Genomic DNA, 268,930 nt, shown 5'->3' with positions numbered 1-268,930 from the left:
AAAAACCCAGTGGTGCCACTGAAATAATTTTTTTAACGTATAGAAGAGAACAGAAAGAAGTTCAAAAGGGAGAAGAGACCGATAAGATTTGCAAGTGTAACCAGGGGCTCAAAGGTCATTTGCATGAGGCTCTCCTATTAGTGGTGATTGATTATTCCTTGTTCCTTCAGGCAGAATTGGGGAGAGCTTGATGGAGGAGAGACCTTGGTCTTCTGGTGTCCACCTTTAGGCAAGATGACACAAAGTTCCAGATACTCTTCTGGGAGAGATTCCTGAAAGGATGATTCACCAGACTACTTATCTAACCCCAATCCCTCTATTGACCACTAGATTTATATCTCCAACTGCATGTTATGCAGCTTGAACTTGAGTCCTTATAGACATCTTAATTTCAGTATTTCCAAAACTGAACTCTTCATCTTTCCCTCTGTGAGAGATGAACTCTCAGAAGTGAAGCCTCCTCAAACGGTTAATAATTTCTTATACTTCATGTTGAGAACACACTCCCCTGCAAAACAACACCTGCAGCTAGATGACCTGGCCAAGACATGCTTTGCAGTTGCACTGAAGCCCTTCCCCAGATCCTGTTTTTGGATACCTGGCAGAAAAACTTGTTCTTTGTCTCCAAGAAGAAGGCTACCTCGAAAACACTACTCGCTCTGAGGCCCAGCCAATGGGACTAGAAGACAGGAGGTTGGAGAGGGGAATGTTGCATTAGGGATATAAGGCAGAGACACGGCTCCCAAGTTGTACTCCCTGACATTGCTCTGAGCAGCTAGGGGCTGTACCCTTTCTCGAGAGAAAGTAATAAATCCCTTTCTGCTTTCAAGCTATCCAACTCTTTGTCTTGATTAATTTGAGAAGTGGTCTTTTGTCCCACACACCTCAAAATACTTCCCCCTTCCTAACTTCGTATTATTGTTGAGAGTACCACTATCTCAGAGTACACTCTCAGTCACCCAGGCCACAAACTGTATCAGCTCCTTACTTAAACACCAAGATCAAATGAAAAACAAAAGAAAATAAAAACCCTCTGTTTGCATTCAAAGCTCTTGATAACCTAGCCCCACCTTTCCAGTCTTTTTGCATTCCCTTCCCCTCCCCACCAAGAACTCTTAAATCCAATGGCACTGGACTCCTTACAATCCCATGAATAAGACATTCAATTTTTCTGCGTTGGGCATTTTTCCTGCCTATCTTCCATGCCTGGAATATGGTCCCTCTCCCCTCTTCATCTCCACCTCCTGGCTTCCCTGGCATCCTTCAAGTCTCAGCTAAAATTACACCTTCTATAGGAAGCCTTTCCCAATTCCAAAGCCTTCCTTCTGTTAATTATTTCCTATTTATCCTTTATATAGTTTGTACATATTTGTTTGTTTGTTGTCTCCATTATTATATTGTGAGGTCCTCAAGGGCAAGTTCTCTCTTTTGCGTTTCTCTGTATCCCTGCTTAGTGTAATGACTGGTACATAGTAGGTGCTTAATAAATGCTTATTGACTGATTTATTTCATGAAAACCTTAGGTGATTTATCACCACAAAAAAATGTAGATGTAATTTACAAAGACCCTGTGTGGGATGGATTTTGCGAATCCAAAAATTAACAACAGAGGCATCTCAAGGTGAAAGCAGAAAGGAAAATTTATTACGATCCTGCAGGAAAGGGCAACCCGGACATCGAAAGGACTGGGGGTCCTCTCAGTGTCAGAGCGCACTGGACACAGAAAATTGGGGTGTTTATATAGGTCCCTAACCGCAATTCCCCCTCCCAACCTCCTTCCTCTCAGCTTGCAGATGTAAGCTTTGAGGGTACAATCTGGACGCGATAAATCTACCCAGGGACAATGGCAAGGAACAAACAGTATGGTTATTTTTGACAAGCAGGTGACGGACATGAACTTCCCACCATTCTTATCCCATTCTCCAATCAATCTGAAGTGATAAATCTATCTTAATGACAATAACAATGAACAAATAGTTTGGTTATCTGCGACAGGCAGAAGCCAGTTGTTGGTTACCTCATCTTCACATCTGTGGCAAACTAGCCTTTCCCATCACCCTTACATCTGTGACGGATATCCCCAACACCCTTACACCTTGTCTCCCATCATTCATACCTGACTGGTCTTGCACGTCTACATTGCACCTGGCTTTCCGGCTTTTCATTCATTTTTCTGCTGAGCTGAGGGTCCCTTATCCTGGGGTCAGTACACAGGGGGTGAGCATCCTGTGTCCTATCCTTGCTTTCAGAGGATTTTATGGTTGCTGACTTATTCACCTCAACCCTTCTTTCTTTCAGGCCTCTTGCCATTAGGTAAATACACAGGATGCGAGCATCCTGTGTCCTGTTCTTAACCTCAGGGGCCTTACAGTCACTAGCTAAGCTTGTGGAGGGGAAAATATCTAAGCAGAGAAATGGGACTCACTATCCTACTTATTTCTTTTTATCTAATTTGTTCCCTTTTATGAGAGGTCTTCACTCGTCCCACACAACCCTTAGCCAGAAACACAAAAACCTACGAGAGGCCCCAGCTATCAGCCTTTACTGAGTCACTACTAGGATAGACTTGTGCATTTCCCTAACTAGGAAATTCCTTATTTGCTTCAGAGCAGTGCTGATAGAGAGTGCCAGAATGTCACCTCTGAGCGAAACACATAGCCTCTGGCTACGTAAATAGGGAAAATCTGTCCGAACACTGGTATGAGAAACTTACAGGGACCTTAAGGAATCAGGTTGAAGTTTTCTTCAGAGATGATTTGATGTTACATTATTGAACAGTCAATTAAATTTGATTGTATGCATTGATGAATATAAATTTTATTAGTATACCATCAGCCTTAATAAGCATATATAACTTGATAATTCTATTTTACATATTCACTGTACAACACAAAGACCCCTCCACCTCTCTATTTTTTAAAGAGTAATTAAGATAAATCTATTTTCTCTCTCCCATCCCCACTCAATTGAAAAAAAAGAGAGAGAGGAAAGGAAAACAAATGTATTGCAACAAATAGTCAAGAAAAGAATTCCCTCATTGTTTATATAGAAACATATTATGTATATGTAGTATATGTCTCGTTCTTTACCCTAAATCCATCACTTCTGCACTAGAAGGCAGATGATACATTTCATCATTGATCCTCTGGAATCAAAGATGATCATTGTGCTGATCATAATTCTTACAGCTTTCAAAGTTGTCTTTACAATGTTATTACCGTATTTTTTTTTCTGGTTCTGCTTCATCAATTTATAAAAGATTTTAAAAGTATATATATGGATGTTGTAGTATAAATTATTCTTCTGATTCTGCTTACTTCACTCTGCATTGGTTCATTCATATCTTCCCATGTCTCTTTGATACTATCTTTGTCCTCATTTCTTACAGCACAATTGTACTCAGCCATTCTTCAATGGATATCCCTTTAGTTTTGAGCTTTTGCCACCACAAAAAGAGCCACTAGAAATAAATATTTTTGTACACAAAAGACTTTTTCCTCTTTCTTTGATCTCTTTTACGTATACGTATAACAGTGGTATAGCTGGGTCAATGGGCATGCACCATTTAGTAACTTTTTGTGTATGATTCTAAATTGTTTTCAAGAATGGTTATACCTATTCACAGGCTAATGGTAAATTCAGAAACTTTTTGAGGAGTCCCAATCCCACTTTTGATACCAAATTGTTGGAGAATTTCTCATCTTGGGTTCCTGGAGAATTTAGGGAGAATCTCACCTACTGGTGGGTCCATTAGACAGATGATCTAGTAAAGAAAATTGTTAAACTGGAAACTAGAAGGGAAAGAATTTATTAACACACCAAGAGACATTGTTCATCCCTTTTTAATATACAGATTTGGTTAATATGCAGATTTGCTTAGAGTACACAGCCAATTAGCATCATACTGTGGTAGTGAAGTAAAGCTCAGCTAACAAATGAATTGTTAGGTCCCCCTATTTGTAAAGGAGATGAGAACTCACAGCACTTCCCAAATCTGGTGGTGACAGGGATATTACAAAAGAGAGGAAAAGCCTCAGTTTGCAAAGGTAGACTATTTGAGGTGTTTGAGGGATCTTGTCAGCACATCAAAACCAAAATGAAGATTCTTAGTCACATATAACATTTCTAAAATGGTGTTGTTCTTTCTTCACACTACACATATTTCCTTTCTACAAAATTCACATTTGTCCATATATAATGTTCAAATTGCCCCCTTGCTTGCAAGACATGATGAGTTGAGTCAAACAGGTTGCTCTTCAGTGCCCATCTGCAGCGATTACCCAAAGCTGGATAATTTAGGGCCTTTGAAGGCTCTGCTGACCTTTTTAAGATAACAAGGCCATAAATTAATCAGTTCTGTCTCTAATATTTCACCTAACATCAAAAAAGAAATATACAGGGACAAACAGTGGCTACATGGTGGCCTAGATGGGAAGATAAGACGAACAGCAGTAATGCTGACCACCTCTTTCTCCTCAGAGGCTTATTAACAACTCTTCCTCAATTACCACGAGGGAGGAGAGAGAGGCTAAGTTCCTCCACTAGAGCTTTCTGTATGCACCCTCCATCCTGGCTCAGCAGTCAATTAAAATGCTTTTCTTTACCATATAGTAAAGGACATGTTGACAGTCAACAGAATACCTGCAGACGCTCTGAATCATGGATAGGACCCCTCCAATGTACATCATCACAAGTTTCCAGAAGCAGCCTCCTTAAGCATCCATGTGGCAGAGAAGGCAGCATAAAATCAAAGGACCAGCCCCTCTCAGCCAGTCTCCCTTTACTCTTACCTTACGTGTCTATTTGGTTGTGAATGTAAACTCCTGGAGAGCAAGGATTATTTCATTTTCTGGTGTTAACATCCACAGCAATGAACACAGTGCCTGGGACATGATAGGTGCTTTAAAAATTCTTATTATTTGATTGTCAGGATCAAATAAGCTAATAAATGTATCATTCTAGTTATGTCCTCACTTCAAATTCAAACCTATCGATTCTTTTTCTGGTCTTAGCTTATTAAAGAGGCAGTGTGGATAGAAAGCCAGTCTAGAAAGTCAGTGGGTTTGTGTCCCACTTTTTGCTTTTGTGACCCTGGACAAGTTACTTAACCTTTTAGTGCCCTAGTTAACTCTAAGACTATAGATGGAAAAATAGTCACTGGTATGCATTGATAAAGGGAGTTACCTCACCTGGAACTCCCTATACCGCTGAGTGACATATTAATGTGAGCTATTACAATTATTCTGAATTTTCTCCTTTCCACTCTGCTTTGCAACCGCAGTGGTTATTCATCTAGCAAAGGGTGAACTTTTAAATACAGAGCTCACTGCCTTAGTGGTTCCTGACAAGCTCCAGGCCTGCACAAGATAGCTTGCCCTTTAAAAAAAGGCAGTATAGCTAGGTTTCTACCCTTGAAGGCTGAAATCTCATTTCACTGAGTCTGTGCTGACATCTGTTGGTAGTTTAGATTACTTCTATATCAAAAGCATCTATGAACAGAAATTGTTGGGATTTAAAACATTTATTTATAGAGAACTTAAAAGTTTACAAAGCATAGCACTTACAATAAACCTGTGTGGAAATTATACAATGTATTTGGATATGTATAACTTGCATCTAGCTGTTTTAATTCAACTGTTATTAGGTTTAAGTTTGTTGTAGTTTTAAAACCCTGTAGTGACATACTAATTGATGTCCAACAAGAACTTATCTACAAAAGTTAAAAAAAAAAAATATTGAGCTACACGAGTCACAAGAGAGATGGTCCCTAGATCCAAAAGGCAGTCTATCGGCATTTTGGGGACACTCATAGAGATGTAAAATCAAGGAAAGATGAATAATTAAGAAGTACATAGATGTGTTGATGAAAGGATCAAGGTCATGACCTCTTTGGCCAACAGAGACCCTGGAAATTATAGTAAAAAGTAATGAAGATGATAATAAACAGAAGGTTTGAGATCCTATTGTGACTAAAGACATTATTAAGAATGATTTATATTGAAATGGACCTTGGGCCATCCAAGATAGAGTTGTGACATATAAAAAGTTCAAGAGATAATTTCTGGGTAACTAGTCATTTTACTAATTATGCTAGCAAGTAATCAATAAAAAGATGCTTATTTGGCCATCTCTCCTAAACCAAAGACCCCTCATGGAACCCATTCAATGCTTATATACCCTTGGAGGAGTGGGTATTCCTGAGAGTGGAAATCAACTCTGATTTGTTAATGAGTAATGAGAGAATGAATATTATAATGAGACATGGGCTTATTCTAATGCAGGTCTAGAGGACTTGACTTTGATCACTCCGTCTTGGACAAAGAGACTGATTTCTTCCCAAAACACCCCAGTCTAAAGCAATCTAGACAGAAAGGGGAATCCACTGCCACTAAGACCTGTCTGACTAAAACGCAATGGCCTGGAATCCACCAAGTGTGTTGGTAAGCAGAATGGGCTCTTAGCACTTAGTTGGCTTTTGTTTCCCTTGAGTAATTCAGCATATTTCATTGAGCCTTACTGGGTGCTAAGCCCCAGGCCCAAACCCCTATTAGGTGTAAAACCTATGTGGGTGTAACTTGGTAACCAAGGTGGGGCCCCAGGTGGGGCTAACTAAGGGAGGGCCTAGTTTACACATGAGTTTGAGTGATAGGTTTGGGACATCAGAGGCTCTTAGACCACGTGGGTTTAAGTCACCTCTTCGTGATGATTTTAGGTCACATGGGTGAGTTGCATGTGTGACTCACCCCTGACCCTGAAAAAGATATAAAAACCAGGGACGGGTTTCCTCTTCTTTGGAGCTCTTACCCACAGCAGTGGTGGCGCATGTGACTCTGGGCCAGCCCTTGTTCTGAGCTCCCGGGCTGAACCTAAATGTTGGTAACTATGAATCTGTATTTGGTCTGTCTGTTGATGTTTGTAATTTGTTTCTGATTTGCTCTGAAGTTCAGTGTGCTGGTCTTTTCCCCCGAACTAAGTGAATGATATTTGTGTGCTGAATTAAAGTAAGCTTGTCAACCCCTTAACGTAGCTTTCCTTAGTTAAGCAGATCAAAAGAACCTGTGCTTTTGCAGCATGCTGGTAGCGTTTTTGTTGTTAGGCTTATGTTGGTCTTTCACCCCCACAACAGCTGCTAGCCGGATTGTTGAAACACCAAGTCACATAAACTTGAATTTCTTCACCTTTTGATCAGATCTAAATTTTCCCAGTTGGGAAGGCTGTCTAAATAGCCTATAGGAGTTGATTTCTGAATGAGGAATTAGAAGGGGGGAACATCTTAGTCCTAATTCAATAATTGGTTATTAGTATAGGAGAAAAATAATAATTTCTCTCAGATTCAGCATAGGGAAGAAGAATCATCCATGAGTATAATTATTGTCTGACGTACCCCAAACTTGAAAGAAATCAATGGAGTCATTGAAATCTAATAGTGAAGGAAGAATGAATGTCAAGAGTGAAGAATAAAAAAATGTAGAGCCTTGTGGCATCCTAAATTTACAGGATAGGTCCCCAGAAGGACAAACTCAGGTTCAAGGTAATCCTTTAAGTTCATAAATCCCTCCCTCTATCCCATGTTTTCTTTAATAGTCTATACAGAACATAACTAATTCAAAGGAAAGCCTTTTCATAAAATGGCTTAGTTAAAAAAAAAGAAAATACAAATCATTTTCCCCGTAAACCAGGTGTCTATTTACAAAAGGAAGAGAAGACACTCATGGGGAAGGACATATATGCAAAGAATAGTTGATTCTGTAGGGATGGTGTTGATCTTACAATCAATCGGTCAGTAAACATTCATTAAGCACCTACTATATGCCAGACATTGTGCTAGATCTGACAGGTAAATTTTTCCGAGCTTTCCTACTTTATTTATGATACCATTCTTTGTGTCTGAATTATGAACCTATTTTGACCTTATCTTGGTATAGGGTGTGAGATGTTGGTTTATACCTAGTTTCTGCCAAACTGCTTTTCAGTTTTCCCAGCAATTTTTGTCAAATAATGTCCAAAAATGGGTATTTCAAACACTAGATTACTATGTTCATTTATTATTATGTGTGTTTACTTTTCAAAATAAATTTTAATGGATATCTTCTGTCTTTTACATGATCATAGTTTTCCCCAATATCCCTCCTTTCAGAGAGAGACATCCAGTATAACAAATAGTATTTTTCAAAACAAAAACAAAAAGGCATAACTAATTGATAATTTTAAAAGTCTGAAAATATGTGCAATGTGCAACACCTATAGACCTCTCAACTCCATAAAGAGATGGTTTGGGAAGGTATCCTCTCATAAATCTTCATTTTAGTAATGCTTAATCTTTATAATTTTATATTTATATAATTTATATGTTATATATAATATATAATTATATAATATATATTTATATAATTTTATAATCTTTATAATTTTGCTGTCTTCACTTTTGATTTTATGTGTATGTGGTTGTTCTTTCCATTGCTGTATTCATTGTGTATGTGTTTTTTCTTGGTTTTGCTTACTTTACTCTGTATCAGTTTATATAGATTTTTCCACGCTTCTTTGTAATCACCACATTCATCATTTCTTACACTACAGTAATATTACATTATAATTGTGTATCACAATTATTTTAGTTCCCAGGTGATGGGCCCCTACTCTGTTTCCAATTCTTTGCTTTCACAAAAATTGCTGCTATAAATATTTTGGTATATATGGGGAATTTCTTCTGATCAGTAGCTTCCCAGGGGTATAAGTCCAGTAATGGAGTCTCTGCTTCAAAGAGCATGGACCTTTTAGTTACTTTTTTTGTATAATTCCAAATTGCTTTCCAAAATGGTTGTTATCATTTCACAACTCTAATAATGTATTAGTGTGCCTATCATTCCACAATCCCTCCAGCATTTATTATTGCCATTTTTTGTCAACTTTGTCAAATTTTCAGGATATGAGATTAAAACCTCAGGGTTATTTTGATTTAATTTCTTTTATTATTAGTGATTTGGAGCATTCTTTCATATGTTTGTACATACTTTGCAGTTCTTTTGAGAACTATTCATATCTTTTTGACCACTTCTCTACTGGGGAATGGTTATTAATCATATATATGTTACATATATGAGAAAATATCATGTATATATACTTATTGTTTAGATATTTTGGATATCAAACCCTTATCAGAGAAATTTGATACAAAGATTTTTTTTTCCCATTCTACCACTTCCTTTCTTTTCTGAGTCTTATCCTAGTCTGTGCAGAAGCTTTTAAGCTTCCTGTAATCAAAATTATCTATTTTATATTTTTAATTGCTCTATCTCTTGTTTAGTTAATACATCTCCCATCCATAGCTATGAGAAGTATATGATCTGCTTCTTTTCTAGTTTTTTTTAATAGTTTGATCTTCAATAATAAGGTCACATATCCATTTAGAATGTATTATGGATGTGGTGTAAGCTATTGGTCTAAGCCTAATTTCTATCATACTACTTTCCAGTTTTCCCAGTAATTTTAGTGAATCAAGAGTTTTTTTTTTCCTAGATAAATTCTCCACTTGGTCAAACACAGAGTTATTTAGTTTTCTTATTTCTGATTTTCTCTTGTCTAGTCTGTTGCCCTGATCTTTCTGTTTTTAAGCCAATACCAGATGATTTGATGACTGCTACTTTATAATCCAGTTGGAGGTCTGCAAGTCTATTCCCCCTTTGTCTCTATTTCTTTTCCTCATTTTCCTTGACATTCTATATATTTTGCTTTTTCAAATGAATTTTATTATTTTATCAAATTCTATAAAGTATCTCCTTGGGAATTCAATTAGTATAGCATTAAAAGTGTAAATTAACTTTAGTAGTATTGTCATTTTTCTTATATTGTATGGCCTAGCCATAAGCCCTGAATATTTAATCCTCTAGCTACTTAAGTTGTTTTTCCTTTAAGGAGCACCTTGTACTTGAATCATATCATTTGTGTGCTTTGGTGGATTGATCTCCAGATATCTTATGCATCTGTAGTTATTTGAAATGGAATCTCCCTTTCTATTATTGCTTCTTGCATTTTGTTATTATTATAATACAGAAATGTAGTTTATTTTTGAGGGTTTATTTTGTAGCCTGCATCTTGGCTGAAACTATTAATTATCTGAATTAGTATCTTTGTTAATTTCCTAGGATTTTCTAAATATATTATCATGTCATTAAAAAATTGGGATTGTTCATCTCCCTATTACCTATCTTTATGCCTTTAATTTTTCTCCTGTCGTATTGTTGTTGCTAATGTTTTCAGAACCATATCAAATAACAATGGGGGGAGTGAGCATCCTTGCTTTACCCCCCTTTTACTGGAAAAAGTTCTAGTCTATCCCCATAGCATATAGAGTAATGCTTGCTTTTGGTTTTGGACAGATGCATTATGACATTTTTTAAAAGTCCCTCTATGCCTATGCTTTGTAGGCTTTTTAGCATAAATGAGTATTATACTTTGAACATAATGAGCATAAGATGTATTAGGACACGCATTTTAAAATGTTTAATAGGCATTTGGAGATAAGAAACTGGAGGTGAGCAGAGAGGTTAGGATTGAATAAGTTGATTTGAAAATCATCAGCATAGATATAATTGAATCTATATGAACTGATGAAACCACCCACTGAAATAGTATAGAAGGAGAAGAAAAGAGGACCCAGGATAGAACCATGTGGGATACCCGTAGTTAGTGGGAATAACCTGAATGAAAATCTAGAAAAGGAGACAGAGAAAGAATGGTAAGATAGGTGGAAGGAAAACCAGGAGAAAGCGGTGCCTAGAAGATCTAGAGAAATCCAGGAGTGCTAATAGCTGCAGAGAGTTCAAGAACGTTGAGGACTGAGAAAAGGCTGTACTATTTGGTTGTTAAGAGATCATTGGAGAGAGGTTGCAGTTGAAGGAGGTTAGCAGCCAGACTGGAGAGAGTTAAAAAGAGAACACAAGAACAGGAAGTGGAGGTACCTATTATAGGCAGCCTTCTTAAGAAGTTTAGCCATGAAAGGCAGGAGACATATGAGATAGAGGGGATAGATGGATCAAGTAAAGTCTTTTGAGGATGAGAGAAGCATAGGTATATTCATAGGCAGGAGAGAAGGAGCCAGCAAATAGGGAGCTTTTGAAGATAAGGGGAGTAGTATAGAGGGAACAATCTGCCAATGAAATGGAATGGACAACTTGTACAGGTAAGAATAGGCCTTGGCAGGAAGTAGGGCAACATCATCATATGAGATTGAGGTGAAGAGAAGACATGAGGGTGACATGGGATAAGAAGGGACCTCTCAGTGAATAGCCTCATTTTTCCATTAAATTATAAGGTAAGGTTCTCATCTGAGAGGATGGGGGAGGGGAAGTCATGGAAGGTTTATGGAGGATTGAAAAGGTTTGGAAAAGCTGATGTGGTAAGTGGGATAATAAATTAATTAGGCAGGTATAAAAGGATTGCCTAGTATCACTGAGGGCCCAGTTGAGGTATGTATGTGTATGTGTGTGTATACATATATATATGTATGTTTTTTATATATATATATATATATTACATAGAGATAATATTATGCATTATATGTACGTACATATATACACATATGTACATATAAATGTATGTGTGTATGTAGTATGTCTGTTGTGTGTATATGTGTGTATTGTATATGTGTGTATTATGTATATGTGACACAGTCAGCATAGTTGTATGATTTCTCCACCTTTATTCAGCAAGGCTGAGACTTGGGAAGGCACAATTAGCAATATAGGGGGCAAGGAACTCAAGAGGACAGTGCAGAGTTGAATTGGTTCACCAAGGGATCAAGGTGAGGAAAGGAGAGTGTAACTAATCCAGGGGTGATGGCCTGGTAAAGAACTGAGGGCTTTGTGGATTAGAGATCATGATATGGATGAAGAGCAGGTATTGGAAGGCAGAGGGAGAGGTGAAATGCCAATACACTGTGATCAGATAAGGGAATTTCAGAGTTCATAAACATGGAGATTGAATGTTGGCAAGATCAAGGATATGACCAGCTTTGTGTATGCAGCTGAAGTAGGATGGAAGAATAAGTCATGGAAAATGATTAAGTTGAGGGCCTGGGAGGTTAGGGTATTTGATGGGGTATCAAAACCTATGTTGAAGTCCCCTAGTATAAGGGCAGGAGCTGGGGAGGAGGGAAAAATTGTAAGCCTGGTACTGAATTTGTTGAAGAAGGAAGGGGAATTTCCTAGAGGTCTGTAGACAACTACCAGGATTTTGACTAGATAGAAGATGTAGATTGTATGGACTTCAAGACAGTCCTTGTTCTCTTCAGTCTTTCAGCTACTATAAATAAGCCTCTCAAATCCCCAGAAGAAGATATACAACCCTAGATGCCAAGTTCTTTAGAATAAGAGTAGAGTCTGGTCCTCTTGGCTAGGTAATACCCTCAGATTTTCTTTTCTTTGTACTAAACTTCCTGGTCACTGAACTTGAGGTCTCTGTGGGAACCCAACTCTAGCTCATGGTGAACTTTCAACTTATTGCCTATTTTTCATCTCCGGAAGCCATACAGAATTCCTGTTTTTTTCATATGCAGATGTGGCCAGCAAAGGCCTGAAAGGGACTTTGTGCACCCTCTTATATCTATATCTAAGTATATGTGCTCGTTAATGTATTTTCACATATATGTATTGAGAAGGCAGAGGGGTTTAAAACTGAGAGTGTGAAAACATCTCCAACAGGAGTCATGGGGAAAATGGGCATCGCCTGTACATCCCCCTCCTTTTGCCATCCCTCCTGTGAGCCCTTCTTGGAGCCTAGTCATGCTGAGTGATTGGGATTGCAGGGAGGGTCCCTCAGTGCTTTCTGGGGTGCTTTCTGGCACCAACTCCTAGTCTCCCCTTTCCTGACGGAGACAACGAGTCGTTACAGATCCAGACACCTGGGTCTGTTATGAACACAGGGTGAGTTGGAAGTGTTCAGCAAAGCCAATGGGCTTCCCCCTGGGGCTGGGATACTCCTTGGCAATAGCCTGGAGTTCTCTGTGCTGCAAAAATCATCTTAGGAAAAATCATTCCATTATGGGAGGTTCCTAAGGAAATCCATTGTGCCTATCACCCCCCAGTCATCAGGAATGGTTGAAAGAGTTAATGGGGATACTTAAAAGCTCCCTTGCTAAATTTTCTGAGAAAGTATGTATTTCCTGGCCCAAAGCCCTTCCTTTAGCCCTGAAAAGCCTTAAATCTAGACCGTTTAGTTCCCATAAGCTTAGTCCCTATGAGATAGTAACAGGACACTCAAAATGCCACTGTACTCATGGGTGACAAGCATAGCAGCCAAAGGATCCCTCCTATTGCATTGTGTTGGCTCAGAAAGTATCAGAGACTTACCAATTTGTCTCACAGTCCCATTCTTTAGAAATTCCAACTGAAACTCATCTCCTGATCCAACCCGGTGACCAGGTTTACTGGAAACATGATTTCTGAAAACACTGCTTTGCTTTGAAGTCCTGCTCACCACCTACACTGTAGTTGAAGAGGTTATTGGTAAAAATGATGATTGTAGGGGAACCACAGGTTTCGAGGGGTACCCACCGCGGCCCCAAAATACCTACACGCTGGGTCCTGCCGAAAGAATTCGACTCAAGCCTTCTCAGCCAAGGGAAAAGAGAAAGTTTATTAGGGATTCACCATAATGGGCTGTCTTAAGAAATCCCACCCTTTGTGACGCCTGTTTCCACAAGCAGGCCAGATTCAACCTACTGAATTAGATTGAATCTGAGCACCTTCATGGAGGCAAGATGGAGATTATATACACAAAGATTGTAGGAGGGATTGAGGGGTGGTCTGGGGTGACTAGAGGAGGGGTTTAGGGAGGGTCTTGAGGGGAAGTCTAAGGAGGACCAGGTGAGGTCAGAGTCCAGGAACCAAGAGAATGGAATTAAGGGCAGGAAGTTCCTGAAGGCATGGATACTGATAATATCAAGGTTGGGAAGTAACTGAAGGCATGCATATCTATAGTTAACAATAGAGGGCAAGGTTTAGGCCTAATGATAATGTGAGCCTATAGTCTCTGGGGAAGGCCAGACCTAGTTGGAAGATTCAAGGACAGTTCAAGGGGGCTCCCAGAGACTGTATTCCAGATTCAAGGCGGTTCCCAGAGACTGTGCCCTCATCATAGCCAAACTCCTGGGAGTAGAGTCCTAGATCCACCTGTCCCATCTCAAAAGGGCAGTACTGCCCACTTGAATTTCAGAATCCCACAAGTAACCTGACCACAAAGATTAAATGGAATTTGAAACAGCCAACATCTGGGGTCCCAAGACCCCCAGGATGACAACAAGGCAACAGTTGATGTATATATGAATTAAGCCTTTTTTTTTCCTTGCTCAATGGAAGTAGCAATTTTTTTCTTTCACCTTTATGCTGTACTTATCTCCTTAAGTTGTAATTTTAAGTTGTGATTACTGTGTGGGATGGATTTTACGAATCCAAAAATTAACAACAGAGGCATCTCAAGGTGAAAGTAGAAAGGAAAATTTATTATGATCCTGCAGAAAAGGGCAACCCAGACATTGAGAGGACCGGGGGTCCTCTCAGTGTCAGAGCGCACTGGACACAGAAAATTGGGGTGTTTATATAGGTCCCTAACCGCAATTCCCCCTCCCAACCTCCTTCCTCTCAGCTTGCAGACGTAAGCTTTGAGGGTACAATCTAGACGCGATAAATCTACCCAGGGCCAATGGCAAGAAACAAACAGTATGGTTATTTTTACAAGCAGGAGACAGTCATAAACTTCCCACCATCCTTGTTTCATTCTACTATCAATCTCAAGGTGGTAAATCTGTCTTAAATGACAATGACGATTAAACAAACAGTTCGGTTATCGGTGACAGGCAGGAATTAGTTGTTAGTTACCTAATCCTGCACATCTATATTGCACCTGGCTTTTCGGCTTTCCATCTATTCTTCCCCAAACAGAGGTTCTCTTATCTTGGGGTCAATGTACAGGGGGTGAGTATCCTGTGTCTTGTCCTTATCCTCAGAGAATTTTATGGTTGCTGACTTATTCACCTCAACCCTTCTTTCTTTCAGGCCTCTCCATTAGGTAAATACGCAGGACCTGTTCTTAACCTCGGGGGCCTACAGTCACTAGCTAAGCTTGTGGAGGGGAAAATATCTAAGTAGAGAAATGGGACTCACTATCCTACTTATTTCTATTTATTTAATTTGTTCCCTTTTATGAGAGGTCTTCACTCGTCCCACACATTACTGAAAATTTTTCTATTTAAGGTAAAAATTCCTAGGACTGTAATTTGTTTTTAGCTTTGACTGCAGGAATAGTTGTCTAAACTATTACAAAGCCAATAATAGAAAATGGCATGTGCAGCAGTCTGAGGACTGCTAAGGTGGATGTCTGTGCCTGGGAAAGGTTGTGGGGATGACCTAGGATATAGCCTAGGTAGGATCCTCCTGATTTTATTTCCCCATTGTGTTATTTCCTTTCTAGAAAAGAAAAATTCCCACCTGGTTAATCCTATGCCTTGCTTTAACACTCTATAACTACATGATTGACTGTCAGATATGACTCATGCCTGGAACCAAACAGAGTTAAGGGAGTTTTTCCCTTGTTATGTGATAACTATGTCCCTCTTTTTTTCCTTTTATAGCAAATTTCTTTACTCAAGAAAAATTTTTCAAAATCATGTTTCAAATGAATCAGCCTTCAAGGATCATTCCAACCTTTTTGGATGAAAGGAGGGAATGGGAAAGGAATTATAATTTTCATATTAATTGATACATGTGTAATGACTATACTAATAATTTAGTTTTCTCAAGAGCTGCCTCTCTGGCTCAGGAGACAGAGCTCACAATGCACCTTAAACTGATTAATTAAAACTGACAATGCTCACAATCACTGGACCTTAAGTAAAGTGAACCAAAGATTGTAGGACCTGTTCCCATTACAGAATTCTTGTTCTGCACCCTAGCGGAGGTGGTCAGGACCCCCAAAGATTTGACTCCAGAATTGTCATATTGTGAGATTTCTGAGTTTCTGGTGGGAAACCACTAAATGATTGTTTGTAATCCACCTTCCCCGCTCCTTCCCCACTTGTTATTTAAGTATATAACTTGCGCTTTTACTTCAACTAAGGGAACATTCCTCACTTTGAAACTGATTAATTAAACTACTTGATTACTGGCACTGCTGTCTCTAGGACTGCTTTGTGCGGCTCTGAGCATTCTCAGGTTAGAGACTGGATCAGTAAAAATCCTGTTAACAATATGTATTTATTTACGTGTGCATCCAGGGGTGTATTGGAGTCAGTTTGTATGGGCTGAAAAGGGTTAATTATTAAATTTTTCAGTAAGAGCATTTACACCTTGGAAATGGGCAAACATTACAAAAACACAGCTTGATTTATTGTTTTATTGACTGTCTAGATTTCAGAAAGTGATTGTAGCAACGTTTCAGCTAGCAGCTGCTGTTCAGGTGTAAAACCAACAACAACCAGCAACAAGAGCTGCCAGCACAGCTTCTTGGATATGCTTTACTAAGGAAAGCAATGTTAAGGGGTTAACAATCTTACTTTAATCCAACGTACAAATATCATTCACTTAGTTCAGGAGGGAAAGCCAGCCACCCGAACTTCAGAGCAAATAGAAACAAATTACAAACATACACAATTAAACAGACCAACTCACAATTCATAGTTACCAGGAAAGCATCAACATCTGTGTTCACAAGCTGAGAGGCTCTTAGAGCACCTGCCCAGAGTCCCATGCCACTCTTCAAGGGGCTGAGAATCCCAGATGGAATGCTAACCTTTGAGATTTTATATATTCTGTTCAGGGTCAAAGGGCGCCACACATGCGACTCACCCACGTAACCTAAAAGCATCACAAACCTGGGACTCAAACCCATGAAAACCAGGATTTCCCTTGAGGCAAGGAGGTCATCAAAGACTCCTAATTTAATCAGAAAAGGCCAGATTCTTTAAGGGCACTTCATTAAATAAGTGCTAAAACAGAAAACAGTAAAAGGAAGTCCTACCTTAATTACCAATATGGTGATGGAGAAAATATTAATGCAAGTTAAACTTAAAAGTGTTTAGTGTGTATATTTCCTCCTCCCCCATAGATCTCGTTAAACATTTACTAGCACACCCCTGTGTCTATGTATATGCATACATATATATGTACATGTATATGTATTTCTACAGACACATGCATGCATGCCTATACATATTTATAATGTGTATCTGTATAGGTTTATATTTGTGTATACAGCATGAATACACAAAAGATACCCCCTTTTAGAAATGTTAAGAAAAAAATAATATTTCTCCAGTCTGAAGAAATTTTCCAGACATAGCTGAATAAAGAAAGTCTTATCAGTACTTTGTCAAACTTCTAGGGAAACTTTCCTGCACTAAATGTCCTTTTTCCCTTATCAAAGACCAAACCTTTTTGCTGAGGAAATTAAGTAGAAGTTCAGGGGGAATTCTGTTCTGATATAGAATAGAATTGACTGTTCAGTGACTGAGCAAGGGCAAGGAGCCTTTGAGGGATCCACTTAAAAGAAGTACCCTTTTCCCCCAGGCTTAACTGGGTTAGGGTAATCATCAAACTAAGTGAAAGAAGAAGTCTTTTATTTCATATATCAAGTTCACTTTTGACCAGGTGGAAAGGATTAGGGTCAAGGTGCCTTGCTGCTTTAGTTAGACTGACTTTCCTGCCCCAGTGGTAGAAGCTGATAGAGAGTTGGTGCTGTTGGTGGCAGGGATGTCCTTTCTTCATAAGAGTTGTTCCCCTCTTTGATGGCTGTAAGGGTCCTTAAATATAAGTAAGGCTAAGGAAGCTAGACCATTTGCCTGAAACTCCATGACATCCTAATTCCCCTCTAGCATCTCAAATCCATCCAAATTAGGCATATTTGCTAGAAGAAACTGATGATGAAAGCAACCTCATAAGAAGAAAAAAAAAAACCAACCCAGTGGGACTGACCAGAAAAAGCCTGGTCTGCTCTAACTTAAACATCAGCTGAAGTTCTCAAGTAGATCCTGTTTAGTTGAGCTATAGAGTTCTTCTGTGTTAACCCTTCCAAATCATTCCTCAAGCCTGCCTTAAGATTTAGATACAGAGAACCTCAGAAATAATCTGGCCTCTGAATTTTGTGGAGATGGAAAGAAGCTTGGGGAGATTAAAGGATATATCCAGCTCTATATCCAGAGACAGAGAGAGAGAGAGAGAGAGAGAGAGAGAGAGAGAGAGAGAGAGAGATGGATGGAGAGCTTTTTCCACAATTCCATGCTGTCTTAGAGACTTCTTAAGTACCACCTTGGACTCTGAAACTAAGAATTATGTCTGTCTTTCCTTCTTCCATGCTATGTGGACTCAGGGTGATCAATCCAGCCTGCTGAAATTTTCCAGGTTATTTGGCAAGAGGAGGTTATTACCAGGAGTTTAAGGATGCCTCCATTGTCCATCTCTATAAAGGCAAAGGAAATAGATTGTCCTGTGACAATAACAGGGGAGTCTCTCTCTTAGTCATTGCTGGCAAGATCCTTGCCAGAGTCCTCCTTAATAGGCTGATCCTTCACCTGGAAGATGTCATCTACCTAAGAACCAGTGTGGCAGAGGAATGGTTGATATGGCGTTTGCTGCCTAACAACTCCAGGAGAAATGCCAGGAGCAGAACAGAGGTCTGTACACATTTGTAGATCTGATTAAAGCCTTTGATACTATCAGTCGTGAGGGCTTATGGAAAATTATGTCAAAATTTGGTTGCCCAGAGAAGTTTATCAGCATTGTACATCAATTTCATGATGGCATGTTTGCCCAGGTTCTAGATAATGGACAATGCTCTCGTGCTTTCCCAGTCACCAATGGAGTAAAACAAGGCTGTGTGCTTGCTTCCATGCTTTTTAGCATGATGTTTTCAGCCATGTTGTCAAATGCCTTCAATGAGGACAAACATGGCATCAAGGTCAGCTACCACACTGATGGTAAATTCTTCTACTTGAAAAGGCTACAAGCCAAGACCAAAGTGGAGGAAGTGTTGGTACAGATGATTGTGCACTCAATGCAGCCCCTGAAGCTGAGATGCAACAAAGTATGCAGTATGTTCCCTAAGAACTCTTGCCCACTGTAAAGAGTAACAAATCTTTGCCACCTTGACTTAAAGAATGCTTGAGATTGTGAATTCATTCCGGACAGCCCCCACCTTCTCCAGTACTCAGGTCCTTGAGGGGTACTCCCCCTCAATGACCCAGTCTGGGAACTCTAGTCCTGGGAACTTTAGTTTTGGGATTCCTGAATCCCTGGGTTTTTCTCCCTCAACATTTAGGGAACCTGCAACCTTACAAGGCTATAGGGAAAGTTTTTATAAGAGATTTGGGGGTGAAACATGTCAATTAGGTGTTTTGGGGTGGGATTAGGGAATAGTTAAGGGGTGGTCAGTTCTTAAAGGAACATGCACTTTTTGTATCTACTGCATAGGTGTATCACCCAGAGTTCACTGGGGAATAGCCCAAGGGGGGTGTGGTTTTGACTGTGAAATGTCACTAAGTTAACTAATGGTCAGTTAACAATGGGAATATTTAGGAGGCTCTCATCAAATGTCTTGTTAGACAAAATAAGTGTAAGACAGTATATATTTGACTATATCTAGGATACATATCGGTAAGGTCACTAAGTAGTAAATACGGTCATGACCCAGTGCACAGCCAATTATCAGTACACAAGGAGTAGATAGGCACAGCTGCCTACTGTGAAAGGAGTAGAGATAAGTGTGTTGCTGGGGCATGCTACCCTTGAGCGACAGAGACAGTATTTTGAGGCTAGGGAGTGATGTGATTTTAGAAATGGATGTGGTTTTGGAATTGGGGTCCAGGCAAAGGCACCCAAGCAGAGGCGTTAGAATTAGAGTCCAAGCACAAGCATCCAAGCACCCCATCAGTAAAATAGACATCAAAAGAATCTACCAATCACCTCCTAAAAGAGATCCCAAATTGAAAATGCCAAGGAATATTGTAGACAAATTCCAAAACTACCAGGTCAAAGATAAAATACTGCAAGTAGCCAGAAAGAAACAACTTAAATATCATGGAACCACAGTCAGGATTATTCAGGACTGTAGCCAGAATGGACTTTGTTTTCTTTGAATGACTCAGCTCGCCTCGTTGAGCTTCCCTGGACACTGGGGCTTGCTCTTCCGGGGCAGGACCAGAGCTTCCTGTGTGATGAGTCGTGGTGCTGGCTGAGGGGAGGTGTGTTAACGTGGTCTACGCTGGGGGAGGGGCCAAGTCAAGAACCAATCGGCCCTGGTCGTTCAGGCGGCGCTTGATGATGTCAAAAACTCTATAAGAGGGGAGAGGACAGCTTGAAGATCCTCCTTTCCTTTTCCGGTTGGAGCCAGAGATGCCTACAGCCGAAGCTGAGCTGCCGGTAGCAGAGCTAACTAGAGGCTAGTGGGTAATCTTCTTACCGTAGAGGGGAAGCATGTATACGATTTTGCCTTATACCATCTTGCTTCTCTGTGGCCTTCTGGTTACCCTTATAAGGCGGACTTATTGGGCCTGGAAGCTTTTGATGAAAATATCAAAATGGGGACGCTGGTTTGTGGGCTTGTTATTGTGGAGTGTAAATAAATGCTTTAGTTCTCCTGCCTTCTGCCTAGAGAATTCCTTATATCTTGCGGTTCCGGACCTTTTAGGCACATATGAGATTCTCTTTGAAATCATAAATTCTGCCTTCCTAATATAAGGACCTTATAGCTTCTACATTAATAGATCAGAGGGCATAGAATACAGTATTCTGGAAGGCAAAGGCGCTTGGATTCCAACAAGGATCAACTACTCAGAGAAATTGAGCATGATCTTTCAGGGGAAGAATAGGGGACAAAATAGGGGACTTCCAAATCTTCCTGATGAAGAGACCAGAAGTCAACAGAAAATTTGATCTTCAAATACAAGAATCAAGAGAGGCATAAAAAGGTAAACAGGTAAGAAAACAACAACAACATGTTATTAATAAGGGCAAACAATTTTCATCCCTACAAGGGAAGATGATATTTGTAACTTTTGAGAACTTTATTGTTATTAGGCCATTTAAAAGGGGTACATATAGATAAAGGGCATGGGTACAAGTTGACTTTTATGTGATGATAAAAAAATCTAAGAGGTAAAAAAGGGTTGTACTTGGAGAAGTGGAAAGGAAGAGGCAGAAAAGGGTAAATTACACCACATGAAGAGGCAAAAATACCTATCATAGTAGAGGAAAAGAAGGGAGGGAGACAAGCATTGTCTGAATCTTACTCTCATCAGATTTGGTTCAAAGAAGGAATTACAATCAGGTATGGAAATCTAACTTACCCTACAGGAAGTAGGAGGGGAAAAATGAAAGAAAAGGGAGGGGTGAATAGAAGGAAAGGAAGGAGTAGTAAGGGTGAAAGGGAAGGAAAGAGAGAGGGCTGATAGAAGGGAGGGCAGTGTTTCAATAATCTGGCTAGCAGCTGCTGTGGGGGGTGTAAAACCAACAACAACCAGCTCACAGAACGCTGCAAGCCCAGGTTCTTTTGATCTGCTTTACTAAGGAAAGCAACATTAAGGGGTTAACAATCTTAATTTAATCCAGCATACCCATACCATTCACTTAGTTCAGGGGGAAAAGCCAGCACGCTGAACTTCAGAGCAAATACAAACAAATTACAAACACCAACAGACCAAATACAATTCATAGTTACCAAGAGAACCATCAACATCTGAGTTCAGCTGGGAGGCCCTTACAGCAGCTGCCCAGAGTCCCATGCCTCCCCTCCAGAAGTGAGAGCCTTAACCATATAGCTCTGTTCTCCCTTTCTATACAGTTTCAGATGTCATCAAACATCATCTGAGAAACCAGAATTTAGGCTCCTATGATTGGCTCTGGTGTTAGCACCTCCCTTCATTGGCCCCACCTGGAGCCCCACCTTAGTTACCAATTCACACCCGCATAGGCTTAGAACCTAATAGATAGAGGTTTGGGCCTGGGGTTTAGCATCTAGTAAGCCTCAATCAAAGACACTGAATTAATCAAAGGAAACAAAGGCCAAACTCTTCAAGCATCCCCAGTACAGGCAGACTTAGGGAGGTGGTGATCTAAAGAAAAACTATAGTGAGAAGAGAAAGGGAGAAAGGAGAGAGAAAAGCATAAATGGGGCGGGGGGGAGGAAATAGGATGGAGAAAAGACACAGATATTAATCATAACGGTGAATGTTAATGGGATGAACTCTCCCATAAAATGGGAGCAGACTGCAGAATGGATTAAAAAGCATAATCCTACAATATGTTGTTTTTTTTTTATCAGAAAAACATTTGAAAAAGAGGGATACACACAGAGTAAATGTAAAAGGCTGGAGTAGAATATATTATGCTTCAGCTGAACCAAAAAAAAAAAAGCAGGGGTAGCAATCCTGATCTCAGACAAAGCAAAAGCAAAAATAGATCTAATTAAAAGAGATAAGGAAGGAAACTGCATCCTGCCTAAAGGTATCATAGACAATGAAGTAATAGCAATACTAAACACATATGCAACAACTGCTATAGCATCCACACTCTTAGAGGAGAACTTAAGGGAAGAAATAGAAGAAATAGACAGAAAAACTATAGTAGTGGGGGACCTCAACCTCCCCCTTTCAGAACTAGATAAATCTAACCACAAAATAAACAAGAAAGAAGATAAGGAGATGAATAGATTTTAGAAAAGTTAGATATGGTTGACCTCTGGAGAAAATTGAATGGGGATATAATGGAATATACCTTTTTCTCAGTGGTACATGGCACCTACACAAAAACTGACCATGTGTTAGGGTATAAAAACCTCACAATCCAATGTAGAAAGGCAGAAATATTAAATGCATCATTTACAGATCATGATAAAATAAAAATTACATGCAACAAAGGGCCATGGAAAGATAGACTAAAAGTTAATTGGAAACTAAATAATCTAATCCTAAAGAATGACAGGGTCAAACAACAAATCATAGAAACAATCAATAACTTCATCCAACAGAACGACAATAATGAGAGGACATTCCAAAACTTATGGGATACAGCCAAAGCAGTTCTTGGGGGAAATTTTATATCTGTACATGCTTACATGAATAAAATAGAGAAAGAAGAGATCAATGAATTGGGCATGAAACTAAAAAGCTGGGAAAAGAACAAATTGAAAATCCTCAATTAAATACCAAATTAGAAATTCTGAAAACCAAAGGGAAGCTTAATAAAATTGAAATTAAAAAAACTATTGAACTAATAAACAAAACTAAGCTGCTTTTATGAAAAAAAAAACAATAAAATAGATAAATCTTTGGTTGATTGATTGAAAAAAAAAAGAAGAAAACCAAATTACCAGAATAAAAAATGAAAAAGGTGAATTCACCACCAATGAAGAGGAAGTCAAAACAATAATTAGGAGCTATTTTACCCAACTGTATGCTAATAAATTTGACAATATTAGTGAAATGGATGAATAATTACAAAACTATAAATCACCCAGATGAACCCAAGAGGAAATAAAATACTTTAATAACCCCATTTCAGAAAAAGAAATTGAACAAGTCATCAATGAACTCCCTAAGAAGAATCTCCAAGAATAACCTACCAAGCAAAACTGCGTATAATCCTTTGTGGGGGGCGGCAGGGGGGAAGGGCGAGAATGGAATTCATGAAATAGAAGACTTTCAAGCATTCTTGATGAAAAGGCCAGAATTGAATAGAAATTTGACATTCAAACATAAGACTCAAGGGAAGCACTATCTCACATAAGAGAAGATCACAAGGAAGAGCTGCTACAGCAGAGCGGATAATGGAAGGGTTGGGTGGCAGGCAATGCTTGAACCTTACTTTTATTGAAATTAGTTCAAAGATAAAAGACTATACATACATACATATATATGTATATGTATAAGTATATATATTATATATATATATATGTATATATATATATATATATGTACATATATACTCAGTTGGGATTAGAAATCTATCTTACCCAATGGGGAAGTAGGAAGGGAAGGGGCCAAGAGAAAGGGGGAGTAGTGATAAAAGCAAGGCTACATTAAGAAAAGCATTGAGGTTCAAGGTTCATGATTGAGGTTTAAGCATTACCTGCCAACTTTAATATACTTATGAATATTTTATATGGGATTGTGAAAGGAATTATGATTTTCATATTAATCAATATGATATGTGTAATGAATGCATTAATAATTTAGATTTCTTAGGAGACTCTGGCTTGGGAGTCAAAGTCTTACAGTGCACCTTGAAACGATCAATTAAACCTTTGACAATGCTCTCACGATCACTGCATTCTTGTGCCTGTGTACCTTAACCGAAGTGAATCAAAGATTATGGAACCTATTCTTGTCACCAAACTCCAGTTCTGTGCCCTGGAGGTTGGTTACAACCCCCAAAATTTGAAATAATCAAAGAATTGCTGTATTGTCCTCCACTCGTGGGCTTGTGGAAAACCACTCAAGCCCTGGAAATGATCGTTTGTAATCCACCTTCCCCCCACCCCTTCCCCATGTGTGATTTATTTATATAAGCTGTGGTTTTATTCCAGCTTAGAGAACATTCCTCACTCTAAAACCAATTAATTAACTATATTAAAATAAATTATTTTAATTAATTATATGGCAAGAGAAGGTTATCCCCTGGGAATTCAATGATGCTTCCATTCTCCAAAGGTAAAGGAAATACAGTGTGGGGAGTGATGGTGTCTATCTCTTAGTCATTGCTGGCACTATTCTTGCCAGAGTCCTACTTAATAGGCTGATCCTTCACCTGGAAGATGGTCATTTATCTGGAGCCAGTGTGGCTTCAGAAAAGGCCAGAGAATAGTCAATATGGTGTTTGCTGCCTGACAATTACAAGAGAAATGCCAGGAGTAGAACAGAGGTCTGTACACAATGTTTGTAGATCTGACAAAGGCTTTTGATACTATCAGTTGAAAGGGTTTATGGGAAATAATGTCAAAATTTGGTTGCCTGGAGAAGTTCATCATTATTGTGCTTCAATCTCATGACAGCATGCTTGTGCAGGTTCTGGATAATGGATGAAGCTCTCGAGCTTTCCCAGTCACCAATGGAGTGAAACAAGGCTGTGTATTTGCTCCCATTCTTTTTAGCATGATGTTTTCAGCCATGTTGTCAAATGACCTCAATGAGGATGTAAATTCTTCAAATTGAATAGGCTACAATCCAAGACCAAAGTGATGGGAGTGTTGGTGCATGATTCAGTACAGTGTCTAAAGCTGAGAGGTAACAAAGCATGGATTAATTCTCCGCTGCTTGTGCTACTTTCGGCCTACCAATAAAGACTAAGAAAACATAGATGGAACCATTGGCTATAGCAAGTAGAAAAGTTTTGAATGCTGTGGATAAGTTCACCTATCTTGGCAGTATTCTTTCTAGGGATACACACATTGATAATGAGGTTGACATACCCATTGCCAGAGCTAGCTGGTTTGGGAGACTCTGAAGGAAAGTGTGGGAGAGAAGAGGACTACCGCACTGAAGGTCTACAGAGCTGTTGTGCTGACCTCACTGTTGTATGCCTGTGAAACCTGAACAGTTTGCCAGTGCCATGCCAGGAAACTGAATCACTTCCATTTGAATTATCATAGGAAGATTCTGAAGATCACCTGGAAGGATAAGATACCAAACACTGAGGTCCTTTCTAGAACTAAACTGCCAAGCATTCAAACTCTACTGCAGAGGGCCAATTCCGATGGACTGGCCACATTGTTCAAACGCCAAATGACTATTTTATGGAGAACTCAGGGAAAGCATTCACATGGTGGTCAGAAGAAGCACTATAAGGAAACTCTCAAAGTCTCTCTTAAGAAATTTGGAATTGATTGTGTGACATGGAAGACACTGGCACAGTACTGCCCAGCATGGTCCCTCATCAGAGAAGGTGCTGTGCTCTATGAACAAAGCAGAATTGAAGTAGCTTGAAAGAAACGCAAGATGAGCAAATTTAGAAAATCCACCCCAAATGTTCACACGGACTATTTGTACCCAACCTGTGGTAAAGTATTTAGAGCTCATTTTGGTCTGATCAGCCACAGTCCGATACACTGTAACTTGACTCTAACTTAATGATGTCATTTTAGTCCTCTTTGAAAACAAAGAACAACAACCGATGAAACTGCTACTTGATTACTGCACTCCTATCTCTAGGCATGCTTTGTGCTGCTCCCAGAATTCTCAGGTTAGAAACTGGCTCAGTAAAATTCCTGTTAACAGGATACTCTTAAGAATTAAGAGAAGTAATCGAACAAGACCTGTTTGCCATTATCTGCAAGATTTAACATATAAACTAACCTTTGTAAGGAAAGAATCTTTTCAGACATGACTTTCTTCTGTTCTATCTAGGACCCTGGCTACACTCTCACAGAAACTCTAGTAAATGGACCTTAGGGGGCAGAGTCAAGATGGCTGTGTGAAAACAGGGACTTGCTTGAGTTCTCCCCCCAAATCCCTCCAAACACCTATAAAGAATAACTCTAAACAAATTCTAGAGCTACAGAACCCACAAAATGACAGAGTGAAACAAGTCTCCAGCCAAAGACAGCCTGGATGGTCACTGGGAAGGCTCTATTGCACCATGCTGGGACTGGAGCACAGCCCAGAATGGGCCACGCCAGGACAGACCAGGCCAGAGTCAGACCAGAAGAGCACTGAATCACAGCCAGCTGTGGCAGTTTCCAGACTTCTCAACCCACAAATGCCAAAGACAACATAGCAGGTCAGTGGGAAAACTGTTGGACCTGGATGAGAGAAGGGTGCAGTCTGGCCCCAGCCCTAGGGCAGAGGCAGCAGTAGCAGCAGCTGCAGTTTCCGGAGCTCCACACCCACAGACAAGGGGGGGAATCAAATGGCTGATCAGAGCAGGAGTGGAGGGATCTCTTTGCTGGCACTGAGGCAGCATTCTCTTGCTTTGCCCTCCTTGGATCAGAGTCCCAGTCCTGGTTGGTGGTCCTTGGGGGGGGAGGAGTGCTAGTGTGGCAGAGCTTGTGGTGGCGGTGGAGAGGGAGTCCTCCTGGTAGTTACATGGCAGAAAGGAGTACTTGCACTCATAGACCACAGCATAGTCCAGGAATGGAGTATCATACCACCTCAGAATAGAAGTAGCTCTGAAAACAGCAGTGCAAAACCCCGGAAGCTTGGGACATAGCAGTCTCCACACTAGAAGCAGTCATACCCTGACAAAGAGCTCAAAAGTCAAGTAATTGGCTGGGAAAATGAGCAGGCAGCATAAAAGGACTCAGACCATTGTGTTGGTAAACAAAATGGGCTCTTAGCACTCAGTTCAACCAAGTGCCCTTGAAGAGTCTGGCTTTTGTTTCCTTTGATTAATTCAGCGTATTTCATTGAGTCTTACTAGGTGCTAAGCCCCAGGCCCAAACACCTATTACATGCTAAGCCTATGTGACTGTGAAGCTCCCAGGGTATTAAGGGGAGGTGCTAACTCAAGAGCCAATCATAGGAGCCTAAGTTCTGGTCATTCAGATGACATTTGATGATGTCTGTAATGGTATGAGAAGAGAAGACAGAGCCATTTGCACAGGGCTCTCACTCTTGGTGGTGTGGAGACTCGGGCAGCTGTAGCTAAGAGCCCTCCAGCTCATAAACCCAGATGTTGGGACTTTGTTAAATTCTGGTAACTATGAATTGGGATTTGAATCAGAAAAGGTCTGTTTGTTGATGTTTGTAATTTGTTTGTATTTTGCTCTGAAATTCAGAGTGCTGGCTTTTCCCCCTGAACTAAATGAATGATGTCTGTATGCTGGATTAAAGTAAACTTGTCAACCCCTTAACATTGCTTTCTTTAGTTAAGCAGATCAAAAGAACCTGTGCTTTTGCAGCACGCTAGTAGCATTCTTGTTGTTGGGCTTGTGTTGGTCTTTCAACCCCACAACAACTGCTAGCCAGATTGTTGAAACAACTATAGAATCTTACTTTGGTGACAAAGAAGATTAAAACATAGAGCCAGAAGAAGACAACAAAGTCAAAGAGACTACATTAAAAGCCTCCAAGAAAAATATAAATTGGTCTCAGGCCATGGAAGAGCTCAAAAAGGAGTCGGAAAAGCAAGTAAGTGAAGTAGAGGAAAAATTGGGAAGAGAATGAGAGTGATGCAAGAAAATCATGAAAAACAAGTCAACAGCTTGCTAAAGGAGACCCAAAAAAATACTGAAGAAAATAACACCTTAAAAAATAGACTAACCCAAATGCCAAAAGAGCTCCAAGAAGCCAATAAGGAGAAGAACGCCTTAAAAAGCAGAATTAGCCAAATGGAAAAGGAGGTCCAAAAGATCACTGAAGAAAATAATGCCTTAAAAATTAGAATGGAGCAAGTGGAAGCTAGTGACTTTATGAGGAATAAAGGAATTATAAAACAGAACCAAAAGAAGAAAAAATAGAAGACAATGTGAAATATCTTATTGGAAAAACCACTGACCTGGAAAATAGATCCAGGAGAGATAAGTTAAAAATTATTGGACTACCTGAAAGCTATGATCAAAAAAAGAGCCTAGACATCATCTTTCAAGAAATTATCAAAGAAAGCTGCCCTGATATTCTAGAACCAGAAAGTAAAATAGAAATTAAAAGAATCCACCAATATCCTCTTGAAAAAGATCCCAAAAAGAAAACTCCTAGGAATATTGTCTCCAATTCCAGAGCTCCCAGATCAAGGAGAAAATATTGCAAGAAGCTAGAAAGAAACAACTCAAGTATGGTATAGCCACAATCAGAATAACACAAAATCTAGCAGCTTCTACATTAAGGGATCGAAGGGCTTGGAATATGATATGCTGGAGGTCAAAGGATCTAGGATTAAAACCAAGAATCACCTACCCAGCAAAACTGAAGATAATACTTCATGGCAAAATTGGATTTTCAATGAAATAGAGCACTTTCAAGCATTCTTGATGAAAAAAAAACAGAGCTGAATAGAAAATTTGACTTTCAACAATACAAGAATCAAGAGAAGCATGAAAAGGTAAACAGGAAAGAGAAATCAAAAGGACTTACTAATGTTGAACTGTTTACATTCCTACATGGAAAGATGATATTTGTAACTCATGAGACCTTATTCAGTGTTAGGATAGTTGAAGGGAATATACATACATACATACATACACACACACACACACACACACACACACACACAGAACAAGAGAGAGAGAGAGAGAGGGCACAGGGTGAGTTGAATAGGAAGGGATGACATCAAAAAAATAAAATTAAGGGGTGAGAGAGGAATGTATTAGGAAAAGGAGAAAGGGAGAGATAGAATGGGGTAAATTATTTCACATAAAAGTGTCAAGCAAAAGCTGTTGTAATGGAAGGGAAGAGTGGGTATGTGAAAGGGAATGAATGAACCTTGCTCTCATTGGATTGGGCTTAAGAAGGTAATAACATACACACTCAATTGGGTATCTTACCCTACAGGAAAGGAGGGGGGAAGAGGATAAGAGAGGGGAATTGATAGAAGGGAGGGTAGATTGGGGGAGGAGGTAGTGAAAAGCAAAAACTTTTGAAAAGGGACAGAGTTAAAGGAGAAAATTGAATAAAGGGGGACAGGATAGGATGGAGGGAAATATAGTTAGTCTTTCATAACATGACTATTATGGAAGTGTTTTGCATAATGATACATGTATAACGTATATTTAATTGCTTGCCTTCTCCAGGAAGGTGAGTGGGGAGAGAAGAAAGTAGAGAATTTGGAACTGAAATTTCTAAAAGCAAATGTTAAAAAAATTGTTTTTACATGCAACTGGGAAATAAGATACACAGGCAATGGGGTATAGAAATCTATCTTGCCCTACAAGAAAGTAAGGGGAGAGAAGATATGGGTGGGGGAGTGGGGTGATAGAAGAGAGGGCAGCCTGGAGAAAGGGGCAATCAGAATACATGCCATCTTGGGGTGGGGGAGGGGAGAGATGGACAGACAATTTGTGATTCAAAATCTTGTGGAAATGAATGTTGAAAACTAAAAATAAATTTCAAAAAATCAGAAACTCTACTGAATGACCAACTATCAATCAGTTCATTTAAAAATCTGCCAGAGAGAAAAATAGCAACATAAGTAAAGAATAAATTTTAATTGGAAAACAGCCTTAACACTTCGATGAGAGAAAATATAAGATTTGTTTCTACAGAACATTTGTGATGGACTGTGATAGCTTCATGATCCCTTGTAAAACAAATGGCCAGCAATCTAATTTTTCAAAAAACCTGGTATTTGTGCTGCAAGAATAAAAGTATTAATAATATCTTGATCATGTGATTACTCAGCTGATTAGGTACAATTGAACAGAGTGAAGAGGAAGCAACTCGGGTGCAGTGTACAGAATGCAAATGAGGATTTGCACATGTATCTGACGATCCCTTGGGAATCAGCTCTCACTTAAATATTACTGGCAGATTGAGAAACTGCATAAAGTTTTGTTTAGTAAGATCTAGATGTAATTGTTGCTTGAATACCAAAATCTTGTGTACATGATCGTGATGATTTCAAATCACTACAGAAACAATCTATAATGCTTTAAATGTGTGTATGCTTGTTGTCACAGAGAAAAAAAATATATTTGGAATAGAATTGGGCAACTATTTACTGCTTAAAAAGTGCCATTAAAGAACTTGTAGTATGAACCCATTGGATCATCATCATGAACTTTCAAAGGGTTCATAATGACTTCACTAAATTATCCTGAATCTAGTTTGTAGCATTTGACTTATTTACATAAAAAATACATCAATCTGCCTTTTAGAAAAATAGAAAACAAATTGGAACAATATATTTATTCTTTTTTGTGGGCAATTGGAATTGAGTGACTTGCCCAGGTTCACATAGCTAGTAAGTGCCAAGTGTCTAAGGTCAGATTTGAACTCAGGTGTTCTAGGGCCAGTGCTCTGTCAACTGTACCAACTAGCTGTCCCCAATACATTTATTCTTTTGATATTCTAATCTCCCTAAGTTATGTACCTGATTTATTCTTAGTTATGCAGCTTCCTAAGAGTAAAATTATGTTTTTCCAGCTAGGTTTAACTTATTCTAGCTATACATATGTTTCAACAATCTGGCTAGCAGCTTCTGTGGGGGTGTAGGAAAGCACAGGTTCTTTTGATCTGCTTAACTAAGGAGAGCAAGGTGAAGGGGTTGACAAGCTCACTTTAATTCAGCATACAAGTATCAGTCACTTAGTTCAGGGGAGAAGGCCAGCACCCTGAACTTCAGAGCAACATACAAACAAATTATAAACATCAACAGACAGACCCAATACAGATTCATAGTTACCAACATCTAGGTTCAGCCCGGGAGCTCAGAACAAGGGCTGGCCCAGAGTCACGCGCCACCACTGCTGTAAGGAGGAGCTCCAAAGAACAAACAGCCAACCCCTGATTTTTATATCTTTTTCAGCATCAGGGGTGAGTCACACATGCAACTCACCCACATGACCTAGAATCCTCACAGAGAGGCAGACTTAAACCCACGTGGTCTAAAGGCCTCTGCTCTCCCAGACGTGTAAACTAGGCCCTCCCTGGAGTTAGCCCCACCTTGGGCCCCACCTTAGTTGCCAACCCACACCCACTAAGGTTTTACACCTAATAGGGGTTTGGGTCTGGGGCTTAGCACCTAGTAAGACTCAATCAAAGACACTGAATTAATCAAACGAAACAAAGGCCAAACTCTTCAAGGGCACTTGTTGAACTAAGTGCTAAGGAGCCCATTTTGATTACCAACACAACATATTACTCTAACATCAATAGAAACTCACTAGTGTCAAGTAGGGCAATGTCAGTTTACATGTATGTGTGTATGTGTGTGTAGATAGATAGATAGATTCTTTAATATTATACTTCATTGCCCGGAAGATAGATCCATCTATTCAGTCAAACAATCAGTCAACAAACATTAATGAAATAGTTACTCTGTTCTAGACACTGGGTAACTGGGGTTACACATAACAAGCAAGAAAACAAACCAGTCCTTGTCTTAAAGGATCTTACATTCTAATAGAGGAGAGAATATATTTGTCATTGGTACATACAAAATACATAAAGAGTTTTGGCCTTAGAGGGAAAAGCACTAACCCCTTAAATGACAGGGAAAGTCCTTTTATTAGAAGTGGTACTTGAAATGAGACTGAAAGGCAGCTTGGGATTCTGCCAACTAGAGGTTAGGAGGGAGAGCATTCCAAGTATGAGAACAGGTACAGCAAGGGCCAAAATATCTAATTCAGAGTTCCATGTATGAGGAATCTCAAGTTGGCCAGTATGACTAGATCACAGAGTTCAAGGAGCAGAGTAAAATAGGAAGATTGGTAATGTTGTGAACAGTTAGCTTCAGATGCCAAGCAGAGGATTTTTTTGATATGAGGTAATGAGGGGTCACTGGAGTTAACTGAGGAGTGGGATAACCCTTTGGTGGCTCTATAAAAGGGAATGGGGAGAATACTATTACAATAGCCAGGGGAAAGGTTATGAGGGCCTGAACTAAGGTGATGAGACTTGTGTGCGTGGAGGGAAGGAGGAATATTCAAAAGATATCATGGATAAAGAAATAACAAGATTTTGCACCTGAGTATGGGGATTGAGGAAGAGTGAGTAATTAAAGACGACAATGAGATGATCAATCTGGATGACAGTAAGGATAATTTTGCCCTTGACAGTAATAAGCTAACTTTGGAAGAGGGGTGAGTTTGGGATGAAGAAGGGGTGGGTTAGTGAATTCTGTTTTGAATCTGTTAAGTTTAACCCCTGAAGACCTGACCTTGATCCCTTATGTGAGAGGGTTGCTTCTGGCCCGTGTTGCTACTGTCCTTCACTGGGTGGGAGCACTGTGCTCCTTCTGAAAACTGACTCTATACCAAGGTTGGGTGCTGCAGGCCAAAAAGTCACTGTCCCTGGCTGGCCTACCACAGATGAGGTCAGTAACTCCACAGATGAGATCAATAACTGCCACATGGGATGGATCAAGCAACTCCAAAGGATCCTAGATGATCATGCCAGAGCCTCCCCTTCCTGTTAGTGGTGATCTCCAAATACAGGAAATTCCTCCTGCTGCCAGCTGGTCCCCATTGAGGAGCTCTTGGCAACTCAAACTCACAATGGTGCCACCAAGATGAGGAATGTCTAGCTCAGGATCACTGTTTCAACAATCTGGCTAGCAGCTGCTGTGGGGGTGAAAAACCAACAACAACCAGCTCACAGAACTCTGCAAGCCCAGGTTCTTTTGATCTGCTTTACCAAGGAAAGCAACCTTAAGGGGTTGACAATCTTACTTTAATCCAGCATACAGACATCACTCACTTAGTTCAGGGGAAAAAGCCAGCACCCTGAACTTCAGAGCAAATACAAACAAATTACAAACATTGACAGACAGACCAAATACAATTCATAGTTAACAACATCTGAGTTCAGCCCAGGAGCTCATAATAACAGCTGGCCCAGAGTCACACGTGCCACTACTGCTGTGGGTCAGAGCTCCAAAAAAGGAAAGCCAACCCCTGGTTTTATATCTTTTTCAGGGTCAAGGGTGCGTCACACATACGACTCACCCACGTGACCTAAAATCATCACAAAAAATGCGACTTAAGCCCACGTGGTCTAAAAGCCTCTGATGTCACAAACACGTCACTCAAACCCATGTAAACTAGGCTTTCCCTTCAGGCAAGGAGGTCATCAAGGATTCCTAATTTAATCAAGGAAATAAAGGCCAAACTCTTCAAGGGCACTTGGTTGAATACTATAGTAAGAGCCCATTTTGATTGCCAAAACAATCACTCACCTATTCCATATTCCATATGTTCCATTTGCCATGTACAAGCAATAGTCATTTCTGCTGAAGTTGGAGAAGTGCTCATGCGGCCTGAGCTTTGTGCTTTGCAGGAGCCCATTACTGAAAGTTCCAGAGAGCCAGTTATAGTTTACAGTTTGGGGTAAGAGTAGAAATTTTTTAAACAGATAATATACTCCCACCTGTCCTTGGCCAATTAAATGGGGAACAATTGGCACATTTGTCCACATCCCCAATTCCAGAGATGCCTTAGGGGTTCTGAGGAAGATCAGCACTGTCCTTTCAAATTTTTTCCCCAATGGCTTACACTGAAGAACCACAACGAAATCCATGTGACAAAACTGTGGTTGGTCTCCCAAATTCCAAATTAAAAAACAACAAATCTCAAGAAATTTCTTCAGCACAATTGTTAAATGGTCTTAAAAATTCCAAGAATCTGCTTTGGTTTTCCTTGTTTCACTTTTGCATTCCCTCATGAAATCAGTCCCGTTCATATATAATCACAGAATTGAGGCCTATTGGTTGGGCTGTATTATCATTTCCAAAAAGTTATTCGACACCAGAGAGTTTACACAAATATGACTCCCTTAAAACTGGGAGGAGTCTCTTTCTAAGACACCTCTCCACCACCCCAGACATTTGGGTGATGATGACTACTAGCCTCCAGTTCCATTAAGGTCAGAGTACAACTATTATTTCTGAATTTGTCCTTTTCTACTGAGGGGAAATCTTTTTCTCCATCTCAAAAAATTCACTCTCTGTAGCATGCTTTGAAGGCAAACTGAATTATAAAGAGATGCCTTAGAGGCTTAAATGACTGGGCTGAGACAGCCCAACATAGCCAGAGGGCCTAAAACAGTTTGCCACTTATCTTCAAGGTATACTTCTTCAGAACACAGAGCCTTCTCATACTGTTCTTTCCTTGCTGAATGGCCATAGGCAGTTTATTTTATAATCTACCAGGCGTAGAGGTGAACCTCACAATAAGCAATCATCTTTTCTAGAGGCACCACCAAAAGTACTACAAGAAACATCCAAGGCTGAGCCCATCTGGGCTCACTCACTATCCTCTGCCCTGCTCATCCCCTACTTAAATGAACTCACTATGTTCTAACTCTGCATCACCATGCAAACTGATCAGGGCTGGGTTTGGTACAAAGGGGTGAGTTGGAGCCAGCTCAAACAGCATCAAGAGAGCTGATTGTTAAATTTTCAGTGTGAGCCTTATACCTCAAAAATCAGCAAATACTGCAAATTAAGGCTTGATTTATTATTTCACTGATTGTCCAGACTTAAAAAAGTGATAAAGAACATGTTAGATAAATTAAACTTAAATGTGTACTGACATCATCATCATCATCATCATCATTATTATTATTATCATTATCATTATTATTGCCAGTTGTTAAACATTTACCAGCATACTCTTGCTTGTAGGTCACTCACCATTTAACAAAAGGAGATTTACTTAGCCCTAGCAGGAGGAGGATATTGAGTAAGCATAAGTGTTGAGAACTCCTGGAATTGATTCAGTTAAGCAAAGTTCCACTCGAAATCCACTTGCCAAGCATCGTAGAGCCTGTCTAGCTCCCTGTGGCTATTTTGTATTCAGAGGATGAGAAAGTGATATCAACAGACTGAGCTTTTACTCCCCTAAGCCAAGCAAGTCTCAGCAAATGTCTCCATATGTTTTAAAGAAAAACTAGCCTAATCTCCATTGGAGGGGATGGGTTAGGAAACTGTTCCTACGACAACTGCCTAATTAAAAAATAAAACCATTTAGCCATTTAGAGCAATTGTAAATAAATTGGAGAAATATACACTTTACTTATATATAGATATATGGAAGAGGGAAAGTTGGTGAAAAAAAATAATGCTAGCATCACTTGATTAAACTACAATTAAATTAATTTTCCTCACAGGATCTTTCTTAATCATTGTCTGAACCTGAAGTTCTTTTCCTTACTCAGTCCTAAGGGGAAAATTTCTTTAATTTTTTTTAAAAGAAAATCTATGTATCTCTTTTTAAAAATAGATAAACATCTAATAAATTGATAAGAGCAATTGCTTTTCAGAAATCATGCCTGCAGAGGTAGGTATAAACTTGCAGAATAACATTTTCTAGGAATCAAATTTCTGAAAGTTTTCTCCTATGTTTTAAAGCTTTACTTAAAAGATTTAGACAAACATCTCATAAATATTCAATCATAAGACAAAGCCTTTATTTATTATGACTAGAAAGCACAACGGATTTGACACTTAACTTTTTATTTGCGGCTTTCACTCAGTGAGCCTGGGGGTGAAATTATTGATCAAGTCAATCAATAAGTTTTCATTGTACACTTTCTATGTGCCCAGTGTTGTCCTGGGTATATAAAGAATGTAAGGTATAGTCTACCCTCAAGAACCTTACAGACTAATTGGAGATATAGATATGGAAAATATAAATACAATTAAGTACTAAAGTATGGAGTATTGGTTTCACATAGAGAAGGAATTCAATTTGTTTTTTGGTTCTAGAGAGCAGAATAAGGAGCAATAGGTGGAAACTGCAGAAAGAAAGATTTCTACTTAATATAAAGATTATAATTCTTTTAATTATTAGGAACCTAATTCCTAACAATTAACACTATCTGAGAGTGGAATAAGCTACCCCATAAGGTAAAGAGTCCCCTGTCATTATAGATCTTCAAGCAGAAGGTATGATCAGTTATTAAGAATATTTTAAAAGGCATTTATGTTGTAGGTGGGGGTTGGGGCAGATGAACTCTAAGATTCTGTGATTATGACTAAAAGTAAAATAGGAGTTGCGAAAAAGGAAAGATTAGTGTGGATTGGAATAGTAATAGGTTATTAGAAACTTGTGAGCCTCGCACTAAGAACTATGAATCAAAATCTGTGAAGTTTAAATCTCCTGGATATGCTTCTTAAAGTAAACTCCTGACAAAGTAGTTTGATAATCGAAGACTAGCCTTCCCTTTTTCAGATGAAATTAAATAGAAAAGTAAATTAAGAAACAGTAGAATTCATTTCTGAATAAATGAAAAATTCTTAGTCATTGATAACCATCATATTTAACAATAACAACCTGCTCCTGGGTTGGGGTACTGGGCCCTTTCCTTCTCCACTAAGGGACCCTCTGCTCTGGACCAACACATGCAATAACCTCCTTCAGTCCTAAGGAAGACTTACTACCTAAAAGAGAAGTCAAGCTGCTTATCTTACACCCTTTTTCTTTTTATGTCCCTATCCCTGGGAAAAATTACTTAAAACTTAGCTTTTGCCTTATGTGTAGGGCATTCCTAAAAATGGTGACTAGAAAGGTAGTGGGGGTTACAATGTAGCTCAGGTATAGGAAAGCTATTTACTTATAAATGTTTAAGATACATAAGGTCTACATGCTCATATGAAAATGAACAGAGAAGCAATGAATAGAATGAACAAAAGCAACAATGTAACTTGCTGCTCTGCTGTCCTGGGAAGTTGATACCTTAAAACTTAATAGTCATGATAGCTAACATAATGCAATTTGCAAGACTGCTGAAGTGACATTTTATATTTCATTTTGAAATAGAAATAATCCTCCAAACGATTATCTCTAGGTCCAGGTCTTCTGGAAAGCCTGATCAGGAGTTGAGCCTCAATTCCAGCAGCTCCAATGTAGAACTTTGCGGCCACTCAGCAATGGGATCTTTGACCTCTTTTTTTTTTTATCTTTGACCTTTTAAAACCATAAGGTTGCCTCTCTAAGATTAGAAAAGGCCACCTTTGGATCACCATTTGGTTACCTATACTCAGGAAAGAGGCAGGCAGGGGCCCAAAACCCAAGTTCAGGCCCACAGTATATTTTTGGTGCCATTTCTCCAAGGTGGAGGGACGATTATTAGTCCTCTCCACCCAATCCCAACAGGGATAGACTCAAATGGTCCTGACACTATTTCCAGCGGGAGAGAGAAGAAAGATCAAGGGAAGGTTGTTTCTTTTTTTTATTATTCTAAATTTCAATTTTCTTTAATTTTATGAGTTTAACAGATATCAACAAGCACAAACATTTCCTTATACAAAAGAACAAAAAAAGAGAGGATTTTATATGACCTGACAAAACATATTATATACAGCTTGGGTTTTTTAAAGTATATATTAAATTCAGCATGGCCTCTCCAACACCACAACCCTGCTTCCTTATGCTCTCATGTGTGTATTTTTTTAAAAAATGTTTTATTTATGGTCTTTTATTATATCATGATCACTTCTGCACTCAATCCTCCTGACAAATCTATCCCGCCCAATAAAAATAATCCTATATAACAAAAAAGTAGCCAAACAAAACAAATCCACATATTGGACATGCTTGAGAATGTTCGTATTATTCCGCACCTCTATCATCGATGCTAAGATTCATCATAAGTCTTCTGGAATTATGGCTGGTCTTTGAATTGGTTATAGTTCTTAAACAGTGGAGTAGTTATTGCATAAATTCTCCCCCTCCTATTTCACTCTATGTCATTTCATAAAAGTCCTTCCAGGTTTCTCTGAATCTTCCCCTTCAGTAATTTCTTGTTGTGGAATAACACTGATTATTCATTATAATTTGTTCAACCATTTGCCAATTGATGGACAATCATTTTTCTCCATTTGTTATTTCTGCTATAATAAATTTTGCTATAATATTTTATGCATGTGGATCATTTCTTGTGGATCTTCTTGGAGCATATGTCTAGTAATGGTATTGCTTATTTAAAGGTACAAATTCAAAGTTCACTGATTTTTTGGGTATAGTCTCAAACTCATTTATAGAACGATTCAGAGAACTCATAGTTCTACGTTAGTAGCCTCTACAACAATTGTCATTTTCATCATGGGTGTGAGTTGTTTTAATTTGTGATTTTCTAATTATTAGTAATTTTCAACATTTTTTCATGAAGTAGTTGGCAGTTTTTCTTTCTTCTTTTCATAACTTCCTATTCATGTTCTTTGACCACTTACTCATTGGAGAATGGATCTTGTTTTTTTATGCTTACATCAATTCCTTATATAATGTGGATATCACATTATCAGAGAAATTTGTTACAAAGATTCTTCTCCCTAATTAATTATTTCTGTTTTAATTCCATTAATTTTGTTTGGACAAAACCTTTCCAACTCTATATAATCAAAACTAGCCATTTTTATCTCCCATAGTCCTCTTTAACCCTTCTTTGGAAAAGAATTCTTTCCCTATCCATAGCTATGAAAGGTATCTCCTTCTATTTTCCTATAAATTTGTTTATGATATAACTTTTTAAATCTAGGTCACATATCTATTTGGACCTTGTAGCATGCAGTGTAAAATCCTGGCTGTTCTAAATTTCTGCCTGACTACTTTCCAAATTTCCCAGTTGTTCTGTTGAAGAGTGAGTCCTTATCCCAATAATTGGAGTCTCTGGAATTATTGAATACTGAGATACTATGTTTCATTGCTTCTGGGTCTCACATACCTAATTTGTTTCACTGATTAACTTCGTAATTTTTAATCTGTACCAGGTATTTTTTAGGATTATTACTTTGTTTCATGTATGAGATAGTATTGTTAAGACTTCTTTCCCAATTTTTTTCATGATTTCACTTGACATTCTTAACCTTTTTTTTGTTCCTCTAGATGAATTATATTATTTTTTTTAATTCTGTAAAGTAACTCCTTGTTAGTTTTATTGCTATAGCACTGAATCTGTAAAATAGTTAAGGTAGAATTATTTTTATCATTTTGACATGAATCAATGTCAACGTCAAATGAATCAATATATTCTCTCTGATAATTTGGTTGTCTTTATTTCAGTAAAGAACATTTTGTATTTGAATGAACTAATTAATGAAAAAGCATTTATTAAGTTCTTACTATAGGTAAAACAACATGCTGAAGGCTACAGATAGGAATAGAAAATGATGATTGTTTCTATATTCGAGTTCACATTCTAATAATGGAGACCATACGTGTGTGCATATATATACATATATATATGGCAGATGGTAATATATCATCCTTAATATCATTTCCACTGAAAAAGTTATATCAGTTTCTCAAGTTGAACCATTTGACAACGCCAAGGAATTTGGTGGCAAACTCTTTTTTTCTAGGTCTTCAGTAGTTGTGAAAGCAGCGTCTTTAGAAGCAGGTGCCAGGCCACATCTTCATAGTGGTTATTTCTCAGGATGATGACTTTGAGGGCTTGGCTAGAAGCAGGGATGTTGGTTTGAGGGGTCCTTTCACTTCAGGACTTTGGAGCTTATCTACCTGTTAATACCACTTAGTCAGCAGTTGATGTTGGTGGTAGCAAAGAAAGTGGGCTCCTTTTCCACAATGATTTTTTATGTCAATGATGGCTGTGGGGCCTGGGCTGGAATCTGGAACAGTAGTCCTGGGCCATTGTTTTTCACAAGGCTCATTCTGGGCTATCTCCTTTAGGGTCCTGAAAAGGCAGGGTTGGTTTGACTTGCCTGGTACATGCTGCCTCAGGATACTTCGTTCTTTCAGCTAATCTGGCTTGCCTTCCCTGTAGTGGTATGATAGTCGTAACATGTAATTCTAGTGTTCGTTGGTAGAGTCACAGATACTTTAAACATTCTATAGCTGTTCTGAAGCTGGTGATTTTTGTGGGTTTATTTTATATCCTGCTATTTTACTAAAGCAATTTCAATTAATCATAGGTTGAATCTTTAGGATTTTCTAAACAAACCATCATATCATTTGCAAAATGGTAATTTTCCTTTCTCATTGCATATGCTTATTCTCTCAATTCTTTTTGATACAATGAGTGACACCTTGGTGTCTTCCATGTCTGATCAAGCTCTAAGTCCTTCTGTGCATGCTTCAGCCCCATTCATGGCCATTGGAACAAATTGTTCTCATCTGCCCATTCTACAAGGGAAAGTCTTCACATGCTTAGGGTAGATGCCCCTAACCCACCAAGGGTTCGATCCCCTGTGGTTACCTTCAACCTGATTTAGCCCATCTGCCCAGGCGTTCTACATGCTACAGGTGAGAGCTGGGTGACAGGTGGGCACCAAAGGTGGATGAGCAGCCCTGACAAGAACTTGGCAAGCCCTCACATCAGAGGTGCTAGTCCTCCCCATACACATCATTTTGTATGTTTACACCCCAAACACACCAGTTTGTAGTGTATAGTCCTTTCCAAATCTAACATTTTCCGTCCCATATAATGGGAATGTGACCCTTGGGCAGGTTACTGTCTTGTCTCTCTGAGCCTCAATTTTCTCATCTAAAAAACATGGGAGTTGTACTAAAGGTCTCCAAGGCCCCTTTCAGCTCTAATTAGCCGCATTTTTCCCTTTTTCTACTAGGATGGGATCAGCGCACCTCCCTCTAGAGGGTGCTGCAGGATATGCAGCAAATACCTCTCCCACGTAACCCAGAGGTAGCTTGGTAAATAAGAGTTGGAACAGTACAGCCCTAGAGAACTCTCACTACCGCAACCCCACCGGTGGGGATTCACCATACTAACCACAGCGTCACACACGCACTCCGACCCAGAGACACAAGTGCGCGCGCGTACACACTCCCCGCCCCCCGCGAGCTGAACTGACTGAAGGCCTGCACTCAGCTGACAGTGGCGCCAGACTCGCAGGCGCAGCCGATGCACGCTTTCTCACCTACCGGGCTTGCGCCTACCCTGACCAGCCTCCCCACCATCCTGAGAAGGGCCTCTAGTGCCGCTGCGCCCTCTGCATCCGGGACAGGATTGGGGGCTGCAGCCGCCCCCAGCAAGAGTCATCTATGGAGACATCGCGGTTGCCGTAGGACCAGGAGAGGCGCCAGGACCTGGAAAGCGGCTCCTGCAGCCGCGGGTCAGGCGAAACAGCGGTAGTAATCCCTGAGGACCACCATGAGCGGGACCAGTGCGGCCCCTGGCCCGGGCTCCGGCCCGACTTCAGCCCCCAGCCGCTTCGCCCATTACTTCGTGCTGTGCGGGATTGACGCGGACAGCGGGCTGGAACCTGATGAACTAGCGGGTGAGTGCGAGGATTTCGGCCCAGGCTTGTTGGGAAGAGGGAGGCGGGGAAGGAAGCCAGTTATTTCCTTTATTCTCCTCCCCGGGTGCGGGCAGAGCCTGAGGGACGCTGGGCAATCACCTCTGCCCAGGTGGATCGCAGCCTCTTCGGGGCGCCGGAGCAGGACGGCCCGCTGCCTTGGCTCCTTTTGGATGACGTCGTTATTTCTACTGCTGGGGGGGTGAAATGTGCAGCCCCCCCACACCCTCCAGCGCCGGACTGCTTAAGCAGCCCCTGGACTATTGATAAAGAGGGGAAGGAGGGCCGTTGATCAGGGAGGAGAGGAGAGATGCTGCGGATCGCTGCGCGTCTTTGTACTGGAGACTGGAGGGCACCTTGCATAGCCTGCCTTGTTTCCACAGGCCTCTGCGGCGGTTTGTTGTAGATAGAGGCAAAAAACGACTCTGGGGAGCTCCTTTAACTCCGGGGCTTTGCTTTAATTCGTGTCCTGGCCGTCACATTTTACTAGTGACACCCCGCCTCCTTTCCCCCGTGATTGACACGTTATTCTCCCCAGCGAAGTTTCGCTCCCCAAAAGTAGTGCAGCGTGAAGGGGACAGAAAAGGTGCCCCCTTAAGAGACAAGAAAGATGACATCTTGGCCATTTACTTGTGGCCAGCTTGCTCATGTTTTCTTCCAGGAAGGTAGCTAACGTGTCGGCAGGGATTGATTATATCACAAAGGGATGTGCGGCTCTATTCAAGCTTGAATATTCTGGGGTTTTTGTGTGTTATTGGCTCTGTGATAACGAAAGGATTAACTTTCGGAATTTTGTGGATTTGGCAAAGATTTGGGGTCAGAGAGCTACCAAAGTAACCTTTGGACCCTTTAGACCTGACATTACGTGATATATTAGATCGCGGTTGCATTTCTTGAACCCTATGCTAATTCAAGTGCTTGAATGTTTTCCTTGTGGTACAAGCGTCTTTTACTTGTTTATGGCGCAGTGCAGGACTGAACTAGGCAGCCCAATGCTGTGGGATGGAGAACAGTGCACAGGAGTCGGGGCTGGGGTGTTAACAATGTGGAGAAGAGTCGGAAGTCTGTATTATAGAAATAGCACAGGTTTTAATTTGAAAATTAACTCACCAAATTCTTTCAGCAAAGTTACATGCTATTTAAACCCAGCTTTTTCCCCAATAAAGCAAGTGTCACCCCCACCCCACCCCCACCCCAGTGAAGCAAGTGTCACAAGTGTCATTTACCCCTTGAACTTTATTTGTGTAGCTGTTAAACACTGTTACATCATAACCTTCCAGATCAGCTTCCAACTGTACCTTTGGACATAATAATGGCTCAGTTTTATATAGGCCTTTCAGTTTACAGAGCGCTTTCCCCCGGCTTGATCTCAGTAACACATGATTTGTTTTTTCTCTTTTAGAGGGGACTTTGGATCAGTGTTAGAAATTTTGACAACAGCTATTTACATTTATATTTTATTCAGGATACATTTCAAGTAAAACTTTTTTTTTAAGCCCACTATGTGCCCAGGTACTGTGCTAAATAAACTCTAGGGATATAAAGAAAGACAAATCACAATTCCTGTTCTCAAGGAGCTTACAATCAAATGAAGGGGATGATACGCAAACAGTTATGTGAAAACAAGATCTAAACAAGCTAAATTGGAGATAATCCACAGAGCAAAGGCACTAACATTAAGGGGGACTGGGAAAGGATTCTTGTAGCATGCAGAATTTTGGCTAGTTCTTGTTGGAAGCCAAGGAAGCCAGAAGGTAGGGATGAGGAAGAGAATTCCAGTAGAAGTCAGCCTGTCAAAAAGTACTGATTAGATGATGAAGTGTTTTGTGTAAGGAACATCAAGGATGCCAAGTGTCACTGGATCATAGAATATGTGGAAAGGAGTAAGGTAAGTAAAGAAACCTGGAAAGGTAAAAAGAGATTAGGTTATGAAGGACTTTAATATCCAAACAAGATTTTATGTCAGATCCTAGAGATAAAAGGGAACATCTGGAGTTTATGGGATAGGGGGATAACATGGTCAGACTTATGATTCAGAAAGATCAATTTGACATCAGGGTGGAGGATGGCTTGGAATGGATAGCTTTAAAGCAGAAAGACCAACCAAGACTATTGAAATAGTCCAGGTGCAAAGTTATGAGGGCCTACCCCACACCGAAGGCAGTTTCAGAGGAGAGAAGGGAGCATATAGGAAAGATGTCAAAAAGATGGAATTGGCAGTACAAAACTTGGCAACAGATTGGATTTGTGGGGTTAGAGAGAAGAGTGAGTAATCAAAGGTGACATCTAGGTTAGGAGTCTTCATGACTGGGACTGGTGCCCTTGACAGTAACAGGAAAATTTAGATAAGGGGAGGGCTTAGAGGGTAATGAGTTCCCTTTTGGACATGTTAAATTAAAATGTCTACAAGACCACCAACTGTGTCCAATAGGCAGTTGGAAATGTGAGACTGGAGGTCAGGAAAGAAGTTAGGGCTAGATAGATTTGCGAATCATTGATATAGAGATGATAATTGAATCCATGTCAATTGATGGTATCATCATAGAGGGAGAAGATAAGAGGGCCCAGGAAGCAAGTATTCTGGAAGTTGATAGAAATTGGCTAATAAATATGAATTTGTCTTTCTGAAAATGATCAAGTTTTTGCTACAATTTTTCTTACCAAATTGTCTCCCTGCCCCCAGAAAGACTTAGTTGACTTTTTTAAGTATAAAATCCTCTTTTTTGCTTCATTTTATTTGTAATATAATGAATTTAACCAAGATCTATTTCCCAGTCTTCAAACCTCTAGATTTTATTCCTTTTTAAAAATGTAAAAATTTTATATTTTATTGATGTTTCGGTTTTTTCATTACATTTACAAACTAATTCATGAGATGTCTCTTGTAACAAAAGTAAAATAGTTAAGTATAATCAATAACACCATGACTTCATCTGAAAGTGTATGCAACATTTCATATTTGTAGCACCCCCATCTCTCTTTTTTAATTAAAATAAGTCTTTTCTTTCCCTCCTAATCCCACTCCATTGAAAAAAAAGGAAAGAAAGCAACAAATATTCATAGTCAAGCAAAACAAATTCCCTCAGTGGCTGTATACAAATCTCTATCTCTATCTATATATAGATATACATATATATCATAATTATGTCAAGGTAGTTGTTCTGGGTTGAGAAATGAGGCAGAATAAGACATATTTGTCTATATCTATGTCTATATATCAGTCTCATTCTATTACTCATAACAGTATGAATCATCAATCTTCTGGTCATTGTATTGATCATGGTTCTTACAGCTTTAAATGTTTTCTACAATGTTTGTATAAATTGTTCTTGATTCGACTCATTTCATTCTTCATCAGTTTATAAAAGTACTTAAGATTATTCAGATTAATAATATTGATGTTATAGTATAAATTATTCTTATGGTTTTATTTTACTTTTTATCAGTTTATGTAAGTTTCCATTTTTTTTAAATCATCTATTTCCTCATTTCTTACTTAATATTCCATTCCATTCCTCATTTGATAGACTTCTATTAGTTTCCAATTTTTGCCACCCGAAAAAGAGCTGCTATATATTTTTGTACACAAAAGAGCTTTTCTTCTTTCTTTGATTTCTTTTGGGTATAGGAATAGCAATAATTGTATGGTATAGTAATGGTATATGTAATGGTATAGTAACTTTGTGTATAATTCCAAATTGCTTTCCAGAATGGTTGTATCTCTTCACAGATCCACCAGTACTGCATGTTTATGCCCATTTTCACACAGTTCCTCCAACATTTATTACTTTCCTTTTTTGATGTCTTTGTCACTCTGAGAGGTGTGAGATGGAATCTCAGAACTGACTTAATTTGCATTTCTCTAATTAATACTGATTTACAGCATTTTTTTTCAAAATATGGCTATGAATAACCTGGATTTCTTCCCTCGAGAACTGACCTCATATCTTTAGACCATTTATTCATCGGGGAATGAATTTTGTTCTTTTAAATTTGAATTATATACTATATATATATATATATATATAATTGGAAATTAGACCTTTATCAGAGAAACTTTTTTTGTTTATAGACACTGTAAAGATGTTTTCCCTGCAATTGTTTCTCTTTTAATCTTAGCTTTTATTGAGTTTGTGCAAAAACTTTTAAATTTTATGTAATCAAAATTATCCATTTTATCTTCTATTCTCTTTATTCTTTTTTTTAAAGGGACAAAAAGTCTTTATTACAATATAATATTTTAATAGATTTACATATTCACAAAGTTCTCTAGCACTTATCACCCTATAAGTGGTAAAAAAAAAATCTGCTGTACTTAAAAATTTATCAGTGACTTTTACTACTCACTTCAACTAAACCTTCTAACCTGCTGGGCTTATCAAGGGGGAGGGGCCCAAGATTTTTCTAAGGATCTCCGGACTCTAGATTTCTCTAAGTCCTGATTACACTCGATCACTATTGATCTGGGCAGAGGAGGTTACAAATTGTTAACTAAGACAACATACAATAGATTTTCTACACAAGGACACTGAAATATTTGCAACAGCCCTGAAGAACATAGTGGTACTTTTTGCAAAAAGATTCATTCCTTACAGAAAAGCATCTCTGGAATTTTAGCAAGTACTATTTTTTTTTTTTTGGTTAGCTAAGAAGAAGCCTTAAATGGATCTATTTATAGTTATTTTATTACTTGAAACAGTTAACTAAACTTTTAATTCCTAGTGTCACTATTCTTGAGACAGAAGAAAAAAATGACAGTTTTAACATGTCATTCATTTTCTTGCTAAGTGATATTTTTCTAATCTTTTGGGGGGCATTTTATTTTATGGATTTTAATAGTCTAGACTACCATATTATTGATTCCTGTGAATTTCACAATTGTATAAAAACATAATCATGGTGGCTTTTATTGTGTCTATCTATACCTACGCTGATATTCCTATCTTAATAAAATTCTCAAGGTTCAAGGTGATTTTATATCTTTCTGATTTTTGGCTATTCAAGCCGCTTCAAGAATCACACTCTTTAGATTCCTGACAGCTGTCAGCATCTGGCTCCTGGAAAGCCTCTTGTCTCTGGAGTCACTAGACTTCTCAAGAATGGGTTCTGGGAAAATGTTACTTTGGTTCTTCTTCCACTTCAGAAGGTGACTGAGGCTGTCGAAGTCAGCAGATTCTATGCAACTGTTAACTGCTATCATCATCTGGTGAGCCTTGGCAATTCCATAGGGGACTTTGGTCTCATCCACCAACAGGATATCCATAAACTCAGTGGTTGTATCAAAAGCTTGCTTAAAGAACTCTCAGACTTATGTATAAAATCCTTCTGCATTGTAAATGACCCCAAGGATTGTACAGGCTTCTACCATTCTTCTTCTTTGGTGAGCATTTTTTGCAGTTTCCACAACTTTTTCCAAGAAAGCAAGGGCTTCCATCATGTTTCCTTGGCTTACCAGGACCTCCGCTATGGCTTCATAGGCCCTACTTAGGCCAATAGCATCATCTAGGCCTATGGAGATATCTGAGAAGGTGTTGAGAGCTGATTTTGCCTATTCAAACTCTCCAGCCACATGATACACTAAGCCTAAAGCAAAGGCAGCTTCTCCTTCCATCTTTTTGTCACCCCCTTCTTTGGCTTTTTCACAAGCTTTCAGTAGAGTCCTGATGGCGTGTTTGTATTGTTTGTCATTCAACATTCTTTCTGCTAGCATCGTGTAAATCCTCCAGAGATTTTCACAGGCCATGGAGTTGAGAGTGAGGCCTTTTGCATCTTGCCATAACCTTCCCCCCATCATTTCATGGAAGGTTTCATAATGCTCGGCAGCTTCTACAAGCTGACTTTGTCTGATCCAAATCACAATTCATAGTTACCAGAGAAGCACCAATATCTGTCTGGGTTATCAAAGCGGGGGGTAGGGGGTGGGCGGTAGGTCAATGGCTTGCCCAGAGTCTCAACACTCCTTCCATAAGTGAGCCCCCTCTTTATTCTTTGATTATAAATTTTCTCCTATTCATAGATCTGATAATTTTTTCATGTTTCTCTAATTTGTTATAGATGGCTTCCATGTGTTTCATCCCCTAGACCTATGAGAAGATTAAGATTGATCCTGTACCTTTTTTTTATTGATCCTACTTGCAAGTAATTGATTTTGCCCTGTACCTGTTTTTGTCCTGTAATTGCTTAAGTTGTGGTTCTTTGTCTCTGAACTTAGTTCAGAGTTCAGCTGGCCTGCGACAGATTAACTTAAAAAATCCAGCTCTCCGGCCTCAAAGAATTTAACTGACCTTGGAGTAAGAATGCCAGGGAGTTTGGGCCTGATATCTTTATTCCAACAAGCTATCCTTCAAGGATTACTGATTTGTTGTGCAAAGTTTGGGTCACTATCTCTACTCAATAAGCACTTCTTTGTCTCATGAGAGAAGAAGCAGGGCTGTTGCTAGCCTCCATTACCAAACTTCCAACCAATCATGTTGTTCCTTGCACTTCAGCTCTCTAACCAGTCAGATTATCCTTAATTCCATGATGTCTTCTACCCTGCTCTGTTCTTTATTCTATACTTCTCAAAACCTATATAAGGGGAACTGTCCTTTGACTCCAGGTCTTTGGCAAGACACAGACCCATTTATTGACAGGTAGCATGCCAATAAATGTTATCTTGTAGAGAAGTATCTCAGTTTACCCTTTTGTTAAAATTCTATTAATGACCTGTCAAAATTGAATATATATTAGGAAGCACCACAGGTAAATAAGGACAGAGAATTTATAGAACTAGACTTTTTTTTCACCAAGATATCTGCTAAAACTTACCAATATTACCTATTTTCTCAATTGTACCTAACTTAGGGCAGCTAGGTGGCTTAATGGATAGAACACTGGGCTTGGAGTCAGGAAGACTCATCTTCATGAGTTCAAATCTGGCCTCAGACACTTACTAGCTGTGTGACCCTGGGCAGACCACTTAACTTATGTCTGCCTCAGTTTCCTCAACTGTAAAATAAGGATCATAAAGCGCCTACTTTACATGGTTGTTGTGAGAATAAAATGAGATAATATTTGTAAAGCCTTTAGCACAGCCTGGCACATAGTAGGCACTTAACAAATGCTTGTTCTCTTTTACCCTCTGCCCCCACTGGATGATTCCCTTACTACTTTTGAGTCTTGTATATCTTGTTGTGGAATATACTTGTATCTAAATAATATACATAATAATTTGTGGCATAATAAAGGCACCTTGACATGGCATAAAGTAGAGAAAACTTGGCTTCAAATCCTCTCTCACATGATGCTTGCAAATTGTATGATCTGAGGCTAGTAATTTATTTATTTTATTGTTAAAAGATATAAACTTGAATAAACATCCAATTTACTTGTAAGCTACATTTTGATCTTTCTTCTATGTGATTTTTCAGACTTTGTTGTTGCTTTATTGTTATTTAAACATTTTACACTCACTGAGACTGATAATAGATTGTTGTTGATATAATAAACTTCCTTTTTATGCTTATTCTTTATGATCTAGTGGACCAATCAGAGATTCTTTAAGCAAAAATACTTAATTATCTCCTTCAGCTGAAGAAAGATGTTCAGTATAAATGTAGTTCTTTTGCCATGGCCCATATTGATCTTTACTTAGTTATTCCCGACCATGTTACTTTCCTCTGGTTTCTAGATTTCCTTATGAGTAGAATTAAATTACAATTCTAATACCCATTTTCCCTGCATAAAACAAAACAAAACAAAACCCTATTTTTTTTTTGGTATGCTTTTCCTAAACCTTATTTTTGTCATGATTCTAACTGAATTCAACCTTCCTTACTGTTTGAGTTCGTATGCTTTATTGCTGGCTTCTCTAATTTTGTTAATTGTGAATATCTGAGCGTCTCTACTGTTCTTTCTACATTGTAGCCACTGTCTGTGGTATCTAACTTGGAAGATATAGCTAGACTGTTTTCTCCCTCTTCCTTCATTTTCATTTTAAGGCCTTTTCTATTTGCAAGATACTAAGCAAATACATTTTTTACTACTCCTTGGTAGGTGCACTCCATCACTGGATGCAAACTGCAATGACTATAATTTAAACTGTGGCCTAAAAATCCAAATCCCTTTATCAGACACCATCTTCTTAACCACTTGTTAAGTTTGCTTTTATCTTCTGGAGCCCTAGTTTGTGTGTGTGTATGTGTGTGTGCGTGCGCATGTGTAATCAGGAAGACTGGATAGGTAGCATATATGTGTGTATATACTTACATATGTGTGTGCATACATGTATATACATATAATAAACACATACAATACACCTGTATGTATGTATGTATGTTTGCCTTCTTTGACCCTAGTTTTTCTGTGTTGCTTTTCCAAATTCACTGCAAACATTTCTGGAGTTTGAGGATGGAGTCTAATCTAATTCTGAGCATCTCTTACATTCACTCAACAAACTTTTGCTGAGCATCTCCATGCAGGGCCACCATGCTGAGTGCTGTCACAAGTCTCTCCTCAGTCTAGTCCATCTTTCATTTAAGAGCCAAAATGATGTTCCATCGGTCTATGTATCCATCCACCTATCCATCTCTTTATTCATTCCACATCCGTGTCACCGTTGGAGGGATAAAATCTTCAAAAGATCATTATCTGTTTGTTTTGTTTTGTTTTTTGGTAGGGTGGAGGGAAGCGAGTTTCTTAGAAGCCCTGGCAAATTCCCTCATTGAATAATGCCTGCCAAATTGGCTAATGAATCCTCTGAACTTTCCTTTCTCTCTTCTCCCTTCTGGACCTTTCGAGTTGATTCTCTTAGTCAAATAGGGCTATCAATATTCTTCTGTCCCCAGTGGATGTGGCTCTTAGATGCATTCTCTGGGGCTAGTAATTTAACTAGGCTGACTCAAGGATCTGCTTAGCACAGCTACTAAATCATAAAATAATAAACATTTGCCTCAGCTATTGGTGGAGGGAGTTCCCACACCAGAAGTTCCCTGTGATAATGAAATCACAGGTCCTACATGTATTCCTGTATACATATATGTGTGTGTGTATATGTGTGTGTTTGTATATGTGTGTATATGTATATAGTCATACATACACACAGACACACACAAAGACTTATAGGTGAAGAAGACAACTTGGGCAAATATCTAATGAGCAGCTATAAATTAGGTTCTTCTGACAAGATTCTAGGATCATATATTTAGAGATACGAAGTAACTTAAAAAGCATCTGTTAGGTGTATCATGGCTACGTGACTTTCCCATGCTCACACAGGCAATAAGTTAGAGCTAGGATTGAAACCTAAGCCCCGGATCTTCAAATCTAATACTCTTTCTGCTAGAACATCATCATAGCGAACACTACATGGGCAGCTAGGTGGCGCAGTGGATGGAGTGTGGGCCTGGAGTCAGGAAGATCTAAGTTCAAATCAGGCCTCAGACACTTACTGTGTGACTCTGGGCAAGTCCATTAACCCTATTTGCCTCACTTTCCTCATCTCTAAAGTGAGCTGGAGAAGCAAACCACTCTCAATATCTTTGTCAAGAAGATGCTAAATAGGGTCATAAAGAGTCGAACATGAATAAAAATAACAGAACAACAAAAGAACACTACACTGGGAGTCTGAAGCATTCTAATCCTGGTTCTGTTACTAACTGTATGACCTTGGACACTTTTATCTCTCTGGCCCTCAGTTTCTTCTTCTTTGAATTTGGAGGAGTGTACTAGACTTTTAAGGCCTTCATTAGATTGGGAGACCTAGGTTCAAGTGATTCATTTAATACCTTCATTGTGTGAGTGGGCAAATCAATTAACCCTCAAGGAACCCAGGCAGTTCTCTCAGACTGTAAGTTATAGAAGACTTGCCAGAACTGCCATACATGTATCAATGAAATCACAGGTTTTAGTGGAGGGGGAAAATGCCAGATGGACTTCATTGGATCTAAAGGTAGTTCAGTTATCAGTATGATCTTTAACTCTTCAATTTAGTTCCTCAAAGCAGAGTGGAATAGCTTTTAAATGCAGCTAAAGGAAGCCTGATAGGGTGGAGTCACTACCACAAATCATGCTCTGAGCTGTCTTTTGAGGTTCATGTTTTTAGCTTTGGTATCTTGGTGTAGTAGGTTTAGTAAGAACTTTGAGGAAGTATGAGGCCAAAAAGTCCAAATTCAAACAATATATTGTAGCTTCCTGACAGAATTAAACAGTGTTAAGAACAGGAATGACTTCAGAGAGAATCTAGAATATTTCCCCTCTCGACCTCCCACCCCCTACCATTTTACACATGACCAAACTAATAATAACATTTTACAGGTATGTAGTCTGTATATGTAGTATATGTAGTCTGGCATAGAAGCCAGGAAGACCTAGCTTCAAGTCTCTACTGGCTATGTGACTCTGAGCAAATCACTTAACCTCTCAATGCTCTTGATGATAAGTCTCTAAATCCATAAATTGGTGAGAAGGTCTATCTTTTGAGAGTTCCCTATACCAGTAAAATCGTCAGTTCAGTCCTTATCCCTATTTAAGGTTTATAAAATGCTTTCTTCATAGACTTAGTACACTATAAATTATGTCAGTTTAAGAATTGAGTACTATTCATCTTTATGTCTAGTTGTTGTAGTAGTCGTTATTTAGGTAATTAGTCGTGTTCGACTCTTCATGACCCTATTTGAGGTTTTCTTGGCAAAAATCAATAAATGGTTTGCCATTTCCTTTTCCAGCTCATTTTACAGATGAGGAAACTGAGACAAATATTAAGTGACTTGCCTGGGGTCACAAGCTAGTAAGTATGAGGCTGGATTTGAACTTAGGTCCTGCTGACTCCAGGGCTAGCACTGTTTCCACTACACCACCTAGATGTGCCTTTTATATCTAATATGTACCCTAATTTTCTTTCCTGAGTTCTAGTCCAGAGTTGTCAATTCCTCTGAGACATTTCCACTTAGAAATCCCACAAGAAGTCACACTCAACGTGTCTTATATACGACTTATTTGATTCAAAAAACTTATCCATTTTCCAGTATTGATTGCTTGTACCACCCTCTTTCTACTTATATAGTATGGAACCTTGGGTTCATTCTTGACTCTACTCCTGCCTTCACTCCCAATAAGTTGCCAAGTTTTACCAATATTAAAACTCTATAATATCTCTTACATTCATCTCTTTTCCATTCACATAGCTTCTACCTTAGTTTAAGCCCCATCAGCTCTTACCCAGATTATCAGTAGATAGATAGCTTCCATATTGGCTTTCCATTTTTCATTCTCTCCTCTCCTAAATACTTCTTCCACAACTGCCAAAACAATCCTTTTAAAGTGCATATATGAACATATTATGTTCCTTTCTCAAGAACTTTCATTTCATATTTTCTCTACGGTATCAGCTTGACATTTAGAATTCTTCCCTAAGGAGTCCTAGTATATTCCTTTTATGGTACAAATATGATGCTGACACCTAAACCAGGAAAAGCCAAAACAGAGAAAGGAAACTATATACCAATTTCTCTAATGAATATTGATGCAAAAATTTTAAATAAAATTTTAGCAAAGAGATTACAGTAATATATCACCACAATCATACACTATGACCAGATAGGATTTATACCAGGAATATGGAGCTGGTTCAATATTAGTAAAACTATCAATATAATTGTATATCAAAAGCAAAACTTACGGAATTCATATGATTATATCAATACATGCAAAAAAAACCCGCAAAAACATTTTGACAAAATAAACACCTGTTCCTATTAAAAATCCTAAAGAGCATAGGAGTAATTGGAGCTTTCCTTAAAATGATAAATAATATCTGTAATGGGGATAAACTAGAAGCCTTCCCAGTAATATCAGGGATAAAGCAGGGATGCCCATTATCAGCACTATTATTCAATATTGTACTAGAAATGTTAGCTATAGCAAGAGAAAAAAAGAAATTGAAGGAATTAGAATAGGCAACGAGGAAACAAAATTATCAGTCTTTGAGAAATTATGATGGAATATTTAAAGAACCATAGAGAATCACCTAAAAAAAGTTGAAATAATTAACAACTTAGCACAAAATTACAGGATATAAAATGAACTCATATAAATCATCAACATTTCTATATATTACCAATAAGGTCCAGGAGCAAGAGATAGAGAAATTCCATTTTTTAAAACTGTAGACAACATAAAAAACTTGGGAATCTACCTGCTAAGACAAACTTTAGAACCATATGAACAAAATTACAAAATGCTTTTCATGCAAATAAAGCCAGATCTCAGCAACTGGAAAAATATTAATTACTCATGGGCAAACTGAAACAATATAGTAAAGATGACAATTCTACCTAAATTAATTTACTTACTCAGTGCCGTACAAGTCATACTACCAAAAAATTATTTTACAGAGCTAGGAAAAAAATTCATCTGGAAGAACAAAAGTTCAAGAATATCAATGGAATTAATGAAAAAAAATGCAAAAGAAGGTGGCCTAGCCATGTGAGATCTCATGTGAGAGTTGGAGAACGGAAGAATTTATGACCAAGCAAGAAATAGAGAACATTATGAGATGTAAAATGGACAAATTTGATTATATTAAATTAAAAGGGTTTTGCACAAACAAAACCAATGCAAACAAGATAAGGAGGAAAGCAGAAAGCAGGGAAATAATTTTCATAGCAAGTGTGTTTGATAAGGGCCTCATTTCTCAAATATATAAAGAACTGAGTCAAATTTACATGAGTACAAGTCATTCCACAATTGATAAATGGTCAAAAGGATAAAAACAGGCAGTTTTCAGAGAAAGAAATCATAGCTATCTATAGTCATGTGAAAATTGCTCTAAATCACTTTTGATTAGAGAAATGCTAATTAAAACAACTCTGAGGCACCACTTCACACTGATCAGATTGGCTAATATGCCAGGAAAGGAAAATGATTAATGTTGGAGAGGATGTGGGAAAATTGGGACACTAATCTACTGTTGGTAGAGTTGTGAAGTGATCAAACCATTCTGGAGAGCAATTTGGAACTATGTCCAAAGGGCAATCAAACCATGCATACCCTTTGATCCAGACATACTATTACTAGATCTGTATCAAAAAGAGATCATAAAAAAGGGAAAAGGACTTACATGTACAAAAATATTTATGATAGCTCTTTTTGTGGTGGCAAAGAATTGAAAATTGAGGGGCTACCCATTATTTGGGGAATGGGTGAACAAGTTCTATGATTTTAATGGAATATTACTGTGCTATAAAAAATGATGAGCAGACATATTTCATGTGAGAATTTTTCATATGACTATACATAGCTTTGATTTCTTTCTCTGAAAACTGCCTGTTCTTATCCTTTGACCACTTACCAATTGTGAAATGACTTATATTCATGTAAATTTGAGCATATTCATGTAAATTTGACTCAGTTCTTAATATATTTGAGAAATGAGGCCTTTATTTTTTTATTTTGTTTTTTTTTATAACTTCTTTTTTTTTATAAATTTTTTAAAATTTATTTAACATATTTAGTTTTCAGCATTGATTTTCACAAGAGTTTGGATTACAAATTTTCTCCCCATTTCTACCCTCCCCCCCACTCCAAGATGGCATATATTCTGGGTGCCCTGTTCCCCAGTCAGCGCTCCCCTCTGTCACGCCACTCCCCTCCCATCCCCTTTTCCCTTCCTTTCTTGTAGGGCAAGATAAATTTTTACGCCCCATTGCTTGTGTATCTTATTTTCTTGTTGCATGCAAAAACATTTTTGTTTGTTTTTGAACATCTGTTTTTAAAACTTTGAGTTCCAAATTCTCTCCCCTCTTCCCTTCCCACCCACCCTCCCCAAGAAGTCAAGCAATTCAACATAGGCCACATGTGTATCATTATGTATAACCCTTCCACAATACTCATGTTGTGAAAGACTAACTATATTTTGCTCCTTCCCAACCCATCCCCCTTTATCTCTCCCTTGACCCTGTCCCCTTTCGAAAGTGTTTGTTTTTGACTACCTCCACCCCCATCTGCCCTCCCCTTCATCATCCCCCCATTTTTTTTATCTTCTTCCCTCTTCTTTCCTGTGGGGTAAGATTCCCAATTGGGTATGTATGGTATTCCCTCCTCAGGCCAAATCTGATGAGAGCAATGTTCACTCATTCCCCCCTCACCTGCCCTCTCCCCTCCTCCCACAGAACTGCTTCCTCTTGCCACCTTTATGGGAGATAATCCATCCCATTCTATCTCTCCTTATCTCCCTCTCTCAGTATGTTCCTCTCTCATCCCTTAATTTGATTTTATTTCTTTTAGATATCTTCCCTTCATCTTCAACTCACCCTGTGTCTGCTCTCTCCCTCTCTCTCTCCCTCTCTCTCTCTCTCTCTCTCTCTCTATATATATATATATATATATATATGTGTATATATATATATGTATATATATACACACACACATACACACATAGATATATACATACATACACATTCACCCATATATATACATAAACATATATGTATGCATATTCCCTTCAGCTGCCCTAATACTGAGGTCTCATGAATCATACACATCATCTTTCCATGTAGGAATGTCAACAAAACAGTTCACCTTTAGTAAGTCCCTTGAAATTTCTTTTTCTTGTTCTTTTTCTTGATTACCTTTTCATGCTTCTCTTGATTCTTGTGTTTGAAAGTCAAATTTTCTATTCAGTTCTGGTCTTTTCACTGAGAAAGCTTGAAAGTCCTCTATTTTATTGAAAGTCCATATTTTGCCTTGGAGCATGATACTCAGTTTTGCTGGATAGGTGATTCTAGGTTTTAATCCTAGCTCCATTGACCTCCGGAATATCGTATTCCAAGCCCTTCGATCTCTTAATGTAGAGGCTGCCAGATCTTGGGTTATTCTGATTGGGTTTCCACAATACTCAAATTATTTCTTTCTGGCTGCTTGCAGTATTTTCTCCTTGATCTGGGAGCTCTGGAATTTGGCGACAATATTCCTGGGAGATTTCTTTTTGGGATCTACTTGAGGAGGTGATCGATGGATTCTTTCAATTTCTATTTTGCCCTGTGGCTCTAGAATATCAGGGCAGTTCTCCTTGATAATTTCTTGAAAGATGATATCTAGGCTCTTTTTTTGATCATGGCTTTCAGGTAGTCCAATAATTTTTAAATTCTCTCTCCTGGATCTATTTTCCAGGTCAGTGGTTTTTCCAATGAGATATTTCACATTATCTTCCATTTTTTCATTCCTTTGGTTCTGTTTTATAATATCTTGATTTCTCATAAAATCACTAGCTTCCACTTGCTCCAATCTAATTTTTAAAGTAGTATTTTCTTCAGTGGTCTTTTGGACCTCCTTTTCCATTTGGCTAATTCTGCCTTTCAAGGCATTCTTCTCCTCATTGGCTTTTTGGAGCTCTTTTGCCATTTGAGTTAGTCTGTTTTTTAAGGTGTTGTTTTCTTCAGTGTATTTTTCAGTATTTTTTTGGGTCTCCTTTAGCAAGTCATTGACTTGTTTTTCATGGTTTTCTCTCATCCTTCTCATTTCTCTTCCCAATTTTTCCTCTACTTCTCTAACTTGCTTTTCCAAATCCTTTTTGAGCTCTTCCATGGCCTGGGACCAGTTCATGTTTTTCTTGGAGGCTGTTGGTGTAGGCTCTTGCACTTTATTGACTTCTTTAGGCTGTATGTTTTGGTCTTCTTTGTCAGCAAAGAAAGAATGCGAAGTCTGAGACTGAATTTCAGTGCGTTTTCGCTGCCTGGCCATATTCCCAGCCAACTAACTTGACCTTTGAGTTTTTCAGCGGGGTATGACTGCTTGTAGACTACAGAGTTCTATGTTCCACGTTTGGGGGGGATGTGCCAGCTCTGCCACACCAGCACTGCTCCTTACCCAACCCCCAACCCGGACTGGGCTTAGATCTTCAGCAGGCTGTGCACTCCTGCTCTGATCCGCCACTTAATTCCTCCCACCAGGTGGGCCTGGAGCGGGAAGTGACAACAGCTGTAGCTGCCCCACCTCCGCTGCCCCCGGGGCTGGAAGCCAAACCGGGAACTCTTTCTACTCCTGCAGCTTTTCCCACTAACCTTCTCCGCAGTCTTTGGTGTTTGTGGGTTAAGGAGTCTGGTAACTGCCGCAGCTCACATATTCAGTGCGCTAGAGCCCCCTCCTCCCGGCTTCTGGTCTGGATGGTCCACGCCGCCCACGCTGGACTCTGCTCCACTCCGTTCCCAGCTCCCAGCTCCGTGTGGGATAGACCTCACCCAGAGACCATCCAGGCTGTCCTGGGCTGGAGCCCTGCTTCCCTCTGCTGTTTTGTGGGTTCTGCCGTTGTAGAATTGGTTCAGAGCCATTTTTTATAGGTTTTTGGAGGGACTCGGTACGGAGCTCATACTAGTTCCTGCTTACCAGCCGCCATCTTGGCTCCCAAATGAGGCCTTTATTAAAGATACTTGCTGTGAAAATTGTTTCCCAACTTACTGCTTTCCTTTTAATCTGGATTGCATTGGGTTTTTTTGTGCAAAACATTTTTAGTTTAACATAATCAAATTGGTCTGTTTTACATCTCCTAATGTTCTCTATCTCTTGTTTGGTCAAAAATTCTTTCCTAGTATTTTATATTATTTAGTTATTTTAAATGGAATTTTTCTTTCTATCTCTTGCTGCTAGGCTTTGTTGATAATATATAGAAATACTGATGATTTATATGGGTTTATTTTTATACCCTACAACTTCGCTAGAGTTGTTAATTATTTCAACTACTTTTTTAGTTGATTCTTTAGGATTTTCTAAGTATACTATCCTATTATCTGCAGAGAGTGATAGTTTTGTTTCATTGCATATTCTAATTCCTTCCATTTTTTTCTTCTCTTATTGCTTTAGCTAACATTTCTAGTACAATATTGAATAATAGTGGTGAAAATGGACAGCTTTGCTTCACCTCTGATCTCATTGGGAAGGCTTTTAGCTTATCTATTACAAATAATACTTCCTGATGGTTTTAGATAGATGCTACTTTTCATTTTAAGGAAAACTACATTTGTTCCTATGCTCTCTGATGTGTTTTTGGTGTGAGTTGTTTTATATTGGGGGTGGGGGTGGAGGTTGAGACAATTGGTGTTAATTGACTTGCCCAGGGTCACACAGCTAGAAAGTGTCTGAGGCCAAATTTGAATTCAGATCTTCCTGACTCCAGGGCCAGTGCTATATCTACTGATGCCACCTGTCTCTCTCTAGTACTTTTAATAGGAATGAATGTTGTACTTTGTCAAAAGTTTTTTTCCTATACCTATTAAGATAATCATATAATTTCTGTTGGGTTTGTTATTGATGTAGTCAATTATGCTGATAGTTTTCCTAATATTGAGCTAGTCCTGCATTCCAGGCATAAATCCCACCTGGTCATAGTGTATGATCCTAATGATATATTGCTGTAATCTCCTTGATAGTATTATATTTAAATTTTTTGTATCAATATTCATTAGGGAATTTGGCCTATAGTTTCCTTTCTCCATTGTGGTTATTCCTGGTATTGGTGTAGCACCATGCTTGTGTCATAAAAAGAATTTGGTAGGATTCCTTCTTCATCTATTTTTCCAAATAGTTGACATGGTATTGGAGTTAATTGTTCTTTAAATGTTTGGTAGAATTCATGTGTGAATCTATCTGGCATCTGACCCTGGAGATTTTTTCTTAGGAAGTTCATTGATGGGTTGTTCAGTTTCTTTTTCTAAAATGGGGCTATTTAAGTGTTTTGTTTTATTTTCTGTTAATCTGGGGAATTTATATTTTTGTATATGTTCTTCCATTTCATTTAGATTTTTGGATCTATTGACATACAATTAGGCGGAATAGTTCCTAATTATTTCTTTAATTTCTTCATTGCTGGTCAGTTTACTCTTTTCCTTTGTAAAGCTGGTAATTTGGTTTTCTTCTTCTTTTTAATCAAGTTAACCCAAGGCTTATCTCTTTTTGTTGTTTTTTTTATAAGATTTATCTTAGTTTTATTATTCAATAGTTTTCTCACTTTCAATTTTATTAATATCTCCTATGATTTTCAGGATTTCCAATGTGGTGTTTAATTGGAGATTTAAAATTTTTTTTCTTTTTCTCACTTTTCTAGTTGCATACACAGTTCATTGATCTGATCTTTCCCTATTTTATTGATGTAAACATGTAAAGATATAGAATTTCCTCTAAGTACTGCTTTGGCTGAATCTCATAAATTTTGGTATGTTATCTCAATGTTATCATTCTCCTTTGATGAAAATATCTATGATTTGTTGTTTGATGCACTCATTCTTTAGGATTAGATTATTTAGTTTCCAATTAATTTTTAATCTATCTGTCCATCATCTGAAAAGGATGCAATGAATATTTCTGCCTTTCTGCATTTGATTGTTATGTTTTTATTTCCTAATACATGGTCAGTTTTTGTGTAGGTGTTGTGTACTACTGAGAAAAGGGTATATTCCTTTCTATCCCCATTAAGTTTTCTCCAGAGGTCTGTCAGATCTAACTTTTCTAAAATTCTATTCCCCTTCTTAACATCTTTCTTGTTTATTTTATCATGTTCAGAGAGGAGAAAGTTGAGGTCCACCACTAGTATAATTTTGCTATTTCCTCCTGTAATGTATTTAACTTCTCCTTTAGAAATTTGGATGCTATACCAATTGGTGCATATATATTTAGTATTGATTTTACTTCATTGTCTATGATATCTTTTAGTAAGATGTAGTTTCTTTCCTTGTCTCTTTTAATTAGATCAAAATAGATGCTTTTGCTTTGTCTGTGATCATGATTGCTACTCCTGCTTTTTTAAATTTCAGCTGAAGCACAATAGATTCTTCTTCAGCCTCTTATCTTTACTCTGTGTCTCCGTATTTCAAATGTCTTTCATGTAAATAACATCTTGTAGGAGTCTGTTTTTTAATCCACTCTGATGTCCACTTCCTTTTTATGGGTAAGTTCATCTCATTCACATTCATAATTATGATTACCGTGTATTTCCCTCTGTCCTGTTTTCATATATATATATATATATATATAATTTTCTCCCTCTCCTTTTAGCCTGTGCCTCCTCAACAGTGTTTTGCTTCTGAATACCACCTCCCTCAGTCTGCCCTCCTTTCTATCAGCCCCTTCCCCCTTTTCTTGTCTCCCTCTCCTCTTATTTCCATATAGGCTAAGCTAGATGTATATACTCAGCTAATGTATGCTATTCCCTTTTTGAGCCAAAGCTGATGTGAGTATGGTTCAAGCAATGCTCACCTTCCTCCCTTCTTTCCTGTACTGTATTAGGTCTTATGCAACCCTTCATGTGATATAATTTATACCACTCTGCATCCCCCTTCTCTCTTCTCCCAGCACAATCTTCTTTCTCATTTTTTAATATCATCCCATCACAGTCAACTTATACCTGCTCCCTGTCTGTAACCCCTTCTAACTGCCTTAAGAGTTATAAGACTCATCATCCCCTGTAGGGATGTAAACAGTTTAATCTTATTGAATAACTTATGCTTTTTCTTTCCCATTTACCTTTTTATACTTCTCTTGAGTCTTGTATTTGAAAATCAAATTTTCTGTTTCTTTCTGGTCCTTCCATCAGGAATGTTTGAAAGTCCCCTATTTCACTGAATGTCTGCTTTTTCCCCTGAAAGATTATGCTCAGTTTTGTTAAGTAGTTGATTCTTGATTGTAACCAAGCTCCTTTGCTTTCTGGAATATCATATTCCAAGCCATCTCATCCCTTAATGTTAGAAGCTGCTAAATCTTGTATAATCCTGACTGTGACTCCTTGATATTTGAATTGTTTCTCCTTGATGTGAGACTTTTCGTATTTGGCTATAATGTTCCTGAAAGCTTTAATTTTGAGATCTCTTTCAGGAGGTGATTGGTGGGTCCTTTAAATTATATTTTAACCCTCTGGTTCTAGGCTATCAGGGCAGTTTTTCTTGATAGTTTCTTGAAAGGATGCTGTCCAGGCTCTTATTTTATTTTTTTGATTGTGGCTTTCTGGTAGTCTAATAATTCTTAAATGATCTCCCTAGGATCTATTTTTCAAGGTAGCTGTTTTTCCAGTGAGGTATTTTGTATTGTCTTCTATTTTTTATTGTTTTGATTTTGTTTGATTGTTTCTTGATATCTCATAAAGTCATAAGCTTCTACTTGCCCAGTTCTAATTTTTAAGGAATTATTTTCTTCCGTGAGCTTCTGTACATTCTTTTCCATTTGGTTAATTCTGCTTTTTAGGAAGTTGTTTTCTTTTTCCAAGATGTTAACTCTTACTCTTATTTCTTTTCCTAATTTTTTTCTATCTCTTTTATTTGATTTTTAAAATACTTTTACTTCCTTTCTGTTAACCTGGGCAGTTTGTGTTTTTGTAGATATTCATCCACATCTCTAAGGTTGTCAAATTTATGGGCATACAATTGGGCAAAATAATTCCTAATTATTGTTTTGATTTCCTCTTCATTAAAGGTGAACTCACCCTTTTCATTTTTGATACTGGTAATTTGATTTTCTTCTTTCTTTTTTTAATCAAATTGGCCAAAGGTTTATCAATTTTATTGGTTTTTTCATAAAACCAGCTCTTTGTTTTATTTATTAATTCAATAGTTTTCTTGGTTTCAATTTTATTAATCTCTCCTTTGATTTTCAGTATTTCTAATTTGGTATTTAATTGGGGGTTTTCAGTTTGCTCTTTTTCTAGCTTTTTCAGCTGTATGCCCAGATCATTGATCTCCTTTTTCCCTATTTTATTCACGTAAGCATTTAGAGATATAAAACTTCCCCTAAGAACTGCTTTTGCTGTATCCCATAAGTTTTGGTATGTTGTCTCATTATTGTCATTCTCTTGCATGAAGTTATTAATTGTTTCTCTGATTTGTTCTTTGGCCCACTCGTTCTTTAGAATTAGATTATTTAGTTTCCAATTAATTTTTAGCTTATTTTTCCATGGTTCTTTGTTACAAATAATTCTTATTGCATCATGATCTGAAAAGTGTGCTGTGACTACTTCTTTCTGCACTGGATTGTGAGGTTTTTATGCCCTAGCACATGGTCAATTTTTGAGTATGTGCCATGTACCGCTGAGAAGAAAGTATATTCCTTTTTATCCCCATTCAGTTTTCTCCAGAGGTCAATCATATGTGCCTTTTCTAAAATTCTGTTTACCTCCTTAACTTTTTTCTTATTTATTTTGAGGTTAGATTTATCAAGTTCAGAAAGGGGGAGGTTGAGGTCTCCCAATTTTACAGTTTTGCTGTCTATTTCTTCCTGTAACTCCCTTAACCTATCCTCTAAGAATTTGTATGCCTTACCACTTGGTGCATATATGTTAAGCAATGATATTGCTTCATTGTTTATGGTGCCTTTTAGCAGAATATAATGTCCTTCCTTATCTCTTTTAATTAAATCTATCTTTACTTTTGCTTTGTCTGAGATTAGGATTGCTACGCCTGCTTTTTTTACTTTAGCTGAGGCACAACATATTTTACTCCAGCCTTTTACCTTTACCCTGTGTGTATCCCCCTGTTTCAAATGTGTTTCTTGTAAACAGCATATTGTAGGATTAAGGTTTTTAATCCATTCTGCTATCTGCTTCTGTTTTATGAGAATGTTCATCCCCTTCACGTTCAGAGTTATGATTTCTACCTGTGTCTTTTTCTCCATCCTATTTTCCCCTGTTTATGCTTTTATTTCTCCCTTTCCCCTTCTCCTCGTCAACAAAGTTTTGCTTTTGACCACCGCCTTCCTCAGTTTACCCTCCCTCTTTATTCCCCTCCCTTATCTTACCATTTCCCACTTGCTACTTCTCCCCTCCCTTCTGACCACCCCCCTCCCTTTTTCCCCCCTTCCCCTCCTACTTCCCGTAGGACAAGTTAGATTTCTAAACTTATCGGGGTATGTTATTCCCTTCTTGAACCAGATCAGATGACAGTAAGGCTCAAATACTTCTCTTCTCCCTCCTTTCTTTCCCTCTACTATAATATGTTTTTGTGCCACTTCATTTGGTGTAATTTGCCCTTTTCTACTACCTCCTTACCTCTTCTCTCATAGCCCTCCCTTTATATCTCTTACTTATATTTTTTATCTTTACATCAGTTAATTTATACAGGCATTCACAATCTATGTATATCCCTTTCAATTGTCATAATAGCTGTACCATTCTCAAGACTGACATATATATGTGTGTGTGTATGTCTATATATATAAAAATACATAAGATGATATAATCCCACATAAAGATGCAAACAACCTGCCCTTACTGGTTAATAAGGTTTGTGGGGTTTTTCCCCCGGTTACCTTTTTATGTCTCTCTTGAGTTTTGTATTTGGAGATCAGATTTTCCATTGAGTTCTGGCCTTTTCATCAGGAAGGTCTGGAATTCCCTTATTTCATTGAATTTCCATCTCCTTGCCTGAAAAATTATGCTTAGTTTTGCTGGGTAGTTGATCCTTGGTTGTAGTCCCAGCTCCTTTGCCCTTCGGAATATCATATTCCAATTTCTCCTGTCTTTTAATGTGAAAGCTGAGAGATCCTGCGTGATCCTGACTGTAGTTCCACGATATGTGAATTTCTTCTTTTTGGCTGCTTGCAGTATTTTCTCCTTGAGTTTATAGTTCTGAAATTTGGCTATAATATTTCTTGATGTTTTCAGTTTGGGATCTCTTTCAGGGGGTGATCGGTGAATTCTTTCAATGACTATTTTGCCCTCTGGTTCTAGGACCTCTGGGCAGTTGTCTTGGATAATTTCTTCGAAGATACTGTCAAGACTTCTTTTTTCATCATGGATTTCCGGTAGACCGGTAACTCTTAAATTGTCTCTCCTGGATCTATTTTCCAGGTCAGTTGTTTTCCCAATCAGATATTTCACATTTTTTTCTATTTTTTCATTCTTAACGTTTTGCTTTACTACTTCTTGGTGCCTCATAGATTCATTAGCTTCCACTTGCTCAACTCTAATTTTTAATGAGTTAAGTGTTTTCATTTTGCTTTTGAGTCTCCTTTTCCAATTGGTTGACTTTACCTCTCAGGGTGTCATTTTTTCTATTTAGATTCTGAATCTCCGTGGCCATTTCGCCAATCTTATTCTTTAGGGACTTTTCCATTTTTTCCATGTTTTCTTTTACCTCCATATTTTGGTTTTTAAAATCCTCCTTTAGCTCTTCCAGCAATGCTTTTTGGGCTGGAGACCAGTTCATATTATCTTTTGAGGTATCCGATGTATCTACAGTGTCATTGCTGTCCTCTTCCATATTGGTATTTTGATCTTGCCTGTCTCCATAAAAAAAAATCTATTGTCCTTGGTTTTTTTGTGTTCTTCTTCATGTTTGTTGGTTTGCCTTTTCCTAGCTTTACAACTGTCTTTGGGGCTCAGGGCTCTCTGTCCCAGCTTTCTTATTCTGGGGGTTGTGAGTCTAGAATTATAGCCTTCAGTTTCCTGAGGTGTTGGGGAGGGGCCTGGCTCCCTGACTTCTCACTCCCTATGGGTGTTCTCCAGCACTGTTGCTTTTCAGCAGTGGTCTCAGCTGTTTGTTGTTTGAGCTGATGTCTGGCACTTCCCCTGGGGGAGCAAGATTACATCTGGGGTCCTGGTGTTGACGCCTGCCAACTCTACCCCTCTGGGACTAATGAACTTCTACTATTTGACCACTGAAGCCCCGCTTCTTTCTCCTCTGTTCTAGCTTTCTTTTTTTTTTCCCCAAGGAATTCTCTGGGTGGTGGGGGGGGAGGGATTAGAGCCATTTACCCGGCCATTATGTATTCCCAGAAGCCTCGTTTCATTCCTTCAGGCTGCAAGCCTCAGGTGTAGGTGTTTTCCCAGCTGGTGGCATTGCGCTGCCTCTTGTCGCTTCCACAGACTGCTGTCCTGTGTTGGGAGGCCTGGGGATCTGCACTGGTTTCGGGCGCCCAGCTTTCTCCCAGCCTGTCTCCCATGTGGATTTGTGTTGCTATTTTTTTAATCATTATTTATTTAATATTTTTAGTTTTCAGCATTAATTTTCACAAGAGTTTGAATTACAAATTTTCTCCTCATTTGTACCCTCCCCCCCCCACTGCAAGATGGCATATATTCTGACTGCCCCATTCCCCAGTCAACCCTCCCTTTTGTCACCCACTCCTCCGCATCCCCTTTTTCCTTATTTTCTTGTGGGGCAAGATAGAATTTTATGCCCCATTGCCTGTATATCTTATTACCTAGTTGCATGCAAAAACTTTTTTTTGAACATCCGCTTTTAAAACTTTGAGTTCCAAATTCTCTCCTTTCTCCCCTCCTCACCCACCCTCCCTAAGAAGGCAAGCAATTCAACATATGCCACACGTGTATCATTATGCAAAACATACTCATACTCATGTTGTGAAAGACTAACTTTATTTTGCTCCTTCCTATCCTATCCCCCTTTATTCAGTTTTCTCCCTTGACCCTGTCCCTTTTCAAAAGTGTTTGCTTTTGATTACCTCCTCCCCCATTTGCCCTCTCTTCTATCATCCCCCATTTGTAACTCCTTCCTCCTTCTTTCCTGTGGGGTAAGATACTCATTTGAGTATGTATGTTATTCCCTCCTCAGGTCAAATGTGATGAGAGCAAGATTCACTCATTCCCCCTCACCTGCCCCCTCTTCCCTCCCAACAGAACTGCTTTTTATTGCCACTTTTATGTGAGATAATTTACTCTATTCTGTCTCTCCCTTTCTTCTTCTCTCAACATATTCCTCTCTCATCCCTTAATTTGATTTTTTTTTAGATATCATCCCTTCATATTCAACTCACCCTGTGACTGTCTATATATATGTATATCTGTGTGTGTGTATGTATATGTATATATATATATGTATGTGTGTGTGTGTGTGTATATATGTATATATATATATATATATATATTCCCTTCAGCTACCCTAATACTGAGGTCTCATGAATTATATACATCATCTTTCCATGTAGGAATGTAAACAAAATGTTTCAACTTTAGTAAGTCCCTTATGATTTCTCCTTCTTGATTACCTTTTCATGCTTCTCTTGATTCTTGTATTTGAAAGTCACATTTTCTATTCAGCTCCGGTCTTTTCACTGAGAAAGCTTGAAAGTCCCCTGTTTTATTGAAAATCCATAGTTTGTCTAGGAGCATGATACTCAGTTTTGCTGGGTAGGTGATTCTTGGTTTTAATCCTAGCTCCATTGACTTCCAGAATATCATATTCCAAGCCCTTTGATCCCTTAATGTAGAACTGCTTGATCTTGTGTTATTCTGATTGTGTTTCCACAATACTCAAATTGTTTCTTTCTGGCTGCTTGCAGTATTTTCTCCTTGACCTGGGAGCTCTGGAATTTGTCGACAATATTCCTAGGAGTTTTCTTTTGGGGATCTTTTTCAGGAGACAGTCTTTGGATTCTTTCAATTTCTATTTTATCCTCTGGCTCTAGAATATCAGGGCAGTTCTCCTTGATAATTTCTTGAAAGATGATATTTAGGCTCTTTTTTTAATCATGGCTGTCAGGTAAAATTATCTCGCCTGGATGTATTCACCAGGCCAGTCATTTTTCCAATGACGTATTTCATGTTGTCTTCCATTTTTTCATTCCTTTGGTTCTGTTTTATAATATCTTGATTTCTCATCAAGTCACTAGCTTCCACTTGCTCCAGTCTAATTTTTAAGGTAGCATTTTCTTCAGTGGTCTTTTGGACCTCCTTTTCCATTTGGCTAATTCTGCCTTTCAAGGCATTCTTCTCCTCATTGGCTTTTTGGAGCTCTTTCGCCATTTGAGTTAGTCTATTTTTTAAGGTGTTATTTTCTTCCGTATTTTTTGGGGTCTCCTTTAGCAAGTCATTGACTTGTTTTTCATGGTTTTCTCACATCACTCTCATTTCTCTTCCCAAATTTTCCTCTACTTCTCTAACTTGCTTTTCTAAATCCTTTTTGAGCTCTTCCATGGCCTGAGACCAGTTCATGTTTTTCTTGGAGGCTTTTGATGTAGGCTGTTTGACTTTGTTGACTTCTTCTGGCTGTATGTTTTGGTCTTCTTTGCCACCAAAGAAAGATTCCAAAGTCTGAGTCTGAATCTGAGTCCGTTTTCACTGCCTGGCCATGTTCCCAGCCAACTACTTGACCCCTGCATTTTTCGTCAGGGCATGACTGCTTGTAGAGTATAGAGTACTTTGTCTCAAGCTTGAGGGGTTGCACTGTTGTTTTCAGAGCTATTTCTACACAGCAAGCTCTGCCACACCAGCACTCCTCCTCCCCCAAGAACCACCAACCCAGACTGAGACTCAGATCTAAGCAGGCTTTGCACTCCTGCTTGGATCCGCCACTTAATTCCTCCCACCAGGTGGGCATGAGGCGAGAAGCAAATGCAGCTGTAGTTCTGTCTTCAGAGCTGCACCACCTCCTTGCCCTGGGGCAGTGACTGCCTGAACTGTGAACTCCTCTCACTCTGTCCCCACAGCTTTTCCCACTAACCTTCTCTGTTGTCTTTGGTGTTTGTACGTTGAGAAGTCTGGTAACTCCCACAGCTCACTGATTCAGGGTGCTAGGGCCTGTTCAGCCTGGCTCCTGGTCTGAATGGTCCTGGCACAGCCCACACTGGGCTCTACTCTGCTCTGCTCCCAGCTATATGCGCAGACCTTACCCAGCGACCATCCAGGCTGTCCTGGGCTGGAGCCCTGCTTCCCTCTGCTATTCCATGGGTTCTGCAGCTCTAGAATTTGTTCAGAGCCATTTTTATAGGTTTTTGGAGGGACCTGAGCTCACCAAGTCCCTGCTTTCCTGCCGCCATTTTGGCTCCACCCTGCTGTATACCTAATCTATTCCACTGATCCACCACTTTATTTTTTAGCCAGTACCAGATCATTTTGCACATTACCACTTTATAATGCAATTTGAGATCTGGTATGGCTAGACCACCTTCTTTCACATTTGTTTTCATTGATTCCTTTGGTATTTGTGACCTTTTGTCCTTCCAGATGAATTTTGGTATAATTTTTCTAGCTCTATAAAATAGTTTTTGGTATTTTGTATGGTATGGCACTGAATAAGGAAATTAATTTAGGTAGAATTGTCATTTTAATTATATTGGTCATCCTCCCCATGAGCAATTGATATTTTTCCAGTTGCTGAGATCTGACTTTATTTGTATGAAAAGTGTTTTGCAACTGTGATTTCAAATAGTTCCTTACTTTGTCTTGGCAGTTAAACTTCCAAGTATTTTCTATTCTGTGGAGTTATTTTAAATGGAATTTCTCTTTCTGTCTCTTGCTGCTGGAGTTTGTAATATATAGAAATGCTGATGATTTATGTGGGTTTATTTTATATCCAGTAACTTTTCTAAAATTGTTAATTATTAAACTAGTTTGCCTGCTCCTTTTCTGCTCTACTGTTGCCAGCCATATGTTGGCTTAGCTTTCCGCCTAAGTTAGCAACAAACTGTTCTCATGTGGAGAAGCACTCTTAATCTGTTGACATTAAGTGTTTCTGTAGCTGTCTTGCCTTGAGGCCTCTGTTTTTGTTGAATGCTAATGTTTAACTTGGAAAGCATAAGTCCCGATTGGTCCACCACTCTGCATCACACATCACCTTTGTTACTCACATGGCAAGATTCTTGACATTGTCCTCTTTAATCGGCTGGTTCTTCACCTGTGAGATGGTCATCTACCTGAAAACCAGTGTGGCTTAAGAGAAGGCAGAAGAACAGTCAATATGGTGTTTATTGTTTACTGCCTGACAACTCTAGGAGAAATGCCAGAAACAGAACAGAGGTTTGTCCACAACATTTGTTAATCTGACCAAAGCTTTGGATATTGTCAGTTGTGTGGGCTTGTTGAAGATCATGGCAAAACTTGGTTGCCCAGAGAAATTCATCAGTATTGTATGCCAGTTCATGATGGCATGCTTGCACAGGTCTTGGATAATGGAGGATGTTCTCACTCTTTCCCAGTCACCAGTGGAGTGAAACTGAACTGTTTGCTTCCTCCCATGCTTTTTAGCATGATATTTTTGAGGGATGTTGTCAGATGCCTTCAATGAAGATGAAAACAGCATCAAGGTTAGCTACCGCACGGATGCTAAATTCTTCAACTTGAAAAGGCTATAAACTAAGACTGAAGTGGAGGAAGAGTTAGTGCTTGACGTTTTGTTTGCAAACGATTATGTGCTCAGTGCAGCCTCTGAGACTGAGATGCATTAGTGTATGGATTGATTCTCTGCTACTTTCACCAATTTTGGCCTGACAGTTAACACCAAGAAAACAGAGGTTCTCCACCAACCAGCATCACACTATCCATACATGAAACTACCATTTACAGCAAATGGAGAAATTCTGAATACTATGGATAAGTCCATTTACCTTGGCAATATGCCTTCCAGGGATGTACACATAAATGATGAGGTTGACACACACATTGCCAGAGTTACCTCAGTGTTTGAGATGCTCTGAAGGAAAGTGTGGGAGAGAGGAGTATTAGGCTGCCTATCAAACTGATGGTTTGTAGAGCCATTGTGCCAACCTCATTGTTGTGTGCCTGTGAAACCTGGCCAGTATACCAGCGTCATGCCAGAAAATTGAATTGCTTCCATTTGAATTGTCTTAGGAAAATTCTGAAGATCACCTGGCAAGACTGAGATCCTTCTTAAGCTGAACTGCCAGGCATTCAAACTCTACTTCAGAGAGCACAATTCCAATGGACTGGCCATGTTTTTTGAATGACACACGTATGATTGCCTAAAAGACAATTTTATGGAAAACTTGAACAAGGCAAGTACTCACAAGGAGGTCAGAAGAAACCATACAAGAACACTCTCAAGGTCTCTCTAAAGAACTTTGGAATTGATTGCAAGACATGAGAGACACTGGCACAGGACTGGCCAGCATGTTGTACCTGCATCAAAGAAAGTGCTGTGCTCTATGAGCAAGGCAGAATTGCACTAGCTCAAAAGAAATGTGAAGTGCACAAATTTAGAAACTTCTCCACTCCAGATGTTTATATGGATTATTTGCACCTGACCTGTGGGTAGAGCCTTCTGAGCTCATATTGGTCTGATAAGTCACAGTGAGACACACTATACCTTGACTTCAATATAGTGATGTCATTTTGGTCTTCTTTGAACATGAAGGGCAACAACCAATATTCTTTCTCCTTTTTATATTATTATGCATATACTTCTCTGTGTACATATTGTATTCTCCTCCACTAAACTATAAGCTATTTGAAGGTCCAGGTTGGTTTTTTGTTTTAGGGTTGTTATTTTGTATCCTCAATTCCTAGCAGCTAGGCTTGCCTTTAGTGGGTGCTTAATAAATGCTTCTTGGATTGGAATAGGAGAAGGACATCCCAGATTAAGGGAGTAGTAGTGTGGGAAATGCTGAGTGGCCTCAATGCCTATAGCATAGAGAGAGTGCATAAAGGTGCGTAGTGGGAGGTTAGGTTGCAGGATTTAGAGTTAGAATAAACCTTAGAGATCATATCATTGAACCTATTGATTTTGTAGGCCTAAAGAAATTAAATATCTTAAGCAGTAGCACCGGAATTTGAATACAGGTCCTTAGACTTCAGATCCAGTGCCTTTTCCCCCTATGCTACGCTGCATTAATTTACTGTATTCAAGGTGAGGTTGTGTTATAATTAGAATTTTGGGACTGATGAACAAAAAAAGAACTCATTAAATCTCTGGTAAGTGGGGGCTCAATCATAGATGGCCCTGAAATCCAGACAAAGGAATTTGAACTTAATTTTTTGGCATGGGGGATTTTTTTCAGGAGACCTTGAATTAAAGTGACATCAGGGGATGGAAAGAAGGGAATAGATTAAAAAGTGACACAGGTACAATCTATTGGAGGATGAGTATAAGGACAATGAAGAGCCAGAGAAGATAAAGTTCAGCTCTAACAGATTGCCCCCTCTGTCATTCCCACTCTTTCCTTTATTTTCATCTCTGTCTCTCTGAATACTCACTCATTTCCTACTGCCTACAAACATACTCACATCTCCCCCATCCTGAAAAAAAAACCCTCACTTAATTTTTCCAACCCTGCTATCATTCTGTAGCTTTACTGCCCTTTGTAGCTAGAGTCTTCAAAAAGGACATCTAAAATAAGTGTCTCTACTTTTTCTTTTCTCACTCTTTTTAATTCCTTACAATTTTCTAGCTCTCATACCTGGACTGTTGCAATAGCCTGCTGCTGGTGGGTTTGTGTATCGGTAATTAAGGTGGGACTTTCATAGTGTTTTAGAATGCTAAATTAAGTGCCTTTGATTAAGTCTTACTAAGTACAAAGCTCCAGGCACACACCCTTTTGCTAACTGGGTGTAAAGCCCCCGATTCACACCCTTTTGCTGATTAGGTGTGAATCCTTCAAGCCCTGAACTCAGAAGTTAGCATTTTGTCTGGGGCTCTCACACCCTGGAAGAGTGGTGTGTGACTTGTAGAGACTCTGGGCAGCTGTTAAGAGCTCCCCAGCTTGTAAACCCAGATGTTGGGACTTTGTTAAACCCTGGTAACTATGAATTGTGATTTGAGCCAGAAAAGGTCTGTCTGTTGAGGTTTGTAATTTGTTTGTATTTGTTTTGGAGTTCAGGGTGCTGGCTTTTCCTCCTGAGTTATATACGTATGGTGGATTAAAGTGAGATTGTTAACCTCTTAAAGTTACTTTCCTTATTAAAACAGATCAAAAGAACCTGTGCTGGCAGCTCTTGTTGCTGGTCTTGTTGGGTTTTACACAGCCACAACAGCTGCTAGTCAAATTGTTGTTCCAGTTTGCCTGTCTCAAGTCTCTTTCCACTCCAGTCCATCCTTCAGTCAGTACAATGATTTTCCTAAAGCATGGGTCCAATCATATCACCTTGCCCTCCTACCCAACAAATTCCAGTGGCTCCCTATTGCCTCCAGGATCAAATACAAAATGCTGTTTGACATGCAAAGTCCTTCATAACGTAGCCGCCTCCTACCTTTCCAGTCGTCTTACACCTTGTATTCTTTGATATGGTGACACTGATCTCCTGGATGTTCCACAATAAGATACTCAATCTCTTGGCTCTGGACATTTTCTCTGGCTTTCCTCCATAGGTAGAATGCTCTCCCTCCTCTGCCATACCTACTTACTACCCTAACTTCCTTTAAATCCTAATGAAAATCCCAACTTCTACCCCTCTTAATTCTAGTGCCTTCTCTATGTTAATTATTTCCTACTTATCCTGTATATTGCTTGCTTTGTATATACTTCTATGTTGTGTCCCCTATTATATTATAAGCTCCTTGAAGTCAGGAACCATCTTTCGTCTCTTTTTGTATCCCCAGCACTTAGCGCAGTGCCTGGCATGTAATCCTTGTTTATTGATTGATTGAGATAACTTAAGGGATGAAATATCTGCTTTGGGAAAGCTAGTGCTAATGCATGGAAAGTGCCTTTTGGTCATCTGGTTTCTGTTGCTGATATAGCCAATGACTTATTTAATAATAATGATTATTTCTGCTGTGCAGGCATTAAATTCTGCTTTTATAATTCTTATTTCTCTCTTGAACCATTCAGGAACATCCTGCTGTGGTTCCATGCTCTTTTGAGAACCCACGGGGTGGGCTTCATCAGATGTTGATTCATATCACCCCTTCTCCCACCAGCCTCTTCTAAGTTATCTCACCATACTCTCATACTGGAAAACTCACTTTTCACTGGCCTCAGTCTCTGTTCCAAGTGACTTTTTGTGGGGGGATGGGGAAGGGACCAAAACTGGCCCAAATTCTATGCTAGTTCTCTTTGTTTCAGGTCTGGTGGATCTACACATGTGCAATATTTCCAGTATTAACCATGTTGCAGAAAAAAAAATCAAGAAATATAAAAAAGTAAGAAGTTATGCTTCAGTCTGTACTCAGAGTTCATCAGTTCCCTCTCTATAGATGGATAGCATTTTTCATCATAAGTCCTTTGGAATTCTCTTGATCAGAGCAGCTAAGTCTTTCACAGTTGATCATTATTAAAATATTGTTGTTACCATGTATAATGTTCTTCTGGTTCTGCTCACTTAACTTTGCACCAGTTCATATAAGTCTTCCCAGGTTTTTCTGAAACTATCTCCTTTATCACTTCTTATGGCACAACAGTATTCTGTTACAATCATATACCACAACTCATTCCCCAATGGATGAATATCTTCTCAATTTCCAGTTCTTTGCCACCCAAAAAGAGCTGCTATAAATATTTTTGTACATTGTATATAGGTCCTTTCCCCTTTTCTTTGATCTTTTTGGGATACAAACCTAGTAGTAGTATTGCTGGATCTGAGTGTGCATAGTTTTACATAGCCCTTTGGGCAGATGAACAATCAGTCTTCAGAAGAAGAAGTCAAAGCTACCAGTAGTCATTAAAAATGCTCTAAATCGTTATTGGTTAGAGAAATGAAAATTTAAATTCTGAGGTACTACCTCGTACCTATCAGATTGGCTAATCTAACAAAAGGAAAATCATAAATGTTGGAGGGGATGTGGAAAAATAGGTACACTAATTCATTGTTGGTGGAGTTGGTAACAGGTTCAATCATTCTAGAGAACAATTTGGAACTGTGGTCAAAGGGTTATAAAACTGTCCCTTCACATCTCTGTTCACCGATAGGAACGTTCATCAGTGAAACCTCTCCTACCACCAAAACAAGACTTCCCTCTTTTCCCTTCCTTTTTCAAACCTTAATGCCCTCCTCATTAGTTTCTTCTTTTCCTAGGAGACTACAGTGATCATCTCTTCATTGCTAGTCCTCAGTTTGATTTGGACATATTACCCATTTCCCTCTATCCTCCTCTTCCAATCCCCACTTACATGCACTTTTTGTAATGTGGTCCCACAAAAGACATTGATATAGATGAGGTGTCACCAGGTTCTGTCTACAGTGCCCCAGACTTGCCTCTTCACCGTTATCTCCACCTGACTTCCATTTTTACCCCTGTTCTCTGCATTTCAAAAAAAAAAATGTTTCAGTGACCCCCTTTTTAAAAAATCACTATTGCCGGCCGGAAGTGCCGAGCAGCCGCACACCCCCTTATGGTGGCGGTGGCGACAGCAGCAGTGGAGGCGACAGCGACGACGGCTTTGGGACCGTGACGGAGAGCGCGAGCCCGGCGACCCATCTCTCCCCTACTCCCCATGCTATGAGCCCCCTGACACTGCCCCGACCCCGACCGCCGCCGGGACGATGGTGAAGTATTTTCTGGGGCACAGCGTGCTCCGCAGCTCTTGGGACCAAGTGTTTGCTGCCTTCTGGCAGCGTTACCCCAACCCCTACAGCAAGCATGTGCTGACGGAGGACATCGTGCACCGGGAGGTGACCTCTGATCGCAAGCTGCTGTCCAGGCGGCTTCTAACGAAGACCAACCGCATGCCCCGCTGGGCGGAGCGCTTCTTTCCTGCTAACGTAGCTCACTCGGTGTACATCCTCGAGGACTCTATTGTGGACCCACAGAACCAGACCAATTTCACCTGGAACATCGACCATGTCCGGCTGATGGTGGTGGAGGAAAGATGTGTTTACTGTGTGAACCCTGAAAACAGTGGCTGGACTGAAATCCGACGGGAGGCCTGGGTCTCCTCCAGTTTGTTCGGGGTCTCCAGAGCTGTGCAGGAGTTCGGCCTAGCTAGATTCAAAAGTAACGTGACCAAGACCATCAAAGGCTTTGAGTACATCCTGGCCAAGCTGCAAGGTGAAGCTCCTTCTAAGACACTTGTTGAAACAGCTAAGGAAGCAACTGAGAAGGCGAAGGAAACTGCTTTGGCAGCTACCGAGAAGGCCAAGGACCTGGCCAGCAAGGCCGCCACCAAGAAGCAGCAGCAGCAACAGCAACACTATGTTTAAAGAAGTCATCCTACTGCTTCCCCTGCAACAAGAGGCCCTGCTGCCCTCCCAGATCGCCAGTATCCAAGGCTGAGAGCCTCTTGGCAAGATTGACATTGGGCCTGGAGCCCCAGCCCCTGAGACCATCAGTGTAATGCAACCCCACAGACAATCCAGCTCTCGTCCCATTACCCACCCTGTGTCCGAGTTGTAATTTATCATTAAAAATCAATTTTCAGTGCAAAAAAAAATCACTATTACCCTTTCCTCCTCCTCCCCAAATTAAAAACCAAGATTAAAAAAATGTAACATAAGCATATTCAAGCAAAACAAATCCACACAGTGACCATGTTCAAAAATATGTTTCTTTCTGCACCTTGAGTCCAGCTCCTCTTTTCCAGGAGGTAGGTAACATGTTTCATTTCAGACCAGAGTTCTTATGTCCCTCAAAGTTGTTGTTTTTTTACTATGTTGTTATTGTATACATTGTTTGCTTAGTTACATTCTCTTTGTTCTGTCTTGGTTCCTACAGCCTAGGATTCTCTGAAACCGACTCTTTTGTCTTTTATGGCATAATAACATTTTGTTGTTTTACTTTTATTTTTTCAATCCCCCATCAAAACAAAGAAAAACAAAACCCTTGCAATAAATATGCACAGTCAAGCAAAACAAATTTCTTCATTGACTTTGTCCAGTACAATTCCTGTTTTACATCATCACCTCACTATCAGGAAGTGGGTAGCATGCTTTTTCTTCGAATCTCTGGAATTGTTGTTGGTGACTGAATTATTAGTTTGGTTAAATTTTTCAAAGGTGTTTGTCTTTACAATGTCGTTTTTATTGGCTACATAGTTTTCTTCTGGTTCTGCTCACTAAAGTCTGTGTTGATTTATATGGCTGTTCCTAGATTTCTCCCGAAACTGTCCCTTTAACAATTCCTTCTTGGGCAAAAATATTCTATAGTATATAAAATATACTATATATACTATATATTCACCTATTACATTATGTTTAGCCATTCTTCAATTGATAGGCACCCCATTTAGAATCCTATATTTCATGTCTTCATTTTTTTTCTCCCTTTTAATTTCGTTTTTAGAATCAAGAAGTTTGCTTTGCTTGAGGCTGCTCTTTGCCTGATACTAATCTCCCTCTTGTCTCTCCCCCTCCTACTCTCCCCATCAATCCTTACCTATTTCTCTGTTGTGTTTGCTGTATTTCTACACCAAACTGTGTGTTCAGTCCTCCTTCATCTTGCAGATAAGAGTGGAGTTCATGTGCTACCCACCCCTACTTCTTTTCTTAACATTTGTATGTTGTTCTCTTCAAGCATCTAAATTATGAGACATGGCAAGTTTCACCTCCTTTTCCTCCTTTTTACACTAGTATATTCCTTTTACCTTCCGTTCTTTTTCCTGTTTTAAAAACAGGACTGAACCAATCCACCTCCGGCTTCTCTATTGTTCCAGGAGATCCAAGAAAACCCTCTTCACGAATTCAAATCTGGCATCAAACACTTACTAGCTTTGTGACCCTAGGCAAGTCACTGAACCTTAGTATTTGCCTGAACAAGTCACTGTTTGCCTTAGGTTCCTTATCTGTAAAATGAGCTGGAGAAGGAAATGTCACACCGCTCCAGTGTCTGCCAAAATAAAAACAAATCCCAAATATGGTCACAAAGTGTTGGACATGACTGAAACAACTGAATGACAACAAAAGTTTTCATTTATGTTTTCTTGAAAAAGTGTCAAAACCTTTTTAAAAAATCATTGTTTTCAAAAAGTCCAATGATTCTTAGATGAGCTTTCTTGACTTATTTTCTGGACATTTTCAAAAATAGAAAATACTTTACATTTTCTTCTATTTTTTCAGTCTTTTGGTTTTCTTCTAATATTTCTTGCTATCTCATGGAATCATTGATTTCTGTTTGATTCTGGTTTTCAGAGAATCCATTAATTGAATGAGGTTTTACCACTTTTCTCTTCTAAGCTATTTATTCTCTTACCAGTTCCTTCTTCAAGAATTTTTCTTTCTTGCTTGCTTCATTTCTATTAAGTATGTTTGTCCTTTTGGAAAATCCATTTTTTGTCCTTGAGACTCTACTTGAAATTGTTATGGTGTTACTTTCCACTGGATTTTTGAGTATTTCTAGATGTACAATAATTTTTTTATACTAGTCAGTATCTTCGATGTGCTTATCTCCTGCTTTAGTTCCTACATTGGGGCTTCATGCCAGGGCCAGGCACCACAATTTGCTGTACTTTTCGGTGGAGTGGTTGGCCCTACACCCTGGGTCCTCTTGGTCCATAGTTTGACTCCTTCTTCCTGGGCTTAGATTCTCCCTACATCTTGGATATTTAGTGTACTAGATCTTCAAGGCTTCCTATTGCATGTCAGGACAGTGTGCTAGGGATCTTAGAGACCTTGACTAGTTGAAACTGCTAACAATCCCTTCCAAGGTCCTCTGCTATGGATTTCTGGCTATTCTGGGCTTTTCTGCAGAAACCCTTGCAGGCTACACTGATGTCTGACTGGGAAGATACAGCCATTGTATACAAATCAGGCAAGGTATATGCATAGTTTCACATTGCCCGTTTCAGTTCGGCGCAGATTTGCACACAGATTGAGCTTATGCTTTTGAAGTTTTGTGGTTTCCTTTCCTGTTGGGGTCCATTGCCCCCCAACTCCATCTCGAGGACTATGAATGAGGCGGGAGATGAGATGGTTATTGTTTAGCAAGCAGGATTTTTATGCAGTACTAGCCTTCGTTACTGGGCACAAGCAAGCTCGTGCACGATCCTCTAAGCCTATCAGGAGCCCCAGGGCCATGCATCACAGCTCTTGGACAACTCGTTTCCAGTGCTTATTTGGAAAGGGGGCATGTGCTGTTCACAGCCTGCCTTATCAGAGGAGGAGGAGCCGAGCCGGACTGTATAGCCCCAGATAATTCCTTTTGTCCACGGGACTGTCCTTGGGCCTCAACTCCCAAGCTCATCAGGCTCTCAAGAGCCCCTTACACCTTCCTATCTCACCGTTTCAGTGAAATCACTAGGAAGTTGTTTTCTTTCTAGTTCCTTCCTTCCTTCCTTCCTTCCTTCCTTCCTTCCTTCCTTCCTTCCTTCCTTCCTTCCTTCCTTCCTTCCTTCTTTCCTTCTCTCTCTCTCTCTCATTCTTTAGTCTTTCTTATCTACACAAATCAGCAGGTATTTATTGAGCGCCTACTATATGCTTAGCACTATGCTAAGTGCTGGCAATACAAAAAAAAGGCAAAAAAAAAGCAGTCTGTACTTTCAAGGAGTACACATTTTAATGGGGGAAACAACATGTGAATATCTAGGTATAGGCAAGTTATATAGTGGCTAGATGGAAGGTTACATGGAAGGAGAGACATTAGGAGCTAGGGGCAGGTAGAACTAGAACTAGGAAAGGCCTCTTGTAGAAGATGGAATTTGAGCTGAGTCTTTTTAAAAAAATTTTTTATTTAGTATTTTATTTTCCCCGTTACATGTAAAAACAATTAAATTATTTCTCCTGGATCTATTTTCCCGGGTCAGTTGTTTTCCAATGAGATATTTCACATTGTCTTCTAGGTTTTCTTTTATTGTTTCTTGATTTCTTATGAAGTCATTAGCTTCCATTTGCTCCATTCTAATTTTCAAGGAATTATTTTCTTCAGTGAACTATAAACCTCCTTTTCCATTTGGCCAATTCTGCTTTTTAGGGCATTCTTCTTCTCATTGACTTTTTGGATCTGTTTTACCACTTACCACTAGGCTAAAAACCTAGTCCATTTTAAGGTGTTATTTTCTTCAGTATTTCTGGGGGGTCTCCTTTACCCCAAGCTATTGACTTGTTTTTCCATGATTTTCTTGCATCACTCTCATTTCTCTTCCCATTTTTTCTTCTGTTTCTCTTACTTGATTTTCAAAATTCTTTTTGAACTCTTTCATGGCCTGAGACCAATTCCTATTTTTCTTGGAGGCTTTGGATGTAGGAGTCTTGACTTTGTTGTGTTCTTCTGAGTGTGTGTTTTGATCTTCCTTGTCACCAAAGGAAGTTTCTACAGTCAGAGTTTTTTTTCCCATTGTTTGCTCATTTCCCCAGCCCATTAGTTGACTTTTTAACTTTTTGTTAAGGTAGGGCTCTGCTTCCAGTGTGGAGGGCATGCTGTACCAGGGGTTGTTTTCAGACAGCCTTCTAGGGACCCATAAATTTTTGGTACTTTCAAGGTCATATAAACTGAGGAGAGGTGTTTGCACCTCCTGGTCTGTGATGGACCACAAGCACTCTTTTCTGTCCTGGAACTGTGAGGAGGATCCCCTCCCCACTGCTGCTACAAGCTCTGCTATGCTAGAGCTCCTCCTCGCCCCAGGACTGAGACCCAGATCCAAGTACAGGCAAAGCAACAGAGTCATGCCTCAGTGATGGTAAAAGGACCCCTGTAATCTCCTTCTCACCATTTGTTCAATCCCCTTACCATCTATGGGCTGAGTGCTCCAGAAGTAGCCAGTGCTGCTGCAGTTGCTGCCACCACTGATTCAGTTACTTCTGGTTTGCTGGGGCTGGTGTTGTACTGGACTGAACTACAGTCTTATGCAGGTGCAACAGACCTTTCCTGCTGATCTTCTAAGCTGTCTTTAGTGTCTGTGGGCTGAGAAGTCTGGAAACCACCATTGCTGCCAGTGATTCAGTTCCCTAAAGACTTCTCTGGGTTTGCTGGTGCCTGGTCTGTGCAGATATGGCCTGTACTGGTCTTCACTCCTCTTCTATCCTGATGGATGACCCATCTTTCCAGAATGATTTCACATGATTTCCCTTCACTTACTCTAGGCTCTAGGAAAATTTGCCTGCTTTCTACTCCTCACACTCATACATCCCATCTCATTTCTCTGTGCCTCTGCTTCAGGATGGGTGTCCCACATGCTTAGAATGTACTCCTGTATCAGTAAGGTGAAATTCACAATATCACTGGTGACCACGAATATGCTTGTATAGTTCAGAATTGCAAGATATGAGACTCTCTATGTAGAAGGCAGAAGAAGTAAAACATTTATTCAAACACCAGAAGGTCAAGTCCCAAAACCAGTAATTCCAATTCGACATAACAACAATTGTATCCCGAAGCCAGTAAGTCCACTTCAGTGTAACGGCAAGGAAATTAAAACACAATATTGAAGCAAAGAGCCAAGCCATCCTGTAACCTTCCCCTCCGCTAGGGCCTTCTCATGAATACTCACTCACAAATCCTGTCTGTCTAACTCTATCCTCTCCTCCTGCAGTTCTGAAAGCCCTTGCAGTTCTCTCTCTCTCCATCTCTGTGTTTCTCCATCTCTCTGTCTCTCTTTCTCTCTTAGCCCTTCTAGTTCTCTCTCTGTCTCCTTCTCTCTGTTTCTTCCAGTTATCCATCTCTGTGTCTCTGCAGTACTTTCTCTCAGTCCTTCCAGTTCTCTCCCTCTCCCTGTTCCTCTCGACCTTCCAGGTTGTCTTGGGCTGGAAATTTGCTTCACTTGGTCTTTTTGTGGTTTCTGCTGCTCTAGAATTTGTTTAGAATCATTTTTTACAGGTATTTGTAGAGGTTTGGGGGAGAGCTCAGGTGAGTCCCTGCCTTTACTCTACCATCTTGGCTCCGCCCCCTGAGCTGAGTCTTAAAAGAAATCAGGAAAACTACAATGCAGGGGTGAGGGGGCAGAGCATTCTAGACATGGAAGATAGCTATTGGAAAGGCATGGATTTATGAAATGGGTTGTTGTAATTCTTTAAGGAACAATTTAGGCCTGTGAATCAGGATCATGGAGCGTTGATGGAGAGTGAAATGTAATAAGACTGTTCTGGATTTGTTTTGGTAGGTGTACTTCAGGTATTTTATAATGTCAGGAGTTGTTTTAAATGAGGTATCCCTTACTATCTCTTCTTGCAGGGTTTTGTTTGTGATATATAGGAATGCTGATCACTTATGCGGATTTCTTTATATCTTGCTACTTTGCTAAAATTATTGTTTCAACTAGCTTTTTAGTTGAGTCTTTGGGCTTTTCCAAGTATATTATTATGTCATCTGCAAAAAGAGATAGCTTTTTTGTACCTTATTATTACTTTATTCTGGTGCCTTCTGTTTCTTTTTCTTCTCTTACTGATAGTGCTAGGATTTCCAATACAATATTGAATAATATTGGTGACAGTGGGCATCCTTGTTCCACACTTGATCTTAGTGGCTAGCTTATCCCCATTGCACATAATGCTTGCTGGTGGTTTTAGATAAATGCTATTTTATCAATTTCAGGAAAAATTCATTTATACCTAGACTTTCAAGTGTTTTTAAGAGAAATAAGTGTCATACTTTATCAAAAGCTTTCTGCATCTATTAATATAACCATATGATTTTAGAAAACTTTTATTATTGATATAATCAATTATGTTAATAGTTTTCCTTACATCAGATTATCCCTGCATTCCTGATATAAATCCCATTTGGTAGAAAAATAGTTGGTTTTTAAAAAAATTATTTAAAAGAAAGTAACTTTAAAAATTTCATTTGTCTTATTAAATGTTTTGCAATTGCATGTAAAAAATTTTACTATCTTTTAAAAAGTTTTTGAGTTCCAAATTCTCTCTCCCTTTCTTCTCCCTCCCCCATTTTTGAGAAGGCAAGAAATTTTATTTTGATTGTACAAGTGAAATCATGGAAAATGTATTTCCGTATTAGCCATATTACAAAAGAAAAGACAAACAAAATCAAACAATAAAGGTAACGAAAAAATTTATAAGTGTACTTCAGTCTGCATTCAGAGTTCACCAATTTTTTCCAATTCTTTGCCACCACAAAAAGAGCTGCTATAAATATTTTAATACATATAAGTCATTTTCCCTTTTCTTTTATCTCTTTGGGATACGGACCTAGTAGTGGTATTGCTGGGTCACAGGGTATACAGTTTTATAACGCTTTGGGCATAGTTCCAGATTGTTTTCTAGAATTGGTTGGACTAGTTATAACTCCACTAGCACTGCTTTAGTGTCACAATTTTTCCATGTCCCTTCCAGCATTTGTCATTTTCTTTTTCTGTCATGTTAGCCAATCCAGTAAGTATGACTTCGTGCCTCAGAGTTGTTTTAATTTGCATTTCTCGATGCAGTAGAGATCTAGAGTATTTTTTTTCCTGTGACTATTTGTAGCTTTGGTTTCTTTCTCTGAAAACTGCCTGTTCATATCCTTTGACCATTTATCAACTGGGCAATGGCTCTTATTTTATAAAATTTATAAATTTTCATAAATTTATAAGTTTTTATACATTTATAAACTTTTATAAATGTATAAAGTTATACAATATTCAGTTCCCTATTTATTTGAGAAATGTGGCTTTTTATCAGAGTAACCTGCTGAAAAATTTTTCCTTAGTTTCCTGTTTTCCTTCTAATTTTGTCTACGCTAGTTTTATTTATGCAAAAATATATTTTCATTACTGCAAACTTTTAATTTGTTGTGAATTGTTATACAGTGAATGAGCTCATTCTTTTAATTTCCCAGTGACATTTTGCATTAATAGTTACACTATGGTTATCCATTTATTTTTTAAATTTAGTTTTTAAAGAACTGTCAGCTTTTATAATTTTTTTTAAAGTTACATGATAATTTTATTATATATTTAAAAGGAATAGCCAGCTGTCCATAATAGATTTGCAGTTTCATGTGCAATCATCTTTTTTATTCTACTTCCTTATGAAAATGCTTGTGTTATTTCATAAATTTAAAATAAAATAAAAAATTAGAACTTACTTCACAAAACTGAGTATAATCCTAGAGGTTAAAGATGAATTTTTAATGAAGTAGAGGACTTCCAAGCAATCTTGATGAAAAGGCCAGTTATGCAGATGTACTTTGGACTTCAAACACAGGAGTATGGAAAAAAAAACATTAATATTAAATACGAATATTGATAAAGGATCAAACAGCAACTTTTATAATCTTTTGAGATAATTGAGACTGATTTATTTTTTGAATTAATTTCTCAAAGTCACATTTTCAATCTATTTTATAAGAAAAATTGTTTCTACCTCATAAGCTCCTTGGTTAGGGCAATAATTTCCTGTTTGGATATTCAGACATCTGTTGTGGGAGAAAAAATTGTCTCTTTTTAGGAATGTCTAGCTAAAATTTCATCTACAAAGAGGTATTTTAAAGTATGAGGTTTTTTTTCCTAATCTTTGTTTCTTATTTGACAAGGAAAAGCAACTGATTGATGTGAACTCAGAATTCTAAGATTCTTTTAAAAGTGACTTGAAAATACAGAAAATTTGCCTTTAAAACAACAAAAAGTTATTCTTTCTGTTCCTTCCTATGCTAGCATCATGGCAACACCAATTTTTAATAAGTTGAAAATTCTGTGGTGAGATGTATATGGTAGCTTTGGAGCAAGCATATTTATGCAGTATTTAAGTTTTAGCTTCCTTTTGGCTTTACATCTCCTTTCTCTTCTAGTATTATTTGGAAAGAAATATAATGGATTCATCATTGTCAGTGCTTCACAAGAACATGAACATTTGATGAGCAGAAGGACCTACTTTGTCACTGTTTAAACAAATAACTGTATGCCTTGTAGACTTCCCATGTCTTGAAAAGCTTGTGCTATACAGAGAGATACAGCTAGCATGAAAACCATATTTTACTTGAGTGCAGAAGGAAAGCTTTTCTAAACACTAAAAAAGTGTTCAGAATTTGTATAATCATCTAATTTATCTTTAGTTCCATACTTGCAATGATGTAGTATTGCAACAATCTATTAGCAGCTGCTGTAAGGGTGTAAGAACCACCAACATCCAGGGCACAAAAAGCTTCCAACACGGGTTCTTTTGATCTGCATTACTAAGGAAAGCAACGTTAAGGGGTTATCAGTCTTATTTCAATCCAACATACAAGTGTCAATCACTTAGTTCAGGGGGAAAAGGCAGCACCCTGAACTTCAGAGCAAATACAAACAAATTACAAACATGAACAGACAGACCTTGTCTGATTCAAATCTCAGTGCATAGTTACCAGGATTTAACAAAGTCCCAGCATCCGGGTTTACAAGCTGGAGGGCTCTTAACTACAGCTGCCCGGAGTCTCCACATCAACACATCTCCAAGAGTGAGAGCCCCCAAGGGAGAATGCCAACCTCTGTTCAGGGTCAAAGGCGAGTCACACATGTGACTCACCCACATGACCTAAAAGCATCACAAAAATGCGACTTGAACCCATGTGGTCTGAAAGCCTCTGATGCCACAGACATGTCACTCAAACCCATGTAAACTAGGCTTTCCCTTGAGGCAAGGAGATCATCAAAGACTCCTAATTTAATCTAGGAAACAAAGGCCAAACTCTTCAAGGACACTTGATTGAATAAGTGTTAAAAGCCCATTTTAATTACCAATGCATGTAGCTGAATAAAATCCTCCTTTTCCTCCTCTTCAACTCTAATTATTTTTATTACTTTTTAATTTCATTTTTTGCACCTTTTTCTAAAAAGGATTTATTTCCCTCATTTTCTTTATTATTTATTTTCCCTTTCTGTCTATTCCTGAGTTTTATTCTTTAAATCATGGTCCTTATTTATTCCTTCTTTTTGATCTGTATTCTTCATGGAATTAAAGCTTCTAATGTACCAATTTGGGATTCTTTATTGTATATAATTTCTATGTTATTGCTTCATAGGTCTTGCTTACTAAGTCTCCTTTTTCTATTAGGGCCTTTCTCCAGGTGATAGAGACAATAAAAGTATTACCTCAATGGCAGGAATTTTGCTTTGTCCCTGATTGTGCAGTTTTTTACTACCCTTTGCCCTCCCCATTTGACGTGAAATCTCCTCTCTGGGTTCATGCCTTTTCACTCTTCTGAGTTTCTTTCATCCTCAGAAGCTCTGGTTTCCTTTTTACTGAGGCAGGATTAGTGGTCTCTCTAAGCATTAACTCCTTGTAGATTTTACCCATCTCCATTTATAGAATCTTCACCACCCCACCCCACCCTGCCCCTCACCATGTTCTTCGATAGGATCTATTCCTACTACTGGAATATTTTCCCTTTCTTTTCCCATCTCTTTACTTTTTCTTTCCTCCAGTTTCAATCCCTCCCTTTGTCTCTTTACTCTTTCCCTTGTAGGCTTTCCTTTTCCTGAGAGACTGTAGTATTTATTTTTAAATTTATTAAATTTATTTATTCTGAAGGTCTTTATCCTGGTTGCTTCCAGAATTTGATGTTTGTCAGTTGAGTTGTTAAATTTAGTTACTATGTGTCTTAGAGTTTACAACAAATTTTTTATGTTTTTTGTGTTTTTCCCCCCTGAGGTGATCTTTGGATTCTTTTGATTGTTACTTTGTCGTCTGTGTTTAGAAGTCCTGGAGAGTTTTATTTTATTATTTCTTGCATTACAACTTTCAAATTTTTTGACTCATTTTATTCTTAGAGACTTATATTCCTAAGTTGTCTCTATACATGTTATCTTAAAGATCAATGTTTTGCGTGTATGAAGATTATGGTTTCTTTTAATGTTATTGCTTGTTTTTCTTTCTCTTCCTCCAAATTGTCCTTCACTTCCTTGTATTTGTATTTCCCCAAACAGTTGTTCTTTCTTTATTTCTTTTGTGAGGTATGCTAGAGTGGATTGAAGTTTTTCTGTTCTACTGATTACTTTTGCTATACAGTCCATAAATTCATCTCTCACAGTTCTAATTTCTATTTTAAACCTTTTGCAAACATTCTTCTGTGGTTCCATGCTTTCTTGGGAATCCACAGGGTTCTCTACTTCATCAGGTGTTGATTTATTTTCTTTTTTATGCAATGTTTATTCAAAATTTCTGGATTCTTTTAGCTGGTCTGAGGTCCTTATTCCCTTCTGTTATTAATATTTTCCCTGTTGATTCATCCATTTATGGTCAAGACCTTTAACTGATTTATCCTTCCTCCTGAGATCGTTGGTAGTTTCATTCTTTTTCCCTCCGTTACCCTATTGCTCATTTTCTGAGTCCTTCCTCTTTTATGGCAGTTTTCCTGGGGGCTGGGCCCCAAAGCTGTACCAGCCTTCTCTCACTCCAGGCAATTCAGAGTTCAAGAGCGTCAGTCTCTATGCTAGGTGCCTTCTGAAGGATCGAAACTGGCTATAACTCTTTCCAGTACTCTTTACCTCAGGCCTAGTGGACATACCCCCACCTTGTGGTTTTGTCTTAGTTCCTTCTGTTCCTTATTTCCATTTTAAGTCTATTGTTGTTGTGTTTGTCCTTAGTTTTTGAAGAGGACCATGACATCAGGGAAATGATGACATGACTTGCAGTTGACTTTGATTTGAGTGAGGGAGGGCTGTGCAAGGTCTCCAGCCTCGCTTTTTCCTCCAGAGCCATCTGGATCCAGCGACCTGATGTTCATCAGGATGACTGGAGATGGCCCAGTATGCAATGGGAGATCTGGTCCTTTTAGGCTTGGGCCTTTTCATGTACTCACTTAGAGTAAGTAGGTTATAGATTGGCTTGTACAACCTTGCTAGAAGATGGTGGCTAGTGAGGTAGTAGTGCTAAGTTAGGAGTAAAGAATTAGCTTTATCTGTTGTTAGTTCAGGTGGCTAGATGGCTTAGTGGATAGAATACTAGACTTGGAATCAGGATGACCTGAGTTCAAACCCAGCCTCAGAAACTTCCTAGCTGTGTGACCCTGAGCATGCCTCTGTCATTGGAGAAGGAAATGGTAAACCACTCTAGTATCTTTGCCAAGAAAACACCATGAAGAGATGTCCACAGGATCATGACAAGTCAGGTACAACTCAAATGACTGAACAACAACAAACTGTTACCCTATGAACTAACAGGATGCTTAGTTAGGCCTCTTAGTATCTTAGCCTGTGGAGACAACTAAAACTTTATCTCTTGCTTTATCTCTTGCATGTAATTTATATTTTGGAAAAGTTTGAAGGGTCCTGAGGATTGGAGAAAATGTCTAGTCCTCTATCATGTTGGTTATGTGACCTGAAACTGATAATCAGCTTTTAATGTAGAATGGAATAAAATAAAAATGAGTCATATTACTAAAATAATCTATACTAAATCAAAACTTCATTATATGCATCATATACAACCACAGGCCACCAAGACATTTATTTTAAAATTGGATTTGTTGTTCAGAAAATAATGGTAGCATGAGTTTACTCTCACCTGTTAAGTTACCATAGTAAATTTATGGCATGTTAGTGCCAACCAATGGGACAGGTCTAAGAGACCTGATTAGGAGGGAGCCTAGTAGTTGTTAAGAGCTAAAGATCTGGGTACCAAAAGATAAAGTCAGAGACCAGAATGGCAAATTGCAGGTGAAATTCTCTACACCAGCAATCCTACTTTCAAGGTAGATCTCTCTGCCCAAATGTTGCCCTGACCACAGATCTTCCCAATAAGATCTCATAGTGGAGCCAACTACTTATCAACCATCTTCAAGGGTGGTGTTTACATCCATTGCTACCCTTGCAGTCTTATCCCCTATGGCTAATGAACTTCTTCCATCTCTTGCTCCCCACTCCCTGTGAAACTGAATCTCAAGTCACCCAAGAAGATTCTTTTTCCAACTTTTTTTCTCTCATCCCTATCCTCTTCAAACCTAACAAGCAAGCTCTCATCCTTTCTATTGTGCCCTTTGGAATTTTTGCTTCATAATAAAAAAAATTTTGTATTTCTTTTTCTCATACTATTTTTATCTTATGATAGTTTCAGACAAGCCTGGCTTTTCTCAGATTATACTGTATCCATGACCACTTTCTTCAGTATCAGCTGCACCTTTTTTTCATAGCTTGGACACATTGGTCTGAAAGAGAAGTCATAATGTTCCTTGCTCTCCACTGTCATTTACAGGCAATTCCCTTTGCTTCCATCATTTAGCAACTTCTGTTTCATTCTGTGTGGGTCAGAGACCACTACTCACATTAAAAATAGACAGAGACCATTCTTGAGAAAAGGCAAAAAGGAATTTATTGCTTTCTCATGAGACAGGACATACCTCAGCATGGCCCAAGATGATGCCAGTATGTGTGTGTGTGGCATACAGCTCAAAGCAAGTTATATAGACCCTAATGCAGAGCTCCCCTACCCCCTACTGGCTCCTCTTCCCATTGACTGGATTTGGAGCTCACATTCTAAACACGGAATCTTCTCCTAGCAACAGAGAACAAAGAACAAAAAGACAGGTGTGAGACCAGGGAAAATGGAGTGAAAGCTAGATAAACAGGACCTTGCAGGTATCTGTCTACTGATGTAATCTCTTATCTCTACTTTCTTAGCAGAGGAGTTTCTAAAAATATAGAAGGGGTGCAGGGTGGGGGGTGGATGGTAGGAGAGACAAAGTCTTTTCCCATGCTGAGGGGGGTGCTTCACTATTTCAGTATTCCACTCAATTCTATCAAATTTTATCACCTAGTTCAGATACTCTAATTATTATCTGCTGGTCTTCAGGTCATTCTCCCTCATTTCTCACAGTATTTAATACTAGATTCACAGTCTTTCCACTTCATATTGGGAGACTTCAAAATATATGCTTGTCTTCCCTGATATGCAGTAAACACACAGTTCATTTGTCTAAATTATCATGACCCACTCCACTCCACATCAGCCACACACTTAATGGTCACACCCATTATCTTGCCATCATCCATGAGCTTAATATTTATATATTCAGAAACTGAAATGCCCTGATCTGATCACAAGATCCTATTTTTCTATCTTTCTTTATTCCTTACCCCTCCTATACCTTTTCTTTGTCTTCACCAGGACCTGCAGTCCCTACATGCCTAACTACTTTCCCAGGCCTTTACCCTGGTCTTCCCAGTCTTGACCCAACATTTAACTGGTTTAACTCTACACTGTTTTCCACTCTTATAACCCTTTTCCCCCTTATCCTGTCTGTTTTCACACCTTGACAAATCTCTCTCACTCACTGAACTGAGCTGAAGTCACACAACAAAGCTAATTGAATCTACTACAGATCCGTATTATCTTATTTCAACCAGGCCTTCACTACAGCAAGACAATCTTTTTATTCTTCTCCAATTGATTGTCTCTCCTCCTCACAGAGGTTATTCCAAATCTCTCTCTCTCCTCAGGTCTCCCACAGCTCTTCTTCCTACCCTCTCATCTAAGGACACTGTCTCATACTTAACTGGGAAAAAAAATGATCTCCATAAGCCTCTTCTTCTCTCCTACTCAACATCTTAAGACTCCTTGGCATCATTCCACCATTCTATTCTCCTTTATTCCAGACTCTGGAGGCTGATGACTTTGCACAGCTCTGCCTCACTTAAATCCAGTTCACTTGCTACTGAAGACGTCACTCACCTGATGGCATTGGCCTGCTTCGAGAATGAAAGACAAGCAACAACAATCTCTGATAAAGAGGTGGCACTTCTCCTTTCTAAAGCTAACCTCTCTAATGTGTACCCTTGATCTCATCCCTTTTTATTTTCCATCAAATTGTCCCCAGGGTAATCCTTCTCTCTGCAGTCTTCAATCTCTATCTACTGATTTCTTTTTTGTCTTTACAAACATAACACAGTCTATTTCATCTTTCAGAAACTCTCACTAGACCCTACTACCCTTTCAAACTATTGCTTGATATCTCACCTACTTGTCTGTCAAACTTATACAAAAAGCTGACTATATTTTTGCATATACCTTTTCTTAGTCTCTTAATTACTTCTTTTTTTTAAATTTAATTTATTTAATATATTTAGTTTTCAGCATTTTCACAAGAGTTTGAATTACAAATTTTCTCCCCATTTCTACCCTCCTGCCCACTCCAAGATGGCGTATATTCTGGTTGCCCCGTTCCCCAGTCAGCCCTACCACCTGTCACCCCACTCCCCTCCCATCCCCCTTTCCCTTTTTCTCTTGTAGGGCAAGATAAATTTTTATGCCCCATTGCCTGTGTATCTTATTTCCTAGTTGCATGCAAAAACTTTTTTTGTTGTTTTTGAACATCTGTTTTTAAAACTTTGAGTTCCAAATTCTCTCCCCTCTTCCCTCCCCACTCACCCTCCCTAAGAAGGCAAGCAATTCAACATAGGCCGCATGTGTATCATTATGTAAAACCCTTCCACAATACTCATGTTGTGAAAGATTAACTATGTTTTGCTCCTTCCTAACCTATCCCCCTTTATTGAATTTTCTCCCTTGACCCTGTCCCTTTTTGAAAGTGTTCGTTTTTGATTACTTCCTCACCTTATCTGCCCTCCCTTCTATCATTCCCCCTTTTTTATCTTTTTCCTCCTTCTTTCCTGTGGGGTAAGTTACCCAATTGAATGTGTATGGTATTCCCTCCTCAGGTCAAATCTGATGAGAGCAAGATTTACTCATTCCTCCTCACCTGCCCCCTCTTCCCTTCCTAGAGAACTGCTTTTTCTTGCCACTTTTATGTGAGATAATTTACCCCATTCTCTCTCTCCCTTTCTCCCTCTCTCAATATATTCCTCTCTTATCCTTTAATTTGATTTTTTTTTAGATGTCATCCCTTCATATTCAACTCACCCTGTGCCCTCTGTATGTGTATATATATATGTATATGTGTGTATATATATATATATATGTATATGTGTGTGTGTGTGTATATATATATATACACACACACCTACATGTTACACACACACACACACACACACACACACATACATACATATATATGCATATTCCCTTCAGCCACTGTGATATTGAGGTCTCATGAATCATACACATCATCTTTCCATGTAGGGATGTAAACAAAACAGTTCAACTTTAGTAAGTCCCTTATGATTCTCTTTCTTGTTTACCTTTTCATGCTTCTCTTGATTCTTCTGTTTGAAAGTCAAATTTTCTATTCGGCTCTGGTCTTTTCACTGAGAAAGCCTATTTTATTTTATTGAAAATCCATATTTTGCCTTGGAGCATGATACTCAGTTTTGCAGGGTAGGTTATTCTTGGTTTTAATCCTAGCTCCATTGACCTCTGGAATATCGTATTCCAAGCCCTTCGGTCCCTTAATGTGGAAGCTGCCAGATCCTGTGTTATCCTGATTGTTTTTCCACAATACTCAAATTGTCTCTTTCTGGCTGCTTGCAGTATTTTCTCCTTGACCTGGGAGCTCTGGAATTTGGCGACAATGTTCCTAGGAGTTTTCTTTTTGGGATCTATTTGAGGAAGCAATCTGTGGATTCTTTAAATTTCTATTTTACCCTCTGGCTCTAGAATATCAGGGCAGTTCTTCTTGATAATTTCTTGAAATATGATATCTAGGCTCTTTTTTTGAGCATGCCTTTCAGGTAGTTCAATAATTTTTAAATTATCTCTCCTGGATCTATTTTCTAGGTCAGTGGTTTTTCCAATAAGATATTTGACATTGTCTTCCATTTTTTCATTCCTTTGGTTCTGTTTTATAATATCTTGATTTCTCATCAAGTCACTAGCTTCCACTTGCTCCAATCTAATTTTTAAGGTACTATTTTCTTCAGTGGTCTTTTGGACCTCCTTTTCCATTTGGCTAATTCTGCCTTTCAAGGCATTCTTCTCCTCATTGGCTTTTTAGAGCTCTTTTGCCATCTGATTTAGTCTATTTTTTAAAGTGTTGTTTTCTTCAATATTTTTTTCAGTATTTCTTTGGGTCTCCTTTAGCAAGTTATTGACTTGTTTTTCATGGTTTTCTCACATCATTCTCATTTCTCGACCCAATTTTTCCTCTACTTCTCTAACTTGCTTTTCCAAATCCTTTTTGAGCTCTTCCATGGCCTGAGACCAGTTCACGTTTTTCTTGGATGTTTTGGTGTAGGCTCTTTGACTTTGTTGACTTCTTCTGGCTGTATGTTTTGGTCTTCTTTGTCACCAAAGAAAGATTCCAAAGTCTGAGACTGAATCTGAGTGCATTTTTGCTGCCTGGCCATGTTCCCAGCCAACTCACTTGACCCTTGAGTTTTTCATTGGAGTACGACTGCTTGTAGAGCAAAGAGTACTTTGTTCCAGGCTTGAGGGGATGCGCTGTTGATTTCAGAGCTATTTCTATACAGCCAGCTCTGCCACACCAGCACTCCTCCTTCCTCAAGAACCATCAACCCAGACCTGACGCAAATCTTACCAGGCTCTGCACTCCTGCTCTGATCCTCCACTTAATTCCTCCAATCAGGTGGGCCTGGGGCCGGAAGTAACTGCAGCTGTAGTTCTGTAGCTGCACCTCCCCCGCTGCCCCTGGGGCAGGTGGCCCAACCGTGAACTCTGTCCCCTGCAGCTTTTCCCACTAACCTTCTCTGTTGTCTTTGGTGTTTGTGGGTTGAGAAAACTGGTACCTGCCTCAGCTTACTGATTCAGGGCACTAGGGCCTGTTCCACCTGGCTCCTGGTCTGGTTTGTCCTGCCGCCACCCACACTGAGCTCTCTCCCCTCTGCTCCGTGCGAGATGGACCTCATCCAGCAACCATCCAGGCTGTCCTGGGCTGGATCCCTGCTTCCCTCTGCTATTTTGTGGGTTCTGCAGTTCTAGAATTTGTTGTGAGCCATTTTTTATAGGTTTTTGGAGGGACATGGTGGGGAGCTCACACAAGTCCCTGTTTTCCAGCCACCATCTAGGGGTCTCTCTTAATTACTTCTAAATCCTCCACAGTATTGCTTTGGATCTTATTACTTAACTAAAACTTCTCTCTCCAAAGTTATCAATTATCTCTCATCAAATCTAATTTCAGTATTCAAACTTCTTGACCTCTCTGAAGCATTTGACAGTAGTTACCACCTTTTCCTCCTGGATGTAATGTCCTCTTGGTTTTTGTGATGATACTTTCTCTCTTGGTTCTCTCCCTGCTTGACTGACTGCTTCGCATTCTCCGTTGCTTAAATCATCGTCTGTGCCATGTCCTCTAATTGCAGATGTACCAAAGGGCCCTGTCTTGGGCTTCCTTTTCTTCTCTCCATCTCTGTGCAGCTCCATCTCTATTATCTCTATGCTAATTATTTCCAGAACTATATTTATCCAGCCCTTGCCTCTCTCCTGAGCTCTAGTCTCACATCACGAACTGCCTGTTAGACATCTCAAAATGGATGTCCCATAGGCATCTGAAATTCAACATGTCCAAAAAAGCCCTCATTATCTTTATCCCCAAACCTGTTTCTCTTCTGAATTTCCCTCATTCTGTCAAGAGTACCATCATCCTACCACTTCCCCAGGCTTTTGCAATCTCCTTCAACACAAGTATCATTTTATTTATTTTAATACTATTTTTTCCGATTACATGTAAATAGAATTTTTAACATTCATTTTTTAAAGATTTTGAGTCCCAAATTTTTCTCCCTCCCCCTTCCCAAAGAAGGCAAACAATGTGATATAGGTTATGCAGATTCAGGTAAATTATGTAAAAGTATTTCCACATTAGTCATATTGTAAAATAAGAAATAAGAACAAAAGGAAAAAAACCACATTAACAAAAAAGTGAAAATAGTATGCTTTTGTCATCATTCAGACTCCATCTGTTCTTTCTCTGGGTGTGGTTAGAATTTTCTGTCAGGAGTCTTTTCAAATTGTCTTGGATTGTGTATTGCTGAGAAGAGCTAAGTCAATCATAGTTGATTATCATAACAATGTTACTGTTAGTATGTACAATGTTTTTCTGGTTCTGCTCACTTTACTCAGTATCAGTTCATGTAAATTTTTCCAAATTTTTCTGAAATCTGCCAGCTCATCATTTCTTTTTCTTTTTTTCCCTTAATAGTATTTTTCACCAATTGCATGTAAAGATGGTTTTCAACATTCATTTTTGTAAAATCTTGAGTTCCAATTTTTCTCTTCCACCGCACCCTTCCTCCCTCAAGACAGCAACGGATCTGATATAGGTTACATATGTACAATCATATTAAACATATTTTTACATTAGTCATGTTGTAAAAGAAGAATCAAAACAAAAGGAAAAAGCCATGAGAAAGAAAAAACAAACAACAAAAAAAGCAAAAATAGTATGCTTCTATCTACATTTAGACTCCATAGTTCTTTTTCTGTATATGGTTAGCATTTTCCATCACAAGTCTTTTGGAATTATCTTGGATCATGTATTGTCAGATTTGAACTCAGGTCTTCTTGACTCCAGACTCAGTTCTGTATTTACTACACAACTTAACTGCTCCAGGGTATCCCTATATCATGAGAAGAGCCAAGTCCACCATAGTTAACCATCACACAATGGTGCTGTTGCTGTATGCAGGGCTCTCCTGGTTCTGCTCACTTCACTCAGCATCAGTTCATGTAAGTTTTTCCAGCTTTTTCTGAAATCTGCCTGCTCATCATTTCTTATAGAACTGTATTCCATTACATTCACATACCACAACTTGTTCAGCCATTCCCCAAATGATGGATATCCCCTCAGTTTCCGATATTTTGCCACTACAAAAACAGCTGCTATAAATATTTTTCTATATGTGGGACTTTTCCCTTTTTTCTGATCTCTTTGGGATACAGACATAGTAGTGGTATTGCTGGATCAATGGGTATGCACCTCAGCCCACATATCCAAAGCTTTTAATTTCAGATTACCTTCAAATTGCCAAATCTTGTCATCCATAGTCTTTCTCCCATCTCTCCCCTTGACCCTACTCACAGAAACACTACCCTAGTTTAAGGTCTTTTTTTTAATAGTATCTTTTTTTTTTATTTTTATTTTTAGTTTGCAACACACGGTTCTACATAATTTTGAGTTTCAGATTTTCTTCCCTCCCTCCCCTGCTCCCTCCCCAAGACGGCATGGAATCCCATATAACTTCCATGTATAACTTCGCATTGAATTAATTTACACACTAGTCAAGTTGTGGAGAAGAATTATGACCAATGGAATGAATCATGAGAAAGAAGAAACAGAAACGAAAAAAAAAAACAAACCCACAACCGAACAACAAATACAAAAGAGAGAAAAAAAAGGGGGGGGGGAGAAAAAGGTGAGCATGAAGTGTGCCTCGATCTGCATTCATACTTCATAGTTCTTTCTCTGGATGTAGATAGCACTCTCCATCGTGAGTCCTTTGGAGCTGTCTCTGCATATTGTGTTGCTGAGAAGAGCAAAGTCTGTCAGGGTTAATCATCACAGAATCCGTATATCTGTGGTTGTGTATAATGTTCTCCTGGCTCTGCTCCGCTCACTCAGGATTATGTTATGTAGGTTTTTTCCAGGTTGTTATGAAGTCCGTATCATCCCCATTTCTTATAGCACAATAGTATTCCATTACCTTCATACACCACAGCTTGTTCAGCCATTCCCCAATTGATAGGCATCCCTTTGATTTCCAATTCTTAGCTCCTACAAAAAGAGCTGCTATAAATATTTTTGTACATATGGGTCCTTTTCCCACTTGTCTGATCTCTTTGGGATACAACCCTAGAAATGATATTGCTGGGTCAAAGGGTATGAACATTTTTATAGCCCTTTGGGCATAGTTCCAAATTGCTCTCCAAAATGGCTGGATCAGTTCACAACTCCACCAGCAATGTAACAATGTTCCAATTTTCCCACATCCTCTCCAGCATTTATCATTTTCCTGTTTTGTCATGTTAGCCAATCTGACAGGAGAGATGTGGTACCTAAGAGCTGTTTTGATTTGCATTTCTCTAATCAGTAGTGATTTAGAGCATTTTATCATAGGCCTATAGATATCTTTAATTTCTGCTTCTGAAAACTGCCTGTTCATATCCTTTGACCATTTCTCAATTGGGGAATGACTTGTATTCCTATAAATTTGGCTCTGTTCCCTGTATATTTTAAAGATGAGGCCTTTATTAGACACTGGTTGTAAAGATTTTCTCCCAATTTTCTGCTTCCCTCCTAACCTTTGTTGCACCGGCTTTTTTTAATAAAAAAAGCATTTCAATTTAACATAATCAAAATTATCCATTTTGCATTTTTTAATGTTCTCTATCTCTTGCTGGGTCATGCACTCTTTTCTTTTCCATAAATCTGATAGGTAAACTATTCCTTGTTCTCCCAAACTGCTTATAGTATCAGCCTTTATTCCTAAATCATGAACCCATTTTGACTTTATCTTGGTATATGGTGTAAGATATTGGTCTATGCACAGTTTCTGCCCTACCATTTTCCAATTTTCCCAGCAGTTTTTGTGAAATAGTGAATTCTTAACCCAGAAGCTGGCCTCTTTGGGTTTATCAAAGAGTAAATTGCTATATTCGTTGACCTCTCCATGTTGTGTACCTATCCTATTCCACTGATCCACGACTCTGTTTCTTAGCCAGTACCAGGTAGTTTTGATGACTGCTGCTTTATAGTACAGTTTAATATCTGGTATGGCTAGGCCACCTTCTGTAGCATTTCTTTTCATTAATACCCTCGATATTCTGGACCTCTTGTTCTTCCGGATGAATTTTGTTATTATTTTATCCAGCTCTGTAAAATAATTTTTTGGTAGTTCAGTTGGTATGGCACTGACTAGATAGATTAATTTAGGTAAAATTGTCATTTTTAATATATTAGCTCGACCTAACCATGAGCAACTGATATTATTCCATTTATTTAGATCTGACTGTATTCATGTGGAAAGTGTTTCATAATTATGTTCATAGAGGCCCTGGGTTTGCCTTGGCAGATAGACTCCCTACACTAACTTTGAATGGAATTTCCCTTTCTATCTATTGCTGTTGGGCTTTGTTAGTAATGTATAGGAATGCTGAGGATTTATGTGGGTTTATTTTATATCCTGCAACTTTGCTAAAGTTGCTTATTTTTTCAAGTAGTTTTTTACTTGATTCTCTAGGATTCTCTAAGTAAATCATCATATCATCTGCAAAAAGTGATAATTTAGCTTCTTCTTTGCCTATTCTAATTCCTTCAATTTCTTTTTCTTCTCTTATTGCTACAGCTAACGTTTCTAGTACCAAATTGAATAGTAGGGGGGATAATGGACATCCTTGTTTCACCCCTGATCTTATTGGGAATGCATCTAGTTTATCCCCATTACAAATAATGCTTGTTGATGGTTTTAGGTAGATGCTATTTATAATTTTAAGGAAGGCTGCATTTATTCCTATGCTTTCTAGTGTTTTTATTAGGAATGGGTGTTGTATTTTGTGAAAGGCTTTTTTTGCATCTATTGAGATGATCATATGGTTTCTACTAGTTTTGTTGTTGATATGCTCAATTATGCTAATCATTTTCCTAATATTGAACCAGCTTTGCATTCCTGGAATAAATCCTACTTGGTCATAGTGTATTATTCTGGTGATAGGTTGCTGCAGTCTTTTTGGAATATTTTATTTAAAATTTTTGCATCAATATTCATTAGGGAAATTGGTCTGTAATTTTCTTTCTCTGTTTTGATCCTACCTGGTTTGGGTATTAGTACCATATTTGTGTCATAAAACGAATTTGGTAGTACTCCTTCTTCACCTATTTTCCCAAATACTATACAAAGTATAGGAATTAATTGTTCTTTAAATGTTTGATAGAATTCACATGTGAAACCATCTGGCCCTGGAGATTTTTTCCTAGGGAGTTCATTGATGGCTTGCTCAATTTCTTTTTCTGAGATGGGATTTTTTAGAAATTTTACTTCTGTTAACCTGGGCAATGTATGTTTCTGTAGATATTCATCCATATCTCTAAGGTTCTCAAATTTATGGCCATATAATTGGGCAAAATAATTCCTAATTATTGTTTTGATTTCCTCTTCATTAGAGGTGAACTCACCCTTTTCATTTTTGATACAGGTAATTTGATTTTCTTCTTTCTTTTTTTTAATCGAGTTGACCAAAGGTTTATCAATTTTATTGGTTTTTTCATAAAGCCAGCTCTTTGTTTTATTTATTAATTCAATAGTTTTCTTGGTTTCAATTTTATTAATCTCTCCTTTGATTTTCAGTATTTCTAATTTGGTATTTAATTGGGGATTTTCAATTTGTTCTTTTTCTAGCTTTTTCAGTTGTATGCCCAAATCACTGATCTCCTTTTCCCCTATTTTATTCATGTAAGCATTTAGAGATATAAAACTTCCCCTAAGAACTGCTTTTGCTGCATCCCATAAGTTTTGGTATGTTGTCTCATTATGGTCATTCTCTTGAATGAAGTTATTAATTGTTTCTCTGATTTGTTCTTTGGCCCACTCATTCTTTAGAATTAGATTATTTAGTTTCCAATTAATTTTTAGCTTATTTTTCCATGGTTCTTTGTTACAAATAATTCTTATTGCATCATGATCTGAAAAGTATGCTTTGACTACTTCTGCCTTTCTGCACTGGATTGTGAGGTTTTTATGGTCAGTTTTTAAGTATGTGCCATGTACCACTGAGAAGAAAGTATATTCCTTTTATCCCCATTTAGTTTTCTCCAGAGGTCTATCATACCTGCCTTTTCTAAAATTCTGTTCACTTCCTTAACTTCTTTCTTATTTATTTTGAGGTTAGATTTATCAAGTTCAGAAAGGGGAAAGTTGAGGTCTCCCAATATTATAGTTTTGCTGTCTATTTCTTCCTGTAACTTCCTTAACCTCTCCTCTAAGAATTTGCATGCCATACCACTTGGTGCATAAATGTTAAACAATGATATTGCTTCATTGTTTATGGTGCCTTTTTAGCAGGATGTAGTGTCCTTCCTTATCTCTTTTAATTAAATCTATCTTTACTTTTGCTTTGTCTGAGATTAGGATTGCTACACCTGCTTTTTTTACTTTAACTGAGGCACAATATATTTTACTCCAGCGTTTTACCTTTACCCTGTGTGTATCCCCCTGTTTCAAATGTGTTTCTTGTAAACAGCATATTGTAGGATTAAGGTTTTTAATCCATTCTGCTATCTGCTTCCATTTTATGGGAGAGTTCATCCCATTCACATTCACAGTTATGATTTCTATCTGTGTCTTTTTCTCCATCCTATTTCCCCCTGTTCATGCTTTTATTTCTCCCTTTCCCCTTTCACTCCTCAACAAAGTTTTGCTTTTGACTGCTGCCTTCCTCAGTTTACCCTCCCTCTTTATTCCCCTCCCTTGTCTTACTGTTTCCCACTTGCTACTTCTCCCCTCCCTTCTGACCACCCCCCTCCCTTTTTTTCCCTCATTCCTGAAGCCAGAATGGACTTTGTTTTCTTTGAATGACTCAGCTTGCCTCGTTGAGCTTCCCTGGATGCTGGGGCTTGCTTTTCCGGGGCAGGACCAGAGCTTCCTGTGTGATGAGTCGTGGGGCTGGCTGAGGGGAAGTGTGTTAACCTGGTCTACGCTAGGGGGAAGGGCCAAGTCAAGAACCAATCGGCCCTGGTCGTTCAGGCGGCGCTTGATGATGTCAAAAACTCTATAAGAGGGGAGAGGACAGCTTGAAGATCCTCCTTTCCTTTTCCGGTTGGAGCCAGAGACACCTACAGCCGAAGCTGAGCTGCCTGTAGCGGAGCTGACTAGAGGCTAGTGGGTAATCTTACCGTAGAGGGGAAGCATGTATACGATTTTGCCTTATACCATCTCGCTTCTCTGTGGCCTCCTGGTTACCCTTATAAGGCGGACTTATTGGGCCTGGAAGCTTTTGATGAAAATATCAAAATGGGGACGCTGGTTTGTGGGCTTGTTATTGTGGAGTGTAAATACATGCTTTAGTTCTCCTGCCTTCTGCCTAGAGAATTCCTTATATCCTGCGGTTCCGGACCTTTTAGGCACATATGAGATTCTCTTTGAAATCATAAATTCTGCCTTCCTAATATATTTGGCAACGAGGTGGATGGGATCGCTAGATATAAGATCTCTGTTCAGAAGCAGAAGAACTTCAGAGGAAGAGATGAATATCCCAGGGTGGGAGGATCCATTTTATTCCTCCTTAGCAAAGGAATTGGCTAAAAAAGCCGGACCCTGTGAAAACTGGGAACCAAGGCTACAGAGAGGAGATCCTAAGGATTTGGAAAGGTGTTTACAAGAGGTTGGGATTCAGTCAGGGGCATCACTATCTAGGCAAAGCTGGATAGTGTTATCAGCCTACCGGCTAGTATATGAAAGATTGAGATTAAGTGAAAGAGATGGGGGCACTCCTACCTCACAGCAAGAAGGGGAATCTCAGATAGCAGGAGAACAAATTGCTGCTCAAGAACCCACTGACTCAGATGAGAACTTTTCTATTAATGTGTCTAGGAGCAACAGGAGGCCAAATAAGCCAAGAGTGCATCCCAACTCAGCCCAGACCAAGCCTGACTGCCTGCTTTGTCCTTGCCATGGTGGCAGGGGAAGCGAGTGGGGGGAAAATGAGACAGTGTTAGGGGCTGAGACAGAAAACGCTACTAGGGTTCAGGACATCCCTCGCACAGAGAATGGGAGATGGTTAAATACTCAGACAAGCGTTCGTCCCGTAGAGAGGAGGAGGACAGAAACCAGAGGTCGCAATTTAGTTACGAGGGAATTTCAGGAAGATTTCTCACCACAATAGGTCACAGATATTTTGAGTAGATTCAGCCAAAGAGTAGGAGAACCATTAATATCTTGGATGGTAAGGCTCAGTGATCAAGGGGCTGGTGGAATATTAGTAGATAAGAGGGACTGTATGAGATTCATAGGTATCAGCCACGATCCTCTAGTTCAGCAAGCTTTTAGGGAACATCATCAGCGAGGAGATGATGCTAGCAGGACTACTCTGTTGGCATTAGCTGCTGCGGGATGCAATAAGAGATATACTAATGATTCTATGTGGCCCACTGAACACAGACCCTGGTATTCACTTAAAGATTGTATCATGAGACTAAAGGAGGAGGTAATGAAGACTGCTATTATGACAGGAACTGCAGACAAATATTACAATGATCCCATAGGAATCCCTCATAGGAATTTAATAATTAGGACAGCTCCCCCTGCTTATAAACAACTAATTTTGAATCTGTTACTTGGGGAAGTAGGGACCCATCTTACAGAGGTGATAAATAAGATTTTACCGTTACATGACTTAGGAGACTGGGGAAGGGATAGATCTCGAGAGAGAAGGGTGAATAGCCAGCAAACTTGGCACCAAAATGGAGTGACAAGAAAAGAAATGTTCACTGCTCTATTGAGAGCAGGGGTAGGTTTTGAAATGATAGATGGCATTCCAACCAATGAATTGTACAGGATGTACCGAGATAAAGGACTCGATAACAGGAGAGACAGGGAAATAAGAACTGCTCCTGCAAATGCTACAGATGGTGAACCTTCATACCCAAGTGAATCACATGCTAGGGAATACTAGGAAACAGGCCAGGCCCCAGCCCAAATTAAGGAAATACGTAAGCTGGATTGCAGACCTCACATTAACTTGACCATATATTGGAAAAATGGGTCAAGTACAGTAACTAGGGCATTAATAGACACTGGGGCCGAGGCCACCCTTATCTATGGGAATCCAGACAAATTCAGCCATGCAACTCCTATTACCATCACAGGACTAGGAGGGACTGAAATATCAGCCAGACAAGTTAAATTGATGATGAAAATTGGACAGTTGCCCAAGAAAGAATATAGTGTGGTTATTGTGCCTATTCCTGAATACATCATTGGAATAGACATTTTGAAGGGTATGACCTTAAATTTACCTGAAGGGAAATACCAATTTGCTGTGAGGAAAATAGGCATTAATGCAGTCTTAGTGGGGAAAATCAAGATGGATCCAATCACTTTGCCCGAACCTTCTGAAGTAATTACTTTGAGGCAATATTGTGTGCCAGGTGGGCAAGATGAAATTGCCAACACTATAAGAGAATGTGTTGAGGCAGTAGTGTTAGTCCCTACAACTACTCAATGGAACAACCCTGTCAGGCCAGTCCGAAAGTCAGATGGGACATGGAGGATGACAGTAGATTATAGACAGCTGAACAAAGTGACTCCTCCCTTGTATGCTGCTGTTCCAGACACGGTTACTTTAATAGAGAGAATACAAAAACATGAAGGGACTTGGTATGCAGTTATTGATTTGGCCAATGCCTTCTTTACGATCCCAATAGACCCCAAGCAATGGAACCAGTTTGCTTTTACTTGGCAAGGCCGACAGTATACATTTACACGCCTGCCACAAGGATATATTCATAGCCCAACTATTTGCCACAGGATTGTAGCTGAGCATTTGGATGAATTAAAGCTACCTGGTGTACAGCTTACACATTACATAGATGACATCATGATACAGGGAAAGAATATAAAAGAAGTGGAGGAGAGTTTAGAATTATTAACTGACCATATGAAAAGCAAAGGATGGGAAATCAACCCCGCAAAGGTTCAGGGGCCAGCTCAAACTGTAAAATTCTTGGGGATACAGTGGAATAGAGGACTGCGAGAAATTCTCCCACAAGCTCGACAAAAAATTCAGGATTTTCCCACCCCTACTAATAAGAAAGAGGACCAAAAGTTCATAGGGCTATTTGGTTATTGGAGACACCACATCCCACATTTGGGACAGATTTTAAAACCCTTGTATAAAGTCACCAGAAAGAAATATGAATTCGATTGGGGCCTTGAACAAAGTAGAGCTTTTGAGGAAGCAAAGGCTGCTATACAATTAGCTCTGGACTTATGGCCTATGCAAAATGGGCCAGTGGAGTTACAAGTGACTGTATAAGATGCCTATGCAAATTGGAGTCTGTGGCAAAAACAACAGAGCCGAAGTGTACCTTTAGGCTTTTGATCAAGGAAACTGCCCTCATCTGGAGTGCAGTATACACCTTTTGAGAAGCAGCTGTTAGCTGCATATTGGGCTTTAGTAGAAACTGAGCAACTAACCCTGGGTCATGAAGTGATATTAAGGCCTGGAATTCCAATTATGACTTGGGTAATGAGTACCCCAGCTTCTCACAGAATTGGACATGCACAAGAGGCGAGCATAATCAAATGGAAGTGGTATATTCAGAATAGGTCCAGAGCAGGCAAAAGTGGAGTTTCTGCTTTACATGAATCGGTGGCGAACATTGGCACTGAGAGAAATGAAAAACCCATTGAATCTAAGCAACAGATGGTGCCATCCTTAGTGAAATGGAATAATGGGTATGATGGACTAAGTGTAGAACAGAAGAAACACACTTGGTTTACTGACAGGACAGCAAAATATTTAGGACAGAAGAGACATTGGAAAGCAGTAGCCTATAACCCCTGTACTAGGCGAACTCTGGAAAGTTCTGGGATAGGGGGAAGTAGCCAATATGCTGAACTGATGGCAGTACATCAGGCCATCAGAATGGAGATGGGAGGACAGTGTCATATATTTACTGATTCATTGGCAGTAGCTAATGGATTAGCTACTTGGATGCCTATATGGAGGAATCAGAATTGGGAGATTCATGGCAAACAAGTTTGGGGTAAAGAGTTATGGGAAAATATATGGGACATGTCTTTGGTTACGGATTTGTCAGTTTTTCATGTTGATGCTCACGCGACCCTGACCACACCAGAGCGTGAGTACAATGCACACGCGGATCGACTAGCAAAGATTGCCACTGAATGTATTGTCCCTACTCCAACTCCAACTGATGACTCAGCCTTAGCAAGATGGGTCCACCAGGCCGCCGGCCATTTAGGGGTCCAGGCCACCCACCGATGGGCACAGGATCGGGGTATCAGTATCTCTCATGAATTGTTAAAACAAATAACAGAGGGGTGTTGTATATGTCAATTAGAAAAAGAACGAACTCTTCCTAGGATAGTAACTGGAGAAATAGCAAGGGGAAAAGTTCCAGCCCAAATTTGGCAGATAGATTATATTGGCCCACTACCCCAGGATAAAGGATGTAAATATGTATGTACATGTGTTGACACCTATTCAGGTGTACTAGTGGCTTGTCCTTATAAGGACGCAACTCAGAAAAACACCTGTAAAACCCTAGATATTGTAAGTTTATACTATGGAACCCCAATGCAGATTCAAAGTGACAATGGGTCACATTTCAAGGGCAAAGAAGTGAAAAGATATTGTGTGTTGAACAATATAGAATGGATATATCATATTCCATATTACCCACAAGCATCTGGGCTGATTGAAAGAATGAATGGATTGTTGAAAGAACAGCTGAGAAAATTAAGCTCTAATAATTCATATCGATATTGGAAGGATAATTTGTCTATTGCCTTACGTAATTTGAATAATAGGCCCTTAGGGGGGAGTACACCTCTAGCCAGAATGATGACCCCAAATTTGCAGATTAGAGAACAGCAAACACGTGAGATCCAAAATATTGAATTTTGGACTTTGAGGGAAGATGTCCCCCTACCATGTCCAGGAACACCTGGTTCGGCAGGATATGATTTACATTGTATAGAGAATTTTAGGTTGAATAGGAAAGAGATAAGAAAAACCCCTACTGGAGTATGTATGAGAATCCCCAAGAATCATTTTGGACAGATATTACCTAAACCAGGATTAGCAGCTCAAGGAGTACATGTATTGGCTGGAGTGATAGATTCGAATTATCAAAAAGAAATTGTTGTGACACTCCAGAATTTGGGTGAAAAACCTGTACAATTTGGTAGGAATGATAGGATAGTTCAAGTGATTATTATCCCCTGTGAAAAAATACCCTTTGTGAAAACTGACCCTCCTCCCAAAATAACTACTAGAGGGGCAAAAGGGGCTTGCTCCATTGATAGAATAAAGTTGGGAGCTAAGGTATGGGTAAAACGGAAGCCAGATGATATTCCAAAGGCTGCAGAAGTCATAGCCCATGGGAAGAACAACACTGTAACAGTTGTCTATTCAGGGGAAGATAATTACCAAATCGTGCCCCTGAACCATATATTTTACCGTGAATAGGGCTATAATATTAGATTCACGGACCCCACAAGTATGGCTGATGCTGGTAATTGACACAAGCCACTCAGAGGGAAGGTGACTTTGTGTGATTAACAGATGAAAGCTTGTACATCTGGGGAAAGTCTGGGAGGACAATCCTAGTCTATCTAGGATGGGATCCTCCTGGTTTCCCTTGTACTTCTGGGGAAAGGCTGGGAGGACAATCCTAGTCTATCTAGGATGGGATCCTCCTGGTTTCCCTTGTACATCTGGGGAAAGGCTGGGAGGACAATCCTGGTCTCCATCTAGGGTGGGATCTTCTTGGCTTAGTTTCCTCATTGTGTTCCGTTTAAAAAGAAACATTTCCCATCTGAGTTTGGCTCTGATATTGGATCTCTGCATAACTGAAATTTCAACTAAACTGGAGATGATTTTATTTAAAGGATAATAGCCCATACTTGCCTATTCTTTTTGTTCTCTGTTTTAGTTAACCTTGTCGCTAGTTCTGTCTCCTGCAGGTTTAAGCACCCTGCAGTTTCCAGTGACTGCCTAAGTACGTAGCATTCTTGGAATTCCTGCCAGCTTGCTAAAGAACTGAACTCTGGAATGGGACTCTTTGGGGCAGGGACACCTCTACATCCAATTTCAGCAAGAAGAAGCTATGGAAAATGAGACCTTCACCCATTACCCCAAGCTTTTGAGCCCCAATTGTTTGAGGGGGGGAATGATGATAGTGTTCTGTGTACTTATTTTGTGTTATCCTTGCTATATTGTTTTATTGTTATGATATTATTGATCCTATGTAATGGATACGAAGATCTAGGGGTGGACATTTGAATTATTAATAATTATTTTGGGATGATTGATTGAAGAGATTATCTGACGGGGATCTAGGGGTGGATCACATTTGAATCGTAAACCAATATTTGGGAATGTCACTGAATGATATGTTTTGCTTTATTGTGAATGATGTTTTAGTTTCCTGCATAATTGGATCACAATGTTCTAGGATATATAATTTAATTTGAATTATGATTGGATTGTGCATCCTAGAACATTGTGAGGGGTGGAGTGTAGCCAGAATGGACTTTGTTTTCTTTGAATGACTCAGCTTGCCTCATTGAGCTTCCCTGGATGCTGGGGCTTGCTCTTCCGGGGCAGGACCAGAGCTTCCTGTGTGATGAGTCATGGGGCTGGCTGAGGGGAAGTGTGTTAACGTGGTCTACGCTAGGGGGAAGGGCCAAGTCAAGAACCAATCGGCCCTGGTCGTTCAGGCAGCGCTTGATGATGTCAAAAACTCTATAAGAGGGGAGAGGACAGCTTGAAGATCCTCCTTTCCTTTTCTGGTTGGAGCCAGAGACACCTACAGCCGAAGCTGAGCTGCCGGTAGCAGAGCTGACTAGAGGCTAGTGGGTAATCTTACCGTAGAGGGGAAGCATGTATACGATTTTGCCTTATACCATCTCGCTTCTCTGTGGCCTCCTGGTTACCCTTATAAGGCGGACTTATTGGGCCTGGAAGCTTTTGATGAAAATATCAAAATGGGGACGCTGGTTTGTGGGCTTGTTATTGTGGAGTGTAAATACATGCTTTAGTTCTCCTGCCTTCTGCCTAGAGAATCACTTATATCCTGCGGTTCCGGACCTTTTAGGCACATATGAGATTCTCTTTGAAATCAAAAATTCTGCCTTCCTAATATAATTCCCCTCCTACTTCCTGTAGGACAAGGTAGATTTCTATACTTATCAGGGTATGTTTTTGCCTTCTTGAACCAGATCAGATGACAGTAAAGATCAAATACTGCTCTTCTGCCTCCCTTCTTTCCCTCTACTAAAATGTGTTTTTGTACCTTTTCATTTGGTGTAATTTACCCTTTTCTACTACCTCCTTACCTCTTCTCTCAAAGCCCTCCCTTTACATCTCTTAATTGTGTTTTTTATCCTTGTATCAGTTATTTTATACAGACGTTTACAGTCTATGTGTATCCCTTTCAATTGTCATAATAGCTGTACTATTCTCAAGATTGACATATACATGTATACATATAAAACATACCTAAGATGATGTATTTCTATATGAAGATGCAAATAATTTGCCCTTATTGATTAATAAGGTTTGTGGGTTTTTTTCCCTGTTTACCTTTTTATGTCTCTCTTGAGTTTTGTATTTTGAAATCAAATTTTCCATTGAGTTCTGGCCTTTTCATCAGGAAGGTATAGAATTCCCTTATTTTGTTGAATGTCCATCTCTTTCCCTGAAAAATTATGCTTAATTTTGCTGGGTAGTTGATCCTTGGTTGTAGTCCCAGCTCCTTTGCCCCTCGGAATATCATATTCCAGTTTCTCCTGTCTTTTAATGTGGAAGCTGAAAGATCCTGCGTGATCCTGTCTATAGTTCCACGATATTTGGATTGTTTCTTTTTGGCTGCTTGCAGTTTTTTCTCCTTGATTTTGTAATTCTGAAATTTGGCTATAATATTTCTTGGAGTTTTAAGTTTGGGATCTCTTTCAGGGGGTGATTGGTGAATTCTTTCAATGACTATTTTGCCCTCTGGTTCTAGAACCTCTGGGAAGTTGTCTTTGATAATTTCTTCAAAGATACTGTCAAGGCTCTTTTTTTTCATTGTGGATTTCTGGTAGACCAATAACTCTTAAATTGTCTCTCCTGGATCTATTTTCCAGGTCAGTTGTTTTCCCAATCAGATATTTCACATTTTTTTTTCTATTTTTTCATTCTTTACATTTTGTTTTACTACTTCTTGATGCCTCATAGAGTCATTAGCTTCCACTTGCTGAACTCTAATTTTTAATGAGTTACTGTCTTCATTTTGCTTTTGAGTCTCCTTTTCCAATTGGTCGATTTTACCTCTCAGGGTGTCATTTTCTCTATTTAGATTCTGAATCTCTGTAGCCATTTCGCCAATCTTATTCTTTAGGGACTTGATTTTGTCAGTGGATTTTTTTTCCCTATTTTTTCCATTTTTTCTTTTACCTCCCTAATTTGGTTTTTAAAATCCTCCTTTAGCTCTTCCAGTAGTGCTTTTTAGGCTTGAGACCAGTTCATACTACCTTTTGAGGTATCAGATGTGGGTATAGTGTCATTGTTATCCTCTTCCAAATTGATATTTTGATCATGCCTGTCTCCATAAAAAGAGTCAATGGTCCTCGGTTTTTTTGTGTTCTTCATGTTGGTTAGCCTTTCCTGGCTTTACAATAAATTTCTGCTTTTGGGGCTCAGGCCTCTCTGTCCCAGCTTTCTTATTCTGGGGATTGTGAGTCTCGTTGTTGGCTTTGTGAATTATAGCGTTCAGTTTCCTGAGGTGTGGGGGAGGGGGTCTGGCTGCCCGAAATCTCCTCTTCCCCTGGGGTTGTTCTCCAGCACTGTTGCTCTTCAGCAATGGTCTCAGCTCTTTGTTGTTTGAGGTGGTGTCTGGCACTTCCCCTGAGGGAGCAAGAGCTCCTGGCGTTGACCCCTGCTGGCTCTGCCTCTCTGGGACTCAGATACTCCCACTATTCGGCCACTGAAGCCCCACTTCTGTCTCCTCTATTTCAGCGGGATTTTTTGCCCCCCAAGGAATTCTCTGGGTGGGGAGAGGAGGGATTAGAGCCATTTCCCTGGCCATTACATCTCCCGGAAGTTCAAGAAGTGTTTCATAGCTTTGGGCTGCAAGCCTCAGGAGTTGGTATCTCACGGTTGGTGGCGTTGTGCTGCCTCTCATGGCTTCCACAGAGTGCCGTCCTGTGTTGGGAGGCCTGGGGATCTCTGCTGGTTTCGGGCGCCCAGCTTTCTCCCAGCCTGTCTCCCACATGAGTTTCCTGGCCAGCCGCTTCTGCTTTGGTCCCATCTGGAGCAGCTCCGCAAGCAGAGCGCTCTCCTAGCCCACAGATTCATTCCTTCGGCCTTTCAGACTCTCCTGGCTGGGAAATTTGCCCCACTCAGACTTCTTGAGGTTTCTAACTCTCTCAAATCTGCTCAAATTCATTTTTTTATAGGAATCTGACAGAACTTGTGAGAGAGCTCCGGTAAGATGCTGTTTTCATGCGGCTATCTTGGCTCCGCCCTAGTTTAAGGTCTTAATACTGCTTCCCTGAACAATAGCAATATTTGGTCTCCTTTCTCAAGTTTTTCCCCACTCCAACCTGTCTTCTACATAGTTGCCAAAGTCATTTGTCTTAAGTACCAGTCTGGCCCCTACATTTTTAACTTCAGGATTTCCCTGTTGCCTCTAGAACCAAATATTAACTGTCTAGCATCTAAAATCCTTCACAACTTGGCCCCAACCTAACTTTATAACCTTCCTTTTTTTTTCATTCTGTTGCCAGCCAAACTGGCATTTCTGTTGTTCCTCCTGCCTTTGCTCTGTCTTGCCCTTCATCTTTAGAATATAGTCTTGTCTCATTTTTCATTCTTAGAAACGCTTGTTTCCTTCATAACACAGCTGAAGCATTACCTTTTACATGAAGTCTTTTCTGATACCCCACATTCTAGTGCCCCTCTACCAAAAATAACGTATAATTTATGTACATAGGGACAGTTAGGTGATACAGTGGATACAACACTGGACCTGGAGTCAGGAAGACCTAAGTTCAAATCCAGTCTCAGACATTTACTAGCTGTGTACCCTAGGCAAGTCACTTTACCTCTATTTGCCTCAGTTTCTTCATCTGTAAAATGGTTGTGATAATAGGACCTACCTCCCTGGGTTGTTGTGAGGATCAAAAGAGATTAGAATTATAAGCACTTCACACAGTACCTGGCATATAGTAAGCACTATGTAAATGTTAGCTGTAATAATAATAATAATAATTATGTGTATGTTCTCCAATAAAATATAGACTCCTGGAGGATAAGTGCTGTTTTGTTTTAGTCTTTGTACCTCCCTGTATCTATTACAATGCTTGTCAATAAATATTTGTTTATTGATTTATTTAAGGTCTCAGAACTAGGACAGTTAGGAGAGGAGTCATAGTCCTAGACTCCTAATCTTGAATATGGTGAGAGACCCTATCTTCCCATTCCATATCCTCTCCCCACCCTCAAAGTCCAGTCTTGGCTGATGGTCTTATCAGTTGTCAAGGGAAAGGCTTTGGCCTTTTTCTTCTTTCTTCCTAATTTTCCTCATGGTAGTCCCCCATCTATAGCACAGAAGATTCATCAGCTTCTCAAATGAAGGTAGCATGACCCTTGAGTAGATTCTTCCAGTGCAATATCCCTGTCCTAGGTGAGTGTAAAACCTCTAGTCTTCTTTCTCTCCTTCAATTACCATCACATTTCTCTCTTCTTTATCTCTTTTCTTTTCTAATCTGTGGTAGTTAAATGACAGCCCCCCTCATTGTTATGCATACTTTGGGGGTAGGCATACTTCATTCTCTTCAGTTACTGAAATGAGAGGCTGAGTGGAAAGAGAAAAAAAATACTCAACCCTCCTTTTATTTTTTGCATTTCTATTCTCCAAACACTCATTCCTCTTCCTCCCCACACCTCCTCTCTCTCTCTCTCTCTCTCTCTCTCTCTCTCACACACACACACACACACACACACACACACACACACGCACACACACACACTCTCTCTCTCTCTCTCTCTCTCTCACATGTGGTTGAAATTTATCATGCTATCTAATCACAAAATGGCAAGAGGCCATCTGATCAATCTGCTTATTTTTTAGGGTGGTGACAAAAACTGTTCTAGATAGCTAGCTGGCTTGTCTATTTTTTTTTTTTGAGAGAGATTTTAATGGTAGGTGTTATACAGGTTGGCTCCGTTAGTAATTTATATTGTGATGTTATCTAATTCAAAATAAGGCTCACAAAGTTAGTAGCATATTACAACATATCTATAAAGCACAGGTGTGCTTTGGTGCATTTAGTACCAGAGATTGTAATGAGGTCAGTCACTATTTGATTTATACTTTGGAAATACCAAGTCAGTTTCACACCTGATTTGAGGGATGGAGGGAGCGACTCAGGCTCTTCTGGTAATTGTCTTAAATCCCTGGGACCCAGTCAGCTCTTATGAGTACAATCTAGTTCTAAGCTATTCTTTTTTTTGTGGCTTGAAGGAGGCTTCCTGATTTCGTGTTGGTCTGTTGTTAGTCCCACAATTTCAGGTAGGATTAGACTATATTATTTTGTTATATTGTGTAAATTCAGGACTGCTTCCATAATAAAACTTTGTGGACATGTACTCAGTTCATTTCAATACATCACTTTGCAGAAAATTTCTGCTCAGATGCAAACTAAATTTCTTACACTTGAATTAGAGTATTATAGCAGAAAAAACTGGGTTTGGTGTCAGAAGGCCTGCGTTAAAAGTGTGAATCTGCCACTTTGTGTGGCTCATCTGAACTTATTTCCTTGTTTTTAACATAGGTATAATGATACTCATGCTACTGACCTTACAGATTTGTGATGAGGAGAGCACTTTGAAAATAATAAACTTTTGTATCTCTTAACCATACTCTTCTCTCAAATCACATAGCAACACCTCCCCCAAAATCAATCTTCAGGCATTTATTAAGTGCTTACTATATGCCAGGCACTGTGCTAAGTGCTAGAGATACAAAGAAAGGGGTGGGGGGAAGACTGTGCCTTCCCTCAAGGAGCTCAAATCTAATGGAGGAGATAATATGAAAATAATTATGTACATACCCACTAAGTTGAGTCTTAAAGGAAACCAAGGAGGCAAGAAAATGAAGATAAGGAGGGAGATCGTTATGGGCATGGAGAACAACCAAAAGAAAGACATGGAATTGAGATATGGAGTATTGTGTCCTGGGAAGAGTAAGCTAGTGTAGCTTTTGGTAGATGACACAGAGGAGAGTAAAATCTAGTCTTTTCCCCTTTTATTAATGAACTTCAGGGCCCTCTACTTTATTTATAATATTTATATATTATTTATTTAATAAATTGGAGAAACTTTCTATAAGTGTGTGTTTCTTTATTGTCCTTCCCCCTAGGCTTAAATAAACATCAGAGTAATTATGCTATTTGTCATCCATGTAACAAACAATAAAGCAAAGTCAGCAGGGATTCATACTGTGTCAGCTGTGAGAGTAATCACAGCTAAACTAACCAACTTTAACTATAATTTCAACTGTTAGCTTCCCAGTTCTAAAAGCAAAACTTCTCCATTCACATCTCTAAGGGTAGTGATATTTCTTTTAAAAGGGGAGTTAAGCTTACTTTTCTCTCATGAAATATACTCCCTTTAATTCTTTTTTCTTTGGTTTTTTTTTTTTTTTGCCATCACAGTTAACATACTTAAGCTGTTCTCTTGTATTTTGTATAGGTATATTGTAATAAAATCCCTAGTGTAGGTGTAATAAGCATAGTTTGATTAATAATTAGCAACAATTTGATTGCCCCTTGGGCATAGTTCCAAATTGTCCACCAACAGTGCATCAGTGTCCCAACTTTCCCACATTTGTCATTTTCCTTTTCTGTTGTTTTAGCCAATCTGACAGGTGTGAAGTGTTACCTCAGAGTTGTTTTAATTTGCAATCAATCTCATTTAAAAGTATTTTATTTTTTCCAATTACAAGTAGAGATAGTTTTCAACATTCATTTTCATAAGATTTTGAGTTGCAAATTTTCCTCCTCCCTTCTCTTTCCTCCCCACTCCCCAAGACAGCAAAAAATCTGATATAGGTTATACATACGCAATCTCATAGATGCAATTTGGTAGGATTACTCTTTTTCTTATTTTTGCAAATAATATTGAGTCAATTGTTGAAAGTTTGATAGAATTTATCTTTAAATTCTTCTGGTCCTGTGGGGGGGGGTTGGGTTCCTTTATGTCTTATTGGATTTCTCTTTCTAAAGCTTAATAATAAATATTCAACCTTTAGATTTATTGACATATAATTAGGCAAAATGGTTTCTTAACCTTTAAACTATTTGTTTATTTAGTATTTTATTTTTCAACCAGTTACATGTAAAAACAATTTTTTTACATTTGTTTTTTTTTTAATTTTCAGTTCCAAATGCTCTCCCTCTATTACATTGCCCCTCATTAAGAAGGTAAGCAATTTGCTATAGGTTATACATATGCAGTCATGCAAAACATATTTCCATATTAGTTTTGTTGTGAAAGAAAACACTCAAAAAAACCTCAAGAAACATAAAGAAGGAAAAAGAAGTATGCTTTGATCTGCATTCAGACTCCATCAGTTCTTTTTCTGGAAATGGATAGAATTTTTCATCCTAAGTCCTTCAGTATTGTCTTGGATTATTTTGTTGCTAAAAATAGCTAAATCATTCATAGTTGATCATCATACAACGTTGCTGTTACTGTGTACAGAGTTCTCCTGTTTCTGCTTATTTCACTTTGAATCAGTTCATGTAAGTCCAGGTTGTTCTGAGAGTATCCTGCTCATCATTTCTTATAGCACAATAATATTCCATCACAATCATATACAACAATTTTTTCAATCATTCCCTAATTGATGAGCATCCCCTCAGTTTCCAATTCTTTGCCACCAGAAAAGAGCTGCTATAAATAGTTTTGTAAATATAGGTCTTTTTATCTCTTTGGGATATAGACCTAGTAGTAGTATTTCTGGGTAAGAGGGTATGATGGTTTTATAGCCCTTTGGGCATAGTTCCAAATTGCTCTCCAGAATGGCTCAATCAGTTCACAGCTCTACCAACAGTGTGTTAGTGTCCCAGTTTTCTCACATCCCCTCCAACATTTGTCATTCTCCTTTTCTGTCATATTAGCCAATCTGATCGGTGTGGGGTGGCACCTCAGAGTTATTTTAATTTGTATTTCTCTGATCAATAATGATTTAGAGCATTTTTCTCACATGGCTATATGTAGCTTTGATTACTTTGTCTGAAAACTTCCTTTTCATATCATTTCGCCATTTATCAATTGGAGAACAGCTCTTATTTTTAGAAATTTGATTCAGTTCTCTATATATTTGAGAAATGAGACCTTTATCAGAGACACTGGTGCTTATACTATCTAGTGAGGCTCCCTGGTCCAGAAAGCTATTTGGATTAATGATCAGTTAGGGGAGGCAGCTTACTTGCCATGGATTGTCTCTCAACTTTACTTGATTCTAACCCAGACTTTGTTCACTGTTAGCCATAATTTTTTACTGTTCTTGACTAGATGGAAAGTTTACTTTTTTGCTTCAGTTTTCTTTTATCATAGCTCTCTCTGGGGTGCTTTTGAGATATTCACTATAGTTTGTGTGGGAGAGCTGGGCACCTCTCTCACTATTCACGCCTCATAACCAGCAGCCCCAGTGGTCTCTTAATTACTAAAATGAATATCCTTTCCTCAATTTCCAGTTCTTTGCCACCACAAAAAGAGCAGCTATAAATATTTTTATACCAGTAAGTCCTTCCCCCTTTTTATTTTGATCTCTTTGGAACATAGACCTAGTAGTAGTATTGCTGGATCAAAGGCTATGCACATTTTGATTGCCTCTTGGGCACAGTTCCAAATTGTCCATGAATAGTGCATCAGTGTCCCAACTTTCCCACATTTGTCATTTTCCTTTTCTGTTGTTTTAGCCAATCCAATAGGTATGAAGTGGTACCTCAGAGTTGTTTTAATTTGCAATCAATCTCATTTAAAAGTATTTTATTTTTTCCAATTACAAGTAAAGATAGTTTTCAACATTCATTTTCATAAGATTTTGAGATGCAAATTTTCCTCCTTCCTTCTCTTTCCTCCCCCCTCCCCAAGACAGCAAGAAATCTGATATAGGTTATACATGTGCAATCTGGATAAACATATTTCCACATTAGTTTTGTGAAAGAAGAATCAGCAAAATCAAAGAAGGAAAACCATGAGAAAGAAAAAACAACAAAAAAGTGAAAATAGTATACTTCAATCTGAATTCAGATTCCATGGTTCTTTCTCTGAATGTGGATAGCATTTTCCATCATGAGTCTTTTGGAATTGTCTTGGATAATTGTATTACTGAGAAGAGCTAACTCTATCATATTTGATCATCACATAATGTTGCTGTTACTGTGTACAATGTTCTCCTGGTTTTGCTCACTTCATTCATCATCAGTTTATATAAGTCTTTTCAAGTTTTTCTGAAATCCTCCTGCTCATCATTTCTTATAGCACAATAGTATTCCATTACATTCATATACCCCACTTGTTCAGCCATTCCCCAATTTATGGGCTTTCCCTCAATTTCCTACTCTTTGCCACCACAAAAAGGGCTGCTATAAACATTTTTGTACAATCTGGGTCCTTTTCCCTTTTTTTCTGATGTCTTTGGGATATAGATTTAGTAGTGGTATTGCTGGATCAAAGGGTATATAGAGTTTTAAAGCCCTTTGGGCATAGTTCAAAATTATTCTCCAGAATATTTGAATCAGTTCACAACTCCACCAATGGTGCGTTAGTGTCCCAATTTTCCTATCTTTTCTCCAACATTTATCATTTTCCTTTTTCTGTCATATTAGCCAATCTGATAGGTGTGATAGGTATACCTCAGGGTTGTTTGAATTTGTATTTCTCCAATCAATAGTGATTTAGAGCATTTTTTCCATATCACCATAGAGACCTTTGAATTCTTCATCTGAAAACTACCTGTCCATATCCTTTGACCATTTATCAATTGGGAAATGACTTGTATTATAAATTTGACTCAGTCCTCTATGTATTTGAGAAATGAAGCCTTTATCAGAGACACTGGCTATAAAAAATGTTCCCCAACTTTCTGCTTTCCTTCTAATCTTGGTTGCATTGGTTTTGTTTCTGCAAAACCATTTTAATTTAATATAGTCAAAATTATCCATTTTGCATTTCATAATGTTTTCTCTCTCGTATTTGATCATAAATTCTTCCCTTTCCCATACATGTGACAGTTAAACTATTCCTTGCTCTCCTAATTTGCTTATGATATTACTTTTTATGTTTAAGTCACAGGCCCATTTTGACCTTATATTGCTATGCAGCATAAGATGTTGATCTATACCTAGTTTCTAACATACTGTTTCCTAGTGTTCCCAGCAGTTTTTGTCAAATAGTGAGTTCTTGTCCCAGAAGCTGGCATCTTTGGGCTTATCAAATACTAGATTACTATGTCATTTACTCCTGTACCTAATCTATTGTGTACTTAATCTTTTCTACTTGTCAACCACATATCTATTTCTTAGCTAGTACCAGATAGTTTTGATGATTACTGCTTTATAATATAGTTTGAGATCTGGTACAGCTAGGCCACCTTCCTTTGCATTTTTTAAATTAGTTTCCTTGATATTCTTGACATTTTATTCTTCCAGATGAATTTTATTATTTTTTTCTAGCTCTATAAAATATTTTTTTGATTTTTTAAATTAGTTTCCTTGATATTCTTGACATTTTATTCTTCCAGATGAATTTTATTATTTTTTTTCTAGCTCTATAAAATATTTTTTTGATAGTTTGATTGGTATGTGTGATAAGAATGTTGCTAGCAGCTGCTGTGGAGGTAAAAGACCAACAACAAGAGCACACAGGAGGGCTGCTAGCACAAGTTCTTTGATCTGCTTTTCTAATGAAAGCAATTTTAAGGGTTTAGCAATCTCACTTTAATTAAACATACATATATCATTCACTTAGTTCAGGGGAAAAAGTCAGCACCCTGAACTTCAGAGAAAATATAAACAGATCAACAGACAGGCTTTTGTCTGATCAAGACATCACATACATAATTACCAGAGAGAGAAGCACCAACATCTGAGCTTTCGAAGCTAAGGGAGGAGGCTTCAACGGCTATCCAGAGTCTCATCACCAACACTCTTCCAATGAGTGTACCCCCCAAAAGCAAAATGCCAACTTCAGAGCACATATGCCCAGTTCACGGCCCTGAGGGCTCAGCGCCTACTTAGCAAAAGGCTGGGGGAAAGATCTTTAGTCACTAGCACCACATCATATACATTGTTTCCAATCAATGACTCTTGATTCAAATAAAGGCAAGACGCAAAGATACTCACAGACACCCAATTGCCTCAGTGCTGAGAAGCACTCCAAAACAAAAGACAACAAAATGTCCCACTTTACCTGCCAGATTCAAACAAAGGCAAGACTCATTAAAGGCATTTGATTGCCTTAGCATTCCAAAAGAGAAAACTGTAAAGAAAAAAAAGTCCCATCCTGCTTAACATTACAGTATGGCACTGAATAAGTAAATTAATTTGGGTAGAATTGTTATATTCATTATATTGGCAATAGATATTTTTCCAGTTGTTTAGATTAGATTTTATTTGTGAAAAGTATATTGTAATTTTGTTCATACAATTTCTAGGTTTGTCTTGCAGGTAACTCCCAAATATTTTATATTATCTAGAGTTATTTTGAATGCAATTTCTCTATCTCTTGCCACTAAGCTTTGTTGGAAATATATAGAAATACTGATGATTTATGCTTTATTTTATATCCTGCAACTTTGCTACAGCTAATTATTTCAGGTAGTTTTTTAGTTGATTCTCTAGGGTTGTCTATGTATGCCATCATACATACATGCCACCTGCAAAGAGTGATAGTTTTGTTTCCTCCTTGTCAATTCTAATCCTTTCAATTTCTTTTTCTTCTTATTACTACAGCTAACATTTCAAATACAGTATGGAATAATAGTGGTGATAAGGGGCATCTTTGCTTTACCCGTGATCTTATTGGGAAGGCTTCTAGCTCATCGCCATTAATAGATAATGCTTGATAATGGTTTTAGATAGATATGACTTGTCTTAAGGAAAGTTCCATTTATTCCTATGTTCTCTAGTTTTGTTTTGTTTTTTTTTTTTAATAAAAATGGGTGTTGTATTTTGTCAAAAGATTTTCCCACATTTATTGGGATTATTATGTTATACTCAGTTATGTTGATAGTTTTCCTAATACTGAACCAGCCTGGCATTCCTTGTAGAAATTCTACCTGGTCATGATCTTTGTGATTTATTGCTGTAATCCCCTTGCTAGTATTTGTAACAACAGTTTGGCTAGCAGCTGTTGTGGGGTGTAAGACCTAACAAGACCAGCAACAACAGCTGCCAGCACAGGTTCTTTTGATCTGCTTTACTAAGGAAAGTAACTTTAAGGGGTTGACAATCTCACTTTAATCACACATACAAATATAACTCACTTAGTTCCGGAGGAAAAGCCAGCACCCTGAACTTCAGAGTAAATGCAAATAGAAATTATAAACATCAACAGACAGACCTTGTCAGATTCAAATCTCAATTCATAGTTACCAGGGTTTAACAAAGTCCCAACATCTGGGTTTACAGGCGGGGGTGGGGGGGCGGTCTTAACAAGGGCTGCTCAGAGTCTCTTCAAGTCACACACACCACTCTTCCAGTGAGTGAGAGCCCCAAGGAAAAATGCCAACCTCTGAGTTTATATATCCTGTTCAGGGTCAAAGGGCATCACAACATTCAACTCAAACTCACGTGACCTAAAAGTGTCACGGATATGCGACTCAAACCCATGTGGCCTAAAACCTTCTGGTGTCACAAACATATGACTCAAACCCTTGTAAACTAGGCTTTTCCTTGAGGCAAAGAGCTCATCAAAGACTCCTGATTTAATCAAAGAAACAAAGGCCAGACTCTTCAAGAGCACTTGATTAAGTAAGTGCTAAAAGAGAAAACAGTAAAAGAAAGTCCCACCTTAATTACTGATACAGTATTTTATTTAGAATTTTTGCATCAATCTTCATTAGGGAAAAATTGGTCTATAGTTTTGGGGGTTTTTTGTTTTTACTTCTGAATAGTACATTTTCCCCCAGCTATATGTCAGGAAAATTTTTAGCATTCATTTTTATAAGATTTTGAGTTCCAAATTTTTCTCCTCCCCTTCCTCACCTCCCTTTTGAATTCTAAATTTTTCTTTCTCCCTTCCTCACCTCCCTTCAAAAGAAAAAAAATGAGAAAGAATAAAGTGAAAAAAATATGCTTTGATCTGCATTCAGATTCCATTAGTTCTTTACCTGGATATAGATAACATTTTCCTTCATGAATCCTTTGTACTTGTCTTGAATCTTTGTGTTGCTGAGAAGAGTTGAGTCATTCATGGTTGATCATCACATGATGTTGCTGATACTATGTACAGTGTTTTCCTTGTTCCGTTCATTTCACTTTGAATCAGCTCATACAAGTCTTTCGAGGTTTTTCTGAAATCTGCCTGTTTCTTATTTCTTGTTGCATTTCCTTGGGGCTACACTGAAGCATATGGAGGTCTGGCCACTGGAGGATGCCTGTTTGCCCAGAGTTATGCTGAGGCAAGTGGAGGTCTGGCTACTGGAGGATGCCTGTTTGCCCAAGCCTACATTGAAACATGTGATGAATCTCAGAGGCTAGAGTCTGATGCTTCCCCCCAGCTATACTAAGGCACATGGAGGGTCCTGGTGTTAGTGTTTGCCTGCTCCAACACACCAGGCCTCAGGATCTCCCACTGGTTTGCTGAAGGGGGGCTTGCTGCTGGCTTGTTGGGATGCTTCTTGTCCTCAAATTTACTCCCCTTTAACCTGGGTGAGACAGACCTTTCTTGATGATCTTCCAAGTTTTGTAGGTTAAAAGATTATTTCACTTCATCTTTTTGCTGGTTCTGCTGTTACAGGATTTGTTTTGGGGTGCTATTTTATGATTGTTTGGAGGTAAATATGGGAGACTTACAATGATTTACTGCTTACTCCACCATCTATGTCTATAGTTTTCTTTCTCTGTTTTGGCTCTTCCTGGTTTAGGAATCAGCACAATGTTTATGTCATAAAAGGAATGTGGGAGGACTCCTTCACCTATTTTTCCAAGTAGTTTATGTAGTATTGGAATAAATTATCCTTGAATGTTTGGTAGAATTTATTTATGGTCTCATCTGGCAGAGGGAATTTTTTTCTCCCTTCCCCCTTTTCCCAGTGCATCCCTCTTTCTCATCCCTTACTTTTGTTTTGTTTTGGAATTTTTTGAATATCATTCATCCTTGTCAACTTTGTTTATGTATACCTTTTGAATGCCCTAGCAATAAAAAGGTTCTTAGAAGTAACATGTATCATCTTCCTCTGTAGGAATGTAAACATTTTAATCTTATTAAATGCTTTATGATTTCTCTCTCTTGCTTACCTTTTTATGCTTCTCTTGAGTCTTGTATTTGAAAATCAAAATTTCTATTCAGTTCTGATCCTTTCATCAGGAATGCTTGAAAGTTCTCTATTTCATTAAATACCCATTTTTCTCCCTGAAGGATTTACTTTTCAGTCTTTTGTCTTTTAAAAAATATTTCCTATATCATGGAAACATTGTTTTCTATTTGGTCCATTCTAATTTTCCAGGGAATCTTTTCTTGGATAAGATTTTATTCTTGTGACAAGTAATTCCTTTTCTGGTTTTTTTTCTTACATAGCTCTCATTTTTTTTTTCTACTTTTTCTCTAGCCTTCTCATTTTCTTTATAAACCATTTTTTACTTTTGTTTTTTCATCTCTGTCAGAGATCCTAGTTGAACTTATGCCCAAATTGTGGTTTTCTTTGCACCTTTGCTTGTAGATATTTTAGAATTTTCTCTGTGTCACTGTATATCATTAAGGGCAAAAGTCATGACCTCAAAGAGGACCACAAGCATGCCTGAATGGTTCAGAATCACAGAGTATAATGAATTCTCTAGGTGGAAGGCAGAGGAAGTATAACATTTATTTAGACTCCAAAGGATCAGACCCAAGGACCAATGCCCCAATTCAGTATCATGGCAACAACATTCCAAAACCAATAAGCCCACCTCACTGTAGTAATGAGAAGATTACAACAAAATATTATAGCAGCAAGCCAGGCCATATTTGTGCTTCCCCTCAATGCTCGGGCCCTCCTATAAGAAAATCACTCACAAATCGTAAGTCCCTGCTCAGCACTCTCTCTCCTGCTGCTCTGCTGACTCCAATTTCTGAAACTCCCTCTTGTATTCAGCACTCTCTGTTCTACACACTCTGGAAGCTGGCCCTCAGCTCCTGAATCCTGCTGCTCTCTGTTTCTCAGTTTCTTCAGCTTCTGCCATTTCCAAACTCTGTTCTCTCTTTTTATGCAGTCCTTAGATGTCACCTGATGGGCTAGAACTCAGGCACATACCCTTGGCCCGGGTCTTAGCAACTCCCCTTAGGGCCCTGAGGGCTTCCTGCGTCTCTCAAACCAGCAAACTAGTTTGGGAACCAGCCTGGGGCCTCACATCTAATTAGTGAAAGGGCATGGGCCTCTCTCTAATCAGACCTCCCTTTGTTGGCCCCACCTGAAGCCTATTCAATGGGCAGGAAAGATCTTTTCACTTACTGATTGGCTTTATACACTGTAATAGTTTTTTATGGTGGGGTTCTTTTTTGGTTTCCCTCTTCTTCCAGCCTACTTTGTGACTTCAGACTTTAAGTTAGAGTTAGGCTCTGCATACTTCTAGTTGTAATATCTGGGTTAAGACTGTGTCCTTTAAAAAAAAAAGACTGTGTCCTTTTGGGTTGAACTGCTGCTTCATTGGGCTTCTGAGTGTCACATTCTTTAGACTCTCAGGGATAATTCAGACTAGGAGCCTGCAAACTTTCAGTGCTCCCCAAATGGTCTGATCTTGGGCAGAGTTTGATTGCTGCCCTCTTGGTCTGAGCTCTGCAAGTTCTTGCCCTTGGTTTGGATCTGAGCAACACGTTTGTGGGCTTGCCTCTGGTTGGGATTTCTCTAGATGGCTATTAGAATCAGCCACTTTCAGCCATGTAGAAAGTTCTGTAGATTTAGAGTATCACACCCCTCCCCCCAGTCAGTAAACTCCATTGGCTCTTTATTACCTCTAGGATCAAACGTAAAATCTTTTTGGGTTTTAAAGCTCTTCATACCTTGACCCTTTCCTAATTTTCTAGTCTTCCTACGACTTACTCCCCTCTAGGTACACTATAATCCAATGATCTTGGTCTTCTTACTATGCTTTGTACATAATACTCCATTTCCCTACTCTAGGCATTTTCTCTAGCTGTCAATTTTCAGCTAAAATCCCACCTTCCAGAGAAAGCCTTTCCCAATCCTAGTGGTGGTTATATGGTGCAGTCGATAGAGCACTAGTCCTGGAGTCAGGAAGATCTGAATTCAAATATGTCCTCAGTCACTTACTAGCTATGTGATCCTTGGCAAGTCACTTAACTTCTGTTTGCTTCAGTTTTCTCAACTGTAAAACCATGATCTACCTTAGAGATCAACTTCCTCATTTTATAAAATGGATACCTACCTCCCCAATAACACCTATCTTCCAGGGTTGTTTCGAAGATCAAATGATATTGTATTTGTAAAGTGCTTAGCAGTGCCTGGCACATAACAGATACTTTAAAGTCCTTCCCTCCTTCCTTCCTTCTTTCCTTCCTTCCTTCCTTCCTTTCCCTTTCCTCTGATATTTTTGCCAATTTATCATATATATAAATGTATGTATGTATGTATGTATGTTTGTGTATGTCTTATTTTACATAGTTGTTTTCCTGTTGTCTTCCCCATTAGACTGTGAGCCCTTTGAGAGCAAAGACTCCCTTTTGCTCTTCTTTGTATCTCCAACACTTAGCATAATCCCTGGCACATAGTAGGTGCTTAGTAAATGCTTTTTCATTTGACTTCATAGAACCACAGAGTTGCCTTTGGTCTGGGATTCCTGCCCATTCTGGCACTTTGCCACCAGGCTTCAGCTTCCTTCTCTCTCTGTCCCCATGGCCTTCTTCTCCCATTGGTGAGTTATTCCTGGAACTTGTGTTTTCAGGAAGAGCCCAGATCAGTGATCTTTCATTCTGGCCAGCAGATCCTAGTGCAAGTACTTATTTCCTTTTACCTCCCTTTTCAGCTCCCTCTCATATATTGTCTTATCACATTAGAAGGCAATCTTGAGAGCAGTGACTCTCTCTTTGGCTTGTATTTGTATTCCCAGCACTTAGCACAGTTCCTGGCACATACTAAGCACTTAAACACTTGTTGACTGGATCCCCCTTCCTTCCCCCCCAGCTTCTGGCTTCAGATTATGCTGGGGGTTGAAACTGAGGACTACCCCATTCCAACCTCCAAATGCTTCTGTATTTACTTTTTGCTCAGTACATAGCCTGATGCCCATGACTGGTCTTCATCTGGGAATATCATCCTTAGGTGTAGGTTGCCTCCTCAATTTATCCTGTATACCCAGCAATGAGTAGGGAGTGACAGAGCTACCAATTGGCACTTGTTCCTGCTCCTTATACAAAGTCTATCCCCTCACCCCAACCCAGTCTGTGCCTGGGGCTTTTTCTTGCCCTGTTACAAACTATGGCAGGTGCTGCTTTAGTCCTTGGATTGGAAGGCTCTATATGCCCACTTCTGTCTATCCCTGTTTCCAGTGTCAGCAGATGTCTCTTTCTGGCTCCAGATGCTTGGCTTAGCTTGGCTTGAAAAAACTGACACTGTGATTATTTTCTTTGATTTCCCAGTCAGGGCTCAATCTGGTACATTTTCTAGAATGCTCTTTGTGGAGTAGTTGTAGGAGTGAGCTCAGCTATACTTCTTCCTGCTACTCCACCATCTTGGCTGGCTTTGCATTACTCTGTTCTTTTGGGCTTGTCCCTTAGATATTTCCAGATCCATAATATTTATTCATAGTGTTCTGTATTTCATTCGGTTTACTATTATCTCTATCCTCAGTTTCTAATCTGGGACATTTTGCCAAGTGCCATATCCTTTCATACTTTTGGATGGTGTGTCAGGTCCTTTTGGTTCTGACTTGAATTTTCTAGAGTCTCCTTCCTCTGTTATATCTGTGCTCAGTATGTTGATAGTTTTCAGGGCTCTTCTCCCCCTTTCCCAGGTCTAAGTGCTGTGAACTTCCAGTACCCATGGGCTATTCTGGTCTGAGTGCTCCTGGCTCCCAGACTAGATGTTGGTGAAAATGGTCTGAGTGCTTCAGGTTTCAAACTACCCTAAAGCTTCCTTGTCTTTAGCACTCCATTTTTTCTATCCCTAGGTAGAGCTTGCTACAGGCTTCAGGTGCCTCTGCCATATCATTGATTCGTGCTGGCAGGCTCTCAGCTTATTACCTGTATCTATGCTGGTTTTTATGGTCAGACCACTTTTCTGAGACCCATAGACTTCTGAATTTATTTTTGTTCAGTCTTGGGCCTGATGGAGTACTTGTATGACTCCTCTGTTAATATTCCCATAACCTCCTTTGTATGATTTTTTTAATAGCAGTATTTGTCGAGAATGATACTAAGCAGTAACTCAAAACCAATTCCTTTTATTGTTGTGTTGTAATATTACAGGTCTGTAATCTAATAAGAGTTCAGAACAATGAGAAAATTTATCAAGTTTATAATTAATTCAGAGTATTTCTTCAATGATTTATAAAATTCAATACAGATTTGTTTATAAAAAGTCTTGAAAAAGACAATATATTGATGTTATATCTTGAACACATTTTTAGATTTTTGGATTTTTCAAGATTTTTTAAGCTGTCATTTTTTTCACTTAAATGCAAACTTTTAATGTCCATGTAGCTAACACAACTCTATCATGACAGAGCTAATGCCAAAGTTTTTTAAAGCCTCTAGTTGTTTACAAAAACTTGTTTGTTTCTTCCTAGGAGAAAACTTTGACCAAAGTCCCTTGAGAAGAACTTTCAAGTCCAAAGTTTTGGCCCACTATCCTCACAATGTAGAATGGAACCCCTTTGATCAAGATGCAGTCAATATGGTATGTATTTATCTTCTGTCAGTCAGTAAACATTTATTAGGTGATTACTATGTATCAGGAACTGTGCTAAGTACTAGGGATAGAAAAAGAAGCAAAAGACAGTCCCTGCCTTCAAGGAGCTCAGTGTAATAGGGGAAGCAACAAGTAAACAAATACATATGAACAAGCTATATATAGGATATGTAAGAAATATTTAATAGAAGGAAGACCCTAGAATTAAGAGGGCTTGAGAAAGGCTTCATGTAGAAGATGAGATTTTAGTTGGAACATAAAGGAAGTCAGGGAAGGCAGTAGGTGAAGATGAGGAAGAAGAGTATTCCAAGGGACAGAGAAAATACCTAGAGCCAAGAGATGAAATGCCTTGTTCATGGCACAGCCAGGAAACCAGTGTCACTGGATCAAAAAGTAGATGGAAGAGAGTAAGGTGTAAGAAGACAGAGTAGGAGGGATCCAAGTTATGAAGGGCTTTGAGTACCAAACAGAAGATTTTTTTATTGATCCTAGAGGTGATAAGGAACTATTAGAGTTTATTGTGTAGAGAAGTAACATGGTTGAATATGTGCTTTAGGAAAAATCATTTTGATAGCTGATTGGAAGATGGACTGGAATGGGGAGAGACTTGTGGCAGACAGACTAAACAGCAGGCTATTGCTATGGTCCAGGTGTGAGATGATGAGGGCCTACACCAGAGTGGTAGCAGTGTCAGAGAAGGGGTCATATTTGAGAGATGTTGCCAAGGTGAAATCAGTAGACTTTGGCAACAAATTGGATATTTTGGGGGTGGGAAGGGCGGGCAGGAGTAGGGAGGCATCAAGGATGTCACCTAGGATTGTGAGCAAAGGACTGGGAGGATGGTGTTGCTTTCTAGAGTAATGGTGAAGGTAGAAGAGGTTTGGAGGGTTTAGAAGAAAGGATAATGAGTTCAGCTTAGGATATGTTGAATTCAAGATGTCTGTTGGACATCCAGTTTCACTTTTTTTTTCTTTTTAATCATAATTCTTATGCTGTTATTTTATAAGAATTTATGTTAATCAACACATAAATGCTAAAACATCAACTAGAACTAAGCAATTCACTTCATTAAGCATTTAGCAAGTGCTCATTATGTGCCAAGCTTTGTGCTAGGTGCTGAAGATAGGTAAAACTAATGCAATACCTGATTTCAAGGTATCATCATGCACATAGATAAGTAAATACTTCATGTTTATTTTGTATGAATACCTAAATTTTGAAGGGGCTGCTGACTACTAGGGAAATCAGAAAAGACTCCTCATAGGAGTTGGTACTTGTGTTGAGTCCTGAAGGAAGTGTAAGAGCCAGAATTGGAAGAGGAAGTCAGTAAACCTTTATTAAATGCCTACTATTGAGTAGAGTGATGAAATAGTGAAGCCCCCTCAGTGTGGGACAAGACCTTACCTCTCCTACCATCCACCCCCACCCTGCATTCCTTCTATATTTTTAGAAACTGCTCTGCTGAGAAAGTACAGATAAGAAATTACATCAGTAGACAGACACCTGCAAGGTCGTGTTTATCTAGCTTTTACTCCCTTTTTGCTGAATACTAGTTCCTGGTTTCACACCTGTCTTTTTGTTCTTGGTTCTCTGTTGCTGGGAAAAGATTCTGCATTTAGAATGTGAGCTACAAACCCAGTCAATGGGAAGAGGAGCCAGTGCGGGCAGGGGGGGACTCTGTGTTAGGGTCTATATAACTTACTTTGAGCTGTATGCAAGACACACACACACTGCTGAAATCATCTTGGGCCACGCTGGGGTGTGTCCTTTCTCATGAGAAAGCAATAAATTCCTTTTTGCCTTTTCTCAAGAATGGTCTCTGTCTATTTTTAATGTGAGTAGTGGTCTCAGACCCACACACTATGTACTAGGCCCCGTACTAAGCACTGGAGACACAAAGAAAAGCAAAAGACAGTCTGTGCTCTCAAGGAGTTCACAATCCAATAGGGGAAAACAGGATATAAAAAGAAGCTAAAAAGTGGAAGGTAGGTAGGAGGTAGGAGGAAGGGAGGATATCTGGGGGTGGTGATGGTGGTAGTGGTAGTGAGCATGATGAAGTCCTGCAGCCAAATTGGGAATGATGAGATGGTCGCCTGTTTCAACAATCTGGCTAGCAGCTTCTGTGGGGGTGTAAGATCCACCAACAACCAGCACCCAGAAAGCTGCCAACACACTGCAAAAGCACAGGTTCTTTTGATCTGCTTTAGTAAGGAAAGCAATGTTAAGGGGTTGACAAGCTTACTTTAATTAAGCATACAAATATCATTCACTTAGTTCAGGGGAAAAGACCAGCACCCTGAACTTCAGAGCAAAATACAAACAAAGTACAAACATCAACAGACAGACCTTGTCTGATTCAAATCCCAATACATAGTTACCAGAGTTTAACAAAGTCCCAGCATCCGGGTTTATGAGCTGGAGGACTTCTTAGCTACAGCTGCCTGGGAGTCTCCAAACGCCACCAAGAGTGAGAGCCCCTGCGCAAATGGCTCTGTCTTTCCTTCTTATGGGGTTTCAGACATCATCAAACGTCATCTGAATGACTAGAACTTAGGCAGCTATGATTGGCTTTTGAGTTAGCACCACCCATTGGTACCCTGGGAGCTTCACACCCACATAGGCTTAGCACCTAATACGGGTTTGGGCCTGGGGCTAAGCACCTAGTAAGACTCAAGACAGGCATGGCTCTGGAGTTAGCACCTCCCCTTAGTTAGCCCCACCTTGGGCCCCACCTTAGTTACCAATCCACACCCACATAGGTTTTACATCTAACAGGGGTTTGGGCCTGAAACTTAGCACCTAGTAAGACTCAATAAAATACACTGAATTACTCAAAGGAAACAAAAGCCAAACTCTTCAAGGGCACTTGGTCGAACTAAGTGTTAAGAGTCCATTTTGCTTACCAACACATTGCCCTGGGCACCCTCCTTAAATGCAGGACCTGGGAAGAGCTCTCTGATATCTACACTCAACATTTTCCAACCAGAGGAAGGGAGGATCCCTAGGGAAAGGGGGGTACTGAGGAGGTATGAGTATCGGAGTTCATGTGATCTTGCATGAAGATGAGTTTCTGGAGACAGTGATAAAGACAGGCGAGCAGCCAGGTAGGAAATGATGAGATGAAGCATCTCATTATTGGAAGAACATTTCAGTCATGGAGATAGCTAGTATTGTCATGGAAGTAGATAATGGAATATCATATGTGATGAGAAGTAATATGTTCTCAGTCTAGAAGGGTTGGAGCTAGATTGTGAAATTTTATTTTATGTTAGAGAAGCAATAGGATTGTGAAGGGCTAGGAGTTTTTATTTTATCTTAGAGAAGCAATAGGATGAACAGGGGTGTGATGTGGTCAGGCTAATACTTGAGGAAAATGAATTTGGTGGTGGTCTGGATTATGGATTCAAGAAGAGGGAATTCAGAGCAAGGAGAAAAATTAGAAGGCTATCTTAATAGTCTGTGGAAGTAGCAACAAAGGACCTGATTTAGCATGGTTGTGGTATATTTGGAGAGAGGGAGATGGTAATAGAGTTGTCATGAAAATAATATTGACAGTATTTGGTAACTGACTGTTCACTGGGCTAGAGGATGAAAGTGATAAGTTGTGAATAATCCTCAATTGGAAACCTGGGTAACTAGAAAAATGGTAGTGGAATGGTAGTGCCATTAGGAAAAAAATTTAGAAGGTAAGAGGAGGGGTGAGTTGGTTGAAAAAGATAATGACTTCCATTTTGGACATATTGATTTTGAGATACTTACAGGATCTCCAGTTAGAGAGGTGCATGGGCAGTTAGTAATATGGGACCAGAGCTTAGGAAATAAATGAGAATTGAATTTGTTGATTTGAAAGCCATCTGCAAGCCGTAATAGTTGAAACCTTGTGTGATAGGACTAATATTTACCAGTATTTCCCTAAGGCAGTTTCTCCTTTCCCCCCCTCCACAACATGGCCATCGGCCTCAGACCATCCTTCTGCCCTGTTGTGGCAGGGATTAGCTTGAAAGGAAACAAAGCAGCCCCAAAGAACTAATTGATGTCACCCTCATTGATGCAAGGTATCCTGGCCCACTTAGGCCATAAAAAGTCCCAGCTATGTGGAATCTAGGCCCCTCAGACTTAGTGGATTACTAAAGGCCATGAGAGTTACCATGTCCTATATATTGCCCTGATGACCAAACATTTCCATAGGAAGATGAGGGGGGAAGCATACAGTGAAGCTAAGTGCCATTGTGTCCTTGTTGCTGTGTTATGGCAAAGTAATCCTTTTGTTAGTTGTTCAGTGACTTTTGAGTTCCTAATTTCATTCCATCATTGAACTTGAACTTAGAGAATGTTAGAGCCACCTGCAACCTTTTGAACTGATGAGATCAGTAAGAAAGAGTTAGAGAGAGGAGGGCTTAAAATAAAACCCTGTGGCATATTCATGCATAGAGACAAGACATGAACGATATCCTAGAAAAAGAGACAGAGCAAAAATGGTCAGACAAGCAAGATGTTGGGAGTGGTATAGATGATTTGAGGAGAGAAGAGAAGGTTTGGAACAAAGATTGAAGGAAACGTTCTGGAGAGACATTGATTAGCATGCAATAGTAAGTGCACAGGTCACACTGGATAATATAAATTTATAATGGAACTAAACACAGTTGGGTGACTTCTCCCGGTGGTGTTAAGCAACATGTATGTAGAAATTTGAACTGGATACCTATTGGATCAAAATTTGAGGGGAGTAAAGTTAGAATAGAGGCGCTAGTGGCCAGGAAAAGTTAGGAAGGTTATAGTGACTGGTTATTGTAGTGAAAGCAGAGGAAAGCTTTGGAGGATTGAAACAGGGTGAGATGAAAAAATTAGGAGGTTATAATGAAGTGGTGAAATTGTTAGACAGTTAATAAATATTTATTAAACATATTAACTGTGCTAAGCATGGTGATACAAAGAAAGGAAAAAAACTCCAATCTCTGCCTTCAGGGAGCATCCATTCTAATGGGGGAAACAACAAATAAATAATTAAGCATATACAAGATATATCTATAAGCTATACTTATATGTATGTATATATACATGTGTGTAGCTATATATGTGTATGTACACAGAGACAAGAGAGAGAGAGAGAGAAATTGTGAGAGAAAATGTAGATAATCTGAAAGAGGTAAGCACTAGCATCTGGGAGGAGAAAGGCAGAAAGCCTCCTGCAAAAGGAAACCTTAAATGAAGCCAAGGAAAGGAGGCATGTGAAGGGGTAGAGCATTGTGCCCCATTAAGCCCCATTCAGCCGGGGCAAATGCACAGAGATGGGAAATGTAATGTCACATAGGAAGAACAGCAAGCAGGCCAGTGACGTTGGATCATAGAGTGTGAAGGATACTGAACTTTAAGAAGGCTAGAAAAGTAAGAAGGGGTCAGGTTATAAAGAAGATTAAGTGCCAAAGAAAGGAGTTTATATTAAGGAGCTACTAAGAGTTCTTTGAGGGGGAGATGGTGACAAGGATGGACCTACATTTAAAAAAATCACCTTGGTAATTGAGCAGAAGATAGACTGAAGTGGAAAGGGACTTGAAAAATAAAGATTCACACAGTTAAAATAAGTGACTGAAACAACAATTTGTTATACTTAAGGTGAACTAAAAAGCTAGGGTAATAATAATGATTTCAGCCAAGGCAACATTAAAAATAGAAACAATAAAAAGATAAGCAGAGGAACCACATTATGCTTAAGTGCATCAGAGATAAGAACAAATCAGAGCTTAATATGTGTGCCCAGAATGGCATAATATCTAAGTATAAAATCAAATTGTAAGGATAAAAAGAGTAAAACTTTAATAATAATCAGGGACCTCAGTGTTTCCCCTTCAGGCATAGCTACCTCTAACAAAAAAACATAAATGAACGAAAGACCAGAATTAGAACTTCAGAAAAATTACATGTGACAGATCTCTAGTTCATAAATAGCAACAGAAAATTTGCTTATTTCTCATTTAGTCATTGCACCTTTACAAAAATTGACCAAGCTTCAGGGCATAAAAACTTTGTAATGTGATAAAAATTATATTCAAATAACAAGGTTAACAAGCTTTTCAAAGAAGGGATTTTAACAACTTATTGGTGACTAAATAATTTAATTCTAAAGAACCGGCGAGTCAAAGAACAAAATCATAAAAATAATAGAAAATTTTATCAAATAAAATTATAATCATGAAACAACATGCCACAAATTTTGAGATGCATTTAAAGCAGTCCTTAAGGAAAAATTTATATCTCTAAGTGGATGCATCAGTTAAAGAGAGAAAGAAAACAGGTCAGCAAACTGGGAATGCAAGTAAAAATACTAGAAATGCAACTCATAGAAAATTTTCAACTAAACAGCAAACCAAAAATCCTGAAAATCAAAGAAGAGATTATCAAAATTGTAAGCAAAAAAAAAAGTTTAATTGATAAGTAAATCCATGAGCTGTTTTTTAAAAGGAAAAATTAATGAAATAGATAAACAAGTTAAAAAGGAAAGGAATAACAAATTTTATTAAAAATGAAAAAGAATTCACAGTATCTTAAGATTTAACAAAAAAGAACTTTCAGAAAATTTTGTCCCATCATATGCCAATAAAATAGATAACTTAAATCAAATAGATAAATATTTTTTAAAAATTATAACAGAACAATAAATTAAATAATCTAGTAGATTCATTTATTTAATTTATTATTTATTTAACTTAAATTATTTATTGTTAATATCATTATTAATAAACAATACTATTAAAATAAATTTCAAAGATTGTATAAGCAATAATTAATATTAATAAAAATTATCAATATTACCCATTAATAAGCATAATTCAATAAATGATGAGATTGTGATATTGTTGAGGGAGAAAAGAAACCCAGGGATGTAGGAATCCCAAACCAAAGTTCCCAGCTCACCTGGAATGAATTCGAGGACCCAAGCATACGGTAAGTCAAGGAGGCAAAGATTTATTACACTTCAGAGCAGGCAAGAGTTCTTAGGGAACCTGCAACCTTAGAGGTCTACAGGGAAAGTTTAAGTACAAGATTTAGGGGTAAACCCTGTCAATTAGGTGTTTTGGGGTGGGATTAGGAAGTGATTAGGGGTGGTCAGTTCTTAACGGAACATGCACTTTTTGTATCTACTGTGCAGGTATCTTACCCAGAGTCCATTGGGAAATAGCCCATGGGGGGTTAGGTGGAGGTGTGGTTTTGACTGTGAAACATCACTAAGTCACCAAAAGTTCACAGCTGACTGGGAATATCCAGCTGGATTCCATCACATGTCTTGTTAGTCAAGATTAATGTAGGGGAGTATATATTTGACTATGCCTAGGATATATGTTAGACTCAGCATATAGTCAATTATCAGCATCCAGAATCAATCTATAATTGGGCATAGCTGCTTACTGAGGAAGAAGTAGAAATAAGTTTGGGGCACACTGCCCTTTAGGTAGAGAGAGAGACTGCTAGGGCCAATGTTTTGAAGCCTGTGATTTTAGAACTGGAGTTCAGGTACAGGCACCCAAGCAGAGGCTAAGGGGAAATATGATATTAGAATTAGGGTCCAAGCACAAGCATCCCATCAATATTTAATATTTATTTAAATAATCTAGCAGATCTTTCTTCCCCAGTGCTCTCTGCCCTGGTGCTTAGTCTTGGCTCTGTTTTAGTCCCTGACCTCTGGAGTGCTCTGGGCTGGTTGTACTTTTAGCCAGACCCCTTTTTCCTTAGCCTCTCTGGGCTAGAAAAATGATTCACTATGACTTGTTTTCTGGGATTTCCCTATGAGAATTCAGTCTGGGGCATTTTATACATCTGATTGGAGGAAATTTGGTGGGCAAGATAGTATATAATGCTTCCTCTTATTCCACTGTCTTGACTCCACCTCCATTGTCTTTCTTTTAATATTATTGCTTTATCTTGCTTTTCTTCTTCTATATTATACTTCATTTCCATGTATTTGTGTTCCCAATCAGTTATTTTCTTTTTTGTTTCTTTGGTGAGACTTCCTACCATGGATTCAAGTTTTTCTATATTGACAATTATTTTTTCTGTACAAGCCTTATATTCTGCTTTCACAATTCTTATTTCTCTTTGAATCATTCAGGAACATTCTGCTATTCTGTGCTTTTCTTGGAAATCCACATTGTCCTCTGCTTCAAACAGTCTTGATTCATCTTTTTTGTCTTGCAATATTTACTCATAGATATCTGTATTCTTTAGTTGATCTGGAGGCCATATTCCTTGATGTTAATAAGATCTTCTTGTTGGTTTATCACCTTATGTACAAGGTCTTTAATTGAGTTTTCTTCCTCATGGGACATTTGGTAATTTCAGTCTTTTTTTTTTTTGTCTTGTAGCTCAATATCACTTACTTTCTGAGACCTCCCTTTCTCAGACTTCTCCCACACTGGACAATTCATGGTTAATTAGCCTTGTTCTCTGCCCTAAAGGAGTTCTGGAGCTGCATACTGGGGCCCTTTCCTTCAGGCTTGGTGAAGTGACAAACCTTCCAATAAGGACACATGTCTTACCCCAATTCCTCAGTTCTCTGGCTGAGCTCTGCTGCAGCAAAGTGCTGCCCACTGTTTTCTGCAGCCTCAGCTATGCTCTGACTTGTGGATTTCTGAGGCACGGAAAGTAGGGTTGAGTCCTATTGTGAATCCATAGGTTGTGGGTGGGTTTGTGCAGTCTTGTTCCCTGAGTGTGGTGGGTAATGGGAGAGGGGGTGCTTGGCACATTAAGGGTAAGTAATTATCCTTCTCTGCTCTGCTTTTTGAATTGTTGTGTCATTTGGGTTCTTGGTTTTTCAGACCAGGGCTTCTCAAACTTTTTCCACTCTCTGCCCCTTCAGTGCTTCTTAAATGACCTAATATGGGATGGGGTCATGACCCACAGTTTAAGAAGCACGGTTAGACTGGGGAGATAGCTGGAATTGCTGTATCTTTTTCACATAATTCCAAATTTGGAGAGGTTCGATAGGTCAAGAGGATCAGAGAAAATGTTTAATCCTCCATCTTGCTGCTTCCATGACCTTAATTCTCTCTACTTGCTTCTTAAAATTACGATAGTGATAACTATAGCAACTGTGGAAGAGGTCATTAAAACTGCTGTTGTGTAGGCAAATATGCAGAAATTGTTGAGTCATATTTTCATGGGCATCTGTCAAGATTTCTCAAACAAACCTCTTTTAGTGGGTTATGAAAGAAAACAGACCTAGAAGTAAGCTGGTAAATACTTAACAGCTGGCTTTCTGAAAATACAGGACTTGTTTTTAAGTTTAATCATTTTCTCAAACACTTTCTTAAGTCTAATCAACAAAATAATTCCTAATTTGTAGCATTTGCCAATTTTTGAGGCATAAATGCTTACACTGAAAATTTAACAATCAGCTCTCCTGAGGTGGTACAAGCTGGCTCCCACACGCCCCTGAGGAGACCCTGGTGGTAAAGCTACTAAATATACTTAATGTGGCAAAATTTCTGATACAAGGGCTGTTCTGATCACCAGAAACACAGCTATCTACTTTTATTGTCTCCCTTGATAATTTTAGGATAAGTTCTGAGCCTTTTTCCCTGCCATCATCTCTTCCCCTAATTTGTAGCTAATTTGTTTTATCTCTTTACAAAACCCCTTAACTCCTACCTAGTATCTTAAATGCCTTTCCTAGGCTGCAATGGATTTTGTTTTTGTTCTTCAATGGTGTAGTGATTTGAGAAGGTATAGATGAGAATATATGTTCACTGTGAGATGGAGAAATGCTGTTAAGGAAATTACAGAGCATTTTGGGAATTCCTTTAGTACCATCAAATTAATAGACCAGGCATGTGATTCAAAGCAACAAAAGTTAGAACAAAGGCTTAGAGCAGTGTACGTTAGGAACCGTTTGTTCTGAACAGTCTTTCAGAAAAGGATTTCAAGGTTCACTTGATTTTTCTTCCCAGACAGCAAGTTGAACCTTTCAGCAAGTGCCTGATAGAGCATTGGGCTAGCTCAGTCTCATTCAATAGAATGGAAATTATTTTCTACCAGTCTTTTATAGAATGTTTAATGAAGACTTGATAGTACATAGATGCTCAAGGAAAGCAATTCACTTGTCCTCAAACACAAGTGAAATTCTTGTGCTTTACTTAAAGCAAACAAATATACCCACTGTTTAAGAAGACCTTAATATAACAATTATTAATTTATACCTTATTTCTTCCTGCCTGTTTGGAAGGGGATAATGATGCCCTGTTTTCCTCTCCCCAGCACTGCCCTGCGCTCACCCCTGCCAGCTCCTTCCAGAAGAACAGATTTTGGAAAAGGAGGGATCAGTGAGTCATTGGTTGTTAACAGATTGCACCTTTTGTCACTTAAAGACTGACCTGCCCTTTATGATCATCAAATCTTGGCCTGAACTCGAAATGTAAAAGGTGCAGTTCTGTCTTTAATCCTCAGGAGGAGCAGAAGATCATGCTGTAGAGACTAGCAAGAAAAAAAAATTAGACCAGAAATAATATTGGGAAGAAACACAAGGAACTTCTTAGCTCCCTCACTCTCTAGAGTTCTCACTTTCCCCTTCAGCCTTTTTCTGCCCAGCCATTGGACTGGCCAAATTTCCATTCCTTTCTTCTCTTACTGACAAGGTGGAAGGTCACCAAATTGTTGAGGTGCAAGGTGTGTATGTGTGTGCCATGGTGTCGTCTCAAAAGAATTCGCTCAGGCTGTCTCCACATCAAGTAAAGGCAGGTAACATACCAAGCAGGCTCCTCTTTTAAGGGAAGTCACAGCCCCTTAATAGAGGTAGTCCCCTAAAGATGATAAAGTTTAATTAAGGGAGGCATCTCCTTAAGGGAGAGGCATACTAGCCAGGAGAAGCTAGGGGAGGAAAACCTGCATGAGTGGGGGAGATGAGGTAATCAGGGACAGAAAGATGAGGTAACTAGGAACATGTACGCAAGGGGACTATAGAACAGAGCTTTGCACATATGTAGGCACATCACTATTTTATTGTCAGCCCATTTACCCAGGGTGGAGGGGCCACTATTAGTCTCATTATTTCATAGACCAGCCTATTTGAGTTTCATTATCTCATTGACCAGCCTATCTGATCTCATCATCTCCAGAAAGGCATCAGATAATCCCATCATTACTACTTTTTTATCCTGATGTTTCAGGAAATTCCTTTAGGATAGTTCTCCAATATGAAGTATAGGATAATCATCATTCTGGGAGGGATGGCATCTTTAACTTCTCATTAATGCAAACATTTATATGTAAAAATGCACTGGTCCAGAGGGCTGTGGTGATCTCTTTCGCTAAAATCCCCAACCTTGGGCCCAAACTGACCTATGTTCATTCCTGAGCGAACTTTTTTCTGAAGAAAGGCTCTTTTCACATGTTCTGTCTGGCTCATTAAAGCCCCTGGGAAAAATTACCAAACAAAGCTTAACAATCCTCATGTCCTTGGTCACAAAGTCATTAACTAGGCCCCTTCTAGAAAGATACTCACTGTTCCTCCTCATTTGATAACAGATCTGCAATTTCATGTTTCTATTCCTCTATTTCAGTCACTGTACAAGATATTTTCAGAGTTTATTTTTCTGTAAATAAGTACTACAATGTAAAAAAAAGTAAGCAGTGATGCTTTTTTCTATTTTTTGTAGTTAATATTTTATTTTTCCCCAATTACATATAAAAATGATTTTAAGTCATTTTTTAAAAGTTTAAGTTTCAAATTCTCTCCCTCTATCCCTCCCTCATCATTGAGAAGGCAAGCAGTTTGTTATAGGTTATACATGTGCAGTCATGCAAAACATATTTCTACATTAGTCATGTTGTAAAAAAAAAACACAGCAAAAAAAGAAAAAGCTTTTCAAAGTATGTTTCAATCTGCATTCAGACTATCAGCTCTTTCTCTGGAGGTAGATAGCATTTTTGATCATAAGTCCTTCAGCATTTTCTTGGATCGTTTTATTGCTGAGACTATCTAAGTCATTCACAGTTGATCATCATACAGTATTGCTGTTGCTCTCTACAGTGGTCTCCTGGTTCTGATCACTTCACTTTACTTCAGTTCATGTAAATCTTTCCAGGTTTTTCTGAAAGCATCCTGGTTATCATTTCTTATAATACAATAGTATTCCATCACAATCATATGTTACAACTTGGTCAACCAATCCACAATTGGATAGGCATCCCCTCAATTTCCAATTTTTTGCTGTCACACAAATAGAACTGCTATAAATATTTTAATACATATAGATCCTTGCCCCCACCTTTTTTTAAATCTCTATGGAATACAGACCTAGTAGTGGTATTTCTGGGTCAAAGAGTATACATAGTTTTATAGCCCTTTGAGCGTAGTTCCAAATTGTTCTTCAGGGTGGTTAGATCAGTTCACAACTCCAGTAGTGCTTTAGTTTCTCCATTTTCCCGTATCCCCTCCAAAATTTTTGTCATTTTCCTTTTCTGTCATATTAGTCAGTCTGATAGGTGTGAGGTGGTATCTCAGTGTTATTTTAATTTGCATTTTGCTAATCAATAATGATTTAGAGCATTTTTATATGACTATAGATAACTTTGATTACTTTATCTGAAAACTATTTACTCATATCCTTTAACGATTTATCAAGTGGGGAGTGACTCCTATTCTTATAAACTTGATTCAGTGCTCTATATATTTGAGAATCAAGTCCTTTATCAGAGAAACTTGCTGTAGAAATTTTTTCACATGTATGATTACTGTATATTCTTATTTTCCACCTGTTTATCCTGATCTCACCCTGATTTCACCCTGTCCATCCTCAAAATGTTTTACTTCTGATTACCACCTTCATCAATTCACCTTCCCTTCTATCAGCCCTATACCCCACTCCTGCCCTTCTCTTTCCCTTTCCCTCCTATTTCCTTGTAGGGTGAGATAGATTTCTGTACCCAACTGAGTATGTATGTTATTCCCTCTTTGAGCGGATTCCAATGAGAGTAAGGTTCAAGCATCTCTTTCAGGATCTCTTTCAGGAGGTGATAGTGGATTCTTTCAATTCCTATTTATCCTCTGGTCTGAGGATATATCAGGTTAATTTTCCTTGATAATTTCTTAAAAGATGATGCCTAGGCTCTTTTTTTCATCATGGCTTTCAGATAGTCCACTAATTCTTAAATTATCTCTCCTCAATCTGTTTTCCAGATTAGTTGTTTTTCCAGTGAGAAATTTCTTATTTTCCCTCTATTTTTTCTTTCTTTTATTTTGTTTTACAGTTTCTTCATGTCTTATGGATACATTAGCTTCTATTTGCCCAATTCTAATTTTTAAGGAATTATTCTCTTCATTGAGTTTTTGTATCTTCTTTTCCATTTGGCCATTTTTAAGGAGTTCTTTTCTTCAGGGAATTTTTGTACATCATTTTCCATGTGTCTGATTCTGTTTTTTAAGGAGTTCTTCTCTTCAGGAAAATTTTGTATTCTTTTTCCATTTGGTCAATTCTGCTTTTTAAGGATTTCTTCTCTTCATTAGATTTTTGTACCTCTTTTACCATTTAGCCTATTCTGTTTTTTAAGGTTTTCTTTTTTCCAGTATTTTTTTGGCCTCCTTTACCGAGCTGTTGACTCTTTTCTCATGATTTTCTTACATCACTCTCATTTGTTTTCCCAATTTTTCCTCTGTCCCTCTCATTTGGTTTTTAAAATCCTTTTTGAGCACTTCCAGGAATAACTTTTTGGGCCTGAGACCAATTCACATTCTCCTTTGAGATTGTGGATGTAATAGTTTTGACTTTGTTGTCTTCTTGAATATGTTTTTATCTTCCCTGTCACCATAGTAACTTTCTATGTTCAGGTTCTTTTGTTGTGGCTTGTTTAGTTTTCTAGCCTATTTCTTGACTTTTAACTTTATGTTAAAGTTGGGTTCTGCTACTGGAGTGAAGGGAGCACTGTACTAAGCTTCAGGTTTTTTGTGCAGCTGTTTGCAGAGCTAGTTCTGGGGGTCTGTAAGTTTTCAGTGATTCCAAAGTGGTTTTGATCTAAGGAGAAGTGTATTTACTGCTCTTCTGGCCTCTGCTCTAGTCTGTGAGCAACCACAAGCAGTAATTTCTGCCCTAGAATTTTAACCATGGTCCCTGAGTCCAGGAGTTCTACTGTGCTAGTACTTTTCCTTATCTGGGAATGTGATCTAAGTCCCATATGGGCAGTGCAACAGAGTCTTGCACCCAACTAAGGGTCAACTAAGGGGCCCTTGTAATCTCACCCTGGGACTGTGACCCACATCTGCATATGGGCAATGCAACAAAGTCCTATACCTAGTGTCAACAAATGGACCCCTCTGTTATCCTTCTGATCAGTTGTCTGACCCCTTTACTATCTGTGGGCTGAGAATTCTGGAAGCTTATTCAGTTGCCCTCAAGGACTGATGCACACTTGTCAGGGCCTTCGTTCCCTGCACTGGTCTGTGCTCCACTTTCACCCCAGTGCAACAAAGCTTTCCTGACAGGGTCTAAAGTCTAAGAAGATTCTAAGTTGTCTTGGAGTGGAGAATTGTTTCACCATATCCTTTGCTGATTCTGCTGCTCCAAAATTCATTTTGAGGCATTATTTTTAAGTTGTTTGGAGGAGAATTTGTGAGAGCTCAGGCAAGTCCCTGCCTTTTTTCCACCATCTTGGCTTCACTCCCCTTCAGCGACCCTTACCATTACCCTAGTTCAGCATTTTATGTGGGAAAATGTCAAATCTTCTCCCTTTCAATGACATCTATTCTTCAGAACCTTATCACTGTTTACAAATCAAAAATATTTTGTGTTCACTCTTGTTCATCATGATCATCAACCTAATGTAGTCAGAGCAGGATTATTACCTTATTGGTGTAGATAATTGAGGCTTAGAAATGTTAAGTTGCCCTAGATAACATGATTAGTAAGTGGTAAAGCTAAGAGTAGAACCTAGATCTTCTAACCCCTATTTAATGTTCTTTCTGTTCTCTCACTCCGTGAAGGTTTTTCATGCTGCCTACATTCCTTAAAAAATAATTTCATTTTTAAGTAAAATGAAAATTGCTTTTAACTGCAGTAGTGTTAATGGTGGATAAAATGACATTTCACTCCTAGCTCTTTAAGAACAACAGATCTGCAGATCTGTTTTGAGATAACAGTATTTGTAGATTCTGATTGTGTTTTCTTTTTTCCACAGCTTTGTATGCCTAAAGGACTATCCTTCAGAACTCAAATGGATAACAAAGACCCTCAGTTTCACTCGTTTATAATTACCAGGGAAGATGGTTCCCGCACATATGGTTTTGTTCTTACTTTTTATGAAGAAGTTACCAGTAAGCAGATCTGCACAGCAATGCATACACTCTATCAGATGCATAATGCAGAACATTACAGTAGTGTCTATGCCTCATCTTCTTGCAGTATGGATTCCCTGACGAGCAATATTGATGAGGGAGATGCAACTTCACTTTCTAAGCTCCAGCGATACAACTCTTATGACATCAGCAGAGATACACTATATGTTTCAAAAAGTATATGTCTGATCACTCCGCTACCATTCATGCAAGCCTGCAAGAAATTTCTCCTTCAGCTCTATAAGGCAGTTAGCTCCCAGCAACCTCCACCCTTGCCTCTTGAGAGCTATATCCATAACATTCTTTATGAAGTGCCCCTTCCACCTCCAGGGAGATCATTAAAATTTTATGGTGTTTATGAGCCTGTCATTTGCCAGAGGCCTGGACCTAATGAACTCCCACTTTCAGATTATCCTCTTTGGGAAGTCTTTGAACTTCTAGGATTGGAGAATCTTGTTCAAGTTTTCACATGTGTTCTTCTAGAAATGCAGATACTCTTATATTCGCAAGGTGAGTCTTTATTTCTTTTGACTTATTTTACATCATACAATTTCTTGGTGTGTCCTGACTCTGATAATACCCTCCCTCACAAAGAAAAATTATTAAACAAAAACTAACACAGTGACTGGATCTGAAAACATTTTACAGCATCCTGCATCCAAAGATTTGCCCCCTCTCTGCCAAGAAGAAAGTATGTTTCATCGAGTATTCCCTGGAATAGAAATTAGTGATTGCATTGAGTTTCAGATCAGCTGCCTTTTAGGGTTGTCTTGATCGATATTAATGTAATGATTTTGTATATTGTTTTCCTATATCAGTCCTATATCCTGTATCAATTCATATAAACATTCCCATATTTCTCTTACTTTCTCATACTTGCATGTTTTTAGCATAATAATATTCCTTTAGGCCCACATACCATATTTTGTTCACTTTCTAAAAGTCGAGCATCCTCTTTGTTTCCCATTTCCAGATCCTTCTTTCTCTCTCTTTTGTCTCCCTTGGGACAGATGCCCAGTAAAAGTTAAAGTTTGGTAACTTTTCCTGTGTAATTCTAAATTGTTTTCCAAAGCACTTGAATCATTTACATCTCCAATCAAAATGTATTAGTGTACAAGGCAACTGAATTCAGATTAAACACAAAAAATTATATTTCTTCCAGAGGATAAATAATGAAACAAATCTCCTCATGTGGAGAGAAGGTAGGGAAATACTGCAATGCCTGGTGCCACACTGTGTCATTGAGTCTTAACTGTGTTTTGCTGTTACAAGGGAGGGTTCTATGGCTGGGGATGAAGAGCAGGATGCAGAGGTAGGTGTGGTAGCAGAAGGTATATTGGAAAATGAATGTGGTATAAAAAACAAAAGGCATCAGTTGTTTTCTTTTAACCCATTCTGCCTTCACACAACTGCTTAAGCATTGATTCTTTTCATCTGTTGTTATCTCTTAATTTGATGGGTATAATGTAAAATCTTAAATATCATTTAATTCACAAGTGTTTTGCTAGTAATTTTAAAATTTTTCTGATGATGGTAACTTCTGACTTGTCAGCTTTTCATATTACACTTTTGTAAACTACAGATTTGTTTGCTGTTATACTTAAGAGAAGCATAGAAAAACAGTCATATAATCAGTTTTAAAATACTTGCCTGAGTTTCTCTAGTATTTTGTAAAATATTTGTCTGTTTTTGCATGAATGGAAACTAAGTGTATGGCAGAGACAGTTTTGTGTTATTAAAAAAAATGAAAGGAAGTTGCAGCAATTTGCCTTACTTCTACTTTCCCTTACTTCTCTTTCTCACCTTATAAGGTGAGAATAACTTTGGAAAGATAGGAATTAAGAGGAAAAAAAAATTCCTAGTGATAGTTGGTAACTGAGTGAACAGGTAACCATTTCTTTCATAATAAAAGTGAGAGAATGATACAACAGCCGTGAAATTCAAGGACATTTTATCATCCTAGTTAATAGCATCTTTTATAAACCTTACTGCTTCATAAATGCACATTCCAAAATGCTTTTGGCATAAGGTCTGTTTTGCACAGAGCTATATGAAATAGCTAATTCTGTAGCTTCCTAGGCAAAAGACTTTGGATCTCTTCCTGAAAGATCTAAGATATTAAAGAAGATTTAAAATATACATCATAATTTATTTATTTTTAACATTCTTTTTAAAAATTTTGCATTCCAAGTTCTCTACCTCCCTCTAGCCCTCCCCAACCCACTGAGAAGGCAAATAATACAATATCAATTATATACATGTGAAATCATGCAAAACGTATTTCCATATTAGTATGTTGCAAAAAAAACAACAAGAAAAATAAAGAAAGTGATAAAATTACAATTCAGTTTGCACTCAGAGTACATCAGTTCTCTCTGGAGGCCTTCAGAATTGTCTTATATTAAAGTAGCTAAGATTTTAATAATTGATCAACACTACAATATTGCTGTTACTGTCCACAGTGATCTCCTGGCTCTGTTCACTTCATTTGGTATCAATTCATATAAATTTTCCCAGGTTTTTCTGAAACTATCCTGCTCATCATTTCTTATGATACAGTAGTATTCCATCACAGTCATATGTCACAACTTGTTCAGCCATTCTATAATTAATGGTCATCTCCTCAATTCTTTGCTACCACAAAAAGCTGCTACAAATATTTTTGTACACATTTGGGTCTTTTTCCTTTTTTTGGGTCACTATGGAAGAAGATTTAAATAGAGGAGGGAAAGAAAGAGAATACAAGTGAAATAGTTGTTACAGTCCTACATCTGATTTGATTACTAAGGGGATTATCTTTGTAGTAACTTTCATTTGAAGCCTTGCATGTACTTATAGGTTAAGACACTAAGGAAGTAATAACCCTGTTGATTATGACCTTCTATGACTTAGCATCCCAAGAAAAGATTTTTCTAATCAGATTATCAGAGAACATAGGTATTTGATGTTGTCCCAGAAGCAGCATTTCTTGTCATTTATTGTGAATTGTGAATGTTGACTTGCTTACCCTGCTAAATTCAAGAAAAAATAAAAAACTGAAAGCCTCATAAAAAATGTTAACATGAATACCTAGAATAGCGGGTTCTTCAAACAATGTTTCATGAAATGTACATAAGTATTTTGTTATCTGGTACTTAGGTTGCAGAATCATAGATGATTCACTAAATATATGGGCATTGGCATCAAGCCTATTTTACCATTTTATCTTTTTTTCTTTTTCTTTTTTAAATTATGAGTCAGCAGAACAAGCCAAGTGAAATATATTTATAATGATCCAACTTTTTTGTGTGTTGACAGTGTTTTTGCTTATGGACAGACTTGCTATCAGATAATAATACTTTCTTAAATTTACTATTTAAAAAAAATTTCTAAGAAAAAATTATAAATTTCCCTGATAGTAAATTATAGTGCCTAAATTTCTTATGGGGAGGAAGTTGTCACTAATGACTAAACTAAATTCTTATTTTTTCTTTTTTCGTATATGTAGAAGTACCTGCTATTATCCACAGCCTTTCGATTGCTGCCTTGTAGTGTATCTCCCCACGTATTACCTTGTCTTTTTTTTCCTGAGGTAGCCACAATTTCTTTATCTTTTGTGAAAAAAACATTTCTCAAACCATTTATTATTTTTGTTATCCTCCTTGTATCAGTAAGGCAATAATAACAATGTAGATGATAATTGTCAAAATGCCTATGTAGTTCTGTATTGCAAAGTATATGAGACTCCCCACATAGAAGGTAGAAGAAGAAAACCATTTATTCAGATACCAGAGAACCATATCCCACAAGCCATTTATCCAATCTGTCAGAGCAGTAAAACATTCAATACATAATATCATAACATGGAGCCTCTCCTTCCCAAAACCTCTCTGACCCCCTGCTGAGATCTTCCCCAAAACAAACTCACAGTACAGGTAAGTCAACCTGTTCAGTTCTAACTATCACTGTGGTGGCCATTAGCAGCCATAACTGCTCTCTCTCTCCCTGCATTTCCTGTGATATAACTTCCTTTTCCTGTCAAGAAGCTCCTCCCGCCATGTAACTTAGGCTTCCTGTGCTGTAAGCAGGTCACATGGCCTATTAATGAGTGGAAAAGATCTTCAAATCTAAATTGCTACTACACTCCTCTAGGCTCTCTCCAAGTGATAGATACCTTCCTTAACTTAATGAGGGGAAAAACTTCAGATTGCATATATTTAAATAGCTTATGATTTGTTGGAAAGCCTGACATAAGTAGTCTTTCCTTGTGATTTTGAAATACATCCTCTAGCCTACTCCTCTCATTCACATTGGTGAGATAGTTCTCACAGAGGGCAGCTAACTACTATTCCCCTCCAGATTATCTAGTGCTGTTGTTCATGAGCCTGCCTCTGGCATTATTAATCAACCAGTAAAATTTGAATAGCTTTTAGAAAAGAAATTTACTGAAATGGTATAGTTAAGACGATTGTTATAGAAATCTCTTTTCAAACAGAGTGGATACTTTCCTTTGATTTTCCTGTAGCTAATTATGACTTGGCAAACTCCATCCTTGAATTACTGCCACCATTTGCTTCCTTCACTCCTATTCACGTGCTGCTGAACAAAGCTGTAGGAAATCACGAAATTGTGCTTACTGGGTACGGTACATTTGGGTATGTGTAAATTTATTATACAGTGTTTATTGTGCCTTCACTGCAGCAATGCAATCTTTTTGTACCTCATTAATAAAATTCACTATCTCACTCATCACAGTGGCTGTTTAAAATATTCCTGTGTCTCCTTCAACTCTCTCAAGTGTTCTCTCTTCCAACACTGGGAGCTAAGAACATTGCCTCATACTTCACCAAAAAAATTGAGGCAGTCGACCCAAGGCTTGCAACCTCAATGCTATCCTCATCTACCCACTCTCACTCATACCACTAATCTAATTTCTTATCACTTCTAACTTCCCAACATGTCTTACAGACACACACTTCTGTCTCCTTACACAGCCACAACCTTATTGCATGCCCTCATTCTGTCATACCAGGACTGTTGTCTTCTGTTTGGTCTCACTGCCTCAAGTCTCTCCTCACTTCAATCCATCATCCACTTAGCGGCCCAAGTGATTTTCTTAGAGTGCAGGAATGACCATGTCATCCTATTACTCAATAAACTCTAGTGACTCCCTGCTATACACAGCATCAAATCTGAAATGCTATATTTAGCATTTAAATCCCTTCACAACCTGGCCTCTTCCTATCTTTCCACTCCAGTTGTACTTTATTCTTCTCTACACATTCTATGATCTAGGTACTCTGGCCTCTTTGTTACTGCTTGCATAAAACCCCTCCATCTTCAGCCTCTGTATGTTTTCATTGGTTGTCTTTCATTCTTGGAGTGCAATGTGACACTTTCTGTTTAAAAAAAAAAAACTCCGCTAGCCCTAACGATACAAAATAATCCCTACTATAAAAAATTAACAAAGGAAATTTCTATGAACATTGTATATTTTGAATAAGAGCATTACAGGGAGTGGTTTCAATAATGCTTAATCTTCTTATGTTTAAAAACGAGAAGTTCAGACATAAAAAGGGATTGTTTGTTTTAAACTAGCTAGTAGCGGTAATAGCAATGCCTTTCAAAATAAAGCAGAATTAAACTGAAATTGCTTAGCTAACTATGTAATTGTAAGGAATCATTTTATAAGTACAAAAATTCTCCCTGTATTATCAAGTCTTATACAATGAAAACTGTTTGTTTTTACTCAGTTTACCTTTTCTCTCTCTTTTTTTCAGATTATCAACGCTTGATGACAGTAGCAGAAGGGATCACCACACTTTTGTTCCCGTTTCAGTGGCAACATGTCTATGTTCCCATTCTTCCTGCTTCCCTCCTTCATTTTCTTGATGCTCCTGTACCTTATCTGATGGGACTTCAATCAAAAGAAGGAACTGATCGCTCTAAACTAGAACTTCCACAAGAGGTAAATTTCATTGTGATTTATGACACTTGCTTTTGGTTGATATTTTATGTAAGGTTTTTAAAAAATACTTTTGCTCAAGAATTTTTTTTCCTCTAGGTTCTTACTTTAAAAAAAACCCAGACTTCTGATATTATTATTAAGTAGCTCTTCCATTAAAAATACATGTATGAATGTATACACTTTCTCTGCAACTTCAAGCCTTAGAGTTGCCTAGACTACTAAATAGTTAAGTGACTTGCCCTAGGGTATATAACTGTGTTTCAGAGGTAAGACTTGAACCCACACTGAGACCCAGTTCTATTCACTATGCCAAGCTGTTGCCCTTCCCCTCTCCCCTTTCTTGAATTATTCAACTAAATTCAGCTTATAGTTTTAGTGTTAGATACTAGACATTGCCTCCTGATAGATGCTCAGTGTGTATGCTCAGTTATTTTTAAGTCATATCCAACTCTTTTGTGCCCTCATTTGGAGTTTTCTTGGCAAAGAAATTGAAGTGATTTGCTATTTCCTTGTCCAGCTCATTTTAAAGATGAGGAAACGGAGGCAAAGTGACTTGACTAAGGTCACACAGCTAGTAAGAGTATGAGGCCAAATTTGAACTCACAAAGATTAGACTTCCTGACTCCAGGCCTGGCACATTCTCCACCTACCTGCCCTACTGATGAATGCTACTATATTTAATCATCTCCATAAGCTCTCATTAATCTCTGTTACATATAAGAAAGAGTTGAAGCAAGTCAGTGATAAATAACTTTTAAAAAATTTGTGAAAATGCAGCTCAAATAAGTTTTATTTGTGCTTTATGTTGTATGGTATAAAGCATTTTTAATCTCTTCTCTACCCCATCTTTCCACATCAAGTTTTAAAGTGATGTACAAGTTGTTCTATAACAATTTTTGAAACATTAAAATTGATTGATTCTTGACCTCTGGAACATGAAAATGATATCCTTTAGCATGTCGTAGATGATGAAATAACAAACACTTTAACATTCCTTATTTTCAGGCCTAGAGCCAGTATTTCTATCACTTGGCCTAAATATAAACCTAGTTGTTATATATTTGAGATAAAATTCCAACAGCTGGTTGTGATGTGATCTTAAGGTTATTAATGGAAACTCCTTGAGAGCTTCCAATAAATAAGAGCCTTGAGAGCAGAGACTTTCATTATTGTCTTTGTAGCACCAGCCTAGGAACAGTACCTGGCACATAGTCTGGGCTTAATAAAGGATTGTTAATTGATTGATTCTTGGTATTTACTTAACTCCTCAAGAGCTTTTAAAAGAGGGAAGTAAAAGAGATACCTGCTTTTCTGCTTTTCTTAGTGATATGCAAAATTCAAATTAAAATGGGACAGCATAAAATAGTTCAACTTTATATTATTACTGTATCTGTTTAGTACCATTTTCAAGAAAATTCTTCACATGTAACACAATCCACTTGAAAATGCAGTAATCCGTTGCTTATTTTTGTCTCAGTGAATATTTTCCTGTTACAGTACACACTTTGGTCAAGGAAAATAGCTTGGTATAAGCCACATTCAAGCTCTCCCGCTTTTCTCTGAAGTGTTTTCTATTTCTTTTTTCATTTCCCTTTTCTCCCTTCTTCCTATAGATTAATCTAACTTTTTGTATTTTGTTAATGAGAGCATCTACCTGTTCTTTTATCCTGAAAAAATATATATATTAGCCAAATCCACTGAAATTCCTTATTGGTTTTCCCTCCCTTTTTATACAGTTTTGATTTTAGAACAGGGTTGTCCAAACTTAGGTTATCTTAGGGCCGCATTAAAATAAAATAATTATTCGAGGGTCGCACCCAGAGTAAAAAATATAGTGCACTAATAGAAAGTGGGAGGACACATGTCATAAATATGACAGGCGAAGGCGTGAAGCACTGAAAGTAAACACAAAACAGCAAAGCAACAGCACAACAGTATAAAGGTACGTGCATACTGACTAGTCTACATCATACAGATAGAACACATCCCACAGATTGATTGAAAATGCCGTGTGCTATGTTCCGTCCGTAATACTGCTTAAAAACACCAAAGAAAATTAATATCAGTGGAATAGGATAGGTACACAAGTAGGAGAAATCAACAAGTTTAGCAATCTACTCTTTGATAAACCCAAAGAGGCCAGCTTCTGGGCTAATAATTCACTATTTCACAAAAACTGCTGGGAAAATTGGAAAATGGTAGGGCAAAAACTGGGCATAGACCAGTATCTTACACCATATACCAAAATAAAGTCAAAATGGGTTCATGATTTAGGAGTAAAAGCTGATACTATAAGTAATTTGGGAAAGCAAGGAATAGTTTACTTATCAGATTTATGGAAAAGTAAAGAATTCATGACCCAACAAGAGATAGAGAGCATTACAAAATGCAAAATGGATAATTTTGATTATGTCAAATTGAAATGTTTTTGTACAAAAAAAGCCAATGCAACAAAAATTAGGAGGGAAGCAGAAAATTGGGAGAAAATCTTTGCAACTAGTATCTCTGATAAAGGCCTCATTTCTAAAATATACAGAGAACTGAGCCAAATATATAGGAATACAAGCCATTCCCCAATTGAGAAATGGTCAAAGGATATGAACAGGCAGTTTTCAGAGGAAGAAATTAAAGTTATCTATAGGCATATGAAAAAATGCTCTGGATCACTACTAATTAGAGAAATTCAAATCAGAACACCTCTTAGATACCACATCTCTCCTGTCAGATTGGCTAAAATAACAAAACAGGAAAATGATAAATGCTGGAAAGGATGTGGGAAAATTGGAACATTGTTACATTGCTGGTGGAGTTGTGAGCTGATCCCGCCATTTTGGAGAGCAGTTTGGAACTATGCCCAAAGGGCTATAGAAATGTTCATACCCTTTGACCCAGCAATACCACTTCTAGGGTTGTATCCCAAAGAAATCACGCAAGTGGGAAAAGGACCCATATGTACAAGGATATTTATAGCGGCTCTTTTTGTGGTAGCCAAGAATTGGAAAGCAAAGGGATGCCCATCAATTGGGGAATGGCTGAACAAGCTGTGGTATATGAAGGTGATGGAATACTATTGTGCCATAAGAAATGGGGATGATGCAGACTTCGTAACAACCTGGAAAAACCTACACGACATAATGCTGAGTGAGCGGAGCAGAGCCAGGAGAACGTTGTGCACAACCACAGATATATGGATTCTGTGAGGACCAACCCTGACATACTTCGCTCTTCTCAGCAACCTAAGGTGCAAGGACAACTCCAGGGGACTCACGATGGAGAATGCTATCTTCATCCAGAGAAAGAACTGTGAAGTTTGAATACAGATTGAGGCGCACTACATGCTCGCCTTTTTTGCTTCTCTTTTGTTTTTGTTTTTGGGTTGTTTTTTTTTTCTGTTTCTGTTTCTTCTTTCTCATGATTCATTCCATTGGTCATAATTCTTCTCCACAACTTGACTAGTGTATAAATTAATTCAATGCGAAGTTATACATGATAGTTATATGAGATTCCATGCCGTCTTGGGGAGGGAGGGGAGAAAATCTGGAACTCAAAATTATGTAGAACCGTGTGTGGTAACCAAAAAAATAAATAAATAAATTAAAAAAATCTAATACGCATTCCATGCAAATTATTATTTTATTTTTTTGCTTGTGAAAATTAAAGCCCACAGGCAGGCCACATAAAATCGCACTGCAGGCATCATGCAGCCTGTGGGCCATATTTTGGACAGCTCTGTTATAGAACATGGTTAGTTTACAAGGTATAATTTGCTTCACTTCTTATTTGCTTAGCACAAACAATGAATTTGTAGACATTGACTTTCCATGATTTTCTGAAGATTGATTTCTGAGATTTTGAGACATATATGTATATATGGGGGTTAGAGACATGGGGGGAAGAGAGAACACATTGGGATTTTGTTTGTGAAATCTGTCTGTTGTTTTTTCAGACCCTATGTATTTTCTAATTAGCATACCTTGACTTTAAAACACACACGCGTGCGCGCATGCACACACACACACACACACATATACACACACATGCTGCCTTGTTTTTTTTTTTTTTGGCACTGAGATAGAAGAATAGGGGGTGGGAAGCCCTTGTAACAAATAAACATAGTGAGGCAAAACAAATCCACAATAGTGCCATGTCCAAGAGTGTGTCTATGAACCTTGTGTCAATCACCTCTTTGTCAGAGGATGAGTAACATGCTTCATCATAAGTTCTCTTCTGAAGATGTGGTTTTTAATGGCTTTGATCAGAGTTCTAATTCTTCCATAGTTGTTTTAGTTTACAATTTTGTTAAGCTTGTATACATTGTTGTCCTGGTTATACTCAATTCACTGCATCAGTTCATACTGGCCAGGATTCTTGGAAATTGTCTCTTTCATCATAACTTATAGTACAATAATATTCTATTACAATCATATGCACCACAATTTGTCCAGCCATCTCTCAGTTGTCTAGTAGGCAATCTAAGGCACCCCTTTAGATTCTAGTTCTTTGCTTTTTCTTCCCCACTGCCATTTAATCTCAGTTTGAGATTCAAGGTGTTTTGCTTGTGACTATTCCATTTGTGATGCTATTCTCCCTCTCAACCACCACCTCTATCCCAGATTATCAGATTATTTGCATGTTGAGTCTGATGTGTTTGTATTCCAAACTGTTTCTCTGTGTGTGTGTATATATATATATATATATATATATAAGCTTGAGAGTGTGTACTCAAGCCTCCTTTATATCAGATAAGAGTGATGTTCATCTGATGCCTAGTCCCTCCACCAATTCTTCCACATTTTCATAGTCTCCTTGTGTATCCCACTTATAAGAAATAGCAAGTTTTACACCCTTCCTCCTCCTTTCTGTACTAATATTTTGCTTCTTTTACTCTCACACCTCTTCCTTCTTAAATTTCTTAGTATAAATCTAATTCGCCCCATAGAATCTTTGTATTTAGCTCCCTCAGTACCCATTAAAAACACTGAAACTCTGAAATGACACTTGTTTCTCCTCCCCTATTAAATATTAGTACTAGATGAAGGCAGAGCCAAGATGGTGGCTGGAAAGCAGGGACTTGTGTGAGCTCCCCGCCAGGTCCTTCAAAAAACCTATAAAAAATGGCTCTAAAAAAATTCTAAAACTGCAGAACCCACAAAATAGCAGAGGGAACCAGGTCTCCAGCCCAGGACAGGTCGATGGGTGAGGTCTGTCGGGGATAGAGCTGGGAGTAGAGCCCAGCATGGGCAGCAGCAGGACCAACCAGACCAGGAGCCAGGCAGGAACAGGCCCTAGCGCCCTGAATCAGTGAGCTGTGGCAGTTACCAGACTTATCAACCCACAAACACCAAAGACAACAGAGAAGGTTAGTGGGAAAAGCTGCTGGGGACAGAGTGGAAGGAGTTCATGGTTTGGCCACCACCCCCGGGGGCAGTGGAGATGGTGCAGCTACAGAACTACAGCTGCAGTTGCTTCTGGCCCCAGGCCCACCAGGTGGGAGGAATTGAGTGGTGGATCAGAGCAGGAGTGTAGAGCCAGCCTAAGATCTGAGTCAGGTCCAGGTTGGTGGTTCTTAGGGAAGGAGGAGTGCTGGTGTGGCAGAGCTGGCTGTATAGAAATAGCTCTGAAAACAACAGCACAGCCTCTCAAGCCTGCAACAAAGTACTCTTTTTTTTTTAATTTAAATTTATTTATTTAACATATTTAGTTTTCAGCATTGATTTTCACAACAGTTTGAATTACAAATTTTCTCCCCATTTCTACCCTCCCCCCCACTCCAAGATGGCATATATTCTAGTTGCCCTGTTTCCCAGTCAGCCCTCCCCTCTATCACCCCCCTCCCCTCTCATCCCCTTTTCCCTTCCTTTCTTGTAGGGCAAGATAAATTCCTAGGCCCCATTGCCTGTGTATCTTATGTTTTGGTTGCATGCAAGAACTTTTTTTTTTTTGTTTTTGAACATCTGTTTTTAAAACTTTGAGTTCCAAATTCTCTCCCCTCTTCCCTTCCCACCCACCCTCCCTAAGAAGTCGAGCAATTCAACCTAGGCCACATGTGTATCATTATGTATAACCCTTCCACAATACTCATGTTGTGTAAGACTAACTACATTTTGCTCCTTCCCAACCCATCCCACTTTATTGAATTTTCTCCCTTGACCCTGTCCCCTTTGCAAAGTGTTTGTTTTGATTACCTCCACCCCCATCTGCCCTGCCCTCCATCATCCCCCCCCTTTTATTTAATTTTTTTTTTATCTTCCTCCCTCTTCTTTCCTGTGGGGTAAGATACCCAACTGAGTATGTATGGTATTCCCTCCTCAGACCAAATATGATGAGAGCAAGGTTCACTCATTCCCCCCTCCCCTGCCCTCTCCCCTCCTTCCACAGAACTGCTTTATCTTGACACCTTTATGCGAGAAAATCCACCCCATTCTATCTCTCCCTATCTCCCTCTCTCAGTATGTTGCTCTCTCATCCCTTAATTTCCTTTTATTTCTTTTAGATATCTTCCCTTCATCTTCAACTCACCCTGTGTCTGCTCTCTCTCTTTTACATATATATATACATATATATATGTGCGCACACACACACACACACACATATATATACACATACATACACATACATAGATATACACATAGATATATACATACATACACATTCACTTATATATATATGTACATAAACATATATATATATATGCATATTCCCTTCAGCTACTCTAATACTGAGGTCTCATGAATCATACATGTCATCTTTCCATGTAGGAATGTAAACAAAACAGTTCAACTTTAGTAAGTCCCTTGCAATTTCTGTTTCTTGATTACCTTTTCATGCTTCTCTTGATTCTTGTGTTTGAAAGTCAAATTTTCTATTCAGTTCTGGTCTTTTCCCTGAGAAAGCTTGAAAGTCCTCTATTTTATTGAAAGTCCATATTTTGCCTTGGAGCATGATACTCAGTTTTGCTGGGTAGGTGATTCCAGGTTTTAATCCTAGCTCCATTGACCTCCAGAATATCGCATTCCAAGCCCTTCGATCTCTTAATGTAGAAGCTGCTAGATCTTGGGTTATTCTGATTGGGTTTCCACAATACTCAAATTGTTTCTTTCTGGCTCCTTGCAGTATTTTCTCCTTGATCTGGGAGCTCTGGAATTTGGCGACAATATTCCTAGGAGATTTCTTTTTGGGATCTATTTGAGGAGGCGATCGATGGATTCTTTCAATTTCAATTTTGCCCTGTGGCTCTAGAATATCAGGGCAGTTCTCCTTGATAATTTCTTGAAAGATGGTATCTAGCCTCTTTTTTTGATCATGGCTTTCAGGTAGTGCAATAATTTTTAAATTCTCTCTCCTGGATCTATTTTCCAGGTCAGTGGTTTTTCCAAGGAGATATTTCACATTGTCTTCCATTTTTCATTCCTTTGGTTCTGTTTTATAATATCCTGATTTCTCATCAAGTCACTAGCTTCCACTTGCTCCAATCTAATTTTTAAAGTAGTATTTTCTTCAGTGGTCTTTTGGACCTCCTTTTCCATTTGGCTAATTCTGCCTTTGAAGGCATACTTCTCCTCATTGGCTTTTTGGAGCTCTTTTGCCATTTGAGTTAATCTATTTTTTAAGGTGTTGTTTTCTTCAGTGTATTTTTCAATATTTTTTTGGGTCTCCTTTCGCAAGTCATTGACTTGTTTTTCATGGTTTTCTTGTATCCTTCTCATTTCTCTTCCCAATTTTTCCTCTACTTCTCTAACTTTCTTTTCCAAATCCTTTTTGAGCTCTTCCATGGCCTGGGGCCAGTTCATGTTTTCCTTGGACGCTTTTGTTGTAGGCTCTATGACTTTGTTGTCTTCTTTAGGCTGCATGTTTTGGTCTTCTTTTTCACCAAAGAAAGAATCCAAAGTCTGAGACTGAATCTGGGTGTGCTTTCGCTGCCTGGCCATATTCCCAACCAACTAACTTGATGCTTGAGTTTTTCAGCGGGGTATGACTGCTTTTAGACTAAAGAGTTCTATGTTCCACGTTTGGGGGGGATGTGCCAGCTCTGCCACACCAGCACTGCTCCTTCCCCAAGAACCCCCAACCCGGACTGGGCTTAGATCTTCAGCAGGCTGTGCACTCCTGCCCTGATCCACCACTTAGTTCCTCCCACTAGGTGGGCCTGGAGCCGGAAGCAACAGCAGCTGTAGCTGCCCCACCTCCGCTACCCCCCCGGGGCTGGAAGCCGAACCGGAACTCCTTCCACTCCCACAGCTTTTCCCACTAACCTTCTCCGCTGCCTTTGGTGTTTGTGGGTCGAGGGGTCTGGTAACTGCCGCAGCTCACATATTCAGGGCGCTAGAGGCCCCATCCACCCAGTTCCAAGTTTGGTTGTTCCACGCCGCTCAGGCTGGGCTCTGCTCCACTCCGTTCCCAGCTCCCAGCTCCGTGTGGGATAGACCTCATCCAGAGACCATCCAGGTTGTCCTGGGCTGGAGCCTTGCTTCCCTCTGCTGTTCTGTGGGTTCTGCCATTCTAGAATTGGTTCAGAGCCATTTTTTATAGGTTTTTGGATGGACTCGGTACGGAGCTCACTCTAGTCCCTGCTTACCAGCCACCATCTTGGCTCCGAACCCTGGACATCAACAAAGTACTCTTTACAAGCAGTCATACCCCAACGAAAAATTCAAGGGTCAAGTAAGTTGGCTGGGAACATGGCCAGGCAGCGACAACACACCCAGATTCAGTCTCAGACTCTGGAATCTTTCTTTACTGACAAAAAAGACCAAAACATATAGCCAGAAGAAGTCAACAAAGTCAAACAGCCTACATCAAAAGCCTCCAAGAAAAACATGAACTGGTCTCAGGCTATGGAAGAGCTCAAAGAGTATTTGGAAAAGCAAGTTAGAGACATAGAGGAAAAATTGGGAAGAGAAATGAGAGTGATGCAAGAAAACCATGAAAAACAAGTCAATGACTTGCTAAAGGAGACCCAAAAAAATACTGAAAAATATGCTGAAGAAAACAACACCTTAAAAAAATAGACTAACTCAAATGGCGAAAGAACTCCAAAAAGCCAATGAGGAGAAGAATGCCTTCAAAGGCAGAATTAGCCAAATGGAAAAGGAGGTCCAAAAGACCACTGAAGAAAATACTACCTTAAAAATTAGATTGGAGCAAGTGGAAGCCAGTGACTTGATGAGAAATCAAGATATTATAAAACAGAACCAAAGGAATGAAAAAGTAGAAGAAAATGTGAAATATCTCATTGGAAAAACCACTGACCTGGAAAATAAATCCAGGAGAGATAACTTAAAAATTATTGGACTACCTGAAAGCCATGATCAACAAAAGAGCCTAGATATCATCTTTCAAGAAATTATCAAGGAGAACTGCCCTGATTTTCTAGAGCCACAGGGCAAAACAGAAATTGAAAGAATCCGCCAATCACCTCCTCAAATAGATCCCAAAAAGAAAACTCCTAGGAATATTGTCGCCAAATTCCAGAGCTCCCAGATCAAGGAGAAAATACTGCAAACAGCCAGAAAGGAACAATTTGAGTATTGTGGAAAATCAATCAGAACAGTGCAAGATCTAGCAGCTTCTATATTAAGGGATCAAAGGGCTTGGAATATGATATTCTGGAGGTCAATGGAGCTAGGATTAAAACCAAGAATCGCCTATCCAGCAAAACTGAGTTTCATGCTCCAAGGGAAAATATGGATTTTCAATAAAATAGAGCACTTTCAAGCTTTCTCAGTGAAAAGGCCAGAGCTAAATAGAAAATTTGACTTTCAAACACAAGAATCAAGAGAAATGTGAAAAGGTAAACAAGAAAGAGAAATCACAAGGGACTTACTAAAGTTGAACTGTTTTGTTTACATTCTTACTTGGAAAGAGGATGTGTATGATTCATGAGACCTCAGTATTAGGGTAGCTGAAGGGAATATGCATATATATGTGTGTGTGTGTGTGTGTGTGTGTGTGTGTGTGTGTGTGTGTGTCTGTGTGTCTGTGTGTTTATACATATGTATATATAGACAGAGGATACAGGGTGAGTTGAATATGAAGGGATGATATCTAAAAAAAAATCAAATTAAGGGATGAAAGAGGAATATATTGACAGAGGGAGAAAGGGAGAGATAGAATGGGGTAAATTATCTTGCATAAAAGTGGCAAGAAAAAGCAGTTCTGTAGGAAAGAAGGAGGGGGCAGGTGAGAGGGAATAAGTGAATCTTGCTCTCATCGGATTTAACCTGAGGAGCGGATACCATAAACACTCAATTAGGTATCTTACCCCACAGGAAAGAAGGAGGAAGAAGATAAAAAGGGGGGATAATAGAAGGGAGGTCAGATAGGGTGAGGAGGTAATCAAAAACAAACACTTTTGAAAAGGGACTGGGTCAAGGGAGAAAATTCAATAAAGGGGGATAGGTTAGTAAGGAGCAAAACATAGTTAGTCTTTCGCAACATGAGTATTGTGGAAGGGTTTTACATAATGATACACATGTGACCTATGTTGAATTGCTTGCCTTTTTAGGGAGGGTGGGTGGGGAGGGAGGAGGGGAGAGAATTTGGAACTCACAGTTTTAAAAACAAATGTTCAAAAACAAAAAAAAAAGTTTTTGCATGCAACTAGGAAATAAGATACACAGGCAATGGGGCATAGAAATTTATCTTGCCCTACAAGAAAGGAAGAGAAAAGGGGATGGGAGGGGAGTGGGGTGACAGAAGGGAGGGCTGACTGGGGAACAGGGCAACCAGAATATATGCCATCTTGGAGTGGGGGGGAGGGTAGAAATGGGGAGAAAATTTGAAATTCAAACTCTTGTGAAAATCACTGCTGAAAACTAAATAACATTAAACAAATTAAATAAAAATAAAAAGAATATTAGTACTACCTTGTCATACAACCTCTTCTATTTGCTCCAACAAATTTATCTTTATAGGTTTCTCTGGATGCTTAAGTTTGTATTTCAGAATTCTCACTCAACTCTGGTCTTTTTATCAGAAACAATTAAAGGCCTTCTATTTCATTTAAAATTCATATTTTTCCCTCTAGAATTATACACAGCTCTTTAGGGTAAGTTATTCTTGGTTGTAAATCTGTATTTTTTGCCTTCTGCAATATATTTTTCTAAGCTCTCTACTCCTTTGTAGTCGTGACTGCCAAGTCTTGTGTAATTATTTGGTAATTTGTGGAACTTGATTGGTACTTGGAACTTGGTTGGTACTTGGTTGTCCTTGATTGGTACTTAATTGAACTACAGCTAGATGGTTTGGTAGATAGAGTGTAAGGCCCAAGTCAGGAAAACCTCCTCCCTTCAACTTTTTTACCTTCTGTTCGTGCCTTACTTTCCTCCTTTGGAATTTAATTTCCTTGGGAGCAGGAACTGTCTTTCTTTTTTGCTTGTCTGCTATTCCCAGGACTTAGCATAGTGCATAGTACATGGTAAGCATTTAATAAATGTTTGTTGATTCAATTTGAAATACAGTTATCAAAATATTTTTTAAAAAACAAGTTCACAGACCACAGGTTTAGAGCCCTTGATGTAAAGGATAGTCATGTGTGTTGCTGGAATTTACAGTGAAATCATTAGTGAGTCCAGTAGTGACTACAATGCCATAATGGACTTGAAAATTATTTGAAAAAGTGTATTTTTTTTGTGGGAAGAAGAAAACACAAAGGAATAGGTCAAGAGAAGATCATTAGGAAGGGAAAGTCATACAGCATTTTTAATTGATATGCAGTCAGTAGATCAGTAATTGAGTAACTTGCATTCATTTTCTTTCTTAAAAATAAGTTTAAATTGATGTCTTTGTTTTATTATATCATCATAATTTTCCTGAGTATCCCTTCATTCCCTCCTCCCAGAGAGCTGCTATACAGTGTTACAAATGATATTTCAAAAAGAAAGAAAAGGAAGAGGAAAAAAAATCAGTATAACCAATTAATACATTGAAAACGTCTGAAAATATGTACAATACCTTTAGACTTCCCACCTTTACAAAGAGGTGGGAAGTGTCCTCTGATATCTCTTCATTTGAGACATGCTTGATCTTTTTTTGTGTGTGATCATTACCTTTATTTGATATTTTTTAGTTTCAGCATTGATTTCCACAAAATTTTGAGTTACAAATTTTCTCCCCATTTCCACCCTTCCCCCACTCCAAGATGGCATATATTCTGATTGCCTGTTCTGCAGTCAGCTCTCCTTTCTATCACCCCCCTTTGGATTACCTCCTCCCCATATCTTCCCTCCCTTCTATCGTCCCCCCCTTTTTATCTCCTTCCTCCTTCTTTCCTGTGGGGTAAGATACCAAATTGAGGGTGTATGTTATTCCCTCCTCAGGGCAAATCCCATGAGAGCAAGATTCACTCATTCCCCCTCACCTTCCCCCTCTTCCCTTCCAATGAACTGCTTTTTCTTGCCACTTTTATGCGAGATAATTTACCCTATTCTATCTCTCCCTTTCTCAACATATTCCTCTCTTATCCCTTAATTTGATTTTATTTTTTTAGATATCATCCCTTCATATTGAACTCACCCTGTGCCCTCTGTACATATTTGTGTGTGTGTGTGTGTGTGTGTGTGTGTGTGTGTGTGTGTGTATTCCCTTCAGCTACCCTAATACCGAGGTCTCATGAATTATGCACATCATCTTTCCATGTAGGAATGTAAACAAAACAGTTCCACTTTAGTAAGTCCCTTGTGATTTCTCTTTCTTGTTTACCTTTAAATTCTTCTCTTGATTCTTGTGTTTGAAAGTCAAATTTTCTATTCAACTCTAGCTTGAAAGTCCTCTAATTTATTGAAAATCCATATTTTGCCTTGGAGCATTATACTCAGTTTTGCTGGATAGGTGATTCTTGCTTTTAATCCTAGTTCCATTGACCTCCGGAATATCATATTCCAAGCCCTTTGATCCCTTAATGTAGAAGCTGCTAGATTTTGTGCTATCCTGATTGTGTTTCCACAATACTCAAATTGTTTCTTTCTGGTTGTTTGCAGTATTTTCTCTTTGATCTGGGAGCTCTGGAATTTGATGACAGTATTCCTAGGAGTTTTCTTTTTGGGATCTTTCTCAGGAGACAATCTTTGGATTCTTCCAATTTCTATTTTGCCCTGTGGCTCTAGAATATCAGGGCAGTTCTCCTTGATAATTTCTTGAAAGTTGATATCTAGTCTCTTTTTTTGATCATGGCTTTCAGGTAATACAATAAGTTAATCTCTCCTGGATCTATTCACCAGGTCAGTGGTTTTTCCAATGAGAAATTTCACATTGTCTTCCATTTTTTCATTCCTTTGCTTCTGTTTTATGATATCTTGATTTCTCATAAAGTCAGTAGCTTCCACTTGCTCCAATCTAATTTTTAAGGTAGTATTTTCTTCAGTGGTCTTTTGGATCTCCTTTTCCATTTGGCTAATTCTGCCTTTCAAGGCATCCTTCTCCTCATTGACTTTTTGGAGCTCTTTTGCATTCGAGTTAGTCTATTTTTTAATGTGTTATTTTCTTCAGTATTTTTGGGGTCTCCTTTAGCAAGTCATTGACTTTTTTTTCATGGTTTTCTCACATCACTCTCATTTCTCTTCTCATTTTTTCCTCTACTTCTCTAACTTGCTTTTCCAAATTCTTTTTGAGCTCTTCCATGGCCTAAGACCAGTTCATGTTTTTCTTGGAGGCTTTTGATGTAGGCTGTTTGACTTTGTTGACTTCTTCTGGCTGTATGTTTTGGTCTTCTTTGTCACCAAAGAAAGATTCCAAAGTCTGAGTCTGAATCTGAGTGCATTTCCACTGCCTGGCCATGTTCCCAGCCAACTACTTGACCCTTGAGCTTTTTGTAAAGGTATGACTGCTTGTAGAGTAGAGAGTACTTTGTCCCAAGCTTTAGGGGCCTTGTGCTACTGTTTTCAGAGCTACTTCTGCACAGCAAACTCTGCCACACCAGCACTCCTCCTCCCGTAAGAACCACCAACTGGACCTCGACTTAGATCTAAGCAGGCTCTACACTCCTACTCTGATCCACTGCTTAATTCCTCCCACCTGGTGGGCCTGGGGCTGCAATTAACTGCAGCTGGAAGCAGCCCCAGAGCTGCACCACTTCTGTGCCCCTGGGGCTGGGGCTGATCACACACTCCTTTCACTGTGTTGTAGCAACTCTACCCACTAACCTTCTCTGTTGTCTTTGATTTTTGTGGGTTGAGAAGTCTGGTAACTGCCACAGCTCAATGATTCATGGCTCTGTGGCCTGTTCTGCCTGGCTCCCAGTCTGATTGGTCCTGGCACAGCCCATGCAGGGCTCTGCTCTTCTCCACTCCCAGCTCCATGCAATAGACCCTTCCCCATGACTATCCAGGCTTTCCTGGGGTGGAGCCCTGCTTCCGTTTGTTATTTCGTGGGTTCTTCAGCTCTAGAATTTGTTCAGAGCCATTTTTATAGGTGTTTGGAGGGACCTGGCGGGGAGCTCACGCAAGTCCCTGCTTTCCAGCTGCCATCTTCGACATGCTTGATCTTTATACGTATATTCTTTACAACCAGCTCAAGATTGCTGTGGGGTGTTGTATGCCTTCCAAATATGTGTCCAGATTTAGGCAATTCTGTGGCTACTTCAAAGTTGGCTTCTTGGGTTTATCTTTTTGTGTAGGAAAAGCTCCATTTCTGATGTGTTTTAGGAATACTTCCTCCTTTGGAGGGATCCGGGGATGGTAATTGGTAGGGGGAAGGACGATCCCCTCTCCTGCCTCTACTTCCATACTTAATGCTTTGGAATCTTTGAGCTCAGAGATTGGCTGAGGAAGCGAAGACCATGAGTATATAATGCTCCCTCATTTACTCAGATTAGCTAACAAAGGAGATATGAAGGAACTTATGCATAATGCCATGTGCTTGGGATCATGTGGACCTAATATAGGTGTATGATGGAGTTATTATGAAAAGAGTAAGTGACCTTGTAAGCTGGCTTTAGTAGTAGATGCTAAAAGCAAGAAACAATTTCATAAGCCTTTAGTAGAGGATCTCATTCTGTTCTTGTGGAAAAGTTGGAAAGATATGGATTAGACATATAATACCATTATGTAGATTCAGAATTTATTGCATGGACAATTCCTGTGGAAAATCTAGACTAGATCATTAAAGAAATGAAAGAAGTAGCCTAGAAAAGGAAGTAGTAATTGCCAAGAACCAACATGACTTCATCAGGAGGGAGGTCCCACCAGACTAACCATATTTCCTTTTTTAACAACATTGTTAAAACAATGGATCAAGGGAATGCTGTGGATGGGGGTTACCTAGACTTCTAGCAAAGTTTTTGATAGCATGTCAGGCTATTCTTTTTGAGAAGACAGAGCAGTATGGATGAGACAATAATATAATCAGATGCATTCAGAATTGATTGGATGGCCAGTCTCAGTGTAGTAGCTAATCATTTAATGTCACAATGAAAGGAGGTCTTCAGTGGAGCACCCCAAGGATTGTGATTGTTGAACATTTTTTCAGCTATAGATGGTATACTCATCAAATTTATAAATGACTCAAAACTGAAAGGAATAGCTACCACATTGAATGACACAGTCAGGATCCAAAGAGATCTTGTTAGCTTAGTGCATTGGGTTTAATATAATAAGATAAAATTCAGTGAAGATAAATGGAAAACCCTCACACTTAAGTACAAAACAATCACCTTTATAAGTGCAGGATGGGGGAAGCTTGATTAGATAGAAGTTCTGAAAAACCTGGGGCAGGGTGGGGGGAGGAGTTCGCTCTGCCAACTGCTAGCTCCATATGAGTTACCAATGTGATGTGGCAGCCTTTAAAAAAAGCTAATGCAATCTTTTAAATATATATCTGCATATAGATATATATTCCTATTTTAATTATTCTGAATTTGACAAACTACAACAAATGTTAACACTTGAAGATGTATGAAGTCACAAATCAGATTATATTCTTAGATATATTTGACATAGTTTCACAGTTCCCTTGTTTGTGTCTACCTCTGAACTCTTCTGTTTGGTGCATTAAAAAAATACTTCACTGACACTTTTTTGGGGGGTGGGCGGTAGGAGGGGGCATTACTATCACTAATCTTCCCTCTCTGTAGTCATGGTTGGGCATTGAATTTATTATAGTCCTTAGCTCCAAAAGACCCCAAATGGGGGCAAGCAAATCAGTTTTACAAAAAAAAGGAGGAGCATCCAAAAGATAGAAGGCAACATTATAGATGGAGAAAACAATATAATTGGTTACAAAGCCAGTAACATCATACATGAGGAAAACAATATAATTGGTTACTAATTCTGAAGTCTCACAAGCATGGAGGACAATATGATTGACTGGAAATCAGGAATGCAACAACTCTTCCTTACATCCTACCACTATGGAAAGCCTATTGGTAATGTCCACCTGTGTAGCTAGTTAGGTTCACAGCAGTAACACAGCAGACTTTCTTAAAGGGATTGCCAGAGTTCCAGAGACCAGACTCCTTGGAATCTACCTGCATCCTTTAAGGATAACAGATTTCCTTGACATAAGAATAGAATAGCGATTAGCAGGAAAACTGAACTTCTGAACTTAACTCAGAGACAAATGAAACATGACTTAGGTAGTTACACAAAATGTTGATAATGATACAAAAATGAAATCAAATAAAGAAAAGAATCAGTTTGATTTTCTCAGTTGTCAGGTATATTCCTCACAGCGGCATCACTGGGCCAAAGGGATATGCATGGTTTAATGTCATGTAGGATATACTTCCAAATCGCTTTCCAGAATCGCTGGACCATTTCATAGTTCCACTCATAGAGGATGTGTGCCTTTTTTCCTGTGATCTCTCCAGCAATTGTCACCTTTTTTTGAATATGAGATTGAAGTTTAGAGTTCTCTTCATTTGCATTTCTATTCTTCCATCCAAATCTAATCATTTTGAACAATTTTTTACATGATTGTGGATACTTTGTATTTTTTCCCTTGAGAGCTGCTTATTTATTAATGTGGTCTTTAGCTGCATTAACAGAAGCAAAACTTCCAGGCATAAAGGGAGGCGGGAGTAGAGGGGAAGGTAGGCTTATTGTACTTTGCCTTCATCAGACCTCATGTGAATTATTTTGTTCAATTCTAGGTGCCACAGCTTTGGAATGACATGAATAATTCTGCGGAGTAAACCAGGAAGGGCCTTGCTTCTATGATATAGGAAGGGTTGATTGCAGAAATAAGGGGTCCATAGCCTGGGGAAGAGAAAACTCCAGAGGACATAATGGCAATTTTCAAGTGCTTGAAGTTCTGTCATATTAGAGGAGGGATTAATTTTTTTTTCTCCTTTGTCTCCAGAGGGCAAACAAAGAGCAATGGATAGAGGTTGCAAAGAGGCAAATTTAGGCTTTAATGTCAAGAAAAACTCACTAACAGAGCTGCTCACAAGTAGAATAGCTACTTCAAGAATGGTGGGTCCCCTTCCTTAACTTTAAGGAAAAACAGGAGACCATTCTTTGGGTAGCTTATCAGGGTGATTTCTTTCTGGCATAGGTTGGACTAGATGCTTCCTGAGGTCTTTCTCAGTTCCCAAATTCTATGAATCTCTTATTCTTTTTCATAGTAAATTATCTAGTTTAAATATGCTCTGGTCTCCTCTTTTCTCTTGCTATTTACCTTTTCAACATTTCACTGCTTATTCATCTCTTCTTGAGAAAGAAGAATGAAAGAAGAACTTGTAGAATAGAAGTAATACATAATATTACTACCTCTTAGTAATTTTTGAAATAGCTTGATGGTACACAGAATTTAAACTTTTGATAAAATTAGGCATTTTGTGGATTACCTCCAGATTTCACTTATTTTTGTTGTTCCTGTCTTATGAACATGGACTAAGGCTTATCTTTTAGTCACATACTAAGAAATGTATGCATGGTGATAATGGATAAGAATATCACAAACAAATCCACAAGATCAATTTAGGCTTCCTTTTCTAAACTCGATGATTTTACTGCAAACTCTAGGAAGTGGCAAAATTACTTATTGGAGTTTTTCTAACAATTTTATTCCATGTATCTATTATTTTTCTTGTACTAATTAGTTGTGAAATGGGTAAAACATGTATCAGAGGACCCCATCCAGGTATAGCAATGGGACACTTAGGGGCACTGGAAGGATAGTTCTCTAATCTTCCACCTTAAATATGATATCTAGTAATACAGAGCCCTCAGAAACTTGAGTATCTAGACATTCTTATTCATAAAGTCTAAAGGCTGAATAGCATGTCTAATTTAGATTAGAGTCCTGATTCTGCTCCTTGGTAGCTTTGTGACCTTGGGCAAATCACTGCTCCTAGGTACCAGTAGTTTTCTGATTGCCAAATACATTAGCTTTTTTTTCCCCCGCCCTTTTATAGCTTTTCACATTCTTGGCCAACTTTCATACTAAGTACATTCCATCTCTTTGCTCAGCTTCAGAGGCATGATAATTCTCTTGATGTTTCTCCTATCTCTTTAACTGCCCCTGCTCAGTCTTTATAACTAGCTCCTTATTTGTTCCTTTAATGTAACCTTGACTTTTTTCTTTTTTCTCTCCCTTAGCCACCAATTGTATAACTCCCAAATCTTTACCTCTAGTCTTAAGTTCCAGATAATAATGATAATAACAGTAGCTTGCATTTATGTAATGCTTTAAGGTTTGCAAAATACTTTACAAATATTATCTCATTTTGTCCTCACAACAACCCTAGACAATAGGTGTTATTATTTTCCTTATTTTAGATGTGAGGAAACTGAGGAAGACAGAAGTTAAATGATTTGCCCAGGGTCACATCTAGAAAATATCTGAGGCAGTTCCTTAGGTATTGCAGTAGATCCACACATCTCCATATGGCTATATGACATGTCCACCTAGATGCTCACTAGCATCTCAAACATAGATTGTCCAAAACCTAAACTCACATTACCTGTCCCTTTTTCCTATCTTCTGACTTTATTCCTTCTGTTTGTAGTACTACTATTTACCCATGTTTCTGTCATGTTTATTACCTTCAGGCTACTTCTGTCTCACCTCTCATATACAGTATTTAACAAATCCTGTTGATTCCATTTTTGCAACAGTACTCATCTGCATCCCATTAGCTGGGCTCTTGTTAGCAGATGCCTCCTTCCATTAACCTCCTTCTGTCCACCCTTCATTTTCTCCCTTCTCTAATCCATACTATTCTCAGAATATCTATTCTTCTTTCTTAAGCATGGTTCTATCCCTTTGCTCAACAATCCTTAGTGGTTTTCTGTTTCCCTAGCACTACCTTACCTTTTCTTATATTACTTCCCTCTGAATACTTTATGCTTCAAACAAGCTGGATTGCTCTCTGCTCCTCTCTCCTTTCCCCAGTCAGCCATGGGATGAACAGTAGAGTGGAAAGTACCCTGGATTTTAAGCCAGAGACCTGGGTTCAAATTCTAGCTCTTCCACATTCTACTTGTTTTATCTTGTATAAGTTGTTTAACTGCTAGGGGCCTCAGTTTTCTCATCTATAAAATGAGGGTATTTGCCTTCTAATCCCAGCTCTAAACCTATGATCCTGCAACTTAAGTGTCTGGCTGTTCCCTGTTTTTGGAATAGACTACTTCCTCTTCTTTGCTTTTTAAACTTCTCTACTTTTTTTAAAAGTCCAATTTAAAGGCTACATATTTCAGGAAGCTTTCTCTGATCACCCTCAAATGTAATATTTTGTATTTTGGGTATTAGTATTATTATTTTTTTTGATTGATAATTAAAATGATAAGCTGGTAAATGTTTAACAGCTCACTCCAAAAATGTGTGTGTGTGTGTGTCCACAACACACTTTTAAATTTTATCTGCATTATTAACATTTTCTCCATCACTTTCTAAGTCTAGGTAATTGACAGAACAATAAATCAAGCCCTGATTTGTAGCATTTGCCTATTTATTATGAGCAAATGAAAATTTAACAATCAGTTTGCTTCTCACAAGCCTGTTTGAGCTGACTCCAGCAACCCCTGGAAGCCCCTTCAAGATTTATTTAAGCTTTGTATCCACCCCATTGTGCTCCTCACACAGTAAAGTCTGAATAGACATTAAATGATAATATAAGTCCCTTGATTTCCCCCTTAAGCCCCAGTTTCATCAATCAAATGGAGATAATATTGCTTGAATTACCTACGTCACAGTGTTGTCAGGATCAAATGAACTAACATATATAGAACATTTTACAATTGAAAAAGGTATATAAATGTGAACTATTATAATCGTTATCTTTGCCTGTTCTAGCAATACATTCTGCATTTCTATGTGATAGTCTAGCAGTTCTTAACCTGGGATCTGTAGACAGATTTCAGTATTTCCGTGACCTTGGATGAAAAAATAAAATTTTCCACTTTATCTTCCATTAATCTTTTTTTATTATATTTTTTGAGGGGGGAAGGCAGGGCAGTTGGGGCTAAGTGATTTGCCCAAAGTCACACAGCTAGTAAGTGTGTCAAGTGTCTGAGACTGGATTTGAACTCAGGTCCTCCTGACTCCAGGGCCAGTGTTCTACTCACTGCACTACCTAGCTACCCCTTCCAGTAATCTTTAATGGAATTTTAACATTATCTTCAATTGGAATGTAGGCAACAGACCACAATAGTATTAGCAGTATTCGTGACTTTGTCATCAATCAAAATCTCACAGATATTGGGGGGCGGAGCCAAGATGGCGGCTGGAAAGCAGGAATTAGTGTGAGCTCCCTGCCAAGTCTCCAAAAATCTATAAAAAATGGCTCTCAACCAATTCTAGAACTGCAGAACCCGCAAAATACCAGAGGGAAGCAGGGCTCCAGCCCAGGACAGCCTGGATGGTTGCTGGGTGAGGTCTATCGCACACGGAGCTGGGAGGGGAGCAGAGCGGAGTGGAGCAGAGCCCAGCGTGGGCCGTGCAGACCAACCAGACCAAGAGCCGAGCGGAGCAGGCCCTAGCGCCCTGAATCAGTGAGCTGTGGCAGTTGCCAGACTTCTCAACCCACAAACACCAAAGACAACAGGGAAGAACTGCGGAACCCACAAAATAGCAGAGGGAAGCAGGGCTCCAGCCCAGGACAGCCTGGATGGTCTCTGGGTAAGGTCTATCCCGCATGGAGCTGGGAGCGGAGTGGAGCAGAGCAGAGCCCAGTGTGGGCCGTGCGGACCAACCAGACCAGGAGCAGGGCGGAGTGGGCCCTAGCGCCCTGAATCAGTGAGCTGCAGCAGTTACCGGACTTCTCAACCCACAAACACCAAAGACAACAGAGAAGGTTAGTGGGAAAAGCTACTGGGGACAGAGTGAAAAAAGGAGCTCCAGTTCGGCCACCGCCCCAGGGGCAGTGGAGGTGGGGCAGCTACAGAACTGCAGCTGCAGTTGCTTCTGGCCCCAGGCCCACCTGGTGGGAGGAATTAAGTGGCTGATCAGAGCAGGAGTGCAGAGCCTGCTGAAGATAGTATAGGTTGTATAGTATATAGTATAGTATAGTATAGGTTGGGGGTTCTTGGGGAAGGAGGAGTGCTGGTTTGGCAGCGCATCCCCTCAAGCTTGGAACATATTACTCTTTACTCTACAAGCAGTCATACCCCGCTGAAAAACTCAAGGGTCAAGTAAGTTGGCTGGGAACATGGCCAGGCAGGAAAACGCACCCAGATTCAGTCTCAGACTTTGGAATCTTTCTTTGGTGACAAAGAAGACCAAAACATACCACCAGAAGAAGTCAACAAAGTCAAAGAGCCTACAACAAAAGCCTCCAAGAAAAACATGAAGTGGTCTCAGGCCATGGAAGAGCTCAAAAAGGATTTGGAAAAGCAAGTTAGAGAAGTAGAGGAAAAATTGGGAAGAGAAATGAGAGTGATGCAAGAAAACCATGAAAAACAAGTCAATGACTTGCTAAAAGAGACCCAAAAAATGCTGAAAAACATACTGAAGAAAATAACACCTTAAAAAATAAGACTAACTAGAATGACAAAAGAGCTCCAAAAAGCCAATGAGGAGAAGAATGCCTTCAAAGGCAGAATTAGCCAAATGGAAAAGGAGGTCCAAAAGACCACTGAAGAAAATACCACCTTAAAAATTAGATTGGAGCAAGTGGAAGCCAGTGACTTGATGAGAAATCAAGATATTATAAAACAGAACCAAAGGAATGAAAAAGTGGAAGACAAGGTCAAATATCTCAATTGGAAAAACCACTGACCTGGAAAATAAATCCAGGAGAGATAATTTTAAAATTACTGGACTACCTGAAAGCCATGCTCAAAAAAAGAGCCTAGATACCATCTTTCAAGAAATTATCAAGGAGAACTGCCCTGATATTCTAGAGCCAGAGGGTAAAATAGAAATTGAAAGAATCCACCGATCACCTCGTCAAATAGATCCCAAAAAGAAATCTCCTAGGAATATTGTCGCCAAATTCCAGAGCTCCCAGATCAAGGAGAAAATACTGAAAGCAGCCAGAAAGAAACAATTTGAGTATTGTGGAAACACAATCAGAATAAGCCAAGATCTAGCAGCTTCTATGATATTCCGGAGGTCAATGGAGCTAGGATTAAAACCAAGAATCACCTATCCAACAAAACTGAGTATCATGCTCCAAGGCAAAATATGAATTTTCAATAAAATAGAGGACTTTCAAGCTTTCTCAGTGAAGAGACCAGAACTGAATAGAAAATTTGACTTTCAAACACAAGAATCAAGAGAAGCACGAAAAGGTAATCAAGAAAAAGAAATAGCAAGGGACTTACTAAAGTGGAACTGTTTTGTTTACATTCCTACATGGAAAGATGATGTGTATGATTCATGAGACCTCAGTATTAGGGTAGCTGAAGGGAATATGCATATATATATATATATGTGTGTGTGTGTGTGTGTGTGTGTATGTATGTATGTATATGTGTATATGTGGGTGTATGTGTGTATATATATGTATGTGTGTGTATGTGTGTGTATATATATATATATATATAGAGAGAGAGAGAGAGAGAGAGAGAGAGAGCGCAGGGTGAGTTGAATATGAAGGGATGATATCTAAAAGAAATAAAATCAAATTAAGGGATGAGAGAGGAATATGTTGAGTGAGGGAGAAAGGGAGAGATAGAATGGGGTAAATTATCTCGCATAAAAGTGGCAAGAAAAAGCAGTTCTGTGGGAAGAGAAGACAGGTGAGGGGGAATGAGTGAATCTTGCTCTCATCAGATTTGACCTGAGGAGGGAATACCATACATACTCAATTGGGTATCTTACCGCACAGGAAAGAAGGAGGAAGAAGATAAAAAAAAGGGGGATGATAGAAGGGAGGGCAGATGGGGGAGGAGGTAATCAAAAACAAACACTTTTGAAAAGGGACAGGGTCAAGGGAGAAAATTGGATGAAGAGGGATAGGTTAGGAAGGAGGAAAATATATTGTGGAAGGGTTATACATAATGATACGCATGTGGCCTATGTTGAATTGCTTGCCTTCTTGGGGAGGGTGGGTGGGAAGGGAAGAGGGGAGAGAATTTGGAACTCAAAGTTTTAAAAACATGTTCAAAAACAACAACAACAAAAAAAAAAGGTTTTGCATGCAACTAGAAAATAAGATACACAGGCAATGGGGCATAGAAATTTATCTTGCCCTACAAGAAAGTAAGGGGAAAGGGGGTGGAGGGTAGGGGGAGTGGGGTGACAGAAGGGAGGGCTGACTGGGGAACGGGGCAACCAGAATATACGCCATCTTGGAATGGGGGGAGGGTAGAAATGGGGAGAAAATTTGTAATTCAAACTCTTGTGAAAATCAATGCTGAAAACTAAATATATTAAATAAATTAAATTTAACAGATCAAAAAAAATCACAGATATTTTCACATCACATTGAAGTTGTATATAACTTGAAATAGCATTTACACTCTTTAACTACTTAGAAATTACTATAGTTATTAAACTTACCACTAGATATATTACTATATTGCAAACTTTATTTTAATATTTTGATACCTCTACTTCAATACAATTGGTTTCCTTAATGACCTATTATTTCACTTTTTGCGTTTAAAAATATTATTTTGAGAAGAGGTTGGTAGGATTCACCAGAGCATCCTAAGAGTATATGACATAAAAATGGTTACAAATCTTTGTTTTAGTGCTAGAATTACACAAAAGGCTGAGGGAAGGCAATAAAGATTCAAAAGGGTGCTCAATGTCTGGAGCATTGAAATGAAAGGTGTCTTCCAAAAACAGACCTGGGGATTTGTCCTTTTTTTGTATGTTGGCAAGATTAACTACATGACGTTGATATTTTGACAGTCATAACTGTTGTTACATTTAAAAATCAGTGAATTTTGATGCTGATATTATGGTGTTTTTTTTTCCTTTCAGGCAAACTTGTGCTTTGTGGACATCGATAATCACTTTATTGAGCTTCCAGAAGAATTTCCACAGTTCCCTAATAAACTAGATTTTATCCAGGAAATCTCTGAAGTTCTCCTGCAGTTTGGAATTCCTCCTGAGGGTAGCCTACACTGCAGTGAGAACAGCATTAAACTTAAGAATATGGTTCTGAAGGACTTGGTCAATGATAAAAAGAATGGAAATGTCTCTACAAACACAATCCACATGTATGAATTACTCAAAGGCAATGAAACCATAGCCCGCCTTCAGGCTCTAACCAAGAGGACAGGTGTAACTGTGGAAAAAGTGGCCCTTTCTCCCTCTCTGGCTGAAAAGAACTTAAAACTACAATGTGAAGAGGCAGAAATGAGGGACTATAAGCTCAATGTGCAGCTTCGGGAGGTCTTTGCCAATCGCTTCACACAAATGTTTGCTGACTATGAGGCTTTTGTGATTCAGACAGCACAAGACATGGAATCATGGTTGACCAATAGGGAGCAGATGCAGAACTTTGACAAAGTAAAAAACAATTCCTTTTAATCTGATCCTCAGGGGATGAAATTATTGGCTCGGTGTAAAAAAAAAAATCAAATTTTTCTCTTACCCTACCCATTTAGAATCATTTGTATATATAATCTAGATTGCAATATTGATACAAAGTAAAATTTTTTCGAGAAATCGAATTAATTGCCTTTTTAGGCAATTAAAAGTTACTTATATAGGCTATACCCAAGTCTGTTTAGTATTTGTAATTTATTTTCCTACAGGTCCTTAAGCCAAACCACAAAGGCCATAATGTGTGTATACTTAATCAATACCATACTAAGTACTATCGGACCTAATCACCATATATAACAATATTTCTATAGAAAAAATGTAGTCAGACATTCAGTTTAGAATGCCAGGAATATACATTTGCTTGCTATAATAAAGGGACTTCTCTCCTGTTCCAGTTCACCCATTGGGAAAATGGAAATTGGGACTTGTCTAGCTCTACATCAGTGGTGATAGTTCACATGGACTCTGAGGCAAGAAACATAGCTGGAATGGGGAATGGGGTGAAATATATGGGTCAATGATGATAGTTCTAAGGTATGAAAATAGGACTAGTTGGATAGCCAGAGCCTTTCCTATCTTTTATTTATTTAGAAAAAAATAACACACAAGTATGTTGGCACAAAAATAACCAGAGTAATTTCTTAGAAAAGTCATAGTAAACTTATCTTTGTACTCACAGAAACTGGGGGACAGTATAGTGGGCTGATGAACAGTACTGGTACTATGGTCAATGCTAGAGACTAGTGCTAGGGCCAATATACTATCCTCTTCACCACTGAACTGGCCCACTATCAAGGTAAGAGTCGGAAACAACATATGTGTTTGAGGTATGGGTGAGTTGCCTTCAAAGACAGCCTCATCAAGAGAGCAGGTGGAATCAATGTGGCCACCAAATTTTACCAAGTAACTATTTGTACAGAAAAGTCAAGGTCGCATTTATAAGCACTTTTAAAAAATTTTACTTTTTTTAATTTTGAATTTAACATACTCTGCCCCAAGAACAATTCCATATATTGTAAACACTTTTTAAAATTTTTTAAATTGTGTGACTTTTGATATCTCAAATTTTTTTTTCTAATATAGAAGTTTTCATTATCTGTAATTGCTGTGGAGGTTAAGTTTTCTTAAATGAAATCTGTTCTTTTTCCAGTTTGACTCTTTAGTAAAGAAAGTTTCTCTTTGTGAAAGTCAGTGGTTTCACTTCAAAGAGAGAATTTTTACTTTATTCTGAGTCAAAAAAGAAGAGAAACTGAATTAGATTATTAATGAAATTCCAAGGTTTTCATCTAAAATTTTATATGAAGGCAAAAAAAAGTTTCATTGGCTTTCAGCTTTCTAAAGTTGTTTATGCAGCATAATCTCTAAAGTGATAACTGTTAAAGAATAAAATTTCTGCTATTAGATATTACTATCTTTCACTGCACCTCCCAAAGTGCCTAATTTACTCTTGAGGCTAGTTTACATGTCTGGAAGAGCAAATATGATGACTTGTCTAAAGAAAGAGGATAGAAAAACCAAGTCAACATATGTTTATTAAGCTCCTACTATGTGCCAGACACTGCATTAGCTGTTTTTCATTGGGTAGAGTGCCAACCAACTTGCTTTTTCACTTTCTAATGTATGAAAGTGACTTTCATGAACTGTTCATTAAGAAGCTATTATTTGTGGCCAGATTTTACTTGTCCATAAATCTCCCAAAGAGCTGCCAACTTCAAAATATTTCTTAATCTTGTATTTTTGTCAGTGAACTTAACTATTTTGATGCCTATCATCAATTCTATAAAAGGCATCTAGATAATGCAGTGGATAGAGCATTGGGCTTGGAATCAGGAAGATTCAAATTCAAACATGGCCTCAGACACTTTTTAGCTGTGTCATGAAACCCCTGTCTGCCCCAGTTTCCTTATCTGTAAAAGAAGGATAATAATAGCACCTACCTCACAGGGTTATTGTAAGGATCAAATGAGATAATATTTTTAAGTCCCTTAGCACAACCCCAAGTGAGATAAAATTTATAAAGTGTTTAGCACAGTGCCTGGCACATTTCTTTCTTTTTTATGAGAGAGAGAGAGAGACAGAGAGAGAGAAAGAGAGAGAGAGATGCCCTCATGGTTTTATCCTTAGAACAAATTTACAAATTCCTACCAAAATTGAGTTTGTTCTTTCTTTTTTAATCTTTAAAACTTTAAGCTGAAAATGTAACTTTTTGCATAATCCCCATAGATATAAATGTTTAATGTTATCGGTTATCAATCAGTCATTAAGCACTTAGGGTTTATTCTGTACTAGACACTCTCCGAAGTTCTGAGAAAACAGAGAAGAAGTAAAAACAACCCTTACTCTCAAGGAAGTTACAAGATGTGTAATAATAATGATAGATAACATTTTTATAGCACTTTTAGGTTTGAAAAGTACTTTACATATTATCTCATTTGATCTTTACATATACAAGGTAATCTCAGAATGAAAACCCCCTGCAGAAGAGGACATTTCCGCTGAATCTTTAAGGAAGCCAGGATTTCTCAGAGGTGGAGGTGTGGAGGGAGAGCATTCCAGGAATGAAGATAGATAGCCAATGCAAAGACAGAGAGATAAAGATGGAGAATCTTGTGTACCAAACAGCAAGTAGTCTAGTGTGGCTAGACCCCAAGTGTGTGGAAGAGAGTAATTTATAAAATGATGAGGGAGATAGGAAGGGGCCAGGTGATAAAAAACTTTACATGTTAAAGGAATTTATATTTGTTCTTAAAGATATTAAGGGGCCATGGGAGTTTATTGAGTGGAGGATATGATGGTCAGATCTGAACTTTCAGAAACTCACTTTATTACTGTGTGGAAGATTGATGAGAGTATCTAGAGAGAGATTGAGGCAGGGAGACCGAACAGCTATTGCTATTATAGTAATCTAATCAAAAAGTGATGATGACCTAAACTAAGGTGGCAGCTATGTGAATGGAGAAAAGGGGATGCATGTGAGAGATGTTATGAAGATGGAAACAAGATTTAGTATTTGATTGGATGCAGTGGGTAAGAGTAGGGAGTAAACAATGACAGAAGTAGCGAACCTAGATGACTGAGAGGATAGTGATTTTCTCAGCAGTAACTAACTAGTGGCCTGAAAGGGATGATCCATATCTCGAAGTGCCTTACTCCCAGGAAGTTTTGAGCAACACATGGGATACATGGTACAAAAAGATTTATAGGTTTTTGATAATTAACTAAAACTAAAAGTGGATAACACTTTGTGATAGTACCCAAAAAAAATCAATGAGAGGAAGAATATTTGGTGAAGAAGGCACAGGACAGAACATTAGGGTTACAACTACAACCACGAATAGTGAGCATAACATGGATAAAAAGGAACAGCACAACAGGCAGGATGAGAACCAAGTGAGAACAGGATCGCAAAAACCTAGAGAGGAAAGTGTCCAGGAAGAGACGGTGGTCAACAATTTCAAATGTTACAGAAAGGTCAAGAAGAATGAGGAATTAGAAAAAGATGTTGGTGACAATTATATTGCCAGTAGCATAGATAGAACAGTTTGAGATGAATGATGACATTAGAAGTTAAATTGCAGAGGGTTTAGAAGAGAGTAAGAGGAGAAAAATTGGAGCTACCAAATATATGATTTTCCAAGGAATTTAGCTGAGAAAGAGAGGGAAGCTATAGGACAGTAACTAGTGGGGATGGTAGAACCTACTTAAAATTTTTAATGCTAGGAGAAATTTGGAGTGTTTGTGCAAATTTTAGGGAAAAAAATAGTAATTCGAGACTGAAAATTAGAGAAGGGATGACAGTGGGGACTGAAGAGCAATATGCTGTAGGAATGAGAGGGAAGAGGATGAAGGAAACATTTAAAATACTTGTCCTTGGCAAGAATAAGAACCACTTCATCAGGGACTGGAGTGAAGGAGGAAAAGGCGGGGAATGATGTAGGGAGAATGAGGTAAGAAGAGGGAACTCTTGAAAAATGGTCTTAATTTTTTCAGTAAAATATGAGGTAAGATCCTTAGCTAAGGAGAGAGGTATGTTATGAGAGATTTGTAAGGAAAAAAGGTGATTTGGGATATCTGTTGTGGAGACTGGGATGGAGAATCAATTAAGGAATAGTAGTAGGATTGCCTTGTTTACCCACTTGAGATTTAATAACATAAATTTATGGTGAACCCATTTGATTTGCTGAAGCTTTATTCGGCAGCACATAAGTAGAAGCAAAGGAGGATGGTAGGGGTAACCTAGAGTTGGGGTTTAGCAAAGTATGATTGGCAATAGGAAAAAGGAACAAGGAATTTGAGAGAAGAGGGTAGTGTGGAATTGAATATGTCCACAAAGAGGTGGATAGGCAGTAGAATAGTATAGCCAAAGCAGGGCTGAAGCTCTGGGAAAGTACTTGAATAAAGGGATTAGAGGTCATAGTGAGGCTGAAGAATAAGTTTAGTAGTATTAAGGCATAAAGGAGAGATGAAATGATAAGATAATGACCACATAAAGGAGTTTTTGAGTTCATGAAATGAAAGCATATTTTTGGGTCATGACAAAATCAGTGCTATGCCCATCCCTGTCATAGCTTAGATGGGATGGAAGACTAGGTAATGGTAACTGAATTGATTAAATACTTGGGAATGTATTTGATCGAGTATCAGCATATATGTTGAAGTTGCTACTATGAGATCAAGCTCTGAAATGTGGTATTAGTAGACAATGTTGTAAATTATTATAAATTGAAAATAAAGAATGTTAAGGTTGTGTTCTTGGAGTGCTCTTGAAATTTCAGAGGGCATTACTGTGTTAAGAGATTAAAAGGTATAATTGAAAGGAAGGACTTCAATAATGCGGACATTTTTAGATGCAAAAATAATAGTAAAGAGTGGTAACTTCACTAATTGTCTAATTATCTCATTACAGGCTTCTTTCCTTTCTGATCAGCCTGAGCCTTATCTCCCATTCCTTTCACACTTCATTGAAACACAGATGTTTGCCACCTTTGTTGATAATAAAATTATGTCCCAGTGGGAGGAAAAAGATCCTATACTTCGGGTCTTTGACTCAAGGATTGAGAAGATAAGACTGTATAATGTAAGAGCACCTGTTTTGCGGACCTCTATATATCAGAAATGCAACACTTTAAAAGAAGCAGGTACATTCAGTTTGTAATTTAAAATAAAATTTTTTATCTGTTCCCCTTTCTACATGTTATTCCCATTGCGCATGTAATTTTTTTCTTCTTTTACTATACATTTTCTTCCAGTGACCTGTGTTCAATGAAATTTGGGAGAGGGAGATTGAAGGATATGTCCACCTTTCATTCTTACTTTCTTTTGTATTTTCTAGGGAAAGGCTTTGACCTCATTTTGCATTTTTTAGTTTTTCAGTTTCTGGAAGAAAACCAATAATAAATATAATGAAACATTAAGAACTAAGTGCTGAAGTTATATGATTGATATATGATCATCATTATACACTTTTGTATCTAATGACAAAAATGTTAGTTTCTGTCCCTTTATTTATGCCATCCAAGGAAATATTTCTCCTGTGTCATTCAGAAAATCTTGGTTTTTAAATAATAAACCTGGCATGCCTCCTGACTTATGTAAATACAGAAGGATTTGATTGATATAAATAGTTCAGTGGTATACACAAATAATAGTCTGATTCATAACCTCCCTTAATAAGAGGTATATTTAAGTTATTGAAATGAGTAATTTTTCCCTTTGTCAGTACATGAACGGAAAATTATATATTAATTTTTCTTTTTAGTGTGATATATCCCTTTAATAATTTTTAAATGGGTATGCAAGATTTTTAGATTTTATTTAATGAGCTATTTTATGTTGACAGATAGCAAGAATTTAAATTCTTGGCCATTAGAGGGAACAAAGGCATACCTTATCTCCAAATCCTTAGTTAATTGCAAAATATACTTTTCTGTAGAAAAGAATGAATGAAAAAGCATTTTTAAGCTCTTGCAGTCTGCTAAGAGCTAGGGATACAAATAGGAAAGCAAAACTGTCCATAAAGGAGCTTACATCATAACAAGGAAAAGTATAGAAAGTTTTAGGAGCTAGTCAGATGAAAAGGCTTCATGGTCCTTAGGGTGCAACAGGAGAGTGTCTTGGTAATACACTTTTTACTTTAATTTCTTTCAGTTCTCTTAATTCTACTGATAAAACCATATCCATTTCTGGAATCATTTGATAGGACCTTGGTGGTTAAAAACTTTTCCAAATTTTCACTAGTTGTGTGGTCCCAGGAGGCAAGGCCTACAAAATCTGTGGAAGCAGTTGTCATTTTACATCTCTACCAGAGTTGATTCCCTAGATGATGGTTTTCAGGTCTGGACTGGAAACAGATTTGATAGTCTGGGACGTGGGCAGTGGGTCAGGGGGTCAGGGTGGTGCTGCTATTATACGAGCTCTTTAGCTCAGTGTCTTGGGTATTGTAGTATGAGGGGTGATAGTGGTAGTTGTTTCACCAAGCAGAAGTTGCCCCTTGTCTCTCTCTCAGGGTGAAATTCTGCTTCAGCTAGCCTGGCTAGCTTGCCTGCCTATGGTTCACAGTTAGTTGATCTCTTCTTTGTAGGAGTTGCTCTCCTAGACAATGGCTGTGGGAGTTGGGCTGAAAGCAAGGCGAATGATTTGGGGGGCACTACTTTTTTGGGGTTCTTGGACTTAACTGGTTATCAGTGGCAATTTGGTCAGAGGTTGGTAGTAGTGAGATGGCAAATCCTTTCTCCCTGCAATGCTGGTTGAAGATGGGCTGCTGGTCTAGAGGGTGCAGATATTCCCAAGCGTAAGGTCCTGGGTTATCACCGTCTTGGTCTAAAGGGAAGTTGTGGTCAAGGTAGTGATGGTCTAACTTGCCTGAAATATGCCATCTCTTGTCTGATATTTAGGGTACCATGCTGTTTCACTTTTAGTTACGTCAGTCTTCCTGCCTTGTGGGTAGTCCTTTCTTTTGGAGTGATTCATCCCCTCAATCTGTTTTCTCACCTGTAAAAAGAAAAAAAGCATAATAATACTTACATGGACTGTCTCACAAAAATCAGGGCCTCACCTGGCAATTCTCTATGCCAGTGAGATGACATATCTAGTCCCACCTAGTCCCTCTCCTTATCCCTAATAATAATACATGCAGAAGCTACTTGAATGTAATTGATTCTTGTGAAAAGAAAAGAAAAAAGAGATAGCTCAGATTATATCATTTATTTTCACCTCTTATTTGCTTGACTTTTCCTGTTTTCCTTATGTGGACCCAGGATGCACAAGTAATTAACCTTCAACTAATTAGGTGACTGATCTTTTGCAAATAAGCAATTAATTTCTAGAAACTTAGAGTGTTTAATTGATATACTATGCAAATGCCTTTTTCATATAACTTTAGAGGTCTTTGACCTTCTGAAAGTATCTTGGTAGCCTGATAATAACCCAAAAACATTGTTGGGGCTTATCTTTTGGTAGGTAATAAAGTGAATGAAATCAGTTATATTGCCCAAGGCTAGTGTAAGCGACTCCTGAGCCAGTATTAATCTCCTAATTTTGACAAAGTTTGAATGGTAGAACCATTGTTTTTAATTCAATTAATTCATTTCAAGAAACAGTAATCTATAATATGCTAGGTACTAGGAATACAAAGATAAAAATGGAAAGCAGTCCCCATCTTCAAGAATTTTGTTGTTGCTACTGTTGGTTACAATATTTAAACAGAAAAATAAATGACATGCCATGATGTTTGACTTATCTTACCACCCCTTCTCAATCTCCTTTGCTGGTTTATCATCCATATCATACCCCCTAATTGTGGATAGAATTCATTCCTGGGCCTTCTTTTTTTCTTTCCCTACATGCTTTATATTGATAACCTCATCAGCTCAATTGGATCTAATTATCTCTATGTGATGACTCACAGATCTGTATATCTAACACCAGTCGTTTCCTTGAGCCATAATCACATATCACCAGCTGCTATCGGACCTTTCAAACTAGATGTCCTGTATATTTCGAACACATCAGATCCAAAAAAAAAAAACAAAACCTCATTACTTTCCCCTCAAAACCTCTCTTCATAACTTTACTATTTCTGTTAAGTTCCATTGTTGTTCATTTACTTTTCAGCCATGTCTGACTCTCCAGCTCATTTTACAGATGAGGACACTGAGATAAATGGGGTTAAGTGACTTATCCAGGGTCGCACAGTTTGTACATGTCTGAGGCCAAATTTGAACTCAGGTCTTCTGACTCAAGGGCCAGCATTCTATCTACTGTGCTACCTAGCTGCTCCCTATTGAGGTCACCATTATTCTTTTAGTCCCTCAAATCCATAATCTTGATGTTATCCTTAATTTCTCACCCTCTCATCCCATGTATATAATCTGTTGTCAAATCTTGACATTTCTGCCTATACCACCTAAATCTTTCTCTGGGCACACAACCACCAACCTAGAGGAGCCTTACATGACCTCTCTCCTAGACCATTACAATGGTTTCTTATTTTCTCTCCCTTCCTCATCTTATCCCACTCTAATCCATTCTTTTTAAATATATATGCATGTATGTACACACACATATGTGTATATGCATATTTTTAAAATTTTATTTTAATCAGTCAAGATCCATCTTCTCACTTTTCCTTTCCACAATAAAACAAAAAATGTATGTTACACATCAAAAGTTGTGTAGCATTCATATTGGTGAGTCTTAAGTTGGAATTTTCTGATGCCTAGAAACTAAAAAATATTTCCTAAATGTTTATAGCAAAACATTTATATATAAATTGGTTGATGTAGTGATATTACCTTTTCAGAAAACTCTAAGGCGGCAAAACTATGTGCAATTTATACAATCAACTCAGTCTTTTTATTAACACACCTAAGTTAAATTTTTTGATTTGACAAAAACTTCAAAAGTATTCCTTTGTACATAAATGAATAAATTATCACACAATGATTCCCCATCCAAAACAATTTTTTCTCAAGTGTACACAACACACACACACACACACACGCACACACACCTGTTGCCATGTGGTTTTTGTTTTTTGTGTTTTCCTTCTTTTGTAAATCCACACTGCTTGCTGGGAGCCCATATATTTTTTTTTCAATGAAGAAATGTGTTCTGAGCCTTCTCATTTTACAGTAGATGTGTTATCTGGAGTGAACAACAGAGGTTCATCCAGAGAAAAACTTTCACTACTTCTTTGGTGTGGTTGAAAGTTCTTCTCAGCTTTTTTTTTTTACTTTCAGTTTATCCTCCTCCTTGATAGGTTCTAAACCTGAATATTCTGTATCTTCCTTTACATGACTTAGTTTTCATTGTTGCTGATAACTGTTGTTGCTTATGGATTTGTTTCTGGTTGGAATATTGTAAATGTCTAGTATGGGCTGAAGTCATATGGTAAAATTCTTAAGAGCAACCTGTTTGGCCATGCATTTTGTCACTCGAAGAGTAAGTCAATAGTTTATAAGTCTGTATTAAATTTTGAACCTGTGACCCTTTTTTCAATGTTATATGAGTCTGTTTTTTCATAGATTTGATATCTGGACCATTACTTTGTGAGTTCACATTTTTATCAACTTGGTTTTTTTCTCACTTTAACTGGCTTATGAAAATTTTGCTGAGATTCGTCAGCATTCCTTATCATACTTTTAACTCCAATTCTAGTTTTGCTGTGAATTTCTTGTTTTGCTGAAATAATTTTTTACTGAGTGCCTGTAGCTGTGGTTTGCTTAGACTGAATCAGAGATTTAGTGTTCTTGGACTTAACATTCTTACAATCGAGTGAAGAAATATTACTGGACTGGCTATTTCTGTCATTTGGATTTTCTGCTATTTCTTTTTTTAATAATTTATTTTTAGTTTTCAACATTCACTTCCATAAGATTCTGAGTGAATTTCTGCTATTTCATGAGATTCTGTTTTAGTATTTTCAGCATACTGTTATGTACTATGATCAGGAGGACCAAGTATACTGTTTTCTAAAACACTGCTTTTTGATCCTTCATAGTAGTATCTACACTCTTTAAATTAGTTTCATTAAATTCTGTAGCATCTAAATGTTCATCAGATTCTTTAGTATATGCTTCTTTAAGATTATTCAAAAGGTTTGTAGTTTCTTGAAGTGAGGATACAGCTTTAACAGCAGTTTCCATAGTATCCTGGGATTCTGTATTACATTCAGTAATCTCAACCACAGAATTGGATAGAACCACACTGTTCTTTTCTATATTGTTTGGAGTTGATCAAGGAGCAACATCAGACGAGGTAGCAGCAGCCTCTGCTACCTCCATTTGGTCAACTTCTCCGGAAAATTTTAAGCTTTCCTTTGATGTATGGTTAATACTTCCATTAGAATCCTTTTCTTCGAGATTAGTTTCACCTGTTTTATTGGTAATAGGATCATCATGTTTAAGTTATTCTCTTTCTAAAAGCTTAAAAAAAATATTGGACTGGCACTCTTGTTTTTACTTTCTTCTTTTTCTTCAGTACTACAAGTCTCTAATAGGTGAGGAGTAGTTAATGAATGGGATAGCACAGTTGTTTCTCCCTTGTGACATTTATGTTTGATAACTAGTTTGGCTTCATCCTTAAGCTGATAACAAGGTGATAATGCTGAATGATTTGAAAAAACTGTTGACACTTCAGGTACCTCTTCTGTTTAACTAGTATGTCAACTGCTCCTTTTGACTTCCGGTTTGGGTGTCGTACAAACACCTTCTTCCTTATTTTGACATCTGTCCAGAAGTCTGACTCCTGTTTTTTGTATAGATGCATTCTTGACAGCTGCTCTCGTTGAATTAGTTAAAGGTGTTGTATTTAAATGCTTGGCAGTAGTGCTTTGTTGCAAACTTCATACTTGTTCTTGTGTCATTAAACATTAGTGATCTGACTGAAATTTCTTCCACTTTGCCCCTCAGATTTCTGTTAGGGAAAATAAGTTCTTCATCAATGGTGTGATTACCATTTTCTTTAACAACTCCTTCATCCATTATATTATCAAGACCAACAACTGTTGAATAAGGCATATGGAAATTGAGATCATTACTATCCAAAACAAGCAAACATAAGTGTAGTCACTTGCAGATCATAGCATAGGATCCTCATCACTAAGCATGCTCTTCAGTGAGTTCTCTAAGACATTATGACTTGTACTAAAAATCCTCATAGACGTCATTCTTCAGGTTTGATCCTAAAGTCACCTTGAGGCTATGCTCTCAAACTTCCTTCAAAACATATCTGAGGGACCCCTTCCTACCAGGCTTTTCTTGATTTCACAGCTGACCTGTACACACACACACACACACACACACACACACACACACAACTTGTATCATCCACTGTTTCATTAAAGGCCAGTTTTTTTCTTTAGCATCATATTCAGTTTTGCTGAGTAAATTGTTCTTGGCTATCAGCCCATATCCTTTGACTTCTGGAATATCTTATTCCAAGTTCTCTTATTCCTTATAGTAGAAGCTGCTAAATCTTGTGGGATCCTGACTGGCTCCTCAGAACTTCAATTCTTTTTTCTGGCTGCTTGAGTATTTTTTTAACCTGGAAGCCCTAGATTTTGGCTATCATATTCCTGGGAGTTTTCAATGTTGGGGTTTCTTTCAGAAGACTGGTGGATTCTTTCGGCTTCCACTTTGCCTTCTTGTTGTAAGAGATCTGAACAGTTTTCTTCAAAGATTTCTTGAAATATGAAGTCTATACTCTTTTTTTGTTCATATCATTCAAATAGTCCAGAGATTCTTACATTTTTTCTCCTCAATCTGTTTTTCAGGTCAGTTGTTATTGCTGCCTTACATTTTGTTCTACTTTTTAGACTTAAAAAAATTTTGTTGGTTTGTGGCTTGGGCTAGGTTTTATACCTCTTGTGCCAAGCTTTACTTTTATTTTTATTTTATTTTCCTTTCCAATTATTTTTTTCCACAGCTCACATTTCTTTTCTGTTTTTTCTCTCAAGTACTCCCATTACATTTACAAAATACTTTTAAAACTCTATTTTTTTAATGCTTCATGTTTTCCAGATAATCTAGGCAAGTTCGTGCCCAATCTGGGTGTTTCTTTGACACTTTGCTTTTGTAGTCATTTCTATCATCAAAATAGTTCATTATGGTGGGGTTCTTTTTGGTTTGCCCATTATTCCAGCCTTCTTCCTAACTTTAGGCTTGATATTAGGGCTAGGCTGTGTCATAATTTTGAAGGGAAGATCTGGGCTGTTCCTGTTGCTACTTTCTAGGGGTATTAAGTGTTGTGTTATTTCTGGATCTCAGGGGTAGGCTAGGGGTATGCAAGCTTTCAGTGCTCCCAAAGTAGTCTGATGCATGGCAAAGTCTATTTACTGCTCCCATGGTCTGAGCTCTGCAAATTCCTATCTTGGGTTTGGGTCTATACAAGAATAGACTGCTGCTGGATTTAGCCCCTATCAGCTAACAGGAAAGCTCTATTGGCTCAAAGTGGCAGAACTGTGGGCTCCCCTTTGGTCTCTGGTTCCTACTGCTGCTTTCTGAACTTCCTTTTTCAGTTCCCAGGACCTCCCTGCCTGGGAATGCCACTCCCCTGCCCAGGTCCTCTTCTTAGTCTGCCGTGGATCTGTGACCCAGAATTGGGTAGTGGGTGACAAAACTTCCAGTTCATACATATCCTGATCATATCCTGATCCAGACCCTGGTATGGGTCTGCCTGTGCCCTATAAAAGTCTGGGACCTGCTCTTGCCCTTGTGCACAGCCTCCCCCTGGGTGTTTAAGTGCTCATGTGCAGCATACTCCTCTCCAGACCCTATCCCTATTGTCCACATACTTTTCTCACTGTCTCCCCATGCTAATCTGAGCTGAATAAATGCCTCACTCTGATTTTTTCTGGATTTCTCTATCAAGATTTAGTCTGGTGTATTTTCTAGATCTCTTTGAAGGAGTTTGTGGAGGAGGGCTTACTACATTGCTTCCTACCACTCCCCCTTCTTGACTTCACCTCCTCTAATCCACTTTTCACACAACTAGCTACCAAAATAATTCTCCTGAACTATAATATGACCACATCTGGGGCAGTTAGGTGGTGCAGTGAGTAGGCCCTGGAGTCAGGATCATCTGAGTTCAAATCCAGCTCCAGACACTTGACACACTTGTAGCTGTGTGACCTTGGGCAAGTCACAACCCCAATTGCTCTGACTTCCCCCTCCAAAAAAAAAAAAGAATGACTAAAATACCTACAAGCAAAGCCTCAAAGAAAAACACAGCCTGGGCAAAAATTCAACTAGAGTTCCTGAAAAAGATGAAGCAAGATCTAAAAAAAAAAAAAAAAAAGATATGACCACATCACTCTCCTACTCAGTAAACTCCAGAGCTCCCTATTGCCCCTAGCCTAAAATATAAATGCTTTTATTTGGTTTTTAAAGCCCTATGCAACCAGGGACCAGCCAATCTTTCCAGCCTTGTTATATATTACTTTTTTTTCTGACCCCTACTGTACAGCTAAGATGGTCTTCTTGCTTATTCCTCACACATTGCACTCATCTCCTATCTTAGTGCCTTTGCACTGGTTGCCTTCTACGTACTCCTTCCTTACTTCTGCCACATAAAAACCTTTCTAAGATTAAGTTCTTTAAATGGCATAAGTCATTTAAAGGACAATGGTCAGTTTTTTTCTTTCTATACTGAGAATAGGAAAGGAAGGAATAAAACTAGATGGATCTCTTTGATATATAGGGCTAGGACAGGAAGGAAATTTAATAAAATTCTGAGTGGAGTTGTTTATAACTTTCCTTCCCTGAGCAGTTATAAATATAGGATAGATAACCATATATCTTCTATACGCATATTGATGATTAGGACCAGTGAAATTTTGAGTACAAAATCATCTTAGTCAGTAAATAAACATTTATTAAATGTCTGCTATGTACCAGGCACTGTGCTAAGTGCTGGGAATACAAAAAGAGGCAAAAGATAGTCCCTTCCCTCAAGGAGCTCGCAATCTAATGGGAGAAACAAGCAAATTATATGTACATACAAGCTTTACACAGAATGAATAGGAAATAATTAAAAGAGGGAAGGCAGTAGAAGTAAGAGGAGTTGGGAAAGGTTACCTGCAGAAAATGGAATTTTAGTTGAGACTTAAAGGAGGCCAGGAAAGCCAGTACACAGAGATGAGGAGAGAGAGCCTTCCAGCAAGAAAAAATACCTGGATCCAAAAGATAGAGTGTCTAGTTCATGCAATGGCAAGGAAGCCAGTATCATTGAATCCCTACCAATATGTGGTAGGGAGTAAGGTGTAGAAAAAGTAGAAAGACAGGAGGGGGCTAGGTTTATGAAGGATTTTGAATGCCAAACAGAGGATTTTGTATTTGATCCTGAAGCGATAGGAAGACATTGGTATTTATTGAGTAGGGGTATGACATGATTGGACCTGCTTTTGTCTTCTTAAAGCCCAATAAAAATACCTATGTTTTTCTTATATTGGAGTAGGAGGAAGAAGAACTTTTAATGAAATTTTTAATGGCTTATATATTTTATTTGCAGCCCAATCCATTGAGCAGCGACTTATGAAGATGGATCACTCTGCCATCCACCCCCATTTACTTGACATGAAGATTGGTCAAGGCAAATATGAACAAGGGTTCTTTCCAAAGTTGCAGGCTGATGTCCTGACAACCAACAATAAGTAAGTGTCTACTGGACTGAAGAGTTGGCTTAAGTAATAAATGAAGAACATTAGGCTCTGAATTTCAGATGTGGTGCTTAACCTATGTGGATTACACCTGTGAAAGTGGCATCCATCAACTCTCTTCAACTTTTACATTAAATATAAATTTGGAAGATAAAATTGGATTTAACCTGGGCATTGCTTGACTCCTTATTCTGCAGTAGAAGAGTCAGGCCCTTAATAATATTCATCTTTTTTAAAATAACATATTGTTTGAAATACCATAGCCATTCATTGCTTTGATTGACTGTAAATGTTGGTTATTAGTTAAATACCATCAGTAAATTTATCAGTTCATAAAAAAAATAAAGGAACTCTTGGAAGCATCCTTATCTTTTATGATAGATGATGGCATTCAGACATAAAAGTGGTAGAATTCAAGGCTGCTATCTTTTTATTTGTGGCTTTACTTGTTTTCAGATAACTACAAATGTTTGTTTAAAAGATCAGTTTTTAAGAAGCTGGTTACCAAGAAGAAACTAAAGGATGCTATTAGTCCCAACAACTATCTTTTCACAATGTGGTATTCTAAATGTCATGTATAGAGAGTGTGGTAGACTAGGAGTCAGGAGTGACTAAGTTCTAGTTTTGGTTTCCTGTTAATTTATGCAAGTCATGTCACCTCCATGGCCTGGTTCCCACATCTGCCCAATAACATATAGCATTTTATTGAAGCTCGGAGAGGTAAGTGACCTGACTAAGACAGAGTGGGACATGAAGGAACCTAGATTTTCTGACTCAAAGTCCCTTGCCTTCTTATTACTTTAAAATTTTTTTCTTTATTATGAACTTATTCATAAAAACACATAAACACATGAGAAAAGAATATGAAAGAGGATTATATATGAAACCATGAATTTCTGTTACATAATTCGTTTTTAAAAGTGTTATTGTTAAATGTTATTAGGTGGAAATAAAATTGTCCTATTCATGTCCCCAACTGAACTTTTTGTTTTCTTCTGTATGTTTTTCTTTTATGTTATCTTTTTTCTCGTCTGTCATTTCCCACTAACTAGTCCCCCTTTGGGGGCAGCTATATGGCACAGTGGAGAAAGTGAGTTCAAATCCAACCTCAGATACTTACTAGGTATGTCACTGAGCAAGTCACTTACCCTGTTTGCCTCAATTTCTTCATCTGTAAAATGAGCTGGAGAAGGAAATGGCAAACCATTCCAATATCTTTGCCAAGAAAACCCTATATGGGGTCACAAAGAATCAAACACGACTAATAAAAAAAAAGGTAGACAGCTAGATGGCTCAGTGGATAGAGCACTGGGCCTGAGTCAGGAAGGCCTGAGTTCAAATCCAGCCTCAGACACTTACTAGCTGTGTGACCCTAGACAAGTCACTTCTTTCTTTGCCTTAATCCACTGTGGAAGGAAAGACAAACCACTCCGGTAGCCTTGCTAAGAAAACCCCATAGACAGTTTAGTCTACGGGGGTCACAAAAAGTCAGACAGTACTGAACCACTGAACAACAACACTCCTCCACTAAATAGCTCCCCTCAGGAATCCTGCCCTTGTAACAAGTATCATCAAGCAAAATGAACCAACACATTGGTCACATTTGAAACTGCGTGTCTCATTCTGTATATCTAGTCCATTTCCAGTGCTCTTTTCATTATACAAAAAATTAAATTAAATTAGATAGGTGCTCTAAGGTTTCTTTTAGCACTCAGATCCTGTGATATCTCTGACTACCTGCAAAGTAGTACTAAGGTCTAGTAAGGTGAAAAAGAAATAGACAATAGCAAAAGAAAAAAAAGTGGGAATTATTGGGCAATTTAAGCACAATGGTTTGACATGGTCCAGAGCCATCCAAGGTACTTACTTTTATAGCTACTTTTAATTGATAACTTTTGTTTTTACATCACCTTCATTTATCAGCATATTACTGAGTACTTATTAAATACCGAGTATGTAGTAGGCACTGTGCTAGGCATGAAAGATACAAGTACAAAAAACTGAAAAAATCCTTACTTTCAGGGGCCTGAATTCTATCAAATGAAACAGCATGTACATCATTAAGTAGATATAGGATAAATGTATGCCAAATAAATACAAAATAAATAAAAGGTACTTAGGGAGGGAGAGCACTAGCATTTGGGGAAAGACTTCCTGTAAAGGGTGGTGTCTGAACTGCATCTTGAAGGAGGAGAGTGATTCTGTGAGAAAGGAGTATATTCAAGGGATGAGGGAATGCCAGCACAAGGTATGTAGACAAAAAATGGAGTACCTTGCGTGAGCACAAGGAGAAGGCCAATTGGGCTGTTCAGTAGAGAGCAAGAAAGAGAATAATGCCTAATGAGGATGGAAAGATATGTTGGGGCCAGGTCATGAAAAGAGTTTTAAAAGCCAAAGAGGAGTTTGGCTAGAGTTTTTCTTTATTTTAGAGAAAATAGGAAACCATTGGAATTTATTGAGTAGGAGAATGATATGATCAGACCTCTGTCTAAAGAAAATCATTTTGGCAGTTGTGTGAAGAATTCATTAGAATGGGGACAGTCTTGAGGCAGGGAGATCAATTGGGCCATTGCAAAAGTTTCGGAGAGAGAGATGAAGAAAGCCTGAAATAGAATGGTGTCTGCAAAACTTTCAAGAAGACGTCAGATTTCCACTATGATCTTTTCCTTTTTCATCCCCTCCCAAGCAAAGCATCTTTGTTTAAAAGAAGAAGAAGAAAAAAAAAAAGAACGGAATAAAAGAAATCAGTGTTATCCTCGTGTGACAGAATGGCCAATATTTCACACCCATATTCCCTCACCTCTATAATGGAGGGCAGAAAATACATTTTATCAACTCTTCTCCAGGTTCAAGCTCCTTAGTTATAATTAAACAGCATTCATTTTTATTTTTCTGTTTTTTCCATTTATATTTGTCATTTTCTGTTATTTTTCTAGCTCTACCTGGTTATTTCGATCTGAATCAAGTTATATAAATCTCCCCATGCTTCTTCAAATTTTTAATACACATTGTTTCTTATGGTGCAGTAAATATTGTATTACATTTGGGTGCCATAATTAGTTTAATCCTTTTCCCCAAGATGGACATTTTCTTTGTTTCTAAGTTTTTGCTACCACAAAAAAATGCTGCTTTAAATGTTTTGGTATATGTGGGAAATTTTTTCTTCAATATCATCAGGGTAGGATCTTTGAATCAAAGAGTATTAACAACTAACTTTTTAAAAGCATATTATTTTCTATATTGGTTGGTCTAATTTATAGCTCTACTATAGTAGTGTTCTTATTTCTTTTTCAATATCTTCAACATTGACTTTTTCTGTCTTTGCCAATATGTTCAAATTTCAGAGTCATTTAGATTTGCATTTTTTATCAGAGATTTGGCATGGTCTTTTATAAAATGGTGAATAGTTTGCAGTATTTTCTTTAATAACCATTTATTCATGTCCCTTGACCACCTTATTCATTAGGAGAGTGACACAAATTTTCAAAAGAAAAATTAGGGAACTAGTAAAATAGGCACTTTTATAAAAGGGAAGTGACATATTCTAAACCCAGTGATTCATCTGATTATTCGGCCAATAAGGGGTAGCTCATAAAAGATGTTTTTCAAACATGGTGTTTTTTATCTCACAGTTTAGTATACTACTGAAGTATGCTATTGCTGGCACTTGCTTTTCTTTTCACCAAAGTATGTCCCAAGGTTATATTGTAGGACAAAGGACAAAGAAAAGTAGAGACACATCATCAAACTATTTTTGTTCCCCTCTACAAGTCAGATTTGGGTTTAGTTTTAGGTTAAAAAAAAAAAGCTTTACTCAACTAGATAATGTGGTGTTTGATTCTTTTTTAAGTCACCTGTGTGTGATTCTGTCATCTTTGAAATTGGATTTATACAGTTAATATCTCACAGTTTTGGACAGCCTTTTAGGAATGGAACACTGATTAGTTTCATGCCACAGACTAGCTTACGATATTTAGTTATTGTTGTTTGTCTTTCGTTCTCAAAAAGAACCATGACATAGGGAAGGTGATATCCTGACTTGGAAGTGAATTGGGTTTAAATGAGGCAGGGTCATCCAAAGTCACCAGCCTCACTTTCTCCTCCAGAGCCATCTGGGTCCAGTGGCAAGACATAGATCAGGATGACCAGAGGAATGAATGAAAACGAGGAATATCAAAGAGTCAGGAGGCAATGATGTATGGGGCAATGTTGACAGCACATTGTCCATGTCTTTTTATTTTTCATCTTTAACTTATTGAGACAAAATTAAGGAAAAATTTCTGCCAATAATTCCAAGTCCTTTTAAATATAAGAACCTGCCAGCATTGGAGAATATAAGTAAAGTTGGAAGATATGCCTTAGGCCAGAGTACTGAGGTCTTACCCTAGAAATAAAAGTCAGGACCTATACTTTGTGTTCCTGACATTTGAAGGTGAGCTATGTTTCATAATTTCTAAGGCCTGTACTACAAGGATCTTGGATATTTGTCCTAGAGGCAGAAACATTCAAAACTTAAAGTATTGAGACTTGAGAAACTCTATACTAAATACTGCTATGAAGACAGCTCAGTGTGACCCTGCTAGAACTTAATAGGCCTTAGATGACTTTTCTGTCTTGTGCTGTGCTGTTTTAATAGAGAGAATTTAATTAAAGGTATTTCTCTTTCTCTGCTAATGTAACAATATTAAGAGAAACATAGTGTACCCAAGAATCTAAGGAATTACCAGCTTATCATTTTAAGGGCTGTAGAAACCTTAATGGGTAAGGCTGGTGACAATCTCACAAGAAGCTCTCTTGAGCCACTAGTAAGCTTATAGGAGCTAATAGTCACCGAGTTAGACAGTAGAATTTTAGAGTTAGAAGGCATGTTGACAATTACATAGTCCACTTCCTTAGTTTAGATCCACAGATAGTAAATGATGTGCCCAATGTCACATTGCTGATAAGTGGCAAAAGTAGAACTAGAAGTCAGGCCTTCAGAATTCCAATCCACCATTGTCACATTGTTCCTGTTGCTAGGAGTGTAGTGAGTGCCCAGTTCTGACACATTTTGGAAACTTACAAAAATTTTTATTTCTATATATTTATATTATTTTGAATAATGTAGGAAGGAGATGAAGTAAGATAAGAGTTTAACAATTTTTTAAATCTTTAGGTTTAGTGCGTAATTATTGCACACTTAAGTGATTTGATACTATTAGAATGATAGAGTGGTGTGTGAATTATTTGGGACAAGCAATAAATTTAATGTAGATTCAATTTGTGACAGAATTTGTCATTTTCCATGCTTCTTGATGTGGGGCTGGTTCAGAAGTCTGGTCTTAGTAAATTGAATGAAGGAATGAATATAAATGAATGAAAAAGTATTTATTAAGTGCTTGCTTATACAAAACACTGTATCAAATTCTGGAGATACAAAGAGAAATGTAGAGACATCCCCTGTTCTCAAGCAGCTAAAATTCTAATTAGAGAAAGAAGATGTAAGGTTTCAACTGCAAGTTAGATGGAAAGATCCCGTGGAAAAATGAAGAATCAAAGCAACCTCAAAATTTGTAAAGTGGAGGGAATAAAAGGATAGTGTTATCCCTAAATAGTAACAGGGCATTTGAGGGCAAAGATAATCAATTTCTGTTTTTGACATATTGAGTTTGAGATACTTATAAAATTTCCAGTTCAAAATGTCTAATAGGCAGATAGTGATACAAGGCTGGGGCTCAGGAGAGGGTCTAGTGCTAGATGTATAGATCTTGGAGTCATCTGCATAGAAATTATATTAAAACCCATAGCAGCTGATGAGATGTCCAAGAAGATAGAGGGAAAAAAGAAGAGGGCCTAGTACCTTTGTGGTACACTCACAGTTTGTTACCAGTGATCTTCTAGTTGCCAAATCCTATTCCTCACCCTCTTGATAATCTTTTCTCTAAATTTTCAGGGCACTGCTCTCTATTGCTTTTTACCTGTCTATCTGACTGCTCCTTCTCAGACTCCTTTCCTGTATCATCATACAGGTCATGCTTACTGATCTGAATATCCCAGAGAGTTCTGTCCCGGACCCTATTCTCTTTTCCCTCTATATTACTTCACTTAGTGATCTCATCAGCTCCTGTGGATTCATTATCTTTATGCTAATGATTCTCAAATCTATCTATGAAGCCTATCTATCTATGCAATCTGCTTATCTACCTATCCAACCTCTCTGTTTACCTCTAGCTTCCCATTTCCAGTTGCCTTTCAGACATATTGAACTGGAGGACTAGTAGATATCTGTATCAGGAAGGCAATAATAACAATGTAGATGATAATTGTCAAAATGCCTATGTAGTTCTGTATTGCAGAGTATGAGACTCTCCACATAGAAGGTAGAAGTAAACCATTTATTCAGACACCAGAGAGCCATATCCCACAAGCCAATCTATCAGAGCAGTAAAACATTCAATACAATATCACAACATGGAGCCTCACCATCCCAAAACTTCTCTGACCCGCTGCTGGGGTCTTCCCAAAAACAAACTCACAGTACAGCTAAGTCAACCTGTTCTAACTATCCCGACGGCAGCCATTAGCAGCCATAACTGCTCACTTGCTCTCTCTCTCTCTCTCTCTCTCTCTCTCTCTTTCTCTCTATTTCTCTCACTATTTCCTGTGACGTAACTTCCTTTCCCTGTCAGGAAGCTCCTCCGACCACATGTGACTTAGGCTTCCTGTGACATAAGCAGGTTACATGGCCTATTAATGGGTGGGAAAGATCTTCAAATCTAAATTACTACTACAATGCCTTAAAGTCAACATGTCCAAAAGTTAAATTAATGCAGTTAAAATCACAAGGGAAACAATTAATTTGGAAAAGATCTTCCCAGCATATTTCTCTGACAAAAATCTAATATTAAAGACATATATATGTATATATAATACATAATAGAAGCACAAAGACAAATTAAGAGTCATACTTCAATAGATAAGTATGCAATACATATACAGGCAGCTCTCAAATGAAGATATATAAGCTATCAGTAACTCTGTAACATATTCTTAACCAAAAAAAGGGATAGAAGAAATTACAAAGATAAAATAGATTATTTTGATTATATGAGATTGAAAGGCTTACACAAAATTAATTCATTCAATATAAGGAGAGAAGTAGTTGACTTGGAAAAAAATCAAATTAATATATAAATTCTTATATCAGATTTCTCAGATAAGGGTTTGATATCTTAAATTATATAGACAACTAACAGTAATATATAAAACTGACAGCCATTCCTCAAAAGATAAATAGTCAATGGGTATGAATAAATAATTCTTAAAAAGAAGAATTTACAAACTTTCTACCATTAAGAAAGACTGCTCACTACCACTAAGAAAAATGCAAATCAACATAACACTGAGGTTTCACCTCACACCCAGCAAATTGACAAAGATGACAAAGGAATGGAGTAGTCAGAGATGAAGAGGATATAGAAGGACAGGCACAAATAAAACACATTGGTGAAGCTGCTAATTGGTGTAAGCATTCTATATAGCAGTTTGGAATTATGCAAATAAAGGGGTAAAAATTCCCAAAACTTTAACCCAGAAAGCCCACTACTAGGCATTTATCTGAGATTATTGACAAAAAGAAAAGTTCCATATGTACCAAAATGTTTATCTTTTTCTGGCAGCAGAGAACTGAGGGGGAAAAGTTAGATACCAAGCCTGTCAGTGGGAACAACTAAACAAAAAGCAGGACTTGAATGTAATGGAATACTACTGTGCAAGAAACAGTAAAGCAAGGAAAGTTTCACATGAATTGGTGAAGTAAGCAGAGCCATAGAAATGTTATATGAAATGACTATAACATAGATGAAAAGAACAACAGGCATAAAACAATAAAAAATGAATAGTGAAAAAGTATAAAGAACAAAGGTGGCAAATTTAGAAGGGAAGCAAAAAGCTGGGAAACAATTTTTACACCCAGTGTCCCTGATAAAGGCCTCATTTCTAAAATATATAGAAAACTGAGTCAAATTTATAAGAATATAAGTCATTCCCCAATTGATAAGTGGTCAAAGGATATGAACAGGCAGTTTTCAGAAGAAGAAATTAAAGATATCTATAGTCATATGAAAAAATGCTCTAAATCACTACCTCACACTGATCAGATTGGATTATGTGACAGAAAAGGAAAATAACAAGTGTTGGACTGGATGAGGAAAAATTGGGACACTAATGCACTGTTGGTGGCACCATTGATCCAACCATTCTAGATAGCAATTTGGAACTATGCCCAAGGAGCTATAAAACTGTGCATATACCCTTTGACCCAGCAATATCACTTCTAAGTCAGTATCCTAAAGAGATCATAAAAAAGGGAGAAGGACCCACATGCACAAAAATATTTATAGCAGCTCTTTTTGCGATGGCCAGTAATTGGAAATTGAGGGGATGACCATCAGTTAGGGGATGGCTGAACAAGTTGTGGCATATGAACATAATTGAATACTATTGTTACGTAAGAAATGATGAACAGGCAGATTTCAGAAAAACCTGGAAAGACTTGCATGAACTGATGCTGAGTGAGAAGCAGAATCAGGGGAACATCGTATAGAGTGACACCAACATTGTGCAATGACCAACTTTGATAGACTTAGCTCCTCTCAGCAATACAATGATATAAGACAATTCCAAGGGACTCATGATGGAAAATACCATCCACATCCAGGGAAAGAACTATGGAGTCTGAATGCAGATCAAAGCACATTATTGTCTCTTTTTTCTTTTTTGTTTCTTCCTTCTCACAGTTTTTCCCTTTGGTTCTAATTCTTCTTTACAACATGACTAATGTGCAAGTATGTTTAATGTTATTGGCAGGGGAAGGGGAAGGTGGGGGAAAAAATTAAAAATTCAAAATCTTATAAAAGTGAATGTTGAAAACTAAAATAAATATTTTTTAAAAAGAACAAAAACAAAACAAAACAAAAAAGAATAAAGGTGGTCCTACAGGAGGTATGAGAAAATGCCTCTCCCCACTCCTTTGCAGAAGTGGGGAGGGTGATGTTCCACAAGTATGGAACATTGCAAATATTACTCGACTTTTTTCAATGTATCGATTGAGTTTGCTGATTTTTTATCTTCCTTTTAAAAAAATAAAATTCCTTGTTTCAAAGGAGGACTTTCTGCAAGTGGAAGGAGAAGGAAAGGGTTGTGGAATTTAGACAACGTAAAAACAAAAGTTATCAATAAAAATTTATTTTGAAAATATAACTATACATAAATGTTCCAATTTGCTAATTAGAAAAATGCACATTATAACAACTCTAATGTTCCACTTTACACCCATCAGGTTAGCAAAGATGATAAAAGAGTAAAATAGCAAATGTTGAGGGATTGTGGAAGATCAGGCACACTAAAACATTGTTAATGGAACTATGATTTGATTCAACTATTCTCTCAAACAGTATGAAACTATTTATAGCAACGCTTCTTGTTATAGCAAAGAAGTAGAAACAAAATAAGTGTTTATTGGTGGGTATCACAAATTGTATCATATGAATATAGTGGAATTTGTGCCATAAGAAATGAGAAATAGGATGGTTTTAGAGAAATATGGAAAAATTTACCTGAACTGATATACAGTGAAGTTAGCAGACCAAGGGAATATTTCAAATGATAGCCATAGCAGTAATATGAAAGGAAACAACTCTGGAAAACCTTTGGAGCTCTTACCAAAGCAATGCAAAATAATAATTTCAGAAAACTGAGAATTATGTTTAATATGCCTTGGCAGAGAGGTAATGTCTAGGGAAGAGGTTCCCAAACTTATTTGGCCTACCACCCCCTTTTAAAAAAAATTACTCAGCGCCCCCCTACAAATCTACTTTCTTTAACCCTTTAACAGTTTTTTTTTTGACATTTGTGTCAGTTCAAAAAAATGTAAAATTTTTTAAATGACACATCTTAAATTTAATAATTTATTATAAATTTGTGGGTTTTTTCCTACATTGAAATTTTGATGATGTAATATTGCATCATATAACTATATAATATTGTATTGTAAATAAGTCATTACATGCACATATTCCTGCTGATACATGCTGGACTTCCCAACAATGTGTGATATACTCACCTGCCAACACTTGCTTGTTAAGACCTGTTGGCAGACTTGACCACTTGCATTTTGTATGTTTGTTTGGAAAATGATGTAGTCACTATGACTTTAACTGTTACACAACAGATAAAACGTACAAATGATTTTTCAAAATTTTCTTCTCTTCTTTCCTCATTGTGGGTGGAAGCACCACCCACTTATTTTTATTCAACGTCCCCCAGTTTCACCCAAGGCTACTACTGCTGCCCTGGATCTTTCCAGTGCCCCCAAGGGGGTGGTATCACCCACTTTGGGAACCTATGGTCTAGAACAGGCCTGCACAACCTGCAGCCACAAAAGATTTTAGGGAGCCCACAAAAAAAGTAGAGAAAAACATCTTTTGGCAGGCCACAGGTTGTGCAGGCCTGGTCGATAGGTACAGAATGAAGTATGCATTTTCAGTATGGTCAGTGGGTTTTTTTGTCTTTCCTGATTATGCATATTTTTTCTAAGTGAGCCCTTCTACTTCAGAAGTTGAAGAATGGTGTTCGTTAGGTAGTAATTGTCAAGGACAGGAAAAAAAGCATATTATTCATTCAAATAAACTGTAAATGGTTACTAGACAAATTTAGATGGTTGTATTGATGTTTCATATTGTTTTGATAAAATATTGCTATTCAAAAAAACGCACCATGAAGATACTAGAGAAGGGATAATGATACATGCTTCTTTTGTAGTAGAGTCAAGTCAACAAACCTTAGAAGGAACTAATAGATTTAAATATTACTATATGTCTTGTCCAGCAAAGTTTCTGTTTTTCTTTACAAAGGAGAGTTCATTCTGGCCTTGAGTGAACTTGTGGGAAACAACTCTGGTACGCAGGCAAAATAGATCAAATAGAACATATGTGCTTCTTCGTGTGTGATCTTACACCACAACAAATTCCAAATGGATTCATGACGTAAATGTAAAAGGTCATTATCATTAAAAATTTCATAAATGTATGTATTGTATAAATGATGTGTAACATCATTATAATATGTAACTGGCTGCATAGGCACTTAATAAATGATTACTGAATGAGTGAATGCATCCATTATCAGATCATTTCTTTTCCTTTCTAAAAATGGAAACCCTACTTTGTTTTAACCTGAAAATTCTTGCATGTGATCATTTCAGTCGCTGGGTTAGCCGGAGTTCCACAGCACAGCGTAGGAAAGATCGCCTACGACAGCATTCAGAACATGTTGGATTAGACAATGACTTAAAGGAGGTATGTAATTTACTTCCAAATTTTGCCTCTGACTCAGTTAAAGAATTCAGAGTCATTCAACTTCTTTTATCCTTCACATTTACATATAATGCGTTTTTTCTAAATATATGCCTGATATCAGTTTATCCAAGTAATTATTATATAATCCTACATATTTTAACCAAAATATACATTTTTAAAGCAACTTAAAATTTTAAAAAATATTTCGTACCCTTGCTTGACATGGAAAAAGAAAATTTTTCTTTTTCCTCGTTTTAAGTGAAAAAAATATCAAATACAGACAGAGGTTCTTGCCAAATTTATTTTGATATATTTCACATAGAAAGAAAAACCTCAGGCATTATGGGTATCTTCAGCATTAACACATAGTAGGTGCTAGGTGCAGCGGATAGAGTAACAGGCCTTAAGTCAAGAAGTCTCATCTTCCTGAGTTCAAAGCTGGCCTCAGACACTTATTAGCTATATGACCCTGGGCAAGTTATTTAACCCTGTTTGCCTCAGTTTCTCATTTGTAAAATGAGCTGGAGAACAAAATGGCAAACCACCTCCAGTATCTTTGCTAATAAAACCCCCAATGGGTTCACAAAGAGTCAAACACAACTGAAAACAACTAAACGACAACGAAGTGCTCAGTAAATTCATGTTGATTGATATTTATTTTTTATTTGGTTTGGGGGAGGAGGTTTGCAAGGTAATCAGGGTTAAGCGACTTGCCCAAGGTCACACAGCTAGTAAGTGTCAAGTGTCTGAGGCCAAATTTGAACTCAGGTCCTCCTTACTCCAGGGCCAGTGCTCTATCCACTGCACCACATACCTGCCCTTTGATTGATTAATTTATGAGAATAGTTTAGAAATGCCTATGCATCCTATAAGCATCATTTTTCATGTTTTCTCTTGCTTTCTGTTTTCTCCCTAGTATTGTGTTTCAAAATTTTTTAACTGTAATCATGACTCTTATGCTTTATTTGTGCTACCTGAAAATAAAATTATCATGTACTATAAATCACTAATCTAAATAATTACATTTCAAGTATGATTTGCAGTAAAAAAATAAATAAAACTGCCTTCAGTAGGCTTATTAACTATTTCTAAATCTGAATGTGTGTAAATAAAGCAAAATGTTGTCATTGCTAAGTACTTACTACTTTTGTTCATGTGAACATGCAGATATTATTTGAAACATTGCTTGTCAATTCCAGTATAGCCTCTTCAGTGTTCTTCTTTGTCCATGACCCGGTATGCACTCCCACTTCCCCATTTCTTTATGCTGTGAATAGATCATGTGCATGCTTCTTTTGCTTGTCTCTTCTCTCTTTTTCTTTCTTTCTTTTCTGGAATTGGCATATCTACCTCCTTTCAGCCTTCCCAGGAACTTTTGATCTTTCAGAATTACAAGACATTTTGGGAGTGGGATCAGGGGCCACCTCCTCCTGCACAACTTCCTAAAAAATCCTTCTCTGAATGCTGCCTGGTATGTCCTTTGGCTGAAAGCTGTTTTTCCAGATGTTTGACTCTTGCATGTACCTGAGTGCATATAGCCCTTTAGACCCTTTGCCTGTTCACTTCACTTTAAATAGGAATGTGCTGTCTTTCCATTTGCTGCCATCTTTCTTTTGCTGTTTTTTTTTTAGCACTTTCTCATTCTCTTCTCTTTTTGCCAAGTATAAAGGCACATGATCTTTTGTATCAATGATTTTTTGTTGGAGACAAACCTGTTTTTATTATGTTTTCTCTTATCTGATAGCAGTTTCTTCACCCTTCATTCCTTTTGTAAAATCACAAAAAATTATTTAACTGAGTGAGTATATTTTATATGTATGAAAACTTTAATAGAGAAATGGTAAGAAAGATGAAATTTCTTTAAGAAATACTAATCAAGTTATTTGCTGAATTTAAAATTCTCAGCCTTGGGGAAGAGTATGCCATTTAGTTAAAAGTTGGAGAGAACCCTTTTCTTAAAAAGGAACAAGTCTTTTTAGAGAAATTATCCTACTTTATAGGATTTGGTATTTACTAAATTTGGGCTTTAGCAAATCTTAAAAAAAAACAAAACAAATTTCCCACCCTCAAAGAAAGGAGTATTCTGTATGGTGAGTGGTTCAAAGGTGGAAAAGGAAATAAAAATTCACTTTTTCCTCCAAAAATACCATAAGAAACCATACCTTTGTCTTCACTTTATTAGTTTTTAGGGCCCTGATGCTCTTTTTTGGGATTATCCAAGATTGGAGTAACACACATTTCTTATAATGCTGCTAGCTATTCAGTTTGATGAAAGAATCTGATAATAGATATATAGATAGATATAACCAAATCAAATATAATGTAAGCTTGAGTTTTTAGAAACATGAATGCTATAGTTCTCACAGCTGCACTTTGCTGGTTTTATTTCCTGACATGCATTTAAAAACTGTAATCTTAAAGTTGTATCTATCTATATAACTTACATATTTAATTTCCAGAGTCATGTTAGTTTTGTCCTGCTTACAATATTCCCTTGCTCATTCCACCTCTAGGATGGTATTTTAAAAGATGAATAAGAGTTGATATTCATAAAGTTTAATTTTACTTTGTCTTTAATGTAATTTAAGGATTAAACAGAGATACTGTACAACTTTTAAACCGTATGACCGAGAAACAGCAGGTAGAATTAGCCAATCTCATCTCCAGGCAACAGCATATGAACAGTTTTTATCCTGATTTGTATTTTCTCCTAAGGAAAACAGTACCTTAAATTTACATAGAATTCAAAGAACTTATTACACCTTCTCATAGAATCTCAAATCCTGCCCTCAAATTAGAGGAGAACCATTTATGTCCACCTTTGTATCTGTGATACACTCTCTGATGGTACCACAGCATAATTTAACACAAAAAACCTATTAACCATAGTTTTTAGACTTTTTGTATTTTGGATTAGGAAACACCTGATGTATAGGACTATAAGGGTAGAATGTTTTGGTATCTAGATGAAGTTTACCAGCCAATATAGGAGAAAAACAAACCCAGAGATTCAGGCTAACTTGATCATAGTGAATTTCTTTCTAGAAACTCTTAGGACTTGAGAGCATTGGGTAGAGTTATTGTGCCACTACTGTAGCTTTTGACATCCAGATAAGAAATTATGCAGTTGGATCCCATCATCCCCTGGTTCTGGGCCAAAGCAAGGGGGAGCTTTTGGAAAATATGGGAAAGAAGGTAATAGAGAGAGAAGTTTACTGTGCATTATACCTTGCATTGTAGAACACTTAATACTTTTCAAAGCAGTCCTAATCATCCAGAGGTGTAGACAAGATTTAATATACCAATTTTACCAATTATAAGACAAAGAGATTAAGACTTCATTAGGTCCCATAGTTTGTAAATAAGTTGGGACTAGAACACAGGTCTCCCAATTTCTAGTCCATACTACTTATCATATTACTTTTTCCTAAAATAAGTCCAGTATAATATGGAAGATGACCTAGTGCCCCCTCTCAACCCTTCAAATCATTGCAATTGACAGGGAACAAGAGAATGAAGCCTCAGGCTACACGCTACTTATATAATGAGCCTTGATATCTCACAGAGCAAAGGGCAGTTCTGTCATAAACCAAAGAGATTTGAGAGTCACTATTTAGTATAAAGCTCTAGTTCTGGATTCCTAAAACAAGGATTTTAGTCCCAGCTATGATCTCATGACCATGCATTTTGGTACATGATTTTGTACCTTAACTTTCTTTGTCTATAAAATAGAATGAATAGAACTATATATCTCTGCCTAATTTATAAGAATATTGTAAAGATAAGAAACACTAATGATGTAAAAGTGTTTTGAAATCTTAGCAGGACAATGGCTCCAATAATATTCAATACTATTTTCCATCCCATTTCGGAAGTTGTAACCAAATAGAATTTCAATCAGTCTCGGAGAAATCATCACAGCAGACTAAGTGATAGACTTGGAGTCCTGTGACCCAAGGCTAAGTTCCCTCTTTCACTAGCTGTGTGACTCATAGGAACTAAGGTTCCTCTCTGAACCTCAATTCTTGCACCTGTGAAATGAAGGTAAGATGACTTAATGCTACTTACTTCACAGGATTATTGTGAGATCACTTTGTAATCTATAAAGCACTATAGAAACATGAATTATTGTTATTAATAATAACATCAATGAAGAAATAATGAAATGTCGCTCTTATTTGTGCATGTACACATACAACCATATTTGAACCCTCTTTGTTCCCACACTTGTTTGCCTGTAAATAAGATCAATAGACTGATGCGCATGCATTCATAATGCTGTTTAATTTTTAGAAATATATGCAGGAGGCAAGGAGTTTAGGAAAAAATCTGAGACGACCCAAATTGTCAGATCTCTCTCCAGCAGTGATAGCTCAGACCAACTGGAAATTTGTAGAAGGCTTACTAAAAGAATGTAGAATGAAGGTATGTATTATGCATGTTCTCACTCTGATTTGTTTCTGTTTACTGTTAATATGAAACCAAAGTTGCAATCCTTTTATGAGCCATTTAGTTTCATTTAAAAATCTTTATGTGGTCAGCTATTTTCTAGTTCTTGCCAATGTTTTGAAATGTCCTTGGACTCCCTTATGGCCTGTGACATGTATGACCAAGCTGAAACTACTCAGCCTGGTATTCAAAAATTTCCATAATTTGGCCCCTCATCCCCTGCTAAAGCTTTTCTCCCATAAAGCTTTTGTCCCACTACTCCCCAGAAGGAACCCTTTACTCCAAAGAGGCTTATTATGATTAATGATGGGTATTTCCTTTGTTTGTGAAAAACAATATTATTTTGTGGTTGCATATATCATCTGTACCTCTTAGCACACATGTATTTGTATGCTACACATATCTGATATCAATTATGTAGCCAGTGAAGAGCATAACTCCAAAGCATAACCCCCTCCAACTTCATTTCATTTGATAATTTTAACATCCCCTTTCACCATATATTTTCCAAGAACTACTAAAACATATCTAAATTGTCTTCTTGCCACTTTCTGTTCTTTTTTTTTTAAGCAGTGCTTAGGAACAAAGATATGATGAAATGGGGACAAAAATAAGGAAGAAGGCCTGGCTAATTTGAAAGCTAATCTACTCATGAAAAAACAGGGGTTTTATATGATAATTTTTTTTTCAAGATTAGCCCAAACTAACCCCAAATATCATCATATTACTGGGGCCTTCACATGCCGATAATTATTTGCATGTATTCCAAAATTCTGATGACTGAGAGATTTTTGTGCTCTTTGATGCCATGCCCCAGTGTTATGAAAAGAACAATTCATATTATTAGAGTTTTACATGGAATCTTTTGGCAAAAAGCTACTTAATAGAGGTTATCTAATTCCCAGTCACATTGTCTCCCTTACTCACTTCAAAGTAGCTAAGATAATACTGCTCTAATTGTCAGATGCACAGAAATTATACAACATGCCCAAAGTTGATATCATATCTGTGGAAGAATAAGGGAAAAAAGACTCAGCTTTCCCAATCCCTTATTTGATTGATTTTGGTTTTGTGGCTGGAACTAACAATATTGAGTATAACTGGTACTTGCAGACAAAACGTATGTTGGTGGAAAAAATGGGACATGAAGCAGTGGAACTTGGCCATGGTGAAGCAAACATAACAGGCTTGGAGGAGAACACTTTAATTGCCAGCCTATGTGACCTGCTGGAAAGAATATGGAGCCATGGCCTTCAGGTCAAACAGGTAGGAAGAGCCATTTAAAACTCCAGGATACAAGAAAACCTATTGGAAAATGAGTCATGGCAACAAGAAATTAAAAGCACTATTGATGGACAGGGGCTTTTCAGTTTTGAAAAGGTTACTAGATGTGTGTTGTTATTGTTTACTATTTATATTTCATTCATTGAATAATAAATGTACCTGTTAACCAAAGACAGTTTCAGAAATCTTGCTTCCTGGGCCAAAAGAAAAGCTTAAAATTATTTTGAAAATACCTAGAGAGAGACTGTATACCTGTTATGTCAACCTGTTAATCCATACAGTGTCTGTCTCCTTGGTGATTGGTGAATGTCTATCTGACATTGCCTGAAGGAAACCTTACTAGCGTTCTTTCTATACTGAGAACAGGCAAAACCATTTGAAATTGAAAAGGTCAACTAATTTCTCAGTTCTTATACTTTTAGTTTTCCTCTTCTAATTTCTCTTACCTCATTTGATTAGGCTTCTCCCCTTCGAATACACACAACATACACAAACACATACACACACATATTTAAGTAGTTATAGTTTGTATTGATCAAATCTGTCATCTAAATAACATTTATTTAACCAGTCTGAAATTTCATTTATTCAACAAACACCATATACTGTGCTAGGCATTGGAAGGATAAAAAGGTAAATGAGAAATGTTATCATCAGTATAGGTACTGTGACATGTATGACCAAGTTGATATCGCAGCCTCTTTACAATTATATAGATGGCCTTAGAGAATTGCTGTGACCAAATATGCATCACACTATTACAGACATCCAATCTGTTTCTCTTGATAGACCCTGTTAAAGCTTGCTTACAGTCATTTTGTAGTTTTTGTGAATCTAGGTCACTTCTCTGCCATAGTAAGGTATCAGGGTAGGATGTTAATATTAAAATATGACAAGTGCATAAGGATACCAATTAATACTGAGATGAAATGAAGGAGGAAATAATTTCCAACATGAGAGACTTAAGATGGCTTCCTGAAGGAAGCAGAATTTGAGCTGGGCCTTGAAGGATATGTCAACAGGAATAGATATAAAAGAAAGGCAAAGAAAGCAAATGATAATAAGTCTGTGTATTACACTAAAAATTTATGACCCAAAGTCAGAAGTGACCACCTCCTGATTTTTTGATCTATTGCTTGGCATCCAAGGTTTTTCCTTTCTTTTTCCCAGGTTGTAGCCATTTTTTTTCCAGAAATTATCATATCAAATGGAATATAAACCTTACTAAATTTTCCTCAATGTCTGACTCTTCCATAAGAAAATAAGAAAACAGCATACCACATACTGCTCCTTACCTCTCTTAGAATCTCTAGCCTTCATCATTCAAAATGCTATTGAAATATGAGTTATTTTAATGAATCATTTCATAAACTCTTGATTTTAGGGGAAGTCTGCTTTGTGGTCACATTTAATTCAATATCAAGACAGAGAAGAGAATCAAGAACACCTTGCAGAATCTCCAGGTGAGTTCTTTTTTGTCTTATCTCCTTTATAGAACAGGTAGCATTAAACTCTGTTGGAAAAAATAAAACTTGTCTCTTCCAAGGGGAATTGACTTTCCCCTTTATTTCAAACTGAGTAATATAGCATATAGTAAATTAAAGGTTTCAACATTTGTCAGATGATAGGAGGTATTTGGGTGACCCAGAGATGGACTCTGTTCTCTGTGAACTGGAAATTATTCAGTCCTAGCTTACTGCTTATTGTTATCAACATAAAATTTATGTCTCTGTTGTTATCCAGTGGATGAATGAAAAAATATTTTAAGTGCTTACTGTGTGCCAAGCATTGTAATAAGTTCTGGGGATACAAATCAAAAGCCTGCCCTCAAGATGCTTATTTTCTAAAGGGGAAACAACACATATTTATGAGTAGTGGCCAGGAAGAGGCACTTTGGCCTGGGAAATTATAAGGATGGTAAAAGGAACTAAAAGGAGAGTAGATTGAAACATACCATTCAAGAAAAATGGCAGAGTTAATTTGATCATGGTTCATGATTTCAGAATTTGGAGGTGAGGAGGATGGGATACATAAGGTGAGGCAGTTATCAAGGAGGCTTTATCAGAAAGGAAAGAGTTAAGTCAAGAATAGATAAGATTTTCCTAACATATTCAAATGTTCTGCCTTATTAGGAATTCTCCAAAATCTAGGTAGATTTTTCACAAGTTTTCCTTTGTTAAAATAACCATTTTTCCCAGAAGAGGTAAATAAATTCATGAGAAAAAGATTTAGTGTACAATTGAAATAATTTAACCTTTTAATTTAGTAAAGTAATTGAAGATTTTTGTGGAGAAGGAATGGCCTGCCTTAAAAGATGATAGTTTCCCTATTCTTGGAAGTCTTCAAGTAAAGGCTAAAGACCACCTGTTGCATATGTTCCGGTATAGGTGAGACAAAACAACCCCTGAAGTTCCTTCCAGTTTACGAAATCTGTGATAATGGACTGCCGCTAGCGGCTATGGGGTCGAAATGGCTGGAGATGGCCAAATGCCATGGAGAGTGAAAAGAAAACACAGGCCAGATGGAAGAGTAAAGAACAGCTCCATTTATTAAACTGAGGGACAGGGCTTATATACCTTTTAGGCAAGCAGAATCAACAAATCCATGTGCGAGGCATTTGCATAATGCATGACTTCTTCTTGCTTTTTGTTCCCCTTTTGCCATAAACAATATTGTGTTAATAGCCCACAGGTGGTATTTAGCACATGTGTGCCATGGGGGTATTGGAGGAACATGTGTATACCAAGGAGGCTTGAAGAGCCTTCATCCTGAGCAGCATGTGTATGCCGAGGGAGGGATGGAGAGCCCACATGCCGAGTTATCAGCCCAAGGGTATCCATTATCTGTGCTGGAGGCAACACTGTCATGGGCGTCAAAAGAGTAATATATAAAAAGTATCTGAACCAAAAAATATTGGACTCTATTAATACCTCCCCAAAAACAAATAAGAAAATATCAGTAATTACTGTTCCATATGCCTAATCTCCCATATGTGCAAAATCTTTCTAATAGTCATCTATACAAAAGGCATTTTCACTTGTTATTAGTAGGAAATAAATGGCTTTTCACAAATTATGGTTAGCAATATACAACATCTATACCATTTCACATTTAACTGAAAGATAGAACAGAATATCTTATTGTTTATTGATTATGAAAAAGTATATGATTTGGCAGAACAAAGCACCACTTCACAGTCTCTTTTAGAAGATCTTTCCCAGATACATCAATATCATTCAAGATTCCTTGGAAGATATAATAAGTGAAATATCTCTGTTCAACCACCTCTGTTCAGCATCAGATAAAGCATAAAACAAGGAGACATATGTTTGACTAAGGTTTTTGACACTGTGATGGAAGAGATCCAGTATCATATCTGGATCAAAGAAGATTTCCCTGTGGATGTTGAATTCTTCCAGACATTCATTTTTTTGGATGACATTATATGATTAGATCAAGCCCCAGAATATCCCAAAGCATTCCAGAAGAGATTAAATGAATTTGGTCTTTCCCTTCACAGAGGAAAGACCAAATGGATTTAAAAATGCCTGTTGTCCAGATTTTAACATGATTTGGATGGACAGCTTGTAGAATCTGTCTATCAGTATGTATATCTGGGACAAATAATAGTGGCAAATGAGTTGGGTCCAGAATTGAAGATGAGTAAAAGAGCAGGCTGAATTGTCTCAGCAAGCTCCTTACTGACCCCAAGATTACCGTTAAAGCAAAGGCCCATCTTTTTCTTGCTAAGATTCTACCAGTGTTGCTAAATTGCAAGGAAACATGAAATGCAGTTGCCTCTGAAAAATTAAAAATGAGTGCCTCAAAATGAGAGCAATGAGAAACACACAGTGGGTACGAGCAGGCTGCAATGTATAAACAATGAGAAACTCCACAGAACAGGAGTAAAAGATGTCATTAATGAAGTGTATTATAGAAAATGAATATAGGCTGGTCACATAGCACAAAGGCTAACAAGTGGACAGAGTGCTCTACCAGTGCCTTCTCAAGGTCAGGAGAAAGTAAGGAGGTCCTCTAGGATTTTGAGCAGACCGCTTTGTGTCAAACTTATGGAAGGACTTGGGCAAGAGTAATCTGCAGGATTGAAGGGAATTCCCAAATCAATGAGATCACAGTCCATTTGCAACTAACCTCTAAGATCCCTTCCAACAAATTTAGTTCTTATTTACAATCTCATCTTAAGGATAATAGTACACTAGGACCTATAACCAAACAGAGTTCGTAGGCAAACAGGTAGCTTAATTTCAAATTAAATAATCGTTTTAGTTGAATCTGTTTTACCATTCCTGAAGTACATTAATGTTCTGTGCGTTGCCCATTAGAATGGTTCAAATGGATATTCTGTCACTTTAGAAAGGAAAATGATTCTAGCAAGAAAGAAAAATAATTTGTATAAGTCTTTAAAAAGCTGTTGGAGTGATGACTAAGACCTCTTTATTCACCCTTCATCAAACTGAATCTTTTTAAGAAAAATAATTCTCCAATTCTCTTTACAGTCTACCTAAATGCATTTAATAATTTGTGTCCTATTAATATTTAGATATCTTGATAGAGCTGGTTGAATAATAAGAAAATTTTGTAAGTTGTCTCTTAGTCTTTAATGAAAGACCTTAAGCATTACCTGCAAATTTTAAGTTATTGATCAGAAATAGGAAATTTATAGGTGAGTAGAGAGAATGGAAAGCTACTCCCTTATGATTAGAAAACAATTAGTTAATTTCATACAGGCCAGCAGCATAAGTTTCTCCCTTTTTCTCTTTGAACACAAGTCAGTAATTCACATGTAGTACTTTAAGGTGGACTAAGCATTTTTCTTACACCAGCCTTATAAAGTAAGCAGTAAACATTTATCCCATTTTATTTATTTATTTATTTTTGAATATAAAGTGCTGAACTATTACAGATAGTTTTTTAAAATATATGTATAACTAACATTTTGTGAAAGAAAAACTCAGCATTCTGAATTTTAGCCAAATCCATAAGAGGCAAATTTATTAGTTAATTATCTAAGTAAGAGAGAGAATAAAAGGACAGAGCTTCTTCCTCCTTGTTGAAATTCTGACTCAAGCCATTTTCCTTACAATTTTATAGTCTTCAAGAGACAAAGACAAAATTTAACTGAAAGAGTAAAACAAAGGCACAAAATTTAGGTTACAGTTTATGATTTAGTTGAACAGAACAATAAGTCAAAATAGAGCACCTGGAGAATTATTTTCTTAAAAATATCCAGTTTCATCAAGGATGGCACATAGTAAGTGCTTAAATGCTTTTTACTCATTCACTATTCACTATGACTAGGTTGACTAGTTGAAGTATCAGAAATGCAAGGTTGATTCAACATTAGGAAAACTACATACATAATAAACCATATTAATGTCAAAAACAATTAAAAATAAAAAGATTTTTGTCAAAAACAAAAAATATTTTGATATAATATAGTATTCATTTGCATTCAAAACACTAAAAAAAAACCCAACCATAGGAATATTTGTTTGTTTGGGGTTTTTTGGAGAAGGGAATGCAGGGCAATTGGTGTTAAGTGACTTGCCCAAGGTCACACAACTAGTAAGTGTGTCAAGTGTCTGAGGCTGGATTTGAACTCAGGCCCCCCGACTCCAGGGTTGGTGTTCTACTCACTGTGCCACCTGGCTGCCCCCCAACCATAGAAATAAATGGAGCATTTTGTACATAGTGTCTCTCTAAACCATGAGCTATGATTTTGACAAAGCACTGGAGTTTCTTCCAGTAAGATCAGGGGTAAAGGAAGTCTATCCATGGTCATTGCAATAAACATAGTTTAGACTATAAATGAGACAAGAAAAAAATGAATGATCCAAACATAGGCAAAGAGGAAACAAAGTTATTGTTATTTTTAGATGAAGTGATGATTTGCTTAGAGGATCATAAAGATTCAACTAAAACTAATTGAAAAAATTTATAATGTTAGTAAAGTAGCAGAATATTAAATAAAAAAATGAACAAAAATCATCAGCCTTCCTATAGCTCACTAACAAAACCAGCAGAATGAAATAGGAAAGGAAATTCCTTTTAACATAACTACAAAATATATACACTATTTGGGAATCACAATACCAAGATACACTTAGGATGTGATTACAAGTATAAACCACCCTTTACAGAAATAAAGGAAAACATATGATTGTCAAAATAGTCCTTCTTCATGGTTGGATGGAAATTAAAATGATGATACCACCTAAATTGATTTATAGATTTAGTACCATACAAATCAGACTTTCTAGAATTACACAAAATAATAAGATTCACCGGAGGACAAAAGAATCTCAAAGCAAATAATGAAAAGAAGTTGGAAAGAAGAGTGCCTAGGAGGTATCAAAATAAACCATAAAACAATAGTCATCAAAAATATTCGATACTAGTTTAAAAAAAGTTGATCAGATTGTTAGGTAAATAAGACCCAGAGACAGTCAAATGTAGTGGCATAGTGTTCAGTAAACTCAAGGACACCAACTAATGGGCTAAGAAATCTTTATGACCAAAACTATTGCTAAAACTAAAAAGCCTTCTGGCTAAAATTAGGTTTAAACCAATATCTTAGTACATGCCACAATAAGATCCAAATGTATACGTGAACTAGAAATAAAAGGTCAGACCATAAAAAAAAATTAGACAAGGAAATACATCCCACAGTTATGGCTAGGGGTGGGGATAAGCAGATACAATGAATCATTTTTACATAAAATTTTAAAAGCATTTTCATAAGTAAAATCAATGCACTTAGAATTAGAAGGGACCTAGTTAACTATGAGAAACCTTTACAGCAAAAAAAGACAACAGAATATTGTGATAACATAATAAATACTGAATACAAAAGATTCAGAGAAACTTCAAGAGTTTTGTATGAGCTGATGCAGAGTGAAATGATCAGAACCAGGCACTGTTCGGTGCTAGAGATACAAAAACAAAAACGAAACAGTTCCTACCTTCAAGGAGCTTATATTTTATCAGGGGAGAAATTTTCCAAAATTTTTTTTCACCTCTCAAGTCAACAACCACTTCCCTACTCCACATACAATCAAGTGCACATGTATGTGCACACATCTGCACACACACTCAGCTTTCTATTTCATGTAGGAAGTTTCTCAACTGCCCTTCTCCATTCCTCAGAACTTCCTAGCAACACCATCCATTCTTTCTTCCTTTCCTTCTATCTCAGAGGAGATATCCTACTCTTTGCTAATTCCAGTATTTGTACCTTTGATCTTGCCCTGCCTTCTCTAAGACCTTGCTTCAGCAATCCTCTCCTTAAAGTCATGCATTTTCAGTCTCCCATTCAAATCTCATTCTGTTTATCATTTGTGAGACCTTGAGCAGCTCAGCTAACCTGTCTGTGAGCTTCAGTTTCCTTATCTATAAAATGAGGGTTGGCCTAAGTCCTCTTCCAGCTTTATATATGACCTCTTCAATAACTACCAGAACTACCTGATTCAAAATCAGTAATCATCAGGAAAAATATGCATTAAATTAATCATTATAAAATATGAGAAGTGTCATGGTTGGAGGGGCTAGTGGAAAAAGACATGTTAATTCATTGTAGGTGGGTCTATAAAACAATTTTGAGAAACAGTTTAAATTTATTTCTCAGTATGCCCCCTCACATGGTCTACCTTCCGCCCAAGTTGCACTACTAGCCCATTCTTGAATTTAGCATGCTTTTCCTACCTCTAGGACTTCACAGGGGCCATCCTCCATGCCTAGGCATATACTGTCCATATCTCTTCCTCTCAGAATATTTATTTTCATTCAACACTAAACTCAGAGACCACTACCTCTGTGAAGTCTTTCCTGAGATGCTAGTTGCCACTTCTTCCTCATATTACCTAATATTACCTGTATGCACATTATACTCCTAGTAGTATGTAAACTCTTTGAGTTCACAGACTATTTTGGTTTTGTTTTATTATCCCCTGTGCCTAACACAGTATAATCCAGCATATCAATACTGGAATGGTTTGTCATTTCTTTCTTCAGTGGATTAAGGCAAACAGAGGTTAAATGACTTGCCCAGGGTCACATATCTAGTAAGTGTCTGAGGCCAGATTTGAACTCAGGGCTTCCTGACTCCAGGCCCAGCCCTCTATGCACTATCTAATCTATCTTGTCATCTTACTTGTACATAGATCAGATCTTTGTTCAAAAATCTTTAGTAGTTTCCAAATAACAATTGAGGAAGAAAACTCAGCCTCCTCTGCTTCACATTCAGGGTGATACCAACCTAGTTTTCTTCCTTTATTCCATATTACTCTTCCATATACTCTGTGCCTCCTCCCTCCTCTACCCCAGGCTACTTGCCTTTCCCCAAATTCAACCTATGCTTTCTGTGCATTTTTTCAAACTGATCCCTGTTTTTGGAACATTTCTACCCTCTCTCCTTTTCCTGTTGAATTTTTAAAAGAGTGAACACTGTCCTTTAGAGCCAACTCTAATGCCGTTGTATTCATCTAAGCTATGTATTCCTTAGGACTTGTGGTTGTGGTTTGTCCTTCATTCTCGAAGAGGACTATGACATCAGGGAGGTGATGACATGACTTGCAATTGACTTTGATTTGAGTGAGGGAGAGCTGTGCAAATTCACCAGCCTCACTTTCTCCTCCAGAGTCATCTGCATCCAATGGCCAGATATTGATCAGGACGACTGGACATGGCCCAAGATGCAGTGGGAGACCCTGGCCCTTTTAAGCTAAGGTCTTAACAAGTGCTCACTTTAAGTGAGGCAAGGCCCGTTCAGTAAATAGGCCTCTTTAAGAAGTCAATCAAAGGATAGCCCCTTTAGTCGAAAAAAAAATCAATCAACTGGGAGAAAACCCTCAAGGTTGCTGACCACAAGAGAAACAGTTACTATTTACATTCACTCTGAACCAGAAGGGCCCAAAAAATAACTATTAAGTGTTTGGGCAGGGACCTATTGTTGTCCAATCCCTGAGATCCAGAGTGAATTGGGTTTAAGGCTTGGGCTTTGAGAATGAAATCTAGCCAGTAAACACCAAATTAACTATGTAACTTTCAGTCATCAAAAATTTCCTTTCCTTTGGGCAGAACACCCTCAGGTAAATGGAGAGGAGAGGAGAGGAGAGGAGAGGAGAGGAGAGGAGAGGAGAGGAGAGGAGAGGAGAGGAGAGGAGAGGAGAGGAGAGGAGAGGAGAGGTGGGGAGGGGAGGGGAGGGGAGGGAAGGGGAGGGGAGGGGAGGGGAGGAGAGGATGAGCTGAATTGCCCAATTGGAACTGGCCAGCTGGGTCCTCATTCAGATAGCTCAGACTACTCATAAGTTGTGATTTGTCCTTCATTCTCCAAGAGGATGATGACATGAGGGAGGTGATGACATGGCTTAAAATTGACTTTGATTTGAGGGACGGAGGGCCGTACAAAGTCACCAGCCTCACTTTCTCCTCCAGAGTCATCTGGGTCCAGTTGCCAGATATTGATCAGGACAACTGGAGATGGCTCCTTAGGGCTTAGAACATTACTCAGCATACAGCAGATACTTAGTAATTGTCTACATTGATCTGAGTAAATTTTTTTCTAAGTGGTAACATTTCTCTAAACAGTTACCCTCGGACCAGAAAGAAGAAAGTCTGACTCAGGAGCCACATTACCAACACTTAGAGTCTCTCTTATTCAAGACATGAGGTATTTAACTATTTTAATTTGTGATGATGACTTCATAATTTTGTGGATTTGACATTTAAATTACTTAAAAGACTGAAGAATATATGCATTTTGTATACTGATGAAGAATATATTTGTTCTTTAGCTATCAAACTCATTGTACTTGTTTTTACTTAGTACAAAATTCAACAAAAAAATTGCCACTGTGCAGCCTATATATAAATTTATTTTATTCTCGAGTCACTTCATAGTTTTTTATTTGTATTTGGGGGCCAAGCAGAAAAGGGTGCTAAGGAAAAAGGATGATCTCTAAGTAATTAGTAGATATTTGCAAGTAAAAAACTTACCAAAATTGTTTTCAAATGAATTTACTTTGAATAAAGTACAAGTCTTAAAATTCTTGCTCTTAGAAATCTGTTTGAACCTATGAAGTATTGAGTTCCCTCTCATTAGAGATCTTCAAACAAAGGCCGATCTGGATCACTATGTGCTGAGTATGTTATAGTGAGGATACCTTTTGAAAATAGAGTTAAATTGGAAGGCACTAAGGTCTTTTCCAACTGTCAAATTCTATAATTCTGTGATGTCATTTTAAATAGATTTACAGAGTTTGAATTTTTCCCCATTATTATTATACACAGCTTGTTGAGCTTATAAATATAAAGTGAATAACTATGTAAAGACATAAATATAAGACATATAACCATTGTCTTCTCATGTTGTACTTTATTAACACTAGTTATAAATGTTTAATATGGTTTGCCAAATATCTGAAACTATTTGTGATAGTATGTGTCTTATTTAAAGATTTGTAATTTCATATTTAGCTTTGAGCCTTCACCAGTTCAGATTTTAACCACTCTCCATCTTAGTACATGGTTTTATGAGTTGCTGTAGTCAAAAAATTTCACTGCATTGTACCCATCATTCTGGTAATGGGGTTCCTGAATTTAGGCTAGTCTTTGGAGGACTTGTCAAGTATAGCAGGCCTGTACTTAAAATCTGTCAGCTTGATAGGACCTGCCATTACTTGTACCCTGTTGGCATATAGCCTTTAAGAATTTGGGTCACCCTTGAATGAACTGATGCAGAGTGAAATGAGCAGAACCAGGAGAACATTGTACACAGTAACAGCCACAGTGTGCAATGACTTATCTCTTCTTAGCAATGGAAGGATACAAGACAACTCCAAAGGACTCATGATGGAAAATGCAATGCAGATTGAAGCATATTATTTGCTCTGTCTTTTTTTTTTTTCTTTTTTTGTTTGTTTCTTCTTTCTCGTGGTTTCTCCCATTGGTTCTAATTCTTCTTTACAACATGACTAAAGTGAAAATAGGTTCAAAATGAATGTATATGTAGAACCTGTTATCAAATTACATGCTGTCTTGGGGTGGGGGGAGAGGAGAAATGGGGAGAAAATCTAGAACTCAAAATCTTAGAGGAGTGAATGTTGAAAACTAAAAATAAACAAATAAATTTTTAAAAATAATAATAATTTGGGTCACCTACCATGCTACAGTAAGAAATCTGAAAGGACTTAAGTGAAAGATTCATGTATATCCTTCAGTTTTTCTCTGATATTAAGTGTATCATTTCATAATGGATGCAATGTAAATAGTAATATAATATATTAAAAGTCAGTAGTCTAATAATAAATAGTGAATAATCTAATAGATTATTTGTGCTATTCATTGGATCTTGTCAAGTGAGAGTTTATGTCAACTGTCTCATAAGTTGGAAAGCATAATAAAAATTTCAGCTAACATCTGGTTATGCATGTATTACATGTATGTGTATGATATGTACATGTGTATATGATGTGCACATGTATAATATGTACATATTCCTACTGAAAGTAAGTCAAGTCAGCTTTTTTTCTTCATGAGAGGTTTTTGTCTTTCCCAAGATTATATTAGGACATCTGCTTTACAATTTGATAAGTGATGTCATCAACCTTTGGGAAGATTCATTTTTAGAAGTATTCAGTTAAAACCACACGGACAACAACTTCACCCCATTGGGTTCTCAGCTAAGCACATATCTGAAATTGCAGTTCCTCTCATATTGAGCAGGATTGCTATGGTGACAAACCCATCCGCAGCAGGATCAAACCAACCTACCTAACGCCAGTCTAATTCCCATTTACAGTTCCTATTAGTAGGTAAACAGTCAAGAGCCAGCATTGACGGATTAAAAAAAAAACAATATCTCTAAGAACATTGAAGTGGCATAGTGGATAGAGAGCCAGCCTCAAAGACAGGAAGACCTAGGTTCAAGTCCTACTTCTAACATATAACAGCAGTTCCCTGTACCAGTGAAATCATAGGTCCAACAGGAGAAAATAAAGGTGTATAAAATGAACAGTATATGAACATGTAGGAAGGGGTGGATGGGATGGGCATCCCATGAACCTCACTTTCATATGAATTAGACAAAGGAAGATTAAGTGCAATGACACAGAGATTTCAGTATAGAAAGTCATTAGGTTCAAAATGGAATTAGGAGGGAATGGGGACAAAAAAAGAATGTAAGGAAGTATAGAATAGGTAAGTGAAGCAAAACAATCCTGAATGCTGGAGATAGGAATGTGAACTGTAGCAAGTGAGTAGGATTAAAAGAAAGAGAAAGAAAAAGCAACAACTTGGGTTCAGGGGCAAGGCAAGGGAAAGAAAAGATCTGCAACAGAAGAAATAGGCTGTTTCTTTCACTCATAAAATCACTAATGTTAATTTGTAGTCAAAAGGCAAATTCCCTCTCCTACCACCTTCTTATTTGTTAAGAATGTGTGTGTGATAGGGGGCGGCTAGGTGGTGCAGTGAGTAGAGCACCGGCCCTGGAGTCAGGAGGACCTGAGTTCAAATCCGGCCTCAGACACTTGACACATGTACTAGCTGAGTGACCTCGGGCAAGTCACTTAACCCCAAATGCCTTGCCCCCTCCAAATAAATGTGTGAGTAATGAGAGGAAAAATAGCAAGAAGATGGAAGGAAATACACAATTAATTGTCATAATTGCAAACATGAGTGGGATAAATTTAAGAAAATACCAGAATGGATTAGAAAGCTGAATCTAGCAAATTTTTGTTTTCAAGAAACATACTTGAAAAACAAAATTCACATAGAATTAAAATGAGGGACTGGAGCAAAATCCATTATACTTCAGTTGAACTTGGAAAAGCAGAGGTAGCAACATGATTTCAGTGAAGCTTACAATAAATACAGACAAAATAAAAAGAGATAAGCAAATTGAATTATGCCATAGATAGCAATATTAATACTTATACCTAACAATATAGTTATTCAAATTAGAAGGAGAAACAGATAGTAAAACTATAATAGTGGGGACCCTTGATATATCGTTTGAAAATTAAGACAAATCTAAGCAAAAAATAAACAATAAAGAAATCAAGGACCTGAAGAGACCTTCAGAAAAAATTTAAGATAATAGATCTCTTGGAATTATTGAATGTCTTTAGAAAGAAATTTACATAAACCTAAACCATGCAAACAACCTTTACGAAAACTGACTGTGTATTGGTGCATAAAAACCTCTCTAAAAATACAGAAAAGAGAAAACACTAGACATCATTTATTGATTATGGTATAAACAAAATTATATTCAATAAAATGAAATTCAAAATTATGCTCAACAAAATGAAAAGTATTTAATTTAAAAAGATTTAAAAGTAACTAGGGATTAAATAGAATAATTCTAAAGAACTGGTGAATCAAAGAACAAATTATAGAAATGATAGAATACTTCATCAGGGAAAATGGCAATAAACCAAAAATAATGGCTGCAGCTAAAGTAATTCCTAGGGAAAATTGTATATGTATATAAATAATTTTATCAACAAAAGAAAGAAAGAACAAATAAGTGGATTAAACAAGTATCTAAAAAATTTGAGCAACAACAACAAAAAACCCCAGTAATCCCCAACTAAATAACAGTATAGAAAATAAAAAAATTAAAGAAGAGATTAGTAAAATTATAAACAAAAAGGCAAATTAATAAATCAGGAGCTAATTTTTAAAATACATATATTTTATTTATTGCATTAAAAACTTCCCAATTACATGTAAAAAATTTAATAACCATTATTTTAAAATTTTGAGTTCCAAATTCTCTCCCTACTGCCTCTCATTCACCCCTTGAGAAGGTAAGTAATATATTGCTTTGACATGAGAAGTAATACAAAATATATTTCCATATTAGCCATGTTGCAAAAGAAAATAAAACCAAGAAAACTAAAGTTTTAAAAGTATGTTTCAATTTGCACTCAGAATTCATCAGTTCACTCTCTGGAGGTAGATAGCATTTTTCATCACAGGTCCTTTAGAATTGTCTTGGATCATTGTCTTGATCAGAGTAGCTAAGTCTGATTATTAAGGTGATTATCCTTAAAATATTGCTATTATTGTGTACGATGTTCTGGTTCTGCTCACTTCACTTTGCATCAGTTCATATAAATCTTCCTAGGTTTTTCTCAAACCATCCCCTTTGTCATTTCCTATACCACAATAGTTTTCCATCAAAATCATATATCATAACTTGTTTAGTTGTTCCCCAGTTGATGAGCATCCCTTCAATTTCCTATTCTTTGCCACCACAAAAAGAGCTACTATAAATATTTTTGTACAAATAGGTCATTTCCCCTTTTCTTTGACTTCTTTGGAATGAATACAAACTTAGTAGTGGTATTGCTGGGTCAAAGGGTCACAGTTTTATAGCCCTTGGGGTAGTTCCAAATTGTTCTCCAGAATGATTGGACTAGTTCAAAACTTCACCAATAGTGCATTAGTGGCCTAATTTTTCCACATCCCCTCCAGCATTTGTCATTTTCCTTTTTTTTGTGGTGGTAGTTAATCTAATAGGTGTGAGAAGGTATCTGAGTTGTTTTGCTTTTCTCTAATCAGTAGTGATTTAGAAAATTTTTTCGTGTAACTATTGATAACTTTGATTTCTTCTTCTGAAAACTGCCAGTTAATATCCTTTGATAATTTATCAGCTGGAGAATGGCTTATATTTTTATAAATTTGGCTCAGCTCTTTGTATATTTGAGAAGAAAGGACTTTATCAGAAAAACTTGATGTAAAACTTTTTTTCCCAGTTTCCTATTTGTTTTCTAATTTTCACTACGTTGGTTTTGTTTGTGAAAAAAACTTTTTAATTTCATGTAATCAAATTTATCCATTTTACTTCCTATGATTCTCTCTATCTCTTGTTTGGCAATAAACTCTTCCCTTATCCATAGATCTGACAAGTACATTTTTCCATGCTCCCCTAATTTATATATGATATGTCTAAATCATTTAGCTGCTTTGATCTTATCTTGGTGTATGGTGTGAGGTGTTGGTCTATGCCTAGTTTCTTCTAAACTGCTTTCTGATTTTCCCAGCAATTTGCCAAATGGTGAGTTCTTACCCCCAAATTTTGAATTTTATGTTTATTAAACACTAGGCTCCTATGGTCATTTGCTACTATATTATGTACCTAATCTATTCCACTGATCCACCACTCTATTTCGTAGCCAGTACCAGATTGTTTTTGATGATTAACACTTTGTAATATAGTTTTAAATCTGTCTGGGTCTCCTTCCTTCCCAAATTATTTTTATTGATTCCCTTGATATTCTTGGCCTTTTGGTCTTCCAGATTAATTTTGTTGTTATTTTTTCTAGTTTCATAAAATAATTCTTTGGTAGTTTGATGTGTATGGCACTGAATAAGTACATTAACTTTATGTAAAATTATAATTTTTATTGTATTGGCTCAGCCTACCCATGAGTAATCAATATTTTTCCAATTGTTTAGATTGGTCTTGATTTTTGTAAAAAATGTTTTGCAATTGTGTTCATATAGTTCCTGGGTTTATCTTGACAGGTAGACTTCCAAGTATTTTATATCATCCGGAATTGTTTTAAATAAAATTTCTCTCTTCCTGCTGGATTTTGTTGCTAGTATATAGAAATTTAATGATTTATGTGTGTTTATTTTATATCCTGCAACTTTGCTAAAGTTGTAAATTGTTTCAAATGTTTTTAGTTGATTCCCTAGGGTTCTCTAAGTATATCATCATATCATCTCATTGCCTATTTTTATTCTAATTTGTTTTTCTTGTCTTATTGCTATACATAGCTAACATTTCTAATGTAATATTGGATAATAGTGGTATTAATGGAAATCCTTGATTTCCCCAATCTTATTAGGAAAGCTTCAAGTTTTTCTCTGTGATTGTTAATGCTTGCTCTTGATTTTAGATAATTAACCACTTATCATTTTAAGAAAGGGTCCATTGATTTCTATGCTTTCTAATATTTTTAACAGGAATGAGCAGTGTATTTTGTCTAAAGGTTTTCCTACATCTACTAATACAATCATTCTTATGATACAATTGATTATGTTGTTGGTTTTACTAATATTGAACCATCCCTGCATTCCTGACATAAATCCCCATGGTCATACTGTATGATCTTTGTAATACATTTCTATAATCTTCTTGCTAGTATTTTATTTAGAGCTGAAAATACTAATAAAACAGATAAAGTTAGCTAATCCAATTTTCAAAAAAATAGAGGGAGGGACACTAAAATGTATCAGAAATGAAAACAAGCTCACAATAATTGAAAAAGAAATTTTCAGAAACGATCTTGCCCAATTATATGCTAACAAAACAGAAATGGATGAATACACTAATGTTAGAAAAAGAAATGAAACAAGTCAGGTATTAAATATTCCCAAAGAAAATAATTCCAGGAGCATATGTATTCTGAAGTGAATTCTATCAAACATTCAAAGAACAATTGATTTTAATACTGCTTAAACTTTGCAGTAATAATAAGAGAAGGGACCCTTCTAATTTCTTCCTATAATAGAATATATGATCTTGATAACTTTATGAGGGAGAGAACAAAGGAAAAAATAACCAGTGGCAACATCCCTAATGAGCACTGATGCTAAAGTTTTTAAGATGCTTTTGATTTTTTTGCAATTATATGTAAGCATTTTTTAACATTTTTAAAAATTTTAAGTGCAAAATTCTCTCCCTCTGTCTCTCCCCTTCCCCGTTATCAAGAAGGCATTCAATTTGATATAGGTTATACATGTGCAGTCGTGCAAAACTTATTTCCATATTAGTTGTGTTTTAAAAAAGAACACAGTGCCATACCAATCAAACTACCAAAAATTATTTTATATAGCTAGGTAAAATAATAACAAAATTCCTCTGGAAGAACAAAAGGTCCAGAATATCAAGGGAATTAATGAAAAGAAATGCTAGGGAAGGTGGCCTAGCCATACCAGATATTAAACTGTATTATAAAGCAGCAATCATCAAAACTACTTGGTACTGGCTGAGAAATAGAGTGGTGGATCAGTGGAATAGGTTAGGTACACAAGATGCAGCAGTCAATGACTATATTAAATCTACTCTTTGATTAACCCAAAGAGTCCAACTTCTGTGATATGAACTCACTATTTCACAAAAACTGCTGGGAAAACTGGAAAATAGTATAGCAGAAACTGGGCATAGACCAATATCTTACTCCATATACCAAAATAAAGTCAAAATGGGTGCATGATCTAGATATAAAGGCTGATACTACAAGCAGTTTGGGAGAGCATAAAATAGTTTACCTGTCAGATTTATGGAGAAGGGAAGAATTTATGACCAAACAAGAGATAGAGAGCATTACAAAATGCCAAATGGATAATTTTGATTAGGTTAAATTCAAAAGTTTTTGTACAAAGCCAATACAACTAAGATTAGGAGGGAAACAGAAAATTAGGAAAGAATTTTTACAACCAGTGTCTCTGATAAAGACCTCATCTCTAAAATAGACAGAGAACCTAGTCAAATTTATAAGCATACAAGTCATTCCCCAATTGATAAATAGTCAAAGGATATGAACAGACAGTTTTCAGAGGAAGAAATTAAAGATATCTATAGTTATATGAAAAAATGCTCTAAATCACTATTGATTAGAGAAATGCAAATCAAACAACTCTTTGGTACCATATCTCTCCTGTCAGATTGGCTAAGATGACAAAACAGGAAAATTATAAATGCTGGAGAAGATGTGGGAAAATTGGAACACTATTGCATTGTTGGTGGAGTTGTGAACTGATCCAGCCATTCTGGAGAGCAATTTGGAACTATGCCCAAAAGGCTATAAAAATGTGCATACCCTTTGGCCCAACAATACCACTTCTAGGGCTGTATCCCAAAGAGATCACACAAGTGGGAAAAGGACCCATATGTACAAAAATAGCAGTTCTTTTTGTGGTAACAAAGAATTGGAAATCAAGGGTATGCCCATCAATTGAGGAATGGTTAAACAAGTTGTGGTATATGAATGCAATGGAATACTATTATGCTATAAGAAATGAACAGTCGGACTTCATAATAACCTGGGAAGACTTACGTGATCTGATGCTGAGTAAGGGGAGCAGAACCAGGAGAACATTATATATGATTACAGACACATGGTATCTGTGGTGACTAACTTTGATAGACTAGGCTCTTCTCAGCAATGCAAGGTTCTAAGACAGCTCCAAAAGACTCATGATGGAAAAAACTATCCACATCCAGAGAAAGAATTTCGGAATCTGAATGCGAATTGAAGCAAACTATTTGCTCTCTCTTTTTTTTTCCTTTTTTTTCTTTTTTGGTTTTGTTTCTTCTTTCTCATGGTTCCTTGATTATAACTCTTCTTTACGATTTCACTATTGTGAGAATAAGTTTAATGTGAAGGTATATGTAGAACCTATATTGGATTGTAGTTGTCTTGCGGGGGAAGGGAGGAGTGGTGGAGGGGGAGAAAATTTAAAGCTCAAAAACTTGTGGAACTGAGTGTTGTAAACTAAAAATAAAAAAGAAATTTAAAAAAAAGAAATAAAGAACAATTCAAATAGCAGGAAAAAATAAATGAAAAATAAAACACAGACCAAAAACACAAGAAAAATAAAGAAAGTTTAAAAAAGGATGCTTCTATCTGCATACAGAGTCCATCAGTACTTTCTCTGGAGATAGATAGCATTTTTCATCATGAATCATTCAGAATTGTCATAGAGCATTGTATTGCTGAGAATAGCTATGTCACTCACAATTGATTATCATACAATATTGTTGTTACTGTGTATAATATTCTCCTAGTTCTGTTCACTCACTTTGTATCATTGTAAGTTCATGTAAATCTTACCATTTTTTTAAAAAAGATATTGCAAGTGTGCTACAACAATATATTAGACAGTATGGCTAGGTTGTGTTCATACCAGGAATGCAGGGTTTGTTCAACATAAGGAAGAATATAAATATAATAAATCATATTTAATAATTTGAATTTTAAAGCCATATAATCAATAGATGTTGAAATGTCCTTTGATATAAACCAGCATGTGCTTCTATTAAAAATTCAAAAGTTATAGGAATAAATGGAATTTTCATAATTTTAGCAAACATTATATACAATGGAGAAAAGTTTGAGGCCTTTCCAATAAGATCAGGGTAAAGCAAAGATGTCCATTACCATCACTGTTACTTAGGTTAGTGCTAAAAATGCTACATAGAACAAAAAAAAATAAGAAAAAATAACTGAGGAAATAAACATAAGCAAAAAGAAAGCAAAATTTTAACTTTTTGAGGATGATTTGATAGTGAACTGGAGAATCCTAAAGAGTTGACCAATTAATTGACATGGTTCTTAATTTCAGCAAAGTTGCAGGATATAAAATAAATACACATAAATCATTAGCATTCTTGTGTATTGCCAACAAAAACCAGGAAGAAGAACTAGAAAAAGACATTACGTTCAAAATGACTAGAAAAGTTATAAAATATTTGAGAGTATCTCTATACCAAGATAAACGCAGGGACTATATAAAATAGTATTTGTTGATGGTAGGTTGAATCAGTATAATAAGAATGACTACTACCTAAATTAGTTTACTTATTCAGTGCTGTATGAATCAAACTACCAAGGGAATATTTTATAGGACTAAAAATAATAATAGAAAATTGATATGGCTAATGAAAAAATGAAAAAGAAAAAAGAAAAGACCTATGTGTATAAAAATATTTATACCAGCTATTTTCATACTAGCCCAAAACTGGAAACTATGGAGCTATCCCCCATTGGGGATTGCTGAACACTTTCTGGCATATGAATATAATGGAATGTTGTTACGTCATAATAAATGATGAAATGGTCAATTTATGAAGACACAGGGAAGAACTTTTTGAACTGTAACTTGAACAGAATTTAGTGAACCGAACCAGAAGAACAATTTATACAGTGACAACAATGACATGAAAAAAAATTTTGAAAGACTTTAGAAATTCAGTCAATTCAATGATAAAACACAAATCCAGCAAATTGATAATGAAACACTGTACTCACTTCCTATCCGAGAGGTGATGAACAAAATGCAGAGAAAGACACACATTTTGGGCATGGCTAGTGTAGAGATTTGTCTTACTAGACTATGTATATATTTTATTGTGAGTATTTTTTAGGCAGAGGCATGGGGAAGGGGATTACTGTTCAGTTGGGGTTGGGGAGGACACTGGGAGGGACAGATGAGAAAACAGATGTACATATATATATACACATGCGTGTATTTTTTTCATTTTTAAAGAAATCATAGGTCTAGCACCTATTCCATGTACATATAAATAATTATGTGTATATGAATATGTATATCTAGATAAGATAGATATATGGTTTAGGAAATTCACTCTGCCAATGCAGTTTAGCACATTTTCTGCTATTTGTAATCTTACAAAGTTGTCTAGAACATAGAGAGGTGGAGTCCAGGATCACATAGCCAATATGTTAGAGACAGGACTTAAACGCAGGTTTTCTTGTCTTTGAGACTGGCTCTTTAGCTTCATTGTGTGTGTGTGTGTGTGTGTGTGTGTGTGTGTGTGTGTCCAAATACTATACCCACCCTCCTGCTTCATTGAGATTCATACAAAATGTCCTAGAAGTCTTAACACTACACTAAGACTTTTGGACACCCTGGGTATACATGTACATGTACAGTACATGTTCACCTCAAGAGATAATATGTGTATATGTTTGTATCTAGCATGTTGGTGGGGGCGGGGGCAGTATTTTAACTAGATAATTAAGGGGGGAAACTGTGACCAAAATGATGACACTGAGGTTGTAAACCTAGGTGACAGAGGGTGATGGTACCCTCAAGAGTAATAGGAAAGTTGGGAAGAATGAAATCTTTGAGGGAAAAGAATGAGTTCTGTTTGGGACATGTTGAGTCTAAGATACCTATGAGACATCTAGTATGACATGTCCAAAAGGAAGTTGCAGTTAGTGATACATGACTCAGTGATACATGATTCAGAAGAGAGTTTAGAACTGGATATATAGACCTAGCAATCATCTGCATAAAAATGGTCATTTAGCTCATGGGAGCTGATGAGATCATGAAGTGGTTTACCTGTTTCTTTCTACGTATCCTAGATAACAAACCCTGATCAGAGAGATTTGATACAAAGATTTTTTTCCCAGTAAACTAATTTTGTTTTTATGTGGCATGACTTATTCTTAATTAACTGTCTCTGTGTCTTAGTGATTACTGTCTCCTTTTTCAATAAAATTTTAATCATCTATTTTGGAATTTTACTAGGAATTGACATCAAATTCATTGGCTTGTAGGATTGATGTAACTGCTTTCTTTCCCTTTGGGAGCTTTTGACAGGTTTTCTGTCTCTAGTTTTTGGACAACTCTTCTGTTCAAAAACTGAAGATATGACTATAGGTGAAGTGTGATGATAATAAAAGTCTTTGGAGGAAAAAATGATGAGATTCATGTCAGCATCAGGATTTAGAGTAAAAACATTGTATTTGTTTGTACTATAATAAAAAACCTTCTTATGTTACAAGGCTGTTTGTAGTTCACTCTCAGTGCATATTTATTCCTCACATTATGTTAATGGAGTCTAATTTCTTAATACCCATGTAATTGTTATTGTTCAGTCCTTTCAGTTGTATCCAACTCTTTGTGACCCCTTTTGAGCTTTTCATGGTAAAGATACAGGAGTGGTTTGCCATTTTCTTCTCCAGCTAATTTTACAAATAAGGAACTGAGACAAACAGGGCTACTATCTAGTAGCCCTAATACCTGTGTAATATGTGACTTCAATTCTTTTTTTTTTCTTTGTTACTTATTTATTTAATATTTTTAGTTTTCAGCATTAATTTTCACAAGAGTTTGAATTACAAATTTTCTCCCCATTTCTACCCTCCCCCCACTTCAAGATGGCATGTATTCTGATTGCCCCATGCCCCAGTCAACCCTCCCTTCTGTCACCCCACTCCCCCCATCCCCTTTTTCCTTACTTTCTTGTAGGGCAAGATAGATTTCTATGCCTCATTGCCTATATATCTTATTTCCTAATTGCGTGCAAAAATTTTTTTTTAATATCTACTTTTAAAATTTGAGCTCCAAATTCTCTCCCCTCTTCCCTCCCCACCCACCCTCCCTAAGAAGGCAAGCAATTCAACATAGGCTACATGTGTATCACTACGTAAAACCCTTCCACAATACTCATGTTGTGAAAGGCTAACTATATTTTGCTCCTTCCTATCCTATCCCCCTTTATTCAATTTTCTCCCTTGACCCTGTCCCTTTTGAAAAGTGTTTGCTTTTGATTACCTCCTCCCCCTATCTGCCCTCCCTTCTTCTGTCACCCCTTTTTATCTCCTTCCTCCTTCTTTCCTGTGGGGTAAGATACCCAATTGAGTGTGTATAGTATTCCCTCCTCAGGTCAAATCTGATGAGAGCAAGATTGACTCATTCCCCCTCACCTGCCCCCGCTTCCCTCCCAACAGAACTGCTTTTTCTTGCCACTTTTATGTGAGATAATTCACCCCATTCTATCTCTCCCTTTCTCCCTCTCTCAATATATTCCTCTCTCATCCCTTCATTTATTTTTTTAAATATCATCCCTTCATATTCAAATCACCCTGTGCCCTCTGTCTCTCTATGTATGTATATCCCCTTCAGCTACCCTAATACTGAGGTCTCATGAATTATACACATCATCTTTCCATGTAGGAATGTAAACAAAACAGTTCAACTTTAGTAAGTCTCTTATGATTTCTCTTTCTTAATTACCTTTTCATGCTTCTCTTGATTCTTGTGTTTAAAAGTCAAATTTTCTATTCAGCTCTGGTCTTTTTACTGAGAAAGCTTGAAAGTCCTCTATTTTATTGAAAATCCATATTTTGCCTTGGAGCATTATACTCAGTTTTGCTGGGTAGGTGATTCTTGGTTTTAATCCTAGCTCCATTGACCTTCAGAATATCATATTCCAAGCCCTTCAATCCCTTAATGTAGAAACTGCTAGATCTTGGGTTATTCTGATTGTGTTTCCACAGTACTCAAAGTGTTTCTTGCTGGATGCTTGCAGTATTTTCTCCTTGATCTGGAAGCTCTGGAATTTGGCAGCAACATTCCTAGGAGTTTTCTTTTGGGGATCTTTTTCTGGAGGTGATCTTTGGATTCTTTCAATTTCTATTTTACCCTCTGGCTCTAGGATATGAAGGCAGTTCTCCTTGATAATTTCTTGAAAGATGATATCTAGGCTCTTTTTTTTGATAATGACTTTCAGGTAGTCCAATAATTTTTAAATTATCTCTCCTGAATCTATTTTCCAGGTCAGTGGTTTTCCAATGAGATAGTTCGCTTTGTCATCTATTTTTTCATTCCTTTGGTTCTGTTTTATAATATCTTGATTTCTCATAAAGTCACTAGCTTCCACTTGCTCCAATCTAATTTTTAAGATAGTATTTTCTTCAGTGATCCTTTGGACCTCCTTTTCCATTTGGCTAATTCTACCTTTCAAGGCATTCTTCCTCTCATTGGCTTTTTGGAGCTCTTTTGCCATTTCAGTTAGTCTATTTTTTAAGGTGTTGTTTACTTCAGTATTTTTTGGGTGTCCTTTAGCAAGTCATTGACTTGTTTTTCATGGTTTTCCCACATCACTCTCAGTTCTCTTCCCAATTTTTCCTCTACTTCTCTAACTTGCTTTTCCAAATCCTTTTTGAGCTCTTCCATGGCCTGAGGCCAGTTCATGTTTTTCTTGGAGGCTTTGATGTAGGTTCTTTGACTGTTGACTTCTTCTGGATGTATGTTTTGGTCTTGTCACCAAAGAAAGATTCCAAAGATTCTGAATCTGAGTCCATTTTCACTGCCTGGCCATGTTCCCAGCCAACTATTTGACCCTTGAGTTTTTCATCGGGGTTTGACTGCTTGTAGAGTATTGAGTACTTTGTCCCAAGCTTGATGGGTTGTGCTGTTGTTTTCAGAGCTATTTCTACACAGCAAGCTCTGCCACACCAGTGCTCCTCCTCCCCCAAGAACTGCCAACCTTGACTGGACTCAGATCTTAAGCAGGCTCTGCACTCCTGCTCTGATCCTCCACTTAATTCCTCCCACCAGGTGGGCCTGGGGCCAGAAACAATTGCAGCTGTAGTTCTGTCCTCAGAGCTGCACCACCTCCACTGCCCCCAGGGCAGTGGCCAAACCACAAACTCCTTTCACTCTATCCCTGCAGCTTTTCCTACTAACCTTCTCTGTTGTCTTTGGTGTTTGTGGGTTGAGAAGTCTGGTAACTGCCACAGCTCACTGATTCAGGGTGCTAGGGCCTGTTCTGCCCAGCTCCCAGTCTGGTTGGTCCTGGCACAGCCCAGGCTAGGCTCTGTGACCATCCAGGCTGTCCCGGGCTGGAGCCCTGCTTCTCTCTGCTATTCCGTGGGTTCTGTAGCTCTAGAATTTGTTGAGAGCCATTTTTATAGGTTTTTAGAGGGTCCTGGGGTGGAGCTCACACAAATCCCTGCTTTCCAGCTGCCATCTTGGCTCTGCCCCTGACTCCAGTTCTTAAGAAAATATTCCATGATTACATCTTATGGAATTTTTCTAATCATTCAGCCTCAGTTTTCCTTCGTTTATCATTTCTCCACGATGCAATACATAAATAGCTCCTTTTTCCAGAGTGTTGTTCATGGCTTTCAAATATTTATGGACCATTATTCTTTCTTAAATTCGTACTTTAGCCAAAATCTTTATACTTACCACTTAATCTTCTGTCATAAATCACCAGATTCCTTCTCATTATCATTTTGTTAATGTTTATGTATTCTTTTCTATTTTTCTCATTGAATTTTCCATGATTGAGGTGCTCAGAATAAATACAGTGTATCCAGTTCTTTCTTGCTAGAGAAGGGTTGGGATCATTTGATCCTGTTCTTTCTGTTAGTTTCCTCCTCTTAGGTCTTCTCTGCCCTCCTGTCTAGATGATTTTTTTCCTATTACATGGCAGTCACATTTTTTCCCCTTGTCTGAAATGAATTACTGTGAATTTATTATGTTTTTGCTAGTATTTTTACCTGTTTTCAGGTAAAAATATCCTTTTGTATCTTGACTGACTTTCTACTTGGGTTTGATTGGGTCTGTCAGTTCTTTAAAATATTAAAAGCTGGGGGAAAATTAGGTCTCTAATAATTATTGTACTTTGTTCTAAGATTAATGCTCATGCTTCACTATCTGTCTTCACAGATGAGAAAGGTGCCTATTTAGAATACAAAAGTTCCCTTTTTAAGTTCCCAGTAATCCCATCCTTGTGGTCTTAAGGTGATGTTGCACACTGACTTCTCCTGTTTCTGTAATGATAATACAAATTAAGACCTCAAAGAGCTGTCTATTGGATAGGTTTAGCATTAGATAATTCAGACTTTCATATTTTCTTTAAATATAGAAGGCCATAGAAGATTTGTTTTATTAAATGTACAAGTTCTTATACTTTCCCTCCCACCCCCATAATTTAGGTGCATATGCAACTAAAGTCCAAGACTAAGATAAAATTAAGTAGGTCAAGGGTAGGAAAAAAAAGTCAAAGAATTTCAGGAAAAGGTCACATGCAAATCTTGATAAACCTCATATTACTGTTTTTAAAGGATAATGACTCCAACTCCCTCATATTTCTAGGATAAAATACAAATTTCTCTAGAAGCCCAAAATTAAAGAGATAAGAGAAGAGAAATTGGTATATCCTAGTCAGACAGTATGATCCAAGTGTCAGAAGAGTCACAGGAGTCCAGGGGGAATATTAAAGGGTAGTTTTGGTGTTATGGGTTAATCTTAGCTCAGTGATACCCCAGTGTATCTCAGGGTGAAGAAAATCAGCCAGTCCTGGCAATGAGAATAGAAGCTTTCAGTTCCAGTGGGAAAGAGTAACCTCAAGAGATCATGATTAGAGCATCCAGAATATGTTACCAAAGTTGACATTAAGGGATAGGGAAATGTTTTGTTTTGTTTTTTCATAGCATTAGCATCCTTTTTTTAATATCTTCAAGCCAGATTTGGAATTTCGTAGTTCTGAGGAAGAACTGTGACATTTAAAAAGTCTTTCATAATCTGACTCTGCCTACTTTTTTCTGGCTTATTTCATGTTGCTATTCTCTCTATGTTTCAAACTGGCCTTCTTTGCTGTTCCCCATATATGAAATTCCATCTCTCATCTCTGCCTTGTTTCAGGCCCAGAATATACTCCCTCTTCACCTTTGCTGAATTGCTACTTCATATCATAGCCTATCCTGGCCCCCTAAATGAAATTTGTTTATCTGTTTTATATTTATCTCTGTACATGTTGATTCCCCTTAATAGAATATAAAAGCAATGTAAAGGAGGGTTATTCGACTTTTTAGTGTTTGTCTTTGTCTTCTCCTTCACTAAGCACAATGCCTGGTACATAGTGAGTGCTCAATGTAAATTTTGAGGTAGAGCGAGCTTTGGGGGATGTACTTTCTCAGCCCTGTTTTACAGATCAGAAATACAAGTGGATTAAAGAGTGGAAGTAAGTGAATAGATTTCATAATCATCAAAAGTTGCAAACAATTCTTCATTCCTGCATCACTGACTATTTCTTTTCTACCAGGCTCTCTTAATATTTTTTGTGTTGTGAATCCCTTTGGAAGTCTGGTGAAGCCTATGGACCCCTTCTCAGAATAATATTTTTTTTAAAAAATTTTTGAGTTCCAAATTGTCTCCTACCCTCCCACTGCCTCCCCTGCCACTGAGAAGGCAACCAATATGATACCCATTATGCATGTGAAATCATGCGAAATGTATTTCTATATTAGTCATTGTAATGACAAGCAAAGTGGGACTTTTCGTTTGGCTCTTTTTTCTTTTGGAGTTCCAGTTCTTCTCCTTCTCCACACTAAGGTAATCAAGTGCCTTTAATTGAGCCTTTGTTTGAAGCAAGAGTCTTTGATTAATCAAGAGGCTTTGATGACCTGCTTAAGTCACATGAGTTTGAGTAACATGGTTGTGACACACTCTGACCCTGAAGAAGCGTGTGTGTGTGTGTGTGTGTGTGTGTGTGTGTATACATATATATATATGTGCATATATATATATATATACATATATATATGTATATATATATATATATATATATATATATATACATACATACATACTCTGAGGTTAGCATTTTGCTTTGGGGTTCACTCATCAGAAGAGTGTTCCTTTGGTTCAGCCAAATGAGACTCTGGGTAGCCGTTAAGGAGCCCTCCCAGTTTTGAAAATCCAGATGTTGGTGTTTTTCTCTCTGGTTACTATGTATGTATTGCTATGGACAGACAGAAGCTCTGTCTGCTAATTTGTGTTATTTGCTCTGTTTATATAATTTCTGCTTGTAATTTCTGTTTGTGTTTTTTCTGAAGTTCAGGGTGCTAACTTTTCCCCCTGAACTAAGTGAATGACATATGTATGTTTAAAGTGAGATTGTAGGGGAGCGGAGCCAAGATGGCGATGTGAAAACTGGGACTCACTTGAGCTCTCCCACAAATCCCTCCCAACATCTGTAAAAAATGACTCTAAACAAATTCTAGAGCTGCAGAACCCACAAAGAGACCGACTGAAACAAGTCTCCAGACTAAGACAGCCTGGATGGTCGCTGGGAAGGGTCTATCACATCGTGCTGGGACCGGAGCTCAGCCCAGCATGTGCTGCTCTTGGACAGACCAGGTTGGAGCAGAATGGGTGGAGCAGGCCTCATGGTCCTGAATCACTGAGCTGTGGCAGTTTCCTGACTTCTCAATGCATAAACACCAAAGACAACATAGCAGATCAGCGGGAAAACTGTTGGATCTGGATGAGAGAAGTGCAGGGTTCAGCCCCAGCCCTGGGGTGGCGGAGGTAGCTGCAGCAGCAGTGGCTGCTTCCTGAGCTCCACACCCACAGTGAGTGGGAGGAATTAAGCGGCTGATCAGAATAGGAGTGCAAGGATCTCTTTGCTGGTGCTGAGGTAGGGTTCTCTTGCTTTGCCCTGCTTGGATCTGGGTCTCAGTCCTGTTTGGTGGTCCTTGGGGAAAGAGGAGCACTGGTGTGGTAGAGCTTGTGGTGTCTGTGGAGAGGGAGTCCTCCTAGTAGTTACATGGCAGAAAGGAGTACTTGCACTCACAGACCAGAACATAGGCCAGGAGAGGAGTGTCATACTACCTCAGAATAGAAGTAACTCTGAAAACAGCACTGCAAAACCCCTGAAGCTTTCAACAGAGCATTCTCCACTCTGAAAGCAATCATATTCTGACAAAGAGCTCAAAAGTCAAATAATTGGTTGGGAAAATGAGCTGGAAGTGTAAAGGGACCCAGACTATAGAATCTTACTTTGGTGACAAAGAAGATCAAAACATACAGCCAGAAGAAGTCAACAAAGTCAAAGAGCCTACATCAAAAGCTTCCAAGAAAAATATGAATTGGTCTCAGGCCATGGAAGAGCTTAGAAAGGATTTGGAAACTCAAGTAAGAAAACAGAGGAAAAATTGGGAAGAGAAATGAGAGTGATGCAAGAAAATCATGAAAAATGAGTGAACAGTTTGTTAAAGGAGACCCAAAAAATACTAAAGAAAATAACACCTTAAAAAATAGACTAACCTAAATGTCAAAAGAGCTCCAAAAAGCCTATGAGGAGAAGAATGCCTTAAAAGGCAGAATTAGCCAAATGGAAAAGGAGGTCCAAAAAACCACTGAAGAAAATACTGCTTTAAATATTAGAATGGAGCAAGTGGGAGCTAGTGACTTTATGAGAAATCAAGAAATTATGAAACAGAACCAAAAGAATGAAAAAATGGAATGTGAAGAAATGATGATGTGGTTGATTTTAGAGAAACATGGAAAGACTTGCATGAAATAATGAAAAGTGAAATGAGCAGAACCAAGAGGATGTTGCAGACAGTAATAGCAATATTGTTCAAAGAATAATTGTGAACAACCTATTTACTATAAATAATCAAATCAATTATAGATGACTAAGAAGGAAGATGCTATCCACTTCCAGAGAAAGAACTGATAAACAGAAATATCCACAGTACGGTTTTTATGTATATTTATACAACTGTGTCAAATGGTTGCCTTCTCTAGTGCAGAGTAGGGAGAGAGGGAGGGATACAGTTCAGAACTTAAAATAAAACAAAAAATGAATAAAACTTATTTTAAAAAAGAAAAAAAGAATTACTGGACTACTTGAAAGTCATGAAAAAAAGAGCCTAGGTATTTCAAGAATTACAAATGAAAAGTGATATCTTAGGTCCAGAGGGTAAAATAAAAATTGAAAAAATTCACTAATCACCTCCCGAAAGAGATTTCAAAATGAAAATTTCCAGGAATATTGTAGCCAAATTCCAGAGCTCCCAGGACAAGGAGAAAATATTGCAATCAGCCAGAAAGAAACACTTCAAATATAAAGGAACCACAGTCAAGATAACACAAAGTTTAGTAGTTTCCACATTAAAAGAGAGGCGGACTTGGAATATGACATTCTAGAAGGCAAAGGAGCTAGTATTACAATCAAAAAATAATCTATCCTGAAAACCTGAGCGTAATCCATCAGGGGGAACATTGATATTTTATGAAATCAATGACTTTCAAGCATTCCTGATGAAAAGACCAGAGCTCAATAGAAAACATGACATTCAAAAACAACTCTAGAGAAGCATAAAAAGGTAAACATGAAAGAAATCATCATAAGGAAATCAATAAGATTAAACTGTTTACATTCCTATGTGGAAGATGATAAATGTAACTCCCAAGAACTTTATCATTATTATGGCAGTTAGAAGGAGTCTACATATCTGCATAGACAGAAGGCACGAGTGTGAGTTGATATGTGGGATGATCTAAAAAAAAATGAACAGGTAAGAAAGAGAGATCCAGCAATTCTTAAATCATCTCTCCTCCGACTATTTTCCAAGTTACTTGTTTTTCTTTTTATCCACATTTTCTTGTATTTTTCATTCTTTTGACTTTATTTTATTGTTTCCTGATGTCTCATGGAATCATTAGCTTCCAGTTGCCGCATTCTAATTTTTAAGGAATTATTTTCTTCAGTGAGCTTTTGTACCTCTTTTTCCATTTGGGCTATTCTGTTTTTTAAGGAGTTCTTCAGTCAGTTTTTGTGCCTCTTATCATTTTGCCAATTCTGTTTATTTTCTTCAGTATTTTTGTACCTCTTTTACCAAGTTAGTCTCTTTTTCATTGCATTTTTTTTGCATTACTCACTTTTCCTAATTTTTCCTCCACCACTTATATCTCTTTGACTCTTCCAGGAATTCTTGTTGAGCTTCTGTCCAAATCACACTTTTCTTTGAGGCTTTGTTTGTAGCCATTTTCATGTTTTCTTCTTCTGAATTTTTTTATTGGCCTTCCCTGCCACTATAGTAGCTCTGTATGGTCAAGTTCTTTTGTTGTGGTTGTTTGCTCATTTTTACAGCTTATTTCTTGACTTTGAACTTAGTTAGAGTTGGACTCTATTCACTTGGCAGTAGGGAGACATTGTCCCAAGCTTCAAGGTTTTCATGCTGCTGTTTTCAGAGCTAGTTCTGGGGGTCTGCAAGTTTAGTGCTTCCTAGGGAATCCAGGGAGAGGTGTGGTCACTGGTCTCTTCATCTGTGCTCTTGTCTTTACCTAGGAAGTGTCCTTGCTCCCCTGCAACCACAGGAGCTAACAGGGCCAAGAGGCCCTGAGACCATTACTACATTCTCTGCTCTCCTACAGTCACAAGCACTAGTCTTCCTCTCTGCCTTGGGACCTCAATGGGGCCCCTGCTCCCTTGTTACTCACTACATGTGCTCCTCTCCACTCTGAAACTGTAACTCAGAACTGAATATGGACAACAGAGTTGCCAAACAGTGTCAAGCCCTACACCCAATGTCAGCAAAGTTCCCCTATAATTTCTTACTGACCAGTTAGTTCTCTGACCCCTTTATCATCTCTGGGCTAGGATATCCCAAAGCTACAGAATAATATTTTAAAATGCATAAAATACATAAGATTGGAAGGAAACCAATGATATTGAAATGCACTTATGAAAAAATAACTTTTTTTAATGTTCACTGACAAACTCAACCCCTCCCTCAGTTAAGAACCCATTTGTATAATACTTTAGTACATTGAGTGAATGTGGATTCCTTTTGCCTTGATTATTTACTGTCAACAGCATTGATGTTTCTACAGGGGTCATAGCTAGAAAAATACTTCTGCTATTTCAGAGGCTTCCGGGGCTTTGGCTGCTTGAGTTTTCTACTATCCTTCATGAGGATGTATGTTTATCAAATGCCTTTATTGATATCAATTGGTTTTTTCATATGTGGTTGTCTATTATAGTTTTTAGCTCAGAAAGGATATAGCCCCACAAAAATGACAACAGACTAATTTATATGCCATTCCTGGAAGTTTATAAAGGGACTGAGATAGAATGCTTGATTCTCATTCCTCCAAGATATTTGATCAGATATCAGCTTTCAAGGTTAATAGTTTTGCACAAACTCTATGAAAGTCTCAGGACCATGAGTTAGAGAATAATGTATAGGAGGGTCTGATATGTATAGGGTTATGGTACTGGGAAGAGATTTGGAAGGATGGATCTGAAGATTGCGTACTCCATGTTCTTGCCAATCTCACATCTAGTAGGAGTCATTCTGAAAATTAAGAAAAGTAAAAAGGTAAAGAAAAACAAAGTCAGCATGGTGACTCCCCTTTTATTAGGGTTATAGTTTGCTCAGTGCCCTTCCAGTCTCTAATTTGTTTTCTTGTAGGAGAAAAAATTATTTGGAAAGTCAGTTCAGTCCTACAGGACATAGCTTTGAATTCTTAGTAGACCTGTGATTCCAGATTGGGTGACAATTTAAATGACAACACAATTTTCTTAGTTAAAAATCTTTCAAAATTTTATAAAACTTTTCATTGCTATCTTTAGTACTATTCGCTGCTGTGTGGTTTATAATTTCATGCATTCTCACAGCCAATATGGAAAAGTATAACCCTTTCAAATTGAATTGGCAAAAGGTATTTAATCAATATGGTAAAGCTACATACAGATTAGCTTGTTGTTTTTTTGAGTGGAAAGAATAACTACATAGCAATAATAGCGTGATTTCCTATCTAACAGAACTGATGAGTGTTTTGTTCAAGTTCATAACATAAGATTGCATAGGTTAAACCTGAAACAAGGAAGGGCGCTATTCTGAAAAAGTAAACTGAATGTTAAATTTTCTGATGTTATCAGAGTACTTGCCTTGTAAAACCTGACTGACACTTTTTAAAATTTAACGAACATGAATTTTATGTCACCATGTATCTTCTGTGTATAAAAGAACATTGGAATGTCAAATGTCATATCACTTTGGTTCTTTATCAGTTTAAAGTGATACTCATAAATCTACGTCATTTTGTTTTTGCCACTCATCTTCAGACACATTCAGAATATGAGTGAAATCAAGACTGATGTGGGTCGAGCTCGGGCATGGATAAGATTATCTCTTGAAAAGAAGCTGTTGTCTCAACATCTCAAGCAGCTGGTTTCTAACCAACCACTAACTAAGTAAGAGCAGTTTTCTCTCAAGAGTTCTCTTTTGCTGTGACCTGCATGTTTGAAAAACAAATTAGTGAAATTATAAAAACTAGCTCATTCACTGTACCCATCCCATGCATGTGTATGAACATGTGCATCCACACACACACATACACACACACACATACACTGTACACACACTTGGGCAATTAGCTAACAGCCTTAGGACCAGATGCATTCTGTGCACACCGAGCCTGCTCATTGCTGGCCAGAAGCTATGGTAAGCTGATGAGGAGCAAGTAAAGGTAGTAGAGGCCCTCTGAAGAGTGGTTACCTACAGGAAAATGGTCCTGGGGAAGGCCGTCACATTCATTATACTTAGGTATATTAACCATTAATGTTCTGCCTTTTAATTTGTCAAAAAAACCTAAAGTGAATATATCTTCCTGAGATGATGCCCAGTTGTTAGAAATGGGTGTAAGGATACACACTATGATGGGGTATGCACTAAAGAATTGAATGTACTTTAAACATGCTTTGAAATCATATTGTATCCGCACACTCCTTTGTTTAAAGATCACACTCCTGTGATCATTTACCTCCTGGAATACTTTGAGATGTATCTTAGTTCCAACATAGCAGATCCCATTTGGGAGACTAAAAATGTGAACTAGCTCATTGCACACTTATGTAGTTCCAAGTCTTGAAGTCTATTATCCCAACATCAATCCTTGTATTTACTTTATATATTGCTATCTAAAATCTGAAGCAAAGGTATATTTAATATAAGAATTTTTAGTAGGTTTTAAATCATGGTAGTCAGTCTCCTCAAGTAATGTTCTTGTCTTAATATTTGACAGGAAACTTTATAAGCGTTATGCTTTCCTGCGCTGTGAAGAAGAAAGAGAACAGTTCCTGTACCACCTCCTTTCCCTCAATGCTGTGGATTACTTCTGTTTCACTAGTGTATTCACCACAATCAGTGAGTTTAGAAAGCTGAATGACCAAAATAATTGGTAATATTTTGGAAACTGAGGCATATCTTAGTGTGATCTACATAATCTGGAGTGTAGTGGAAATGGAATATTCAGGCTCATCACTTATTTTGTTATAATATATATTGTATATATTATGGATTGCCAGTTTTCAAAAGCTTACACTATATATTTCACTCAATAGTAAGCACCTCAATATCTTATCTCAAGGTCCTCTTTATGAGCATAAATGCTGAAGTGCCTATTTAGAGATGATTTTAATTAATGGAATATCTGATAAGAGTTTACTGCATAATGAATAACAAACTATTTTTTAGGTAATTTGTTTGTTAATGGTATGACTATTGCTGATTATTAGTTTTCACAAGTATTAAAAAGTACTTATTATGAAGTACTCATCCTTACTCTGGGTCATCCTGTATCCCAGTACCCAATATCTCTAAACCAAGACTGCTAAATGTCACTAGGGAAAGTCACATAGCTGTACTAAATTGTTACCATAAGGTCCTATGATATGTTTTTATAACAAAAGGAATTAAAGTGGGCCATGAGGAGTATTAAAGGCATCCTTTTAGAATGTAAATTTAAATAACTAAAGCTGATAACGTGGGATCTTTCTGTAAGTAAAAAAAATAAGAAAGTTGAAATAAATGAACTCTGAGAATCTTATTGTGTGAGAGCATCCTACAATTATCTATGGATTACTGACAGTTTTAGAGAGTCATTTTTACTTTTCACAATTCCATTGGCCTTCATTACCTTTGTAGGAGGGAGTAAGGCATAAGAAGACTGGAAAGATACAAACTGCCCCCTGTGAGTGGAATGCAACTCTTCCTCTTAGAATCCTTTGTTTTCTTCAAAACTTTGCTCATATACCTTCTCTCTGAACTCATACCATTAGTGCCCACCTTCCTCTACAAAAATTTACTTTGTATTTACTTTGTATATATCTACTATGTATGTGCCATCTTCCCCAGTGGAATGTAAACTCTTTAAAGGCAGGAACTATTTCATTTTTTTCCCTTTGTATCCCCAGCATTTAGCACACTGTTTGGCACATTGTAGGTACTTAATAAATGCTTGTTGATTGATTGTATCCATATACCTGATAGCACTTTTAATTCCGATTAATTCAAGGAATGAAAAGAGAAGCAAGCACCCAGTTTCTGCCATCTTTAGTTTCCAGGGACATTTCTATCTCATCATCACTTGAGCCATCAAACCCTGAGTTTTTACTGGTGCCTTCCTTTCCCTAAGCCTTTTTTTTTTCTTTCAGGGAACATCAGTAGTTCACTATAGAAAGGATCTTTTACATAAAATAAAGAGTTAAACATAAGTTTGGATATGGGCACTGCTCTCATCCAGTAAATTTGGGGATCTTTTCATTCTCTAAGCAAGCTTTATAAGAAAGGCCTCTCGATCTCATAAATGACAAGCAGATAGAGACAGCTAGATGGCACAGTGGATAGAGTTCTCAGCCTGCAGTCGGGAAGATGTGAGTTCAAATGCAGCCTCAAATACTTACTAGCTATATGACCTGACAAGTTGTTTAATTTCTATTTATCTGTTTCCTCAACTGTAAAATGAGGATAATAAGAGCACCTACCCCCCAGTGTTTTATGAGAAAAAAAGTGAGATATTTGTGAAGCACTTAGCACAATGCCTCGCGCGTAGTAGGTGCTGTGTAAATGCTAGGTACTATTAGTCTTATTAATAATAATAAGAAAAATATCCTAAGGGTACTCAAAAACAAACACACACACATATGCACACACAAAACCAATCTACTAAAACAGTATATTACTGATTAGTCTTTGTTTTTTATGTTTGTGAATGTTCCCATTAATTTTACCTTCTCACACACTTTTAAATAAAGAGTGATATCCAAATTGATGGTTTTTGTATTGCCCTATGACTTTTAAATTTGATTTAAAGTTTTTTCAAGTATTCTTTGTCATAGGATGGTGACCCCCTAGTGCTACGTTCTTTGAATAGACCTCAGGTGCAATTAAACGTGGCCAATTTCAGTAGAACTAGTCTAACTCTTAGATTCAGGGCTGGATAGAACCTACTGCTCCTTTTTACATATATCCCCTTAGATGGACATTAAGACCTAGAATGAAGATACTACTGTTTTATTGATCATTATGACATGTAAATAAGCTGTGTAAATAATCCAGTCCTAATACTTTATTGCCAGAGAAAATCAGGGAGAAAGGAGTAATGATACCTTTCTCCACATAAGACTTTGGCTATTAAAAGGGAAATCTATAATAGCTTTTTGAACTAAGTTAATCAATAGAGTCATATAAATGTATGGTTGTCCATGTTACCATCTAAAGGAACTCCTGGTGCCTGTGATTGGTTTTAGAGTGTAAGTGTTTGGTGTTCTCAACCAACAGTTTTATGGCTACATTTATTTATGTTGTACTGTGTGTGTGTGTGTGTTCTTGAAGTGTTTGCAACTTCACCTTTTCACATAGGCAGTCTTGACCATGACCATGGAAAAGGAAATCCTGTGTTCAAGACATCTGACATTTTTCATACTTGAAAATCTCATAGATGTTGTAGGATGAGATTTTATATCTATGATTTCTATTAACTTTATTGTTTTCTCTTCAGTGATTCCTTACCGGTCAGTGATCATCCCAATTAAGAAGTTAAGCAATGCAATCATCACTTCAAACCCATGGATCTGTGTGTCAGGTGAACTAGGAGATACAGGAGTGATGCAGATTCCTAAAAATCTCCTTGAAATGACCTTTGAGGTGGGTTCAGTTAATCCCACTCTTTGTATAGGATCTAATGCTTCAAGGATGAGATACTTAATTTACTTATTTTCCTGAAAGAAATGTAAAGGAACACTCAGGAATTCAGGATCCTTTTTTGAAATTGGGTGAACCTGAATTCAGATCTCACTATTATAGACAACCATTATACCAATGCCTTCTACTTTTCAGAAATCGGGACCTCTAATTTGAGGAGATCAAAATCTGTTTCACTTGAATACATATTGGTATAATTCTAGCAGGTGGGCAAGGTAGATGAGACCCAGACCTGTTTTTATTTTCTTCTATAGGATGTTTTCCAGCTATTTTTTATAGTTAATCCTTATATCATTCCTTGTAAAGTTGATCAATGCCACTGAGCCCAATTTTTTGACTCATGGGTCTTAGCACAGATACAACAGAGCTATGGAAGGTAGTGTCCAGGTTTACCTCCATAGAGGATGGAAAGAATATTTGCATCTCTTCCCAGGACTGTAATGGTCTTAAACTTGACCATTCTACCTCAGTAACCCAATAGATCTTGGGAAAAGAAATGTCTACTCCAGTAAAACAATTATTCTTAAGAACTTCATTAATAATTTCTAGTAACTGAGAACAGCATAGTATTACATAGCCAGAGATTGCCACTTAGGAAACTATAAAATATGCTCTAGAAAAGAATGCAAAGGAAGTAGAAGAGGCTGTTAATTACTTTTTTTGCTCAGGGAATGAGTCTTCAGTATGAAGGGAAAGTTTAGAAAATTATTGTAACTTCATAGATGACAGTTCTCAGATACAGATACATCAGACTATTTAAAAGCATCTGCCTTGAAAACTCATTTCTGAATCCCTAACTACCTCTTAATCAATAGGAGTCAATGACCTTCCAAAAGAATAATTTTAAAGGGCTGAATCTTATTGACAGTCATTTTCTTTATTCTTATTATCATTCTCTTATACTGATTCTATAAAATCTGTTTCAAAGAATTATGATAAAATAGGGTGAAAGTCAGTCCTGTTCCTCATCTGTTTAATCAAAAACAGAAAAATACTAGACCCTGTGGAATGTTAGGTCTACTGTTGTTTAACCTGACCTCTTTGTATCTGAAAGTGAATCCAAGTTAAACAGATAAATCAGAGAACCACCAAAGACCAACAGTTTTTGAGTAACCTCTTATTTTCCTCCACAGTGCCAGAATCTGGGAAAACTGACCACTGTTCAAATTGGTCACGATAACTCAGGGCTGTTGGCCAAGTGGCTTGTGGATTGTGTCATGGTCAGAAATGAAATCACAGGACACACATACAAGTAAGTAACTAATCTGAGAAATGATAGACCTTTGAGATTCAGATAAGATGGGGGGCAGAGCCAAGATGGCAGCATGAAAACAGAGATTTAGATAAGATGGATTTGAGATCTTTTTCGTCTTGATAAACTTTGTTATGTTAATTAGGTTACACCTTTTTCAAACATTTCTTTTACTTACATACTGTAAAAATGGTAAACCAGTGATCAAAAAAGCAGAGTGAGTTTAGGATCACAGAAACATAAACTTTTGGAATAAAGTGACCTTAACGATAATGTAGTCTAATCCTTTTATTTGACATTTGGGGCAGCTGAGACCCGGATAAATTCAGTGGCTTATAACACCAAGGTGGTGACAAAGCTGGGATTAGAACTAAGATTTTCTAAACTTGTTTATAATGAGCAGGTATCACTGTTGAGCAGAGCTGGGCAGGTGCTCACTTTTTTTACCCCTTCTTTTCCCACTAGGTCAGCTCAAGAGCATAACCCTCTCTTACTTGGATCACTCCCTCTCTCCCATCCCCTTTCTCACTGAATGTTGCAGTCTTACCTGATGCTTCCATGATCTGAACAGCCACACTTGACCACAACAATATGTTCATTTTAGTCCAGGACCAAAATGGTCCCAAATCTACTTGGACACTTTTTCTGCTAGGTTGAAAGTGTTTATATAAGACAAAAAGTTATTAATAAAATCATAAAATCTCAGAGGCCCTAGTTTGGAAAATCCTAATATTTAACTTCTGTGTATTTTTTTCTGCTACCCACTGGCTTCTACTATTATCCCTTTCCCAATATTAAACAAGTATATACAGACTGATCATGGATTTATTTTAACATAAAGGAAAGTGCTTTTAAAGATACACATTAAATCAAAAGTTACAACAGACCTACTTAGGAGTGTAGTTCCCACTATTTAGAAACAAAGATAAACAGCAGGGGAAAGGGACATCACTTGTAAAGCACATCAATAATCCCCAGTTCCTGGGGCAAAAACTATTATACCACACTTCTCCCTAGGCTCAGTCTGTCCAACAGATAGAGCAGTAAGCAAGGGAAGTTCTAGCTACATTAACATCTGCTTTTAATGATCAGTCCAAATATCCCCTAGCTCCTATTCAATAGTTCCAGTGTAGGCTGCCTCCCCAAATGTCCTCCAACTCGCTGAATGTTAACTTCTGCTCTTGTACGTTGATTCAAAAGCTCTTACCCTTACAGGAATACTGACTGCTGGCTCAAGAATCTCAATAACCCAGTTTAGGTAGTCAATATTTGTATACTACTTAAAGGGAAGACTGAATATGTGGTTATACTAATCGAGTGCTTTTTTCTACTGCCACAGATCTCCTCCCAAATGTATAATATGGAAGTGAATACAAATATTTTAGTCTAATTTTATTCTGTACTTTTATCTTTTTAATAAGAATTGATGAAAAGCAGAAACATCTCATGAAATAAAAAGGTCCTAGTAAATTCTACTTGTCACTTTTAAATCTAATTCAAAAATCACCTATTTTTTCTTCATATTCTTAATCCCTAGTCATTTTCAGTTGGAAATGACCTTTCCAAGAGGTCCCTTAGGAACTGGCCTCATGTAAGATAATATGTACTTTTTATATGAAATGACATTTGGTACTTAGGATGTTTTCTTCATCCTTGCTAGGTTCCCATGTGGGAGGTGGTTAGGAAAAGGAATAGATGATGGAAGCTTGGAGAGAATTCTTATTGGAGAGCTGATCCCATCAACATCAGAGGAAGATCTGGGAAAACAATGTCGAACTCCACCCCAACAGAAATCACCTACTATGCCCCGAAGGTTGAGCATTACTTCCCTCACTGGAAAAATTAATAGTAGTAAGTGGGCATTTCCTTCATTGTTTCTGGCCAACGTACAGATGTTCTCAAGCTTTTACACTGTTAACTAGATGCTTCACAGGACCAAAAAAAAGGGGGGGAGAGGGGGGAGAAGGCAATTGCCAAAAAAATTTTAAAAAGAGAAAAAGAGAGAAATATTTAACTCATAGTATTTAAACTAAAATAAAGTACACACTAGTCTATAGAGATATATGTGAATGTATATGTAATTAATGTAAATTGGGAATTAAAAAGGCAATTGTAGAGCACTTGCAAAAAGTGGTGGTAACTTCTAGCAACTTAGTGACTTTTTTAAATTGACTAACAATATTTCTACCATGCTTACCACTACTTTCACCTCTGGCAAAACAGAATCCTCATACTGAATGAAAAAGGACAAGATGATATATGTCATAATTAGAAAACTATTACATGTAGAATATCATGGTTAGATATAATCTATATTAGTACAGTAATTCTCACTCATTCAAACTAATACAAATGGAATTTTGTTGCATTCAGATAGAGATAATACTAAGAAAGTCCTTAGAAAAACTATTTTATTTTTCATTCAACAGCTAATTAACAATAATTCTTATTATCTATCAGTTAAATGTTAGTAAAGATTGTTCTAAAAAAAAGTGAAGGCACCTAGTTTTATTCTCCCACAGTCTTGTTTCAGATGCTTATAAAGCAAACTCTTATAGCAAAGATAAATTCCAAAAATGTCCAAATTACCAAAAATTCTTAATTTTAGCAGAATCCAAATATATGAGGTTTTACTGCATTGTGAAGTACCATCCTATCACTTTACCTTAGTGTTTTCCTTTAGGTGGGTTATTATTTTTTACTACATTTGTTAAATGAGAATTGTTGAAGATACTAAAACCCACAGACAAGCACTTTGGTGATTCTCACATGAAGGAGAATTATGTCCACAGCATTCAAAGTTCTGAATTGTTATCATCACCCCTTTTGTCTATACAGATATTTGGAGTGAATGGACAAGCAAATCTCTTTTAATGGGCCTCATATGTCTCACTTGAAAAGGGAAGGTCTTTATTCCAGAATCCAGTATTCTTTAATCTACAAAGAAGACATAAAGTTGTTGGAATCTAAAATGTCACATAGACTATGGTAGAAAACCACAAAATTCATTATAGTATTTCAGCCAAGGGAGAAAAGGACATTGGGTTTAAAGTTATAGCTCTGTTATCTTAGACAAATCATTTAACCACTTTGAGCCAATGTCCACATCTAGAAAATGAGAATAGTATTGTCTACTTTTCCTATCCTCATGAGGACAAAAAGCCTTTGCTTTGATCCATTTGTGTCCTCTGGCAGAGGCAAACACACTGCTGGAGTCTTGCCAGCTATAGTTTAGTAGTGCAAATTCACAAAGTGCTTTGAAACTAGAGTAGTCATATTCTAGGGAACCCAATCTGCAAGTACAAGTTGGAGAGTTACTCAAAAGACTCTACAGATTATTTTAAGTAAAACACCGTTTTGTGTAATGTGTGTCAGAAATTGATAACATTAAGGGCCCAGGTACACAGTGTAGGATTTTCTGATGCTAGTCTTATAGCTTCCACCAAGAAAACCTTGCCCTATCTAGGATATATAAGCTACCATTCTGCTTGCAGGCATATAATCCACATGCTATTGTGTGAATTTTTTTAAACCCTTGATTAAACAACTAATAATCCCCCAAATGCATGCAAAACCCCAGTCACCATCCTCTGGCAAAGACTTTGTTCCCTAAACCTGTTCTGTGCAATAGGGGTGGCAGCAGTGATATCTGTGTGTCTCTCTTATCTCCTTTTTTTCCTTCCTCTGCCCCTCTTCTCTTCTCCCGCTCTACATGAGACACAGTTTATTATATATTTTCTCAGTCTTCCAATCCTGCTATGCCATTTTCCTGGTGTAAAATGAGAAAGAACAGAACAACCTCAGTCTTTTTATGCTTTCATGGTTTTCCACCCCACATACACACTCCCAACAAGGAGATAAGGTAAGTGGGAAGAAACTGCAGGTGCAATTTTCCAGGTGTATCTGTGCTTGTTGGATGGGTTTGGTGGAAAGAAGCAGTTTCTATACTGACTATAATAAAAGCATCAGAAATATATTTGTACTATGCAGCATTTAAATCTTACTCCTTAATTTCATATTTCAATTAGGTCTAATATATTCTCACCACAAATAAATACCAAACTATGCAATTTTTTCTTATGTCATCAATTTCTGATGCCATTTTGTTGAACTAACTGGTTGGCTAACTTTAAGGTTTGTAGAATTTTAGGGAAGAGTAATTTGTATTCCTTTAAAATTACCAGAATGACCCCTAGAATGAGAAAGAGAATAGAGGCTAGTATCTTAGAAGGATAACAGGCTATGGGAAAAGACTGAACTAGTTGGAGGAACCCCAAGGTTAGGGTAAGTGTTTTCTGTGAAATATCTCTTATCCTCACCTCTTAACTGCTGGTATAACTACCATTTTATTTTAACTGAACAATAGTTCATACACCAAGTTAAACATATTCAAAGCCTCAGAAGACATAGTTCTATCTCTGCCAGTCCAGACTATGCTTATGGGCAAAGAAAGGAGACATTACAGGTATCTGTTCTTTCTGTCTTCTTCCTCTCACTTCTCAGACTTAGACTGGCCAAGGTAGCTTAGGGTAAGGTAAGTTGTGCTCACCTCCATGAGAGACATTTGCAGCCTGTTACAGTAAAATGTTTTGTGTCCCAGAAGTTCTTGGACTGTATGTTATTCTGCATGGGAGTTCCATTCTTTTCCATTATCTTACAGAACCCAATGCTGGGCAGATTCAAGAAGGAATTGGGGAAGCTGTGAACAACATTGTGAAACACTTTCACAAACCTGAAAAAGAGGTATTACAAGCTGTCAAATAAAATACAATAAAATTTTTTTTTTCCTTAGGAAGGCTTCTTTTAACTTGATCTTCCTTAAAAATTTTATTCCATTTACCATATCTACAATATGCAAATGGTTCCCAGATCTATATCTATCCCCAGTTTCTCCCCAAGCTCTGGACCCATATTCCAACTGCCTTTTTGATTTGTCCATCTGAATTTTCTACCAGCACTTAAAACCCAAACTATACTTATCAGCCCCCTTATCCCTCTCCCTTCCTTCAATAAACTTGTCTCAACCCAGCTTCCCTTTTTTCTATTGATGATTCCACCATCTTTCTGGAAGTTAACTTTTATGCTTCTTTTTTCCTAATCCCACTTCTCCCATAGTCATTTGCCAAGTCCATTCAATTCTGCCTCTGCAATATTTCTTAAATCTCTCTGCTCCTTTCCACTCATACTGCCACCACAAGTATATCATTTTCCTGTTATACAAGGTATAATGACTATATCCTCATCCTCAAAAAGCTATCTATTGCCTGCAGGATGGAATATTATTTTCTTAGCTTGGGATTTAAAGCCCTCTGCAATCTGGCTCCATCCCATCTTTACAGCTTTATTTCACACTACTCTCCATTACACACTTTACATTCTAACCAAACTGGACTACTAACTGTTCCCTGATCTTATCCTTCCCTCTCTCACCTCCATGTTTTCAGTCAGGCCTGTGCCTGGAACATAATCCCTCTCTATCCCTTCCTATTGAAATCCTTCTTTTCCTTCAAAGCCCAGCTCAGGTGCTACCTCCTCTATCAACCATTCAATTCCCTCTAGTAGCTTAAGGCTTTACACACAGTATCCAGTTACTAAATGTTTTTAATTAGTTTGAATAAGTGAAAATACACCTTAATTTTTGCATTCAGACTTTCTAATAACTAAGCAACCATCTTTAACACTCGGCTCATTTAGTATCTTAAAACATAGATGATTGTGTATATTATTATTTAATACTGTATGTTCCACAGAGGGGAAGCCTTACCATATTGCTCTGTGGAGAAAATGGCCTGGTTGCAGCATTAGAACAAGTTTTCCATCATGGATTCAAATCTCCTCGAATCTTTCACAAGAATGTCTTCATCTGGGACTTCATAGGTAAATGAAGTATGTATATGTATATAAGGTCATCAGGGTCCTTAATGGAAAAACCCTAAGGTACAGGAATTAGAGGCTGGGGAACAATGAAAGTTGGTGATAGGGGAGAGTTGTTTTAATTTGTGGAGATTTTTTGTTATTGTTTTTGCTTAAAAAAAAAAAAAGAAAAATATTTTTCCACAGCTGCCCTCTCATTGCCACTCACAGAACCTTGAATTCATATCAGTTGACTATAACATTGCCCACAGTAATCGTTCCAGACCTCTACCATTTTTCTCAAACCCTAGCCCTACCCCTTCATCTTTTATACTAAAAATATTAAGTCTGTCCATTGTGAGCTCTCACTTCCCCTCCTCTATCTCAAAATTCCTCTCTGTGTTCCTAATGGAAGAGACAGTTCTCTTTGCCAGGGATAACCATTATACCAATCCCATCTCTTCCCACCTTCTCTGGGACCTTTCTCCGTTATTCATACCTTCTTGGTATTATATCTTGAGAGGCAGCATGGTGTACTGGGAAAAGCATTGGACTTGGAGTCAAGAGACCTGAATTCCTGGATTCCTACTTCAGACACTAATTATGTGGTCATAGCCAAATCACTTAACCCTTCAGAATCTCAGTTTCCTCATCTGAAAAATAGGGATAATAGTACTTTTACTACCTACTTTCATAGGACTGGAGTGATTTAAGTACTTTTCAGGAACTTTGCAAACCTCCAAGTGCCATATAAATTTGGATTGTCATTATCTCCCATGAACAAACATGTTCAGTCTTTCTATCCTACAAAAAAACTTCCTTAAACTTTATTCAGTCATTTAAGATCCTGCTACATGCCAGACATTGTGCTAAGACCTATACAATAAATGAAACAATGCTTATTCAAAAGACACATTCTAAAAGGAGAAGAAAATAAGAACATACATAAGTATATGCAGAATAAATACAAATTAGTTAAATATTACATGGTTTGAGGAGGGTACTCAGTTGGGCACAGGAACGATTTCATATAAGAAGGTAATGCTTGAGCTATGTCTTAAAGGAAGAGAATGAGATGAGAAGAAAGTGCATTCTAAGCATATGAGATTGCCAGTACAAGGACACAGAAATTAGAGGGAGAGAAATGGAGGATCTTGTGTCAGGAACAGGTTACTTTGGCTAGATTAAAGAGTGTGTGAAAAGGAAGTAATGTTCATCAAGGAGGGAAAGATAGGTTGGGGCCAGGTTGTGAAAGGTTTTAAAAGCTTAGCAGAGGAGTTTATATTTTATACTACAGGCAATAGGAAGTCACTATAGTTAGATTGAGTAGGGGGAGTGAAATGGTAAGATCTGTGTCAGATCTTGTGATCTGTCAGATCTTGTATGCATGAGAAAAGCCAATTTGACAGCAGTGGAGAGAGACTTGAAGCAAGGAGACCATTTATAAAAATATTTTAATAATCTGCATGAGAGATGACGAAGGCCTGAACTGTTAGCTGTGTGAGTGAAGTGTGGGGAATCGGATAGGAAAGATGTTGTGGGTATAAAATAGCAAGACTTGGCAAATGATTGAATATGTAGAATGAGGGAAAGTGAGGAATCAAGGATTTCACCAAGGTTATAAGCCTGGGAGTCAAAAGAATTGTGATGCCTTGGTCAGAAAAAGAGGCGTATGAAAGAGGGATCAGTTTTGGTTTTTTTTTTTTTTTTTTTTTTTTTTGCTTTTTGGCAGGGCAGTTGGGGTTAAGTGACTTGCCCAAGGTCACACAGCTAGTACATGTGTCAAGTGTCTGAGGCCACATTTGAACTCAGGTCCTCCTGACTCCAGGGCCGGTGCTCTACTGACTGCGCCACCTAGCTGCTCCGAGAGGGATCAGTTTTGAGGAAAAGATAATGAATCTCTGTTTTGGACATTTTAAGTTTGAATTGGCTCTGGGACATTGGTTGAAAATATCCAATGAGCAATTTGTGATGTCAGAATGAAGGTCAAGAGAGACAATAAGTTATATAAATATTTATTAAAACTGTGAAAGTTGATGAAGTCACCAAAAGAAAAATGAAGAAGAGTAGGGGGGCTTAGGATAGAGCTTTGGGGAACACCAAAAGTTAGGGAACATAGTCTGGATGATAACCTAATGAGATTGAGAAGGAATAATTAGATAGGAGAATCAAAAGACAATAACTGTCATGAAAGCCATGAGAGAATAAAACATCCAGGAGGAGAAAGGTAATAGTGTCAGATGCAGCAGATAGACTGAGAAGAATGAGTAGTGGGGGGAGAAAAATACCAGATAATTTGGCAATTAAGAAACTATTTGTAACTTTAGAAAAAGCCATTTCAGTTAAGTGATAAAGTCAGAAGCTAGATTCCAAAAGTTTAAGAGTTAGAGGAAGAGAAATAGAGGCAGTGAGTAGAGACAGCTTATTCTAGGAGTTTGACACAGAGAGGGAGGAGAAACACAGGGTGATAACTTGAGAAAGGAGGGAAAATGACTGGGGACAGAAGGGACACCATTATACATATACTATGCAATAGCCATGATTTTTATCTGGATTTGGTAGAAAAGTTGATACTGTAAATTTCAAAGGAGGAAAGATTCCCTAACAGTAGTGGTAAAGGGAGAATGTGAAAGTGTTGTTCATTCTTCATTTTTGAAGAAGACTAATGACATCACAAGCACGATGTCTTGACTTGCATGTGAATTGGATTTGATTGCTGCAGAGCTGTGCAAAGTCATCAGTCTCACACTCTCCTCCAGAGTCATCAGAGTCCAAGTCAAGATGACTAGCAATTGGCCCAGTATGCCGTGGGTGTCCTTGGCCTTTCCAAAGTAATGTCTTTCTCAGGTCTCAGTTTATCTGAGTCCACTTCCATTCAATCACTAAGAGATAGGTAAGAATTGAGACCAAAGATGGCCTAATTTATCATCCCAAAGGTATCTGTCTGGTAGGGGAAGACTCTCAGAGTTTCTGGCCAGAACAAAAAAAAATTGCTAGTTACACTCATCCTAAACCATCAAAAGCCACAGAGGCTTGGGCTGGGCCTATTGTTGGCCATTCAGTAAAAGCCAATATGATTTGAGTTTAAAGGCATAGTCAGGTTGCTCCATTTCAAAACAATGAACTTTTTTGAAAGCCTGTTTTGTAGAGCTATATTGAAAGAAATCAAAAATTAAAACTGTGCAGGATAAAAGTAAATTGCCCCAGCTTCTTGGAAAAAAAAATAATGGAGGAGGATGAGGAAGAGGAAGAAGAAGAAAAGAAGGAAAATAATATCATAATAATAATGAGGCACACGTGTAAGAAATATGTGTGACATATCACCTCATCTATTCTGGAAGTCCTTCACTCTATATGGAAGTAGCAATGAGGATCAAGAAGTATTCCAACTGTCCCACCAGGACTTCTTGAACTGCTACCTTATTTCAGTCCTTCCTTTCACTGCCATATTACATATTACTTTCTCCTCAGCCCCCTGTAGTCTGGCTTTAATCCTCACCACCACTCAGCTGAAACTATTCAAAGGTTATCAATGACCTATATTTCCTATTGCTCTGTCCTTAGCTTTCTTCTCTTTTCCTTGATAATCTTTTCTCTTTCTTCATCTGATTCCCTTCTTGGTTGAGAGCTCTAGGCTTTAAACCATGTATGCTGGATTCCCTACCAATACCTCAAACTGAAAATGTTTAAAGCAGTAATGCTTTTATTCCAAACAACTTGCTTCTACTTCAGACATCCCAATTTCTCTTAATATCCTCCCTTAATATCCTTAATAACATTCTCCCAGTCACATTAAGCCCCATTCTTAAAATCTTACTAAAAATCTTTTACTTCTCCCTTTCCAACCTATGCTTTCAGTCAGTTACCAAGTCCTACAGATTTTGTCTCTGATATCTCTTGTGTCTGCCTCCTTACCATTCTGAATACTACTATTAATTCAGGCACTCCCCTTTAGAGAATGGTGCCTGTGCTGCTAGTCTTCTTCTACACCCTACAATCCAGTTTAATTTTAATGCATACATCTAATCATATCATTTTATATTATAGGTTTCTCATTGCCACCCAAATAAAGTTCAAACTCTAAGAACCTGCCATTTCTCTCTCCCACTAATCTGTTTTTAATCTTATTTCCCCTCCATTCCCCTACCCTTTAGATTCTTTCACATCTTTATGCCTTTTCTGAAGTCACTCCTACCCACATTTTTACCCACTTCTGCCCTCTCCTATATATCTATTGAAATAGATCTATCTATAAAATCTATTTAAGACCCAACTTTAAAACATCATCCTTTAAGACCCACCTCAGATGCTATCTCTTCAAAGAAACTTTTCTTCCACCAAAAGTGATCTCTTAATCCTCCAAGTGTATACTTTGTGCTTATGAATATTATATTGTCTTTTGTTTTTCACTAATTTTCACACATTTCAGCTCTACTGCTAAATTATATAAAGAACTTCTCAGAGGCAGGAACTTTTTTATTTAAATAAAGCAATATAAATGTATATCTCCTATTTCTGACACAGTACATTTAGGTGGGCATGCCATATATATTTGTTGAATTAATTAAAACAAATTTCAAATAAATAATAATATTTGCCTTTATAATCTCTCTTTGGCTTCCACTACCTAAGGCAGCTTATCACAGTTAGTTCTATAAGGAAAGGAAGGTGAAGACAATCTCTTGATTTGGAACTGACTCTTAATTTTTAGGTGAAAAGATGAAAAAAAAAAGTTGGGTAAAACCATCTCACCAACCCATACCACTCCCAAGCCAGTTCTCACTGCCATATTTTAAAATCTTCTTTCTCTTTCCATACAATTCTGAGATATGTGTTAATTCCTCCCTCAGATTTGCTGATTTTGATTCACTATATGTATATATTGACCAGATATGAAGGGTTGTAGAACTGCAGGATTAGAATGGGGTTTTTTGTTTAGTTTTTCACTTTCTTTGTATCGCCAGTGCTTAGTACAGTGCCTGGCACCTAGTAAGTGCTTAATAAATGTTTATTAGCTTGACTTGCAGCAAGGGTATGGCCCTGGATTCTTAGTAGCCACTCATTCCTTTACCTTATTGATCATTAAATGAATTTGCAAGTATTAACAAAGGAAAAAGCTATATAAGTATATTTGTGTGTATGTGTGTATTTCTATGTGTAAAAAAAGGGTTGCTGGTAGGAGTTGGGGGGAATGAGGGGGGATTGCCATATTCCCAAATCTCAGTCTGATCCAATAAATGAAGGTGTTTTTAAGAGTTAAACTTTCAGTCCTGTCGAAATGGTGTCTAGATAAGTGAATAAGCCTCTGGTAATTTATTGCAAAAGTAAGTTTTCTATGGATTCTCATTATGTTCCCATATGAGCTCTGAAATGCCTTTTGAAGCCAATGATAAAGTCAATTCTTTCTGCTTTGGGGCAGCATACCTTTGGCAAGCCATCAGTAGTATTTCTAGAGATAGCATATTTCTGTGACATTAAATAAACAACAAAAGTGATTTCAAGTTTCTTAGGCCAAGGCTTACACCTTTATTTGTTCTCTTAATATTCCTATCTCCTTCAATCATTACCTCTATTTGGCTTTTTCCATCTTTCTTTATCCATAGGTGGCTTCTCCCCACAAATATGCCCAGGTCTCACCCATCCTTCACTAGACTGAAATTATCTTAAACTGTCTTTCTGTCTCTTCTCCTTTTCACAAATCATTTAATCTCTGTCTGCCTCCTAATTTTCCTTATCTGTAAAATGGGGATAATAATAGAACCTGAATGCGAGAATTGTTGTGAGCATAAAATGTGTTAATATTTGTACTTTGCAAATCTTAAAACACCACATAAATGCAGGTTATTATTATTGTTCTTGTTGTTGTGGTTCTCTGATGTCCTAGAAAGTTTGCTATACTTGCTTCCTCTATTTCTTCACTTTTCAATCCCACTCCTTAACTGAAGATGCTCTTTGCAGTGGTCTCTTAACAGTGATCACATCACTAAATCCTATCTTCTAGATTTCATTGTAATGATGCTATTGATCACACCCTTTTCTTCCCTTGGCTTCCGTAAGATATCTCTCTTTTGATTCTATTACCTGTCTTACTGCTCCTTTTGCTGGATCATCTTCGGTGTCCCACCCACAAAGTGAGTACAGCCCCAGAAACTTTGCCCTGGGGCCTCTTCTATATCTAGATTCCTTTCCATGGTAATCTCATCAGTTCCCAAAATTTCAAGTTATCTTTACAGATAGAAGCTTAATCTCTTTCCCAAACTCCAGTCCTATAATACCAACCACCTGGTGGACATCTCTACCTGATGTCCTGTAGTCATCTCAAACTCAACATTAGCAAACACCTAGTAAAATAAGCAATGATTACAAAGAAGTAGTATAATATCATCAGGCTTGGAAATAGATCATACTGGACTTACTTCCTTTTTCTTTAACAGTATTACTAAACAGACTATGAAGAGAATGTTGTAGAATAGAAAACCTACCCAAATGTTATCAAAACATTTAATAAATTCTCATTATCCTTGCAAAAAAGATGGAGAGATTTTGACTGGACAACAATATAATATGAACTGATTTAATGGCTAGACTCATGATCTTTCATGGTCCAGTGTCAATTTCACAAGATCTCCTGTGTTATGTATCAGGGAGGTATGCTTAAGAAGGTGCTATTTGCAAGAATTGTCAGAGACATAGATGACACACTTATCAAATCTGCTGGTGCTGGATAGGATAATTAACAAACTGGATGACAGAGTATGGATGTAAAAAACATCTTAGACTAGAACATTTGGGTTGAATGTAATGAGATGAAATTCAGTGGTGATAAATGGAAAGTAAATTTTGGGTATAAAAAATCAACTATATAAGTAGTTGGAGTCAACAGAGAAATTTTTGGGAGTTCTACTGGAGTGCAAGCTTAGTTTGAGTCAGTAATGTGGTAACCAGAAAAGTTAATGCTGCATTAAGAGAGGCATAGCTTCCAGAGAATAGGGAAACAATAGTCCATCTGTATTATGCTTTAGTCAGAACATATGTGGAGTATTGTTTTCCATTTTGGACACCAAAGTTTAAGGATATTGATAAATTAGAGTGAATCCATAGGATGTTGAAAGGCCTTGAGGCCATTTTATATGAGGATCAGTTGAAGAAACTGGAAGTGTTTAGCCTAGAAAAGAGAAAGCTTTGGGGCAAAAATGATAGTAGTCTTCAAGTTTGACCCTAAATGGCAGAACCAGGAGCAATGTGTGGAAGTTGCAATGAAGCAAATTTAGGCTTAGAAAAATTTCCCAACAATTAGAGCTGTCCAAAGTGGGAATGGGCTACCTTAATTTATTCTTCCTTAGAGTTCTTCAAGCAGAGGCTGGATATCTACCACTTGTTGGGTATGTTATAATGGGAAATTCTGTCAGTTATAGGCTAGTCTAGATAGTCATTAAGGTCCCTTCCAGTTCTGTAATATGTACAAAATAGAACTTACATTTTCCCCAAATCCCATTCTTCCTCCAAACTTTACCATATCTACTGAAGTACCAACATCCTTCCAGTCACCGAGGTTCAGAACCTTGAAGTTATTAACTTTTCATTCTCTCTCATGACCTATATCTGATCTGATGGTACCAGCACCCTTCTAATAACTTAGGTTCAGAACCTTCTAGTCATCATCTAATTTAATTCTCCCTGAAGACCTATCTATACTTGATCATTTGTCGGGTCTTGTCCATGGACTTGGAGTGAGGAAAAGCTGAGTTCAAACCCTACCTCAGACACCTGCCAACTGTGTGACCCTGGGCAAGTCAGAACCTCCCTCAGTTTCAGTTTCTTCATTTGTAAAATGAGGATAGCACCTACCTCACAAGGCTGTTGTGAGGATCAAATGAAATAAAATATGTATAGTGTTTTACAAACCCTAAAACAATATGTAAATGCTAGTTTATAGCTATAATTATTATTATTATTATTATTATTAGCTATTTCTTAAATACAGATTCCATATCCCACCTCAGTGCCTTTATACAAATGACCCCCCATGCACTTCTGGAATGTACTCCCTACTTTTTACAATCCCAAGCTTCCTTTCAAATTACAGTTCAGGTGCTTGTTTCCAGAGCAGTTATTAGCGTCTCCTCTCCTTGAAATTACTTTTGTAGCACTTTATCTGGCCACCTCCCCAACTTACTTACACTCACATTCAGAGGTTAGGTTCCCCAAATGGTGATTACAGTCACAAAATCAAGAATTCTTTTGAATATTCAAGGATATAGAACTGTAGCTCACAAGCCCCCAATGGTATACTTACCTTTAGTCATCAGTCAATAGGCATAATTAGCTCACAACCTTGTTAGAACAGTAGCATCTGTTTTAACAACCCAGCCAACAGCATCACACACATACCCCCAAACCTGGGGCACACTCTACCAATAAATATACGCAGCATCTGTGGAAAAGGTTAGGACAAACTTAAAGTACACTGATATGGTACCTGTGTATGAGGAACATACGGCTAATGCAACTAACATCTCTGCTACTCCAGGGCCCCATTGTCCTTTCCATTTTCATGGTGACCTCATGCATTCCCCTCTCCATTCCTGGGCACAGTGTCTCTGCTAGGCAGTCTGCTCAGCTGTGCTCCTTAGGTTCACTCCTCTCTTCAATTCGAGTCTTGACTGCCAAGACTATGCTCTCTTGAATTTACAGATAGCTCTTCTCTTTTGCCAAAGGTCACACTCCTTGAAACTACTTCCTACCCTCCATTCTCTGTGTGTTTCCCTAGATAACATAACCTGCTTGTTTTTTAAGTCCATCAAAGGATGTGGCCTCTCTTTTGCCAGCCAATTGTTAGCTACTCTCAGATTCTAACAAAGACAACTTCATAAAGGAATAACAGGGAATGAACAGTTCTTTTAATAAATTTACACTTCCTCTCCTGCCATATGCCCATAGACAGGATGGGGTAAGGAAATCTAAATATCCCCTTTGTATTACTTTGTACTTCTTACTTATTTATTCACATACAATGTGACGTTTCCCCAGTAGAATGTAAGCTTCTTGAAAGCAGGGAATTGTTTTATTTTTTTTGTGCTTGTATCCCTAGAGCCAAGCACATAGAAGGAGCTTATTATCTTTATTGAATTGAACTGGTATTCCTTATAGGGTGACTGTGACCTCTTTTTCCAGAGAAAGCTGTTGCTTATTTTGAAACTACCGATCAAATTGAGGACACCGAAGATGAAGTCTTGACTCAAAAATCATCCTGCAGAACCTTCTGCCACTATGTTAATGCTATCAATACTGCACCCAGGCACATTGGAAAGGATGGCAAATTCCAGATCCTGGTTTGTCTTGGGACAAGGTATATATCCAGGTTTGGGGCTTTTGTTTAACCTGACCTATTTTCCCTTTCAACATTGGACCCCTGACTTAACAAAATTCTCCATTTATCTCTTTCCATTTCCATTTTTGAGATAGTATATCTTTAAGTAAATGGGGGAGGGGGGGTGGGGGGTGGAGGGAGTGGCCTGGGGAATGACTGTAAGATTAAGATATTCACTAGTTTTACTGTATCTATAAAGTGTTCTTTACAGAGGAAGAGGACTGTGCAGGCTTTGTACAGTACATTGTATTATTGCTACAAATTTACTAACATGAAGGGATTTTCCTGCACTAAGAACATTCTCTTCTTTTTGAGAACATGGCTCTCTCTAATTCCTTTTATATAAAATTGACACATAGGAACTATTCCATCCATTAGTTAATACCTCTAGAACGGGGGTAGGGAACCTCCAGCCTCAAGGTCATATGTGGCCCTCTAGGCTCTCAAGTGCAGCCCTTTGAATCCAAACTTCACGGAACAAATCCTCTTTATAGAATAATAGGAAATGAGACACATTTTAAAGTTTTTTGTTTTGTTCTGTTTTTAGGTTCCCTATGGGTTTTGATTTTTAAAGTTATATTGATTAACAGAGATACATTGATTAACCTAAAGCATTTCATAGTTGGGCTAGTTATATCTGCCTTGGATGTAAATGTCATTTACTGGCTTCTCAGTTTGAATTTATTAGTTATTTATTCATAAATGGCTTTGATCTAGGGGCTTAATTTAGGAGCCATTAAAGATTATGAGGGATTATTTTTTCCTCCCAAATTAGTAAGATTGGAGTTTTGAGATCTCTACATCTCTTTATAATAAATGCCTTCTTTCATTTACAGGCTCCTTGTCATAATTTTTCTATTAAGTCTTGCTATTTCTGTAGATCTCTTCATCAGTCTGATTATTAGACTGATAGAAAAATCCCTAATGCTAATATGTTTCTATAAGTTCTTTCAGCTCAGAACTTCGAACATTTTAGCATGTCTAATTTCATTCTTCTAAATACAATCCCTATAAAGAATGAAGAATACCGTCCTTATCAGGGAACTCTTTTTCATTTTTAAACGTGGTGAAATTAGTGTCAATGTTATGAGTGCCCAAGGTCATATAGCCAACTTGTCCTTGGTCTCTTATTTATGCTACTCATTTACACAATTGTTTCACAGTATCTACTTTTCAGGCCCATATTAAGGAATTTTATAGTAATGAAGGCTCAGACATATAGGCCCATAAACATAAATAATTGGGGAAAGAAGAAAAAGAGAGGAAGGCAGACTTGCAGCTGGGAACTTAGGTATTCTCAAATGAGGCCATTTCCCAAATGCCCCACTATTGGTTATGGTCCTGCTATTTTTCCTAGTAATGTCCTGTTGGCTATCTTTAGTTTCCTTTCCCACTGACTTCAGAGCTTATCTAGATTTGGTAACAGTCAGCCCCATATCCTACATTATTCTGAGTTGGAGGCGCCTAAATGTAAACTATCTAGCAAACAACTTAACCATTCTTTTTTTTTATTTCTTTTTGTTACATTTTAAGTTCTGAACTGTCTTCCTTCCTCCTTCCCCAAGCCACCCTAGAGAAAGCCACCATTTGACATAGATAAATAGATAGATAGATAGATAGATAGATAGACAGACAGATAGATCAAGGAATCAATGAATCGATGGATAAACAGATATAGATATAGATGTGAAACCATAGTATGCATAGGTAGATAGCATCTTCCTTCCTAGGTCTATAGTATTTATAATACAAATATTTATAATACTCAGAATAACTTGTCTATACCCAATTTTTCCCAGACCACTTTCCAGTTTTCCCAGCAATTTTACCAAATGGTAAATTCTTATCCTGAAAGCTTAAATCTTTACATTTGGCAAACCTAAAGTTACTATAACCATTTAGTGTCTTGTATATCTACTCTGCTCCACTGATCTACTTTTCTATTTCTTAGCCAGTACTAGATAGGTTTGATAATTACTGTCATATAACATAGCTTGAGGGCAGCTATGTGGCACAGTGAATAGAATGCTGGACCTAGAGTCAGGAAGACCGTAGTTCAAATCCAGCCTCAGACTGTGTGAGCCTGGCCAAGTCACTTAATCCTGTTTGCCTCTGTTTTCTCAGCTGTAAAAATGAGCTAGAGAAGGAAATGACAAACCACTCTAATATCTTTCCCAAGAAAACCTCAAAAGGGTAAAGATAAAGAGTTGGACACAACTGAAAAATGACTAACAACAATATAATTTAAGATCTGGTGTTGCTAAACCTCTTCCTTTATATTTTTTTCATTAATTCCTTTAATGTTTTTAACTTTTTGTTCTTCCAAACAAATTTAGTTATGATTTTTTATGGCTCAATAATTTTTTTGTAATTGAGATGGCATTGATTAGCTTTGGTAAAATTGGCATTTTTATTATATTGGCTCTGCCCACTCATGAACATTTCTCTAATAGTTCTCTAATTATTTAAATTTTATTTTATTTGTATAAAAAGTATTTTATAATTATGTTCATGTAGTTCCTGGATTTATCTTGGCAGGTATTTTAGGCTGTCAATCATTATTTTAAATGGGCTATCTCCTGCTATCTCTATATATCACCAACAGGATTTTGTTGGTGATATATAAAAAAATGCTGATTTTATTTTCTATTGCTACTTTGCTAAAATTATTTTTTCAACTAGCTTTTTAGTTGAATCTCTAGCATTTTTCAGGTATATAATCATATTGTCTGCAAAAAGAGATAGTTGTATTACATCATTACCCATTCTGATTCCTTCAATGTTTTTCCTTCTTGTTGCTATTACTAGTATTTCTAATACAGTGTTTGATAATATTGGTGATAATGGGCATCCTTGTTTCACTCTTGATCTTATTGGGAAGGCTCCTAGCTTTTCCCCATTTCAAATAATACTTGCTGGTGGTTTTTAGGTAGATTCTTCTTATCAGCTTAAGGAAAAAATCCATTTATACCTGTGCTTTCAAATGTTAACAAGAATGAGTATGGTATTTTGTCAAAAGCTTTTTCTGTATCTATTGATATAATTGTGTAATTTTTGTTACTTTTGTTATTGATGATCAATTATGTTAACAATTTTCTGTATGTTAAACCATCCTTGCATTCCTGGTATAAATCCCACTTGGTCACAATGTTTAATTTTTGTGATATATTGTTGTAATCTCCTAGCTAGTGTTTTATTTAGGATTTTTACATCCATAATCGTAGTGAAATTGGTCTATAATTTTCTCTGTTTTTGCTCTTCCTGGCTTGTTTCATAAAAGGAATTTGGTAGGACTCCTTCTTTGCCTATTCTAGATAATTCAATTGGTATTGGTATGAGTTGATCTTTAAATATTTGGTAGAATTCACTTGTAAATCCATGTAGTCCTGATGCTTTTTTCTTAGGAAGCTCATTTATGGCCTCATCAACTTACTTTTCTAAAATAGGTTTATTTAAATATTCTATTTCCTCTTCTGCTAATCTAGACAATTTATATTTTTGTAAGTATTCTTCCATTCCACTTAAATTGTTAAACTTATTGGCATAAAATTGGGCAAAAATAATTCCTAATAATTGCTTTGACGCCATCTTCATTAGTGGTATATTTACACTTTTTATTTTAACCTAAACATTCTTATTATCTCCTCTTGTTTTGGTCTTTAGGGATCACCTGCTCCCCCAGTGGATTCCGTTATTGGCCAAATGTCCTACCATCACTAGAATGTATGAGGAAAATGCTCTCCTTCGAGACCATATGACTGTCAACTCCCTCATCCGTATCCTGCAGACAATACAGGACTTCAGTATTGTCTTAGAAGGATCACTTGTTAAAGGAGTGGATGTTTAACTTGCCTTTGCTGAAAGTTATGGGTCCTTATTCTTTACCTTTCCCAGCTACTTTGTCCTATTGTTGGCCTTTCCCAGGCAAAAGGATTATTGTGAAGATATGTGTGTATGTATACTTATACATATATGTATATATACAAAGGCACAGTTCTTTTGTCAGGGGAGAATCAACAACAAAAGAAAGCTATACATATGTATATATGGACCTGCTACGTCCTCTATGTTGTGGTAGTGTCACTGGAAGGACAGAACATCCCCTGATCAAGGAGGTAGATTCCCAGTACTGTTCCTTTTCCGAACTATTGTAAAGCTGTAATCAAGGTTAAATGATGTATTATAGTTCCTTTGAACCTGAAGTTTAGTATAAAATAGAATATTTTCATGTGTTAGGTTGTGTAAATAAGCTATCTTCAAGAAATTATTAGTCGTGAACTTTCTTAGAATGTTCTTGTGTCTAAAAATAAGTAGCTTAATAAAATCAGGAGGGAGGGAGAAGCAAATGAAAGTGGAAATGTCAAGAAAAAAGTCAATATGTAAATATAGTATAAGCCCAATAGAACTTTTTTTAGGTATTGCAAAGGAATACAGAAAATATCAACATGTAGACATTACCATTCTTATAAATTGTCCTTGCTAATGTGAATGTAAACTGCTTTACCTAATGATGTAAGTGATTTTTCTCATTTGTGTCTTTTAAGTTACAAACTTTTATGCATTTCAGCAGTGAGTCACATTTCAAATCTTTGAAAGACATTTTCCGGTCAGCACAAAAATGGAGATATATTTGAAATATTCACTGGACCCCAGAAGCTCTGCCGAACTGGAAAATTTTGTTTCACAGTATAGGAGGATAATCTTGCTATGCTTTGGAAAGCTCAGCCAGGCTTGAATTCATTCTTGGCATTTTTATTCTTGTCATTTGGGGTACTTTGAGAAGACAGAAGTTTCACAGTGTCCCTCATATTCATTCTTTGCAAGGAGCAAGTAGACTATATCTTAACAGGGCTATCTAAACTCAGCAGTGGTACTTTTAACCTTCCTGAGATAACCACAAGCATCAGCTTGTTGAAGCTAAGAATTCTACCACTTCTTCCCCATCTCTACCCCCTTTCTCTGCTCCCCAAGAAAATAGAGGGAAGGTTTATTAAAATGAGAACCAGTAGCTATCTTAGATTACCTCTGTGAAGCCATTTTTTTGATAATAGTGCAGAAGGTAACAAAGGGGTACAATTAAGTATATTTCAAGACAAGCAACACATCAGGCACAAATAGATGGAGAATGCAGATTCTAAAAATTAAGGGGTAAGCTATGCATTGTGGATAGAGCACTGAAGATGGAGTCAGAAAAACTGGAATACAAATCTTGGCCCAGACATTTACTAGCTGTGTGACTTATTCACTTACCTTTTCTCAGCCTCAGTTTCTTCATCTGTAAAATGGGCATGATAGTAGCACCTAACTCTTAGGGTTGTGAGAATAAAATGAGATATTTGCAAAGCACTTTGCAAATATTAAGGCACTCTTAGAAATGCTGATTATTATTAAAAGCAAGATAAAGTGGGTAAGAATGACTAGGGTTTAGCAGTTGCTTTCTAGTTTGGTGTTTTTGTTATTTTTGTTTGTAGTAGTGATACTTAAACGATTTCACTAGTTAACTTGGATTAACAACTAGTTCAGTTACTCTTATCTCATCAAGCCTTAGTATTTCCTATGTCTGAATGATCTCATTTCCCCTATCACACCTAATTTGAGATCCTCATTTTTTGCCATTTGGGGGCAGCATTGTCCACTACCCTTAGATGTGGTATAACAGAAAGAATGCTGGATCTGGCTCATCCATTTGGTACCTGTGGGAGTGACTTTGGGCAAGTCATTTTATTTCTGTAGGCCTGAGTTTCCATATCTGTAAAATGAAGCAATTGAACAAATGACTTCTAGGATTTTCCCTTCCAACTCTAAAATCCTGTGAATGAGGCTCAGACTAAATGAGTTATTCTAAGATGTGATTGAGAAACAAAAATATAGTTAGCCCTTCCAGTACTCTAACCTATCTTAGACTTTAGCAAGTAATAGGTGTATTGCTTCTCATCTAGAACCTTCATTACATACTGTATTAATTTAGGGTGGTCCCTTTAGTATTCCATCTAATGTCATCAGATACATGGCGAAGAACAAGAACAATCTAGCACTTTAAAGTCTGCAAAAGGTTGTCTCATTTGATGATCACAAAAACCCAGTGACATAGGTGCTATTATCTCCACTTTACCAATGAGGAACCTGAGGTTGACAATGGTTAAGTGACTTGCTCAGGGTCATATTATTATTACTAAGTGTCTGAAGCAGGATTTAAACTTGGGTTTAACTCCCAAGTCTGGCACTCCATCCTGCACTACCTAAAGGCTATATCAGAAATACCATGAATTTAAGAGCACAGCACAAGGTAGAAACAGGAAAAAAATGAATCAGCATTGTAGTTCTATCATAAAATTGATTGTCCATGGTTTCCATAGTAATATCTATAATTCTGCTGCTGATGTGGAAAACCATGTGGATATGAATGAGAGTCATCCTTGTCTACTGAAATCTGTTACAACAGTAGTCTCCTGTGCCTGACCACTGACTTGCAAGTATCAGATGAGTCTTGTAATTTATCGGCAATTCTATAAGATCATAGATTTAGAGCTGGAAACAATCTCAGAAGCCATCTCCTGCTACCTTCTCATTTTATGGATTAACAAGGGACCCTGTAAGTGACTTGCCAAGGTCATTGGCAGAAGTGGAAACCCAGGTCCTTTGAATTTAGAATCTATGTGTGTTTTTTCCACCATACTTTTTTTAATTCAGTGTTCATATAACCATCTTTTTAAATATGCCTTGTGCATATTTAAGAGGGATAGAATGTTAAAGATGGAAAGGATGCAAGGCTTCTGCTAGTCCTACCTCCTTATTTTTAAAGATTAGAGAACTGAGGCCCAGAGAAGTTAAGCTATTCATCCATGTTGCATGGCTCATTAATAACTGAACAAGATCTCTGATCTCAAGTCTCCACAGTAGGAGACAGGCCCTTTAATGTGGTGGTGGTGGTAGTAGTAGTAGTAGTAGTAGGAACAGCAGCAGCAACAGTAGTAGTAGTCATCTTTTTTTCCCCGAAAAAATCCCCTTCCTCATTCCTCTACCTCCTCAGAATCTATGCAGTTATACAGTATTATTCATCCACAAAATTGCACTCTGAATCATTACAACTGCAATGAAGACCAGAAGGGAAGGACTAGATAATATTGAGTTTGTAGATAAAACCTAGGACTCCTGGACTATATGCTCCTGAGATTTTACCTCTGCATTGAAAAGCAATACCTAGAAGTTTCATGGCTAAATGTTTTGTTAAAATCTCATGCCAGTGGGAGTAGGAAGTAATGTAATCTTTTTTTTAAACAAATATACAAGAATATAGGCATCCAGTAGAGTAACACCCTGAAGAATTTTTTAATGGTTTGGGCATCATTGAAATAAGGAAAAAACTCTTATCTGGATGACTAGAGTTTGCCATATTTCTTAAAGGGAATCTGTCACATTATTTTATGACACCTCTTTTACTTGAAAATTCATCCTCACCTATATATCTTAGATTAAACAAAATGGCTGAGATCATGCTTAATATTTTCATGTAATGGCAGCTCAAAAAGAAAATGTTTTAAAATTATTCTTTGGGAAATACTTTTTAAAAAAAATTGGGAAAAAATACACGTTATTCTTTAAAATATAAACAAAATCTTTAGTCCCAACATTTAGGATGCTGCAATTTTTATGCAAATCCTGGTTATTACACAATCACCATAGGCTTACAGATGATTTCTATCTAGCTTTTATTTATGCCTTGGTAGATATGCTTATAATTTCATTAAAACAAAAGAATAGAGAATATAAGCCTCAAGACTTGCCTAGGAAGCGAGGTATACAGAAAGGTGGAATGTAGAAAATGTAAACTTCCTTAGTGTATAGAGAGAGTATTATCCCTCTCTCCTTCACACTGGGAAGGGATATAGGTCAAAAGAAATCACTCATAAAGAAATCACTTGTAAAGTTAACAGTTGGTCTCTCTATTTCTAAATCTAAAAACTCATTTCAAATGATGACTCATAAGTTTATTAACTCAATGTAAAATCTTATCCACAATTTTTTAACCTGTGGCTCATACTTTTAACACTTTATTATTTCTTAAAAGAAGCAATTTTTAAAAATTGACTTCTTTTTCATACCATATAAATAATATGGGGAAAGTATTATACGTATATAATATTCCATTTTAGGTAATAAAGTGAGAGAGAGCAAAAGAGCAAGAGCGTTATCTGTGTGTGATCATGATACCCCTTTGGATATATTGAAGCATAAGGCAGAAATTGAGTGTCTTTACTTCCTGGTGGAATATTTATTTAACAGCACTGGAAATGTCTCATTTCATGATGAAATCTCTCCTTTCTGGCACAAATTATTTCTGTAGGTTATTTTAATTTTGAGGTTTACAGAACCCTTTCAGCATGCTGAAAACCCAGATTCCTAAGCTGTTTATATTACAGTATTAATACATCTTCATTAATTCAGAATGGAGTTGCAGGGAAGGCCAAAACCCTTCTCTTGTATAGAATTAATCCTGTATCCAAGTAATTCATGTGATTTCAAGGTCTGTCTTACATAGTATTGTTATATTATTCTGTGTTGTTGAAGAAAAATGAGAAAATTATTTCATATCCCTCATCTTCTATATAGTATATATTTGTAGTTCCCTTAAATCCAGTCAAGTTCTATAATATTTAATGACTAATATATTGAGGCCGCCCAGACTGAAGTGTCAAGTGGAGTAAATCGTTTCTTATTCAGTATGATTTGAAAAGCCTGGAACATGTATACCTGCCCCCAAAATGTCTTTCTGATCCTGGCGCCCCACTGCCTGAAATTCCACCATTAAAATGTGCATACATGTGCCTGATAAAGGTAGTACACAAATCCACTAATACCATCATTTATAGTAATTTATCATAGTAAATTCTTTTCTGGCACAAGTAACTTACAAAGCAATATGCGAATTTTTGGTACCTGGGGGAGGGGGGGAGGGTTGAAGAGAGAGAAAGGAGAGATTGGGATGGACAGAAACAAATGTCTAGGCTGGACCTGGATTCACTTTAACTTCTGGCAAATAAGTTCTTGTTTTCAATCAAATGAGGTTATGAAACCTATAGAAAAATGTCCTAACATGTTGCAAACTTGAAATGTGTGTAACTGTGCCCCGTGTAACTAAAGGAAAACCCTCAAGTGAGTGTCTCCACATTTAAGCCATTATGTTTTGTCTTTACATACCATTAACTAATAGAATAAGAACTAGATTTTTTTAAATGAGAAAGCCTGTTAATTTTTTAAAAATTGTGATAACAAGCACTTTAACATACACATCACAGAAACTGTCTTGGGTTTTTCAGATTTTAAAGTACAATTAAATATGGCTTTTCATGCTATTTTCTTTACAAATAAAACTATGAGATTAAAACTCTGTGTCATTTTATTACTCTAGATTCCTGATTAACCTAAACATCAATAAGCTATGAAGAGGCAGTGAAATTAAAACAATATGTGGAGTAACCATTGTATAGAGATTCAAAATTCTTTACCATACCCCATGGTAACCACATATATAGCCAAGTAACATAATCAAAGGCATACACCACTGGCCAAGGTTCATTGTAAACATACATACGTGTGTGTATATATGTGTGTGTGTATATATGTATATATGTGTGTATATATATATGTGTGTGTGTATGTATATGTATATGTGTATATATATTTATATATTTACATATACATGTAACATATACCCATATATGTATATACCTGCATGTATACACACAGAGACCATGTGAAGTTTGTCTTTTAAAATGGAAGGCTCCGCCCCAGGTCCTAAAGTTGCTCTACTATCACTATATTGATGGGATTAAGTGGTGACTTATCACATGACTTAATTCAGACTAATTCAGTTTTATACCATTTATAGCTGCAAAACTGTCACTGTCCTAATTCATAGATAAAGATCATTTAAAAAGAGCCTATGAACCACTTGAAACCAATAGATTCTTTCAAGAATTTTGAATGGGAAGTATTTTTTAACTTCACTATATCTTTTTAATTTTGTTCTTTTCCTACCTTTCTCATTCAGGCATGTAAATAAATAATAGACATAATAATATGTCTATTATTTATTAGCAGTAAAAAAGAGTGATTTGGTTCAAAATTCTGTTTTCATGGTTTTGTTGGATTTTTTGTCTAATCATTCAATTTACATTATTCATTTATATTCATCAACTATCTAAGTGCATAATATATGCATGACCATATTAAATGCTGTAAGTATAAAGACAAAGGCAGCAGCAATCCTTGCCTTCAAGGAGCTTATGTTCTCCTGGGGGTTTAGTATACACAGATAGGTAAATACAAGGTCATTTCAAGAGTAATGTCATTAAAATAAAAGGGGAAGTAGGGATCAAAAAAGACTTAAAATAGGTGATACCTGAGTTTTCACAGTAAGAGGCAAAGAGGAGGAGAAATGGGAGACCTTTGCCTTTGGCATGGAATTAGAAGATAGCAGAATGTAAAATTTGGGCAATAGCTAGTAGGCCAGTTTGACTGAAACATAGAATACTTAAAGGGAAGTTGGTGTTGTCCTTTGTACTCAAAGAGGAAGAGGACCAAAATAATATCACATGTCTGGGTCAAGGTACAGTGCCTCTGACTGTGGCTGATCAAATCGAGCTCAGAAGGCTCTAACACAAGTCAGGCATAAATAGTCTATATGAACATTTGGAGTGGAGATGTCTCTAAATTTTGCACATCTCGCATTTCTTTTGAGCTACTGCAGCTTTGCTCATAGAGCACAGCCCCTTCTTTGATGCACACTATGCTGGGCAGTCCTGTACCAGTGTCTCAGAATTCAAAGCTCAGGTAAAAAAAATAAAAACCTACACCATAAGGAAAAGACAATACTTTAGTGTGAAGAAAAGTAAACCGGCCTGCAGATTGACAGGCAATTTTTTTTTAATCCTCAATTGCCTTAATAGAAAGAAATCCACTGAAGGACTGAAGTGAAACTGACAGATTTTACTCACTAAGAAAAAGTCATCAACACTAGAGAGTCTCTTACACCAGAGAACATTCTTGGATTTAAACTGAAGATCAAAGAAATGGCCTCTCCTTCCATTTTCCCCTCATCCAAATGTGTGGGATGAATAACCCTCACCAATTAAAAAGTTAATTTATAATAAGGAGCCATCTCAGGGTGGGAACAGAAATAAATTTTATTCAATTCTCGAGAATAGGGCGTCCTCTGCCAGAATAGATCTAGCAAGGGAGGCAAAATACAAAGGGCAAATCATCAATAATTATACCTAACACAAGAGAATTCCTGCCCACCTCTGACCCTTCTCACCATTGGCTGGGAGGCAGGCTTACAATCTGAGCATGAAAGCTAGACAAAGAACCGGGAAATTGAGGCACAGAAACTCCAATTCCCATTCCCTTAGTTAATGATTCAACTGAGGTGACATCTATATATCTAAAGAAGGAGAATAGGATAAGGGGAGGGGGAGACCCTCTCCATTCTTTTACAGTACTTTTACAGTAAAGGAAAGCAGGTCATAGTGACCCTATTCTTACTGAGCAAATCTTTAAACCAGAATCAGAACAAAGAACAAAAAGTTTCAGGGTAAACTTTCCCAGAGGCTGAGCCATCAGACTCTCACGGCCTCAGAATTTTTCCACTTCCCTATTTCCCTATTTCTTGATTTTTAAACATTTCTTAGTATAGATATAGATATATATTTATACATATCTTCCCTGTGAAGTCTTCACATTTTATTTACCTCACACACAAAGAAAAGAGGTTCAACCAAGGTTGATCACAGAAGAAAACTTCAGTGTCTGTGGCAAAGGAAAGGCCTAAAGAAAGACCACTGGAATAAAGGAAAGGTTCCCAAGTTGATTTGGTCCCCAGAGAAGAGAACTAGAACTAGAACTAGAACTAGAACTCTGCTCCTGAGGCCTTAGCAAAAAAAATGAATAAGTGTAAATAAATGAAGAAAGAAAGAAAGAAAGAAAGAAAGAAAGAAAGAAAGAAAGAAAGAAAGAAAGAAAGGAAAAGGAAGGAAAGAAGGAAGAAAGTATGGTACTGGAGAAATCAGTTATTGCTAAGGAGACCCCTGAGAAAACCCCAGTTTGCATAATAAAGAATGGACTCAGACCTTTTGGCATTTAGCATATGTCCCTGGGGCTCCGTGGCTCCACCAAGGAATATCAATAGATAAGATTATCCCACTTAATGATAACCTGTCAGAATCTTTGATCTGCCAGGACCTTTGTTCCTGTTTCCCTGGACCACCCACCACCCTGTGACCTGGTCTGTAAATTTCAAGAGATAATTAACCACTGCACCCTGTATTTTTTATAAAAATTACCTCTTCACCCCAACTCAGGGCCATTCTGATTTGGGTGGAACCCCGAACGGTCGCCAGCTAATAAATTCTCCATTTAAAACTTAGACTCTGTGGCATGTCTCACTCGCTCTTGGTATAACAAAAGGACTTCTCTAATGCCAAAAAAAAACCCCTATAATCAAAACCTTAAAGAAAAAAACAGCTTGCCCACAAGAACTGATTGAATTCTTTAAAGAAATTGTGCAAAAGGTTTTTTTAAAAAAAAAAATATCAAAAGAAATGAGAGCTATAAATGAGAGAACTGAATAGAGGACCAAAATCTTAACCAAAAAGTACAAAACTTTGCCCTAGAAACTAACTCCCTAAAAAAATCAGTGGGCCAAGTAGAAATTAATGACCCAAGGAGACAATAAGAATTCTTCAAACAAAATCCAAAGAATAAGAAAATGGAAGATATCTTATATCAAAAATAATTGACCTGGAAAGCAGATCAAGGAGAAGTAACTTAAGAATCATGTGATTACCTAAATTTCATGACAAAAAAAAGACAATAAAATTGCCCAGTGTGGTCATAATGTGATTGAAGATCTTTCCCACCCATTCAATAGGCCTCAGGTGGGGCCAGTTAAGAGAGGCTGGCCCATACCTTTGTGATGCCAATCAGTGATTAAAGATCTTTCCCACAGTCTTTTGCCTATTGGGCGTGAAGCCCTGGAGCCCTAAAAAGAACATATACACCCAGAAGGTAGCTATTGAGAAAGGAGAATTCAGAAGTCCTAAGAGAAGCCAGATTTCAGCCCAAGGAGAGTAAGAATTCTGAGTCCACAGAGCTGCAAAAGTGCTGAGGGGAGAGTGGATACCAGAGAGCTGCAGACCAGAGGACTGAGGGGGAGAGGACATAGGCAAGCAAACAGTTAGGATTTGTGAGTGATTG

General features: G+C 37.7%; 2 protein-coding genes across 2 annotated transcripts; both read left to right on the top strand.

Annotated features, from left to right (window-relative positions):
- Window positions 1–41,399: 41,399 nt before the first annotated feature.
- On the top strand, window positions 41,400–260,888 carry DENND5B (DENN domain containing 5B). The gene is made up of 21 exons (XM_036759004.1): window positions 41,400–41,822; window positions 124,848–124,957; window positions 140,129–140,795; window positions 146,045–146,232; window positions 170,542–171,072; window positions 176,018–176,249; window positions 185,620–185,761; window positions 197,010–197,103; window positions 201,397–201,528; window positions 202,666–202,818; window positions 204,221–204,299; window positions 212,443–212,524; window positions 235,283–235,411; window positions 236,242–236,363; window positions 238,999–239,144; window positions 240,335–240,453; window positions 242,114–242,304; window positions 245,114–245,196; window positions 246,204–246,330; window positions 255,481–255,655; window positions 259,340–260,888. The coding sequence occupies exons 1-21, from the start codon at window positions 41,696–41,698 to the stop codon at window positions 259,521–259,523; spliced, it is 3,813 nt and encodes a 1,270-aa protein (XP_036614899.1). The 5' UTR covers window positions 41,400–41,695; the 3' UTR covers window positions 259,524–260,888.
- LOC118849912 (PRELI domain-containing protein 1, mitochondrial-like) lies at window positions 74,965–75,677 on the top strand. The gene is made up of 2 exons (XM_036759005.1): window positions 74,965–75,469; window positions 75,503–75,677. The coding sequence occupies exons 1-2, from the start codon at window positions 74,965–74,967 to the stop codon at window positions 75,619–75,621; spliced, it is 624 nt and encodes a 207-aa protein (XP_036614900.1). The 3' UTR covers window positions 75,622–75,677.
- Window positions 260,889–268,930: the final 8,042 nt, after the last annotated feature.

Source organism: Trichosurus vulpecula, chromosome 5 (assembly GCF_011100635.1).
Source record: "Trichosurus vulpecula isolate mTriVul1 chromosome 5, mTriVul1.pri, whole genome shotgun sequence".
NCBI classification, from domain to species: Eukaryota; Metazoa; Chordata; class Mammalia; order Diprotodontia; family Phalangeridae; genus Trichosurus; species Trichosurus vulpecula.
Note: the sequence above shows the minus strand (reverse complement) of the source record. Positions and strands in the feature narration are given on the sequence as shown.

Bases quoted from the DNA above. Each gene is read 5' to 3' on its own strand.
- LOC118849912 (XM_036759005.1), top strand. From the start codon at position 74,965: ATGGTGAAGTATTTTCTGGGGCACAGCGTGCTCCGCAGCTCTTGGGAC. The intron at 75,470-75,502 runs GTGAAGCTCCTT...TTGTTGAAACAG, and splicing joins CATCCTGGCCAAGCTGCAAG to CTAAGGAAGCAACTGAGAAG.
- DENND5B (XM_036759004.1), top strand. From the start codon at position 41,696: ATGAGCGGGACCAGTGCGGCCCCTGGCCCGGGCTCCGGCCCGACTTCA. The intron at 140,796-146,044 runs GTGAGTCTTTAT...TCTTTTTTTCAG, and splicing joins GATACTCTTATATTCGCAAG to ATTATCAACGCTTGATGACA. The intron at 246,331-255,480 runs GTAAATGAAGTA...CTCTTTTTCCAG, and splicing joins CTTCATCTGGGACTTCATAG to AGAAAGCTGTTGCTTATTTT.